The sequence below is a fragment of the Cupressus sempervirens genome, chromosome 5 (genome assembly GCF_028749045.1).
Source record: "Cupressus sempervirens isolate cs-2001-9-10 chromosome 5, ASM2874904v1, whole genome shotgun sequence".
Taxonomy (NCBI): Eukaryota; Viridiplantae; Streptophyta; class Pinopsida; order Cupressales; family Cupressaceae; genus Cupressus; species Cupressus sempervirens.
The window spans coordinates 570712631-571000988 of NC_143122.1; the positions used below are offsets into that span (position 1 = coordinate 570712631).

A 288358-nucleotide genomic window follows, 5' to 3' on the forward strand; every position below is an offset into this window, starting at 1 on the left:
GACCCAAGTGGAATAAATTTGATTTTCCCCCAATAAGATGAGTTGTCGATGTAGATTTTCATGTTGAAATGGATGACCTAGATGCTACAAGAATCTCTTCAACAAGTGAATAAAACCCAACTGTAGATGCGTATCTTCTTCATTCTCCAACAAATAGCTAAAATGCACTCATAAATATCCAAAGCTGCTCCAAAATTTAACAACCATCGTATCTTCGCAAGAGGCCCAAGAAATGATGCAAAAATATGACCATAGTTCGATTAAAAGCAGCCTAGCACAACAAGGATCTACCACATGGCATGAAACTGTTGGTTGACACATTTCCCAAATGCATGGTTGAAGAGACAACAATGATTTCATGATTTCACGGAATCCAAAAGTGAGACTTTCTCAAATAGTGAAAATGGTTAACATGAAATGTTAACCTTGACAGAAAGTGCGTGTTAACCCACTAGCTTAGTCAATGAAGGAACCGAGCCAACTCAGCTCATGAAGAGACAGAGTTAACATGAGATGTTAAACCCAACCAAAAAGCATGTTAACCCACATCAAAGAATCCAACCCATTAAATATCTCTCATATTGATTATTGATGATGGGCTAAATGGGGGGCAAAAAAAACCAACAGTAACATTCACACAAAATCTAGCAAAGACAAATCTAAATTTAAGCAGGGTTATCTAGTTCGCCACAATAAAATGTCCAAAGGTGTTTCTAATGCATCTCAAGATCTTCTCATCCTAGAATTCTAGTGGCAGTCCTAACAAGCGCAGCCACACTGGGGCTAGGCTTTGGAGTTCCAGATTGGCATCAAAACCAAGTTGCCATTTTGTTAGGGCCAGACAATGTTTTCCATAGTACCAAGTCCCTAAGAGGATAGCCGCCAAATCCTCAGAAAACATGAAGCGAAAGTAGAAGAGTCCATTAGGCATGGCCGAGACACTAACACTTCCCTTCATAGACCATTTATGCGCCACCCACTTCCTAGCCATCTCAATCGATGGCCTGAAGGAAATTAAATGATCCACAACACAATGTTTGAGGGAGGCAAAAAAGTTGTCCACAACACTGTCAGGGAAAGAAATTTCTGGTCCTATGATACTATGGGTGACCTTGGGATCCTCAAGCTTGGTGTTTCCCTCCTTGGCACCAATGATAACATCTTTCCACCCACCCTTGGGGGTGGGGGGGGAGTAGTTGATCCAACCTCACGAGCATAGTCAACACCAAAAACTGACAAAGCGGGCACAAAAGTTTTGGACAGACCCAACACCATACCCGACAAAGCAGGAGAATCTTCTCTATGAGGATCCAACAACATATGCAAGTCTCGACACACCGGGGCTTCCATCATGCCTGGGCCCTCCAGGGCCATGGTAGTTCAAAATTCTAAACATGGAAAGAGCGGGAAAGTTGCAGAGACTAATATCAAAACTTATTTTTTGTATTGTCTCTATGAATATGAAATCTCATACTATCCTAACAATTGTTGTTAAGTTTTGGGTCTTTCTTTTTAGTTGTTTTAGGCCCATTTTTGAATTTTCATTATCACAAGTGTTGTTAGTGTGTAAATAATTTTAAAAAAAACATGTACAAGTTATATAATTGTAAACCAACACGCAATTATGGAATGTTGTTCCTAGTTATTACAGTTAATTAATGATTTTGGTTAATGAATGAATTAGCTCAATATTAAATCACTAGATTGACTTGAGGTGTAACATTTATTAACATATACCAATCCAATATATGTTTTATTTTGTTAGTATATAGTATTTTGGCAGTCTATATTTTTATTTTGATGGTTTCATTTTTAGAACAAATATTTGTATTTAGGCATGACCTACCACCTTTTTAGTCATTATCATTTTTTTATTTATAAATTTAATTTAATATAAAATTTAATCGTAAAAATATATGCATATATCAAGTACTCTATTGAATGTAAATTAGTGTACGAGTACTCAAGCATTGTTTTATGTCATGTTATTAGGTAATTTGTCTCATATTTTGGTAGTTGTTCAAGAGGTCCTAACAATTGTTGTTAAGTTTTGGGACATTCTTTTTAGTTATTTTAGGCCTATTTTTGAATTTTCATTACCACTAGTGCCGACAACGTGTAGATAATTGAAATCAAACATGCAAAAGCTGTAGAATTGTAAACCAACAACATTCAATTATGTAATTTTGTTCCTAGTTATTACAATTAATTAATTGATTTAAGTTATGAATAAATTAGCTCAATATTAATTCACTAGATGGGTTTGAGGTCCGAACAATTATTTTTGATTAGATAAACAAGTTTTACAGGGATTCTAAAACCCAAGTTAAAACAATACAAAAGGCTGAAAATAAGCAATTAAAGCCCAACCAAAGGACAACGACCAAACAAAAGGCCAGTGCTATGGATCACCAAACAAAAGGTGACCATTGTGGCAACACAACAACCACCAACATAGGTTTTGACTAGGCTCTTGAAACCCCATGAAGAAAAGGGGAAAAGTCCCCAACCATGATATGCAACAAAGAACAACATGCCAAAAGCCAGGGGACAAAACAAAGAACAACAAGTCAAAAAAAAAGTCAGGCTTTGCCTTTAGATCGCTTCTTTTGAGAACGTAATGCCATATCAAACGAGGTAGTGGAGGGCTTGATCTTTTTTCCTTTTATTGTGGTCAATCCATCCTCCACCAAACTAGCAGCCTTCTGCCACCATAAATCAGCAACACCAGAGCCAATCTCAGAAATCCACGAGACTAGGGAAGAGACCGCAATTGGAACATCTGCAACCTAAGAAGGAGCCACAGGAAGGTCCGACCTTGATAAATTAGAAGTGGAGGGCATGACCTTATATCCTTTTACTATGGTCCTTCCGACCCCCACCAAACTAGTAGCCTTCCGGCTCTGTGAATCAACAAAGCTACAACTAGACCTTGAAACCCCTGAAGCTAGGGAAAAAATTGTAGCAGAGGAAATTACAGCAAAAACATGAAAAGGAACATCAACCTGAGATGGAGCCAGAGAGGGGGCTGCCCTCAAATCACCAGAAGATAGACTAGCCACATCCAAAGAAGGAGCCAAAGGAGGATCCTCCATCAAATCACCATAAAACGGGACAATAGAATCCAAAGACCGATCTGCTGCAACCAAAGGAGCCAAAGGATGATCCTTTGTCAAAATGCCAGGAATAGCAGCAGAATCCTCCACCAAAATATCATGAAGAGAGTCATCATCCCTTGTAGAGAGGACCTTGTGGACTGTTTAGTGATCTTTCGAGACCCCCTTCCACCAATAAGGGGGCATTTTCGATCTAGATTTACTAGCATAGCAGCCTACGGCCAGGTGACTAGCCTTGCGACATATCCTATAGTGGAAGGGGATACCTTATAGTCAAGAAGGATATTCCATGATCCTAAAGTAGAAGCCACCGAAATCATTTCTGGGAGTCCCTTAGAAATATCAATCTCTACCAGAATGTGAGCATACATAATTTGAAACACATTGATAGAATCCTTATCTATCAAGCAGAATCCACCAAGGGATCTCCCCACCTCCTCCAAAATAGGATCTACCCAAAGGTGAAGGGGGAGATTCAATAGCCTTACCCAGTCAGGGAACTTATTATAAGATTCTATCAATGGGTTGATAGGTCCAAAAAATTGTTGTTAAGTTTCGGGTCTTTCTTTTTAGTTGTTTTAGGGCTTGTAAGATTAGTTTTGAGACTCATCTAGGTTTGTTGAGAATTGGCAAACCATGAGTTGAGTGATCCTCAACAATTTTGAGAGACTTGGTCAAGATTCAACTGAGTCTAGGTGAGATTTGCTAGACTTGCCAACTCCAAGTGACTGTCAATGCCTAGACTCAACCAAACTTAACTTTTTGGTTTTGCTTTTATTGCAAAATTTAAATTCTTTTTGGTTTATGATTCCATAATGTATAAGAAATATAAAATTAAACTCACCATTTTTGTTTTCAAATCAATCTCATTCTCTCTAGTAGAATATATACATGAAATGTAACATTTAAGTGCAAGTTGACTTAAAGTTGTAATCACCTAAAAATGGTCATCTAGACTATTAGCCCCCTTTTCAGCACTTTGGCTAAATTAATTTAATCATTTATCTAGACCAAATTGCTAATAATCAATTTATTTGATTATAACCTATAGTTTGACTATGCTATCCTAAGTTCCTTATTTGATTAAAAGAACATGTCCCCTTTTAATTAAATAAAAGACCCCATTCTTCTAACCCACTTAAAGTGCACACATAAAGTCATTTTTCTATTTTGCAATTAAAAGAAAAGGCTTTGTGACTTTTGTTTTATATGACAAGTCAACTTATATTCTATTGGTTGATTTGTGTGTGCACATGGATCACTCCTATTTTCAAATTCCACCGTTGATCATCCACCATCTTCATCTTGATCTCCACCGTCCATACATCTTTAAAAGGGAGAGAGCTTTCCCCCTCAATCCATCCATCTTTTGAACATTGTTATGCTGCAGGTTTTCTAACAGGTTTCTTTGGAGCTTTGTGGAGAACTTCTATTTCTTGTCTACATTCTCTCATACCATAGCATCTTAGCTTAGCTTTCATTTTTACATGTAGCTTAATCTCATATAGATTAATAATGGTATTGTAACACTCTCATCCATGCCTAGAATAGCTGCACTTTTCATATTTATTCTAGCTTAATCTTCATTTGCATTGCATTCTTGAGGAACTCCTTGGGACATTTGCATTCTTGCATCTTGTCTTTGGAACCTCCCATTGCATGGTTTACTAGCAAGAAGAGTATCTCTAAGGCTCATCTGAGAGCCTTCTTATTCTTCAAATATACTCTCTTGCACTCTGTGGATAGGGAGCTCTAAGCCGGCATTCGAACATTCCAATCTCATGGAATCGTTTGGATAGAAGGGTTTAGAGTGGGACACTTTCGAGTGTACATTTTTGGCGCCCACCGTGGGGCTTGAATCAAATTTTCAGCTCCATTTGTTTTCATTTCTTATCTCTGGTTTTTTATAGCAGCATATTGGGTCTAATCAAATGCTTTTGTAGAATTTTCACTTTGGTTTTAAGGCCAGGCCATAAGTAAATTGGTTTGGAGGCCAAAAACTTAGTTGGTTTAAAGATTTGATCATATCTTTTAAACCGCTTAGAATTTGGTTCTGAAATTTTGTTTGCAGGTTGGGTATATGCTCAAAATGTCTCAGTCCAATTTTCAGAGCATTTTGACGTGATTTTCGGAAGTTATGATATTTTCTTTATTTTTCATAAAAAGCCGTTTTTGATCGCAAATCAGCGCATTTTTTGGAAAAACTTACATTTTCATAAAGCTTTTTGAATTCTAATGGGGGTTCTTTCTTTGTGTTTTGAATTTTGAGATCATATTAAGGATCAAAAATTCGATTTGATAAATTTGGCCTGTTTTGACAAAATTAATCTCTAGGGAGCAAATGAAGAGATTTTTTAAAATTTCTTGCATTTTTGGAAAGCTATCTAATTTTTAATAGGGGTCTCTTCTTTTCATTTTCATTTTTGGATACGAAATCATAGCAAAAAAGTCTAATCTTGTTGACTAGGTCAAAACCAAAGAGTAAAAATGAAAGCATTTGTGATTAACTTGCACTTTCTTTGCATGTACTTGGTTGGAGGATAAATTAGATTTTTGAAGCAACTCACCACTTTTTATTGCAGATTTTTATGTTATTTCACACTAACTTTTGTTGCTAACAAGTTGTGATTTCAGGTTGCCATCCTTGTGAAAAAAATTGAAACATTGCATAAAAAGAACGCATGTCAAAGCTTCAAATGCACAAGGGCTACTAACGATTGTTTGCAGGGCTGCCCAAAGCATAAAAACTCAAATTTCTTGCTTTTTTGTTTTCATGTGTGGCATTGAATAATTGTTCATTTTTCATAGGCACATAAAACTTGTGATTGGAGTCTTTTGGTAATAGGAGAGTATGCTCTTCACCCTTGTGGTGAATCAGAAATCTTGACTTGCCATTTGGTTTCAAAAGCAAGGGGTAACTGAATCTTCTTGGCGTGTTTGAGAGAAAATGATTGGAATAGGAGAGTATGCTCTTCACCCTTGTGGTGAACCAGAAATCTTGACTTCCAAAAATTGATCCACTTTGTGTAGTTAGAATCCTTTAGAGGGCCTGCTCTTGGACAACCTGAGAGGAACGACCCAAGTGGGGACAAGCAGATTACCCGGCTCTTCCAACCCACTATAAACTCAAGGCTACCAAGGAGACAAAACTTTGGTAGACGTAGTGTTTGTCTTCGCCTAGTGTGATTGCTTATGGGATTTTGACCATAGGGAGATCACTAGGCAAGAATGCTTAAGGTACTCTTGTGATCGCGAGATCGGTTACTCATCGCAAGGTGAGGTGTCCCGTAATTGGGAGCAAGAGGAACACTATGAACGAAAGCCCTATCTAAAAACCCTAAGTTAGTAACTACCTTTTTTAGCCGCTCAACTTCTTGGTGCAAGGATTGATCCTAGTGGACTACCCGGATCACCCCAAGATTTACACTCACCATATGTGTTCCCTTGGTTATGCTTATGGCATTTCCATGACAAAGCCAATATCTCTTGTGGGAAACCACTTGGTGTGAGGCAAAGGAGCATCAAGCGTGGGCCAAGTTGTTGAGTAATGAACCATGACCTCTAGGTACATATTGCTTGATGTGTTCTCGAATGTGGTATACTTGTGAAAATCTTTTGAACATACACATGACGATAATTCTAGGGAATTCTTTTGAGACATCACATATGCTTGTATCATGCAAGGTTGCTTTGTCCCTTGCTTGATTGTTTGAAGACTACTCCATGTGTCACTATCTTGCTTGGAAAGAAATTGCTTTTGAACATCAAACTTGCTATGCTATCAACTATTGTCAAACTTTATCAACCAAGTCAAAACATCAAATGCAAACATTTTCTTGTGTTGCTTTCTAAGAGGAGTCTCATCATTTGACTTTTCTTTTATATGTCTCTAGTGCTTGAACATGCTTAAAGTGAATCTTTGGTCTTAGTGCTCATGGTCTTCCTATCTTCATGGTCTATGTTTGCTTGCTAGTTATCCTTTTGCTAAAATGGTTACCTTGATTTCTTGACTACACTCTTGGGTTGGAGAGTTGTTCACTTGTCACCCCGCTTGCTCTATCTATTTGGCTATTTGGGCATCTTTCCTAGCTATTGAATTGAGTCATTCATGTCGTAAGTTTCTTGGACATATTGTTTGACAAGTCACTTTAATCTCTCTCTAATATCTTGGCAAGTGAACGCTCTACCTCCTATAGTTTCAACATCAAGTTATCTTCTAGGCACTTTTATGCTTGGCTTTGCATCTAAAACTATGGGATCTAAATCTTGTGCTACCAAACTTCAACCAAATCTAGATGATCATGATATCCTCCATGTCACTAAAGAGTTTCAAGATCTATATGCACAATACAAAGAACTAGAAGAGACAAATGATCTTTCTTACCTTCATCTCTCTAAGCGCATGATAGAAATGAAGTCTAAACTTGAGAAAATGTTAGAGGAGAAGATTGCATCATTACATGAATCTTCCTTAAGTTCTTTACATGCATGTGAGTCACCTTCTTTGAGGTCATCCTCTTCTTTTAGGTCTACATGCTCTACTTCAAGACATCAAATGTCTTCATCTTCTAGATCTAAAGACCTCTTTAGAGAACAAGCAAGTGATAGCTCCTTTGAGCCTATGCCAAAATTTCATGATGGACCTATCTTTGACCAAGATAATGATGAATATATGGATACATACCATTCACTTGAGAAACAACAAGAAGATCCTAGACATACTTCTAATAGAACTTTTGCTCCCTTGGAAGATTCTTACAATGACACTTTGCAAAAACTTCTTGGCAATAAGATCATCATGTTACCTAAGTCTAGCTCATATGGAAATCCATTCTTGGATACCTATTGTGCCTATCATCAATCTAATGACCATGCTACTTTTGATTGTATAGAGCTGAAACATAAAATCCAAGATCTCATTGATGATGAGATTGTTGATCTTGGAACCTCTAGTGACTCATGTGGTGAAGATACTTCTCTTGAGCAAGATTACATTGATGAACCTATGTGTAGTAGTGGCTCCATTACATTTTCCACTTCTTCCAACACTCATGCATCTCCCAACACTTCAAAGCTTTCCAACATGCCTCCATCAAATAAAGAACCTAATTCTTTCCACATTGACTACGTGTATCCTCAAGGGCTACCTCTAAAAGAAACTCAAGCTAACCTTCACTTGGCTGCAAACATTTTCCATGCTACTAATCCTAAACATCCTCAACCTTCATGCACTACTATGCCTAATCCAAGCACTACTCCATTCACTCTTCATTCTCCCTTGTCCTTAGAAGTGGCTCCATGTCAAGAGGACTCTCAAAAAGAAAAAGCTATAAATGTCAAGAAAGATCGAGATCAAGCACCCTTTCATCTCTTTCAAGATTTTTCCCCTCCATATCCTATAACTTGTCCACCTCCTAAGTATGATGAAGATACCACTTCCATTATCCCCCTTGAGCTTACTGAAAATTATGAGAAAAGTTCTCTTCATATGCTATCCAAAGCTACTTGTCAAGATCAAAGCATCCCCTCATGTTCTACTTCTCCACATCCACTTCAAAATTGTGCTCAAGCTTCAAATGCTTCTATTAAAAATGGTGTTCCTATCAAAGGTACTCATGAGTCTATTGATGGCTTTGACCATGTTGCTCATTCTAAAGATGTTGATATCCCTTCCCACTATCCATTTTCATCTTCTAAATCTATCCTTGGTCGTTATCCATCAAAGCTAAAGTCTTCAAACCTTCCATCTATATTGGGACCTTATGTTCCTCCATCTCCTACATTCACTCCTAGCTCATTCCCTAGCTCTCCTATAATACCTCAAGATCAACAAAGACACTCATCCTTGATGACTTTTCACCCATCTATACATCTAAACCAGTCATATCATCCTTATTCATCCACAAATACCAAATCCCTTGGAAGTGAGAATAAACATAAGAATCCATTGAAAAAGAAAGATCACTATGTCCCATCTAATCGACATGTGAATGCTAAGAAGGAAAATGCACAAAAGAGACTACAAAGGTCCACTATTAAGAGAGCTAAATCAAAGAAAATGTGGGTTCCTAAATCCATCATTGAAGAAATGCACTCTCAAGCACCCAAAGAACAAGGAAAATCTAAAGCTATGTGGATTCTCAAGTCTCTTTTAAAAGACTTGAGTATTGAAAATAATTCAAAGTTGACATTCAAGCTTCCAAAGGCTTCCATTCCATCTTCTTCCAAAAATCTTTCTAAAAATATTCCAAAGCCTTCCACTCCACTTTTTTCCAAATCTTTTCTATCACCTCATACATCTAAATCTCAAGCTATTTCATCCATCATTCCTCCATCATTCCAATACCCTTCAAGGTGTGTGTCAATGTTGATCTTGTCCAATATTTTAGCTAGCCACATGAAATCCTCTAAAGCTCACACCTCCTTTCTATACATGAACTCTTATCCTCCATATACTCTTCCTACTACCATTTCTCTTTCATCACCCTATCAACATCTTTGAGCATACCTTTCTATGGTCTCAGCTTATGATGACTTATCTTTTCTATAGGAGCACTATCTACAAACGGCTTGGGCTCTTTCTAAAAATTCAAAAAAAAAAAAGAAGAAGAAGAAGAAGAAAAAATACAAAAAAAGAAAAAAAAATGAAAATGTGCCTTGGTGAAAACCACTTCTTGTGGCACCTTGGTAGCAAAAGTAAAGAGAAATGAATCCATCCTATGGTGAAAACTACTTCTTGTGGCACCTTGGATAAGTACCATGATGAAAACCTAGCAAATAGGCATCATGCGTAATTATTCCATCATCCATCTATCCCCTCTTCTCTCTTTGATCTTGACAATGTTGAGCTATCTTTGCATATTGGCTATCTTATCCACTAGATTTTCTATTGTGCTCTCCCATTCACTCATAGCCTCTATCTTGAGCTTTATTCTTATTGCTCTATCCCATTGCTATCCTATCTAGTTGACCCCTTGGTCTTGATCATAATAAATGAAACACGGTTCTCATAGGTCTCTTGACATGGCTACTCTCTTGGATTGCACACTTCATGCTATCTCACTTGTTGGCTTCATTGCTTATCCTACATGCTATCTTTCTCATTACTTCCATTGCTTATCCAAAACATGCTTCATATGAATATTTCACCTCTTTCCCTAGCTTGGGTACTCTTGAGGAGTCAGTCCTTGAGGATCACTTTCACTTGCTTCATACTCTTTTTTTCATCTATCTTTGCTTATCCACTAGCTTGTTGCTCCATCATATCCTATACCTTGCTAGACATTGGGAGAAAATGATGTGATCTTGCTTGAGAACTAGTGATCTCTAAATTATTCTAAAAAAATCCAAAAAATCATATATGATGCTGAAAAAAATCCTAAAAATTAGAAAATGTCCTGAAAAAAAGATCTTCTTGGTGAAAACCTAGCAATAGGCACTTTGATGTATCACCAAAAAAAATAAAAAATACAAAAATACAAAAAAATTGAAAAAAATCCTAAAAATTAGAAAATGTCCTGAAAAAAAGATCTTCTTGGTGAAAACCTAGCAATAGGCACTTTGATGTATCACCAAAAAAAATCAAAAATACAAAAATACAAAAAAATTGAAAAAAGTCCTAAAAAAAAATCTGTCAAAGTGGTGAAAACCTGGAAATAGGCGCTACTTGAAACCCTTGCACCTATGTCTATCAATCTCAATCATCCACTTTGCTACACATTTCCTAGCTTGGAATTGTTTCTTGTCCTCATCTTGGGGGCATAGCTACTTAGCCTATTGAGGTATTCTTGTGCATTAGGGTTTCTTGGACAACTCACAAAATAGTGTTTCTCAACACTTCCCCCACTTTGACATCAAGTGTTTTTCAACACTTTACAGATAGTTTACCTATGGTCTCCGATGTCGCGATATCTCACTATCAGAATCAAGTCTGGAAGAAATGGCCAAGTGACTTACACACACGCACTTTAACACTTAAACGACTGAGCTATGCTGACATTTATCTATTTTGTGTGCTGTCTATGATGATTTCTTTGCCATGTATTCCCTCCCTAATAGTCTTTTGAGGATGTCATTGACTAGAAGACTGGGGGCGTGGGACATACTTTCTTGATTTCTGCTTGTGGGCATACTTTGTTTGTCTATAGTGTTGTAACCATTTATGCTTGTCCTATCCAACATGTTGACTTGCAAATGTATCATCCTTGACTATTTTGCAAGATCGCACTTAGGGTTTATCCTGGCGCTTATGCCTTGATACAGGTGTAATCTTGCTAAATTAAACTTAGGGAATCTAATCGTGTGGTTATCTTGACTTACATGTCTCTGATGCTTAGATTGGATTTCCACATACCTATCTAATATCGATCATATTCATATCCTCATAGTTATACTAGTGATGGTTGTATGATCTCATGATGTCCCTAATAAATGCTCAATGATGAAATTAAGAGTCTAAATGTTATGCACTTCTTGCTGGTAAACCACTTTGCATGTTAGCTTGCATTTTAGGTTCATTTTCTAGCTTAGTCTTGCATTCTTGCATATGGGGAGAGCTCTCTCTTCATCTTTCTGTGGACATATCAGCTAACTCCTTTCATATATTTCTTTACTTTCTTCTTGTTCATGTCTTTTCACCTTCTTAATCTTTCGCTTCATCTCTTTTCTATCTTATCATCACATTATATAAATTTTTGACCTCTTAAATAATTTTGACGTCCTAGATTCATTTTCGGGATCGAAATCCAAATTCGAGTTCATCTTGATGGTCAAAATTGTCTTTTAAAATTCTACTTTCTTCTAAGCAATTAGCTGACCTTTTGAGGTCTAATCTCCGAATCATCACTGGGGCATCTTCATTTATTCATGTCTTCATCATTTCCATACTTCATATCTACTTCAATTCACTGTTTCACATCTAGATCATCTTTCTACTAGATTTGACCTAATTTTATGCTATATCCTTCAAGGTCAACTCTAGTCAAACTGGGGCATTTTATCAGTTTCTTATAGTCATTCTTGGGTTCTAATCATCTATCTGTCATCTTGGACATTGCTATATTCTATTTTTCTCATTTCTAGCCAGTTTTTGCATCCCCTTACCTCATTTCAATTTCGATCCCGAGGGGGCAGAAATACTCTATCACTGCTTAAGAGCATTTGTTTGATCTTCTCACTTGCTCTCACTCTATCTACTTTTCTAGGTGTTAACATTCTTCTTGAATTCTAACATTGTTCTCTTCCTAGCGTTCAGTACTACCACTATCAGGCTGTACATTTAGGACTTGCTATCTTTTTCTACATTTCGTTCTTCAAAATCAGATATCTATATCTACCACTGCCTACTTGGCTTTGATTTTCTTTGACATAATGTGTTCCCAGATCGATCACGCATTAGTCAAAGAGGGGCAAATGTAATCACCTAAAAATGGTCATCTAGACTATTAGCCCCCTTTTCAGCACTTTGGCTAAATTAATTTAATCATTTATCTAGACCAAATTGCTAATAATCAATTTATTTGATTATAACCTATAGTTTGACTATGCTATCCTAAGTTCCTTATTTGATTAAAAGAACATGTCCCCTTTTAATTAAATAAAAGACCCCATTCTTCTAACCCACTTAAAGTGCACACATAAAGTCATTTTTCTATTTTGCAATTAAAAGAAAAGGCTTTGTGACTTTTGTTTTATATGACAAGTCAACTTATATTCTATTGGTTGATTTGTGTGTGCACATGGATCACTCCTATTTTCAAATTCCACCGTTGATCATCCACCATCTTCATCTTGATCTCCACCGTCCATACATCTTTAAAAGGGAGAGAGCTTTCCCCCTCAATCCATCCATCTTTTGAACATTGTTATGCTGCAGGTTTTCTAACAGGTTTCTTTGGAGCTTTGTGGAGAACTTCTATTTCTTGTCTACATTCTCTCATACCATAGCATCTTAGCTTAGCTTTCATTTTTACATGTAGCTTAATCTCATATAGATTAATAATGGTATTGTAACACTCTCATCCATGCCTAGAATAGCTGCACTTTTCATATTTATTCTAGCTTAATCTTCATTTGCATTGCATTCTTGAGGAACTCCTTGGGACATTTGCATTCTTGCATCTTGTCTTTGGAACCTCCCATTGCATGGTTTACTAGCAAGAAGAGTATCTCTAAGGCTCATCTGAGAGCCTTCTTATTCTTCAAATATACTCTCTTGCACTCTGTGGATAGGGAGCTCTAAGCCGGCATTCGAACATTCCAATCTCATGGAATCGTTTGGATAGAAGGGTTTAGAGTGGGACACTTTCGAGTGTACAAAAGTTATATTTTATGTGTATATTGTTAGGAAATTTGATAGTGGTTTCAAATATTTGGGAGTCGCAATGTGGATTTTAGATTTTAGAAGATCTTTTAAATGAATTAGTCAAATTTTTGTGGTCAACAAGATCTTATCAGTATTCTCTTGATCTCTCTATCTCACTCACTTTATCTGCTACAATCTCTAGAACTTCTTGCCTTCTTCTATCCTCTTTCTCTACCTCTCTTTATCTCACCTCCCTCGCACTCAAGCTCTAGACCTCTCTCTACCTTTAGACCCTTGTGAGGGGTGTCACTCCAACCTTGTTTAGATCTTGTCTCTAAACCCCTATCAAAGTATGAGTCCAAGAAATAGACTTATGATTAATCATGGTCATATAAATCTACATAGTACATTTCCCTTATGGTCAACCTTTTCATATTTAGAGCTCAAAAAATATTATGGTCAACCTACTTCAAATGTTTTGGGCTACCTTATGGATATCTTCATGGTGTATAAATAGGGCAAGTAATTTAGTCATTCAAAGTTCACCAAAGTGTCCAAGTATCATATGTGAGGCTTTTGTAGATTAATTGTGAAGTGACTACAAATCTATGCAAATGAGATTTATGTTCATTCAAAGTAGTTTGCAAATCCTAGAGGTGGATTCTATCTCTTGTTATATCATCTAGTATTGAGCTCCCATGTATCAACAACAAGCCACTTGTATCAAATCACCTTTTGGTGTCACCTAAGTGTTTTTATATTTCATGAGAATTAGTTTATTTGTAGTTTTTCCCAATTTGTGTTTCTATGTAAAATTTATTCTCCTCATCAATGTACATGTATATTTCATGCTTACATTTGGTATTGATGTTTGATGTGCTAAACAAATATATCTTAAATAGTTATTGGAATTGTTTAAGTGTTGACCAATAGAGAAGAAGGTTTTAATAGTTGTATGTGAATAGCTTATTGGCCCCCTCTTAGTTATTTGGCATGTTCAATAATTGGTATTAGAGCTTGTTTCCTTGGTAGAGAGGTTAACCATTTGAGCCAAAATTTGAAAGAACACTAAAGAAAGGTAACAAAAAATAAAAAGTTACACTACCCCTTAAATGGTTTAGATGTGGTAAAACTAGTCATTTTCCTATTGGATGTCTAGAAAAGGGTCCTAGGTAGTGTTGGTATTCTTCAAGACTACTAGGCAGAAAAGGCCTGATACTAGTATTCAAAAGATTTATCCCAGTCTAAAGGCTTAGCTATTTCCTATGTTTAACTGATAAAACTTCAGATCTGGTTCCAACTTCAACAAAATCACCAAGATTCTCTACTCTTCAAGCTCTGCAAAGCTTAGATAGGTGCACCTTAGGGATATATTGGTTACATAATTGATTATTTGGCAATATTCTCACAATTCATTCAATTGATACTTCTCCTTTCTAGATACATCCCTCTAAAGCAGTCAGTGGTAATATATCTTCTATACTTTGCAATTAATCCTTGACAATAGTAGCTAATAGTGACACTCAAGAGATTATTGCAAATATGTGTTGACCAATAGTTTAATTATTCATACAATAAAGTAAAATTGATTTGATTTTTATGTTTATGCCCAATACAACCACATGAATTCTTCAATGTCCAGTTGAATTTATGATCAGTGCCCTATCCATTCAGATTTAGAGTCTACCCAACAAAATATTTGGATAACATGAATGAATTTCCACAATCATTCATAGTAGAGAGATGCATATTCTGAATTTGATTGTGTGCCATATTTTTGCATCAACATTTCAGAAAATATTTGGAACTAATTAATTGCGTTACAATTAATCTTATTAGCAATTGTCCCTAAACCCATTCTTATGATTATCCCTACTATATAATTGGAAACCCTCTCAATTTACTAGAGTATTTACTTAATTCCTTGAATTAAAAGCAACAAAAAATTGACATACAACCTATCCTAGTTGCATTAAATTTCATAAAAATTGCTTACACAATCCCAAGAAAACCAATACAAAACAATGGAGATAGAATTCAAAGACAAAAATATGGTTAGAACTTCTTCCTTTGCATCAATTTTATTGAAAATTGCAAGAATGTTGGTAAAATTACAGAGAACCTAAAAATAAGACAACATATCCTTCAATATTCATTTATATTCTTAGACTTATAGGAGAATACATCATAAAGTTCACAAGAGACTTAATGGACTGATGACAATTGCATAATTCTCAAAATTACATGAAATCAGACCTCTACTCCACATCTTGGGAATCCTTTTATAGAAAAGATTGCAACAAGCTTCAGATGGGAGGACACTTGTCAAAATCTTGATAAAAAACAAATACAAAGTTATTCCTATTATGTTACAAACAAAACATTCTTTGTACTTGGCCTCAAAATTAAGATGTAGTTGCAAAACTAACAGGGAGCGCTACTCAGCAAATATCAATTTGTCTTTAGCTCTTGTCACCATCCATTTCTTTTCTTTACCTTTTACTTTTCTAAATTACATCTAAACTACATCTAGTCACTATCACCGATTGGCAATGCCTTGATATCTGCAATCAGCTCCCAAATGGTGATATCTATCTCAATGCCAGGTTAGGTGACATCTCTGATTGTATCCAGCTCTTCTAGGCATTTAGTCCACTTGGCATCAGTTACAACTTTGACCTTAGCAACCACCTTAGACATCTCTACCTCCAGGCTATAGAGCATATCCACCATATCATAAACAACATTAGCACCTATTTATTATTACAAAAAGATAAGAACTTGGATTGATCAAGAATATTGTCAAAAGGTGATGACCATTCAACCCAGTCCTTTATTTTTCCCTCACTGTCCAAAATTGTAGGTACAAAATTTGTTGTCCCAATAGTAATTGTTTTCATCTTATTTTGGACTAGTTGCATCTTCCCTCCAAAGAAACCATTCAAATCTTTCACCTTATGGATTGATTTTCTTATACTCACAATGGTTTCCTTTGGTAAGTCTTTCTTTTGGGGGATTATAGTAATTATACTATCAAAGAATTGAAAGTATGGGCCCCATGTGTTGAACAGTGGAGATAATAGAGTAATGGCTTCTGCACACTTGTATTCTACTCCTTCCAATGCAATGTAGCCACCATTTACATTTTGTGAAACTTCCTTTAATGCATTGATCTTATGGATTAAGAAATTTTCCATAGCTATGATTTCTTCTTCCTTGCTATCTTCTAGCTTTTCCACATTAATTTCCATAAGTTGGCTTGACATTTCCCTTGTTTCAAGATTCTGGCCCTTTGTTTACACATTTTTGTCATGAACTTCTATTACAGCTCTGACAATTTTCTTTAATGATGCCACCTCCATCTCCAACTTAATGACATTTTTTTTTGTAGGAAAAAGGTTTTCTTCATCTCTTCTTCATAGCTCCTTATTGTCCCAATAAAATTTTCATATGTTTTTTCAAGTTGGGCTTGAAGGGTGTCCATCTTGTGCTTACCCATTAATGCTACCAAAGTATGCATTTCCAAGATCTGGTCACTAGAAGTAGATTGCACATGCCAAAATATAACATTTCCCCTGGGGGACTCTTTGATTTCCATGAGAGTGGGCTTATCATCTTATGGAGCTAATCTCCAAATGGCCATTGTCTGGGCATCCACATTGAACCTTGATCCCATCATCTCCCCACACTAATTCTCATCCTAAAAAAAAAAAAGATTTCTCTTGTCTTCTTATTTGATCTAATAGGAATGGAGAGATCAAATCCCATCTGGGTAATATAATCATTCCACTTCTTGTCACTAGATCTCTAGCCTCTTCAACAATGAGGGTTTCATTGGCAGGGTCATACTCCTGTAACTTTTGTACCAACACAACAATTACTTCATTTGAATCTCCAGGCTTCATCTCAAAATTTAATTCATTTCTCTTTATTTTAAAAAGGAAGCTTTTGAATTCATTTGACTTGATGAAATTGTCATCATTCATAAACTCCTTAGCCTCAATGATTCTGTCATCAATCATTTGTACCTCTAATTGTAGCCTTTTTGTCCTCTGCTCATCTTTAGATGCCTAGGATATTAGGCATCTCCTTCTAACATCATCAAAATATTTTCTCCCACTTGGAAAGATCTGGAGAGCCTTCTTTTGGGCCTTATTTGATATTTCTACCATTTTTTGCTTCTTGTGTCTCTGTTCTACCCATGCAAAACTCTCAAGAACATCTTGTTCAGGTTGATCCTCTTTAGATTGATCTTCTTCATCAGATACCTCCACTGTGTGTTCATCATCAGAGTAGTCCAGGTCAATCTTCTTGCTACAACATGGCTTACGATGTTTTGAACCCTTTGTTTCCCATTCAATTACAACTTCACATCTACATTTAATCATCCCTCTGTGACTGCTGTGACCTTGTGACAAGCCTTAAGTTCTCACAATTCACAACCTCACCATAGTCTATCCCTCAAAACATTCTATTCTCGCAACCTTGAGATGCTTTAGATTTCACTCTAACACTCCTTCACAACGTGGAAACTTGGCATACAACTTAATCATGCAATGGTGCACTTAACTGGCTAACTTAGCTTTTCAATTGTTTAGGAAAGCTTACAAACATGAGCTTCATTAGCAATCGCAACTTCGTAGCTCAAAAAATTAGCATCACCTAGAACTGTGCGAGGTTGCGACATCAACTTTAATCACCATACATTACCTATTCGCATGCTCACAAATCAACTTTAACCCTTTTGATTTTGACATGCAGAGGCACGATCAATGCTTTGTTTAATTTTTCATCTTACTTTCATAACTTTGCATCTTAACTTAAGATGTTACTTTGACTGCATCGGAACATACAATAACTTTCAACTTAACTACCTTTGACACTTCGCAACTTAGTACATTTGAAGCTTTCATGAAATATAATAGCATAAATATTTCAAAACCTAGGATAAGAATGCATGCATGAAAATACATACATCCTTGTAAAGATCAAAATTATATTGCATGAGCTTTTTAAAAATAATGAGAAAAGGACTTTCCTAAGGTTTTTCTCAAGGGCTAACAAAGTTTTCACAAACCCTAGCTTAGTCTCAACATACTTCTTCCTATTTTTTTTAGAATCTTGCACAAATTGGGTGAGCAAAAAATTAGGCCATCAGTGGCTCTATCTGGGGATGATAGATAATATATATCCATGCAAGAATGTAGAATTTCTAGCAGAAGCAGACCACAGACTTGATTTACAAAGATGACGACTTCTTTAGAGAACACAACAAGCCAAACAAGAAAGAAAACACAAAGACAACACAAAAAAACTTTGTACAAGGACACACCAAAAGAGAACAAGGATATACAAAATTTACACAAAATCCTAAACTACTGCTCATTAAAATTAATAAGCATTTTTAGCAAAAATACCTCTTCAATAACTGTCCATTAACTGGCAGCTCAAGAATATTTCTAGGTAATTCTCTTATACAATATGAATCTTCTTCCTTGTTTCCATGAATCAAATAAAGACCAAGCCAGATGGGATCAAATTTTCCATGTTTTCCCTTATCTTCAAGCTTGACATTCCATAATAATACCATCTCTTTAGGTTAGAATTTTCTTTCTGATGCCTTTTTGTCATACAAATATTTCATCTATGCTTGAAGCTTAGCATTCTATGCAAATGCATCTCTCCTAGTTTCATCTAACTGCAAAATATCATCCATTCTCAATTGCATATCATCAACAATATCATTATCATATAGTTGGATGAATTTATGCACATCATTCAGATTAGTTTGAGGTAATCTTGCATGAATACCATATACTAGCTCAAAAGGAGCACAACCAATAGCCTTTTTTAACTGTAACCCTGTCTGCCCACAATGCCAGAGGCAATTTGGAATCCCAAGCCTTTTTATTCCCTCCTAGGATTCTCTTAATTATTTTGAGAAAACTCTTGTTGCTGGACTCAGCTTGGCCATTACCCTAGGGATGTAAGGCGATGATGTAGCATCAGTAATGCCATACTTCTTGTAAAAAACTTATATTCTTTTGATATGAAGCACATAGCATTATTAGCGACAATTTTATATGGGCATCCAAATATGGAAATAATGTTATTTAGTATGAAGTTGGTCACTACTTTAGTTGTTGCATTTCTAGTAGGGATTGCCTCTACTCATTTTGTAAAATAATCAGAAGCAACTAAGATCCATGAATGTCCACCACTAGATTTAATTGTGATTTATCCAATGCAGTCTATGCCCCACTACTAAAAAGGTGCTTGCACTTCTACTGGTTTCAAAGGAAAATCTCTAGAAAACTTCATCTTTCCACTAAATATTTGGCAAGCATCACATTTCCTTACCAATTCTTGAGTATCTTTGAATAAGGTAGGCCACCAAAAGCTAGATCTAAGAAATAGTGGGCTATTGTCTTAGACATATAATGCCCCCCACATACTCCTTCATGCATATCACTTAGGATCTTCTTAGATTCTTTCTTTTTTCCACACTTCAAGAGGACACCCTCCATGTCTCTCTACCACAACTGGCCTCTAACAATAATGTATCTAATAGCTTGCAGCTTCAAGGCTCTTTTCTAATTTCTTGTAAATTCTAGTGGAGTTTTCATCTGCTGTAAAAAAAATATCACATCTTTATACCTCTCATAGGTATGCATGTCACATGTGTCACTTCTACAACCATCATCTAATAGGTTTATCTGATTTTCTTCAAGATTAGCTTCTACCATTAGCTTAGCAAGACCTTTACCTCTAACCAACTTAGTGATCTATACATCAATATTAAATTCTTGGATCCTATTGACCCATCTGCATCTTCTCCTTGAAACTACTTGTTGAGAGAAAATATATTTCATTGCAACATTTGGAACAAATGCAATCATAGTGGCTCCCATCAAATAACATCTAAATTCCCTTTCTACTTTGACTAGGGCATATGCTTGCTTCTCATTTATATCATATTTAAGCTTAGTAGCCTTCAGAGACTTATTGAAAAATGTAATGGGTTGCTCAAATCCTTCCTCATTTTTTTGTAATAGGACAACATCAATTGTATGAAAAGAAGCAAATAAAAAAATATGCATGGGTTTAGAATAATTAGGAGCTCTCAAAATAGGGGCATCCTTAATGGCTTTCTTTATTTCATTAAACACCATGCTTGGCTCTTCAATCCATTTAATCTTTGACCCTTTCTTTAACATTTTTGAGATAGGATTACTTATTTCAGAAAAATTTGTAACAAACCTTCTGAGAAAATTAATCTGACCAAAAAATGATTGAATATTTTTCACATTCTTTGGTTTTTGAATCTTTTCAATTGCTTCAACCCTCTCAGGGTCTATTCTAACTCCTTCCTTTCCAACAAAATGACCAAGCAACTTACCCTCTGTAACAACAAATGCACATTTTCTAGGATTCGAGAAAATGCCAAATTTTAGTGCTCTAATGAAAACCTTCTCTAAATGCATGCAATGCTCATTGAATAGGCTTTCAAGTCATCCTAGTTTATTACTAAGAACTTATCAATAATATCCTTGAAAGCTACATCCATGGCCCTTTGGAAAGTGGCACCAAAATTTGTCAAGCCAAAAGGCATTCTACTATAAACATAAGTATTGTAAGGTGTTGTGAATGCAATTTTATATTGCTTAGTTTCTTTAACAACTACCTAGTTGTAATCTAAGAACCCATCCATCATGGACATAAGTTATGATCTAGTAACCCTTTGTAGCATTGCTTCCATATTAGGTAAACCATAATTGTCCTTTAATGAAGATATATTTAGATTCCTAAAATTTACACACAGTCTTATATCTCCATTCTTTTTCCTAACAGGGACCGAATATGATACCCAAGATGAATTCCTTATAGGCTTGATAATGCCAACATCTCTTAGCTTTACTAGTTCTTCTTGCATCTTGGGTTCCAAGCTAAGATTTATTGGCCTTTGCTTTTTTCTGAAAGGCTTGGCTCTATCCTTCAATGGTACTTCATGCTGAAAAAGGTCTTCTCTATATGCTTTCAAATCATCATAGGACCAAGAAAATACATGTTTGTACTTTCTCAATAGATAAATCAATTCCTACCTAATTTTAGGGGCCAATTTTTTTCCAATATAATCCTTTTTAGGTGCTTCATTAGTCCCTAAGTTTATCTCTTCTAGATCCTTGGCACTAAACTCTTTATTGTCCACTTTGAATCAGTCTTGATTGTCAAAAATAGTCTCCAAAGCTACCAATCCCTTTGGAATTTTATTTTTCTTCAGTTGCACAACCTCCTATCCAAACATAGTATCTTTACCACCAACATTTTCAACATAGGCTGAGCAATCCATTTCTTGTCCTTGAAACTGGCCTCTACAGTTTAATTTTTTTATGATAGCTTTATCATCCTCAAAGGCCTACCAATTATGGAAATTATCAAGACCTAATGGCCTATTTTTCACTTCAATCTATGATATACTAGCAAAATATGTATCTCTAGGTTTAATAGCTACATTTGCTAGCATATCTGCCATCTTATTATTACTCTTATCTATCCAAGAGATGCCAAAAACATCAAAAAATTCTATTTGGTCTCACACAAAATTCCTATACTATTTCAATCTTCTATTCTTGGATGCATAAGTTTCTCTTATCTAAGAAATAATCAGGTCATAATCACCAATAACATGCAACAACTTTATTCCATGACTGGTTGCAACTCTCAAGCCTAGTAAGAGTGCCTCATATTTTGCTATGTCATTTGTGCATGAGAAATTCAAAGTGAATGAATACCTGAATGTATTCTTCTCTAGGGATATGAATACTACCTCAACTCTTGATCCATCCTTATAACTTCCTCCATCAAAATACATGGTCCATAAAATTTGTGAATCCATGCAGCATGTTACCTCTTCTACAATCAATGGGGGCAACTTCTCAACCTCTTGAATGATCGGCTATGTTCTGAATGCGTTGACATCAATATCTAAGAAGCAAGTTGAATCTTTGTCAATACTTTCCTTAAAAATATGATTGAACCTTGGCTCTCTATCAAATTTAATAGCTTTATCTGCTATATGGAAAGTAGCATATGATAAATCACATTGTATACTACCCCTCATTGCAGCACTCCATTTTCTAGACAACAACATTCCATAATTGGGAGGGATGTCAAATACAAGGAAAACCATAGTCAACTCAACATCAAGATAAGCGACTAACTTAAAAGGCAATGCATTTATTGTAACTATGACAAGCACTTCTCTAGCATCCATTGCTCTACATCTACCCTGTTTAGTATCTACCTAAAAACCAAGAGCTTCTATGACTTTGAAAGGCATGATATTATTTGATGCCCATAAGTCAATCATACAATTCTTCAAGGTTCTACCTTTTATAACTAGACTAAGGAAGAAAGGATCTATATCCTATAAGTAAGCCACAAATGAATTGTCCAATTACATTTGGGGTATTTGAGACATCACTCCATTGTCCTCCTCTACAAATGGGATTTTTTGTATAGCTTTTGGCTTACCAATTTTATCATTACTTATTCCTCCTAGCCAAGATAAACAATTACTTTTATGCTCTTCAATTCTAAAAAGTTTTGATAAAGGAACTTTCACAATTATCAGAGACAACATGGCAATCATATCAAGTGAATCAGAAATAGTAAGTTTAACAAAAATACTTGGAGTTAGCACTTCTTGAACAATAGGCACTATCATTTTCTTTGGAACATCAAGTTTTGACTTTATATTTTGTACAATAGCCTTAGTTGCGTTAACCACTTGGAATTGCACTTTCTTCTTAGGTTCCCATTTCTTACTTTTGCTATCCTTAACCTTAGCTTTAAATTTATTGTCCTTCTGACTATCATCTTCCATCTTATGAGTAATATCCTTTATAAATATTCCGGATGGTTTGCCAATGTCAGTGTTGACAGTTCTATTTTTGAGATTGTAGTTGCTATGCACTTGTGATGTCATTTATGTAGTAATCTTTTCAATCTCTTCTGTAGACAATTGTCTCAGACTTATATGATCCACACCTAAAGACACAACACATACTTTATCCTCATCACAACCCTAGTCATCTAACAATACTTGTTGTTGATGAGACTAGTGGAAATTTCTCTGATTTACAACATCATTCTCAAGGTCCTCGAAATTAGACTCCTCACCATTGTCACATAAATTTTCCATGTTGTAGCCTATATCTTCATGCTCCTTTCCTTCTTCTCCTTCATCCTGACCTTGTGTTTTCTGATTTGCAACAAGGGATTGAGATAATGCACAATGGTCAAGAGAATGGGGGGCGTGACATACAATGCACCATGGCACATCATCAGTCATGTTGACTAAATTTATTTGCAAAGGATCTTGTTCATATTTATCCTTATGACCTTGAGTAGTATTAGGAATAGGTTTTTCATCCTTCCATTGAGTTGTATATGGGTAGATCCGCATATTTGGCAACCTATCATAATGATTATTTTTAAAAGGCGCCTTTTCACCAGTACTAGACTTGTTCATAGTAAAATATTGGGGATTCATGTTTTTGAGAAGAGTTAAAACTTGACCTATTGTGGCTTCTTCAGGCTTCTTTCCCACAAGAGTTTTCTCAACTTCCTTCTTATTGTTCTTAGGACTGAACAACTTAGGATCATCTCTTTTCCCTAGCTTACTAGAGGCCTCCATATTATTTTCTATATTTATTTCAATCTTTTAAGCATTTCTTAATGTCCTTGGACTCTTATCCCAGAGGCTGTAGGCCATTTTGTAGTCAAATGCATTAAAGTATGTGGCAAGACATACATACTCTACTAGAGTCATTACTTGAAATAACCTATAAATCCCCTTTTGGAATCTTACATTAAAGTCAAATGTGGATTCATTTGCATTCTTCTTGATGTTATTAAAATCATTCAATATGAACCCATCATTAGTAGTTTCCCCATATTGTTCCTTAAAAAGCTTTTCCAATTCATTCCAAGAACTCACACTATCATCGGGAAACCTTTTGAACATATCCCTTGCATCCTCTATCAAAGAATATAAAAATGGCTTCATAACCACATCCCCATGCTTAACCTCATAGTCATTTAACATGTCAATAAACTTTCTTAAATGTTTTTCACCAATGAAAACATTATTACCTGAGAATTTGATGACTTTATCTCTTAGGTCAAATTGCATTGGGTGTGGGAAACCAGGAATACCTAGGAATGACATTTGTTTATATTTTCCATGTATATAGATTTCTTTTGAAAAACAACAAAATTTGAGGTGCTTGTTGCTGCCTAGTTTTGGGTAGGGATTTGAAGCTGTTGAGTTTGTTGGACAACAGGGATCCACATACTAGTAGTAGGAGATGATGTAGGAGCTGACTAAGATATATTTTGGCTTAGAATTTATGGTCCGCAAGTGGGAACAAAGGTTATAGCTGGGGTGGCCATATTGGACCATGAAGCCAAAGCAAAATTGGATTTTATAAACTGGATTTTCCTTTTTGTTTCAATTGCTTGTGCTTCATTTTCCACTTTCTCAAGTTCTTTGGCTAGATCTTCCTTCTCCTTCCCAGCCTGTTCTAATTCTAGATCAAGTTTAGACATAGATATAGAAATATTGGGAGGCTTATTTAGGGCAACTCGAGGTTCATTTATCTAGATTCCTACAACCATTTGTTTACCCTTATCAACTTGTTTAACAGTTAAAATTATGATTTCTAGTTGAATAGGCTTATAGGATTTAATCTGAGCTATAACAGGTTCGTCCCTTTCCTTTAGAAGATTTTCTTGCTCTTGGACTTTAGACCTCAAAGTTTCAATGTCTCCAAATACATCACATGTATTTTGCAAGATCTTTCTTCTAATATTTTATTTTGTTCTTCAAGAGAAACCATTCTTCAGAGTAAGCCATCTATTTTAATAATTCCAGATGAATGTGTCTAGATTCTTCCTTAGCAATTCTCCTTCTAAGGACCTCAACCTCAGAAAGTATATCATCATGATCTGTTGTAGTTACTTCAAATTCAACAAAGTCATCCAAATCTATTAGGTTTCTCTCTATATAAGGAACTTGCTCAAGATTTGGTCTATTTGACTGCATACTCCTGGGTCTAATATGTTGGTTCATCTCTCCTACAACCTTGGTTCTAAAAATAGTATCTCCTATGGATGACACCATTTTATCTTGATAAAACCCAACTTTGTGATTAGGCATTGAAAAAACATTACCTAAAAGTTTGGTGGTTTCTAATTTTGAACTATGAGATGAAACTTGTTTCTCAACTAGGGGATGGTATGATGGGCTATCTCTAGGTTTCCAAGTATGACTAGATTCCCCTTTTTTCTTAAGCCAATTTTTTCTACCACCCTTTGGTAACTCAGTATGCAAAGGAATATATGGGTTCTCTTTCACATAAGCTCTCGTATTCTTTGTTTGAATACTTTAGAATAATTGAGAGGAGGGGGTGTGTGAATCAATTGTCTAAGGTCCAGATGTATAAATAAAACTTTTCTCAGCTTATTGAACCCATTAAACATTATTCATCCTGCATGCATCCATAAGATTATGCAATCACTTAAAACTTGTAGGTTACTGTTAAATCAACTTGTAGAAATGTAAACATGAAACATAACAGATTTATCAACATGCTTGACACAATGAATTATGTGGAAACCCAATTTGGGAAAAACCACCAGTAACATGAGATCCTTTTTCACTCTTTTGAAGTGATGCCATGTGAAAGGAAAACCCTATTAAATGTTACAATACAAACTATTAAATGTGACTCTATTAAAGGATTTCAATCACCCTGTTAGGAGTGAACCTTGTTAGAGAACTTTAGACTATTCACTTGAAATGTCACCCAACTAAAGCATTTATAAATGATTGTTAGGTCAACCTTAATCCAAATGATTTACCTTAGACTGATATAATTATTAGAGAGTAATAGTAAGGCTTGATCTAATAAAAACTTACAACTCCATTTGTAGATCACAAATATCTGTTTCAGTCCTCCATTCTACTTGGCCTTCACACACTTAAGCTCTCATAGTTTGTTCACCCTTCAAGCATTCATACCCTTAAGCCTTCTTGTTTAACATGCCAATATAGAGTCTTGTCGTAGGTCACTTGATGAAGTAAAACCCTTCACTCCTTGTCTTCCTTAGGTTCTCGCACATGACAACTTTTGCTTCTGACCAACCATTCCTATAAATATGAAATTAAAATCTTTTGCCGCTCATTCTCCATTGTCTAAATTAGGGTTAGGATAGATTAGTTAGGATACAATGAATCTATCCCACATTCCATATCTCTTCTAGAAACTTCTCCTTGAATCCTCTTTGAATTTTCCTCAAAATAGTTTACCTTGAATTTTGTGCCACCAGTTCAACAATCTTATATTCTATCTGGTTCACACAATCCATGAAAACAAACTTGTTGGCTTAGATCTATTGAATTTATGATTTTTCAAATAATATAGCCACTTGACATTATCATACTTTTGATGCTCGACACATATTGCATTGCTCAGCATCCTCTGTGAAATTACTCAACACAAACTAAAGTTTACTTGTGCTCAACATCAACTAAACTTTACTCGACATCCACTATTTTTCTTGGCATACACTAGAATACACTTAAACTATTGTTGAACTGATTTTGCTTGGCACCTACTATCAACTCGGTCAAGCTTGGTAGACACACTTTGTTTAACTTGTTCTTCTAAACTTTCTTAGTGTAACCAGCCTTTGTAAACTTAAGTAGATTATCAATACATCATGTTATTACTAACTTAATGATTCTTATTCTCCTTTACATAATCATAACTCAACCTTTCCTCTAGGTGCTATTGTTACATCTTTTGATCAAATCCTCTTCATCAATCAAATAAGTGATAGTACTTAAATCATATAAAAATTTGTCTTAACAACAAATAGTAGGTTTGACATCAGTAACAAAACAATGATTGTAACATATTGATCATACTTGTATGTTCTCAACAATATCCCTCTTTAATAATCTTCTTTAATATATTCTCAACAATCTCCCTCTTTGGCATTGGTGACAAGCCAAACTGACTAGGTTAAAATAGTAAGAACAAAAAAATACAAAAAATAAAATAATTCTTTGTATTGAAATCTCTCCCTCTATCAACAACTTCCATCTTCTGAATAGGTTACAAAACTCTTTCTTATAACTCCCTTTTAATTACTTCTTGTATCTCCATCTTACTAGGTAGATGTTTAGGATTTCTCTTTCTCTGTTCTCCAGATCAATAACTATCTCCCTCATTCTTGTAATTCCCTTGATTAGCAATTATCTCCCTCTTTGAAAACAATGCCAAAGACTTGTCATCTTAGCATGCAGATATAAAAAATTTCAATTTCTCCCTCTGTCACCTTGCTTGTGACTGATTTGTAATTTCAGTTCTTTAATTACTTTAGGCAGGTCCTAAAGTAAGATCCTCTACATCAATGTGCAAACTATGAAAATCAACTTGGTTGATGTAGGGAACTCCTTTTGTTAGTTAGATAGCCTTTGATAGGGGTATCAACCCTAGTTTATCTCTTAGATACTCATGAGCATCCTTAGGTAATACTTTTGTAAAGACATCAACAATTTTCTCTTTTGTGTTGACATATTCCATCTTCACCTATTTATCTTGAACTAACTCTCTCAAGTAATGATACTTGATTTCAATGTGCTTAGTCTTTGTGTGCATCACACATTTTTTTGATATATTGATAACACTCGTATTATCACAATTAAGTGTTACTGGTTATGTGATCTCTTCCTTCATACCTTTTAGTAACTATTTGATCCATACAATGTTTGTACAATTTACAACAACAAAAACATATTCAGCTTCAGCAGTAGATTGTGAGGTGCAATTTTATTTCTTGCTAGTCCATGTAACTAGCCTCTTGCCTAAGAAAAATGCTCCTCCACTAGTGCTCTTTCTGCCATCAATGTTCTAGCCCAATCAACATCAATATAGGCTCTTAATTCAAATTTCTCATTTTTCTTATAATACAGACCAAACTCTTATGTTCCTTTCAAATATCTCATTATTCTCTTTAGAACCATCAAATGATTCTCCCTGGGATTAACAAAGAATCTTGTAGCTATCCCAATAGATAATGCAATATCAGGTCTGTTATGTACTACATATTGTAATTTTCCAATCATAGACCTATACAATGTTTGATTCACCTCAATTGAATCATCATTCTTTGATAACTTGTGTCCTGTCACCATAGGTGTACTTACTGGTTTGGAATCCTTGAATCTAAAATTTTTCAATATTTCCTTGAAATATTTTAACTGAGTGATGTATATACTATATTTCATTTGATATACTTGCAAACCCATAAAGAACTTGATCTCTCCAAATATAGCCATTTCAAATTCTTGCTTCATTTCATTTGCAAAAGTCTTACATAAAGCATCTTGACCTTCAAATATGATATCATCAACAAAGATTTCAGATAATAAAATACCTTTTCCTTTCTCTGTCTTCATGTACAGATTGTTGTTATCATCAGTCCTTTCAAATCTGATCTTCACAAAATAATTATGAAGTCTCTCATACCTTGCTCTTGGTGCTTGTTTCAAATCATATAGAGCTTTGTGTAGTCTACATACTATGTTCTTATTATTAACATCAACAAATCTTTCTAGCTATTATATGTAAACTTCATCCTTAATATGCTATTCAGAAATATAGATTTAACTTTCATTTGATAAACTTTGAAACCTTTGTATGTAGAATAAGCAAGTAAAGTTCTTACTCATTCCAACCTAGCAATAGGAGCAAATGTCTCTCCATAGTCAATTCCTTCTTCTTGTGCATATCATTTGCCAACTAATCTTGCCTTGTTCCTTGTGACTTCACCATTTTCATCTAATTTTTTCCTGAATACCCACTTGGTGCTAACCATATTTTTATGTTTTGGTCTAGGAACTAGAGTCAATGTCTTTTTTCTTCTTAATTTGTTCAATCTCTTCTTCCATGGCTTTACTCCAATCCACATCTTCTAATGCATCTCTCACTAATTTTGGTTCCTTCATGCTTAGTAAACATGTATCATTTCTCAGTCTATTTCTTATCATTCATCTAGCATCTTTATCTCCAATGATTTGTGCAACAGGATGATGTCTCTTGACATATTTGGACAATCTTGGTTCAACTCTAGTTTCTTCACTTTGTCTTTCAACTTCAGAGCCATTGTGTACATCTCTCTCAGGTAGCTTAACATCTCTTTCATGTACACTAATCTCATAATTAGAATTTGCATCAACTTCATTCTATAACTTGGTTCCTGAATGCAACTTGACATTCATAGTATGTGACTCAAAAATCACTAAAACTTGTCGTTGTTTTGTAGCTTGATTTGTAGCATCTTCTTCAACAAGCATACCTTCATAAAAGTATACAAATGATTTGTATTCTTCTAGTTTTTTCATTGGTTTAGCCTCATATACTTCTATATATTCATCAAAATTCACATTTTCACTCTCCACAACTTTGTTAGTGATAGTATTTAAACACTTATAAGTTTCACTTCTTGTGGAATATCTTAAGAATATACCTTCCTCACTTTTTGCATCTAGTTTACCAGTCTTGAAGTCTTTAAGAATGTAACATTTGCTTCCAAATACCTTAAAATATTTCACATTAGGTGAGTATCCATACCACAGTTCAAAAGGTGTTGAATGAGTACCTTTATTGACATGTACACAGTTCAATGTATAGACAACTTTACTTACAACTTCTCTCTAATATTTTAAAACAACATTTTTCTCCATCATGAGTATCCTAGCATAGTCCATTATAGATCTATTCCTCCTTTTATCTATCCATTTTGTAGAGGGGTTATAGGGGTAGATGTCTATCTTTTGATTCCATTGTCATTATAGAACATCTCAAACTCATTTGATGTGAATTCTCCTCCTCTATTAGATCTCAAACACTTCAAAATTTTACCTATTTCCTTCTCAACTCTTGCTAAGTCCACTTAAACATTTGGAAAGCATCAAATTTCTATCTTAGAAACATAACTATCATCAATCTAGAATAGTCATCAACAAGTAGCATAATGTACTTAGCTCCTTTGTAGCTTTGCACATCAATTAGACCACACAAGTTAGTATGAAAAATCTCGAATATTCCTTTAGAGGTATGAGTTTTACTCTTAAAACTTGACTTTGTCATTTTGCCTCATTGGCATTGTTTGCACATTATATTACCAGGCTTCTTCAACTTAGGAAAACCTCTAAATTTTCTCATGTTATTGATACTAACCAGGTTATCAAAATTGACATGACATAACCTTTTGTGCCATAGCCATACATCATCAAATTTTATAACTAGACAAGTAGCATCCTCTATATCAAGATAGAATAGATTACTTCTAGTTTGATCACCCTTTCCAATTAGTTTTCCATCACTGTCATATATCTTAGTAATCTTGTTTACAAACTCAACCTTACATCCTAAATTATTCAATTGTGACACACTAAAAAAATCATAGCTAAGTCCTTCAACATAGTAAGCATTGTCACATAAAATCTTATCTGTGAGTTTGATAGAACCTCTTCCTTTTATGAAACATGGTGCATCATTACCAAATCTTACACTATTTCCATTATAACAATTTAGGGTAATGAACTTACTTTTGTCTCCAATCATGTGATGTGAACATCCATTGTCAATGATCCATCTGTCATTCTTGTTCACACAAGTCACAAGTGCAACTGTCTCATCTTTATTAGATTCATCGACCATTGCAACATACACCACTTCATCATCATATTCATCTGATTCATCTTATGTTTGCTCTTCAACAATGTAGCATGACTTTTTTGTTGAAGTCTAATTGAAAAGATCATTATTGAAGAAGGGAGATTGTTGATAAAGAATGTTTTCAATTATTGTTTTGTCACTAATGTCAAACTTGCTATTTGCTGGAATGAAAATTACTTATAAGATCCAAGTACTATCACTTAGTTTATTGATGAAGAGGATTTAATCAATAAGATTTAACAAAAGCACCTAAGGGAAAGATTGAGTTATGGTTTTGTAATGAAGTACAAGGATCAATTAAGATAATGGCAAAATGATGTATTGATAATACACTTGAAGATACATAGGTTGGCGACACTTAGAAACTCTAGAAGAATAAGTTGTAACAAAATCGTCTACAAAGCTTGACTAAATTCATTAGTGGGTGCCAAGCAAGTTAGTTCATGCCAAGCATATTATCAATAAGTGCTAAGAAAATACAAAATCTAGTGTGTGTCAAGTGAAACAGAAGCTGCCGAGCTAGACAAAAATGTAATAGGTGCCAAGCATCAGTAAAACTTAGTTGATACTGAGTGAATCCAAAATAAGTGTCAAGTAACACAGTATGTGCTGAGCATCAAAAAGTAAATAGTGTTGAGCTGTTGCATTTTTTGAAAAACCAAAGATTCATTAGATTTGAGCTAACAAGTTTGTTACCTTGAAGTTTTTGAACCAAATGGAAGATAAGAATGATAAGCTAGTGGCACATAATTCTAGGTTAACCATTTTTAGGCAAATACAAGTGGATTCTACATAATGTTTCTAGAAGAAATGAGATAAGGGGTAGATACATCCCATCTTACCTAATCCATTTGAACAAAAAAAAAGTGGAAAAAATATTCTAGACTTCTATTTAAGGAGTTATATGTCAAGAAGCAGATAGGTTGGAGAGAGTGTGTGGTGTCAAGGAGAAGGCGTCGAGAGGGATGAATAGATTATAGAGACTATGCTTTGATAGGTGACCACAAAGGTGATTGCATTGGCACAACAAGCATGGAGACTCAAGGTGAAAAAGCTTAAAAGGAAGACAAGCTGTCAAAGCTACAGAGACTGAAAGCCAAGAAAAAATTGTGAACTAAATTGAGATCTAAAATCTGCATGTTATGTTGTGAGTTATATCAGATCAAAAGCCCTTATTGTTACTCTCTAGCAATTGTATCAGTTAGGAAAAAATTCTATGGACTTAGGTTGGTTTAACAACCATTTTGTAAATCCTTTAATAGGGTGACATTCCAAGTGAATGTTCTAAAGTTCGTTAACCAAACTCACTTCTAACAGGGTGGTTGAAATCCCTTAATTGGGTCACAGTTAGCAGTGTGTTTTGTAGCCTTTAACAAGGCAAGCCTTTCACAAAGAATCACTTTAGAAGAGTGAGAAAGGAGTAGCATGTTACTGGTGGTTTTTCCCAAATTGGGTTTCCACATAAATAGCTGTGTTATGTGTTGATCTTTCATGTCTTATTCTTGCATGTTGATTTTTAGTAACTTGCTATGAAGAATGTTTAGCTTGGATGCATGTTTAGTTTAAATGGGCTCACTATACTTAGTAAAAATGTTTTATTAGTACATTTGGACCTTGAATAACTGATTCACCCCCCCCTCTCAATTATTCTACAACATTTCTAACATTGGTATCAAAGCCATCTGTTGAGTTGGTTTAAAGGTACTAAAAGAAGAAAGATCAAGATGTATAAGAGAGTTCCCAAGCTCAACATAGAAAACTTTGCTACATGAAAAAGTTTAATGAAGCTGCACCTTGGATCAATAGATGATCATGCACAAATCTCAATCAAAGTGGAACATGTTGATCCAGTTGGTGTCCCTATTGTAGAAGATATGAAGAAAAAGGAGCACAATCGGGCAATGTTGGAGATTGCCTCTGCCCTCAACTATGTTGAATTTGATGACATCAAGGGATGTACCTCTACATTCAAGATGTGGAAATCCTTGTCAGATATTTATGGAGGAGATCAAAACGTCCAAAGAGCAAAAAGAGAAAGCCTTAGAGGAAAGTTTGATGACATGAGATTGGAGGAAGGTGAGAACATTGCTCAATATGCCTCTAAAATAAAGGAAGTAGTAAGTGCAATAAGAAGTTTGGGTGGTCATTTAGATGATGAAACTGTTAATAGAAAATTCTTAAGAACCTTGCTCCCCATCTATGCTATTAGAGTATCAGCCACCAAAGAGTTAAGATGCATACCAGGAAACAAGCTAACTTTTGAAGGTATAGTGGGAAGACTTACTGCATTTGAGTTATCCAACTTTAATAACTACAGACCTGAGAATTTAGAATTTTCTTTCAAGGTCAAGCTATTATTGAGAGACATTGAAGAGGTGAAATCAAAAAAGAAGAAAATAAAGATAAAATATGCATCCAATGATAGCAGTAGAGATGAAGAAGATGTGGAACAAATGGAAGCATTGTTGGCTAGAAAATTTCATAAAGGAAAAGGTAAATTCAAAGGTAAGTTGCCTATCATTTATTTTAATTGCAATGAAGTAGGGCATATTGCTGCAAGTTGCATACAGAAAAAGAACTACAGAGAAGGCACCAAGCACAAGAATAGAATAGAAGATGATGGCAGAGATTACAAAGACAAAGGAAAAAAGTGCTACATTGTTGACGAAGAGGATTATGATGAAAATGATGATGAGGTAGTCTATGTAGGCATGAAGGATGAGTTAGATGAAGATGAGGCAACAACATTGGTAACCTATATAAACAAGAATGACAGGTGGATCATAGATAGTGGGTGCTCACATCACATGATAGGAGACAAAAGTAAGTTTGTTACCTTAACTCAATATGATGGAAATAGTGTTAGATTTGGAAATGATGCTCCATGTCCAATCAAAGAAAAAGGTTCTATTAAAATTACAGAAAAAATTTCATGTGATAATGCATATTATGTTGAAGGACTGAACTACAATCTACTGAGTGTGTCACATTTAGGTAATGTAGGATGCAAAGTAGAATTTGGAAACAAAACTGCCAAAATCTATGACACTAATGGAAATTTGATAGGAAAAGGAGACCAAACTAGGAGCAATTTATTTTACCTAGATATGGATGATGTTGCTTGTCTCATTGTAATATTTGATGATGTGTGGCTATGGCATAAAAGGCTATGTCATGTCAACTTTGATAATCTAATTAGCATTAGCAAAATGAAGAAAGTTGGAGGTTTACCTAAACTAAAGAAGCCTGACAATACAATGTGCAAATAGTGTCAACTAGGAAAGATGACCAAGTCAAGTTTCAAAAGTGAAAGCTATACTTCCAAAGAAGTACTAGAGTTAGTCCATACTGATTTATGTGGCCCAATAGAAGTGCAAAGCTATAAAGGAGACATATATATATATAATGTTGTTTGTTGATGACTGCTCTAGGATGATGACAATCACGTATACTTTATGAAAGCCACCTCCAAAAAAAGATATAAAATATTAGAGAATCTTTCATTATTTTGAAAAAAAATATTTATTTCTATTGGCAAATCTCTCAATTTTTTATACCAAATATGATTAATATTGGCAATTATTTTCAAATCATAATTTTCTTGTATAAAATATTAACAAATCTCAATAATAATAGGAAGTTCATTAGTCACCATGGAATATTGAAAGTAAAAATTGAACATTATTTTACCTTGTGGAATATTATGAGGATCGTTACATATACTTTAAATCAATAGTTATTAGCCAAATCTTAAATCTTAAATTATTAGCCAAATTACTAGCCAAGAAAACCTAAAATTAGCCAATTTGTGAAGATTAGCCACTAAAATATACCTTGATGACTGTCATGTTCTTAAAGAAAAAATCTAATGCATTTCAAATGTTTAAGTGGTATTTGGCTAGGGTCGAGAAGGAAACAGGGAAGAGTCTGAAGTGCCTGAGATCAGACAGAGGAGGAGATTTCACATCAAAAGAATTTGAGATATTTTGCAATGATAAAGGAATTAAGAGACAAACATCAACACCTAGAACTCCCCCATAGAATGACATTGTAGAAAGGAGGAATAGATCAGTGATGGACTATGCCAGAACATTAATGATGGAGAAGAATGTTGCTCTAAAGTATTGGAGAGAAGTTGTAAGTACAACAGTCTACACCCTGAATCAAGTACAAATCAAGAAAGGTACAAATGCAACACCTTTTGAATTATGGTATGGTCACTCATCCAATGTAAAACATTTCAAAGTGTTTGGTTGTAAGTGCTATACTCTTAAAGACTCTAGAAATGACAAGTTTGATGCAAAGAGTGATGAAGGTATATTCCTTGGATACTCCACTAGAAGTAAAGCATATAAGTGTTTAAATACTAACACAGACAAAATTGTGGAGAGTGCAAATGTAAAATTTGATGAACATGCAGAAGAATCCATCAAGAAACTAGAAGAGTACAAATCCTTTGTATACTTCTATGAAGGAATGCTTGTTGAAGAAGAAGCTGCCAATCAAGTTGGGAATCAACAACAAGTTTCAGTATCAGCCGAGTCACAACCAGTGAATGTCGAGTTCCATTCAGAAGCTGGGTTGTAGAATGAAGATAATGCACATTCTGACTCTGAAATCAGTACACATGAAAGAGATGTTGAGCTACCTGAAAGACATGTTCTCAGTGACTTTGAAGTTGAAAGACCAAACATGGAAACAAGGATAGAACCAAGGCTATCCAAATATGTGAAAAGACATCACCTTGCAGAACAAATCATTGGTGACAAGGAAGCCAGACCAATGACAAGGAATAGCCTAATAAATGAATCATGTCTGTTGAACAAGATTGAACCCAAAACAGTGAAGGATGCACTATAAGATGATAATTGGTGTAAAGCTATGGAAGAGGAGATTGATCAGATAGAGAAGAAAAAAAATTGGACTTTAGTTCCAAGACCAACTGATAAGAATGTGATTGGTACCAAGTGGGTATTTAGGAACAAGCTAGATGAGAATGGTGAGATCAAAAGAAATAAGACCAGACTAGTCTATAAAGGTTGTGATCAAGAAGAAGGACTAGACTATGGGGAAACATTTGCCCCTATTTCAAAAATGGAAGGAGTAAAAACTCTACTTGCATATGTTTCTTACAAAGGTTTTAATGTTTACCAAATGGATGTGAAGTTTTCTTTTCTGAATGTTATACTAAAAGATGAAGTCTACATAGAACAACCAGAGGGATTTTTTGATGACAACAACACAGATATAGTTTGCAAACTGCATAAAGCGTTCTATGGTTTGAAACAAGCACCTAGAGCACGGTATGAGAGACTTCACAAATATCTTGTGAAGATAGGATTTGAGAGGACAGACGACAACAACAACTTGTATATCAAGATAAAAAAAGGTAAATACATTTTGATATCTAAAATATTTGTTGATGATATAATATTTGGTGGAGAAGATGCACTATGCAAACATTTTGTTGATCAGATGAAACATGAGTTTGAGATGTCAATGTTTGTGGAAATAAAATTCTTTGTTGGATTGCAAGTACATCAACTGAAACATGACATATTTGTGACTCAATCAAAATATATAGAGGAGATACTCTAAAAATTTGTCTTAGAGGATTCAAAACCAGTCAATACACCAATGGTAATAGGACATAAGTTATCCAAGAATGATGAGTCAACTAAAATAAAGCAAACAATGTATAGATTAATGATTGGAAAGTTATAGTATGTTGTACACAGTAAACCAGACATTGCATTATCTGTTGGAATAGTGGCAAGATTTTTTGCAAACCCAAGAGAAAATCATCTTATGGTAGTAAAAAGAATAATGAGGTACTTATAAGGAACATATGACTTTGTCTTATACTACAAGAGGACTGAAAAGTTTGAGTTGAATGCCTACACTGATGCAGATTGGGGAAGTAATATAGATGACAGAAAAAGCACCAGTGGAGGAACACTTTTCCTAGGTGAAAGATTAGTCACTTGTATTAGCAAAAAGCAAGGTTGTATACACCTCACAATCCACAACTGAAGTTAAGTATGTTGCTGCTACCAATAACTACACCAATATTGTATGGATCAAGCACCTGTTGAAAGGTATGAAGGAAGAGATAAGTGAACCTATAATACTCTATTGTGATAATACAAGTGCCATCAACATATCAAAGAATCCTATGATGCATGCTAAAACAAAGCACACTGCAATTAAGTATCACTATGTAAGAGAATTGGTAGAAGAAAAACAAGTGAAGATGGAATATGTCAACTCAAAGAAACAAATTGCTGACATCTTCACAAAACTGTTACCTAAAGATGCATTTGAATATCTTAGAGGTAAGTTAGGGGTGATACCCCTATCCAAGGCTGATTATGTAATAGCAAGATTGCCCTACACCAAATGAGTTGATTATTGAAATGATATAAATTGATGTAGAGGATACTTACTTTAGGTTTTTCCTGAAGTACCTAAAGTGCTGAAATTCCAAATCAGTCACAAGCATGGTGATAGAGGGAGAAACTAGAAATTACAAAGTCTACATTTGCATAATTAAAATTACTAAGCTATTTAGTCTTTGGCATTTTTGTCAAAGAGGGAGAAAAAACAAAACTGATCAAAGTGGAAAGCTACACAAAAGAGGGAGAAATAGTAGAAATTGATCAAATCTACAGGATCAAATGTGTAAAGGGAGAAATAGTAGCTAAGAGAGAGAAAACAACACAAACATAAATCAACCAATCAGGATGACAAGATTAGAGAGGGAGTAGAACAAAAAAGAGAAGACATTGTCTCAACAAAAGATAAATCCCTAATACTTTGAAAGAGGGAGTTACTTACAAAATTTAGAGGGAGTCATAAGAAATTCAAAGTTGCTAATAGAATGAATAACTTTGGATACAAAGTTTTCTTTTTGGCATTTGACTTACTATTTTAACGTAGTTAGCATTTTGATAACTTGGTTATTAATTTGGTTTTCCATCAATGCAAAAGAGGGAGATTGTTGAAGTCTAATTGAAAAGATCATTATTGAAGAAGAGAGATTATTGATAAAGAATGTTTTCAATCATTGTTTTGTTACTGATGTCAAACCTGCTATTTGTTGGAATAACAATTGCTTATAAGATCCAAGTACTATCACTTAGTTGATTGATGAAGAGGATTTAATCAATAAGATGTAACAAAAGCACCTAAGGGAAAGGTTGAGTTATGGTTTTGTAATGAAGTACAAGGATTAGTTAAGACAATAGTAAAATGATGTAATGATAATACACTTGAAGATACAGAGGTTGGCCACACTTAGAAACTTTGGAAGAATAAGTTGTAACAAAACTATCTGCAAAGCTTGATTACATTCATTAGTGGGTGCCGAGCAAGTTAGTTTATGCTGAGCAGATTATTAGTAAGTGTCGAGAAAATGCAAAATCTAGTGTGTTCTAAGTGAAATAGAAGGTGACAAGCAAGCTCAAGTGTCAAGCTAGAAAAAAATGTAATAGGTGTCAAGCATCAGTAAAACTTAGTTAATACTGAGTGAATCCATAGTAGGTGTCGAGTAACATAGTATGTGATGAGCATCAGAAAGTCAATAGTATTTAGCTATTGCATTATTTGAAAAGTCAAAGATTCTCCATATTTGAGCCAACAAGTTTGTTACCTTGAAGTTTGTGAACCAAATGGAAGATAAGAATGATGAGCTGGTGGCACAAAATTCTAGGTTAACCATTTTTAGGCAAATACAAGTGGATTCTACATGATGTTTCTAGAAGAAACAAGATAAGGGGTAGATACATTGTATCTTACCTAATATATTTGAATAAAAAATAAGAGCAAGAAAATTATTCCAAACTTTTATTTAAGAAGTTACAGGTCAAGAAGTAGATAGGTTGGAGAGAGTGTGTGGTGTCAAGGAGAAGGCATTGAGATAGATGAATAGAGTACAAAAACTACTTCGATAGGTGATCACAAAGGTAATTGCATTGGCACAATGAGCATGGAGACTCAAGGTAACAAAACTTGAAAGGAGGATAAGTTGTCAGAGCTACAGAGATTGAAAGCCAAGAAAAATTTGTGAATTGAATTGAGATTTGAAATCTACAAGTTATGTTGTGAGTTATATCAAATCAAAAGCCCTTATTGTTGCTCTCTAGCAATTGTATCAGTTAGAGAAAAATCCTATAGACTTAGGTTAGTTTAACAACCATTTAGTAAATCCTTTAACAGGGTGACATTCTAAGTGAATGTTCTAAAGTCCTTTAACTAGGCTGACTTCTAACAAGGTGGTTGAAATCCCTTAATTGGGTCACATTTAACAGTGGGTTTTGTAGCCTTTAATAGGGGAGGCCTTTCACAGGGCATCACTTCAAAAGAGTGAGAAAGGAGTAGCATGTTACTGGTGGCTTTTTCCAAATTGGGTTTCCACATAAATCACTGTGTTATGTGTTGATCTTTCATGTCTTATTATTACATGTTGATTTTTTAGTAGCTTGCTAAGAAGAATGTTTAGCTTGGATGCATGGCTAGTTTAAATGGGCTTTGAAAAAGTTTTATTAGGACATTTGGACCTTGAATAACTGATTCACCCTGCCCCCCCCAGCAATTATTATAAACCATTTCTAACATTTTTTCCTTTGTCTTTGTAGTCCTTGATATCTTTATCTCTTATACTTTTGTACTTGTCACCATCTCTATAGTTCTTCTTTAAAAAAATAGCAATAATATGACCAACCTCATTGAAATTGAAAAAAATGATAGGTAATTTACCTTTGAACTTGCCTTTACCTTTGTGGAATCTTCTTGCCAGTAGTGCTTCAAGTTGTTCTACATCCTCCTTATCTATATCATTGTCACTAGACACATACTTTATCTTTTTCTTCTTCTTCTCATTAGGTTCCTTCAATGACACCTTAGCTTTGGAAGCAGATTGAATATTTGCAAGTTTGTAATTATAGTCTACCTACCAGACCTTCAAGTGATAGATTATTCCCTAGTATACATCTTAGTTCTTGAATTGTAGAAAATTAATAGCATATACAAGCAACAATGTTCTTAAAAAATTTCTTAGTATAGTCTCATCATCTATATTACTAGTAGCTCCTCTTATTGCATTAAAAACTTCTTTAATCCTTGCAACATATTGAGCAATATTTTCACCTTCTTCCATTCTCATATCATCGAACTTACCTTTGAGACTTTTAGCTTTGGCTCTTAGAACATTTGCATCTCCTACATAGATGGTGGTTAAGGAATCCCACATTTTTTTTGCACTATCAAGACCTAAATTTAGCATAACCTAGGGCAGAGGCAAACTCCAACATTGTTTGATTGTGTTCTTTCTTCTTTTTCATATCCTCAGTAGTTGGGGCTCCAACAGGACTAACATGCTCAGTAGTAATGGTAGATTGTGCATGATCTCCAAGTCCTCCAAGTGTAGCTTCATCAAACTTTTCCATTTAGAAAAGTTATCTCTATTAAGCTTGGGTACTTCTCTTTTTGACATCTTGATCTTTGTGCTTCTAGTACCTTCAAACTAGTCCTCTTAAGAAGATAGCTTTGATACCATTTATTGAAATACTTTAGAATAACTAAGGTCGGAAAGGGGAGGGGGACTGTGAATCAATTATCCAAGGTCCAAATGTATAAATAAAACTTTTCTTAGCTTAGTGAACCCATAAAACATTATTCATCATGCATGCATCCATAAGATTATGCAATCACTTAAAACTTGTAGGTTACTATTAAATCAACTTGCAGAAATGTAAATATGAAGCATAGTAGTAACATGCTACCCTTTTTCACTCTTCTAAAGTGATGCCATGTGAAAGGCCAACCCCGTTAAAGGTTACAATACACACTATTAAATGTGACCTTGTTAAAAGATTTCAATCACCATGTTAGGAGTGAGCCTTGTTAGAGGACTTTAGACCATTCACTTGGAATGTCACCTAGTTAAAGGATTTAAAAATGACTATTAGGTCAACCTTAATCCAAAGGATTTACCCTAGACTGATATAATTATTAGAGAGTAATAGTAAGGCTTGATCTGATAACAAATTACAACTCCATTTGTAGATTATAGATCTCTCTTTTAGTCCTTCATTCTACTTGGCATCCACTATTTTTCTTGGCATACACTAGAATATACTTTTACTTGCCCAATTGATTTTGCTTAGCAGCTGCTATCAACTCAGTCAAGCTTGGCAGACAAACTTTGTTTAACTTGTTCTTCTAAACTTTTTTAGTGAAATTGGCCTTTGTAACCTTAAGTAGATTATCAATACATTATGTTATTATTGTCTTAATTGATTATTATACTCCTTTACATAATCATAACTCAATCTTTCCTCTAGGTGCTATTGTTACATCTTTTGATCAAATCCTCTTCATCAATCAAATAAGTGATAGTAGTTATATCATATAAGTAGTTGTCTTACCAGCAAATAGCAGGTTTGACATTAGTAACAAAATAATGATTGAAACATATTGATCATACTTGTATGTTCTCAACAATCTCCCTCTTTAATAATTTTCTTCAATCTATTCTCAACATTCTTCATGTTTTCAGCCATCTTTCACCTTTTCAAATATAAGCATTGGCATCAAAACCTAAGACTGAGTCACCACCCACTAAGGGGAAAATATCTTTGTTTAGCTAAAAGATAAGGAACTTTTTACAAGGGAAACTTTACTTTGGAAAAAATGAGACACAAGAGGACCCAATCAAAAAATTACTCTATGCAACTAACAAAGAACTTTTACGACTTCACTTTATGTGACAACTCTCGTGGTTTCAGCTATTTATTCAATTCTCAAGGTTTATCGCTCAACAACAACCAATACCCAAACATATATGAGATGTGCACAAAGATCATAGAACTTCATAGTTCTTTACTTTTACGGTCTCCCCAATAGAGTCACCATTTTGTTGGTGTTTTTCAAGACTACTAGGAAGAAATGGCCTAACACCAGTATTCAAAAGATTTATCTCAGTCTAAGGGCTTAGCTACTTCTTATGTTTAATTGAGAAAACTTTAGATCTGGTTCAAACTTCAATAGAATCGCCAAGATTCTCTAGTCTTCAAGATCTGCAAATCTTAGGTGGGTGCACCTTAGGGATATATGGGTTATATAATTGATTATTTGGCAACTTATCACAATTCATTCAATTGATACTTCTCCTTTCTAGATCTATCCCTCTAAAGCAGACAATGATCATATATCTTCTATAATTTTCAATTTATTCTTGACAATAGTAGCTAACAGTTACACTGAAGAGATTACTACAAATAAGTGTTGACCAGTAGTTTAATTATTCATACTGTAAAGTAAAATTAATTTGATTTTATGTTTATGCCTAATGCAACCATCTGACTTCTTCAATGTGTCAATGAATTTATGATTAGTGCCCTATCCATTGGGATTCAAAGTCTACCCAACAAAACATTTGGAACTGATTAATTGCATTGCAATTAATCTTATCAACAATTGTCCCTAAACCCATTCTTATGAATATTCCTACTATATAACTAGAAACCCTATCAATTTATTGGAGCATTTACTTAATTTCTTGAATTAAAAGAAATAATGAATTGATATACAACATATCCTAGTCACAGGCAAGAGCCTACAACACAATGGTAAATTGTGAGCCTCTTATCGGAGAGGTCTAGGGTTTGACTCTACTAAAAAATTTAATACATAATAAATCAAATAATTAATAATAATGAATCTTGGCTTTGGCCTCTTACCGATAAAAAAAAAAAAAAAACATATCCCAGTCACATTAAATTGCATAAAACTTGCTTACACAATCCCAAGATAACCAGTACACAACAATGGAGACAAAATTCAAAGAAAAAAATATGGTCAAAACTTCTTCATTTGTATTAATTTTCATTGAAAATTACAAGAATGCTAGTAAAACTATAGAGACCTTAAAAAAAACAACAGATCCTTCAATATTCATTTATATTTTCAGACTTACAGGAGAATACATCATAAAGTTCACAAGAGACTTAATGGATCGATGAAAATTGCATAATCCTAAACATTACATGAAAATCAGACCTCTACTCCACATCTTGGGAATCCTTTTATAGAAAAGATTTCAACAAACTTTAGATGGGAGGACACTGGTCAAAATCTTGATAAAAAACAAATACAAAGATATTGCTATTCTATTACAAACAAAACATTCTTTGTACTTGGCTTCAAAATTAATATGTAGTTGCAAAACCAATTAGTGGTGCTTCTTGGAAAATATCAATTTGTCTTTAGCTCCTATCACCATCCATGCCTTTTCTTTGCCTTTTACCTTTTTGAACTGCATCTCAACTGTATCTAGTCACTGTCACCAACTAGCAATGCCTTGATATTTGCAATTAGCTCCCAAATGATGATATCTATCTCAATGTTAGGTTAGGTGACATCTCCAATTATATCCAACTCTTCTAGGCATTTGGTCCACTTGGCATCAGTTATAGCTTTGACCTCAGCAACCACCTTAGACATCTCTACCTCTAGCCTATAAAACATATCCACCATATCATAAACAACATTAGCACCTACTTCATTATTACAAAAAAGATAAGAACCGAGGATGATCAAGAATATTGTCAAAAGATGATGAGCATTCAACCCAATCCTTTATTTTTCCCTCACTATCCAAAATTGTAGGCACAAAATTTGATGTCCGAGCAGCAATTGCTTTCATTTTATTTTGGACTAGCTACATCTTCCCTCCAAAGAAACCATTCAAATCTTTCACCTTATGGATTTTTTTTCTTGTACTCACAATGGTTGCCTTTGGTAAGTCTTTCTTTTGGGGGAGTATAGTAATTATATTGTCAAAGAATTGAATGTATGGGCCCCATCTATTGAACAATGGAGATCTGCACACTTATATTCTACTCCTTCCAATGCAATGTAGCCACTATGTACATTTTGTGAAACTTCCTTTAATGCATTGATCTTATGGATTAAGAAATTTTCCATAGCTTTGATTTCTGCTTCCTTACTATCTTCTAGCTTTTCCACATCAATTTCCATAAGTTGGCCTGATGTTTCCCCTATTTCAAGAGTTTGGTCCTCTATTTGCACATTTTTGTCATGAACTTTTGTGATAGCTTTGACAGTTTTCTTTAATGATGCCACCTCCATCTCCAACTTAATGATATTTTGTTGTAGGAAAAAGGTTTTCTTCATCTCTTCTTCATAGCTCCTTCTTGTCCCAATAAAAAATTCATATAATTTTTCAAGTTGGGCCTGAAGGGTGTCCATTTTGTGCTTACCCATTAATGCTACTAAAGTATGCATTCCCAAGATTTGGTCACTAGAAGTAGATTGCACATGCCAAAATATAACATTTACCCTAGGGGACTCTTTGATTTCCATGAGAGTGGGCTTATCATCTTTTGGAGCTAAACTCCAAATGGCCATTGTCTAGGCATCCACATTGAACCCTCATCCTATCATCTCCCCCATACTAATTCTCATCCTCAATTGAAATAGATTTTAATTATCTTTTTATTTGATCTAACAAGAAAGAAGAGCTCAGGTCCCATTCAGGGAATATAATCATTCCACTTCTTGTCACTAGATCTCTAGCTTTTTCAGTAGTAAGGGTTTCACTAGTAGGGTCATACTCCTACAAATTTTGTACCAACCTAGCAATTACTTCATCTGAATCTCTAGGCTTCATCTAAAAAATTAATTCATTTCTCTTTATTTTAAAAAGGAACCTTTTGAATTCATTTGACTTGATGAAATTGTCATCATTCATAAACTCCTTAGCCTCAATGATTCTGTCATCAATCATTTGTGCCTCTAATAGTAGTTGTTTTTTCCTCTACTCATCTTCAAATGCCTAGGATATTAGGAATCTCCTTCTAACATCATCAAAATATTTGTTCCCCCTTGGCAAGATCTGGAGAGCCTATTGCTGAGCCTTATCTGGTATTTCTACCATTTCTTCTTCTTATGTCTTTGTTTTTCCCATGCAGAACTCTCAAGAACATCTTGTTCGGGTTGAACCTCTTCAGATTGATCTTCTTCATCAGATACCTCTACTGTGTATTCATCATTAGAGTAGTCCGGGTCAATCTTCTTTCTAATTTATTCTAGGACTTGCGACACTAACTCATCAAAATCATCTATACATATATCTAATCTGACCCAATATTCCTCATCAAGATAAAACCCCTTAAAAGATGGGTTTTCCTTTCTCATTTCTTGTTCATCGCTAACAATGTTCCTACACTTCATCATTCTTTCACTGCAGACATCCTTAGTCAATAGAAATAACATCCTCTTCCCACATAGGCTTTATAGGGGGAAAATTATATCCTCTCATATTCTTCAAAGCATGCCTTACTACATTACATGGGTCATAGGTTATGGCTGGTCCAATTTACATTCTATAATTTTGTAAAAATGCATTGGTCTGCTTAATAGCATTCTTTCCAATTTCAAAATCCCCTAATTCAGTACATCTGCATAGAAATGTCCCCTTCTTGACACCCTTTCCTAAATATTACCTATTCAAAGTAATCAATTGCCAAAATATTTCTACCAACCCTATCCTCTCAGGAACATTATTTGGAAAAATGTGGGGTGGTTGAGGACATCCAAAAATCCTTATAATAGTATATTCTTCAAATAAGAAAACACTACCCCAATCATGAGTCAATTGTTTTCCAACATCAAAGCACCATTTAGGTCTAGCAATCTTCCTAACATTTCTAGGAACTCTTTCAATTATACATCCTATCATTTTCAAAATTGGATGAATAAAATCATTATAGAAAGATATAACATTTCAATATGGATAATACTTTTTCCATACCCGTCTAAATCTTTGCACTAGCAACCTCTCTCCTCACTCTTGTGTTGACTCAAAGAAGCTTTGATCAAATATGTCAACATTCTTTAAGAGGATAAGGTGCATGATTAAAGAATAGTGAGGGAAGTTGAAATCCTTCAGTTCTCCTTGTTGGGCAATAGTGATTTCTTTGTGAATACTCTCATTGATGCATTCTACAAAACCATATCCTATATAATGATTTGGTTCTTGAATATTGAAAGCCATGACATAGTATGCCTCTAAAGCATTCATGGTTCCATATGTACCTAGGGCTTTGTCAATCCCAAAAATAGTATTCTAAAAGTACTTCTGAAAGAAATCCAAGGGCATGATTTCCTGGATATCTCTCCTCTTTTTAATCTCTCCTACCTCCTTCTTCACCTTGGGAATGTGTCTGGTCATGTTTTTACCCATATAGAAACTCTTATGTTTTTTGAAATTCTTATTCAATTCTTTAATATCAATGGGAAATGACATAGGTCTACCCAAATCAAATGCTTCTATAAATGTATCTTTATCCAATGCTAGATAAACACTTTTATCCTTCCTGTGGAATGACTCATTCACAGGATTATAACATTTGATTAATGCGTTGAACATAGCTACGTCCAAAAGTACTTCTGGCAGTATCAATTTTCCCAAATTTCTTACCCAATGGTTGGAAATTAGAACTTCTTTCACCCTATTTTTATAGAAAAACTAGAACAATTCATACTCATTTTTGTTAGGGACAATTGTGTCTCTACACATTGCATATGGGTCTCTGAACACAAGGTCATTAGCATTCCAAGCATTTGTGGAACCAGGCAAGATGTGCATTCATTCTTTTTAAAATGTGCTAGGAGCCCTTGGTGGTGTATCTTGTACTTCAATTACTGCATGTGTAATCAATTCTACTTCTCTTTGGGTCATTTTTGCAAGTTTCTTCACTGGATCTATATGCTATTTAGATAAAAATCACTTAGAGATCACTTGTCCACTTTAAAATCACTCAGAGAATTTAGACAATTGAGAAAACAATAATAAAAGCCAATTTCTTTGCATGCTTTATTAACTTCTATGATGAGAGCATAGCTTTAATTTGCATTTAAGGGTGGAACACTTGAAAACCTATCAGTCTTCAAAAAATAGGTCAAATCTATGCTTTTTTTGAAATTTTGTACATCCAGCTCATCCCATCTTCATCCAGCTTAGATTTTACCATTCAAAAGTCATTTTATGCTTTAAAACTTATAGGTGTGACAGCTGTGAACAAGAACATTTTGCCACTTCACATTGGAATTTCTTCTTGCTATGGTATGGCTTGCGATGTTGCAAACTCTTTGTTTCTCATTCAATTGTAGCTTCGCATCTACATTTAATCATACCTTTTTGACTACTGCGACCTTGAGACAAACCTTTGACTTCTAACACTTCGCAACCTCGCCATGGTCTAGCCCTCAGAACATTCTATGCTTGCAACCTTGTGATGATTTAGATTTCACTCTATCACTCCTTTACAACTTGGAAACTGGGCATTCAACTTAACCATGTGATGGTGCACTTAGCTGGCTAACTTAGCTTTTTAATTATTTAGGAAAACTTGTGAACGTGTGCTTCATTAGCAATCGCAGCTTCGCAGCTTGAAACATTAGCATCACCAGGAACTGTGTGAGGCTGTGACATCAACTTTAATTGCCATACATAACCTATTCACGTGATCACAACTCAACTTTAACCCTTTTGATTTTGACATGTGAAGGCACGATCAATGCTTTGTTTAACTTTTCATCTTACTTTCTCAGCTTCACATCTTAATTAAGATGTTACTTCAACTGCATGCGAGCATGCAATAACTTTTAACTTAACTACCTTCGCTACTTCACAACTTAGCACATTTGAAGCTTTCATGAAATATAACATCATAAATATTTCAAAACCTAGGATAAGAACACATGCATGAAAATACATACATCCTTGTAAAGATCAAAATTATATTGTTTGAGCTTTTTAAAAATAATGAGAAAATGACTTTCCTAGGGTTTTTCTCGAGGGCTAATAAAGTTTTCACAAACCCTAGCTTAGTCTCAACATACTTTTTCCTAAATTTTTTAGAATCTTGCATAAATTGGGTGAGCAAAAAATTAGGCCATCAGGTAGAAGTTCAAAAGATTCAATAAAAAGAATTATTATGTGACTAAAGATGCTAAATAGCTTAGATGATGAATAAGACATAGAAGATTTCTTGTATTGTGTTGAAGAAGATAAGAAATCTAAAATTGATATCACTCACACTTGTGCTCAAGCTAATTATATTATTTAAACTAAATTGTATGTTAGAAGAAACAAAAATGAATGGCTAATTGATAGGGATTGTTCTCATCTTATGACTTGAGATAAAAGTAAGTTTGTATCACTTAGCAAATATGATAGTGGTGACGTCAGATTTGCTGATGAAAAAGTAGGTTACATTCTTTGTAAAGATTCTATTATATATGATGGAAAGAATAATACTGACAAATTGTACTATGTGAAAGCATTGCATCACAATTTGTTAAGTGTTGGACAAATATGTGAGAATAGAAATGATATTATTTTCAATAATAAAGAATGCTAGATTAGAAAGAGATATGAAGGTTTGATTGCTATTGACAACATAAATGGAATGAAAATGTACTAGCTTGAATGCAAATTTCAAGGATTTTACTATCTTAGACCAATTATAGTTGGATCTGGCATCAAAGGATGTTTCATGCAAAATTTGTTAATTTAGCGTTAATAAGCTCATCTTGTGTAGTAAGAGACTTAGCTAGGCTACGTAAGTTAGATCACATCATTTGTAAGATTTGTCAAGAAGGGGAGTAGAAAAGAGAATCATTCAAGGAAAAATACTACTCATCTACTGACAGTCTACAGATTGTGCACATTGATCTATGTGATCCTACTAGAGAAAGGAGTTTCAAGGTGAAAGGTTCTTTATATTTTTTATTGATGATTATTTAAGGAAGACTTGGGTTTTATTTCTTAGAGATAATTTTGTATTCGAGAAATTCATCATATTCAAAGCCAAAGTTGAGATTTGATGGGGTAAAAATATAAGAGTGTTTGAGATCTTACAAAGGAGGAGAATTTACATTTGATGCATTTGAAGGTTTTGAGAACACATGGTATTAAAAGACAACTTTAGAAGCAAGGACACTGCAAAAAAATGGTGGTGTGAAAAGGATGAATCAAATAATTCATGAAGTAACAACAACTATGTTTAGAGAAGCAGGTCTACTGGAAATCTTCTGAAGAGAAGCAAGCTTGTCAACAAATTTATTGGAGAGAAGTAGTGAATTTTATTTTTTTATAAGCTCAATAGAGTTCTATATCAAAAGAAGTATGGCAAGACTTCATATGAGTTATTGCATGGAAATTCTCCTACAATCAAGTATTTCAAAATAATTTCTAGCAAGTTTTAGGTTTGGAAAGATGGAGATAATTTTAGAGAGTTTGACATAGAGTCAAAAAATGAATATATCTAGGTTATTCCTTCATAAGAAAAGCTTATGAATGTAATAATAAAAGGCTACAAAAAATTGTGGAAAGCACAAATGTGAAGGTTGATAAAGATTTTTGGAAAGTTCCTAAGTGATAGATTAAGTATGAATCTAATGCAAAAGACAAGACGAATAAGGATAAGAAAGAGGAAGATGATGAGCCGACATCTAGGCTAACATCAACATTTGAGAAACCAAAGCATGTTGATGTTTTCATGGAAGGAATTTCCTCGATGGAGATAGTCCAAGCCATGTAAGATGAGTCAAGATAATGGAAATTACTATTTCAAGTACAATTATAGTTATTCAACATGATACAAAAAATATTTTCATTATCATAGTATCAAATGTTTACATCAAGTTGGCCTACAACATACATATTACATCCAAACATACATGCCTTTAGGCTTCAATCAAATTGAAGTGAACCTAGAGGATCAATTTAAAACAATGTTCATCACCCTTTGGGGGATGTTTACCTATAATAGAATGCCTTTCAGGTTGTTCAATGTTGGAGCCACCTTTAAAAGAACCACGAACTCGTCTTTTGTTGACCTCAAGAATAAGATCATTGTCATAAATCTAGATGATCTAATAGTCTTGTCCAAGAAAAGAGAAACTCACTTGAAGGACCTAGAGAAAATATGAAGGAGATGTAGGGAACATGGAATTTCCCTTAACCCCAAGAAGTTTGTCTTTTGTGTCACAGAAGGCAAATTGCTTGGTCATATAGTCTCTCAAGAAGGTATCAAGATTGATCCTAAGCATGTCAGTGCTATCAGGCAATTGAATTTGTCGACAAGAAAATTTGGATTAGTCAAATCCTTCATTGGATAGGTGAATTTCTTGAGATGCTTTATTCTTGATTTCTCAGAAATTGCCAAGTGCATTGTCGACATGATGAAGGGAAATTCAGTATTCAAATGGAATTATTCTGGAAGGAAATATTTTGATCAAATCAATGAAGCCATAGCTAAAGCCTCTATCCTAGTCCACCCAGATTATACCAAAGAATTCATATTGTATTGTTATGCATTAGCTCACACATTATCTCCAATAATTATGCAAGAAAATAGTGAAGGTATTCAAGCACCTATTACTTTCATGAGAACCCCTCTCAAGGAGCATGAATTAAGGTATTCTTAGATGGAAGAACATGTGTATGTTGCAGTAATAGAACTCAAGAATTTTACGTTTTATGTCTTACTGTCACATCTTGTTGTGCATGTACATGACCTAACTGTCAAGAGTATATTGACCCAACAAGAAATAGGATGTAATAGTAGAGGAGCCTAGATAGCCAAAGTTCAAGAATATGATATTGAGTTGAAACCAAAAAAGTTGGTACGAGGAAATGGCCTATGCAAAGTAATTGTAGAAAATTAGGAGTCTAGTCAAGAGGAAGGAACCTCAAAAGCATTGATGATTAGTCTCCAAGATCCTTGGTTTCTCAAATATTGTTTATTTCCTTACTTAGGAAGAATACCCTAATGGACTAACATACATGTAGAGAAGAACCTCAGAACTAAATCAAGTAAGTATGTCGTCTATGATGATCAATTGTATAAGAGAGCAATTGATGGAACTTTCTTAAGATGTGTCGATAAGCCTCAGTAGAAGAGATTGCTTTAGGCATTCCATAATGAGGCCTATGGTGGACATTTTTCTTCTACAATAACAACCTAAAAGATTCTAAGGCAGTGCTACTACTGGCCTAGTCTGTTCAAAGATCCTGATAACTGGGTGGCCAAATGTGACAAGTGTAAATTTTTTTCTAGTAAGCCTCAGTTGGCTATCCTACCACTAAAGCCAGTAGTAATAGATGGAACCTTTCAATGGTGGGGGATCAACTTCATTGGTCTAATTAATCCCCCTTCTTCTGCTAGCCACTTATACATTATAACTGCTACAAACTAATTCACCAAATGGGTGGAAGCAAAGCCCACCGAGAGGACCACCTCTAAGATTGTCTGTGAATTTGTCAAAGAAAGCATCCTAGTAAAATTTGGGGTACCACTAAAGCTTGTCTTGGAAAATGCTGGTTATTTTTCTTCTATAGAGATTGTAGAGTTCTATAATGACAACAATATCCACCTTAGTCATTCCTCAAACTACTTTCCTCAAGGGAATGGCCATGAAGAATCAAGCAATAAAAACTTGATTAACATCATGAAGAAGTTGGCCTCTGAGAATCATATAGGCTAGCACAAAAGGTTCTCTGGGTGGATACGGTGAAACCTAAGAAGGCTATCGACATTTCTCCCTTTGAGTTGGTATATAGAGTCAAAGCTAGCCTTCCCCTACCATTGGAACTATCCATCTATAAGTTGTGACAAGTAATTAAGGACACAATATTTCACAATGTTTTGGAAAGGTGAATCATGTACCTTACTAAGCTGGAAGAAGAACATGAGAAATTAGTTGACCACATCACAAAGCATCAAAAGTGCATGAAAAACTTCTTTGACAAGAAGACCAAGCCAAGGAAATTTATAGAAGGTGATCTGGTCCTATTATGGGATAAAAGGCATGAACCTAAAGGTACACATCACAAGTTTGATTCTCTTTGGAAAGGCCCTTTTAGAATTATGCAAGAAAACTAGAATTACTCTTTCATTCTCACCTATCCTACTGGGGAGATTCTATCATTATCTTACAATGGCTAGGACTTGAAGCTATATAAAAATCACAATTGAAAGTAGGTAACACCTATAATTAGTGTTATTCTCTAGGTAGGCTTTTTGTTTCTACTTTCTCCTTGCTTTGTTCCCTGATTTCTTAGGTTAGTGTTCCTTTACGTTGTGTGCTTAGTTTAGTTTTTTCTATTGTAGTTTTTCATTTTGGTTGTGTGAAACCAGAGATTCTAAGCCCTTTCTTAGAAATTTGCAATGACTAAGTCCCTAGTCAGAGCCAAATGTTGCCAACTTTCAGTCCATCCCTTGTAAATTTGTACTTGTTGGTACTCTTTGCAATTTTGTTTAGATTTCTTGTCGACATAGCTCCTAAGTGAGTCCTCCTTTTTTCTGTAACTTCTTTCTTACTCTAGCATCCTCATTTCTTTTAGATTCTAACTAACTAACTAGCTATTCAACTTGGAAAACTTCATCAAGCATGAACCCAAAGAACAAAGCCATGATAGTATTCATAGATGTACATTCACTTAACTTATGATGGAAAGATCTAGAAAAGTGCAAGTCAGAGCTAAGTTCTCAAATGAAATTTCCAAGGTAAAAATCCATTCCTATGGAGAGAAGTGAGTTTGAGGGCTTTCAGTTGCTTGCCGATGGAAATGAAAGCATTCTATTTTTTTTCCAAAACCAACATGGCCAATGCTCCATTTTAATTTTGTATGCATTGATAGGACCCAAGCATTTGCAAAGGATCTTGGAAGATGCTTCCAAGAATATTGGACCCTATGGTGATTGATGACCTCTATGATGTTGTGGAAGCAAGGCTCTCTGAGCAGACAACATTGATGAAGAGTGACATGATTGCTGAAATTGAAAGTGCTATAGGTGGTGTACCTCAACATGTGGATACTAAAGATGGTTTTGAGGAAGTTGTTGAAAGCTTTGAAGTTTCTAGATTGAGTGGTGAGGACAAAATCGATAATGTGGAGAGACCTACGGGAAAGAGGGGTGGTCAGTTTTCTATTGGATTTCAATTGAAGTTGAGGATGCTTATCTGTATGCCTTGATGGAAGAAGATAAGTTAAAGAGGAAAAGAAAAGGTAATTTGAGAGGGAAGGAGATGCAGGATAGCTCGATAGAAGCTAAACCGAGTGTTGAAGATGAACTAAAACCTATTGATCAAAAGAGGATTGGTAGAGGTGAGTTTAAGGGTACTTTCCATAGATGTGGTGAATGAGGACATAAACATTATGAATTTCCTAAGGTTGGTGATAGAAGAGTTACCATTATGAATGAGGCAAAAAACCCTACCAGTGAGAGAATTTACTAGCTCGGTGAGTGTTGATTGGTCAGAGGATATTGGATTCTTCTTAAAGGACTAATTTGTTCAAGACTTGTTGTAGGTTTGGTGGTAAAGTCTACAATGTGATTATGGATGATGGAAATATTGACAACCTTTTTGGTGAGGAGATGGTTCAAAAACTTGGTTTGAGAAGAATGAGACATCCTTTTCCTTATAGGATTGGCTAGTTGCAAGGTGAGCATGTTTTGGAAGTGAGGGAGCAGTGCCTTGTCAATTTTTAGACTGGGCAATATAAGGATCAAGTGTTGTATGATATTGTGGACATGAAGAGATGTCATTTTTTCTTGGTAGACCTTGGTAATATGATGGAAAGGTTGTGCATGATTGTGTCAAGAATGTGTTTTCAATTGTGAAAGGTGGCAGGAAGCATTCCCTGATTCCTTTATAGAATGAAGAGCTTGATAGAAGGAACTTGAGCATTGGCATTCGAGTTGAGTTGAAGGATTCTAAGAGGGTTAGTGATCAGTATGGAAGGCATACCCATGGAACACCAAGGATGGATGTGAAGAAGTAGAAGAAGGTCAAAGGAAAGAGCATACAAGTTGAGGACTTAGAGGATATGTATGTGAAGAACCAATTTGGGATTCATGTGTTGAATCCCAAAAGATGTTCTTCCAACTATTGAGAGCATCTTTTCAAACTTGGGGTGTCTGATGTTGGAGCATCCTTGATTGGCTAGCAATCCTACATGTTGGTGTGTTTTGACTTTGGAGTTGGAGAATTTGGTCAATGAAGAGGTGGTACTCGATCGATACTAAATTTTTCTTGGTTATTGTGTTAACCAAGTGACTCAGTTAATGAAGGTGTTCAATGATGCTTGGGGAATTTGGCATATACTATAAGCTTAGTTTACACTAGGAGCTCGTTAGTAGTGTTGCTTGAGTTTCTTGGTTAGTGAAGGGACCCAACCCATGAAAGTGGAACTCGATGTATACCATGGCTCAATTTGCATTATGACTCAAAAATAGTGTTGTGCGAGTTGGATTAGTCAATGGTGGAACTCGGTTATGCTTGGTGGTATACTGATGCTTGGTGGTAGTTTCTGACATCAGTTTGGTCTTGGTCTCTATGGTGCCTTGAATTGTCTGTGAGCTGACTTTTGACATTTAATTTGGGTTGTGCGTAGTTAATGAGTGTTGCAACCAACTTGTGGCTTATGCAAATATTTAATGTAAGGGTTTATTTTAATTTGTATTGGGCTAGGCTGACTTTTGGCTTAGTTTTTTATAAGTAGGGGGTTTTTGTGGAGTCTTAAGGAAAATTGTATGATCATCCAGCTTGGAGATAAGATGTGGAGGAGGGAACTTTGAAGAGCTAGTAGTTGTGGCTTGGGAAACAAGTAGATGTCTTGGTGGGCTTGCAAGCACAAGTTGAGATCTTCCTTGGAGGTTTCTACCAGAGTGTGGATCTAGACTAGCTAGAGTTTAGATTGGATCTTGAGGGATCTTGCAAAATTATTTTTGTAATTGCTTTATGTATTTGGCCCTACCCCGGAAGGCCTTACAGTCGGGTATATTGCATGTAAACAATTGTTATATGAATAAAGAGTTGCATTTGGTATCAAATCTTGTATTGTTATTGTGTTTCTATTGTATGGTTATTTGCAAGGATCTAGATTACATATATACATACTATTTATAACATATAGGTTTTAATTATAGCATTATATTCATGAAACTATATGATGTCTCAAGACCATAGAAAAGTATAGTAGTTATACGTTTAAGCAGAGTATATAATAAAGTCTTTGAGCTTGAAAAGGAAAAGACCCTTCAAATAACCTTAAAACCTATAAAACCTATACTATTTCATAGTCCCATCAGGTATATATACAAAAGAAAAGGGTACAAATGATATCGATGGAAAATTTCTATGACATCTTCTATTTTTCCTTGAAGGTGATGTAGAGCTTGGCCACCACGTTATGCCTAATACATGACATGGTTGGTGTGAATAATAGTGAAGATGGTGATTACAAGGAACATTTTAATTTCCTTACTAAAATTGGTCAAGATGATGTTGACAAAGACATGAAACAGGAAGGAGGCTTAGGGATATGGTCTCTTTTTCTCTTATATACTATTGTTGATAGTGGTCTTTATGGCCTTCTTTTAATTTTTCTTATTTCTCTGATATTGTTATCTATAACTCTAGTTGTTTATGTATGTTTGGCCTCATGAGGCCATCTCTAAAGAATTTTATCAGTACTCTAATTAGTATAGTTAATTATGGTGGAAGTATTTTGACTAATATAACTAATGTTGATAGTGATAGGAGAGGTAGTTATAATAAAGATACTTTGATGTTTTTTATATAAAAGCGGCCAAAACAAGGGGGCTGGCCCTATACAACAATGGTGAAACTACCAATAGATAACCAAACAAACCCCTTAACAAATTACATCAAAAAAGAGAGTAAAATAATGGTACTAGAGTTCATGCTCTTAAAACTAACAAAGTTTAACAAATTAGCAAAAGACATGTAGGTGGTTAGTGCATCATACCACCCACAGACCAAACCCATGTTCCACAAAAAAACCAAAACCATCTAAATTGAACATAAAGAAACAACCAACAGATCACCAAAAAAACACTAAGCACGGGAAAGGCAACTAACTAGCATCTTTCTTCTTGCCTTTCCCATCCAACAAAACTTTAGCCCCGACCTCTACAAGGAAATCGTAGAGTAACTTCAAATCATCTTTTCCAAGACCTTCCTCCTTCTTGTAACCCAATAGCTAGAGGGTGGTCGTCACCGCATGAGTCACCTTTAGAGTGAATTTGGAGAAGAGAGTGAACCCTTCCTCCAGTGCATGATACTGATCCTTTAGTTCATAGAGGTCTTTGGGAGTAACAACCACCTCCTCCACAGTACCTATCTTTAGTTCTTTGTTGCAATTCACATGAGACTTCCTCTTATCCTGCACATCCAGAGTGTTAGTGGGAGCCCTTAAGATTTCCAAACCATCAATCTTTATAGGGGAAGAAATAGTGTCAAGGGAGGCTTTTTCAGACTTGGGGTCTATTTGGTTAGCATCAGATAATAGGGTGAAAGTGGTAGAAATATGAGTGGGGTCTTGGAAAGGGTCCTTGGTAGGGTTCTCTACCTCAAAATCCTAGGTGCTATCAATAGTGTCATCCCACTTCTCCTCCTCTTTGTTATTAGTATCCTCCTTCAACTTCTCCTTATTGTCCCTTGAGGTCTTAACACTCTCCTCCAAATTAGTCTCTTCCTCCTCCTCCTGAGAGCATCTGGCCATTTCTTTAAATCTACCCTTGGTCTTAGCAAGCCTACTTGATCTTCTAGTCCCATGACACTCATCATCCGAGTCACTAATCTCTGGTAGCCTACTCCAAAACAAGGGTTTTTTTTTTCCTACTCTTGACTGGCATTTGGCATGGTGAGGATTGTGGAGTAGGGGCATAACCACCACCCTCAAACTCAAGATGAAGGGGGGCACCAATGGGGAGGAAATTATCAATGGCTATCACTCTAGGGGGGAAAAGGGCCAAGTGGAACTACAATAAATGAAGCATGAGCCCTTGGTACAAAATAGCGAAATTAGCCCCTTTCTTTTTTTTCTCCTTCCATAATCATCTCCTCTCGGGCATGCATTAGAAAAAAGGGAATGCAGACTAACTCCCTATTACAAAAGTGATTAAGCAAAGGGAAATGGTAAAAATAATACACACCATATCTACCTTCTAGGGTGAGATACTTCATTATGACCAGGCACACATCATCTTAGGGCTTTGGTAACTTATCCCTCTAAAAATCGTCGTGATAACTATTTGGGGTTTCATTGCCTTTGAAAAAACTAGACATACTAGCTTCATCCATCACCTTCGTGATCTTTTGCCACTTCCTAATAGTTATGTCAAGGCTAGACATCATAGCTATGATCTCCTCATTCACCTGGAAGGTGATACCATTGATTGTGACCCTTCTATCCTTCCAGCTACTGACAAATTTTTGAGAAAAAATCTCATCATAGCCAGTCATGGCCTGCATGTACGAGACAAAACCCTATTCCTTCAACATTATCTAGGTTGCCTACCTATTGGAGAAATCCTCCATCTTTGTGGGCTCTAGTCTATTAAGGTCCCCACCCATGGAAACTTCCTCCTCTATGATATCACTTTCCATGAGCTTGGTAATTTTGATTTGCAAGAAAAACATCACCCAGGAAATCATAGAAGCATGGCTAAAAATAGTATGTCCAACGATTAAAATGGCTTCTTCCCTACACTTCACAAGGATGTAATATCCAGAATGTTCATACCATCTTAAAATTTCAGTATGGGAGTGCAAATGATTTGAGCATAATACCTTAATGATCTAATAGTAATAATAATGATGACTTTTTCTCTAATCATCCCATACAACAAAAAAATGATGGCTCTTTTCTTAAAAGTTAGGGTTATTAATTTATTTCCTTTTTCCATGCCCTTGCATGATGAAATCCACATAATTGATCCTTGCTAAATGTCTTCTCATATTTAAGATAATCTTAACCGTCATATTAATAGGAAAGCTACCAAAAATGCTAGTTCTCCAAATTTGGGTAGTCATCAAACATAGTTTAGTGGGGTCTTTTCCCCACTTATGAGGGAATTTATGTATTTTGGTAGCATTTGAGTACTTGTCCATCTTTTTAGGCTATCCATATCAAATATTAAGCCTACCATAGCATCTGCCATGGCATTGCCTTTCCTAAAAGTGTGTTGTAACTCATATTGATCAAGGGTCATTAGGAATTGCCAAATGTCCCCCAATATGCAACATAAAGCCCAACCCGATTGAGCACGCCCTTGGACAAAGTCAATGATGAGTTTAGAATCAGTTTGCAATGTTGGTTGAGCTATGCCAAAGTAATTTTTAAATATTTTTTATATTGGTTTTGTGCGTTGTCAATATATTGATAGTGTCAATATGTCAACTTTCCTCCTCTGGGCTTTGTTCTAAAAGGAAAATGCTCTTGTTTTGCTACTTCTAATATCAAAAATTTATAAGGCATGACATTGGTTATGAATGTAAAAGAAAAGTTAACAAGATAGTGTGGCTTGTTTTACTTTAGAGATCGTAGTGTATAAATATCATTTAGACTTTTATTTTGTTTAATCATGATCTAAGGTAGTGTATAAATATCAATTAAACTTTTTCTTCGAGATTTTATTATAAACTTGTATATAGCCTATAACGTTTCCCATATCTACAAAAATCAACACATTCTATTGTATCCAATCACTCTATTGTATCAAATGGGTAGTTTTCTTGAGGATGATTGTGAATTTAGTTATTTTTTAAGTGAGTGTTTTCCACAATATAATTATCGGTAATCTTTGAAAACATTAAAGATGATTTTAATATATTACACTATAAATATTCATTTGAAAGAGGAATATCAAAAGCCTTTTAGAAATATAAAAATCTTGATATAATATTTATATCAACATTTAATTTTATAGTTTTTGAAATCAAAATTATTGACTTATTTTTCATGGATATGAATATAGTAATTCATAGGAGCCTATCTTTTATAAAAATGAATGATCCACTCAAAACTTGTTGTATCTAGATTATGTTTAGAGTGATGAATCACTAGGACTTTGCAAAAGACCATCCATCTCAATACTAGTCTAATTCAAGTAACTTAATTTTTAAATTTCTCAAAATCAAGTTTTTACTATTCATTTGCAAAACTCTCAAAAAATATAGTAACTTTTATAAAACTTCCTTAAAATTGATTATGACAAGTACAATATATTTCTCATAAAAAATCAAATAATGATATTTCTAGGAAGAATCAATTATAGAAATATATTTTTGATGAATAGTCTTTTCCATTAGGGTAGTAATAAATTTACACTATTCACAAAAACAGATTGGAGATATGAATTTGCCCTATGAGTTTCAAATGGGGCCAAGCTTGGAAAATAACAAAAAAAAGAAATAAAGGTAAAGCTTAGAAACTAAATATTGATTATGCAGCTAGAGTAGTAACAGGTGAGGGAGGTGGATCATGGCCATCCTATCTACCCCATACATCAACAAGGTATAGAATTGGGTATGCAAGGGACCAACCATCTCTAACTTTTTCTTCTTCCTTTACTCCTTTTCTAGTTAGGGAAATGGTTAGAGTGATCCAAGGGAACCACTAGGAAGAAGTGGCCCAACTAAAGTCGCCACCAAAATTTGGCCAACTAGAGTCTCTTAAAGAAGCAAGAGCAATAGTATTAGATAACCAACTCAGGTTTTGATTCATAAAAATAGGTTTTGAAAGGACCTGAAACCTTTTACAAAGGGAAAAGAAAGATATAACAATGAGGATCTTAAAACAACTATGGAAAACCACCCGACAAACTAGAGGGACACACCAAAGTTCCCAACAAGAGGGCAAACAGCTCAAGAGTCCACAGACCATCAAGATTTAAATTTTGTTCCAGTCTTTTGAAAACGTAAAGACATATCAATTGAAGGTTTGGTCGATTTTCCTTTTTTCCCTTTAATTGAAGTCCAACCATCCTCCACCTTCCTAGCAGCTTTCTGCCAATCCCCACAAACCCCTAAAAACCTTGCAGTAGGAGAAGTACCAACAACATTGTTTTGGACAAAGTCAATAATAAAGGGGACATCATCAACATTTTGACTCAAAGCCACCAGAGGGACAACAAAAAAATTAGCAGAGTTAGCAACAGGAGACAGGTTAGCATCAACATTTTGAGTCAAAATCATCATAGAGACATCATGCGAATCATCAAAGACATCAAAAAAATCCTCATCCAAAGTGAGATCAATATGAGAAGAGCTATCCAACCCATCCACATCCAAAGATACTTTTTGAACCATATGTTGGTCATCCAAAACCCCCAACCACCAAGAAGGTAATTTCTTCAATCTAACATTGTCAGAGGAGCATCATGCAACAAGATGGTCAGTCGTATGACATTTCCTACATCTGAAGGGAATACCCTCATAATCAAGAAGTTGAATCCAAAAACTACTTGGAGAAGCCAACTTCAACATTGTAGGGATCCCCTTAGAGACATTCATTTCAACAAGGATGTGAGCATATGTTGTCCTATAGACATCAAATCAACCAACAAAAAATCCCCAAGGGCATCCCCCACAGCCTCCAAGACTGAATCCTGTCAAAAGTGAAGTGAAAGATTTGATAGGCTAACCCAAAGAGGAATCTTATAAATGATTCAGTAGTCAGATTAAATGTCAAATACCAAGGTTTTCCATCAGGGGGAACCTTTCCTCCCAAGAGAAACCACAACACGCGATGGAATTCCTATCACCAACATTAGCAAATTTCACAATAAAAAAACCCCTTGCTATAGGGTAAATCTAAACTTAATATGAAATTATTAGCTCCCAATATTTAGAGATCCAAACATGCAAATCTGAGAGAGGGCCAAAAACCCCTAAAACAAAAAATAACAGCACTAGCAAAGAAATCAAGTTGGGGTTGAGCCATTATGGGGTGGAAAAATTGAGTGGCACCTTCAAAAATCTCTTTTCCTATTAAAGGAGTGGCAAGGGGCTTGTGAACATGGCATCTAAGAGCAATGGGACTATGTTGGCACTAATAGCATAGAGATCTATCACCAACAACATAAATATCTAGTGCAACTTTGGTAACTCTACAAGGGTCATTTCAAATTCTGAAGCAACTCTTGTAAGTGGGTTACTTCAAGTGCCACATTATTTGCATACCTTTGAATTTGTAGCATAGCATAGTTACTCATACATGCTTTAATGCATAATGAAACATTACTATCTAGAAAATTGTGAGTGCAAAGAATTATATTTATATCTTTCCAAAGAGTGAAAAGGATTTCCATCCTAGAAACATGCCATATCTATAATAAAAAGTTGAAGGCAACCCTAGAAGAATTTCCTTGCAAAACCATGCCTGGAGAAGTGTTCAAGCCTAAATGGTTGAAAATGATATGAATCCATATCCAATACTATTGAGCTCTTCTCCAATACTAGAAGATGTGGTTGAAGGTCTCATACTACCCATAGAAAGGGCATAGAAGATCCAACACTAGATGTCAAAGCCTAGAACCCAAGGGAAAGCCTCAGAAAAGAATACACTGAATAAAGTGAGCCACCTTGGGCTCGACGATGGCAAACCAAACTATGATGAACCTAAGTTATCAAGCTTTCTGGAAAAAAAATGCAAATGTCATCACTAAATCAAGATGGAGACTATTAGCAGATGTGTAACAAACCACTTGTAGCCCATCTTGGGCTTGTAGTTACAAAATGAAGTACATGATAACCACTTAAGTCTTTCCATCATGGCTTGATAAAATTCATTGACCAATTTTTATTGTTACACTTTTCTATTATTGTATTATAAACTATGTTTAAATTTATTTACTTGTTAAACCCATGCTATATAAGAAAGTAAAAAACTACTTTTGAACATTAGATATTTTTCAACCCAAAGTAATGCACAAAGAATAATAGGGGTTGATACTATATAAGATATAATGTACTTAGAGAATCGAATGCACTGTATGTCATGCAAGTTATTTGTTAATAATTTGTGAATAAAAGTTGCATTCATGTTGAGTTACTTGGATTCAATGGACCCATTATAGTAACAATAATAAAATTGAAACATGTGGACCCCTAATGCCTCTAATTCAATTTTGCAAGTTAAGTTGCACTTAAAAATTACTAGGCTTGATCATTAATTTTTTAAATATAACTCTCATAAATGGGTGCATTTTGTTTATATAAGCTCAATATAATATTTATTCATCATTGTATTGTTTTCTTAGTTTTTTTGAGTTTTTAAATAATTATTAATTTAATACAATTTCTAATTATGATCATCTTGTTTTATTTAAATATTATTTTGAAAAGATGACATTGTTATTCATTAGAATGGTGAATTGATTTTTATAATATATAAAAATTACATTTCTGTGCACTATTGAGTTTTAAATATTCATTATTCTATACAATTTTCAATTGTGATTGTCTTTGTGTATTTCAATACTTTTGTAGAAAAGGTACATAGTATGTTAATTTTTTTACCAAATCTTGTAGTACTATCATTTTCAAGTTTTAGGTATTCATTGATTCAATACAATCTTTAATTATGATTATTTTTTCTATTTGAATGTTTAATTTTAAAAAAACAATGCTCTTCATGACCAGAATGCATTGATTTTTCCTCTGAATTCTTGCGTTGATATTCATTACCAATCTTAGGTGTATATGGTTGTAAATTTGGGTTATGCTCCTACAATAAATCAAGCCATCCATGAGAATACCACTCTTGCTCCTAGTGATGTGGCACCTTCTAGCCATGACAACCTTTCATCATCTATTACCCTTAGTCCACGCTAATCCTTGACAATGTACAACTTTCTCAATGGTCTAGCCCTTGTGCTAATATTTGTCCAAATAGAGTTTTTTTAGCTAACCACCCCACCCCACCCCACAAAAAATAAATAAATTGAAAAACACAACTCAAATTCGTTCCCAACAGCTAGTTGATAGCCAACATTTGTCTCAAACTATGACCACCGTAACCACCAAACTTGAGCAAGTTTTTTCCACCCATACTGTAGACCTTCAAAATAGATTATAGCTTACCCAAACTCCAAAGTGTTCTTTCCCTGATTCAACCCAAGACCTTGCAAGATTACAAAACCAATTTAAAGGGAAAGCATTAACCTTAGATGTGCCCAAACCTAAGCTTCAAGAGTTTGATGCTAAAATAGGAAAATGACAAAATGTGAATATGGTTAAGCAAGAACTAGGAGGACCTTATGATCAGATTCACAATTTTTCTGAAAAAATTCTGCCATTAGTTAAGTTTGATGAATACAATCCTATTAAAAAAAAAGCAGCCATAGATACCATATGAACCTAGATTGATAATGCAGTCTATACAACCAATTTTCCCAAGAAAAAGAATTTTGAAAAGCTTTGAATGCTTTAACTGGCATAGCCCGATCTGCATTAGATTCTTTATCCACTGAATAGAAAGAAGACCTTATTAACAATGGTGTCAATATTGTATGTGAAGCTTTGTATAGAATGTTCATTGGTCAACATGGCAATGAACAACAAGTTGCCTATAAATAATTCAAGGATAATCATATTTGCGACATTAAATACTTTGACGAGTATTGCAATGAGCAATACACAAATTTCTATTTGTCAGGGTAGACCAACAATAATGTTTGGATGTATAATACCTTTCTGGAAGGTTTTTCAATATAGCTACAATCTTATTATAGAGATAAGATTTTGAACAACATTCTCAACACTCCAAACATGACTATTAATGATGTTACTTTCCCTCAACTAGTACAATTCATTAGGGAAATAAATAGCGACCTTTGTAGTGAAAGAAAGAATCGAAGGAAAAAGACATAAGTTCTTCCTTATTTAAAAATTGGAATTTGTCACTACACACAAAATAGTTATGGATGCTATCATTAAAGAAAAAGGGTCAAAACATATAAGAGATATCCAACAAATAGATCCTATAAGGAGAAAAGCCCTTGAGTTTTATAAAGGAAAAAAAATGTAGAAAAATCTTTTTAAGAGATAAGGGAAAAATCAAGAAGAAAGATTTTACTCCCACTTGCTACATCTATAAAGGATTGCACTACGCTAATAAATTCCCACAAATGGATAAGAAGAACTCAAAGTGAGTTCATACCTTAGTAGAAGCTAAGCTGGATTATCTTCCTGTAATAGAGGCCCACGAACCATCTGATTCTAAAGACATATGCATAGAAGAAAGTGAATTGGAAGAAAAAGAGATGGACCCTTAAATCAGACACTATGTACAACAACCTGAATCAAGTTCTGATGAAGTTTATTCTCTATTAGATTCTAACTTAGAAGTCACTTTTATGTGTTTCATGTTTTCTAGAGATTCTAGAACTAAATATGATTATTCTTAGGACAAGGAAAATCTCTTTCACAGGAAAATCCTCAATGGCTTACTCTTTCACCAGGAGAATAGCTCTAGAAGATATCAGCCAAAGCCTTCCAGCTAGAAGCACAAAAGGAAAATTTTCTTACACCTCATCAACATCAAAAGGTACTTGCTAAACTCTCAAAGCTAGATGAGGAACAACTGAAACTCCTTGAGGAGTATCCAGAACTGCAAGTTGAAGCTTACCTTTCACACACACAAGATATGGAGGATTCTCAAGAAGTTATTTGACCTATTCTAGATCAACAACCTATGCATGTGTATGTATCCAATCCTATTGCTCAATAAGCTTTTGCCAAGAATTCTCAATGTGAATGGTTATCTGATCGGCTTGCATTCTTGTACAATATCAAAAGTGATGTTATGAAGGAAATAGCTAGTATCCAAAAGGAATTGGAAGAATTTTATTCTAGCACCAATTCTCTGAGCTCACTTGATAAATTCCTTGTGAAATTGGAACAAATAAAGCTGAATGAAGAAAATCGACAACATGAGCCACATAATCTTGATAACCTTCAATGTGAGGAACCACCTTTTCAACCTATTACTGCTCAGTTTGAGCCAAGAATGCCTAGACCTGATAATGGAAAAGTATTTGCTTACCTCAAAGGATTTTCTAATCCTTTCCCTGCATTCCTCCTTACCATCAAATTGCTTGGTATCAAACCTTACAATCTTTGTGCATTACTTGACTCTGGTGTTGATTGCAATATAACCCGTCTTCAATGTTTCCCATAAGATTTTTGGTTAACTACTACTACTAGTATAAGCTCCATCACACATAATGACAATCCCATCCATTTTCAAGCTCACATCCACATCCAATTTGATGCCTCCACTTATCTTACCACATTCCTACAATTTCCTATTGACCACTATGATTGTATTATTGGCAGTACTACATTGCAAGCTTGGAGTCCATATACAATAGGTTTGTCTGGCACACATATAGCCTTCAAATTTGGCACTATTCCCCAAATTAATGAAGACCGTGCCTACTCTCCCAAGCTTGCTTTTCCACCTCTGCCTGAATGTCTTTTGCCCAGTCAACATGTTTGGCTTGCCAACCAATCTCTTTCTACCTGGGGGGAGCTTGAACAAATCCAAATAGCTTTTGCAGAATCTGTTCTCACAAAAGATTTGCAAAAGTATACATGCAACTTTAAATGTTCTCTATGAAAGAAATAGGATTCTAATGGTTAGGAAATACTTCCAAAAAGCAAGGCCAATTACTTGATATTATCCTAATCTAAACAAGCCACCTGCAAAAAAGAAATTGCAGAACTTCTTGCTAAATCCCTGATTTGACCAAGTTCAAGTCCATTCTTATGCCATGCTATGTATATACCTAAGAAAGATGAAAATGGTAATGAGCTAGCAGAAAAAAGGCTTGTTGTAAATTATAAACCACTAAACACTTATCTTGAAAGCAACCAACATCCCCTACCAAGTAAGGATTATATATGGCCACAAATTTAGGGGTGTAATGTTTTCAGTAAGTTTGATTTAACAAAAGGATTCTAGTAGATTCATCTGCAAGAAAGTGATCGATATAACTCAGCCTTCTCGATTTCTCAAGGGTTATTTGAGTGGAATGTTCTTCCTTTTGGCATTAAAACAATCCCATCAATATTTCAAGGTTTTATGGATCAAATCTTTGCTCCTTATGCAAAATTCATTCAGCCATATATTGATGACATTCTTATTTTCAGTGAAGACTACAAATCCCAGTTGGAACATTTGAAGAAATTCCTATCCCTATGCCAAACACATGGTCTGTGTCTCAATCCCGCTAAGCTTAGCTGGTGCACTAAAAGTTTGGTATTCATAGGAACAATAATTGAACCAAATGGTAAACTTTATCCTCAAAATCATCTCCTTCAAGCAATTCAAAAAGTTGAAGTAAAAGATAGGAAAAGTTTATAGATGTTTCTTGGTATGGTTAGTTATATTGCAAGCTATTTCCAAAATATAGCAGAAGCCATAAAAGAACTCAATAAGTTTCTCAAAAAGAATGCTCCACCTTGGACAGATAAGCATAATATGGCAATTGAAAGTATTAAGCAATAATGTCAAAAGTTGCCACCTCTATGCATCCCAAGGAAAGGAAAAAAGATTGTTCAAACCGATGCTAGTCAAAAAGCTTGGGGTGCATTCCTTTTGGAACAAGTAAAAGCTAATGGCCAGATTAAAGAAGAAATTGTCAGATTTGAGTCTGGCACTTTTAAGGGATATGAAGTGAATTACCATTCCACCCATAAGGAACTTTTAGCTATGGTAAATGCTTTCCAAAAATTTCAATTGTTCATAGGTAATCAAAATTTTATTCTTCGTAGTGATTTGCAGAACCTTCTTGGATTTTTCAAAAAAGAATCTAAGAATAAAGTTGTTAGAACACGACTTCTCAGATGGGCTCAATTCTTGGATACTTTTGAATTTGAAAATGAACATATTAAAGGTACTAAAAATGTTCTTGCAAATTTCCTCAACAGAGAAGGATGTTCAGAAACCTGTCATACTATAAATAGGATGGCACTGAGATAATGAGTCATCTACCATGGAAGTGTATATTCAACAACGACAAATAATTCTACAAGAATATGTTTGTGGAAACCTTGCAAAATAGCATTGACAATAGGCATTACATCATCTTCACAGTTTAAATGAGATTGTTCCAGGAGAAAACAATAGACAAGTAGTTCTTCAGCCAAATCTTGTAACAAAGAAGGAATAGTCACAGCAAGATGTTATCCATAATCTTAACTGGGTGTTTGCTAGTTTGACTGGAGACACATGGGATGATGAAGATATTTATGATGAATGAAAATGCGTTCTTGTTGAAGAATTTAACCATGTTCCTCCAAAGAACAATGTCAAAATGATCCATGAAAGGAAAGAAGCCTATAATTTTGCCAGCCATGTTCCATGGGAAAGTAATCTATTTACACTTACTCAAAAAGTTTATCAAGAATAGAGAGATCATCACTTTGTTGCCTCCAAAGCATTGCTAACAGATTCCATTATTCAAAAGGAATCATGCTAGCCAACTGACGAAGAAATCAAAAGGTATTTTAATCACACAACCACTAGTGCAACCTCATTTGAATGGCCAATGCATATTTTAAGCAACACTCATATTCCAAATGAAAACCACTGGTTAATTCATGTAAATCCTATTGAAGACTACTTTAGGGGTTTATACCCTCACTCTCATGCATTGATGCCAACTACTTGTAACTACGAATATTTGCATAAAGTAGTTCTCCACTCATGCCTTTCTAATCCTATCAACCAGTTCATTTTTTACAACTATGGACCTTTACCAGCTCAAGAAGACACCATGTAATTGCGAGATTTACATTAGTTTTCCCATCCATCCACTCATAGACCGATTTGGATTTTTACAAGATATCACTTCCATTAGAGGCCCTTTGGATCTGATATTGGTAAGCAGCTTGCCTTTGTCTGTTTTGACCGTAGCATATTATGGAAGAACGATTAGAAAGAATCCTATGTATGAGAACCACATCTACATCTAGCTCGGATGAAGGATTTAACTAGGAAGCTCATTCCCCCAGGAGTCATCACTATTGATACCTAATAAATGGAATTTCACTTATCTAAGTTATCCAACACTCAGTAAAATTGGGTATGGACCTCATCATAGTTCAAAGGAGATTAAGTTACTCCTTAAAAAGTAACTATGAGTTACCCTTCTCATGTCAAAAAGATGCTTTGTAATCATGTTTTTTCGTCTCGCATTACTGTTCATACTCCTTTTCCTAGTGGAGTTACTATGTGAGATTTCATTTAGATAAGGTTTCTAGAATCCAGACAAGTGTCAATCTTCTATGGTCAAATTTCAAAACTCTTCAAACCAAATTAAATTACCAAGGGCAACACCTCGCCTTTAAAAAGGAATCAGTTGTTCATATTCAAGGCAAGAGGTAGAATTGAATAGTCTACAGGCCTACACTAATCCAGAGTGTGCAAATATTGTAATTAAGTCTATAGTCTCCCTATAGTCAACTAATGAAATAGAGAGTATGCTCTCCTCAATTTTTTAGGATCAGAAATCAAAATTTCATTGTTCATCTAAGTCAATGTCTAGTCAGTATCTAGTATGCATCAGTCAGTATATGTAAAGCACGTGATTTAAGTAATGAACAACAACGTGCTTTTATTCTCACAGCTTGTGTAAAATTTGGTATCAGAGACTGGTTTCATCAATAAAAGTTTTCTTTATTGCTTATTATGTTCCTTGTATGAGAAATACTTTGTATCCTTGTTGTTCCACTGAGTTATTGCGTGAAGTACATCCTCATATTTGTAGCTGATGAGAAGGGCAGTTTGAGGCAGGGAAGGCAACACATCAACCATTATTGTAGAACAAAACAAGATGGCAAAATCATGGATCACTACGAACATCAATGATGAGAATGAAGATCAACTTGTAAGTCTCAGCTCCATTTTCCATACTGTGAATGATGTCAATATAGATGAGGATTCATATCATGATAACATTAATCAGTTTGAACTTCCATCTCAATGATTTAAATTACTTGAAAAGAAGTGGAATGAAATTCATGGTGATTTAGGTTTTGTGTCTTATAAGTCTAAGTCTAATTGTAAATTAATTGAAATACAAGTAGTCAGTAAGAATGACCAACCTCATAGCTTTATCAATCTTCTATCCAATAAAGAAGTCCGGGGTTTGGTGAAACAAGCTAAGCAAAAGAATGGCTTTAAATATTTGCATATTGGTAGTATAGTAGCCAGTTGTGAACAACAGTTCTCCTCAAGTAAAGCTAAGATTTTATTTGGTTGTATCTCTAGGTTGGTTATCTAAGTGAGTTCTAGGTGTGTAAGTGTGTTTTAAGTGTGGTATCAGAGCGATTGGTTCTAAATTTAGGGTATCTTCTACGCAATCAATATCTGTCCATTTCTAGTCACAAATTGGGATATTATCTAAGCACGAAGAGTTCATCTTTGTAGAGTTACACTTTGTGTTGGGATTTGAGAATTTTATTACCCTTTTATCTATTATGTTATTGGTACTTGTCTTATCTCTCCCATAAAACCTCTTTAAGTGCCTTAGTCTATCCATTATCTCAATTCGTAAAAGAAAATGGCTAAGTTCAACAAAACTACTACTCAAGATGGTATCAAAAGAGTTAACGAAGCCTTTATGGAAGGATTCTTTGAAGCTCCCAAAATCTAGCTGACCGATAGAGATTTGAACATTGAAGAAGTTTTAGACTTATAGACTTGTGAAAAGGTCTTATCTAGGCAAGTAAGTACATATACTCCTCCTGAATTAGAGCCTAGCAGTGTTTATAAGAAAAGTACGTATACTCCTAGTAAATTGAAGAATTTTTTTGTCTAAATCTACTTTCAAGTCAATTGTTATTCCCCACATGAGAATAGTAGAACTCACACTAGAATATGATACTACCCAAACGTACTAGACCAAAATGTTACCCATCTTCCCTCCAGAAGAAATTGAATATATTCGAAGTCATAGGGAAATTAATTTCTTACATTTTGGCACTATTCAAGTAACCATAGGATCATTGGTGCTTGAAAACATACGTCCTATCTATTACTTAGCCTTGTGTGACAGAAGACAAGTTGATTACAACCATGCATGCCAATTATCTAGTTTATCCAGAATGACAAAAAATTTGGTGTGTTTTTTATACTATCCTAATTTAATAGTAGCTACCAGAGGCAAATCCTATCCTGAAGTTAAATATGGTTCTTTGAACTGTTGGGGTGTGTTTAGCTCACTGTATGGTATGAAGATGTTTGGTGCCTTTAAGTATGCTTCTATCTAGATACAAGTCTTGTATAGCTCAACAAATACAAATAATCCTACCATATTGGATAATTTACCTTATGCTAGGACCCTAAATGGAGAAGTCTAGCTTTAGAAAGGTCATGTTAATACTATAGATATCCCAGCAGGATGGAAACTTGATTATATGAAAAATATTAAGCCCAGACTGTTAGAAGCAACCAAACTAGTTCATCATGTATCCCAAAATGAGATAAATATCTTACCTAGATCCTTGTCCATGAAAATGACAAATCCATTTGTGCCTGATTCACCATGCATAGATGTTTGTTCCTCTTTCAGTTCACATAGTAGTACCTCTAGCTGGAAAAATCCCAACTCTATGTAGAAGCTGAGGATGAAGCACCACTAAATACTGGTCCTCAAATCCTTGAGATCCTTGAACTAGTATAGGCTAGAACCAGTAAGGGAAAAGAGAAGTTAAAAAGAGATCATCCTTTTGTCCATATGATCAATCCCTTACCAAGAGATGAAACTCTGAAATGGTATAAGGAACAAGAAAACACATATTATCAAAATGGTAGATGGTCGCCTATAAAGGAACAATTTAAACATGAACATGGGACAGTTTCTATGTTTCAATATGCTTTCCAACCCAAGAGTGCTGAAGAAAAGGAACCCTCTTCTAATCAAAAACAAAAGAATATTATTGGAAAATTTTGTGATCATCTACAACAAAACATCGATGATCTTTGTACAAAAGTGATTTCTCTCAAGCAGTTTTTAGCTACCCTAAATACTAATGTACAAATGCTTGGTAATATAACTGTAGAAAACCATGCTGGAATAATTGAAACTAAGGACTCATTAAGCAAAATTAAGTTGCAAATAGAACAACTTTTGAATAATGTACATAAGAATGCTGATGAGTTACAAGTTGTTACAGCCCATGTAGAACATACACAAAAAAATCATGATAAACTAGTCAACAATCTTTCACATGTAGACCATTCTTTGCAAGATTTGACTACATCCTTAGATTGGCTAGTTCCTCAAGAAATATAGTCTGCTTAGACAGCCTTAGTGCTACCCACATCTCTGCAAGCTCCAGAAAAGTGCTCTCGAAGAGATCGCCTACTAATGATGCAGACAAGCTGCAATATACAACCTTGGTATTTAGATATTGACAATGATGATGATCCTAAACAGAAAATTGAAAGTTGGATCAATACTTTTCTGATCATAAGAACATTGTCTGGAACTGGTGAAGACAATACCTGTAGATTTGTAGTTAATTATTTATGGGGCATAACTAGAGCATGGTAGAACAACAAGATAGCTGCTGAAAAGGATGCCAAAGTCTATCAAAAGTTTGTACTTTAGACTGTTATTGATCCTACAGGCAATACTATACAGCAACAAGTTCAACTAGTTCCCATTAATTGTTTGATGAATGAGTTAGTTAATGAGTTTTGCCCAGAACTAAGAAATAAACATGAAAGGATAATCAAGGACATACTCCAAATGAAGTGTTGTGATTTAAAGGACTTCTTTGCATACTCAAAGCATTTTAGGAAGCTTCTGTATCAATTAACTAGTGAAGAACAAGTCACTATGGCAAAAAAAAAATATCTTGAAGGTTTACCTTATAATATTTTTGATAAGGTCATGCAGTAGCTGGATCTCCGATCCCTGACCCTCAAAGAGTGTCCTATTTCTAATCTCATCCAATTTTCTAAGGACCAAATTCTCTAGTTTATTGATAATTGTAAATACCAGCAGAAGTTTTAAAAGCATGAAGCACAATGTATTGCTCCTACTTTCCTTGAAAATTTTGACTGCAATCCTTTCCCCAAAACACAACACCGTGTAACCAACAATGTTGTAAGCACAAGAAAATTTGCTTTCAACCTCTCAATTTTCCTCGTTGTAAGTCATATGCACCTAAGGATCACTTTTTTCGCAAGTGTTCTCATCCTCATCCACAGTCCAATTAGATTATTTTCTATATCTGTAATAAACCTGGTCATAAAGCCCCTGATTGCCATTGCAAAAATAAAGTTGTTAAAGCCATTTATTCTAACCCAACCGCAGCAGCGTGGTGGGATGTAGTAGATGAAGAAGAAGATCTTTACATGCAAGATAATATTTTTGAACCTGTCTTAGAGGATGTAGAAGAAGTTCCTGAAGAAGATGAAGAACTTCCAGAAGATCTTGCCAACACTTTGCAAGTTGTGGAACAATAGCTTGAAGCAGAAGAACATGAGGATTTAGTTGGTGTATACATGAACAATTCCAGGCAAGGAAAAGGTTGATTCAATAATTGGTGCAATAGCAAAAAAAGAGGAAGAAGAAGTTATAAATGGCAATACAATGACTATGAAGATGATGAAGATGAACTTGTCTATTCTTCCCATTACTACCAGTAGCAGCAGCCACCAAAGATGTCATATCAGCCACCTTTCTAGAAGAAGCCTCAATTTGACAACCTTATAGAAGAATTTCAGAACTTGAACATGTATCAAAAAATGGAGCATTTTGAAGAGGTATGTCAACAAGCCCTTGTATTTAATCTTGTCACAATAGAACAAAAGAAAAGAAAATTCTACAAGTCTGAACCTCAGCTAGACCCCATTGTACAAGCTTTGAATACATACCAAAATATCTCCACTCCTAGGATAGTAATTCCCAGTAAACATTCTAATGTTATTATTAGGGATGTAGATGAAGCACCCTCGTACTCTGGGTTAAGTGTTGATGAATTCTCCTCTAGGATCCAAGAAGAATATGAAGATGAAGAAATTATCAATCTTAATATTCATGATCCAAGTATAGAAAGAATGGTGATGACCATCTTACCTGAACCTACTCCAAGATTAGAACCACAATACTTCGTACATCTCCTTACAGGAAAATTTTCCTAGTATATTAGTGTTCTAATAAATGGCAAACAATATGATGCCTAGATTGACACTGGAGCCTCTCTCTCTCTTTCTGTAAGAGGCAAATCCTTAATAATTGGGAACAACTAACAGATTAATCTATGTATACTGCCTATGATGTCCAAGGCAACCAATTTAGTTGTGATAAATATTGCCACCAACAAGCCTTGCAGATAGAAGGGAAAACCTTTAAATGTTATTTTTTTGCCATGCAATAGATGCATGTAGATGTACTGCTTGGAGGAAACTTTATAGATAGGTATACCCCTTATGGATGTACAATAAAAAGTATTATGTTTACCCTACAAGGAGAAAAGATAAGCACTCCCAGATTGGTATATGCAACAAAAAAACATTGCTCTGTCAATATGATCCAGATTACAGAACCTCTTGAAGACTTAAAAGCCTTGATCATATAGAATGTTTGTTCTGAAAATCCACAAAAATTCTGGGAAAAAGAAATGCCAAAAATGGAAATAAAGATCAAACTTGAAGCAAAGATGAAGAGTGGGAAAAATTTCCTATTCTAGTGCATGACTATAATGATATGCAGCAAGCAATCGAAGAACTCAAAAAAGGGAAGAATATTGTTCATTCTTAGTCTGATTTCAATTGTTATGCATTCATGGTTAATAAGGAATCAGAGAAGAAGAGAGGAAAGAAATGAATGTTTATTAATTATAAACCATTAAATGATATAACTATTCCATTCCCTTATCCAATACTAGATGTCTTATCTGTTGCAAAAGCTTGCTAACTCTAAGATCTTCTCACAGTTTGACTGTAAATCAAGTTTTTACCAGATCTACATAAAGAAGGAAGATCAACATAAGACCGCATTCAACTGCCCATTCAGACACTTTGAATGGACTGTCAGGCCATTTGGCTTGATGAATGCACCATCCTACTTCTAGGAAAGAATGGATAAAATTTTCAATGGATGCAATAATTTTCTTTGTGTCTATATAGATGACATTTTAATCTTTAGCAAAGACATTGATGAGCATATGTCCCATCTAAATATTTTTTATAAATTATGTTAGGATTCTGGGATTGTTTTGTCCCTGTCAAAAATCCAGTGGTGTCAAGACTCTTGTAACTTTTTAGGTATGTTAGTTAAACCAGGACAACTTGAGGTTCAACCTCATATTAAGAATAAGATCCTTGAATTTTAGCCTCCATTAAATACTAAGGAGCTGCAAGGATTCTTAGGTATATTAAATTATGTAAATAATTTCTATCCAAATGTAGGTTTTGACTGAGAACCCTTACAACAACTTCTCATCAAGAGAAAACCACACTGGTTAGCAATCCACACTAAAGCAATCCAAAAGATCCAACACAAGATCCAAAATCTTCCCACATTGACAGTGCCAATTACTCAAGACTTCATCTTATATACAGATGCTTCTAATGTAGCATGGGGAGAATATCTATGTTTTGTGAAGGATGATAAAGAATACATCACTAAATACACCAGTGGAGTATTTCCTGCAGATATCAAAAGATGGATTTCTTCTGATAAGGAAATGTATGGTGTTATCTGTTGTCTCAAGAAATTTGCATTAAGATTGATGCATCTGCCAAAATTTACCATTCGTACAAACTGCACTAGATTTTTTACTTTTAAGGAAAAGGATCATGGAAGGAAGGATGCAAGAGGGAAATATGTTCGCTAGCAAGCATATCTGAACTAGTATAATTATGAAGTCCAACATATCCCAGGAAAAGAAAACATTGTTGCAGACTATCTCAGTCAGCAAGTTGTTGGAGTCTTTATGGTTAATCCCTCTCAGCCTCCTTATTATGGTTTTCACATAGAAAAGGAGTTCAATGTCCTTTTTTCTTCCTTGCATTATATTGCCCAAAGACAATGCTTGCTCCAAGGAATGAAACAAAAGTTTCACCATTTTACAAAATACGCCATTGATACTCTGGTAAATTTGGGAAGTATGACACAGCTAGAATATCTCAATAGCAACGATAGTGGAGAATTCACTATTCTTAAAATTTAGAATGATCACCAATATCTATTATTTCTTGATGTTGTTTGAAGACCTTTCTTCACATGGAGGATCAAATGTGTGGCCCCATGTACTTAACAAGTAATTGATTTCTTTAATTATGGCAAACCAGACAAGGTTAATACTGATCATCCTCTTGATCTTGAAGTTTGTGTTCATGTCATTACCAAGATGCACCTACGATGGGAATCTTATTTTGCTCTCCACTTACAATATGATGATGATTGACATTATTGGAATATTTGTCACAGATTTACTTTATTGGCAATGTGGAGACCACTCACATGGGAGGATGTGTTTGATCATGGTGAATTGACCCCTACTCTACCATCACCAGCTAGCTCATCAAGTGGAAGTACGGGTGGTTAGTGGAATCTACTTTTGTAAGTGGTCATCACTATCCTACTTTAAGGACATACCGCCTTACCTGGTCATCAGGTTTCCGGTAGTTTTTACCTACTAAGATAGTTATAAATAAGTCCATGCGGAAGCATAGAGGGCATCGAGTCATTAAGCTTTCCTTGTGAGTCTAGATTCTGTAGGAGTTAGTCAGCAAGTAGAGAGTATGCTCTTCTCTGCATAGAGAATTAGAAATCAAACCTTGTAGTCCAAGTCTTTTCTCTATATGTATTGAGATATATTAAGGAATATTGAAGCCGTAGCCATTTGACCAACAACCTCCATCGTTGGTTCTCCTCAAGTAAAGTTGAGCTTTTATCTGGTTTTATCTCTAGGTTGGTTATCTAAGTGTGTAAGTGTGTTCTAAGTGTGGTATCAGAGCCATTGGTTCTAAATTTAGGGTATCTTCTACGCAATCAGTATCTATCCATTTCTAGTCACAAATTGGGATATTATCTAAGCACGAATAGTTCATCTCTGTATGGTTACACTTTGTGTTGGGATTTGAGAATTTTATTACCCTTTTATCTATTTTGTTATTTGTACTTTTTTAATCTCTCCCATAAAACCCCTATAAGTGCCTTAGTTTATCCATATACCGAAAGGGTATTCCTGCTACTATCTTCATGACCTTACTAGATGTGTGTCACAATAGATACATTGATATGTTAATGGGGGGTATCTCTGCTCCTATGGCTTTAGGAGCACCTGTTAGTCTACTAGATGACCATTTGGATAAGGTGCTTATGTTCCAGTTTGGGACTCAGTACTTGGATATGAAACTTGGATCTAGGACTCATGCTTTATTCTTTGCCCTGTGTGGTCGTCTGTTTAATACTATTGTGCCTATTGTTAAGGATCCTAATACTACTATTCCTATTGTTAAGGATCCAAGATCAAATTAGTCAAAAGCTCGTTACTCTCTTTTGTGGCAAATTGAGATCAAAGGCGCCCAGTTAACAATTCCTAAAATGATCAACTTAACTGATATAAAAGTGCCAAAAGAATGGATTATAGATGTATGATCCTTAAAGAAAATGGATCGCCCAAGAAATCTAACTACTATAGCCAGTATACTGGAAACTAAGAGTCAAGCATGAATTTCTTTTGATGATAGCTAATCTTCTAGTTGCTCCAGTCAATCCAGTCCATGTTCCAGTTCACAGTCATCCTTCAATAATAGGATGCTCCAATGATCTGCTTCTACTCTAAGTAGAAAGCCTTTACTAGGACCAGTGTATCATCATGAGAAAGCAATTCCAAATCCTAATGGTCATCTTTATTATACTGTATGTCAGCAATCTTTCGAAGAAAAAGATTCTCTGTCAATTTCCAATCCTCTGACACAATCTCTGAATACCTGTCAACACCCTCAGTTCATTGGATGATGGTAGTTTGCAGTGTAACCATTGCCCATATGTCCAACCCGTTTTCCATTGCAAAATGATGTTTTCAAGTCAAAAGACTTATTTTAACGAAGATCATTTTGTTGAACTAAAAATCCCATCGTCTTATGATTTTATGTTGCAAACTTATGATGACAAGTTCAACATCCCTTTTTGGCCACAACATGTCATTGGTATGGGCCAACCCGATTCTACCACACAAACCAAAATGCTTAATTATGCCAATCTCTGCCTTCACAAAGCCTTACTTTTCCAACAAGATATGTATCAGTGACTTCTTCAGATTGAACTTCAACATCAAAAGTCTGATGGTAGCACTAACCCTAACTTTCATACTTTGATTGCTTCTCTTCAGTCTCTTGAAAGCTGACTTGTTGCTCATTTGAATTCTTCTCTCTTTGCTGATATTGCCACTTTGTGCTCTAATTATGACAAATTTTGCACTACTATGGAAGCCTAGCGGATTGAACAATCCTAAGGACAACATCACCTAGATAGTTGTTTAACAACGAACATAAAAATAGTTCTTTTTTAAACTCACATTCTTCTACATAAGTGGGGAGTGAGTTACCCTCCTACTCTGAAGAAGGGCTACTAACATTTATTCTAGTGTGACGTGCTTATATTTTGTATTTTATATTTACCAACACCTTTACTTTTAGTGTGTTATTTGTGTCATTAATGGTGTCAACATGTAAATATTAAAATCCCCAAGAATGTATTGTTCTCTCAAATGACCTTCAAGTTGTGTTTGTGTAATAATCAACCCCCTTGTTAGACAATTCATTTTCTACTGAGCTTATATTTAAATATAACTTTAATTATGATTTTTTAATTTCTTATATATTGATGGTGTCAACTTGTAAATATTAAAACCCATGAGAATGGATTGGAGGGCGGGTGGTCGGGCGTGCGTGCGTAAGTAAGTAAGTAAGTAATAGTGTAATAGTCAACCCCCTTGTTAGACAATTCATTTTAATTAGAAAATTTGAGCTTATATTTAAATAATACTTTAATTATGATTGTGTGTGTGTGTGCGCGCGTGCGTGCGTGCGTGTGCCAATCAACAAGGTTATCTCTTGCTCCCATCGTTGCGTGCGTGCGTGCGTGCGTGCGTGTGCCAATCAACAAGGTTATCTCTTGCTCCCATCGTTAGGTACTCTCTTGATTCTAGAGAAAAAAAAATCCTCGATGTGCTTAATGACTCCTTTGAGAGCCCATGATGTCAACCCATTAACCCCTAACACCACTTTTTACCAACTCTAGCAAACCCTATAGATGTTGCTTCATAAACCGGATAGCAGTGTAAAACTTACACGTATTGGGAACACTAATAGGAAAAGCCACAAGCCTTTTCTATGGACGATGATCTAAAGGTATGTAATCTTTCAGCTCCCCTCATTTTTTAACCCCATTATTTTCTCTCGAGACATTATACTTACAAAAATGGTCCAAGATTATCTCAGAAGCCACATTCTACCTGCAAAATTGCCATTGTAAAGAAAAGACTTTCCTCTGCAATAGACTGTCGATTGGAGCAATATTTATTGCCTAATTCGATCAAAATTCTCAAGTTCGTCCATACCTCTATATCACAATACCTGCGAAGGGGTCTACCATTCAGCCTTATTTATCATTATTTGTCATTCAGCCAAGATGCTTCAAGCCTGTCGTTTTCATATCACCTTCCATATCACAATAGATGAAAACAGACCTACTTCCCCAAATTTCCTTTTCAGGTATCATCGAAATTGAATTTTATTTTTAAAATTGTAAGTTTTCTTTTTTCGGTTTCAAAATTATGGAACAAACTTGTTCCACTTCTATCTCATGACTATTATATTCTCCTCTATATAGTATTGCCTCGAACGAGAATTTGCATTGCCAAATTTCTAGTATTTGAAGGTTAGATATATTTCTGATGGTTTTTGTAAGTGTCATTTATTTAAATAATTATTAGCTTTATTCAAATGTTGGAATGAAAGAGTTTCTGCTAATGACTATCAAAAACGTGTTATGGTAAATCTATGATGTAGTTGTATTAAAAAGGGGATATGAAAATTATTTATATAGATTCACAAAGACCATGCTTCTAAAAGAAACAATCGTAAACTAAAGATGAACATAGAAATAACCTAATAAACTAAAAACTAACTAAAATGACCATTAAAGAAACATTATAATATTCTAATAAAACATTCCCTCAATTATTATCTCATACATGAAAGACTAACACCGTATGTGATGCCAAATTAATTTTCTTATCAACTTATTTAATTGAACATACAAAGGATATACAAATTACTTCAATATATCTTATAGGAAAAGACACAAATCCTTCTCTATCTGCCTATTGTATTGAGGTAATGGATATGAACCTCAAACTCGAAATAATCTTCTAATAATCCAATTAACTTATATTTTGTTACAATGATTAACAGAATGCTTGGCTCTAAATGCGCACAAGCTTAATTAAATAACCTGAGTCAATGACATATATAACTACAATATCTTTTCCTTATTAAGGAGAAAGTGAAAAAATGGAAATTGACAGTTCTAAAGTGCTTGGCTCTAAACGTACACAAGCTTGATGAAATAACCTCAATGAATGGCAAATGTAACTTATATCTTTTCCTTGTAAAGGAAGAGGTGAAACCATGGAAAGTGACAGTTCTAAATGTTATTTTTCTCGTGGGGCACTTTCAAATAAAGCACTAGTGCAAACGTTGAGAGGCATATTGGCTCTAAACGCACACAAGCTTGATAAAATAACTTCAATGAATGGCATGTGTAACTGCATTATCTCTTCCTTATAAAGGAAGAGGTGAAACCATGGAAAGTGACAGTTCTAAATGTTATTTTTCTAATGGAGCACTTTCAAATAAAGCACTAGTGCAAACGTTGATAGGCATATGGAAACCATTTTGGAAAGAGTTTCTCTTTGGCCTTTATTAGCAGGGTAAATATTGTATAGCATATGATACACACAATAGCCAAGCCAAAGTACCTGCAATGAATTATTTCCAACCGAGGTGTTAATTCTGATACAGGCAAATATATTTTACATCTGTAAAAGACGAATTTGAATCTATAAATTTTGAATGCAAGTTGAAAAGACGTTACAAACATACGGGAGTGAAACATACCATAATGGAGCCCAAGGTGTTGAGAGCTCAAGAAATGGATATGGCCACCTAGATTCACCCAAAAAAATGCATCCATGGGAACCACATTTAACTTACAAAGTTAGAAATGAAAAAGTATAACATATGCTTTCAACAAATTGCCTAAATCAGGAAAGGTAACAATAATGAATACAATCTTCAAACTTCCACAACAGTTAAAAACTTCAAATAAAAAATAGAACTAACATAAAATTAATATCTACAGCATTCGTTTATAATACCTATAAAGAACATGGGATAGATTTTACATTATTAACTTATTCATGAACCTGATTTGCTAAAACTTGAGATAAAATTAAAAATGCTTAATAGTTTGCTGAAAATGGGAGTGTTACACATGGTCAACGATTGAGCTAGTGTTCATGAATACTATTCTGGTATAAGATGAGATAAATTAATAATATCAAGTAGTTAATCAAGAATTCTGTTCATTCAGATGAGTTGTTGCCTTAAATAGGTTTTGTTCTAATTTTTGTTCATAGATAGCATGGCTAAACCAGCCATGTCCAGGATATGCAGACCTGTCTCGACTACCGTATGCACATGGTTCTTTTGGTTGTCATCTCTGGCCGCCTCTGAAGTCTCTCAAATAGAAATTGGCATCTCCCACCAAAAAAACTTAGGGAAAAATGCATTAAAAGGCGAAAAAGGTGATGGGACTCTAAATTTTGGCAAATTCTAGAGCTCCAAGCATCATCACAAAGGGAAAATCTTTGTGATCTTACCCGCTTCCAATACGCTTCAAAACAACTAAAGGTCATGATCAGGAGAATATAGACAGCATCATATTATTCAGGAAAAATGGATAAGTTTCAGCATTTATATGTGCAAAAACCATTAGAGAAGTGTATTCAATGTCAGAAGCATGTGATGATAATTTCAAGCACAGATTCTAATTAATACATGAAAGTGTCCTCTATTTGTTCAGACAGCACGTAGACACCCAGTGACAGTCCATGAAGCACAACACACATACAATATGTTCTACTATTCACACCATGATTACTCTCAGTCAAGCCTTCTGTGTTTCCAGCTTCTTAAATGTTAAACTTCTGATTCACTACAGTCAGGAGATTAATTTTTGGAAGGAGGCCCTCTTGTGTTGCTATGAACCTTCTTTTTGTGTCATTTCATCATTTAAGAGAGGAATTGGTAAAGTTTTAGAGCTCATGTTTTATTTGGGCCCAAATCCTCTAGAAAACTGAGGATAGTTGTATTGTTCTCACCCATCAAAGAGCCAAATTGGCATGTACAACAGTTGAGCTTATGGTCTACACTAATAAAGTCCTCGTCCAAAAAGCATCATCCGAACAGATGAATAGTTCATACCATTGTCATGGAATAGTTGCATGTCACGGGAATTGTATGAGGAAGATGTGATAATTATTGAAAAGGGGCAGAAAAGATATTATTACTCTCCTAGCACTAACGCCTCTAATCTGGTATTAAAGAGTGTGAATACATAGTGGAATGAACAAATGGATAATTGTTTCGAGCATATGACTCTACAGTTCTTCAATCCAAGGAAGGCACAATGGACAATTGTCACAACGATGTCACAGATATTCCAATACAAAAGTAGTCCAGGTCGGTGTGAATACCTACAATCTCAGTCACAATCTAATTGAAGTCATAATATATTTCTACAGGCGTACAATGAGAACCAGTTTCCTGAGCAAATACTCAAAGTTTGAAAAAGATATGCCTGTTGAATCTGGGAGGCTTATACCAGCACTCTGTATTGGATTCTTCATAGACTTTTGGATATCACCCGAAGTCACGGCACTCTGTATTTGAGGGGCAATTAGAAGTAATCAAGCATTGACCTAAGATCTGCATCGAACAAACACATAATATATCAGTCCAGACCAAAACGGTGACCAATATAAAAACAAAAACATGTCTATGCGGATGTTTGAGAATTGTTAAGGACTAGCCTTACGTTTACACTCTCCATGTCAAACGCAATCTCCAGTTCGTATAAAAAAGTTGCCTTCAAAAACGCCCAGAACCTAAAATGGCTCCAAACTTGTTAAAGCGGCAATACAGAAATTCCATTGCGCACCTTCAAACATCATCCTTATATTCGAAACAAGATTATATTTCATATTAATAAATAAAAGGCTCAGGAGTGCGGAAGATAACGAAAATAATCAAAGCCGTATAACACAAAGTAATGGAAGTTTATGCGATGAAAGGATAATAGAAGCCGATTCTGTGACTTAAATTCAAGGGATTATTTTTGAAGGAAAGAATTAAAATGTTACAATCATTCAAACTATTGAAGGCACCAATTCTTGAAGAGGCGTGATTAATTCAAAGGAGGAGCGATTATTATTTTGATGGATTATAATTTTATTTGATAAGTCATTAAGGTAAAGAGAAGACAGTCGAAGAGATTTAGTATAATGAAACTAAGTGTAAACCCGATAGTTATATTAAAACATTAATAATAATTATAGAAAAGTTGCAACTTATTTATAAAGAAATGACTTTTGAAATTGAAAAGTCATATTCTTTTTTTTTTTAAGTATGAAGATATAAATAGGAGTTTTATGAAACAAAAAGACATGGTAGTAGGGATATCCGAACGTTTTTATATTCTCTCAGAAGGAGTATTTTATATTTTTAAATTGTATGGAGGGATAAGGGCTCATTATGATTTTGTAATATAAAGTCTATTATTTTATTTTTAAATAAAATAAAATGTCTTTTGTTTATTCTTGAATGGCGTGGAGATTTAAAACTGCAGACGAATCATCCTTCATAATTATATTTTAAAATTCTATATATGATTTTGTTATCAGATAAGTGGACATGGTCAATTAGCATTTTAAATTTGATCATCATAGGTCTTGTGAAATATTTAATTGTTTCCGCAGCTGTGTCCAGTTTGTCTCTGTGGAGTTAAAATTCAATCTAGACTAATTTAAAGATTGCATTATAATTGGTCTGTCGCATCTGGATTATCAAAATTATTGGCAGTACAAGCGCATTGAACATTATGAAGTTGTATGTAAAAATTCACCGAAGTTGACTCTTATCACCCGGATGAGCAAAGGCACTGGTCTTTTTATTGAAGTCAGAAGATCTATAATTTCCTTCTTGCAAACATCAAATCACTTATTTAAAATTTATACAAAACATTGAATTATCAAGTATTCGGCATCCAATTTCATTTTGATCGAGTTCGAGGACCTTGCCAGCCGGAGAACTCCAAAGTTTAAATTCGCTATAGAAAAGCCTCGAACCAGACAGTCGGCGTTTAAGGTGAGGGTTTACCTGCCTGGGTGTAGCGGAGCCTGAAGTGCAAGGGAATTGAGAAGTATTCCCGTTCGTTGGCTAGAACTGACTGAGAAGTCCTATCGGAGAAGTGGCAGGCTCTTGGATTTCCAATCTATGGTTTTCGGAACCAACAGATTGGCGACTCTGCTGGGGAGAGTTGCTCGCAATACATATTGCGAAGTTACCTAGGATATCTAGGTTCGTAGATCAGTATCAGAGTTTGTATCAGTTTGTTTAGAAGTATACTCTGCTGGAAATGAGAACGTAGAGAATTAATACATTCCTCGAAAGAGGTGGCGACTCTATTCAATAAAGTTTCAGTTGGTAACTCTGCTGAGGGAAAGGACTCATAAGAAAATAATTTGATCATGCACAATGGAGAATATCTACTATGATCAGGAGATGGATCTATGTTACACCATGGAGGAGGAATACATACATCCTCTAGATGCATTTTTTAATTTGGAAAGATATGAAGGTGAGACATCGGCACACTTATTTATAAGAATGGTGGATATTTTTCGGGAAATACCTTCAAACATCATGCCTTCACACAAGGAATTGATACAAAAGTTTTGTGAATTGGGAATCTCACCAAAAGATCCTGATTTGATGCTTCTCTTCCAAATAATTGATGAAAGTTCAAGTTACATATCTCTTTTGGATGCATTTTGGAATTTAAAAAAGCAAGAAGATAAATCTGCAACAGAATTCTTTATGAGAATGTTCAATGCTTATCAAGAAATACCTTCAGAATACAAGCCTCCATCATCTGATCTTCTCTACAGAATGCAGGAATTAGGCCTCTTATATGATCGTCAGTTTCTTAACTTTCTTGAGCTTATGGATAAAGAGCTGGTTGTAGATGATAATGAATGCGGGACTGAAATAACAAATGGGTCAAGTGAAGTTTCAGATTCAAGTAGAGATGAAATTTTTGAACATGTTGAAGGAGAATCGGCTCGTGATGATACGTATATGCCTATAGATGATGATGAATGTGAAAATGAGGAAGAGGATTCCCTAAGTATGGAAGAGATTTCAGCCTTGTTAGATCAGGAATATCAAAAGCATGTTGAGAAAAATGGCTCAAATTTTTTCTCAAATCACCATCGTGAGCAAGGTGATGAATCAGTGCATTCTAAGGAGGTATTGGGTGAAAGAAGTGATCATTCAAAAGAATCATGTTATGAAGATGGAATAGAATTGTACACAAGGTTTGAACAGGAAGAAGTTTTAGAGTATATTGCTGATGAAGATATCCCCCTTGCTAGTCAAGCAGATTATGATTCTCAAAGCGATGAAGTTAGTACACTATTTGATGAAACACTTGATGATCTGGGTGAAAGCTCTTTTGAGGCCATGCCTGAATGCTCTATGTTCGTAAACCCTTTGTTTGAGGAGCATGTAGAAGGAGATATGCCTAAGTTCACCATGTTCTCAAATCCATTATTTGAAGAGGATCTCTTGGGCGATCAAGTTCATCAGCATCATAACGAAGATATCAGGTCTGATTTTGCAATTGACAAAACTCATTAAGTGTATTCAAAGGGAGAGGTGTCGTTCAGTTCATCCTATGAGCAGGAGTTGTGTACTGATATGAAATCAGCCAAGCAAAATGAGGATGCATCAGAGGATAGTTCTGAAATTTTTTCGAGTGTTCTATCTAATCAGGTTCTTGATGAGGAAAAGGTACATCAAACATGTGATGGTGAGGTGGAATCATCTATGCATAATGGGGATGATATGTTGAAGAATTGTTCTAAAAGATTCCAAAGTGTCATATCTAATGGAGTCCCTGATGAGGGAGAGGCAGCATTTTCTGAATATAAACCATTTCCAATGTCTTATTGTGAGGATAAGCAATATCCGGAATATGGGAACAAAGCATATTGTGTATGTAAAGACTTTCCATTCAACAGAAGCCGCAGTACATCAGATGATCTCTCAAAGCCTAAACATAAGACAGGTACCAAAGATAGCATTGATCAAACAAATCCATTAAGTGTTGTCCATAAAAACAATACATCAGCTTCAGCAAGGGTTCAGATGTTGGGGTTGAAAGATTCAGAAATTTATCTATGTTTAAATACTCTTGTTGATGAAGGAAGGGTGAATTCTGATCCTAAACGAATGATGAACGGAAAGCATATCATACTCAGCAGGTTGAATGTGGTACTTGATCAGAATAAAGGATTTGATAGAGGGAAGAACCTATGTTCATTTTTGGAGGGTCTGGTGCCACCCAATTTTCACTCTGCATTATGTATGGATGCTCGCTCTGCTCTTCCAGAGATAGCTGTGATCTCGCTATGCTCACAGGGAGCATACATCCCCAGAAAGAGCCACTGATGGGACTCTAAATTTTGGCAAATTCTAGAGCTCCAAGCATCATCACAAAGGGAAAATCTTTGTGATCTTACCCACTTCCAATACGCTTCAAAACAACTAAAGGTCATGATCAGGAGAATATAGACAGCATCATATTATTCAGGAAAAATGGATAAGTTTCAGCATTTATATATGCAAAAACCATTAGAGAAGTGTATTCAATGTCAGAAGCATGTGGTGATAATTTCAAGCATAGATTCTAATTAATACATGAAAGTGTCCTCTATTTGTTCAGACAGCACGTAGACACCCAGCGACAGTCCATGAAGCACAACACACATACAATATGTTCTACTATTCACAACATGATTACTCTCAGTCAAGCCTTCTGTGTTTCCAGCTTTTTAAATGTTAAACTTCTGATTCACTACAGTCAGGAGATTAATTTTTGGAAGGAGGCCCTCTTGTGTTGCTATGAACCTTCTTTTTGTGTCATTTCATCATTTAAGAGAGGAATTGGTAAAGTTTTAGAGCTCATGTTTTATTTGGGCCCAAATCCTCTAGAAAACTGAGGATAGTTGTATTGTTCTCACACATCAAGAGCCAAATTGGCATTTACAACACTTGAGCTAATGGTCTGCACTAATAAAGTCCTAGTCCAAAAAGCATCATCCGAACAGATGAATAGTTCATACCATTGTCATGGAATAGTTGCATGTCACGGGAATTGTATGAGGAAGATGTGATAATTATTGAAAAGGGGCAGAAAAGATATTATTACTCTCCTAGCACTAACGCCTCTAATCTGGTATTAAGGAGTGTGAATACATAGTGGAATGAACAAATGGATAACTGTTTCGAGCATATGACTCTACAGTTCTTCAATCCAAGGAAGGCACAATGGACAATTGTCACAACGATGTCACAAATGTTCGAATGCAAAAGTAGTCCAGGTCGGTGTGAATACCTACAATCTCAGTCACAATCTAATTGAAGTCATAATATATTTCTACAGGCATACAATGAGAACCAGTTTCCTGAGCAAATACTCAAAGTTTGAAAAAGATATGCCTGTTGAATCTGGGAGGCTTATACCAGCACTCTGTATTGGATTCTTCATAGACTTTTGGATATCACCCGAAGTCACGGCACTCTGTATTTGAGGGGCAATTAGAATTAATCAAGCATTGACCTAAGATCTGCATCGAACAAACACATAATATATCAGTCCAGACCAAAACGGTGACCAATATAAAAACAAAAACATGTCTATGCGGATGTTTGAGAATTGTTAAGGACTGGCCTTACGTTTACACTCTCCATGTCAAACGCAATCTCCAGTTCGTATAAAAAAGTTGCCTTAAAAAATGCCCAGAACCTAAAATGGCTCCAAACTTGTGAAAGCGGCAGTACAGAAATTCCATTGCGCACCTTCAAACATCATCCTTATATTCGAAACAAGATTATATTTCATATTAATAAATAAAAGGCTCAGGAGTGCGGAAGATAACGAAAATAATCAAAGCCATATAACACAAAGTAATGGAGGTTTATGCGATGAAAGAATAATAGAAGCCGATTCTGTGACTTAAATTCACGGGATTATTTTTGAAGGAAAGAATTAAAATGTTACAATCATTCAAACTATTGAAGGCACCAAAATTTATTCTTGAAGAGGCGTGATTAATTCAAAGGAGGAGCGATTATTATTTTGATGGATTCGATTCTTTTTATTTGATAAGTCATTAAAGTAAAGAGAAGACAGTCGAAGAGATTTAGTATAATGAAACTAAGTGTAAACCCGATAGTTATATTAAAACATTAATAATAATTATAGAAAAGGTGCAACTTATTTATAAAGAAATGACTTTTGAAATTGAAAAGTCATATTCTTTTTAAGTATGAAGATATAAATAGGAGTTTTATGAAACAAAAAGACATGGTAGTAGGGATATCCGAACATTTTTATATTCTCTCAGAAGGAGTATTTTATATTTTTAAATTGTATGGAGGGATAAGGGCTCATTATGATTTTGTAATATAAAGTCTATTATTTTATTTTAAAATAAAATAAAATGTTTTTGTTTATTCTTGAATGGCGTGGAGATTTAAAACTGCAGGCGAATCATCCTTCATAATTATATTTTAAAATTCTGTATATGATTTTGTTATCAGATAAGTGGACATGGTCAATTAGCATTTTAAATTTGATCATCATAGGTCTTGTGAAATATTTAATTGTTTCCGCAGCTGTGTCCAGTTTGTCTCAGTGGAGTTAAAATTCAATCTGGACTAATTTAAAGATTGCATTATAATTGGTCTGTCGCATCTGGATTATCAAAATTATTGGCAATACAAGGGCATTGAACATTATGAAGTTGTATGTAAAAATTCACCGAAGTTGACTCTATCACCCAGACGAGCAAAGGCAGTGGTCTTTATATTGAAGTCAGAAGACCTATAATTTCCTTCCTGCAAACATCAAATCACTTATTTAAAATTTATACAAAACATTCAATTATCAAGTATTCAGCATCCAATTTCATTTTGATCGAGTTCGAGGACCTTGCCAGCTGGAGAACTCCAAAGTTTAAATTCGCTATAAAAAAGCCTCGAACCAGACAGTCAGCGTTTGAGGTGAGGGTTTACCTACTTGGGTATAGCGGAGCCTAAAGTGCAGGGGAATTGAGAAGTATTCCCGTTCATTGGCCAGAACTTATTGAAGAGTCCTATCGGAGAAGTGGCAGGCTCTTGGATTTCCAATCTGTGGTTTTGGGAACCAACAAAAGGAAGACAAATAAAAAAGATAAGCCCACCTAATGTTTCATGCCGATATTTTGGATGATACGAAAATCCATGCAAAGTTATAGTGATTAGATCTACTAACAATATAGACTTCTTACAGGGACATAACAGTTGTAAGGCTCATTTCTTGTCATTGTAAAGGTCTAAAGAGAAATTGTCTTTACTGTTTAGTGTTCTTGTGCGACTGATTTACTATTCTTGCTTTCAAAGTTCTATGTCATGATATTTTCTAGAAATTTATTACATAATTACAAGAATGGTGTCTCCAAGTACCCCCATCACCTATTTTGTCTCCTGGTAACTATAGTAGATAGCATGGTATAATTGGTTTTCTTTAGGAACTTAAGACAACTGGATGCACTAATGGAGTCAATCCACATGTGTGACTCTAAGGAGGCTTTATCAGGGCTTTATTTTCTCTTCCAAGTATTAGTAGGTGAAGACCAGAAGGATGTATAGTTAGTTCCAAGCACAATTCAATTTCCCCTATTCGGCTTGAAGCCTTCAAACCAGACATGTAAGTTTACACATCCTTCATCATCCTCAAGAAGCAATGGTTTTAGCTTCACTTTTTGGATAGTTCATTCAAAACAAAGTTCTGGATTACTCATAAAACCCATAATTCATCTTGCTTGCACCTGTAACACTAGAAGACAAAACAGGCTTCAGATAAGGGAGCACATAAATTACAAACCAACAAACGGATTATTATGTATTCTATTGGAAAAACTTAGGATCTATTCCCAATGTCCACCATGTGATGAATCCAGACATTAAATTAAATGGTTTGTCAATTCTGCAGAATGTGTACACCGCATATTCTAGAATTAGTCTTGCTACCTATACTTCCATCTTTATTCGATACACAACACATTATTAGTTTCTGAATCTGAAGAGTCCAGCTACCCTTAATGTGTAGGCCTCTCATAAGACCAATTATATTATTATAAAGAAGTTGCATCTTTTTCTGGTGCAGAGAACACCTGCTTGAACTTTGTATCCTCTACCTACTGTTGCTTATATTCCTTTGGCTAAATAGCTAAAATTGCATTACAGTACTTGTTGCAGCTATCTTCACCTACACCAATCTTGATGATGTATCAACAATCTTATTTTGTGTCCACTTCTTGAATTTAACTGGCATATTTAACCAATGAACTCATTCGATTTGAGTGTTGAGTTTGTTAAACATGCTCTAAGTTTGCATGTATGGAAAAATTTGGTGGTTCCTCATGATTTCTTTACCCAGCAATTTTATTTGTTGTGCACTTTTTCTAGTCAGTAATTTAAAGTGAAACACAAGACCCATCCCACTTGTATTAGCCTATTGCAACTTGCTTAGAGTTTGCATGTATTGCAATGGTTGTGATTGTTTACAGCATATTTTGTCTAACCAACAAATAGTGCTTCATTCTTTAAAAGCTCTAACGTATACATACAATTCTTTATATTAAGATGGTATGCTGATTACTTGTAGTGATAAGCGTCTTTCTCACACAGTCACATCTTCTATTTCATAGCTTGTGCATTTATTCAACTGTGAATGCATGTTGTGCAAAAGGTAATATCAATATTGAAGCACTACAATCTTCCTCTTTGATTTATCAAAAGCTTCTCATAGTCATCCCAAACAAAACAAATACTGATGGATTGCAAGGCAAGGACTGTTCCTTAGTGATGTAGAAACACAAAATCAATGTCAACGGATATTGAGGGGCATTTCTCAAGTCCTAATTTTCTGAAATTGATGGCTCCTGACCAGTTTAGTATGACTTCTATCTTTATTGGACCAAAACTTATTGATGTCACTAATCACAAAACCAAGATAACCAGTGATAATATGTAAACATCATACTCTCCCAAATTAATAAGTGCTTTGTTATTTTCTTGAGTGTTGGATACCTTTGGCAAATGTTCCAAATAATTTTCCAATGTATAAGTAAGAAAAAAGATATCATTTAAACAAGAGCTCTGAGTGAGCTTCAGTCCCTGCCTTATGGAAGGGTACTTGTAAGATTAAAAAAATAATGTAAAAGATAATCTTATTTTTTATATATCAAAAGTATAAAATTCTATATAAATTTGTAACTATAATTATATTTTTTGTTAGGTTGTTCTATTGTGAATCATGTTCTAAAATTTAGTTTGATAAGAATGGTGGTACTTGACGTTGGATATAGGTTGATATATGCATCATTTAAATTTCTTAGGCTAGCCTAGTTGTCATGTACTCTAATAAGGCAACTTTATACTTCATTTGATTAAACTTAGTCTACTCATGGTATATTTGTAAAAAAAATTAAAATTAAAATTCAATTAAAAGTACCAAAATATAAAGTAATTGCTCTTAGAAATCTATAGTTATTAGAGGTGAACATAAGTTTAAGATAATTTTTATAAAACCTTTAAAATATTTTAACATATTTTATTAGTCCTTATCAATATATCTATTTATATATAAAATTCTAAATAATATATTTATAAAATAGTTTATTTAAAAATAGGTTTATTTTTTTAATAAGAAAATAAATTATATAATTAATAGAATAATAGAAAAAATATAAATTCAAAATTTATCATTGCTATAAATCACTTAAGATAGAATTATTAAAAATGATAATGCAATAAAGAATTATACAGCAAGATTGAATATAATAAAAAGACAATTAGACAAAGACCACAGACAATGACCGCTATAATATCATGAGACCAAAATAACATATTCACTATTAACGTTTGTTTGTTTCAAATGTGTATCTTGGAAAATGAAATGCATGCTTATTGGAGAAATAATATACCCTTTCTTATCTTTTGAGCAGCCACCTGTTATATATTTATTGTGCACGATTGATTTATCACTTTTTGTCGACCCAATAATACATTGAGTACCTGGCCGCTGGGCAGGAAGGAACAGATGTATTACAAAGAAGTTTCCAGATTATTATTTTCCTAATTTTCAGAGTAAAAAAATATTTTTGCCCCTGGGATAATTGGCATCGACCAATTAGAAAATGAGTAATCTTCATTTAAAATTATTTTAAAAATAATGAGTTTTTGAACTTTAGAAATTTTTAGTTTGAATTGTAAAAAATTAATGATGGCCACCAGCGAAAACATTAGTACCCTGCCTTATGCAAGGCAGGGACTACTAAGATTCCACTTAAATAGACATTCATAAATGAACCAACAAGGCAGTAAATACATTATTCCTCAACGGTTCAACCCATGAAAGTGGCTTCGGAGTGACATATACCAAGGGTGCACTTCACTTACACATTTATTATTCTTAGAAGTCTCAAAATGTCATTACACAATGAAAATTCACAATTGAAATCAAGGTATACATTTGGTTCAGTTTTATTTGAGCTACAATCAATTCGAGTGACCATCCCACTAGCATCAGATGCAGATGCGACCTCATCTATAGAGACTTTGGCAGGCTACAAATAACATGTCTAGTGCAATTGCAAAGGTAAAAACAGATTTATGTCCAACTTTTGGGATAAGAAAATTACGTCTAATCAGATGCAGAGGTTTGACAAATGACACAGCATATTTTTTATTCACAAATCCAGTATTATGCAAAGAGTTTTCTAGACACATTCAAGATGGTAAGTTGCAAAATCTCACATGGGGTTGTGGAAAGATGACTAAAACTTTCAGTCGAAGATGATTCAACTATAGTAAACAAATAAATATATATGATTAGTTTGCTAGAAGATATCTTCTAGTCATTAGGCCTAACTTGCACTATATAGTCAACTATCTCTGGACTTATGCCAAGTCCAAAAGTAGAAAATTGGACAGCAACAAATAGGGTTCTAAGATATATCAAGAGAATATTAGACGTAAGCATTCAATAAGGTCCAACTATACATATTCCACTATGCGGATGTTTATTTTCAGATATGGCAATAAATGGATGAAATCTAAATGATGTTACGTGTTTAGTCTTGGAAAAGAAGCGATTTCTTGGATTACCAAGAAGACAAATCTTCACTTTCCTCCATAGAAGCGAAATATTTATTAGTAAAAGAGGAATGAAAAGTGGTTTGGCTTAAAAGAATGTTGGATGATTTATTAGTTCACCAAATTAAGCCCATAATTCTTTTCTACACTAGGAAATATCAAGTTGGTAAAGAATCTCATTTTTCATGAGAAAGCAAAATATGTCAATGTATAGTCACTTCATTTGACAACTCGTAGAATATGGCAAAATTTAATCTATATTACCCCAAGTTTCTGAAACGGGGACGGTGGGACACTTTTTTAAGACCCTGATTTTTTGAGCCATTTTTAACAAGTGTAGTTGGAAATCTTGTCGTGATTATAAATAATTGTGTTAATTAATGGTTGGTTAGCATTGTAGTGGCATTTTCTTCCTTGTAGTAGTTGGTAGTCTTAACCAGCTGCCAGATACTATATAGTATGTAGTATAGTTGTACTTCATTGTTGTCTTGGAAGATAGCATTGATTGATTCTACACATTACATTCTGGAATAAATGATACATATTTTGGCCATATTATGTTGTCTGTGTTTATTACTTTGCACTGTTGTATGGTATAATTTTGTTACTGTTTGAGTAATATAACAGTCCCCATTCACGAGAAAATATTTTGGCAAGCAAAATTTTTGGCATTGTTGTTGTATGAAGCCTAAACTGCAGAGAAGAATGGCAGCGGAAAGTATGCCAATGTAATGGGCTGACCCTATGAACAATCAAAAGTCTATGAATCCAAAGAACACTTAGTAGAGGACAAGTGACATAAGATCTCGTATATCTGTGGGAGGTATATGTAAACTCATACATTCAAAGGGAGGCTCTCCACTAAGGGGACTCTGAGAGCGGCTAAGAGTGAACAAGGAAGTTGAGCATCTTTCTCTAGGGCTCCCTGAGCTACTTGCACATAACCCGATAACCCTATAAAAATCTTCAGGAAGACAATGACAGAAAACAGAATTGGCAACAAATACGAAGGTACAAGGAAAGGAACCAGAGGGAGGAGAAAGAGCATGACACAAGAAAATCTTGAATTATTTTCAACAATTTGATGAAGTTTGAACCCAGACGACTAGAATTCCTATGATTTGCTTCAGTCCCATATTTTTCCTCCATGGGACATCCAAATGGATCTGAATCTTAGTCTGTTTCCAAGAATAGCAAGCCAAACCTTGCCATCCTGATAAAAGACATGTAAATGGCTTACTAAGATCAGTATCCTGTAACAGCTATGCAAATAACTGGCTTCAATCAAACCTACAACTGATGGAGCCTTTGTGGAGCTTTTCATTGCCATCCTTTCTTAGAATATACTAATCAGAATTGCCACTTCTAGGTCACTCAAAACAGGAGAACAAGTTTTACCTATCTTTGAGAAAACATTTTCTGGCTCTTTTTATTTCTTTCCTTGTTTTCTGGTTATCATTTAGGATCAGAAGCCTACCTTCAAAACTGGATTAGCCAAGTTGAACTTGCAGATATGGATCTTACTGAAAGATGGAAACCCCAACGAAATTCTATTATGCAAGAAGATATAATTTTCTCCCAAACGTGATAACATTGCTTGTACAAAAACACCAACGGCTCACTTTCTATTTCCTTCCAGTACCCAGATCACAGGGCACCATGCTCCCATTGTGTACGACTCCTGATATCAATCTCTTACCCAAATGTACATCAGCACTTTCTTTCCTACCTTCAATTGTATCTGAGGAGGTGGAGAGTCTTTGGCCATAAAAGTTAAAGAGTTCAGGCTGACATTATTTGAGCACCTTCAATTCTTTTATCCGCACCTTCCCAATTATTAGTGAGGGTGACTCTTCTACTAATACATATTAGACCCAATACACCCAACTTGGCATTTTGATGTCCTTAACTTCACTTACTTTTGTGACGAACCTTTTCTTCTAGATATTTGAAGTTTGAATTACTTTAGACAACTTTTGTTGCACATGTTCTTCCCTTTCAGACAGGACTTGTGTTTCACGGCTCTTGATTGACCCCCTTTTTTTGGTTTGTCAAAATGACTTAAAAATTATGTTTTGTTTTTTTGTTATATTTTAGTTTGTAGTTTCTTTGAAGCCCCTTTCAGGGTTCATCTTGCTACTGTCTCTAATTGCATCTGTCCGTCCCCTTGACATATTTTGGTCAGTTCTGGACATTAATAAAAAATCTTTCTTTTATTTTTGCTTCTAATAATACTAAATGATCATGTGAGAAATATGAATCACAAATTCCATTGGTTAGAAAATGACAATGAAGTCTCACAGTTTTTTCGCGTAACTTACCCTGTCATACCACAAGCATGGAGAATCCATTGGACAACAACATAAAGTGCAGTCCATAGTACAAAATATGCACCTCGAAACCAAGGGAAGCTCTGTCATCAAAATCAATTGCACTCAATAAGATGTTATGAGTAGTTGCTATTTTGAGTATAAAAATCTAGCTAACAATTTGAATCCGTTCTTTATTCTTCTAGCACCTGAATGTATACATACCATACTGTTGAGAGTGGCATCTATGAGGAGAAACAGAGCATTAACTGAATGCATACTTCCCATCAACTGCCAAGATAGATAATAGAGAGTTCAAATATAGACACTGGATAAATATCATTCACTTAAATATTAACACTCGAAGCCATTGCAAAATGAAGATAAAATAGCTTACTAACTTACGAAGTGTTTTAATATCATAAGAAACGGGAAATTGTGATAAAAGACAAACAGGCCTCCAAATTTGCATATTAGAGATACAATTAATATTCATAAACCTGTCCTTTAGAAGGCAAAATATTTTATGGCCACTAAAATATAGAAGACCTCTCTTTCTCTACATCTATGTCAAGTACATCAAGTATTGTATTGTAATGCATAATTTCAGGATACAGTGTTCCTGGATAGGACCAGCTGTTACATTTTAAAGCTAATTGGCTAAGAGGGGTTGCAGAAATTTACATATGCAATCTCTTTATGGAAGACAGCAATTAACAAGTGGCCTAACAAAACATGTAGTCAAAAAAGGAAGAGTATAAAACTGTCTCAAACAATGAATGCACATCTCACAAGATTCTGAACAAAGTTGAATACATTTCTTTCCAATTTGATCTACATCAATGTAGGTACTAATCTTTTCTTTTCTTTTTTTAATTGGTTATTGATTACAAATACCTTGCTCATACAAGCATCTTCAAAAGACCAACACTCCTTGCGAGCAAATAAATTAGAAATTGCCAATGGAAAACTAAGATTCCCCACATATAAATCCCCTTCACTTTAGAAACCACCTACACATTAGAAGTCGAACATGGAAGACCAAGAGTAACTTGAAATTCCATTTTAGATGTCCCTATCATAAATCAAACATGGGCCTCTATAATAGAAACTTGATAGTTGAATCAATTAAGCTAAACCTCTTGGACATGCACTAATCTCTAAACATTTATCTTGAAAATATCATATTTCCTCTTTTTTTCAGCATATAATAAAAAATTACAAAAAAGTCAGTCCTTAAAACCGAAATAATTTAAGAATACACAAGAAGAAAATAAAATTAAAATTAAAAGATCTTTTCAATCAGGACTTGCTTTACCATATTGTTTAACTGAAAACCCAGAGAAGCATCATTGTTCCTAACCAAATGGAAGAAAATTAACATAAGAATCATTTCCCCATTACTACCCACATGAGAAGATAAGAAGCTGATATAGAAACAAGCATACCATGCATCTTGACTCAAATTATGGGCAGATACAATGATAAATCAAGTATTATAACCATATTTGTGATAAAGGATAAGTTTATGTTGTGAGGTTTTCATACCATCGCTCCACTGCAAATGGGGACCCCCTCTTTTTGCTTCTTGTTGGCAGGTTTAGGTAGTAGAATAGGTAGACTGTAATGTCCCCATTTGTTTCCAGCATCAGAATTTCAGGGATTAACCTAATATTGGATCCTCGTAGGCTAATAAGGATGGTTAGAGGGTTTTCTGAGGATTGATTCGTCTCCACCGTTCAGGGATTTATGGATTTGACCTTCGTTCAATATCTTTTGGAATCAATTTGCCATACTTACTATGTATAGTAAGTTAGGAGTAATAGAGATGGACCCTTTCTATTTTTAGAAAGTGTATTTGGTAACATGGGGAATTATGAGGAGAGATTCCTATTTCAGACAGCATGACAATCAAACAAGTATTTCAAGAGATATTAAAGTTCAAGTGACTTAAGTGATTTATTTAGATATTTTGATGTTATTATAAAGTTATAAAGTCACTTTATGACAAAATGACTTAAGTGACTAAAAGACAAAATAGCCATATTCCCCCGAGTTTCCAGTACGGGGACGGCTATATATATATATATATATATAGGAAAATTTTGAAATATATATTGAAATTTGCAAATATACATGTCATTTAAACATTATAGAACCATAACATACAACGTTTGAATGCCATCTAGGAAATAATATCCGATTTTAGTACCCAATTGTCAAAATGCATATCAATATCAGTAAACACTGAACAATGAACATTAACAATTGTCAATTGTCAATATCATAATGTCATAATGATAAACATGACAAATCTGAAAATCAAAATCAAAATATGCCCAAAGCTATAGGCCCAAAGGGTAGAGGGCTGCCATAAAGTAATAAGTATCACTGTATCATAATCATGTTCATGTTCAACATAAAATACAAAACACAGAAAAATGAAGCAGCCTGCTGCTCCTATTCTGCCTCTACTGCCTTTTAGAGCATTTGGAGGGGTGGGGCCAACTTGGCCGACCAAGTTGGAGGCTTTAAAAAAAAAAATTATGTTAAATTTTTTTAATTTTATGCAAACAAAAAAGGGGGATGGCCAGCGGTGCCCGGTACGGAAAGGGGACGTCCAAACATCCCCTTTCCGTATCGGGTACGGCTGGCCGTCCCCCTTTTTTCCCTCTGGTATCCCCAAGTTTTCGAAACGTCCCCTGCATTTTTTCACTTTTTGGGGACGGCTAGAGGACGTCCCATACCCGTCCCCCCGTCCCCGAAACGCCGAGTTTTAGGCCGGGTACGCATCCCTGGGGAACATAGCGAAATAGTCTTTTATCCCACATTGCTAAGTTATTCATACCTCTCCTCTTTTCAAAGTTATGAAGGCATTTGCATTGGGATTGGAACAACAATTATATGATATTTCTACAAAATTCTAAAGGTTGCTTAGATGTGACTGGATCTTTCCTAAGGACAAAACCCCTTAAGAAAAAAGGTGAGGCTGGACAAAAAACCAGCACTCATATAGCACTTTCAGAACTAGGACTGCAATGATATATTGATATCAGGACATTATAGCTCCAGGGCAGAAAGGTGTTTGAAGTTCAAAGAGTCTGCTACCACACTCAAGACATTGACTGCACAGTTGAAGTTTGACAGCTAAGAGAGACATCAGTTATTCCATAGCAGAAGATTAGCTCCATACGTAAGTATATATTTCTCTTCCAGTCAGTCGTAACAGCATCGCCTAGCATCAGATTCTAGAACTGAATTCGTAGCAAGACAGGAGAGATTGGACTGCAATCGGTTCTCTTCATTAAGTAATTTCTGCACATGATTATCCCACCCAGAAGTAGCAGGTCGGGGTCATAGCAGTAATAGCTTACAGAGTTGGGACACCTGCAGGGATGCCAGTATAGCAATATTGGCAGTGAGTCGGATGCATTTACAGGGTACTGAGAGACACCATCTCCATTCTGCAGGGTCACATACAGAAATACTTAAGCCACAGTGAACATTGCACTAAGAACGGAGGTTGATAGGTACAGTTGGGTTTGGTATATTCCAGGTGATAAACAGCAACTAAAGTCAGGTATCTGGACGTGGGCACTGGGAGGACATTCAGAACATATTCAGACCCCTACATTGGTACTCACACTGCTAACTGGTCTGTATGTTAACTACCCATCCGCAACCCAGTCATTGTATGTGCCTATATATCTGAACTCAGAAATTTGTCATTCATATATTGTATATCTGCTGTTGGGTTATTAGTCTGGTTATAAATTTATATTACAACATTGTGTTTTTGAAATACCAATTTGAAACTTGTAATGGCACGATTTAATGAGTTTAAAATAGCTATTTCATATCATTATGTGAGAAACCAGCACAGTGGCATGACAGTAGTGATTTTGCTTAAGAGTTTTGATTACTGGACAAATGTTTGACTAAATCCCTGTTAGTTCAAGTGTAATATTTCTTATCAAATCCAGCAAAGGACATTTCATGGACAACAATTTGACAACCTCTCAAAATTGAAATGTTTAAAAATTGAGAAATGGCATAAAATTGGCTAGTATGAGAGCAAGAAGGTAAGAATCAAACGATGAGTCGAGCAAGTCATTGGCATTAAAAAGAGAAGCAAGGCTAATAGCTTGCCAAATGAAAAGGTAGGAGAAACTCCCTCAAGTGGCAGCTTGCCAGATAAAAAGGTGGAATCTGCTCCCTCACATGGCAGCTTGCCAAATATAAAAGGTCGACTCCACTCCCTCAAGTGGCAAAGGGGTGAATTATATTTTGGTTAGTGGAGCCACGCGGTTCAATCTTAGTGAAAGACTTCAATACACTGAGGTGAGAGGCAATGTTAGATAAAGGTAGGGAGGATTTACAACCAATCATGAGGCCCCTTCCTAGGATCTGAGCAGCCTCAATAAGCAACTAGTGGCTCCATTTTGCAAAATATATACTAAGCATTGAACTTGCAGCTCCCTGTAGCTAAAACATATGGACTAAAAAGCTCTAAACATCCGACCTTATAATGACGTGTTTGGGCCTAAATGAGTAAGCCTGGCCTTGCAGCCTCCCTGATCCAAACGTATGAGCTTTAAATTTTAAGGATGTGGCCTAAAGTTCAACATTTGGACCTGATCAGATCAGGTCAAAATCTAATGAGAATGGGCCTAAATTGGACCAATAGCACAAACATGTGGGCTCAAAACTCTAAACATAAACCAACAGCTGAACTCAAATGTATGAGATAGGGCTGCTCAATGCCAAACATGTCGCCCTAACTCCAGTTTGAGCCTAAAATCAATATAAGCCAGACCCATGAAGAAACGTTTGGGCCATCTGATAAAGATCAGGCCAAAATTCAGTAAAATAAGACCTAAGTTCAATGCAAATCTAGCCCCTAACATAGAATGCGTAAGCTTAGGCCCTAAATACAAAATGTGCGGGTCTAAAATGATAATTTCTGAGCCTAAATCAATAAAGAAGACCCTAATATGAAATATATGGACTCAAAACTCCAAACATGGATCCTAAACTTGAAACTTGTGGCCTTGGAACCACAAACTAGGGTTTCAAATCAATGGATCAGACCCAGATCACAATGTATGGAGGCTGAAAGGGAATAGCCATAGTTCAAAGTTCAAGAGAGAGACCTTAAAAGCTTACCTTTGGCCCCATCTCAATCAGCAAGGACAAGTTCGATGAAGTAGGGACTAAACCAGGCCTATTAGCCAATGTATGGTCTCACTTAAAATGCATATTCAAAATCGCAAGCCTTAGATGGATAACCAAGGGTCTAAACTCAACGCTAGGCTGCCCAAAAACAATGCAAAGTTCCTATATTCAATGCAAGGCCTCATTGAATTCAATGATGAACTTCCCCTAGACCTAGTCACTTCATATGCCTCAAATTTAAATGTGGGAGGCCCAAATTTAATAAGGGATTGCATTTATATGAGCATAAAGAGGAATTTGATCCAATTAGAGGCTCTAATTTTGAAATGGAAAGAGGATTAAATTTAATAAAAGGCCATACATTGAATGCAAATGGAGATCTATCATCAATATTGCCATTTAATATTTGATGATAGAAATTCAAATTTTTGTAGCCTAAAGAGGAAAATTGATCCAAGGAGAAAACTATATAAGCCTAGCTATTTCAAACACTTGATTGCAGATGCAGATCAAGTCATATGGAGAGCAGATCGAACTCCCAAGACATCTAATTACAAGTTCAGAAAGCAGATTGGAGGCGAGTATTAAACCTCATTTGCAATCTGATTTGTACAAGCATTGAAATTATAAAATACTCGTTTGTGGAAAACCCAGAACTCCCAATGGAACCAGAGTCAATCAAGTGCCAATTGTATAAGCATGGTTCGGAAATGAATCATGCCTTGTGAAATTCGAAGATATCTCAGATCTAGAAATGTTGAATTAGAATTTCATTGCAATTGAAAAGTGGGTGATTGCCAAGGGGTGAATGTGCTTTCAAATGAAGTGTTCAAATTTGATTTAGTTGATGATAGGGCTGTCTTGATCTTGGTTAGAAGACATCAGGTTACAGAAGTCTTGCATTTTAAAATTCATAAAACATCCTTAGCAGCTATGCTCACAAAAGATTACTGTCATCAAGACATGTGGTTTCTCAACACTAACCCTCTTTATTTGAGGGGAAATATGAAATGCCAGTATTTGACAAAAATGTTGTGGGGCAGAGCAAGGAAGGCACCATTCAAGTTTGAAATAGTTCAAGTGTCAAGCCTCATTTGAAAACTAATTCAGCTCAAACTCAATGCAATAAGATAAATACAAGAGCAGAGAAGAGATAGAGGTGTGAAATTAGAAGTGTAAGTTGAAAATTAAACAAAACTTTGGCAGCCATTGAAAATCAAATTCCTTGTGAGTAGGGGTTTTGAAGTCTAGAACCCAGGAGATACCCCATTTGCAGAAAGGAAGGTGTGTGTTTAGGTAATTTTCACCCTTGAGAAAAAACTCAGATTTTACAAACAGCCTTGATCAGATGATGAGTTGACAATGATAAATTCATTAACTCAAAAGGCCTTGATGGACGATTGCAAGGAAAAATAAAAATTGGAAACCTGAATTCGAATCAGAAATTGAAAATCGTTTAATGGACTTGGTTAAGATTAAGCAAGAGAAACTCTTCACTCAAGTGTAATTTCCGTAGCAAAATCAGAACTACCATGTGATTAGGAAAGGGTGTTATATTTTCATGATGTCTTCATTATGTTTACACTAACCATTTTCTGAATTTAACACAAATTGTTTTGCAAGTAATCAATAATATTTCTAGTATTGATTGTGTTAAAAAATTTAATCAATGTTTCGTATCACACTCTTTGATCCATCATCAGGATAGCAGCTGCAAAAACATCATGAAAATGTGATCCACTTTCATGAGCTTTTTTTGCAGCTGCTATCCTGATGATGGATCACAGAATGATCCAAAATGTTGATTAAAAAATTTTACACAATCAAATACCAGAAACATTATTGATTACTGTTAGGGATTGTGACGAACTGATTTTCTTAATTGTTTTGCAAGGATGGTTTCCAGGCAAAGGTGATAAACAAGAAGATAGCATGCAGCTGGATATTTCACAAGCAGGAAGATGTCAAGAACAAGCACTTAATACACGAAGGCATCATCACAAGGTCATTCATCTGGATGGCAAGAAAGTTCGAAGTAGGAGATTAAAGGTGAAATCTACAAGTACAAGATCAAAAGGAAGTCAAGAATCAAGTCTATAAGCCAACGCATTGAGAAGATTTCTGAAGAAGGGAGTTTATGATGAGGACAGAGGGTATTTTATCAAGGCTATGAGATGAACATGTTGAGGTGGCATCCATTTCTTTGACCAATCAGAATGCACCATGTTAAAGTTTGTAGCTGTGATAGAGATCTCTATCTCTGGAAATCTGGACGGTATTACCATTATTGTCATCTTCAGCTGAAATGGACACTTAAGTTTAATTTGTAATATTAAATATAAATGACATGTGTCATTCACATGCATTGAGGCATGAATATTCGAAGAGTCATAATTAATTATAGGAGTTATGAGAATCTCAAGAGATCTTCAGTTATAATGTGAAGAGTCTCTCCAATTGTTATATATTCGCATCAAGCAAAGGATATATACACTTGAACATTTCATTATCAATAAAGATATATTTGTGTTGTGTGGCTGGGTTTTTCCCTTCATTCTCAAAGGGTTTTCCCAGGATCATTCTAATGTTCTTTGTTTCAGTTTTCTCTCTTTCTTATTACTGGCTATCTTCATGAATTCCTGGGCTCTAGTTTCAACATGGTATCAAAGCCATGTTAGATAACAATCTTTTCCTCGATGGGCTTCCAAATCATTAACGGCATTGTGTATGGATTTGCCTATCTTTATTATTCAACGATAAGTCATGATTGCACAAGTTTTTTTTTTCAAACGTCTGGATATTCAGATGACAAATGAGTTCTATTTTACAAGTTATTTATGAGAATTGCATGTTCTAGTTATGGTATTATATGCTATCAAAGATTTAAATGATTCTTTCTTTTGATTTGAAAAGGAATTAATGACGATTTTCAAAGATTCAATTCCCTTCATTTGATATTTCTCAAAGTCCTGTATCAACCCATTCTTGCATCGAGAGTTCTTGAACCATTCTCAGTGAATATGTTTTCATGTTTTTTTTATTGATGTGAGCTTCAACAGTCATTTTTTGCGTAAGCTTCAGTATATCTCTCGTCAATCGATGGTTACCTTTCGAAAGAGTATTAACCAAGAAGGAGAGGAAAAGTCAAGTGTTGTTTTAACCGGGAGTCTTTAGGCATTTGAATTTCTGATGAAGGAGAGAAAAAGTCAAGTGTTGTTTTGACCAAGAGTCTTTAGGCATTCGAATTTCTGATGAACTTTGTAACGATAATCATTCATCGATGGTGCTTGTTGAGATTGATTCCCATTTTTAAGCTCTATGGCATAGTTAGTTCTTGATTATTGCCAGGTTTCAAATGGCATCGACACCCCTAAGCAATCCTTGTATGTTGTTGGAGTCGTGCAATTTCAACACTCATTAAGGTTTGGTTGTGTTGGGAACTGTTTTCTTTATGCTTGCATGTTTGAAGGAAAGGCACTACTATTTTTGTCGTTTCATTTGTTAATGAGTAAACGTATAGATGGGTTGCTCTTTTGGAATCATGCAGTGGTGATCATACACGTTACCTCTCCTCTCTCTTTGGCATTCGAAATATTATGTTAAATGAGCGCATGTATTTCTCATGGTCGAGCATTCGATAATACTTATTCAAAAGTATTTGTTCTTGAAACAACTCTTTGTATTATTGGGTGAAGGTGTTTGTGTCTCTTCTGTAGGTATTCGACTTGAACGCTTTTATCTCTTACTTCTTATATTTTAGGGAAAATATATAATCCTTGTTCTTACGTCAGGTTATTCATGATGCATTGACATCGGTTCTCTTCAATGACGATTCATTACTACTATCAGTTACTATTTTCTTCATGTATAGTTGTTGCAAGATACGTTTCTTCATTTCTTAGCGGTGATCATTTTATGTTGAGCTACATTCATTAGCTTATGGTATATTTGTATTCTGTATTTATGTATTTTGTTTTCTTTCGGGAGTTGATTGTTTTTAGCATCGTGCTCCTTTCCTTGCGTACGGTGGCCTCTTTTTAAAAGTCTACTTGGCTCATGCATTGATGAATTCAGGTGCTTGGATTGACAAATTCACCAGAAAATAACGTTTAGTTATTCTTCGATATGGTTGGTGTAATCACCTAAAAATGATCATCTAAGCTATTAGCCCCCTTCTCAGCATTTTGGCTAAATTAATTTAATCATTTACCTAGACCAAATTGCTAATAATCAATTTATTTGATTATAACCTATAGTTTGACTATGCTATCCTAAGTTCATTATTTGATTAAAAGAACATGTCCCCTTTTAATTAAATAAAACACCCCATTCTTCTAACCCACTTAAAGTGCACACATAAAGTCCTTTTTCTATTTTGCAATTAAAAGAAAAGGCTTTGTGACTTTTGTCTTATATGACAAGTCAACTTATATTCTATTGGTTGATTTGTGTGTGCACATGGATCACTCCTCTTTTCAAATTCTACCGTTGATCATCCATCATCTTCATCTTGATCTCTACCGTCCGTATGACTTTAAAAGGGAGAGAGCTTTCCCCCTCAATCAATCCATCTTTTGAATATTGTTATGCTGCAGGTTTTCTAACAGGTTTCTTTGGAGCTTTGTGGAGAACTTCTATTTCTTGTCTACATTCTCTCATACCATAGCATCTTAGCTTAGATTTCATTTTTACATGTAGCTTAATCTCACATAGCTTAATATTTGGATTGTAACACTCTCATCCATGCTTAGAATAGCTGCATTTTTCATATTCATTCTAGCTTAATCTTCATTTGCATTGCATTCTTGAGGAACTCCTTGGGACATTTGCATTCTTGCATCTTGTCTTTGGAACCTCCCATTGCATGGTTTACTAGCAAGAAGAGTATCTCTAAGGCTCATCTGAGAGCCTTTTTATTCTTGAAATATACTCTCTTGCACTCCATGGATAGGGAGCTCTAAGCCGGCATCCAAGCATTCCGAACTCATGGAATCGTTTGGATAGAAGGGTTTAGAGTGGGACACTTTCGAGTGTACATTTTTGGCGCCCACCGTGGGGCTTGAATCAAATTTTCAGCTCCATTTGCTTTCATTTCTTATCTCTGGTTTTTTTACAGCAGCATATTGGGTCTAATCAAATGCTTTTGTAGAATTTTCACTTTGGTTTTAAGGCCAAGCCATAAGTAAATTGGTTTGAAGGCCAAAAACTTAGTTGGTTTAAAGATTCGATCATATCTTTTAAACCGCTTAGAATTTGGTTCTGAAATTTTGTTTGCAGGTTGGGTATATGCTCAACATGTCTCAGTCCAATTTTCAGAGCATTTTGACGTGATTTTCGGAAGTTATGATATTTTCTTTATTTTTCATAAAAAGTCGTTTTTGATCGCAAATCAGCGCATTTTTTAGAAAAACTTACATTTTCAGAAAGATTTTTGAATTCTAATGGGGGTTCTTTCTTTGTGTTTTGAATTTTGAGATCGTATTAAGGATAAAAAATTCGATTTGATAAATTTGGCCTGTTTTGACAAAATCAATCTCTAGGGAGCAAATGAAGATATTTTTAAAAATTTCTTGCATTTTTGGAAAGCTCTCTGATTTTTAACAGGGGTCTCTTTTTTTCATTTTCATTTTTGGATACGAAATCATAGCAAAAAAGTCCAATCTTGTTGACTAGGTCAAAACCAAAGAGTAAAAATGAAAGCATTTGTGATTAACTTGCACTTTCTTTGCATGTACTTGGTTGGAGGATAAATTAGATTTTTGAAGCAACTCACCACTTTTTATTGCAGATTTTTATGTTATTTCACACTAACTTTTGTTGCTAACAAGTTGTGATTTCAGGTTGCCATCCTTGTGAAAAAAATTGAAATATTGCATAAAAAGAACGCATGTCAAAGCTTCAAATGCACAAGGGCTACTAACGATTGTTTGCAGGGCTGCCCAAAGCATAAAAACTCAAATTTCTTGCTTTTTTGTTTTCATGTGTGGCATTGAATAATTGTTCATTTTTCATAGGCACATAAAACTTGTGATTGGAGTCTTTTGGTAATAGGAGAGTATGCTCTTCACCCTTGTGGTGAATCAGAAATCTTGACTTGCCATTTAGTTTCAAAAGCAAGGGGTAACTGAATCTTCTTGGCGTGTTTGGGAGAAAATGATTGGAATAGGAGAGTATGCTCTTCACCCTTGTGGTGAATCAGAAATCTTGACTTTCAAAAGTTGATCCACTCTTTGTGTAGTTAGAATCCTTTAGAGGGCCTGCTCTCGGACAACCTGAGAGGAACGACCCAAGTGGGGACAAGCAGATTACCCAGCTCTTCCAACCCACTATAAACTCAAGGCTACCAAGGACACAAAACTTTGGTAGACATAGTGTTTGTCTTCGCCTAGTGTGATTGCTTATGGGATTTCGACCATAGGGAGATCACTAGGCAAGAATGCTTAAGGTACTCTTGTGATCGCGAGATCGGTTACTCATCGCAAGGTGAGGTGTCCCGTAATTGGGAGCAAGAGGAACACTATGAATGGAAGCCCTATCTAAACACCCTAAGTTAGTAACTACCCTTTTTAGCCACTCAACTTCTTGGTGCAAGGATTGATCCTAGTGGACTACCCGGATCACCCCAAGATTTACACTCACCATATGTGTTCCCTTGGTTATGCTTATGGCATTTCCATGACAAAGCCAATATCTCTTGTGGGCAACCACTTGGTGTGAGGCGAAGGAGCATCAAGCGTGGGCTAAGTTGTTGAGTAATGAACCATGACTTCTAGGTAGATATTGCTTGATGTGTTCTCGAATGTGCTATACCTGTAAAAATCTTTTGAACATACACATGACGATAATTCTAGGAAATTCTTTTGAGACGTCACATATGCTTGTATCATGTAAGGTTGCTTTGTCCCTTGCTTGATTGTTTGAAGACTACTCCATGTGTCACTATCTTGCTTGGAAAGAAATTTCTTTTGAACATCAAATTTACTATGCTATCAGTTATTGCCAAACTTTGTCAACCAAGTCAAAATGTCAAGTGCAAACATTTTCTTGTGTTACTTACTAAGGGGGGTTTCATCATTTGGCTATGATTTGTTATGTCTCTAGTGCTTAAACATGCTTAAAGTGGTTCTTTGGTCTTAGTGCTCTAGGTCTTTTTGTCTTCATGGTCTATGTCCACTTGCTAGTTATTTTTTTGCTGAAATGGTTGCCTTGATTTCTTGACTACACTCTTGGGTTGGAGAGTTGTTCACTTGTCACCCTGCTTGCTCTATCTATTTGGCTATTTGGGCATCTTGCCTAGCTATTGACTTGAGTCATTCATGTCGTAAGTTTCTTGGACATATTGTTTGACAAGTCACTTTAATCTCTCTCTACTGTCTTGGCAAGTGAACACTCTATCTCCTATAGTTTCAACATCAAGTTATCCTCTAGGCTCTTTTATGCTTGGCTTTGCATCTAAAACTATGGGATCTAAAATTTGTGCTACCAAACTTCAACAAAATCTAGATGATCATGATATCCTCCATGTCACTAAAGAGTTTCAAGACCTATATGTGCAATACAAAGAACTAGAAGCGACAAATGATCTTTCTTACCTTCATCTCTCTAAGCGCATGATGGAAATGAAGTCTAAACTTGAGAAAAGGTTAGAGGAGAAGATTGCATCATTACATGAATCTTCCTTAAGGTCTTTAGATGCATGTGAGTCACCTTCTTTGAGGTCATCCTCTTCTTCTAGGTCTACATGCTCTACTTCAAGACATCAAATGTCTTCATCTTCTAGATCTGAAGACCTCTTTAGAGAACAAGCAAGTGATACCTCCTTTGAGCCTATGCTAAAATTTCATGATGGACCTATCTTTGATGAAAATAATGATGAAGACATGAATGCATTCTATTCACTTGAGAAACGACAAGAAGATCCTAGACATATTTTTGATAGAACTTTTGCTCCCTTGGAAGATTCTTATGATGACACTTTGCAAAAACTTCTTGGCAATAAGATCATCATGTTACCTAAGTCTAGCTCATATGGAAACCCATTCTTGGATATCTATTGTGCTTATCATCAACATAATGAGCATAGTACTTCGGATTGCATTGAGCTAAAACATAAAATCCAAGATCTTATTGATAATGGAATTATTGATACCTCTAATGATTCATGTGATGAGGATACTTTTCTTGAGCAAGATCATATTAATGAACCTATGTCTAGTGATGGTTTCCTTGATACCTCCACTTCTTCCAACACTCGTGCATCTCTCAACACTTCAAATCTTTCCAACATGCCTCTATCAAACAAAAAACCTAGTGCTTTCCATATGCAATATGTGTATCCTCAAGGGCTACCTCTAAAAGAAACTCAAGCTAACCTTCACTTGGCGGAAAACCTTTTCCATGCTACCAATCCTAAACATCCTCAACCTTCATGCACTACTATGCCTAATCCAAGCACTACTCCATTCACTCTTGATTCTCCCTTGTCCTTAGAAGTGGCTCCATGTCAAGAGGACTCTGAAAAAGAAAAAGCTATAAATGTCAAGAAAGATCAAGATCAAGCACCCTTTCATCTCTTTCAAAATTTCACTCCTCCATATCCTATGTCTTTTCCATCCCCCAAGTATGATGAAGATACCACTTCCATTATCTCCCTTGAGCTTACTGAAAATTATGAGAAAAGTTCTCTTCATATGCTATCCAAGGCTACTTGTCAAGATCAAAGCATCCCCTCATGTTCTACTTCTCCATATCCACTTCAAAATTGTGCTCAAGCTTCAAGTGCTTGTATTAAAAATGTTGTTCCTATCAAAGGTACTCATGAGTCTATTGATGACTTTGACCATTTTGCTCACTCTAAAGATGTTGATATCCCTTCCCACTATCCCTTTGCATCTTCTAAATCTATCCTTGGTCCTTATCCATCTAAGCTAAAGCATTCAAACCTTCCATCCATATTGGGGCCTTATGTTCCTTCATCTCCTGCATTCACTCCTAGCTCATTCCCTAGCTCTCCTATAATACCTCAAGATCAACAAAGGCAATCATCCTTGATGACTTTTCACCCATCTATACATCTAAACCAGTCATATAATCCTTATTCACCCACAAGTCCCAAGTCCTTTGGAAGTGAGAATAAACATAAGAATCCATTGAAAAATGAAGATCACTATGTCCCATCTAATCGACATGTGAATGCTAAGAAGGAGAATGCACAAAAGAGACCGCAAAGGTCCACTATTAAAAAAGCTAAATCAAAGAAAATATGGGTTCCTAAACCCATTATTGAAGAAATGTGTTTTGAAGTATCCAAAGGAAAATCTAAAGCTATATGGATTCCCAAGTCTCTTTTAGAAGACTTGAATATTGAAAATACTTCAAAGTTGACATTCAAGCTTCCAAAGGCTTCTATTCCATCTTTTTCCAAAAAACTTCCTAAAATTATTCCAAAGCCTTCCACTCCACTTTTTTCCAAATCTCTTCTACCACCTCATACATCTAAACCTCAAGCTACTTCATCCATGATTCCTCCATCATTCCAATACCCTATGAAATCCTCTAAAGCCTACACCTCCTTTCTATACATGAACTCTTATCCTCAATATATTCTTCCTACTACCATTTCTCTTTCATCACCCTATCAACATCTTTGAGCATACCAGTCTATGGTCTTAGCTTATCATGACTTATCTTTTCTATAAGAGCACTATCTACATTCAAATAGCTTGAGCTCTTTCTAAAAATTCAAAAAAAAAAATGAAAAAAAATGAAAATGTGCCTTGGTGAAAACCACTTCTTGTGGCACCTTGGTAGCAAAAGTAAAGAGAAATAAATTTATCCTATGGTGAAAACTATTTCTTGTGGCACCATGGATAAGTACCATGATGAAAACCTGGCAAATAGGCATCATGCGTAATTCTTCCACCATCCATCTATCCCCTCTTCTCTCTTTGATCTTGACAATGTTGAACTATCTTTGCATATTGGCTATCTTATCCATGAGATTTTCTATTGTGCTCTCCCATTCACTCATAGCCTCTATCTTGAGCTTTATTCTTATTGCTCTATCCCATCGCTATCCTATCTAGTTGACCCCTTGGTCTTGATCATAATAAATGAAACATGATTCTCATATGTCTCTTGACATGGCTACTCTTTTTGACTACACACTTCATGCTATCACACTTGTTGGCTTCACCACTTATCCTACATGCTATCTTTCTCATTACTTCCATTGCTTATCCAAAACATGCTTCATATGACTATTTCACCTCTTTCCCTAGCTTGGGTACTCTTGAGGAGTCAGTCCTTGAGGATCACTTTCACTTGCTTCACATTCCTTTTTTCATCCATCTTTGCTTATCCACTGGCTCGTTGCTCCATCATATCCTATACCTTGCTAGAAATTGGGAGAAAATGATGTGATCTTGCTTGAGAACTAGTGATATCTAAAACCTTCTAAAAAATCCAAAAAATCAGAAAATGTCCTGAAAAAATGATCATCTTAGTGAAAACCTAGCAATAGGCACTTTGATGTATCACCAAAAAAATAAAAAATATAAAAATACAAAAAAAATGAAAAAAGTCCTAAAAAAAATCTGTCAAAGTGGTGAAAACCTGGAAACAGGCACTACTTGAAACCCTCGCACCTATGTCTATCAATCTCAATCATCCTATTTTGCTACACATTTGCTAGCTTGGAATTGTTTCTTGTCCTCATCTTGGGGGCATAGCTACTTAGCCTATTGAGGTATTCTTGTGCATTAGGGTTTCTTTGGCAACTCACAAAATAGTGTTTCTCAACACTTCCCCCACTTTGACATCAAGTGTTTTTCAACACTTTAAAGATAGTTTACCTACGGTCTCCGATGTCACAATATTTCTCACTATCAGAATCAAGTCTGGAAGAAATGGCCAAGTGACTTACACACACGCACTTTAACACTTAAACGACTGAGCTATGCTGATCTTTATCTACTTTGTGTGCTGTCTATGATGATTTCTTTGCCAGGTGTTCCCTCCCTAATAGCCTTTCAAGGATGTCATTGACTAGAAGACTGGGGGCATGGGACATATTTTCTTGATTTCTGCTTGTGGGTATACTTTTGTTTGTCTATAGTGTTGTAAGCATTCATGCTTGTCCTATTCAACACTTTGACTTATAAATGTATCATCCTTGATTGTTTTTGCAAGATCGCACTCAGGGTTTATCCTGGCGCTTATGCCTTGATACAGGTGTAATCTTGCTAAATTAAACTTAGGGAATCTAATCGTGTAGTTATCTTGACTTACATGTCTCTGATGCTTAGATTGGATTTCCACATACCTATCTAATATCGATCATATTCATATCCTCATAGTTATACTGGTGATGGTTGTATGATCTCATGATGTCCCTAATAAATGCTCAATGATGAAATTAAGAGTCTAAATGTTATGCACTTCTTGCTGGTAAACCACTTTGCATATTAGCTTGCATTTTAGGTTCATTTTCTAGCTTAGTCTTGCATTCTTGCATATGGGGAGAGCTCTCTCTTCATCTTTTTGTGGACATATTAGCTAACTCCTTTCATATATTTCTTTACTTTCTTCTTGTTCATGTCTTTTCACCTTCTTAATCTTTTGCTTCATCTCTTTTCTATCTTATCATCACATTATATAAAGTTTTGACCTCTTAAATAATTTTGACGTCCTAGATTCATTTTCGGGATCAAAATCCAAATTCGAGTTAATCTTGATGGTCAAAATTGTCTTTTAAAATTCTACTTTCTTCTGAGCAGTTAGCTGACCTTTTGAGGTCTAATATCTGAATCATCACTGGGGCATCTTCATTTCTCCATGTCTTCATCATTTCCATACTTCATATCTACTTAAATTCACTATTTCATGTCTAAACTCACCTTTCTACTCATTTTGACCTTATTTTTATGCTATATCCTTCAAGGTCAACTCTAGTCAAACTGGGGCATTTTATCAATTTTTTTATATAGTCATTCTTGGGTTCTAATCATCTATCTGTCATCTTGGACATTGCTATACTCTAATTTTATCATTTCTAGCTAGTTTTTGCATCCCCTTACCTCATTTCAATTTCGATCCCGAGGGGGCAGAAATACTCTATCACTGCTTAGGAGCATTTGTTTGATCTTCTCACTTGCTCTCACTCTATCTGATTTTCTAAGTGTTAGTATTCTTCTTGAATTCTGACATCATCTCTTCCTAGTGTTTAGTACTACTGCTATCAGGCTGTGCATTCAGGACTTGCTATCTATTTCTGCATTTCACTCTTTGGAATTAGACATCTATATCTATCATCGCCTACTTGGCTTTGATTTTCTTTGACGTAATGTGTTCCCAGATCGATCACACATTAGTCAAAGAGGGGCAAATGTAATCACCTAAAAATGATCATCTAAGCTATTAGCCCCCTTCTCAGCATTTTGGCTAAATTAATTTAATCATTTACCTAGACCAAATTGCTAATAATCAATTTATTTGATTATAACCTATAGTTTGACTATGCTATCCTAAGTTCATTATTTGATTAAAAGAACATGTCCCCTTTTAATTAAATAAAACACCCCATTCTTCTAACCCACTTAAAGTGCACACATAAAGTCCTTTTTCTATTTTGCAATTAAAAGAAAAGGCTTTGTGACTTTTGTCTTATATGACAAGTCAACTTATATTCTATTGGTTGATTTGTGTGTGCACATGGATCACTCCTCTTTTCAAATTCTACCGTTGATCATCCATCATCTTCATCTTGATCTCTACCGTCCGTATGACTTTAAAAGGGAGAGAGCTTTCCCCCTCAATCAATCCATCTTTTGAATATTGTTATGCTGCAGGTTTTCTAACAGGTTTCTTTGGAGCTTTGTGGAGAACTTCTATTTCTTGTCTACATTCTCTCATACCATAGCATCTTAGCTTAGATTTCATTTTTACATGTAGCTTAATCTCACATAGCTTAATATTTGGATTGTAACACTCTCATCCATGCTTAGAATAGCTGCATTTTTCATATTCATTCTAGCTTAATCTTCATTTGCATTGCATTCTTGAGGAACTCCTTGGGACATTTGCATTCTTGCATCTTGTCTTTGGAACCTCCCATTGCATGGTTTACTAGCAAGAAGAGTATCTCTAAGGCTCATCTGAGAGCCTTTTTATTCTTGAAATATACTCTCTTGCACTCCATGGATAGGGAGCTCTAAGCCGGCATCCAAGCATTCCGAACTCATGGAATCGTTTGGATAGAAGGGTTTAGAGTGGGACACTTTCGAGTGTACAGTTGGCACTGCATATTTCTTCTCATCAATTTGAGATGTTTGTCACTTCTTTAAGCATGATTTTTTAATCGCTTTGCCTTATCAATTTAAGGTGGAGCTAAAAATAAAAGATTTTTTTTTGTTTTTAATGATATGTCTAACATTTTTTTATCAAACAAGTATACAGGACCAATGCAAGTCATTATCTGGAGTTATCTATCTCTCGTATTATTCTTTCAAATTATTTCTTTCAAATTATCTGTAGATTAATCTAGAAAACAAGGACAAAAATGGTGGAGTCTAGGGCAGAAGCTAGGTCTTCTGTCGTGAAGGTGGTTTCCAAGAAGGCATATTCTTCAAGGAAATCCTCTTTAAAGGTCTCTGGTTCGAGTCTAAACTCTAGTCAAATATTGGCTCACAGAGGGAGTATAGCCATATTATAACACATTCATTGCAATATTAGAGAAATTCGTCGAAAAAAGAGATGTTGCAAATACTGAAAATATGTTTGATACTCTGATTAAAGTTGGCTATTGTGGGTGGTTACATTCATATAAGTGCCTTTTGCAAGCTTACCTAAAGGCACACGTTCTTGCTTATGGATTCAAGGAAAGAATGTTGATAGCTAAAGCTTCAACCTAATAAAAGGATTAATTCTATTTTGCGACTAATGGAGAAGGAAAGTCTACAATCAAATTGTTCTGCTCCGCTTGATTGAGCCTCTGTTGCGTGGTCATCATTACAAGAAACCTTCATCTATATCTGATCATCATAGCAAAGGGAAGTTGCATTTCTTAGTGCACAAAGTGGTCTGTGGTACACATGATGAGTATATCTGTATACAACTACTCATACTGGTATCACAATTTGCCTTCTCTAAGAGTTATCTGGCTGTCAGCTTCTTGTAATCGAACTGAAGCTTGCATGATATGTTTGGAAATAAGGAAGCTAAGTATTTTTTTCTACATTAACTTCCTATCTGAAGTCATCTACTATCTTGTCATAAATGAAATGGTTGTGAATGATTAGATTTGGAAAGTTTATGACAAGATTACTTTACTAATCTCTGTTGCAAATGGATGCAATAGGAATTTTTTTTTTAGAATGTTTATTAACAGACACATTCATAGGGAAGTTTCCTGCATATTCTTCTATGATTTTCGCTTATAGTCTTCAGATTTTGATAAAAAGATCAATATCAAGGAATAGTTTATGAGTATTTTGTGTAAAGCTCTTTTATCTGAGTTTTGTGATCTTTGATTTTGATCTTTCGAGCAACCTCTGCAAATATTATGTTACATCCCAATTTTTGACCTAATTTAAAATATAGCCGTTGAGGTTCACATGAAGTCAGTTGGCAATGTAATTTGTTATAATCTTGCTAAATGGTAAGATGGTTAGTCGTTATAATTTCAAATGAAGATAACAAGCTAGTTGATCATTTATCACGAATTCATGGAATAGAGAAGAGGGGTAACCATTATGATAAATTATGATTAAATAATTTATTATGTTAATACAATTTAACTGTGGAGAATTACCTTGCAGGAAACGTGTAAGGGGTGGAAGCATTGCCAGTTTAGAATTAGGCACAGGAGCATCACCATCACTGGGCAAATGGGTTGAAAACCTAGTGACTTGAAACAGGATACATCTGTGGGACCCGCATGAGCTATTTAAATAAATAAATTGAGAAACATAAAATAATTGAGTTAAAATATAATACATACCTTTAGAGATTGTTTATTAACTTTTATCTTATCATTATAATAAACACTTACTTACGAACACATAAATATAAAAATGAAATGGCACCAATAAATTATAATAAAATAATCTAATGATGTCACCTCATCAATAGACTTATGTGAATGTATATAAGAACGTATTATAATAATAAAATAAAAATTATAACGCTTCAACTCCTTATTTATTTTCCCTCTATATTTCTCTTCTTTTCAAATTGAATTAATGTTTTGAATTCAAATAGTCATCTTGAAAACCGATAGAAGCCGAGGAGTCTCGGCTAACCTCTAAAGAAGCCATGAATCGACTAAGGCAAATCATTCCTTCCTTCCTCTTCTTTCTATTATCTGATACGTTTCATATTAAGCCGAGCTTAGACATTCTCAGCTGAATATTCACCACTTTTTCTCAAACCTGATTTCTTTTCTTTCCTTAATTCTACCAACGACTGAAGTTTGAAACCAAGTATCAAATAGCGGGTGAGCTAGTAGCCAATAGAAGTTCTAGCCAGGGGCAAGAGGAGCCACATCTTAATCACAGGTCACGAATTTAAGCAATCGCATGTCATAATTTACCTTCTTCTTTCCTAAGTTTAAGCCCGACTATAGTTGATTACTCATTCCAAGGTTGAATGAAATACAGTAGAAGCATTTGTAATTCATAGTTCAATTTTCACTAAGTATAATGTTAGATTATAGTTGGCACATAATGATAGGACTGAGAATAAAACAAAATATGTTTTCAAGTTCATAACTTCTTTCTATTTTGATATTCGTCCATAGCCGGCTATGCATTGTTAGACTGAAATCAATTTATAATACTTTTCTGTTGATCCCCTGCATTACATAGAGATCATTGAAGATCTTCATCGAGTATCCTTGTGATTTATATCATTTATGAATACAAATGGTAGTTGTAGAAACTTGATTGATTGTGTGAACTAACATCAATGACAATGCTATCATAATTCCCGAACATAATCAAAATACTTCTAACATTGAGGAATTCACCGGCAAGATGCCATAGAAATGGTAAAGAGGTGTAAATAATAGAAGGATGATCATAATCTTTCAGGCACCTAGGATTCACTGGCAAAGAAGCCATTGAAATGGTGAGGAGGTGGAGTTAACCTGCAAGAACCAAGAATGAAATCAGATATAAATAACTAGGTAATGAAACACTTAATAGCTCATGCATGATCCTATTATTGTAATCCCCTACTGTCAAATCAAATGGTGTGTTTAGATACTAAGATGCTCAGTGGATAATAAGATGATCCCTGTCTATTCTAGGTAGGGAGGGCCTTTCTCATTGGAGATTGTGTGGGGAATTAGTTATGGTCCGAGGTTGGGTGGTTAAGCCCCTGACAATGTTTCACCTCTCCCCAAGTTATCGGATGTACAATAGGCAAAATAAGCTATACATTCAATTGTTTGTCGGAAACAAGTATTATCACTTTTATGATGTATATGCAAGAAGGTAAGATTAATTGAGTTATTTCATTGTTATAGTTATTTAACACCTAGATGTGAGAGATAGATTTATAGATTGTTCATTTATATGAATATTGAATGTGAGCATATTTTCTAATCTTGAGTTATTGCCACAATTAAGTAATCGGAAGGAAAGGAATGCTACAATGGTATCGGAAGCCCTAATTGAATCAGTGGTATCGGAAGCCCTAACTGAATCAGTGGTATTGGAAGCCCTAATTGACACAGTGGTAACTGAAGGCCTAAACGATCCAATAGTAATCGATGCCCCAATTGCTATAGTGGTATGTGATGCCTAAGTTTATATAGTGGTATTTAATGATAATCATCATTAGATTTTGATATAGCGGTATTGGAAGAAATTTCGTTATTTGATAAGGTTATGGTGGTATTTGTGGACTAACCTAGGTGGTTGCAGAAGCATTCCTACAATGATTTATTGATTCAAATTCCAAGGTATGTGAATTTTATTCTCTATATTAAATTCATTGATGGTGTTTTAAGTTCTTAGTTAAAAAATTTTGTTTAACTGATTTTAACCATCATTCCCTTTCACATGAACATGACTAATATAACTATCTTCCTATGAAATTAAAATAGTATCTATATTCCTTTGAGTATGTTAGTTGTTAATTAAGGCCCCGAGAAACCAAGCTATTCTAGAATGGATACTTAAGGAATCTATTTTTGGCAATAAGAGGACTGCCCTAGCTGAAAGAAGAATCACTTAGATTATTCATTTGGGATTGTAATGGAATTTTCTAAAAAAATTCATTCAAGAAGATAAATATCCCTTGATAACATGCATGGTGTCTTCTTGCAATTTACTTTTGAGCTGTCCTTTCACTAGGAATAGTGAATATTCTATTAGAATTATCATTAACATATACTTTTGTTGCAGGAGAAAAACAATGATTAAGAGGGAGATGTTTTAGCTTCAGAGGGAGGCTTCATAATTAAGAGGGAGTACTTATGAAATCTCCATCACTCTCAAAGATGCTTGTGGTATTTATAAAATTTGAGACTTAAATGGAATCAAGTCTTAATTTGTTATTGCCTATTTTATTCTTGTGTGAATAAATGAAATTGTAAGATCAGCGATGATAACTCTTTCACTATGCGATAGTGAACATCATGTTGACAGATTCCATGATGTCATCACGTTGAGAGATTTCGTGATGGGAGTCGGATGTCATGTTGAGAGATTCCATGATAGTTCATGTTGAGAGAGTCCGTGAATAAAGACTTAGCTATGAGTATTACAAATCTTTTCATGTTGAGTGATTCCATGAATATGACTCATTGTTATAAGTTTTCGTGTTGAGTGATTCCATGAATATGACTCATTGTTTCAGGCTTTCATGTTGAGTGATTCCATGAATATGACTCATTGTTACAGGTTTTCATGTTAAGTAACTCCATGAATTATGTTTTGAATTCGTATGATCAGAATTTATCATTGACATTCTTGATTGCAGCTTTGTGTGACTGTTCAGTTAAAGATCTCTCTCTTACTAAGAGGGAGTGTTAAAGTTTGTAGTTGCGATAGAGATCTTTCTCTCAAAATCTGGACGTTATTACCGTTATTGTCATCTTCAGCTGAAAAGGACACTTAAGTTTAATTTGTAATATTAAATATAAATGACATGTGTCATTCACATGCATTGAGACGTGAATATTCGAAGAGTCATAATTAATTATAGGAGTTATAAGAAACTCAAGAGACCTTTAGTTATAATGTGAAGAATCTCTCCTATTGTTATATATTTGCATCAAGCAAAGGATATTGTACACTTGAACATTTCATTATCAATAAAGATGTATTTGTGTTGTGTGGCTGGGTTTTTCCCTTCATTCTCGAAGGGTTTTCGCAGGATGATTCTGGTGTTCTTTGTTTCAGTTTTCTCTCTTTCTTATTACTGGTTATCTTCATGGATTCCTGGGCTCTACTTTCAACACACCAAGTGTCCTAATGGAAGGGGTTAATCATATTATGTCTAGATTCATTGAATGTACCAAAAGAGGAAAAGTCAAAGAAAATTATCTTTTTAAAGAAGATTTGTTGTAAGCCTAAGTAGCATTTTATCATTCTTATGGCCCACAAAAGCAATGTAATTTTGGTGCTCTTTTGTAACTAAGTGCGCATTTAATAATTATTAGTGGAGGTTATGAAACCCTAATTAGGGTTGTTTTGGGTTAATCTTGGCCCTTGATTTCAAATCAATCTTGACCACTCATTGTACTAGGGACTACTATAAAAGGCCAAGGCATTCTCATTTGTAATGCATTAGAGATTGTTTTCCAAAATACTACCAAAACTATTGCTTCTTCCATTGTTGGTTTTTATGGTGAGTGTTTGTAATGTTTGGAATATTGCATGGTTTCTTCACTTCCTCAGTTAGATTAGATTTCATTTCATGTTAAGTAGAAGCAGTAGTAGATGGATAGAATATATTGTTGAATGGTGATTGATGGTGGAGCTAATGTCCATACTTTTTGGTACTTACTGATTGTAAGTAATAGTATAAGGTTAGTTTGGGCCTAAAATTGCAAGTGTTTAACTTTTATTAGAGATGTTCATTTAGATTGCACCTTCATAGGGCATTTGAATGAGCACTGAAAATGTGAAAACCATTCCGACATACTTAAAAGATAGCACCCTCCTATGCCTAGCTAACACAGCGAAGCAAGGACTCTGGTTAGAAGCTCACCCCATCATCAACATTGTCTTACACTCTTAGAGTTAGATAGAATTTCTAAACCCTTATCTTTTGTAGTTTGTTGGTCAAAAGAAGTTAGAATCCAATTGGTAACCATTGAATCAATAGCATAAGTCCACTTGTGATAACTAGCATATCACATCATAAAACTAGGTGAACATCCACAAAAAGAAGAAACCTTGGGGTTGTCTCATTTGATCACACAATCCATGTACATTGTTTAGTATATGAGCATCCTTATTCAGAGTTGAAGATTTAATGTTTCATCCTAGATTACTAGAGTTGAAGATTTAATGTTTCATCCTAGATTACTAACTATTCGATTCTGCATGTTGTAGTGGAATAAAACTCACACCCACAAGTAACCATTACCAAAGCTTGGTGTGAACCAGCCAAAGGTTTGCACCACTTAATTCCATCAATACACATATATGCATACATAGTTGGGGGTGTGGTTCCCAAGTGATTCTATCTATAAACCAAGAAAATTTGTGTTTGGTTCTTGCGTAAACTATGATGTGGTTGGTTCTTATAAAACATTTTCATGAACCTTGGTATTTTGCACAGTATAATGGTAAAGGGTTGTGTTTATAAGGGCCAAATTTTGAATATTTAACAACATATGTGAGTTGTCTCATTCTTAATGTTAGGTATTGTTATTAGATCCACTCTTTGGAGGAACTTTCTTGATTGTGATTTTTCCATACTACTCAAATATAGTATCCCACTTTGGCTCAAATAATGCAAGAATTTGACTTGAAAAAATCGCGGAGGTGCAAAAATATGGTTCTTAACCCTCTCTAGGGCATAGTGTCTTCTCCTCTTGTCTTTATTTTTGAGCTTATTTGTGTCATCTTACATTTAACATCTCTTACATTTCCAAGCTATGTCCAATGTAATATTGGAGCCATATTCAATATCAGTTATAGCTGAACATAAATTAACTACTCTATAACTAATTTAGTCACAAATTAAATTTTCCTATGAATTCACACCTGGCTATCCACAACTCATGTATTTTGAGTGATAGTCATGTCAAGAAAAAAACACAAGAATTAAGAAATATGTATATAACATGTCTATATATAATAGTTACTAATTTACAAGACTACTTGAGAATCCCCCAAACTCAGAAAGTCCTGAGTTGGGTAGCCCAAGCTGAGGCTCTAGGGCTCACGACTTCAGTAGCAGACAAATTCTGAAAGGTAAACTTAGCTAGGACTATGAAAATATGATAAGTACAAATAATTTAAAAAGCTAAGAAGATAATGGTATCATTGCTTCAGTACTGGGACCAAAGGTGAGAGTTATTTGTTGAAAACTTGAAGATGCCATAATTAAGCTAGGCTTGTGCAATAACTCATACAAAAATTATCGCAAAATCTACAATCGTAAATCCGCAACAAATTAACAGATTAACAATACATGCAAAATGTACACACTGGGTGTATCACATGAAAAAAGGCATATAATGGGCATGAAACTTCAGCTAGGGTGAAATAAAGCCTACTAATGCCTAGAAGCACCCATATTCATGTTTCCTATATCTTAAATTGCATCCCTGTTTACAATATGTCACTAGGGGACGGAGACTTCTTCCCTCTTACTAATAATAAGTTTTCTTGTTGTATCTCATCATGCTGGAAAAAAAACAATGGCCAAAAAATGAAATAAGTCAATTTTGTTGGACTTCTGTTAAGGATATTGAACACAAACTTTAATTTTGTGTATGTAGAAATTGATAAATGTGTGTCTTTGGCCCTTTAGATCAACGAATTTCCACCAGCAAAGACAGCAGCTGGTTCTGCTAAAACACTTCCAAATGCAAGTTAAAATGGTTCAATGGTTGTCTGTCAAGGATTGGAAATTAGAAGAAAAAGGAAACCATTATTTATCTTGCACAAATACTACATATTCAAAAAACATCTACTCATTAAATTCCTCTCCAAACTTTTAGTGGGTGATTTTTCTTCGTTTTCATCTATATGATCAAATTTGCATGGAAATGTTATCTGAATCAATAAAAGACTTACTAAGAGACAAGTAACTTTTCAACTGCTGATATACTCACTGCATTCAATCTGAAATGTTCATTTGTCAGAAAGGGGACAATTATGAGCCAGAATACAATGTCTGTCATCATCACAGCCCCTGCACATGTCTGCTCAAAATTCAAATCAACATGTCACTTTAGAAGCTGCCTCAAAGCTTGATTATTTAAGTAAGAAATATTTGCTAATAGTCATACATATCACATTGTTAAAAGACAAGAAAGCAGAAATGTGATATCAAATGATAGCACCGTGATAGATGATATAGTCATGGGGATGCTTTTGTCAAGCTACGATTGTCTAAATTTTAAAATAATTTGTTATTGACTATATAAAAAAATTGCAATAAAACAATCTTTCTTAATTTCAACAGAGGAATGTCAAAACATTTAAACCTTTTGTTTTCTTTTCTTTTTAATGAATGACTTGCAGAACACTTGTCTTTGTCAGCAGAGAAAAATGTATCCTGTCAAAATATCTAATTATAATAAATCCTAAATTGCAATCTATCCAGAACAAAGATGTAGAGGAACATTGATAAGAAGATGAAGGTAAATAAGCATCCAAAGGAGCAGGGTACCACAACAAATATCAACAATGGAACTCACCATGCAGTAAACTGCATATCTTAATAAATAGGTCAATGGGACATGAAGAACAGAAAATTACAAGAGTATATTGCTGACGCCAGAAAGAACCCCTGTTAGCAATAACTTTGACAGAAAACAATTTTCTTTACCATTTAGTTGTTTAACATTTTGCTTAACACTTTGCAAGCAAGCTCTCATACCACTGTAATGAACCCGACTGGCGAACACTAATGTAACGCTGGATAATATTGTTCTTGCTTTGAAATGTTTTGCAATCTTGTGTATTTTTCAGAATATATGATTTTTGTATTTTTAAATATATCAAATACTGGAATGCAACAAATTAAATAACTTCCACTAGAAATGCTAAGTACAGAATTTCCAACTTGAAATATGTTATTATAGCATTATTGTTTCAACAATGTTGAAATTACAATCAAATATAAAGAACCTGGTAATCTTTGTAATAAGGTTCGATATGCAGAAAATGGACATGTAACACTACTCCATAGCTGGAAATTTCCCACGCCAAACAATGAGCACAGGTTCTTGAACCTAAATGCAGGTCTGATGTAGCGAACGCTGCCTCACAATATGTAATCATGGGCTCCAGATATATGCAAACGTTGCCCAAAATTCCCAATGCCAGGTGCAGATATGATGACGCCAAGATGCAGGCCGAACTCTTAACAGCTGTCCCTCAATTTGATCACAACTGCTAAGACAGAGATTGCAGCCTTCAAACAGACCGCCAGTAGGGCAATTCAGACACCCACAATTGCAATTCCAGCCCCCATAAATTAGGCCACCCAGGTGGGTGCAATTTTCTGTAGGAATTCAATGCCTAGTAACAGTAATAGAAAAACGCCCAGCTGTGGAGCTTCAGCCAGTAAAACCCACGCCAAAGTACAGTTGGAAATTGACACCAATAAGCAGAGCTATTTGACGCCCAAAACTAGTAACAATAAACACCAAACTTCAGCACTTTGTCACCTCCCAAGGCACAGTGAATACAGTTGAGAAGACACCCAAAATCAAATTAAAGAAAATTTTCAATTCTCTGCCTCAGCAATGAATTGAAATGCAAAACTCAGATTCAGAATGCTAAACCAATTTGCTATACAACAGCAGCAAATTGATATAGGAATCAAGGGGAATCAGTCCCCAAGAATTCACACTTCAAAACCCTCACAAGGAAATATCAAAAAGCAATAGACAATAATGAATCTATTTGCTTCATGGAGCCTCTTTTATGATGTGACTTGGCTTCTCCAATACACCTTTCACTAAAGTTGCTTCATCAACACACCTTTCAATTAGAAGCTTCCATCTAATTATTTTAATGAATAACTTTCCAGGCACATGGCTTCACGAAGACACCTTTTATTTAAGAGGCTTCTCCAACACACCATCAAGTTATAACACTTATATGATAGAGTCATTTATTAAGATAATCTTAATTAACAACTTGTAATGTATAGAATCAATCACTGAAGAAGCCAAATCACTTGGAGCCTCAATTGCGCTGCTAAAAAAAGGAATTGCCCACAATTAACTTCCTATAAATAGCAAGTCAATCAACAGAGACCCTCAAATCACATTGTTAGCTCACGAGGGTTGCAATGACGAACTGACTAAGCCCAATTCTACTAAAAATGGGAGTAGTATAGTCCCCCCTCCCCAAGACTACTTTTCCTCAAGCAATCGCAATCCCATAGCACGACAACACCAATCTCCACCAGGATCCCATAGAAAAATGTGCATGATGCCCCTATCATCACTGGATAATCCCCATAAATACAACACCGTAAGAATAAACAACCTAGTGAGTAGAATTGTACTCAACACTAGTGTTGATAATGTAGAGACCATAACATCACAAGGAAGAAACTCAATAGGAAGTCTCAATTTGCCCCCTTTTTCTTCATCAACTGAGCCACCATGCAAAACATCAAACTTGGGCACAAAAAAACTTTGAAGCTAGTAAATATCCTACACGTGGGGGTCAAGTGTGAAGTTGTATGCACTCCTCATTATGTATACCTCACTGAAATCCTCATCATCACCATCTAAACAAACAAACTGCTGTGAAGATTCAGCGTCAACCTCGTCATAGTACACCCCATAGTACAGTTTGCCCCTCCTTTAGGCCTCAATGAACAATTGTGTCCTTTAGCATAAGGTCCTTTACACCAAAAGAAAAGTTTTTGTCTCAAATCTTCTCGTGATGCCTCATCATTCTTCCCAACTGTTTTTCCTTTATCATCAGTAACCAGTGGGTGTTCCTCATCTGCATGTGAAGAGGTAGAAAGCTTCGAAGCAAACTTGCTTTGAGATATGGATGACTCAAGATCTCTCCCTTTCCTTATTGCCTCCTACAAAGTAGGTGGGTCCAAGGACTTCACTCACCCTCAAAGTGTCTTGACCAATCCTTCCATTAAAAGCATAACTCTCCTCCATTTAGAAATATCATAGACCATCACTATAAGCCGTTGGAACTCGCTGGTGAAGGCCTCAAGGCCACTTGTCTGTATGGCTGAGCTAACTCTCAGAAATATACCTCGAGGTTCTTTCTATCAAAGCGCTCTATCAATCTATCCACAAACTCCTGATAGGAAAAAATCTAATCGTGATATAAGGGTACTAGCCCATGGTACCACCAATCATGAGCCACTCCATCCAAGTGCAGCAAATCTAATGGCGTCCTCCTCAGTCATGGGACACAATGTTAAATATGTATCAATCTTATGGACCCAAGCTCGAGTTGTCACATTGCACTGCAATCAAAGTGGGCTAAGGTTATTTTGTTGGTTGCCTCACGCAAGTCTGACTATCTAAGCCTTTGTCTCTCGGGTGCACACCTACCTCTAGTATGATCTCACTTCTGTATGAGGAATCTATCAAAGTTAATATTTTGCTTGATGGCTTGTAGAAGAGCATCACACTCTACAAAGTGTGTCAAAATATCATCTACAAAAGCCACAACCTCAATCTCAATATTGACTATGTCAGCCTCTAGTCTTAGAGAAGTAGGTCATTGTGGCCTATCATATGCATCGATCCTATCAATCTTGTCATCAATCCTGACTCAGTCCTCAACTGTAACCTTGTCTCCAACTCCAGACCTTTCATCAACCTGAGATCTGTGTGAACTAACAGAATCATCCCTGGAACCTCTCTCCCTACTTCGTCCTTTAAGGAGTACAATACACCGCAACATATCAAATAGTTGTTGCAGCACGTCGACAACATGGTGCTAACCATGTACGAGGTCTATCAATGTCTCCTTGGCCTCTCTATCAATGTCAGGACACCTATGTCAACATAGACCCTTCTGATCCACCAACACCCCTATCATCAATACTACCAGACTAAATCTCAGGTTCCCCATCACCAAGTGCAAAAGTGCAACCTTTGTGGGTGTAATGTCAACCCAGAATAAACCTCTGAGTCATGCTGAAACCCATTTCCCTGCAGGCTAGCAAGAAATAGCTCTGATACCACTATAAGAACCCGCGTTGGTTCTAACTTTGACATAGCTTCATGAAGACACTTTTCACATAAGAGGCTTCTCCAACACACCATCACATTATAACACTTATATGATAAAGTCATTTATTGAGAAAATCTTAATATAGAACTTATAATGAATAGCTCTATCAATTTACCAGATCAATTAAAGAAGAAGCCAAACCACCTGGTGCCTCAACCGCACATCTTACAAAAGGAATAGCCCACAATTGACTTACTATAATTAGCATGTCAATCAACAAAGACCCTCAAATCACACTGTTAGCTCATGAGCGTTGCAATGATGAACTGACTAAGCCAAGCTGTAGGAGCCTGCTAAAACGGGGACATTACGAGCCCAAGGAATCACAGAAACGTAACTAGACATAAAATGATGAAAGCAAAATAAATATGGAATGAACCCAAATCCGTAAAGTCAGTCATGAATTTCTTTATTTTTATAACAGCCTATACTTATGGCATTGTTGAAATTTAAGACTCCATGGAAGACTTATGGCATTGTTGAAATTTAAGACTCCATGGAAGATGAAATCTTCTAACATATTCTGGTGCTTGTGACCCCCTTGAGAGACTCATTGTCCATAAAAAGTAAATACATTAGTGTCAATTTCTCTACATAACAATGCATTCATTCACTTCATTTGGTTGTCTAACAGTATTCAATATTGTTGTGATGGAATGGTTGCAAGGACTAATAGCTTGTCAGTCATGAATTTCTTTATTTTTATAACAGCCTATACTTATGGCATTGTTGAAATTTAAGACTCCATGGAAGATGAAATCTTCTAACATATTCTGGTGCTTGTGACCCCCTTGAGAGACTCATTGTCCATAAGAAGTAAATACATTAGTGTCAATTTCTCTACATAACAATGCATTCATTCACTTCATTTGGTTGTCTAACAGTATTCAATATTGTTGTGATGGAATGGTTGCAAGGACTAATAGCTATCAATTATCATAATGTTCCACTCTGCTGCCCAAGTGTTTTGTCAGGCATTTCTAGTTACTGTCATCTTTATTACACATTAATGCCTAACTATGAATATCTAGAGACAAACCATGGGTTTGAAGTTTCCTCTCAGGTTGTAGTCTTGAGTAAGAATTTCAGTAATACCAATAGACTATAAATTCCCTTGATATGGAGGTATCTGAAAATGCCAATGTATATTCATAGGCAAGACAATAGTAATTTTAGTCAACCCAACAATGTGACAAAATTGTAAGGATCCATATTGTTTTGCACTAGCTCAATTGAGGGACTCGTAGGAAAAGCTAAGGTCCAGTTCACTTTGCTTAAGTTTCTCATAATATTCATTATCATCAGTGAGTTCCCCTTGAAGACTTCACACATAGATGGTAGAATTTACACCTATGCATTCAAAAAATTACTAGAAACATTGTTGATGCTTTGTAGCTTTACTCTGATAAATTACATCAAGATACGTATATATATGAGTTTAATTATGATAATGAACTAACATGTCTCATGAAGGGACATGTCTATTCTCTCTCTCTCTCTCTTTCTCTCTCTTATAAATACAAGGGGAGGCTACAGTTGGAAAACACATACCAAATACATGGCATTGCTATTACATTTGTAGAGGTCTTGGAAAAAACATGGTATCCGAGCAAGCTGCAAATGGAAGAAAACGATTAAGACATTGGGAAGTATCAAGCATGAAGAACGTCAATTACAGAGAGATCGATACTACAACACTCAGCAAACAATGACCTATTGCGGCAATCATACCTAAGCCATGGAATATTTTCTTAGTTGCCGATTCGTGAAACAAATCCGATTTAGGCATGTGAATTGGATCCGTAGATTCGGGATTTTTTTTTCCCAATTATGATTCATGGAGGATTCATGTGTGTGTATATATATATATATATATATATATACACACACAAAAAATTAGAGAAATATACATAATTTTAAAACTAAATCATTTCATAGTATGAATCTATGATTCTAGTATGGATCTACGAATCTAATATACTTGATAGTTGATTTATTTTCACGATTATAAAGAAAATCAACACATTCACATTGAATTACTGAATTACAAAATGAAATTATGATCCTTGAGGATTTGGGTAGGATCCTTGATTCTGCTTGTGGATCCTCAAGCTGTGGCTTGGATCCTTGAGGATTCGGGCTGGATTCTTGATTCTGGCAAAATCAAGGATCCTACCCGGATCCTCAAGTATCCAAGCACAAATCCGGATCCGGCCTGTCTTGGATGAGTCTGGCAACTAAGAATATTTTAAATAAGTAGATTACAATTTTAAATGATGGGCAGATATGACATTGACGAGAATAGTATTGTTGCATCCTATCGGCACACAGGAAAGCTACAAATACATATGACCTTCAGGAAAAATAATGTTGTAATAGAAGAATTATTGCTGACATGAGGAGATTTAACATTTGGCCTTATGACATAGTGTATATGTGCTGCACCCATATCAGAAAATGGAGCCATCATTATTGAAAACAATTAGATGACAAACATAATCCATTCATAAAATGGGTGTGCCATGATGTCTAGATGGGATTGGCAAATTTGAGAACCAGCAAGTCTATCTGTGGATGTTACAGTGAATGGGCAGGCCACTATAGTACTTTGCAAGCTGCATAGATCATGGCCTTGGGATGAAAGGACCCAAATTTCTATTTCACAAACAAATTCCAGGGCCCTTTTTCGCTTTTGCCCAGCTTATAGGCTCCAACAATGACGAAGCTCATGGTGCCTGTAAAAGAAAAGCGCAGTAGAGTTGGACACCTCACCTTTCACTACCGAAATTTCTGAAGTGTCAAGGTAGAAGTCTCTTTTCAAACAATTATTGAAAAGGATGATAATAACAATAAGAGGATGTGTACAGTCAGTATGAAAGATACAAAACCCACATTAGCAATAGAACTCAACACTTAAACAAAAATTTGTGAAGGTTGATTTATTAATAGGGCATATATATTAAGTGGAGTGATTTGTTTAAAGAAGAGACATTGAATCGTTTTAAAACAATAACCCAAATACCGTCATTATATGCTCACAAATCATCCCACCAATCGAAAAAGGACAAAGAGAACAATAAAAAAATATAATAGTGAATGGAGAGCAAGGAACCCGATTGCCCTGCATGATCGGTAATATACTAATAAGAGCTCATGCCTAAGTCACTCTAATAAGACTACGCAAATGACATTGTTTTTTTGGTTGACAAAAATTAACAAGGCAGACCATTGCTAAATAAACAAAGATTTGTGAATTGATTATTGTTGATAAAGATAACACAATAGTTTGGAAAGAAGCATGAATTTCGAAGGCGTAGGAGAAGCATATCATACTCTACAAAAAATTCCATTACAGAACACATCACCGCCAACGTGGAATAGGGGCAGTACCCCCAACCAAGGTGACAAGAGTATCACTAAAATAAAAGGACATTAAATACATAGGGCCCTAGTACATAGGGGACCTACCTCTCAAAGTGACTCAAACCTACCTTATTCTTATAATTATCATATGTAGAAGATATGGAGTTAGTAGAATATATAAGAGAGATTGACAAGGGTGATAAATGTTAGGCAACGAAGATGTAAGGACGTAGAAGATAACATTAGAAGGATGACCATAAGCTTCTAGTGCCAGTATAAGAGATGGATACATTCCCACTTGGCTAACACGATGGAGTTAATTGCAACTCTTAGTGTCACTATGAGAGATGGGTATTGTTACTCATTTGATCTAATCTACTTAAAGAAATTATCACTATATACATAAGGTGAAGCTAAGCATAGAATTAATTCATCATGAATTAAGTATATAATCAAATTTCTAATGTTTTTATAGTTAAATGCGATTATATTATTATTGACAATAATTATTAAGTGATTTTTTTATTACTATGAGAGCTATTTGCCTTGATCTTTTCTTTCAAGAATGTTAATGGATTGGAGGAAAAGGATGATTGATATCAGATTAAGAGGGAGTCTGACACATCTGTCTGAAGGAGCGAATAGAGGATATGTTCCAATTGATATATCACATTCAAAGGGAGTGTGACAATTCATCAAAGGAAGTGATGACTTCCAAAGGATTATCACTTGCAATTGTAGAAGTTATTTAAAGGTGACAATCTTACAATAACTAAGTTTTCTATTATGATGGATATCTTATGATGACTTTGCAGATCATGATAGATTATACTTTGCATGGTGGATGTTTATATGGTAAGCATTATGAGAAAGCGTGTGCACATACCTTATAAACATGTTTTGAGTACAAGGTGAATGTTATGCAACTTGATGTTCTAGAGGGCCATTACATAGAGTACTTGGTGAATATCATGCAACTTGATGTTCTGGAAGGCTGTGACTCACAATACTTGGTGAATATCTTGCATCTCAACATTTTGGAAGGCCATTACTCAAAGATTATTTGGTGAATATCATTGATATTCTGGGAGATCAATACTCATGATATCAGATGTTATATCAAACATTTTTTAGTTTTTGATGAAAATGATGTAATCTAGGAGAGCAATACTCATGCTATCAGATGTGATATCAAAACTTTTTGAGTACTTGGTGAATATCGAATATCAATATTCTGGGAGACCAATACTCATGATATCAGATGTGATATCAAAACTTTTTGAGTACTTGGTGAATATCAAATGTTGATATTCTAGGAGACCAATACTTATGATATCAGATGTGATATCAAAGCCTTATTTGAGTAATTTGTGAATATCATATGTTGATATTTTGGAAGACCAATACTCATGATATCAAAATGTTGAATATCTTTTGAACAAAGATATTCTTATATTGCATTGAGGTAATATGTGGTTATGTGTTTGTCTTCCCTGGCTAAGAGGGAGCATTGATGTTTTCTAGCTTTACTTGGATAAATTACATCAATATATATATATATATATATATATATAAAGAGTTTAATTATGATAATGAACAGACATGTCCCATTAAGGGACATGTCTATTCTCTCACTCTCTTATAAATATAACGGGAGGTTGCAGTTGGAAAACACATACCAAATACATGGTAGTGCTATTACATTTGCAGCGGTCCTTAGAAAAACAACAAACATGACAATCTATGGAGGGAGCAATGACTTAGTAGCCATATGTCATCAAATGTTGAGCATGCATTCATGTCTAGAAGTGGATCTTTTTAACTAGACTTCCATACCACTTTTGTTGGCTATTTACTTTATAATTTTATACACATGGGAGCAAAAAACTCCTAGTATTTGATCAGCAAATAAAGCACATGCACTCCCAATCAAGTTAGCATCTGATGGTTAAGGTTCTTTTGACTCCTAAAAGGAAATGCTATGACCATCGTACATTCCGTAGAGCTAAATCTCTTACAAACAGCACCATGGAAAGTCCTATCCTTCCCTTGGCAAGAATCAAGCTCGATAATTTATGGTTGTATGCTGTCATAGTGTCATTATGAGAAAAAATCTCCTCATTTCTAAACACCTTGATTTCTTTGAGTCCAAATGGGATTTTGAAAGCAGACACTAAGAAACAGACCTTGGTTAGAACATTCCCATTTGTTCATGGCCAATTGATCCCTAAGGAAATACCAATTCTCTCAAAAATATCCATAAGAATCAACTGGTTCAAGATATGTGACATAAAAAGGGGAAAAAAAAAGCATAAGCGCAAATACAGTAACTACACCAACCATGAATAGAAATTCACAAACATTAGTAAGGGCTAGCCACTGGAACACCGAAGTCTGTAGAAGTTAATATCCTCTCCACGAATTCACTTATTTCTCAATATGGAACACTTAGGAGGTCGTTACTTTGTTTGCAAGACCCAAAAGCATGAATCATATATTCTAAATTAAAAATCGTATTGGACTCATGTTTCTAAACTCCTGATTCCTTTAAGTAGATTTAATTGAAGTTGGCATCCAAAATCTATTAAGTTTCAAAACTTAGAAAAGCACTTCCCTCTCCATTTAAGAATACTAACAAATAAGGGAATAATGGAAGCCAATATCTCACATATTTAAGGGCATGCATACATGTATCTAACTGCTTGTCTTATTTACATGCATCTAGATATAATAAAAGTTAGCATTCAAAATAGGCTAAGTTTCAAAACTTAGAAAGGAACTTATGTTTCAAACACTACAAATAAGAGAACAACGAAACACCAATATCAAATATATTTGCAGACGTGCATTTGGCTGCTTAGCTTCTCTACATATAATTAATACATTGTCTATGGTGCTGTAATTTTCCATAAACAAGAGTAAAGTTACACATGGCAATAAGTTGGTTCATTAAGAACCCTACCCAACATTTCTTTCGACATATTCGATCATGACAGTTCTCGTGTGTTCATCAACTCTTTGAGCTATATTAAGAGCTAATTAATTGATGCCTCAAAAGTTTGAATGGTTCTAGTCTTTGAGCTTGGATCCTTTGTCTCCAATAGTCATATTGATTGAGTGCAACATATGTTAAAACATTAATGATTAGATTGTATAAATAATTGGATTTATACCATTTAGATATATTTATGCATATTCTTAACAAAACTTGAAAAATGATGTTAATAAGAGAAAATGTCCATTCTAAATAAATATATTTTAGTTACTGTAATATTTGCCTATGGTAGCCACCCAAGATCTAGAAGCCAAATGGAAAGCACAATAAACAGAGAGAAAGAAATGATAAGAATAAACTTTATTCTCACCAAGAATGCAATAAAAACAAATGGATTCGATTGAATTGGAATGAATATTACATAGGAGGCCCATTGCTTGTATAGCCAAGGTGAGTACAAAGGAGTAAATGACAAGATGACAAGTGCCATTGTCTCATTACATGATGTTCAATATGAAAAACTATCACACCACGAAAGATGGATGGCAATAGTGTGATAACATCACAAAAGGTAGAGTCACATGTCCACTAAAGGTGGATCACCCTTCAAAGTGGAAAAGTCCATCCACTATAAATGGATATGATAAAATAATAACATGATAAGTCCGACGAATGTGGAAATGCTCTAACTACTCCTATGCAATTCCGTAAGTAGGCTTAAGTATGATTAAGTCATAGGTGACAGTTAACCAAGGTAAAATGTCATAATTACACCCATGGTTGCAACGATTTTCCATTAGTTACAATGCTTCAAATTTTTATTTTTCTCCCAGCACTTACCACTAAAGAAAATATACCTATGCACATAGATCAGTATGTGCTACTGCTAAGACATCGGTTTGTAAATGCTCTAACTACTATGCAATTCCCTAAGTAGGCTCACGTATAATTAGGTCCTAGGTGACAGTTAACCAAGGTAAAATGTCATAATTACACCCACGGTTGCAATGATTTTCCATTAGTTACAATGCTTCATGTTTTTATTTTTCTCCCAGCACTTACCAGTAAAGAAAATATACCTATGCACATAGATCAGTATGTGCTAAGGCATCGGTTGTGTTCCAAACTAATTATCTTCATACTATACCTTTTTTAAAATCAGAAGTAATCTGCATGAGAGGTGCAATTTATTAGACAAAGTGCCTGCATTGCAACTTCATGTGTTATAAAACAGAAATTAAAGGGAACAAACTTCATGATTACTTCTTCAGGTTTCCTACCATTCTTCTGCCCATACATCAGTGAATATTTGCAAAAATAAAGATATAACGATAAATGTTTCAGATTCAAAATACTTGACTAAATCCAAAGTGATTTTTTTTTAAAATGATTAGAAAATAGCAAAATTAACTACAACTGAAATCATCAATAGATTCATGTCAAAGCTTGGAGATGTAGTCTTTAAATGAGTATTAACGGAGTTATTCACAAAGCTGTTTTCAATGCATTGAGAACAGCCTTTGCATTTTAACATACATAAAGAATTTTATGTAAGCACTACAAATAACTGACTAAGAAAAAAAGCTAAGCAAAATAGCTCAATAATTGTAGTTTATAATTTGATCAATCAATTCTATTGTTCTATAAGTGCTAAACTATTATTGTAACATGCAGCTACTTGGTAAAACCATACATGTATTTATATAAATAAGTTCAGTTCTTAAGGCAAGTAATACAAAAAATCAATGAATGTGGACCTGGAATATAATTTGCATGGCATATCCCCAAAATCCAGCTCTCTTTTTTTGTTGTTCCCGATCTTGATGGCTTTGCAATTTAACTAAGCCTCCATCTAAATTCTTCCCAGGACTTTCTGTTACATGTGCTTCCTGTTCTAGATCTGCCTTCAAGAAGTTCGCTCTCACATCTTGATTTCTAATGAAATCTTTTTTGGCTAGTTGACTGCATCCCTTTGCAGAAATTAAAGTTGCAAGCTACAACAACAGAAGATATTATTCGATCATTATGGAATTCCATAGAGAATATATTTCATTTCAAAAAGGAAGAGACTAGTAGACAACATCAAGGGAAAAAAGGTCGTTTTAGGTCGCTTTAGGTACAGTAAAGTAATTAGTACAGATGCATGTTTGCATGGGGCATGCAGGATACACTAGTAGAATCCAGTGGAAATTCCTGAAACTTGGTGCAAAGGTGTGAGGTGCTTGGGTAGGGCACATACACAAACAGTTGCATGGTTATGCTGTAATACTTACATTGAAATAAAAAAACTCAAAATTTAAAGTAGAACATCTTCGTGAAACTCAATAGAACTGAATAGACTATTTTTCTCACTTGTTTACAATAGTAGGTTTTTAATTTACTACAGGGATTTCCACTTAGATGTGCATGAAATTTAGGGTAAATGCATCAAGCTTCATTAGGTATCCAATTAACCCTGACTGCAGTTTCGGGCAATTTGTGCAACCACACGTAGTATGTCCTGGCGTGCCCCCATTTCAATCAGATATGTACACTAAAATTTTCATAGAAATAAATATGAATAGTAGTTTCAAGTAAGTTTACGACAAAAACTAACTAAAGTAAAAATGAATGTCCAGGAAAAAGATGTTACCCCAAAGTAGATAATGACTAAAGTAAAAGTCCATCTGTCAAAGAACAACACACAAAAGAAAACGATTTAGATTATCTTCCAAATGCATGTCCAATACTATTAAGAATAATTACATTTAAGTATATGTTCATATAAGGTTAATAGATTTATCTAATGGAAAACCATACATAACAAAAAAGAAACCAACAATCAAATTAGGTTTATATACTGTTTTTTTCCTACAATATCTCTCTTTCATTTAAGTCAAAAAAATAAATTAGAGTTACCTAAATACTAGTAAAAAATAAACTTACATAAAATTATAAATAATACTGATTCTAGTCAGTCTTTGGTTCAATCTAATAACGTAAGAGTAAAAAATATAAAAAGGGAATCCTGATAGAAAAGTTGGATTCCATAATTTTCCGGAATCAACTACAATAGGAGGACTTCAAAGTAGTCCTTGAGAAATCAAGAGGAAAAACAATGTAAAGGATATATAAAGGATCGAGGTACAAAGCATTATTTTTATTGAATTAAAATATCAAATCCTACACAATTGAAGCCTGTTATTAATTTGCATAAGCTACAATAAGTGATGAATCTACAAAGAAGTATGTGTATGGAATACAGGTCTAAGAGGTCTGAAAAGAGCATGGGAGAGATATAGTTATGCCACTCCAAATAATGAGAGGCAAAATATTTCTAATGATATCTGACTTTTTTTCATTGAGGCATAATCATGCTATATAACATTGTGAATTTCCATTCCATGAACAAACACACATTTAACAATTCAATCTTTGTAGTGCATTCTTAAACTTCAATGGCACTTATCATTCTCAAATTATTAGATGAATTAAGAAAGTGTGGGAAGAATGCCACTGTTTCATCCATCAGCTAGAACTTTTCATAGGATGAAAATTTTTGTCCTTACAATTCTCATGCATCAACTCTGAAAATTACTCTTGACTAAGAAACACATTTAAATAAACCACAAATGGAAAAAAATTTATAGCAAATGCAGGGTTGTCATGTCCCCATTCTTAGTAGGCTCCTGCAGTTGGCTTGATCAGTTCACCATTGCAACCCTCATAAGTTGACAGTGGGATTTGAGGGTCTCAGTTGTGGGGTTATAGGCTTTCCAACAGCCTATGGTGTGTTTTGGCTCTATTTGAGAGACTTACTAATTATAGTAAGTCAAATTGTTGGTTCCGATGAGCTCAGCTGAGTTAGAGGAGCTAAGTGACGCTTTCAGTTTTTTTTTCGAGCTTCTAGTTTGGGCTCCAAGAATCTTGGAGGGAGTGTCTATTAGGTTTCAGTAGTTTTCACAAGACTGGTGAATTATTATTGTTCATCTAAGAGACTTACTATAATTGTTGGTTCCGATGAGCTCAGCTGAGTTAGAGGAGCTAAGTGACGCTTTCAGTTTTTATTTCGGGCTTCTAGTTTGGGCTCCAAGAATCTTGGAGGGAGTGTCTGTTAGGTTTCAGTAGTTTTCACAAGATTGGTGAATTATTATTATTCATCTAAACATGTTGAGGTTGCTATTTTTGTTGGTGTTGTATGTTGGTAACCTTGGTATCATAGCTCATTGGAACCAAGTTGAAAGTTTTAAATTGTGGGCACAAGAAATAGTGGCCTTGTGTGTCATAATATTATATTATGGTGGAAAAGGTCATTTTTGGAGCCAAAAGAATTCAATAAATTATATTATAATAATACTTTATTATATTTTTATGTTGTGTGGAGGAAGCTTCTTAAGTGAAGTTCATTTGAGAAACTTGTGCCATTTGGAGATTATAAATTTGAGACCATTTGATGGGATAGGCATCCGATTGAATATTATTTTTTCTTTTGTTGTCATTGTGACACTTCTGAAAATCTGAAATTTTGTGCCCTTGCTGAAGTATAAGGATTTGTTCTTGAGAAGTTCATAGTAATTCACAGCTGAGGTATTGTGAATTCGTTTTCTGAGAATTCTTCTTTATCTCCATTGCTGTATACACTGTGGTTGGGAAATACTGTGGTGTTAAGAATTTGGATGTTGGCATCTTTTCATACCGTTATTACTGTTGCTGAGAAGGTGTTGTGTGCTAGTTAATTTGGAGTTGATTGAGCACTCAGCTATATTTTCTGCAAGGCGTTATTTTCTATCTGGATTCTGTACATTGGGAGCAGTGTTTTCCATATTTGCAGTTGAATTTGTTTGTTGAAGTATTCTTTTGCTGCTACAAGTCTTCATTTCAAAGGGTTTCAAGGCATGTCTTACCTGTAAGTTCATGGATTGTAACTCCTAATTTTTCTGGGTATTGCTGATTTAGATAATAGGAGATATTTTAGCAACTGGGTTGTTGGTATTTTGTGAAAATATTTAGTATCTAAATTGATATTAAAATCTGGAATTTTTAGCTGTATATTCCCTATGTAATATCCAAATATTTGAGTTGAAATTATTATTGCAATATCTTCTATTTTGCTGCTATATTGTTGTATCAAAAATCGCAGAACCTCAAAAATAAAAATAAAAATCAATTCTTCAGCACAGATTGTTTGAGAGCCAGCAGGGATCATTACAAGGATTACGTGGCCCTTTGCTTGGAGCGGCATATTATTTAAAACACAGAGAATTGGATCTTAGATAGAAATTCTGATAAATTCTTCATAAGTGGATTTTTTGAATCAATCAAAGAATGCATTCAAATTTCAAATACATATTAAAAGGGAAGAAAAAGAATAACTCAACATATGCCAATTGGATTAAAAGAAATGTGAAGTCTTAGAACATAATGTTTGTTGTGGGAAGGGAGGGGAGACTACAATTATAATTGGTCCCAATATGCTCTATTAAAATAACATTTACATAGCTAGGGCATATTTGACCATAGTGTCTTGATTATTTAATTAGTAATCTAGATATGGTACTACTTTACAAATTAAACATCATTTGTCCTACGGTATATTTAACCTCTTGGGTTGATTATTAATCACTTGATTGATATAAATATATATTTAATATTAAATACCTTGCCTTAAAAGGTATAACCATTTCAAATGACATCATCCTATATTTAAGAATTCACACAAGAGGAATCATACCATCAGATAAATGCATTTGGCATTAAGGAGTTTGCAAGAACTATCGAGGCCATGTACATAGAAGGTGGAGAGGAGAGACTAAAAGGCCAAGGTGTACTGAAATTTCCTCTATAATATTAAATGATGTATTTTGTGAGATTGTTGATGGTATGGTTTTCACCACTTATGTGTATTGCACAATATTGTGGTTTATTGTGACTTTTTCACACCATCGTCCCATTGCAAAAGGGGTCCCCCTCTTTTTGCTTGTCAGTTATGTTAGTCTTAGGGTCTTGGAAGTAGACTCCAATTTGAGCTCCAAAAGTTTCAATTTTACATTGAACAGTGGTTGAACCTCCAAGCCTCCAAAGTTACGAAAATGGACAAGGCATAAATTTTTAAAATCATTAGCGATAAAATGCAAAAAAATATCAAGTTTTGAGGGAAGTTCTTTAGTGTCAAGATGTTTTGGCTACTTGAATGGTCTTCAAATGTATTAATGCCATATTTTACTTGTAGATTTGGACTAAAACGATCAAATCTTGCAAGCAAGATGCAAAGTCCCCAGGGGGATTCAATTTCCACTATGTTTAGACCTAAAGTCCCCTTATGGAAATCAATTTTCCACTGAATTAGGGCTAATAATGCGTATTGGGATCAATTCTCCATTCCTACAAGTTTGTGGAGAATTGTTAGTGTCCATAATTAGAGTAAATCATTGAAGTGTGGTTACTTACTGAAGATTGTAAATTGTTGCGTGGTTCTTTGATCTCTCAAATTAGTTTAGAATTTTCTCTATGTAATTTTGTTGAATGAAGAAATTGTGGATGTACATTTATGAAACTCAATCCATACTACTTGCAATTTGCTGATTGTAAGTCAATTTGGGTGGTCAACTAGAATTGAAATACAATCTTAACTTCGATTGTTATTTACACATTGATATGCATCCGTTGATGGAGTTGGTATTATAGTAATGATTTGAATTTTGAACATCTATTGCCCACCTTGGTAGCACTAGCTTTGTGGAAGTTGATGACAAAGTCAAACCTAGTGTAGTTCACAAATACATCCATGGTCTCTTGCATCCTGATTCCTAGAAGTAGTACAGATTATAATAGGTTCTCTAACCCTTATCACTTTGCAATTATTTCAAAAGCATTGTAAGTTTAGGATATAATACTTCACTTTCACATCATTCACAAACAAAGTTGACAAGTTTAGAGTGAATTAGCGTAAGATGTTCCTAACATCATTAAATTAATTGGTATAATATTTTTTCTATTATATCTAATAAAAAGTCTTTACCATAATCACAATATCAAAGTATCAGACAGAGATTAACAAGTCTACGAACAATAATTGTATGATTACAATTTGTGGTTCATTCAGATCACCATTAAAACGTCAAACCAACCAAAAATAAGTGTCTAACGATCAAAAGAAAACTAACATATATTAGATTTAACCATAGAATATTCATCCCTCAATCTATTCATCCCTCAATCCATGTCCATGGAAAAGGCCCTTCAGCCCATCTGAGTATTTTGGTTCCATCTCTAATGGCAATGCTCTGGTCCTTCATCAGGCTCTGTCATGGTAATGTTGGAGCACATGGGACAGCACTAGCCATTATGCTTGGGGGTCTTCCTTCATTAAACTCAGGGATATTCTTTGCAACAACAATAACATTTGTCATGTCAATACTATCCGCCATCTGGTTGACAAACTTGCTCAAACTGGTCCTACTGATAACACGTGTGTTAGAGTTGGTGCTGGCATTGGGTTGGTTCATTGTTCCCATCTATCTATTCAGACCTTCAAGGTCCCTTCTTAATTTGTTTCGGTCCAACATCTCCTTAAGAGTACTCTCAAATGTGAAAGGTTCTTTGTCACCTACTTTAACATCAAACTAAATGTTCTCATCCTTGAGTACCTTGGAGGAGGCATTAGTAATCCTCATTGCTTGATTCTCCTTCACTTTATAACTAATTGTGAACTGTGCACAATTTTTTTGCATAGTGAGTCTCCGCAGAGACTCAATAAGGATCCCAATCCTATCTTTAAATACATCAGCATTCCTAATTAACCAAATAAACCAAAGCAAGTAAGATAAAACGATGGCCCAAAATTTGTTTAAATGTTTGGGGAAACCAGGGAAACTACCACTAAAGGAATGGAAGATGAGGATGTCAAAATTAAAATGAATACCAAACCAATTACAGACCTCTTTGGCACAGTCACATTCGGAGAATGAGTGAAACATGGTTTCAGGTTGTGAGCAAAAGGTACATGGGAAGGGGTCACCATCAGTGTTATTCAAGGGTAAAAGATGGAGCAGGGCTTGCCCTAGAAAGCATTGGATATTTGGCTCAACATTAAGATGCCAAGTTGAAGATAGGTGTCTAGACCAACATTTAGAATCCACATTACATGTCCATTTGTCATTAATATAATCAAAGACTTCATGTTATCAAACAACAGACTAAATAAGTATTTAGCGTTGGTTAAGAAGAGATGAGATCCATCTGGCTAGGTCAAAAGAGGAAGTCTATCTATCTCATTTCCACACATCTCTGGTAGTTTAGCATTCTGCTAGGCACTCTTAAGAACAACATATGTTCTTCTCTGGGATAGGGGAAGATTAAATCTAAAAGCAAGATCCTCCCAACTATATAGTTTATCTCCCTTCATGAGATCACTAAATTTGTATATGCCCAATTTGGCCCATGTCTTTGCAAAGCATCTTTGCAGTAGTGCCAAGGGTTTATCCTTCTTTCTAAGTTCCACGAAGGGGACTTTCCCCACAAATTTTGGCATGACCATCTGTGATCCCAGCTCCTAACACCCAGTGTCTCACTTTCTCCCATGCTTTCCAAACAACCTTAAATACCACATATCCTTCCACCTTGATCTTCCATCTACCTACGAAGTCATGAATGTGTAAGCCCTTCCAAGATTTCCCTTTATAACGGGCACCACAAGAATATTATGTCTAATTAGTATCTTCCAGGGTTCATTGCCTTTGGTGACTCTGGCAATCCATTTGGCTACAAGAGCTATACCCTGTAATCTAAGATCCTTCAACTCAAGGCCACCCACCTCTTTCCTTATAGTACACCAACTCCATTTAACTGCATGCCTCTTCTTGTTTCCTTTTCCATCTGACCATAGGAAATCCCTGATTACATTCTGAACATAGTTTATTTGATTTTGATTGAAGAGCCAAGTAGAAGAGTAAATATATAGTGTATGCTGATAGAACTTTCTGACATACTTGGATTCTACTAGCTAGGAATAAATAGTTATTATTCCATTTGCCAGGTTTGTTTTTAATTTTGCCTTTTATCCATTCCCACATGGCATTCAAATTTGGAGAAACAGAAAAAGGTACACCCAAGTATCTAACTATATGAGAGGGGCCATCCCAAGAGAAACCAAACTTACAATACCAAGGGGGCGAGCGGTGTTCTTCCCATCTTAGCATTATAGATTAAGCAATGGAAACCTTGCTACCTGAAGCTTAACAAAAAATGTCCAGCTTAGTGGTGAAGTTGATGATATTGACCTCTGACAGTTCAATGAGAAGAGAGGTATCATCAGCAAACTGCACATTACTGATTTCTTCCAAGTTAGGCAATGAAACACCTCTAACTTTTGGGGATAAGGAGTCATCTTTGAGAATGTAATGCAAGCTGTCAACAGCGATAACAAACAAAGAGGGGGCTAAAGGGCATCCTTGCCTAATAGATCTTGACAAGGGGAAGTGATCAGACCTTGAACCATTAACTTCCATTATCGCACAAGCATCTGCCATTAGAGTGAGTACCATCCTATTAAAAGCTTCAGGAAACCCCAAACATTCAACCATCAATCTGATAGATTTCCATTCTATTCTATCATATGCTTTCTCATAGTCAATAAGGAACATAGCCCCTTGTTGGCCAAAATTCTTAGCCCAATCCATAGTTTCCCAACAGGTAATGAGAATTTCAAGTATGTACCTCCCCTTTACAAATCCAATTTGAGTATGGTAGGTTATATAGGATAGAACCTCTTTAAGTCTAAGGTCCAAGATCTTTGTCAGGATCTTATATGAAACATTAAGGAGGGTAATAGGCTGCTAGTTCTTGATCAAGGTCTTATCCCTCTCTTTAGGTATGAGTTTGATAAGCCCTGAATTAATCTCAGCCCCCAAGGAACCACATTCTACAGCTTCTTGATACAACATCAAAAGGTCTTGCCAAATCCATTCCAAGTGAGTTTTGTAAAAGTCCACAAGAATTCCATTTGGCCTAGACGCCTTATCATTACTCATCTAGGAGATAGCTAGAACAATTTCTTCTTTAGAGATGGGTTTTTCAAGCATCAATTTATCCTTCTTCATAACCCGTCCTAGAATCAACTTCCTTATTTTGTTTCTTTCTCTTTCCATTTCTAAATTATGATCTTCTGATGTGAATAGTTTGCTGTGGTAGGATGCAAAGGCTTCCAATATCTCCTTATTGTCATTAATCAATCTATCTTCATCCCAAATCACCTCAATCTTATCTCCAGCTTCCTTATTCTTAAGAATTTGAAAGAACTATTTAGAACCCTTATCCCCATGTTCAATCCAATTAATTCTTGCTCTAGTTTTGGCCCCCTAGATTTTAATTTGTTGAATCCTTCTCAAGACATCCCTAGCTTTAGCTAGCGCACTTTGTAAGGTACTATCCTTTGGATTAGATTGCAAGGTTGTTTCTATCACTACCAGGGATTTATGCAAAGAAACCTCTTCCCTTCTCATGTCCTTGGCTTTCTTCCTTCCTACTATCTAAAACACCTTCCTCCAACAATCAATCATTGTTGTCCATCTGATAGATGCATTAGGATGAAGAACTACACAGTGACGAAACCACCTCGCCATAACTGTAGCAGCATTGAGATCCTCATCTTTAAGTAAAGAGGTAGTGAGAGCAAACCCGGAGGCCTTAGGGGTAGTGGATGATTGCTTATCGATCCAGAAGATGGAAGCAATAATAGAGTGATGATCAGATAATGTAAAAGGGTAGACTAGCAAACTGGAGCCTTCCTCTGAGTTTTAAAAGCTAAAGGTGTTTCTATTTACATAGAATCTGTCCAATCTACAAAAAATCCTTTTATTACCCTTGTGATAATTGGTCCAAGTATACCAAAGGCCATTGTGTTCATCTCTTCTTCCAGCAAGGGGATCAAACAACACATGCTTACTCATTATTCTAGCCTAAAAGAACCTCTCTTCTCTTTTCCATTCAAACTTACATCCTCCCACCTTATCTTGTTGATTCTCTAACATATTGAAGTCCCCAACCAACATGCAAGGAATATCTTGAAGCTGAGCTATCCAATTCCACAAGGAGATTCTATTCAAATGGTCATTGGGAGCATAAATTGAGCAGACCCCAAAGGCATTCCCTTGGTGGTTAAGCACAAACCCAAACTGCCATATTACAAGGTGAGGATCCCCACTCAACTACTGAATTCTTCCATTTAGGACTAATAAGAATGGTAGTCCCTCCCCTACCTCTAGCATGATTGGTAAACAAAGGTTTTGCATCCTTTCATATACACTTTAAGGCTATTTCTAGTTGGAATCCAGAGGCCTTGATTCCTTGAAGTAACAAAAAATCTTTGTCTTTATGAGCTCTAAGAAATCTCTTTATTACATATTTCCTATTAGGGGTTTCAAGACCTCTAACATTCCAAGAGATGTATTTGGCCATTAGAATTGTGATGCTTTGGGATGATTGCCTTCGAGGGACTTAGAGCTCTTAAAGAACTTGGGCAAATCATCCTTCTGGATCTTAGCATACTCCCTTCCAGCTTCATCTCCTCCACCATGTCCACTGAGCTTCTTCTAGGTCTTCTGATTGTCTTCTTGGCATTGAATACAAAGCCATCTCCCTTATCACAAGTATTCAAATCAGGTGGTTCCCCTCTATTCCCCAGATCTTCCTCAATCCCCTAATCTTTAGATTCATCATCACTTGGGACCCTAATCTCTAAAGCCATTTTTCTAGGGCCTACATTAGTTACAAGGGGCAAAGAAGAAACAGACCCAATCAGGTTCACAACCAAATCAAAACCATTGAGTTTATTAGTTGCATCATAGGTTTCCATTATGGCATCTAGTCCATCACTCTTAATATCTTGTTCAGGGGTGTCTTGGTTAGAAGTTAGATTTGAGACTAAGTTGTAGGCTTGGTAGTCTTGACCTTTCAAAATGGCATCTACCTCTTTAGGGGGGGGGGGGTAAGACAGGGTGTCCAATGGACTCCTTCCTGAACTTGTGACCCGAAAGCTTCTTAATCTTTTCAAGAACAATTTGTTGTACATTCATCGTTCTGTATTTTAATTAATAGCCAAAGGCTCTTGAGAAAATATAGATGGGTCTTTCTCAGGCAGGGCTTTGAAAGTGGATTTAAGAGCATCCAATTGAATGCAAAGGTCAACAGACACACGCGGAGTGTCAACATTCAAAGGGGGGATATCTTTAGCTGGTTCCTTTCTATTTTTAGAAACATAAACCTTCTTCCCATTTTGGGTTTTAGGATTAGTTTGATGACTAGAATTAGCAATAGGTCTCGAATTTTGGATAAGAGGACAATTTGGCCTAATATGTCCTTTCCTGCATAAGAAGTAGGATTTGAGACCACCTAAGAAGGATATAGGGCACACATAATGATGACCGTAAATGAGAAAGGAAACATCTTTGGGGAGGTCTTTGTCAAGGTCGATAGCACTCAGTACCCTAGCATCTATATGGGTCAACAATGTAGACGACTTGTCTATCTGAATGACTTTGCCAACGGGGTCGAAAGCTTGAGGGATTAAATTCCAGAGAAAAGGTGGGATTTTACCCATAGATACCCAACATGATAGGGATAAACCCAGGATTTCATAATTAACAGCATCTAGTGACCAGGTAATTCCATGAAAGGTGGAGTTCCCAATCCTCCAAAATTGCCTATCAGTAACACTTTTTAGTGATTTAGGGTCTTCAAAGAAGATAAGGAAGAGTCCATTCTAAGGAATGAGAACCTAAACCCTAGCTTCTTGGACTAATTGTTATGCAATCAGTCATTAAGATATGATCTTGCGGGTAATTCCTTAATGTCTTGAGAAGCTAGGAAGATTGAGGTATCTTTGAGCCTAGAGATTTCATTCTCAATCGCTTTGTTCACTAGCATATTAGGAACGATGACATAAGAAAAAAAGGAAGGAATCTTACCTGAATCTCCTCCTCGGCTCGACTCGCCACTTCCTTGCCTCGCACGCTCATATCTGGCTCCATTTGGGATGTCTAGTTCATTCTTCAACGCCTGGATGAATGGCTTCGATGATGTAGCAGGTTGGTTTAACGATTTTTGCTGGTTGACAATGGGCATTTCCAAAGAAATACCACCCAGAGAGGAAAGGCTCATAAATGACACCAAGGGAACAAAATGGAGTTAAGACACCCAGGTGGTGAAAGGACAAGATGCAGGCCCTCCTCCAGCCAGCCAGCCTCCTTGGGATTGATTTGATTAATTAGTATAATTTTTGTATATTTGGCCCTGACAATTTATTTATTTATCTCTCAGGCCCATTTTTTATTTTATTTTTTGTAGCGTGTTGGCTAGGTCAGCACTTATTGTAATCCTTTGAAAAGCTTCCTTGAAGCCCTTTATAAGGCTAGTTGGTAGGTCATTGTAAGTATGCAAAATTGGTATTTTATTTGTTTATGCAAACTCTAGTTGGTGGTTCAGCTTGTTTGCAAACTTGCATGAGAAAATCATAATCTTCATATTTATCCTCTTTGGCTGGCTCTTTATTTCCATTTATCAAACATCACTAGCATTCTTATGTACCTTTTCATCATTCTTACTAAGGCCTTCCAATTTGTGCCAAAGTCCATTGTTCATCAATGTGCATGTGTTTGCATAACCATCATGCATTGCGTTACTGTCAAACTATCATGGTCTTCCCAATAAAGTATGACAAACATTTAGTAACATAATTATCACATAAGAACTCATCGTGGTAATCTCCTATATTAAAGTTAACTAGCCATTTCTCACGAACCAAAACTTTTCAACCATCCTGCAACCAAGCAATTTAATATTGAAGTAGATGTCTTCTTCTCTCTAACTATAACTTGCTTACAATTTCTTTTGAAACAAGATTCTTTGTACTTCCACCATCAATGACGGTATTGCATACCTAACCCTTACATCTTGTCTGAAATAAACTTTTCCTTTGAATTGATTCTTGTCCTTCATGAAGACTCTTCTTGCAAGTCTGAATCAAAAACGTATGAAACTCGTGTATATTTTTTCACCGTTCTTCCTCCTTGGCTAAGACTTCACACTTTATTTAGCAAGAATATTTCATAGTCTATCGGGATTAATTTTTCCATTTTCTCCCCCATCCTATCCCATTTAGTGATTTCAGCTTTACCCTTTCTTCCTCTTTCAATCTGCCCCTCTTTCCCCAAAATAGAAGCACGTCCCTTCAATCTGTTCTCTACAAATCTCACTTTGTCATGTCAGCTTCTTCACATTCAAAACACACTTCCACTGAAGTAGGAACATCAATCTTTGGTCTCTTTCCTATTCTTGACAATACCCTCACCAAAGGATCATTCGCAACTTCTGCTATTACTGCATCTTCTTCACCACTTGTATAACTGTCATTTTTTGTAGCTTCATCTTCAAGCAAAACCTTTTCTAATTTTTCTTATAAAACCTCAACTTGCCTTCTCAAGGCTCTAAAATCATCACCACAGATAACATTTGAAGGACTTCTAACTCCACCTCTACCTCAACAATGCAAGGCTCCTCTGGTATACATTTTTCTTAATACAAAAGCTCAATCCTAGTGCAAACTGCCTCCCTCAAGCAACTCTGTCTGCATACTCAGAATCTTCTAGCGCTGATACCACTAATGTATGAGGAATTAATCATTAAACACAGAAACAATAAAAACTAGAATGCAAACGCAATGCTATAAAATAGAAATGGATATCTGCAAATTAAAACTTGATATCTTAATTCAGCCTCTTCAAAAATGAGACAAGGACTCTCCACAAATCTGCAAATAGGTGAGATTGCAGCCTATGGGTTGATAAATATTAAAAATACAGTACCAAATCTGATATGGTGTTTTATCAGCTGCAAATGGCTTCTCAAAAGCCTACCTTCAAGCTCTCCTCAACCTGTACCTGCAACCATATGAAACTCCCCTCCCCCAAAAACCAAAAAAAAATTCACCTCCAAAAGCTCCCAAAAAATGCTACCATTCCCCTTCCAAAGCATCCCCCCAAAAAAGCAAACTTAAATGCGCACCAGCTGTGCTGTTACATTATTTTTCAGAATCAGTCACGATTTGCTAAAATTAGAGTGAGACTCTGCTACTCCAGCAACATTCAAAAGAAATAGATAAACTGGCGTACACGTTAAGGAAAGTCTGATTTCAAAATGGGTTTCCCCACAAGAGGATTCCCCTCCAGATCCCCCCTATATCCTGCCATGTGCCGGATAATTTGTTTACAGTATGTGCTATGCAGTATTGTCTCCCTTTTAGTTATGCATTTTATATATTTCCTTGTATTTTAGATAACTTTTATGTTTTACCAAGGCTAGATCTTTCAATATTAAAATCCCAAAATGGAAGTACCGTGGCAAAGGAGTAATATTGTTGCAGAACCAAGTTTAAATTTTCTGGGATAGCTGCAACCAAACTGCAGTACTTCATGGTTTGAATCAAGATTTCGGGACCAGATGCATCAACTTCGGAAATAAATAAGAGCAGCCCCATCCATGTTTTGTCCAAGGAAGTAAATTTCTGGTTATTTAATTTAGACAATTCAGAGAGCTTAACTGCCATCAAAGAATTTACTTTTGAGTACAGGCAATGTCCAAAAAAGAATCAACTAATTCATCTTCTCCATGTTCAAGATTGTTCCATAAGGGTTTGAAGATCAAGCTGATGATATCATAAACAGCGGTTCTAATAAACATTAGTTGCGAAAACATGGATCGTAGGTTCATAACTCTAATGCTTTAGTGTGCATAGCAATATAGATTCTTCAGAGACACAGTAACCAAGAAATTCAAGCATGAAGATAGTAACAGTCATACTGTATCACCCTCATCCGTCCCCCATGTCCCTCCTCTTCTCTACTAAAGTTCACTAAAATGGTTGTTCTTGGTTTCTGTGGTGTTTGATGAACAAGGTTTTCTATAGACCCATTAGTGTAGGAGCATTAATAACATACACCCCTCGTAGGTTCTAGAATGCAAGAACGTAGCAGGCGATTATAGCTGTTGGTCAAATTTTCAGGATTTACTAGATAAAAGTTCAATCGATTCCGATGCTTAAGTCAGGCTTCTCGAACAATAAGATTTCCTTGTTTTATGTGAAAGCCATCACAGGCTTCAGAGAGATCATTCATGAGGAACACATTCCCATTATGAAGATCTGCCAACTACCATATTTGACAGTGTATCTATTAAGTTATGGCTTCTTTTGCAGTTTATCAAGAAAGCTTTAAAAATATTAGACTACAAAATCTGAAACTACAAATTACGGAGCATGATCACGCACAGTCAAATCCAGAAATTGTCAATTTGTTTGCTATGCATAATCCAAAAGTAAATAATTTATTTTAAGATTGGAGCAAATAACATTTCTAGACTCCCAATGCAAAATCACTATTTTCGTTTATGTGGATTTACACGAAATAACGACCGGATTACACATTCAAAGCCCAAAGCATTTAATTTTACTCGCTGTTTCTCCCCACAACAAACAAATGCCAAAAAAGGATGAGTCCCAAGTTACTCTCCTTGCTTTCATAAACTTTACCAACATATGCAAAACAAAATGTCATTGAGTAAATAACTATACAGATTACTCACAGAAATCATCTCGTGGCATGAATTAAGAGCGCACATGCCACAACCCATAAAGATTAGAACTCTCAACTTTAATAAGATTGATATTTTCCCTTCTTCAAAAATGTTTCCTTGAAGTCCACAAATTCATGCAATCAATTGAAACCATGTGTCTAGGGACTAGAAACAACAAAATACAAAGCAGATACCTAATGCCGTGTAAAGCCGAGTGTTAAAATGAGAAACGCAATTGACTCACTGTGTATAAAAGTAAAAAATGAAAACCCCAGACAAAATGGCATCGCTCGATAGTATCCCAACCAGGAAAAAGAAGGCAATCGCTCTGAAAGCAAGAAGCCCTGTGGGTTTAATAGTACTGAAACAAGGCCTCCAAAGATCATCATCATACACATTCGTCTCCTCCCCATCACCTTCACCACAACATTTCCACACCCTTCTGCACTTAAATGCAACAAGTGCCGCTGCTGCAACCGTCAAAAATACTACAAACTCACAGAAAAGAGCCTGCCAATGCAGCCAATACTCCAAATTTGAGGCGCTTACCATGCCTGAATCGAAGAAAAATCCTGCCCCCATAATTCACAATGTTATTATTCCATTTCATCAACTTAACAGACCAACAAATTCTATGGAATCTTAGCATAATTATTAACCTGTGCTGACTCGCAGACTTATGTCTGATTCAAATTGGACTAAAATTATCGTTGGGCTACACCTTTTTGAGCACGCAAAATAAAAGTCGCTTTTTTCAGTGGATTCCAAGCTTGTATTTGGGGAAATCGAAATCTGCCCACGCGTCGCGGGATGAAATTAGGTAGTGCCTCCTTTGCCAACCACTACTTGGGAATACGGACTCTGCGTTTTTTACGTGAGACCCACAAGAATATAAAAACTAACGTGCGTGATAACAATGATGGCTTGCGTGAAGGATGGAACTTGTTAAAAGGAACTTTCTGGCCTTCACTACAGTTCCGTACGTGCTCAACATTATCAAAATGTACAATACATTTTTTAGTCCAAAGAATGAAAGAATTAATGCATGTTTTTAATAGCATTAACGGCATTAAGTGGTCATGGCCAAAGTAAATATTAATTTAGTTTGTTTTATAGACAAAAAAAAAAAAAATTTATGAAGAATATTCTTCAAATTATGTTTGACCAATTTCATTTTTTTAATCTATCTCTTCAATATCTGCAGAATATTTGCATGAATGTTTTTAATTTCAAATCATGTTTAACCAATTTCATTTCAATCTTCCACTTCATCTGTTTTCAATAAATTATATGGTGGAGGGTAATTATAGAGAAAATAAATATACTGTTAGTGTTTTTTTAATTGAATGTTATATAGAATCAACTATTTTACAGCAGTTATTGTCAATCATCACATTTACAATCATTAGTACTGTATTTATCACTTTATTGTTGGCTATTCAACCAATAAACTTGGTCATATTCATATAATATTTTATTGTACTTATTTAATTATATAACTTAGAAAATATGTTTCATCTTAATAATAGTTTATCTTCCTTCTATCTTATCTATCTTGTCAATTCTTGATTGATGGTGGTGGAATCATTTTCCTCATTGAGTTAGCTCATCTTTTGATTGAAGTTATCATCTTGCACATGTGTCACACAATTTTTACCATTTTCTAACTTTTTGTTTCATTATCTATCTTTTCTATGTTTTTTCCTACAATAATGAACATTCATCTTCAACTTAGTCTAGGAATCTTTTGTCTATATATATAGAAGTAAGCTAATAGCAGTTGTTGCGTACCATGGAAGACATTTTTTAAGAAATCTAGATGGTTATGGTTAGGAACAAGTTCTTTCTTTATTATTAAGTATAGTTGTACAAAGTCACTATAAAATTATTCAAAATTTTATATTTTAAATCTATATATGGTGTTTTATTTGCATAACTTTAATTTGTTTTTATTTTAAGGATTTTGTTACGTGTACAATGTTACAATTAGGAGTAGAGTTAGGGTTAGCGATAGAGTTAGGGTTATCATTAAGATTAAATTAGGATTAGGGATAGAGTTAGGGTTAGGGTTAGGGTTAGAGTTAGAGTTACAATTAGAGTTAGAGTTAGAATTAGAGTTAGGGTTAGGGTTTGAGTTAGGTTTAGGGTTAGGGTTAGAGTTAGAGTTAGGGCTGGAGTTAGATTTAGGGTTAGGGTTAGGGGTAGGGGTAGAGATAGGGTTAGGGTTAGGGTTAGACTTAGGGTTAGGGTTAGGGTATACAAAATTGTTCTAAGGAAGACACTTTTGAAGATTTTGGGTGATAATAATATTTATTTTCTATTTTTTTAATTTTAACTTTTACAAAAATTGTTCTAATTTTTTTAATATAAATTGATCATTTTTTAAAACTCTAGTATGGATATGGTTGCAATTAGGCTTAGGGTTCAAAGTGCAATTATTAGTTCTATTTTTTTACCTTGGTTAGTATCAAAGTATTCTTTTAGATATTTTAAACATATTGTATATGTAGTACTTTAGTTGCATAATTTGAACACATGACTATTTTTCTTCAATTTCGTATAATTTTATTAATTTATTCAACTTTGAATTATGTATACCTTTAATTTATATGTTTTATGCTTAGAGTTAGGAACATGGTTATGTATAGGGACACAAATAGACTTTGTGAAAGGATTCCTCATTAGAAGTAGGGTTATAGTTGGATTTAGCATTAGGAATATGGCTAAGGGAACAATTAAACTTAGAGTGAGGGTTAGAGTTAGGGTTAGGTGAGATTAATATTAAAGTGGTAAATAGTGTTATTATATTTAAAACTATAGTTAAATTTTATAATGGTTAGGGTTATAATTATGATTTTGTGTATTAGGATTAGGGTTAGTATTACATTATAGTTAATCTGGGTTCATATTAAGGTATACATGCATATGGTTAAGGTTATAGAGGTCTGGATAAAGCTTACAATTGGAGTTTAAGGTTGAGCTTATGGGTGGGTTTAGAGTTAGAGTTAAGACTTCAATTATCATTAGAACTCTCTCTCTCTCTCTCTCTCTCTCTCTCTCTCTCTCTCTCTCTCTCTAAAACAAAATATGAGGATCTCTCTCTGTTCCACTATCTATTTGCACTCTCTCTAGTTATGCCCCCTAGATCCCCTTGCTCACCGCGCGCCCCCCCCCCCCGCCAATTCTCTCTCTCTCTCTCACACACACACTCATAACTAAAGTATGAGGATCTCTCTCTCTCTTTCTCTCTCTCGCTATATATATATATATATATATATCCCCCAACCTCTCTCCCTCTCTATCTATCCCTTCCCCTATCTCTCTGTCAACATCTCCCTCCCTCCACTATCCATTACCTCTCTCTCTCTCTCTCTCTCTCTCTCTCTCTCTCTCTCTACATACATACATATATGTATATATACATATGTACATACATATACATATGTACATATGTACATGTACATATGTACATGTACATATGTACATGTACATATGTACATATGTACATTACATATGTACATGTATATGTATATATATATATATATATATATATATATATATGTATGTATGTGTGTGTGTGTGTGTGTGTGTGTGTGTGTGTGTGTGTGTGTGTGTGTGTGTGTGTGTGTGTGTGTGTGTGTGTACACACCACCTAATCACCCTCTCCACCCATATCTCTAAGTTCTTTTTTATACCAAAAATATAATAGGATCCCTTACCCCTGCTCTCTCTCTCTCTCTCTTTTCATTTTAGTTATTTATAAGAGTTTTGCAAAGTTGAATTTAGACAATGGAATGCCTTATTCCATACACAACATCGTGTCTCTAAAGTCGAATAAGGCGACAGGGGCTCACACCATGTGCAGGCAACATTTATCTCTGGAGTTGAAGCATTCATAAGACATGCATTAACTGAACCAAGTTGGCAATTGATGAAGGTGTTTCAACTTATTGTTATTCTATCATTTATTAATTGGATCTCTCTCCCTCTCTCCCTCTCCATCTAGTAATTCCCCCCAATCACGCTCTCTCACTATTCCCCCCTCTCTATATATACGTGCACATACTCTCTCTCTCTCTCTAGTAATTCCTCGTAATCACCCTCTCACTATTCTCTCTCTCTCTCTCTCTCTCTCTCTCTCTCTCTCTCATGGAATCTCAATCTCCTTTTCTCTCCCTCTCTTACTCCTTCCCCTCTCTCTCTCTCTCTCTCTCTCTCTCTCTCTCTCTCTCTCTTCTCTCTCTCTCTATTAAAAACATAATAGGATCCCTTGCCTCTCTCTACTTATACCCTCCAATCACCCTCCCCCTCTCTTTATATGTATGCCACCTAATCACCAACTCTCCCAATCTCCCCTACCTTATCTCACCATTATATCCCTCTCTCTACCCCAATCTATAAGATCTCTCTATTAAGATAATATTTAGCTATTGAAAAGGTAATATGAGTTCCCATCTATCTCTCTAGATATGGCCCCCTCTCCCCCCTCCCTCCCTTTAAACAAGTGTCACTCTATCTTCCCTCCATTAAAAACATAATGTGTATCTTTTTACAATTAGACTATGGCCATAGTTATGGTTAGATTTTATGTTAACATATGTTATAATAAGATGCATAACTACATTTTCTTTCATATAAATTTGTTATTGTATTTACTTAGATTAAATCCCAAATAAAATATATAAGAGTTGAGAAAATTATATAGTTGAAAATTTTATCAAATAAATTTTTAATAAAATGAACATTTAACTACCTATTATTATAGTATTATACAATAATATATAATGTAAGAAAATTCAAATCAAAACAATTGTATAATAGCTTTTATTTTAGTGGTAGATCATATCTATCATTTGAAATGAAAATAACATCCTATGCAATATTATTCGTTTAAAAGTAAAAATATTGAAGATATAAACAATTATATCTAATTTTATCTTTGATTTAAGTTATATTATATCTCATTAATAAAATTGGAAACTCTTTATTTATTGGAAAATGAAACTAACAATCTTGTTATATTTAAATAAATTCTAAATTGATTTAGAAACCCAAAAATTAGAAACAATTGGATTCTACTTTATATTTGATGTAGTTTTAAAATCTATCACTCATACTTACACCTCACATATTTTAAAATATAAATATAATTTTTTATTTGTTGAAAAAAGATTGATCATATCTTTAATTTCAATGGTGGGTCCTATGTGTCTTATGGAAAGAATAAATTAAAATATAGTCAATTGAAAATGATAATTTCTACTTAGAACTTAAATAATATTAAATACAAATTTAAATAATAAATTCAAAAGTATTATTAACAAATTAAAATGAAAGATAAGTGAATAAGTGAATGTGGTCTGTCTTTTTATTTTCTCCAATAATAAGTGTATATTTTAGTCATTTTTTTGATAAGTAAATGGTTGAAGCCTAGATTAATTATTATTATATGTTAAGCGAAGTTAGATTCAAACCCAAGACCTCCCACATGAGAGGCTCGCAAATTACCATTGCGTTGTAGGCTCTTGCCTCTAGAAAAAAGATCATTAATTTTATGTCTAATTTTTTTTTTTAATTTGAAAAGATTTTCTAGGCCTATTATTTCAGCTCTATTTTTTCGGGCATGTTATTTCTGATGGCCTTCTATTTTTCAGGCCTATAATGTCTATCCCATTATTATGGAATAAAAAAGACATTTCATATGTAACTGCCTTCCATTATTTTTCTTTACACGAAAGATTCCTTGGCATATTCCCATTGCTGCTACCATTTTATATGTGTCTCGGCATAATCATAATATTTTATATTTTAGAAGTTTATCATCTAAATTATTTATTTAATTAAAATTTTTTTTTTATCTTTTAAATTTGAAAAGGCCAGCGCTATTTTTTTCAAGCATGTTATTTCTGATTGCCTCCTATTTTTTGGGTTTATAATGTCGGGCCCATTGTTATGGAATAAAAAAAGACATTTAATATGTAACCGCCTTCCATTCTTTTTTCTTTACACGGAAGATTCCTTGGCATATTCTCATTGTTGCTGTCATTGTATATGCCTCTTGGCATAATTAAACCCATATTCATAATGTTCATTATTATATTGAATTAAATTTATTTAAAATAATGAAAGATTCAATTTAACAAACACTAACTAATGTGTTTATAAATCATTAAAAAATATATAATTAATTTACAAGTATTATATAACGATTAAAGTTAATCATATTCTCTTCTAAATTTATATAAGAGATGAAAATTAATTATGTTTTCTTTTAATGTTAATGAACTAGATATAATGCTTAGAAATTAATGATACTTAAAAAAGAAAAAAATCTTTCAATGGGTAATAAACAAAATATAATGTTAAGAAATTATCTTTTGAATAGTTAATTAAAAAATGTCACTATTGTTAAATTGAATATTTAAGTATATTGGTGCATTGAGCTTATATAATAACTTTAAGCATCATGGATTTGGGTTTAATTTTCTTTCCAAATTAATGCTGCATTGTGGTGGAAAGAAGTTTATCTAAAAAGAAAGGGATGAGGGAACAAAAAGAAAGATAGGAAAGAAAGGTGGTGCCTGAGTTGAAGTCTACATCTATTTATGCAAACTACTAACTAGGTTTGTGAGAGACATTGCAAAATTTGAGACAAAATAAGTTGGGTATTAGGAATTAGATACGAGAGTGTTATATGTTGACATTCAAAAGTCAATTATCTTAAAGTGGATTATGAAAAATGACATAATACATCAATGGGTACTCCAAAAGAATTTAGTTATTTAGAATAAAGATAGTTGAAAAGACATATTAAATTGTCCTAAAAGCATAAGATAAGCTTCAACTAAATTTACTCATGCAAGAATTCTATATGCTTAGTCCACTCAAAACCAAAATGCACAGAATTAACTCAATAACTTACTTGATTTAAGTAATGAAAGACATGGCTTGGCAACAATGGTTATTCTAGTTTTTAGAGACTCAAAGAAGAGTGTACATATATAGCCCCCTAGATGTATTGAGATGACATATTTGCAAAATAATTTAACTTCAATCAAGAGATGAGCTAATTTAATCAAGTAAAGAGATCATATAATATAATCAAGTAGTGAGATCATGGATTGTGGCAATACATGATGTGTCAAAGGTGGCAAATAACTATCATCAATCAAGAATATTGTCTTTATTAAAGGATGATATATGTCAGTATTAAGTACCTAGAAGAAATTATATTACCCATGTAAAGTTTTTGATTAAGAACAACTGATTTTGAAGGGTGCCTGAAACCCTGAACAAGTCTAAAGATTTTCAATAAGTGCAGAAACAAAAATATAGCAAAAAAAAGCAAAACTGGTCACCCCCCAAACAAAGGGTAACCAAGGTGACAAAAGCCTATCACCAAGCAAAAGTAAAGATCCAGCAAGGGGGTAGAGCCAGATATTTCACGATTTTCCCTTTGATTTAGAGCCTTCCTTGCACGATCGAAGGTGCATTTCTAAAGGAGGAGCAGATGGTCTTGTATTCTTTCTTTTTACCACAATCCAACCATCCTCCACCTTAGTTGCCTCAGCAAACCAATCCCCAAAAGATATTGAATAATGAAGCCCAAGGGAATCTAAAACACCAACAATCTTCCTAGAAGAGTCTGATGCCACCTAGCCCCCCATAGAGCCAAGAGGAAGGTTTGAACCAGGGGTAGGGGCAGGAGAGGGTAAAAGGTCCTGGCCCCCAACAAGACCAAGAGGAACATCCAGTACAGGGGCAGGAGAAGGAACAGGGATAACCTCCTCTAACACTGGCACCGAAAGAACATCAGCAAAGGAATCATCTGAAGATACAACTGTTGAATCTAGAGGTGCATCCCTGGACTTAACCACCGTATAGTGTTCAGAAGAGGCCTCTGAACACTAGGAAGGTGGTCGCCTAGATTTAGTCTTCACAACAACACAATGAGCAGCAATGTGACCAGTCTTATGACATTTTCTACAACGAAAAGGGATACCTTCATAATCCAATATTTGGTTCCAAGAGCCTCTCAAGGAATCCAAACAAACCTTCTCAGGAAGGCCCTTAAAAATATCCATCTCTACAAGAAATCGAGCATATGTCGAATGAAGGATCTCTGAAGTGTCTGAGTCCACATATAAAAAATCACCAATGGCAGCCCCAGTAGCTTCGTAAACTGAATCTAGCCAGAGATGCATCAGTAGATTCATAATCCAAACCCAGATAGGAACCTTGTTAAAGGATTCAAAAAGTGGATCGAAATCCATATGACACGGTTTGGCCATAAGAGGATATCTGTCCTCCCATGAAAAATTGTTATCTCACAAAATAGTCTTCCTGTCTTTAATAGAATTAAACTTTACTATGAAAAATCCTTTAGCCACCGGAAAAATGTGGACCTCACTATCTAAAATAGGCTCCCAATGCTTAGAAATCCAAGCATGAAGATTAGAAAGAGAGGGACAAAACCCCTAAAATCTAAAGATAGTAGCAAAAGAAGAGAGCTCATCTATCGTACCTAAAATATTATCGACTGTTTCAGAGTCCAAGAGTACCCTTATAGGGTTTGAAACACATACGGGGGAAACTTCACGGGGATGAGAAGGCCTGGAATGAGCAGCTCAAGCAGCACCACGAAGAACCACCTTAAATGCGGCCACATCGGCATAGGAGAAGCCGACCCAGAATCATCAACAGCAGTAGAAGGCATAGCACTCCCACACCCTGTACAGCAACCAACGTGCAGCAACCAACAACCAGCGGCCACGGCACTGAGAGGCACGAAGCAACCAAGCGAACTAGATCACGAGTAGGTAAATTTAGTAATATAAGTACTATAAACTTTTACATCAACGGGCCAAGGTGCAAGAAAGTTAATCTTCTTTCAAAATGTTCTTACTTTCTATGCATTAGACATCGTTAGGCTAACACTTCTTGTAGATACCAAAGGCCTAATTTTCTAGAAGGTAAGATTATAGACATACAAAACAAGACAATAAATTTTAAATGGGTTTCTGATTCTCAAAATTGAGCTCAATAATGTGATTCTATATAAAAGTTTACAATATTATATGTCATCATGACTAGCCTTCTATGCATTATTCCAATCTTAGATATCATATATAAAGCCTCTTCATTGTGTCTTATCAAATAAAATTCATTTCAAAGGTAGACAACTCTCATTCTTCCTGTTTCTAGTCTACCACATATTTTATTTAAATTATTCATTAGTTTGCATTAAAGTCACATTATCATATCCATTATCATTATTTAACTATCGAAAAATAGAACGTTAACACATACTTAATTTATTCCCACCACCCTCTTCAAAAATTTATGCAGATGTTATATTAATTTCCTTCATATTAATTGGTGAGCCCTTATCATCCAAACCTAGCCTTAGCATTTGGTTATATAATTTTGTTAAATTGCAAACCTATGTACTTTGATGTTTCATATCATTTTGAGATTTGATTTACTCCTTCTACATTTAGTACTTCAACTAGGATTTAACCATTAGTTTCTAAGTTCCAGTTTCAGATCATACACTCCTAAAAGATTGTTTACAGTCAAGGTTTATCCTTCTTAGTTGTTGATTTGAAAACTGTTTTTTTATTGTATTTATCTTATTTGCAAATCTAAAACTAGTTTGTATCCCCATTAATTAGAAGGTATTTTCACCTATAATTTAGTCTTAGTTTTCTCTTTCATCATCAATTTCAATTGTTATATCTTCATCATAGGTTACAACTTTAAACCCTTTCTTGCTTCTATCATGAACTAACATAGAAATTGATGTGTTCCTCTAATTTTTTGCATCTTGTCCTTTAACCTTCAGTGACATCTATCATTCTCACATAGATGGTAAAGCACATTTTATGGATTTGTCCTTTCACTATGTACATTATATTTTATCCTTCATGGATATATTTATTGGTTTCCTTACCTTTTAAATGCATAAATCACATTGTTTTCTTATGAGTTTAATATTAAGTTTACTCCTTTATAATCTTTGATAGTGATCTTCATGAGCCTTATGACAATAACCTTCTTTATATGACTACTAACAGTGTTTTACATTTGAGCAGATTCTCCTCATTTAATGATGTACTTAAGGATGAGATAGGTAATTCTTGCTTATGCAATATGCACTACTTGTTTTCTCCCTCACATGATCTTGTTTTCTCCATGATGGCAATAGTCCTGACACAAGTACAATGATCAAATTCAATTATTCTTACCATTGCATGTGATGATATTGTAGTCCATATCTCCAATTGCATATTACATGTAGACTAATAGCTTATGTGCATTTAATGCTTTATCCCTGTCCTCTAAGGTTTATGATTTATGCAATTAGGTTTTTTTCCCAAAGGTAAAGATCATTATACTTATTTTGTGTGCCTTAATGATTTACCTAACAAGGATTTTTTTCATCTTAGTTTGTTTGATTAAATTTGTTTTGCATTTATTATCATGTGATATTATTATAGTGATGTAGGATTATCCTAGGGTTTCACAACCTGTATCCTGTGAGAAATGTTCAATGTTTCATTCCATATTTTAATCAATTTATTGTGATAAATATTAACATGTATGTACTTTAAATACTTAACATGTCTTTAGCAATTTTGGTGGATTAGTGCAACTACTTCTAGATGGACCAACATTTTGTTGAATGTACAAAAAATTGCCTAATCTTCTGTGAGCTCCATACAACTAAATCTCAACCATCACAAGATTTTGAGGAACAACCCTTAACAATCAATGTTTAGTTTCAATTTAATATGCACAACTTGTGTATAGAAACACAACCTTCCCATTATTACCTTACATCACACAACTTGAAAGAAAGTGACCAAGAAATGTTAGTAATATCTCGTGCTCAAAATATGTGAGCAATTTGTTAGGGTAGTTTCAAGTAGATGCATTGCTTGCACCGATGGTGATATGGATCATTCCAATATTAATATCCTAATAAAATCAAGTTTTATTGTCATGGGCACTTACCAATTCAAAGTACTTTATTATTAATAGGTCAACAATTTACTAGAGATGCATCACCTAGAGCTAAGATTTGAAATGTAATGCAAAGTCTCTAAATAGACTAAATATTTATCATTGGATTAAGTATATTAGTATGACATGCTTTACAATTTAAGTGGCTTATGTTGTATTTATTTATTTATGCAAATTAATGTTTTTAAACTTTTTATTTACTCTGTTTTCTTTCATATTACTTTTATTTATGTGTTTTTAGTGTTCACTAGTTGTCTATTTAGGATACTTTCTGCAGTTACCCCGATAAGTACTTGATATATTGTTCCAAGCACTTAGAATGATCTTGCAAGAGTTTTACAATTTAAAGCATTTGTGTCAAAACCTAATGCTTTGCAAGATTTTGTTAAAATCCACACACAAATTGAAGAAATGGTAGTTTTTTATATGAAGTGCAAGTGAAGGGAAAAGTGTTGCAAGTTGGTTATTGTTATTGGTAATACAAACAACTCAGTTTTTCTGGAGATAGTACAAAAGTTGTGGTTGAAGATTATGGTGCACCCGCGTCACGTACAAAGTTTCTTCATTGTCGAAGGGACAAGAACTCGTGATGAAACCAATGACAAGTTTCATTCTACATTAGTGGATACACAAAAAGTGTATAGTCTAACATGATCTAAATGCATGCATGTTATGTATCATTGGGAAAACCCTGGTAGTATGACATAAGAACAACCCATGATGAAGAATGGTGAGCAATGACTTCTTGTACATTATTGTAACAATATGAGACTTATGTTTGCATTTTCTTTGTGATAGTTTCGTATTTAGACTAATCACCATTTGTATGTCAATTGTTATAGTAAAGTATCAATTTAATTACATCTATTAAATTAACTTTACTCCCTTCTTAAGATTTCACTTTCTTACATTTGCATCGGTCACATTTAATAATTATTGAATGCATTTACCCCTTAGGGTTTTCCTTTTAGGTTTATAATCTCATTCTATAAGGGTTGATTCATTGTAAATTTTACTTATTCTTTTGTTTGATAAATATATACTTCCATATTTTCAAAGTCAAAGTCTTGCCTTCTCTTGTATTTTCTTCTCTGTGACAAGTTCTTCCATGCATGTGTTCTACGAGATCATTTTTGGATTTGTATTGCTCAAATCCTTGATGGTATCAGAGTTGGATCTGTTGCAATTTGTTTGAGTTTGAAGGAAACAAGGAAACGAGGGTTTGAGTCAATCAGATCTAAGATTTTTTTGAAGTTTTTTATGGCAATAGGGGGTTCACTTTCTCTTGGAGCACTTTGAGAAAAACATACCTCATTGTTGAGCTCGCAGCATCCAAAAACCTCTATTTTGATATAAAATACTTTTGGTTTGGACACAATTGCCCAAAGACGCAGAAATATTTTTGGTGAATAGGTCATATGACCATAACACACATTTTGATGCAATTTCTTTTTAAAAAATAAATTGCTACACATTTTATTAAACATGTAGACCAAGCGTCACCAAGCGGCCACCTCGGCACCATTGCACAGGCACCTGGGCATTGTTCAATCGACACTACATCGTCGCATGTCCACTATGCTACCTCTCAACCCATTTACCACTCGTTGACCACCAACCCAACACTCCATTGGCTATCTCTGTCTGCATGTCACTCAAGGCTTGTTACCCGGGCCTACTCTCCTATGGAGACCCAAGGGCTATTTTTTTGGCCCTTAAAACGTATTTTGGAGATTTTTTGGCAAGGGTACTTTGACTATTTTTGCGATATCTTGAGCAAACAAAAGCATTTTTTGTCAAACAAGATATTGTCAAAAAGATGATTCCAAGCTTGACTCTCTCATGGGCTTTTTACTAGCTTTTTTTATCCATCTTGGTACATAAATCCAATTGATCTTTTTTGCATTCCTTGGGTGGGGAGAGGGGTGTGGGTGGATTTGCTCAAATTAGCTCTAATTTTCAATTCGGAAAATGCGTTGGAAAGCTCTTCTTTAGCTCTATCTAGATTCTCTGTTATTTTCCAGATGTTTCCAAAGGTGCACATGATACACATCTAAAGTTGTTTTTCTCTTCTCTTGTATAAGCATGATTTCTAGCTTCTAAGGTTCAGTTGTTTGCATTGTGGGGGGTATTTTTCTTTCTTATTTATGTCATTTACATCAATAACCATAAATATATCAAAACAAACCCCTTCTAAAAACAATGGTTGAGACCTCTTCTTGTTTAGAATTTCTAACCTCACATAATTATCACACATGGAAAACCCTAATGACATGACTTCTTCATTTAAAAGGGTTGTGGTCTTGTTTAGATGCAATACAACTAGTATTACAAAGGCCTTTTGGGATCATGCAGCATAGGAACAAGATGGATGAGGCCATGAGGTTGATTACTTTCCAAGTTTTAGACAGTTTGCAAGTTCATCTTGTATGGGTGCAATACCACTCGCGATATGTGGGCTAAGCTTGAGGGCTTATTATTTGGTAATATCAATGAGTTCAGGGCACATAAGATTGAAGGAGAGCTTATCTCTCTTGTACTGGGCTCTTTTCCATCCATTGAGGACTTCTTGGTGAGGTTCAAATAGTAGAGTTCTTTGTTACACGGTTGTGGAAAGACTAAGATTGATACATAGTGTATTTATTTGATTCTGCAAAAGCTTTGGGGAAAATTTTAGATTTTCTCATCTACCTTTCATTCCACTATGGATGCTTTGGGTCCTAGATTTACCATGCCCACATTTGAGGTATTTTGTGATTAGTTGACTAGAAAGCAAATAAAGCTTACACAGTTGGACTCTCTAATAGGATCAAAGAACCAAGCATTGGTTGCTTAGACATCTATAGAGAATCCGAAGCAAAAATTGAAGCCCAAAATCGATTCAGCTGGCAGTGAGAATTCCTCCATGCCACCTCCTAGATCAGTTACACGAAAATCCACTCTGAAGGTTAAACCTACTAAGTCTGGTCAATCTTCCTCCAACACTAAGAAGTCTATAGGTTATCCTTGTAGTTTTTGTGGTAAGGAAGGGCATCCAATTTTCAGGTGTTTAAATTGTCTTAAGGCTTTAGAGGAAGTCATACAACAACATAGTATTGCTTCTTTGAACCCACCACCTCCTCCCTCAGGGAAAGCACATGGTCTTTCTGAACGAGCATTGTCTTCCACTATTACATGGATCATTGATTCAAGTGCTTCGCACCATATGACTCAACTAATTTGGTTACTCACTTGCCTAAAGTATTACTACACAAATTGTAGTTGGTGACTTTGCACAGCTTTCAGTTTGAGGTTCTAGCACTATTTCTTTGGAGGGTGGTTCTCTACAATTATATTGGTTCCAACCATTTCTACGAACCTCTTGTCTGTCTAACATATTTTTCATTCTAGCTCTAGTAAGACAATTGAGTTCTCACCACATTATGTGGTTATTTGAGACCTCCATGATCCTCATTTGGTTGTTGCTACTGGGAGTGTTGATTTACAATCTCACTTATATCGGTTTGATGGCTTTGAGATCTCTGATTTTATTGCTGTTTCTCTTGTTGCTCATGTAGACATAGTGAGAAAGCTTTGGCATGAGCATTTTGGCCATGTCAACTACAAATATCTACAATTAATGAGTGCACAGGAGCTAGTGATTGGGTTACCTCATATTCTTGTATTGATGGTGTTTGTCGAGGTCATGCAATTGGGAAACATCACAAAGATCCATTTTTGATAGGTAGATCCTCACGTGCTAAGGCACCATTGGAATTGATACACAATTATCATATCCCATTTCCCATTCCATCATGTTTAGGTGCCTAATATGTGCTTACCTTCACAGATGACTTGTCTAGACGCACATGGGTGTACTTCTTGAAGTACAAGTTTGATGTCTTTGATTCATTTTGAATCTTTAAGGCATTTGTAGAGAAATAGTCTAGTATTTTTGTCAGGCGTATATGCAGTGACAATGGAAGAGAATATATGAATTAGTCTTTTAGAGATTTTTGCACTGAGAATGGTTTACAACATCAGTTCACAATTCCTCATGCCCCTTAGCAAAATGGGATTGTTGAGAGAAAGAACTAAACATCACAAGAGATGGCCAATTGTATGATACAGTCTCGAGCTATGATTTCTTCATTTTGGGTTGAGGCTATCAATTGTGCCAACTATATTCAAAATCAGAGGCCTCATAAGGCATTGTGATATTTGACTCCTAAAGAGGCTTGGACTCATGTCAAGCCTGATGTTTCTACATTCTGTGTTTTCTATAGTGAGGCTTGGGCATTTATTCCAGATGCTCAGAGGAAAGCCATGGAGAGAAAAAGAAACCACTCATATTTGTTGGATACTATGAGGATGTGAAGGCATATAGGTTGTTTGATCCTTATTCTAGAGAGGTCTTGTTTCGGCATGATGTCTTGTTTGATGAGCATTATCTTCAAATAGAACCTCCATCACCAGCTTCTCCCTCATTGCCTAGTACATCTTCTCCTCTACAGGATTACACATCCTCTAAGCAATATCCTAATGATGATCTACCTTCCCCACCTCCACCAGATGTTGAACAAGTGCCCAAGTGGACTCGTGATACTATTGATGTCGCCTATGGCAAGAGATCCTTCAGATTATCACTGCACTTGTTCTTAGACATCTAGTATTGGACTATTGAGTCATGTCACTTTAGATGATCCAAAAAAAAAATCATAAGCAACATGACACCCGAAGTGGGATAGGGCTATGGATGAGGAGTACTCTTCTTTGATGAAAAACCACATTTGGAATCTTTGTCATCTTTTGAAAGGAAGAAAATTGGTTTGGTGCAAGTAGGTGTATTGTACAAAGTTTTTTGTAGATGGTTCTATTGATGGGTATAAGGAACGTCTTGTTGTGAAGGGGTTTTCATAGGTGGAGGGTATTGATTACTTCGAGACCTTTTCTCTTTTTGCCAAGATGAATTCTACTCACCATGTACTCTCTCTTGCAATTTTTCAGGGATGGACAATACATCAAATGGATGTGAAGAGTACCTACTTGTTCTTCATGAGGAGATCTATATGGCATAGCCTCAAGGATTTGTCCCAGACTCTTCTATGGTTTGTAGACTTTGGAGATCATTATATGGTCTCAAACAAGCCCCTTAGGCTTGGTATGAGAAGATGGACTCTTTTTTGCTTGCTTCACACTTCACATGTTGTTATTTTAATCCTACAATTTACATTCAGCATCATGGGGCTGATCTTTTGGTACATGTGTTCTATGTTGATGATCTCATTATAACAAGTAGTTCATCCTCTATGATTCAAAGTGTTCAATGAGCTTTGACGGAGCGGTTTGAGATAGCAAATCTTGGGCTTCTGCACTATTTTTTGGGCCTACATGTTATTTAGTCTTTGGATGGGATTTCCATACTCCAACAGAAGCATGCTCTTGATATGCTCCAGAGATTTAGCATGCTTGATTGTTAGCCTGCACCCACACCTTTTCAATCAAGTGTTGTTTTATCTACTACTTGCTATACTCTTATAGTGGACTCCACATTATATAGACAACTTGTGGGTAGTTTGTTGTACCTGACATACACTGTTCTTGCTCTTTCCTTTGTGGTTGGACTTGTCTCTAAATTCTCATATGATCCTCATGAGAGTCATTGGCGAGCTTCCAACATATCTTGTGGTACATATAGAGCACTGAATTTTATGGTATTCACTACACATTAGGGGTTCCTCATATTGTTGATTACACATACTCAAATTGGGTTGGTGATATTGTTGAAAAGAAGTCCACTTCTAGATTTTTCTTCTATCTTGGTTATGGTCCTATCACATGGTCTTGCAAGAAGTAGACAACTCACGTGTTATCATCTACAGAGGCAGAGTACCGAGAAGCTATGCTAGTTAGTTAAGAGGTTTTGTGGCTTCAACAGTTGATGACAAAGTTTGGTTTCCCTCCTGATAGTCCCACTATAATTTGGTGTGAGAATTAGAGTGTTTTTTATTAAGGAAAACATGTTTTGAAGGGTGCCTGAAACCCTATACAGGTCAAATCATTTTCAATGAAGCCCAAACAAAAAATACAACATTCCTAAGGTGAAACAAGTCACCCACCAATAACAAGGTGACCAAGGTGGCCTCACAGATAACATAGTGCACTACTACCACCTACATAGGTTTTGAACAAGATCCTAAAACCCCATGGTTGAAAAAGAAGACAAATAGTCTTGAACCAAGTCAAACTACAAAGAAACAACAGGCCAATAAGTCCAGGAGAACCAAACAAAAAGGGACAACCTCAAAAGAATAGCCGAGTAGCAGGTTAAGAAAACCAAACCTCAATATTTACATTTCGGTCCCATCTTTTGAGAGCGTAAAGACATACCAAACAATGGAATGGATGGCTTGACCTTTTTTTCTTTTATTGTTGTCCATCCATCCTCCACCATCCCAGTAGCCTTCTGCCACGCAAAGTCATCCACACCACAACCAACCCCCAAAACCCTTGTAGCAGGAGAAGAACCACCACCACCACATGAAATGTGGAGCATAGTAGTAGGAAGGACAGCAACTCTGTCTTGAGACAAATCCGCAAGAGGGGCAACATTTGAATCAACAGTTGTTGCATCCAAAGGAGTGACATATGTATTGATCACCACCGTGGGGTAACATTTAAATCATCAGAAACAACAATAGAATATGCCATCAAAGAATCTTGAGTAGAATCAACCAACCCAACCCCAGCAGAGGGAGCTATCTAAACCATGTAGTGATCATCTGAAACCCTTATCCACCAAGAAGATGACTTCTTTGATCAAACCTTTTTAGAGGAGCAACAGGCAGTAAGGTGGCCAGTCTTATGGCATGTCCTGCATCTAAAGAGAATGCCCTCATAATCAAGAAGCTGAATCCAAGAGTCAATAGGAGAGGCCAACTTAATCATTTCTGGGAGCCCTTTGGAGACGTCTATCTCTACTAGAATGCGAGCATACATCGTCTGAAACACATTGGAAGATGTAATATCAACCAACAAAAAATCTCTGAGGGCCTCCCCCACAGCCTCCAGGACAAAATCCAACCATAAGTGAAGGGGAAGATTAGACAACCTTACCCATAGAGGAATCTTATTAAAGGATTCAGTCAACAAATCAAAATCCACATACCAAGGTTTGGCTATCAAGGGGAACCTCTCCTCCTAAGAGAAACCACAACGCAGGATGGCATTTCTATCTTAAGTAGTAGCAAATTTCACAATGAAAAAGCCCCTTGCGATAGGGTAAATTTGGGCTAAATCAGAAATGATAGGCTCCCAAAACTTCGAAATCCAAGCATGTAGATCTAACAAAGAGGGCCAAAAACCCCTAAAACAAAAAATAGCAACTATAGAGGAGAAGTCCACCAAGTGGATATATCATCAACTATATCATCAACTAGATCCTATGGTCACCCCAGCAGGAACCATAGGAGAAGCCCCAGCCCAAAATGCGGCAGAGGAACCGCCCCCTGCCATAGGCAAAGGATGAAACCCTTCCCCAAAGGTCATGTGACAATTACAGTGTTAGTCATATTTCTCGCAACCCAATTGAGCATCAGAGGACTAAGCGCATCGAGCTCCATATGCACTTCATCAAACTTTTGATTCATGATGGCTTACTTCGCTTGGAGTATATTCCCATTGCAAAGAAGGTTGCTAACATCTTCACTAAACCTTTTGGAAACCTACAGTATCTTTAGTTGTTTTCTATTCTTGGAGTGAAGGAAGTTGTCCTTGGGGTGTCTCAATAGTGAGGCTTTCCTTCCTTCTTTTTCAACATTCAACATTCTTTCTATCTCTTTTTAGAGTAGGGGTTTTCCCATGTGGTTTTCTCTATTTCTTCGTTTCATAGAGATTTGACTGTGATTCAGTACCTCATCAGGCCATTTGTTAGGACCCAAGTTTGCTTTTAGCATTGTAGTTCATTTTTAATCCTTTTGCATTGTTTGTAGTTGCATTGTTGCTCATTGTAAGGGGGATTGTTAAAGTATTAATTGAATAGAATAGAATAAATTAACTTTACTCCCTTCTTAAGATTTCACTTTCATGCATTTACATTAATCACATTTAATAACTGTAATTATTATTAAATGCATTTACCTCTTAGGGTTTCCCTTTTAGGGTTATAATCTCCTTCTATAAGGATTGATCCATTGTATAAATTTACTTAGTTTTTTGTCCGATAAATATATTCTTCTATATTTTCTGAGCCAAACCCTTTCCTTCTCTTGTCTTTGCTTCTCTATGACAAGTTCTTACATGCAGATGTTCTACGGGATCTGTGGATTTGTATTGCTCAAATCTTTCCCCAACCATTGTTATTTGGTGCTTCCCTAGTCAATTGACAAGATCATAGTGTCGTAATGTTCTCTTTGACAAATAAATTAGGTAGGTGAAAATTAATGATCCTTAGAATCTCAACAAAGAGTAGGCAATGGATTATAAGGATGACAAAAGAGCAAGGAAGAGTAGAACGAGCAAGACTTGGAGTTAGTTGATCAAAAATGGAAAAGTGAGTTGGGATTTTATCCAATTAAATAGGAAAAGTTGGCACACTTTTACAAAGCTCCAACAACTTACCACAATCCCTCATAAATCTAAAATTGATGAAATTGGAGGTTCTCTACAACTTAGTCTCTACCTTGACAAAGGCATAACGGTGTTCCTTACACACACTTTCAATGAGTCCAAAAAATCTAATTTCTCTAGTCAAATGAAATAGAGTTGTCGATTTCATTAGTAATATCAAATAGAGTTAATTAATGCATTTTTATCATCAAGATCAAGGAAGAAGTTAAATGAATGTTTTCATCTGTTCAATAGTTTCACACATATCAACCCTAAGTCAAGTACACCTTTACAATTGATAAATCACCATATTTTTCTAATAAAGATTGAGAAACTATCAAAGGATCAATAATCTCTACCTACTCTATTTTTAAAGTGGAAAAATAATTAAGAGCCATATACCATGCTTGGTTTAACCCATCTAATCTTCCACTAGGTCATTGTACAAGTTGTTCAAATATATAAGGCATATGCTTAGCTGTCATTTCCATAGATAAGTGAATCACAATGTATTGCAGTATGTTGTCATTGATGTCAACCTCTGACATGTATTTGCATGATAAAAGGATGGATGGTGCATATGAAGATATCATGTCAACTCAATATCTATAATATCAATATGCAACTAATGTTTCCTCATTAATAACAACCTATGATAGATATGGAGCAATGTATGATATAGATATGAAGTTGTTTTTTGAGTGTGTGTGTGTTGTTATTGATACTAACCTACAATGAGCTAGTTTAGGAAAATATTTTTGCAAATGAATTCAACCTATGTTTGAATGACTTGAGTGTATGATTCAATATCAAATATGTTGATTGAATATTCATGGTTGGATGTCAAATATGTATTGATCAAATGTTCATAATTGGATGTTAAATAAGTGTTATTCCAATGTCCATGGTTGGATGGCAAATGTGTTGATCTAATCTTCACGGTTAGATTTCAAATATTTGATGATCAAATGTTCAAGTTTGGATGCACAATGTGTTAACCTAATGTTCTTAGTTCGATGCCAAATGTGTGTTGATCAAATGTGTTATCTAATATTCATGGTAGGATGTCAAATGTATGTTGACAAAGTTGACTTGAAGGGCATTATCGAATGCCAAAAGAAACATCCCAATTATGTTGGGTCATTTTTGGTATTTCTATCTCAAGGATTTTTACTACATTTATGTACCATCAAAGTTATGACCTTGTAATTTGGATATTAAGCTCACGGTGTTAGATAAATAATATATCCTAAGAGTCAAGTCATTATTCCCTTTCATGGGATTTTTTTAGATTAAATCAAAATTAGGTTTTGAGGGGACCCTGAAACCCTTTACAACTTCACAACAAGAAGACTTTCAATTAGGCATAAACAATCTGAACAACTGCAAAGAGAGTTGTAGCAACCAAAACCACGGACCATAGTGTCCCCCCACCAAAAGTGACCAAGAGGGGTTGGCAAATAAAAAGAAGGAAAGAGAGAAAGCACCATTGCCCTGAGGGGGAAAAAAACCCTCAAAAAACTAAAAACAAGGAAAATACTAAGACTTCCCTTTACCTCCCTTCTTCAAGGAGCGTAAGTTTGTATCAAAATGAGGAGAGGATTTCTTTAGTGTTTTCTAGGAAGTGAGTTTTGCCCCTCCTCAACCAATGATATATCCTCCTACGATTCTAGAGAAAGAAACTCTATCGCAACTGATCCAACACACAAGACAAAACCAACAACAACAAATCCATCCAACTGGATAGAACCAATAGCAGTAATCCAACCAATTGGAAAGAAACTGCAGTAGTAGATCCAATGACAATAGAAACAACAACAATAGAGCAAGCATTGGGAGAAATCCCACCACCACCTGCAGGAGAAGACCCAAAGCCAGCTGCAATAATTCCAACAATCTGGACAAAACCAACAACATCTGAACCAACAGACTGGATAGAGCCAGTTGTAGTAGTTCTAGCAACATAAGTATCAACAACAATAGAACCAACACTGGTTAAAAAACCAACGCCACTAACAACAACATCAACAACATGAGAATGTTAGAGATGTGTGTGTATTGAAATGTATTTAGACAATGTACAACATCTCAAAGGGGATGACAGACCATACCACACTTCTTTGCATTTCAAGATCTTTTCTTATGGTTCAAGACTTTTTCATAATGTTAGTCTATTGCCCATCTTCAAGTTTTAGGAGTTCAAGACAACCATGAGTATGAATCTAATTATTATGACCTGAGAAACATTGATTGGTTTGCATTTAGCACTAGGTTAATTAGTAGCAATGTGTTTGCATGCACTCATTTGGATGTAATAGTGTGAAAGGTCGGTGTTGGAATAATGTTGAATATCATATGATGTTTTATTTTGCTCCTTACATTGGTTCCTCATCTCTCTGAATGTGATTAATTATTGGATTGAGTATTTTGAGGGCTAAGTGGTTGTTTGGTCAACCTCAAGTACTTGTACAAATGCCCTGTGGTTAGTGCCAACATGGAGAGGTTTGCTAATCAGTTTTGGGTTGTGTTTATCTCTTGCCTCAGTTCACTTTCTCTTTCCCTCTGTCGCAAAGTGTTTGGGGTCAACCTCCTTGATTGATGCATGTTTTAGGTCTACAACTTTCATCTTGGTCGACTTAGAGAAGATTGTTAATGCTTCCAGACTATATAAATGAAAGATCAAATTACTTGTCAAGGTGTGGATTAGTGTGAAGAAGCATGGTATTGTAAAATGTGTGAATAAATGCTTAATGTGTACCAAAGACAATGATCTAAAGAAGTCTACATTCAAAAAACGACAAAGGTTTGTTGGAAGAAGTTATTTAATGGTTGTTGGTGGAATGGTTGAGTTGTTGTGGTAGCTTTATATCTTTCATGATAATTTGATGTTGAAGACTCCTTTTGTAGGTGTTATCATTCTCTGGGATTAGTCAACTTCCTTTGGTACTTTCATAAAATTGCTAGTTTAGGGAGTTGTTGCTTCCTTAGCTTGCAACCCTAAAACAAAGTTGGAGTCCTATTTTATTTTATGAAAAATTTCACTATAGATTTTCACTTATTGGGTTTTCTAGGTGAACCTGGCTTTCTCTTTTGCAATTTTGATGAATGTTATATTTTCAATATTATTTATCTTATTAAATTGTTTAATGTTGTTGAAAGATTTGAGTTTTAATTAAATAATGATTCACCCCCCTCCCCTAATAGACCAATGTATTTAGCAAATGGTATCAAAGTAAGGTTCCTTAAAGAATTCTTAACAACTTGAGGAAGATAATGGGACAAGCGAAGATACTTCTAACTCATTCAAGGTACATAGTTTGACCAAAAAATAATAGTTTTTTGAGATTAAGGATGTAAGTCAACTTAATTTAGTTAAAATGTAGGGTTTGGTAATCTAGAAATGGTAGTTATACTCATAATGCTTTTCCAAATGATCCAGCTAAAATTGAGGCAAATGAGAATAATTACTAGGCTAAGAATGTTATTCTAAATGGATTAGCAAACTCTAAACTTGTGAAGGTAGTGTACACTACTCCACTTCTGAGATTGTTTGGAAAAATCTAAGAAGCATTTCTAAAGGAGACACTAACATGAGACATGCTAAGGTCTAAAACTCTAGACACAATTTTTGAAAACTTAAGGATGTCAAAAGATGACGATATTGTTATCTTCTTTGGGTAGATGAAGTGGTCAATACCATCATATCTCTTGGTAAAGAGTAGAAAAAAATAGTTGTAGTTCAAAAGCTACTTAGATCTCTTCCAAAAATTTATAGTTCTAAAGTGTCTTCTATTGAGGAAGTTCGAGGTTTAGATAATTTTTCAATGGATCAATTGTGTGGAGCATTTTTCTTTTGAAGTGAGGGAATTTGATAAAGAATGTATAAACAAGAAAGCAACATTCAAAGTGAGTAAAAACAACAAGAGTAATGTATTTGACTACGAGAGAAATGAATCTAATGAAGAAGAGAATTTTGTGGAACTTTAACAAGGGTACTAGGAAATAAAAAGGTAATTTACCCTTCAAATACTTCAATTATGCTAAAATTGGTCATTATACTTCTAAAATGACTCTTAAAAGAATGGTCATATAAATCCTAGAGGGCAAAATTTCCATAGGCATTTTTATGCGATAGAATATTTCAATTCATTAGATGTGGAGCACATTACACCTGATGATGATAGAGAACAAATGCTTTTCATGGTATTGAATCTTGGAATACTATCGAACTTGGAAAATGTGTGAAGAAGATTGTTCTAAAAACCCTAATCTTATCAAGACATCTAATAGTCTAAAAACTAGTTATAATATTTTAAAATCCATGTTTACTAGTTTTCATGAAAAAGAAGAGAATAACTCATGGGTAATTGACAATGGCTATTCCAACCACATAACTAGTAATATGAGCAAGTTCATTAATCTTTTAAAATGAGTTAAAGAATTAGTCAAATTTAGAGATGATACCCCTACAAGAATTTGTAAGAAAGGAATAATAAGTATTGACATGAAGAATAAGGCAGAATATTTTCTTTATGTTAAGGGCCTCGAGCACAATCTTCTCGATGTAGGTCAAATGTGCAACAAATGCTACAATCTCACATTTAATAGTTGGTGGTAGAAGAGTCAAGGATTGATGGAAATGTATACCACCTAAAAGATGTATTAGTTAACATTATGGTCTCTTCTCAAAATGACCCTTTGATTGTGACTTCATCTCCAAATTGAGACCAAGACTTCCACAAAACATTTGGGTAAGATGCCCTTTGTAAGATCCTTAATTGTTTTAGATTAAGGTAAAAACAGGTTTTGAAGGGTACTCGAAACCCTTAACAGAAAAAGAAAAAGATAAACCAGAAAGCACAACCAGGTTTTACAAGGACCTAAAACCTGCAGTTTAAAAGATACAAAATTGAGTTTTACAAGGACCTGAAACCACAAAATAAGACCATAAAACGAAACCAGGTTTGACAAGGACCTAGAACCTAGTTTTTAAAACCAAAGAACAAAAACTAGTTAAAAAACCTAGACCAGTGACCAGTAACAAGGACCACTACCAAAATAGAGACCAGATACCAAGGACACTTCTAGTTGCTACTGTAGCTCTTTGATCATTTTCACCACCTCTTTGCCTGCCTTCGTAGTGCTTTGGATGGTATCAGCAGCAAATCCTGCAGTTACCTCACCTGCCTTTTTTCTTGAGCTCTACCTGGTTCTTTTACTTGGACCACCTGGAGACATGATTTCTTCATTAGTTCTCTTCCCCAAGCTTACAACAGCTGCACAAATGCTGGAGGTAACCTGCTCCATCTTATTGCCACTCTCTTTAATCAATAGATGAAGTTTGTGTTCATATTCTTTTAACTTATCCGGTATTAAATCGACCTAAACTTCCATTTGAATGATCTTTACACGGTCAACTTCCTGGTCATGCTGCATCTTACCCACTTTTCTTTTCAAATTCATTAACTCATTATACATCCAGGAGTCGGCTTGAAGAGAGGAATCAGCCTTAAGCTTTGCAGTATGCAGGAAAGAAAGCATAGTGTCCTTACCAGTAGATTCAATCTTCTCCTTCCCCATTTCTTCCTTACCAGTATACTCATCCTTCTCTTTCCTTATATCTTCCTCTACATTCATAGCATCCTTGCTAGTGAGGTCCTCCTTTTCCCTCACCATTACTTCTTTTTCATCCCTCACTCCTTGGGTGTGCTCGCTCTAATTAATTTCGTCTTCTCCAACATTATCTGACCCTGTGATTTTATCATTGTTTTCATCCGCCTCAACCTTACCGGTCTCACCCTTACTGCCAGGGTAACCTTCCGAGTTAGAACTAAAATCTCCCACATCCATATTCTCCTCCTCCTCCATATGTTTTTCATCATTATTACCTGAGTTCTCGGACTCAGTAATCTCCTCCGCATTTTTCTGAGGGGTTTCTTGCTTCAGACTCCTCCTTCTCCCACTAACCCCTTCCTCACCCTTACTCTTCCTAGAGTAGGTTTCACTAGCAAAGCCCTTCTTTCTCTCAGAGGGAGGGAAAGACACAATAGCCTTGTTCTTACAGTAATTCTCAATTAGTAAAATTAACCCTTCATGTAAAATTGGATGGGACTCTTTTTTCCTATGGGCTTGAAGACTTTGGAGTAAAGAAAATCTCAGATAAAAAGGAAATGAGATCCTATCCTTGTGCCTAAAGTGATTCAAGAACACGAAATGAAATTTATGAACATGCTTAGCTCTACCATCTAAAATAAAATACTCACGGATGCAAGAGAGCATGTCCTGCTAGATAACCTTAATTTGACCCAACTCATAAAAGTCGTCATTCTTCTCTAAGTTCTTTTCCTCCACATCCATTTTCGGAAATTTCTTAAACGCAACATTTGAAATACTTGTTTCCTTACTGAATTTTATGACTTCCTTAGGCAAACCTGTCACCTCGGCAATGAAATCTTCAAACAAATGCACCATCACCCCATGCATAGAAACCCTATCTTCAATCCAATTTCTGAAGAATGCCTCTGTGAGATGTGGTTTATAGCCATGAAGGTGCTCCAAATAAGTGGTGACGTTACCCTTCTGCAGAATCTGCCAAACAGAGGCTTTGGCCTTCCAAGCTTTATAGTTTTTAGGTTCATGTTTTCTTGGTTCCCCGCCCATTTCCAAAGACTTCATTTCACTGTGAAATGTCAAAGTTGAGTGGATAGGTAGAAATAAAGTATTAATCGAAGCTGAGGTATTCATTAAAACAACTAAGGCATTCATAAAAACACATACATGCGAAGCCGAGATAAAAATCCCATTAATGTACTTTCTCAGGAAAATAACACTAACTTCCATAACCCCACTTCCATATATCATTAAATTGCTAATCTTAGCAAATCTTTCCCTTCGTCACGTGAGTTCTGTCATATTTTATAAGATCCTTAGTTGTTAGTGTATTAGTTGGTCATGGATAGAGATACCCTTGACTATCTATGGTTGTTCTATTTTGGGTTGCTAGACATTTAATGTTTCTCAGTGGCAAATATCTAGTGTTTTGTTGGTTTGTTTGTTCGTTGCTTGGTGTGTGTTAGCCGCCCTAGAGGAACTATCCTATCTTAATCTATTATTGAATATCTTTTTTTCTAAGAGAATGCAAAGTGTTTTAGAGCCCCTTCAAAACCTATATTTACCATTAATCAAAAACATTTGGGTAAGATGCAAGAGTTTTCCTCTAAATTTTAATGTGAAGGTACAACTTCCTTCTTTACATATAATTTTTATTTTCAGAAAAAATGAGGGGTATACTTTTAATTAGAAAGTAGGAAAGGAAAACTAACATTTACCCTTCACATTGATAGGAATGCAAATATAGATTCAAAATATAAAGGAATGGAAACTAATGATTCAAATACCACCATGTTTTGACAACCACACATGATTAATCAAATGAACGATTATAATTTAATTCAAATGTATAAGTACTTTAGGCTTAGAGACCTTATTAAACACATACACATAACAAATGCACATGGGGTAAGTGCACAAAAATGGTGTACGAAAATGGGGGATTAAGTGGACACATTTTGTTCTAAAATCAGGTAAACCTAATCTTGGAAAACCCATTTGAGGGTCATGCACTTTGAATCTAGTTGCTAAACTACTAAGGTTTTTTAAAAATTGATAAGATTAAGAGGGTCAAATCCTGTGCGCACATAAAACTATTTCTATTTTTTGCTAAAAAATATAACATAGTTGTTTCTGCGTGCTCGACAAAACATATAGTTATATTTAGTATTTTAAAATCCCTTTGGTAGGATGATAGGGAAAGTGAGATCTAGAAGTTGTGTATTTTTTCATAATTTTTTGACAAGTAGTTTTTTTTCTATGATTTTTTGAAGTAACACCATCCTAAAACTCTGGTACATCTTCATGTGTTGGGTATAACTTGTGTCAAAATAATCTAAAAGCAACACTTTTTTTTAAAACAGTGTATAGAATCAAGTGTAGAACAATAATATGTGATTTATTTTGCATTTTGTCAAGTAGATCAAAAGTTGTTAAAAAAATGGCAAAAGTATGTTTGAAAGGACTATCAGACACCAATATGGAAAAATTAACTTCATAGTGCTACTCTTGTCAAAAAATTGAAAATTTCATATGGTTTGAAAGGTAATATAACATGTGAGATTATGGTGGTAATTTTAGAGATACCCACTTCACCATTTGCAAACTTAATGAATTCAAAGATGAGAATTGATCTAAGAAGATGGGAAAATGTCTAAAGAAACAAAAATGGAGGGAAAACATCAACCCAAGCCTTAAGGTAGTTTAACAAGCCTATTACCAAGCCTAAATGTGATTATGTCACGATCTCATTATGCTTGGTAAGAGTAAATTACCATTCGAGACATACTGTGATTGCGTTATTCTTAATAAAACTATACTAGTAATAATGTTATCGCATTATCTATGTAAAAGTAAAGTCAATTGTTCAAAGGCCTAATAAGCCTAGTTAGATACCGTTAAAGAAGCAACTACCCAAAAATGGATTGATTTCACCAAATAATTGATTGGATCAGCTAGGACACTCTAGAAAATGTCTAAATCTTGAGTTTCACACTTTGAATTAGCCATGCATGGGACACATTTTTGAATCACTTCATTGTCTAGTTCACAATATTGTGAGAGTAATCAGAAAAAAATTATAAGGAAAACATGTGTATTACCAAAGAGTGCCCAAAGCCCACCACAGAAGGAGGGTGGTGGAGGGACGGTGCACAGGGGGTTTTATACAAAGATTCAAATGCCAATTCTATCAAGGGAAGTTTAGCTTCTAGAACTCTGGCTATGGATCTTGGAATCATTCAGTTTGATGTTCATCCAAATGGTGACCCTTACAAGGTAGACCTAATTGTAATGCAACAATACAATCTAAGTTCAGTATATAGGAGAAAGATTCTTGTGGTTGAACCAGGAGATAAATAATCTTGTGAAGAAATGAAAGAGACTGTCTATGAAAGCTCTAAGGTACGTTGATTCATTCTTAGTCAAATTTCTCTTTGATTTTTTTCATGTAGGAAAATTTAGTGATGGGTTTTTGTTTGTATGTTGAATAGGAGGAAGAAGGGTCTGAAATTGAGCCAAGGGAAGATTACCATGGCAAACAAGGAAACCTACAACAATATTCTTCTCAAATGGCTAGAAAAAATTATTGGAGCTCTTTCCTAGATGAAAGGAAAATCGATGATGGACATTGATAGCCATCTTGATCACAAGTTTTCCATGACAATCTAGTAAATGCAAGTGTTAGCTTCATCACAAATTTTCTATGACCATCTAGCAATTGTAGGCGTCATCTTCATCACAAGTTTTCCATGACAGTCTAGTAGTTGTAGGTGTTTACTTCATCACAAACTTTCCATGACAGTCTTGTAGTTGCAGGTGCTAGCTTCATTACAAGTTTTCTATGACAATCTAATAGTTGCAAGTATCATCTTCATCACAAGTTTTCCATGACACTCTAGTGGTTGTAGGTGCCAATCTCGTCACAAGTTTTCCATGACAGTCTAGTAGTTGCAGGTGTCAACCTCATCACAAGTTTTTCATAACAGTCTAGTAGTTGTAGGTTTCATCTTCATTATAAGTTTTCCATGACAATCTAGTAGTTGCAGGTGTCAGCTTTATCACAAGTTTTCCATGACAGTCTAGTAGTTGTAGGTGTTGGCTTCATCACAAGTTTTGCATGACAGTCTAGTAGTTGTAGGAGTTAGCTTCATCACACACTTTCAATAACAGTCTAGTAGTTGCAACTATCATCTTCATCCGAAGTTTTAGACATATCATGTGTTAAGTGCAACCAAGGTGAATGTTAACTAGGTCTTCCCAATCTCAACAATCATCAGAGCCTACCAATATGGCACCACCACCAAATTTGGAGGGCATGGAAATGCAACCATCATTATCCTATGTGGTACTTAATTTCATATGTTGCAATCATTTTGCCACTAGTATACATGTGATTATTTCCATTGTAAAAAATGTATGTATAAGTATTTGGGTTTAAGGATGTAGTTATGACTTTGCATGTTAATGTGGTTTGTATTTCTGTCATTAGTGTTAGTTTGTTATAAATACTATTGTTTCCGTGAAATAAATATTTATTTGGATTTCTCAAGAGCTTTTGTGCAACCATTAAATCCCAATTCACAAAATTCTTCAGAGTGGTAAAAGAAAGAACAAAAACAGACTGGTAGAGATGGACATAGGTATCAAAATGATACAAATAACATTTCTGACTCAAGCCAGGTTTGATATGGTTTTTGACAACTGGAATGCTTTATATGTTGTCATCCCTCCTATGTCCTTTTATAGAATCATGTTAAGTTGTGTTTTAGTGCACCTATTTTTTTAAGGTATTTGTAGAGCTTATCATTGAACTTTAGATTTTGTTTTCATGTAGGTACTATAAAAGGACAAGGAGGTGTAGTTAGGAGAAAGCTTCAAAATCAGTGATATCAATTGAGGTGAGATATCGAAGATTATGTTTTCCTTGATTTATGGAGTAGGGTGATCATTACTATCCAAATGATCTCTCTCTCTCTCTCTCTCTCTCTCTCTCTCTCTCTCTCTCTCTCTCTCTCTCTCCCCCTACCCCCCATTCTCTCTCTCTCTCTCTCTCTCTCTCTCTCTCTCTACCCCTACCCCCCATTTTCTCCCTCTCCTTCCTTACCCCTAACATTCCTCTCTCTCTCTGATATAAAGTTATTGTAGATCCAATATGTGTATCTCCTTCATTGAAAAATATGAATGATTCCGAAGACTTGTTGGCTCTATTGTGTCGAAAGGGGTCATGAGGGGTCTTAGTGTGTCGAAAGCGACATTTGGACCCCTTAAGATCCCATAAGACCCCTTAAAAATGTATTTCTGAGTACATGTGCACTAAAGACCTTATGTCATTGCTTCAACAACTAGTAGATGGTGAGTATTCATCATCATCTAGCATAGGCTCACATAGATATCTTACTTCATTCCTTTGTCGCTTTCCCCTTCCTAGCTCTTCAAGTGCTTATTTGTACTTTTGTCATGGGTCCAAGAATCTCTTCCCACTCTTTCCCATTAACCAAGGTGGGCTTTGTCTCTTAATCTTGAGTAGTTCATTAATAGTTTCATTCTTAATGTAATTCATAACAAGATTCTCCATAGCTAGTTTTTTTCTTGATCGCAACAACATTTTCTCCTCAACTAAATATTTTTTAATCAATCGATATACAGTCATAGTTTTCTCTTAGCCAATCCTTTAGGCATGTGATTGAGCCTGCAGATCCACAAAAGGGTTGAAATCTAGATCTGGTGGAAGAATAGCATTAGATCCATCAAGTGTGCCCTAAGGGGTCATTAGACCCCTTATGGCACACTTTATGGCTATAATATGTTTAAAGGGCCATAAGAGGTCTTAGAACTTCTCGAAAGGGACATTACCTAGCCTCGTATGGCCCCATATGACCCCTTGGGACACATTAGAACCATAAAATGTGTCTTTAAGGTATTACAATCCCTTAGGACATGCTCAATGGCTCTAATACTATTCTTCTACCAGATCAAGATTTCAACCCTTTTGTGGACCTACATGCTCAATCACGACCTTAAAGGATTGACCAAGAGAAAATTGTAATTGTATATCAATTGATGACAACATGTTTAGTTGAGGAGAAACTAATGTAGCGATCAAGAAGAAAACTAGTTATGAATTCTATTAAGAATTAAACTATTAATGAAATACTCAGGATTAAGAGACAACGCCCACATGGTTAATGAGAAAGAGTGGGAAGAGCTTCTTGGACTCATGAGAAAAGTTACAAATAAGGACCTGAAGAGCTAGGAAGATGAAAGCGACAAAGGAAAGAAGTAAGATATGCATGTGAGCCTATGTTAGATGATGATAATGAATACGGGCAAGTGTTGTGGAATTCTCTCTCTCTCTCTCTCTCTCTCTCGCTCTCTCTCTCTCTCTCTCTCTCTCTCTCTCTCTCTCTCTCTCTCTCTCTCACACACACACACACACATCTCCTCCCCACCCCCCCTTTAGCTCACTATGAATCTCTCTCATTGCTTTTGGTTTTGTATAACCTGATGGGATTATGGAGAGCTAGATGCAATGTTTCTAGTTCTTCATAATGCGATCACATTTTATCACGCATAACACAATTGCGTTTAAAATGTGATCATGTTATGGCTAAGATCAAATTGTTTAATGTTATTTTCTTGGCTCATTATTGAGCCAAGTCCCATTTTAAAATTTGATGAAAAGTACACATAATGCAATCACGTTATGTGTGGTTTTTACTTTTTTTTCATGGTGTCCACTTTTTTCCACACCATCTTGGTGCATATGCCTCATGAAATCACAAGAGATAACCATGTTGTCTCAAAGACCAACCGTAGTTTATATGCCACAATCTAGATCTCCTCCCTCTATGGCCAACAAAATGCTAGATCTTGAAGAGGGAATACTCCCAAAGGATCCTTGAATCTTGAAAACACCTTAAATGCTTGAAATGCCTTAGGAAATCTGATAGCTTGAGTGCTTGAAGTTGTTTCTTGATGTTCTTGGATGTCTAGTGGCTATGAAAATGAGGTACCTAGACTTCCTTTTATACTAATTTTTGGGCAAGAAAATAAAGCAAGCTGACGAGGTCACTCGATTTTCAAATTTAAGTACCCAAGACAAAATTGACACTGGGACCAAAATTGTCTAGGATATAGGTTGACCTAGTCAGCATACACCTATATAGGTCAACTAGATCAACTTATACCAAGGTTATCCCGAGAAGGGACAACCCCAAGATCTCAAAAACTGCATCGATGAAATCAAAAAAGAAGGAACTGAGTAGAAGAAAGAGTTGATTGAGCACTAATCGATCCATGGTCCATAAAATCACTAAATAGCAAGAGCTAAAATGTCTTGAATGAAGAGTACTTCCATTTTAAGACAGTAAATATTCTTGCAAATGAGAGGAGGAGATGTCCTTTTATACTCTATTTCAAGATTAAAATTTAATCAAGGTTGACCATAAGTCAAAACCTTGGAGGAAACCCAACCATCAAGCCCTAGGCCAAATGTGAGCTAAAAAGCCCCGGGACAAGTTACAAGTTGACTTCACCTAGGTAGAATAGACCAAAAATTGTCACGCAATTAGGAAAAGTGAAATGAAGTAGGGGAAGAAAATGCAAGTTGTTGTGATAAAGCATAAAAATGTTCAAACCTCAAAATCACCAAAATGGGGTCTAATAGGTCTTAGAGCCTCTAATTATAGATGCTAACTTTTTCAGATGATACATCCATAAAGAAGTTACTTAAAGAAAGTAGATTTTAATAGAACAATAATTCCTATGACTAGTTTGATAATTATTTTTTGTCTTCAGACCCTTTATTGATAAATTTAAACTTAAATTGTTTAAGTCTATCTAATCTAAACTAGGTATGTAGGTTATGCCTATATGGTACACAAAACCTATCAAGCTACTTCTCAGGCTTATTATGCATTAATAGCATACGCCTCACAGGGATTAGTAAGTGGATCTATCGATGTTATTAAACCATCGCCCTCTTCTCTTAGTGCAAAAGATTCAATCCCTAGCAATCAATTGTCTTCCAAGGCTATCGCTTCTATGGTGATTCTCCTTGCCTCTGAACATGTAGCCAACCTGAGATGAGTTTCTAATCGAGAAGAACAAACACAACATTCCACACCCATATCCTTCAAGCAAGTCGTCCAAACCAAGCATGCACTGCCAAAAGGAGCCATGTTCTTCAGGAAACAACAACTCAACCTAAGGCACCAAGCGTAGGAAATGGAGGTAAGGTTCGACCCTCCCATAACCTAGTCATTAAACCTAATCCTGAGATGATACTAACAATAGAGTAGGAAAAATCTAGACTTAAGAATTGCACTATCTTTTTTGTTGCTCTTGATTTATCTAAACTTCCTTCTTGAAATTATCTTAGTGACTAGTTTCAAAGGGTATGGGGTCAAAAAATGGGATATCATGTTTCCTTCTGTAGAATGCTTCAAAAGGGTTTATTTCTGATGTTTTTTTGTGACCTCGTGTCTCAAAAAGCCATTTTTGATAGATAGTTTTGGAAAGTGAGTCCTTGTGAATTTTGTGTCATCTTGTTGTCTGTCGATGCCTTGAATTGTGAAGTCTTGACATTATCCAACACAAGATGGCTCATCACCGGAAGTCTTCCTTTGTTCCTTTGGAACCTAATACCCCAATCCCTCGAACCCATTGGCAAGGTGATAAGAATTGATCAAACCAATGTGCTAATACCCAAGATTGATGTTAGGGTTTTAATCTCTATTAAGCCTAGCATTAAGATCCCAAACAAATTACATGTTGATCTTGATAATACCTTGATTTGTTGTCTAATAACCTTCCTCAATGGTGTTAATGTGTGTTATTTGTGCAAGAAGGAAGGCCACATGAGGCAAGATTGTCATATGTTTAAGAAAGGAGCTCCTCCCCTTCGCTTAACCCTAACTCCAAGCCTGAACTCTAGTAACAAACAACAATTTTCCAATCTGTTTCTGAAAAAGTCCAATGTCTAGACTCCCTTGTCGAAGGTTAAATCTAATCTAAGGGAGCCTCCTCCTACTCAATGGTTGAATGATTTGGAAGGCATTCATGCCTCTATAGATAAATTAAGAGACTAGTTTAAAGGAACCCATCCTCCCTCTCTTGACAATAATTCTATTCCTAAGGAGTTGGAGAATCTTCCTAAAGCATAAGAACTAGATTTTGGTCTTGCCAACATGAACCTTACACTTGAACACCACACCCAAAATGCTCAACAAATTACTCTAAATAGAATCAAGAAGAAAGTTGAGATTGCCAAAGCAGCTCCCCAACCTCAATGGAAACCCTATCATTTTTGACCCCTAGTTCGATCAATACTTCATCTTTGTCCACCACTCGACCCCCCACTAAAGGCATTAAAGGGAGCTCTAATCAAGGTTGCTTGCAAAGAACCTCCCTACATCTTTGATTGTTGCTAGTCATATAGGGGAGATGATGAGGATGACCCTCTCTCCACCAAAGACAACCATATAGAAGATAACTAAATGGTTTCTTAGTTGTAGTTATCCCTGGTCATGCCCCCACTCCCCTCACCCCCCTCCCTTGCCTGATCAATTTCAATCTATTCCTAAGTCTAAGTAGCAGGTGGAACCACCCCACCCCACCCCCCTCCTTTTGCATGTGATTAACAATGTGTCGGATGATGGGTGGAGAACTTTTGTAGATATGGAGGAGGGTGAGGTGGGATTTTTTGAGGATAGTCAACGTTAGGTGACAGGAGAAAAATCCTTTGTATTTACTTCTGAGTCCAACAACAAACCTAAAAAGAATAGGAATCCCAGCAAGAAGGAACCAATTGAGTTTGAAGAAGGGGAGATCATTGGAAGAAAGTGGCATAGCATCCCTCTTATGAGTGACAACCCCAAGCTTGCTTAGACCCCCAAGAACAAACTACCCCATTGTTTCAAGAGCTTTCAAGCTCCCAAGGAGATTGATGATTGATTGGTTGCAAAATGAAGTTGATTGTACTTCCTGGAATGTCAGAGGGCTTAAGTCCTCGGTAAGAATGCTAAAGGGCCTTAATGTCTTTATGCTTCAAGAAGTTAAGTCGCTAGGATTTACCTTGGACATTGCATTAAAATGCATTTGGAAGGATGTTGTAGCTTTCTCAACTAGGTACCAAAAAGGCAAAAGGGAGACCTCTATACTTATTGGACCTAGTTAGAAGAAGTTTGTCAAATGCTGGGGTGATTCTCCCTACAACAGAGTGGTTTGGGCTAAAATGATATATGACAAAATAGAAATCAGAATCTGCTTTGTTTACACCCCTAATGATTATCATTAAAGGATATCCCTATGGGCATGGATTTTGGAGCTAGATAGAATTCATTGGTTACATGTCAGGGACTTCAATATGATTGAGAGATGTCAAGACAAGAATAGAGGCTTGAAATTCGAATGGAAGGGAAATGAACTATTCATTTGGAACAAATTGATGAACAAACTCAACCTAATTGATCCTCTTGTGGGGTAGACAAATGAATCCAAAGGGGTGTGGTATAATTGGTCTAACTTTCAGAAAGCTAACAAGAGAATCTATAGTAGGCTAGATAGATTCTACCTGAACAAACATTTTTTTCAGTTGTCCCACACCCCCTGATGATATTTATGTTAAGGTCATTCCCTTCTCAGTCTTTGATCACCATCTTATCTATTTCGTTATTCTTTGATCCCCAATCAAGATGATGGCCCTAGTAAAAAATAGGGATTCTCTCTTAATTCGTCTCTCTTACAAGATGAGAACATCATGGTTGCAATCAATATAATCAATTGGTATAACAAAAATATTGTGTGATGTAGTAACGAGGTTGATAGATGGATGTAAATTACAAAATCATGGCAAAATGTGTTTAAGGCAGTGAGTAGAAAGAGAGCCAAAGATGCTAGAAGGGAGGAAGGCTGCCTATTTGAATCTCTTCGTAATGTAGAAAAAGTTACTCAAGATAATCCTACAGATTTTGGGTTGGTGGATAGTGTTGTTTTCTATAGACTTTCCTAGAAAATCTCAAAATCAAAAGATCGGAAGGGCCTGAGTCAGTTGAATTTGGGTGATAGAGGGTCCAAATTCTACTTTCATGCATTGAAAGTGAAAGAAGTAAAAGTACAAGATATCTTGCATCTATGATCAAGGTATATCTCTTATTGTTCAGGAGGATATTCTGAAGGCCTTTTGCAACTTTTACAACAGTTTACTCTCTATGGAAGATTTGGGAGCTCTCATGAAAAATGCCAGAAAGGAGATAATGTGTATTATCCCTAAGAAGGTTTATGAGGAGGATGCTTTAGTTATAGGTAAGGAGCTATTAGTGGATGGAATCAAGACTATTATTCAGAAACTCTCTATTGATGAAGCCCTTGAACCTAATGGGTTGCCAATCAATTTCTACAGAGCTAACATAGATTGGATTGGTGATGAATTGTTGGGGGCTATACACTAATGTTTTGTTGGTTAGCACTCTAGGTCCAATCATCAATGTCGGCATCATCATTTAATCGATTCTCATAGATGTTGATAGATCTCTCCGAAAACATTGGAGACCCATAACACTATTGCATGTATACTCTTGTGAAAATCTTGGCCATGAAATTGAATGACAACTTCCTAAAATCATCAACCATACACAAACAAGTTTTGTTAAAGGTAGATATATTTTGGAGAACCTTACTTCCTACTGGGAGGCTATGTAGTGGGCCAAAACATCCAGACATAAGGGGGTGGGGGATGTTGCTTCTTGACTATGAAATGGCTTATGACATAATAAAATGGAGGTTTATCCTTATGATGTTGGAGGCACTAGCCTTTCCTCCTTCCTTCAGCATGATGGTGCTTATTTTGCTTCAAGGTGCTATTACAGTTGTTGAGATTGATGGAGTAAGGATTGAGTTCTTTGAGCTAACAAGATTTATTAGACAGGGTTGTTCACTTGCTCCTTCCTTTTTTGTAATAGTTGTTGATTATATCCATTACCTTCTTAGGGTTGATACATTATCTCCTAAGGTGAAAGGCATCCAACTTTTCAATAATGACGAGATATCAAATATTTAGTTTGTTGATGATACTTTCATTCTCTTATACCTAGAGGAGGATAACATGATTAACCTTGTCAGTAAGTTGGATATGTTATGTCTAGCTTTACGAAGTACGATTTCCTTATAGAAATCCATTATGTTAGGATGGGATGACAAGAGTCCTATTTGGGGGGATAGATTTGGCCTTCAGTGGGGAGGGTCGAAACATTTACTTAGATACATGGGTATCATGTTTGTTGTAAACACTAATATCAATGAGATGTGGTACTAGATCAAAGAAAAGATCGCTAAGGAACTTAATAAATTGAATAACAACTTCCTTTCATTTGTTGGACGAGTGCAAGTTTGTTGAAAAATACTTTCCTCCTATTTTGTTTACTTCTCTTCAACTTGGTTGTTCAACCAAAATCAATTTGGTTTTATTCCAAAGATTTTCAAGGATTTTCTTTGGTCTTATAGTAAAGGTAATAGAAAAATGCATGTAGTTTTCTGGGAATGGTGCTCAAGGGCTAAGGAGTTAGATGGATTGGGATTGAAAGACCTTAGAACGCAAGGAATTGCACTTGCAGTAAAATGGATTACCAAAGCTGTCCTAGGAAAGAAACCTTGGAAAATCCTAATCAAGCACAATATCTCTCAAGCTCACCTTAGCATATCCAAATCTTGGTGCAACTTAAAAATTATAGACTTCCTTACTACAGAGGGAAATGTTGTGGTTCAAGGGTCCAATGTCTTCAAATCAATTTGAAAAAGTTGAAAGTTTGTTAGGCAATTCTTTTCAAATTTTTGACCATATGAAGGATTATTGAAGGTGTGTAGACATAAATCAGTATGGTGGAACCTCAAGCATGGAGACAAGCCTCTTGTATTGATCCTCGATTCCTCAGCTAGGAAGTGGTCAAAAAAGAGTATCAACAACTTCCACGATATTATCAAAGAGAGGGGGGAAGTGATTCCTTGGTCTAAGAAAAATCTGATTTTGGTATCCCATTACTCTCATTGAAGAATCTTTACCCTCCTCTCAACCTCTCTTTGCAAACCTGGCTCTCCTATCAGTTGTTTCCATCCAGGATTATGCTCCTTCCAACTCTTATGACTTCACAATACCTCACTCCACTTTGTCAAATCTCGGTATATCTATTCCTTTCTTACCTATAACCTTGATATTATTAATCACCTTAACATCAAGCGGCAGTTGAATCTTCAACCATCTGTTTGGAACAAATACTTTTTTGACCTATGGAGAAGACTTGTAGAACCCAAATTAACTTTTGCTTCTTGTGGAGGCTCTTCTTGCACAAGTTGTCGTTTAAGGAACTAAGGGGTGAACCTAATATGTGTTTTGTATGTAAACTCCGAGAATCTAGAATCTATTCCCTACGTGTTCTTTGATTTCTCTTTTGCCATTGAAATCTGAAAGATGTTTGGGTTGATCATGAAAAAAGAATTCACAGTGTTAAATAGAATTTCTATGCAAATTAATAGCAGCAAATTATGTGACACGTTCTGGTCTATTTTTCCTCTGTTTTGTCATGGATCATTTTGAAGGCTATGAATAATTATGTGTTTGCAAGGAAGGCTAGAAACCTTACCGAATCTCTTCAAAGACTCGTATATGTCGATGTTGTCATGCAGGTCACTACAATCATTAAATCGAAGGGGAGAAAAATCTTGTAGGTCATTCGTAAGGGTAAGATCAGAACGGAAAAAAAGACATTGTGTATGGCTATACTACGATGAAGACCAAGGATGAATTTAAATCACATCAGTTAAAATTCATCCAATAGCTAACAGAAAATGCACAGTGGAGGCAGAAAGTTAATCTGACTGCAGCCGCATCTCAGAGGATGGAACAGTGGAACAAGGCCTCGGAGATTCTTAGTTGCGCCGATGTGTCCCTAGATACTAATGAATCTGACTTTGATCGAGATCTCCCGCTTGATTATGAAGAAGACAATCTGAATGTAGATTTATTCAACTAGTATATTTCTGTAGGATTGATATATAGCTCACTTTTTGTATTTTTGATAGTACAGTCTAATTATTTCGATCTCTCGATTAGATTGAATTACTAATTTTGAATATGTTTCAATGATAATCAACAATAGGGAAAAAAAGTCTATCTAATCTACAATCATAATTTGTGAACGTATGTCTTGGGAGCAACTAATCGGTAAAGATGTGTTTATCCTTGCTTTGATGTTTGACTTTTCAAGATTTAAAGGTTACCTTCTTTAAATATGTTATTATTGATGCTATTTTAGTTTACTAGAAAATCAAATATCATTCATCCATCGCTACGGTGATTAATTTCAATTTGATTAAGGGTTTAATGCAGAATCAAAAGACCAAACTAATTGAATTCAAAGCATTAGAATGTAATGGTTTTTTATTCAAATCAGAAAATTAGATTCATCAAGTTATCATCAAAAGGATGACCAAGGTTTCAATGCTCAGAATATTTACCAAAGTTAATGTAGAAAAGACGTACGTTTGAGAAGTTCGATACAAAAATCGCTATTTTATGATGGTTGTCAAACATCGTCATTTCCTAACACTATGCCCTATTTTGAGCAATGGATAAGGCATTATTTTAGGTTGCTTTAGTTGGTTATATTTTATTAGTTGGTTATATTCAATGAGTGCTAAGTGTTCCATTTATTCTCATGAAAGATGGATTCATGTTGAATCGCTACTCATGAAACATGGGCCAATGAGTTTGACTCAAAATCACACATTAAAATCCTGATAACAATATCACAATATATTTAATTAGTTTTCCATGTTAGATTTGTTCTAAACTCATTTAAATCTCACTTCTTCAACAACTCTTGGATGAGTTTAAATAAATCATTTATGTTTAGGCTATTTAATTATTATTCTCAAATCCCTAGAAGTTATTCATTATAACTAAGTCTCTTTTGCAAAGGAGGTTCTTAATGATAGCTAAAATAAATTTTATGTTTTAGAATCCATCATTGAACTAAATATTTTTGAAATTCTATGTTTAAGATTTCATGAAATGGAAAAAATAAATTGTAATAAGGCTTTGTACCTAGTTTGTAGTTTTGCATGTAATGTAGTCTTTCAATTCCTAGAATTAGGTGTCATATGAATATGCATTCCTTCAAATATTGTTCACAAGACAATATTACAATGTTTCAAGCCCTTGGAAGTTCTTTGTTTGCATTTAGTTTATTTATTTGAGTTGGGCTTAACGACAATGATGTTCTTTTGCCTAGGTTGTAGTTTTGCATGCAATGTCGCCTTTCATTTTATGCAGTCATATGTTGTTTAAATTGATATTCTTTCTACTATCATTCTTAAATTGAAATACTAGATTATGTTTGAACCATTGGGAAGTTGTGCTCATTTGTGCTTATTTCATTTCATTCCAATCAATATTACCACTTCATAGTTAATATCGTCGGGTGCTTGTTTTTAAGAGAAACAAAATAAGCACTTGATGATTTTCATTATGCAAACCCATCTTAGTAAATCATTTATAAAGTGCATATTTGTGCATCACATTTTAGATTAGGGTTGTTTTTTCTTTGGTTTTATGTATAGTTAGATGTTAAGGAACATCCCCTTCTTTTAATAATGGTCTTATGATACACATTGTTTCATTTGTCTTATCTTGCAAAATGTGTGTAAACATGGTTGACACCCCTGAAGGTAGAGGAAGAAGGCATGAAGGGCAAGGTGATGACGTTGCCAACAAAAGAGTTTCTTGGAAAGGAAAACAATGTTCATAATCCCCATAAGGATAAAAGAAGTTGCAAAACTCAAAAAGATAAAGATTATAATGTTGCTTGAAAATTTACAACTATGATAAGTAGCTTTGCAAAATTTTACTTCTCAAAATACTACATAGTTTCTTTATTATTGTTTTCTATCTATTTTTATCAAAAGACAGACAACATATTATTTGAATATAGTATTTACCCAATTTTAAAAAAAGTTGATGATGATGATGATGAAAATTGACTACTTATTTGCAAACCTAGTCAAGCCCAACTACAAACCCCAGATCTACAAAACTAACCAATATCATATCAATGAAAAGCTTTTTTATAAATCCACATGAAGGTAAACAAAGATATACCCAAATGCACGCAAGGGCAGCTTGGTTTCATTGTTCAACTATCCTTTAAGATGTTGTGTGAAGGTGGGTTGCTATCATATTTTTATACATGTATACAAGAAAGCATATACAAGAATGGAGTGTGTTCAATTGATGTCAGATAATGAATATGAAGATGATAATGGTGACGAAAAAGGCTCTCAAAGATCACAAGTGTGCAAGACCACAATAGCAATAGGCCACAAAAGTATTAGAAGTCAAATAGGAAATGTTGTTTTATAGAAGCCCTCATGAAAATCATGGGTAGAGATTACGAGATAGAATAATGAAAGGTTGGATATGACAGGACTTGAATAATGAGAATGAAGGATTAAGAGGCTAATGCAAATTAAGTAATGTGATTGACTAGTAGGTAGAGGATTGTTACAATTCATGATACATCACAAATTGAATTGAGTCTAGACATGTTTAGAGATTGGAGAGTAGAGAAGGCAAATGAAGAAAAAATTGTCATTTATCAAATGTCTTACGAATTTTAGAATTGATTCGTGAGTGTAGATGTTTGGTAGGAATTAGAAAGAACGCAATTAACTAATTAAATAAATAAAGATATTTATTTAATTAATACTAGTAAAAGAGTAAGAAATGGACAATTAATTAAACGAATATTTATTTACTTATACTGAAGAAAGAATTAAAGAATTAGATAATAAAATAATATTTATTTAAATAATAGAAAAATGACTAACAAATTAATTAAAGAAATAATAAATATTTATTAAATTAATAAGTTTTTTATTAAATAATTAAATAAATAAAATATTAATTCAATTATATAACACTTTTAATTGAAAAATACCATATACTCTAATAGATAAACATATATATTTAAATGTCTCACATTTAAAATTAAAAAACTTACCAAAAAGATAAAGAAAGGGAAAAAAGACTCGTGCAAAGAGATCTTCTAATAAGAAAATAAAACAAGCACAATAATTGTTTTCGGGCAATATATTTTCAATGAAAAGGTTGTGCTAATCAATTCAATAACATGTGTTGTAATTATTATTGGTAGTTCTTTTTAGATTTTAGTTTTTCTCTATTTTGCATAAATAAGAGTTTCACGCTAGTTTGTATCCTATAAGGAAATTAACAAGAAGTTTGTTCTTTTAGAGCTTTTTATTATTTGTAAGCTATAAGACTACAATTTTACGTTCAAAATTTTGTGGACCTTGTATAACTTAAAAGTGTACGAGATTTTGATTGAATCAATGAAATGCTTATGATTTCTTCTATATGATATATGAATATTGTATATTAGATTGTTGCACTTATGTTTTTAAGTTCATTAGTTTTTAGGTTTTATATTTATAATTCATATGTAAATTGAAAATCATTTATTTTGGTAAATCTAGAGAACTTCCCTTTCAATCTGAATGGTTATCTTCAATAATAAGATCTTAAAGTTCTAAGAATTCTCATGATCTCAAAGTTGTGAGAATTCTGATGTTGATGTTTTGTACAAATTCTGCTCTACTTTCTATAGATAGGAGCACCGAGAACATTTATAAAAAAAAAGGAAATTTTATAAGTAGACTCTTATTAAGTGTTTTCATTTATAAGATCTAAGGTTGCTTTAATTCGTATGCTCAAACTTATGTTCCTCTTTTGTAGTCTATAATTGTGTCATTTGTTTAATTGAATTAAAAAAATGAATCACGGTTTTTTTATCCTTCCATATTATGATGTACAAACATTGTTGTTCTTTATATTATTGCAACTAAAATTTTAAATTATGTTAATCATTGAGCTCCACATTAGTAATCCTTATAGAATTGACAAATCATTTACTTCAATGCATCGAAAGAATGTTCAAAACTTTCAATCTGAAAGGTCTTCCTTAGCAATAAAATTAAACACTTGCAAAAAATCTTTAATTTGATGTTCTATGCAAGGTGCTAATATTTCAAATATATTGGGGCATTAAAAAAATTGAATCACTTGAAATATTTTTAAAAAAATTAAGGCTTTGGTCTTCAATTTTGTTTCATGAAGTAAATTTGGCTTTCGAGATTTATAATAGGATCTTGAAAAGAAACTTCCAAGAGTAAAAATAAACTATATGCACAAATTCTTAATTTGATGGTCTATGCAAGGTGCTAATATTTCAAATCTATTGGAACATTAACAATTTTTGAACCACTTAAATTTATTTATTTTAATTAAGGTTTTGGTCTTCAATTTTGTTTCATGAAGAAAATTTGGCTTTCAAGATTTATAAAGGTATCTTGAAAAGAAGCTTCCAAGAGTAAAAATTAAACTATCTAACCAAGTATAATTTTTTATGAGAAAATTTTGTTATGATAAGAGCGAAAGTCTAGTTGCAATATGTCTTCTAACTAAAAACAAATAGTTATATAGAGCAACAATGCAATTACAATGTAGGTTTCCTAAACCAATGTGTTCATTGAGTAAATGCACGAGTAAGCACCTAGAATGAGTAACTTCATTTCTACTTGGCAACAAATACTCAGAAAGCCATTGATAATCAATCAAATCTATCCTAGGATATTTTGGTTACTAGCCATCACCATGATCGTTTTTTTTGTGATTTTAGTGGAGTCATAAAATCTACTCTTAAAACACCATTCCATCAACCTAATGTCTATAGTGGTTGCAAATCTACAATCAAAGAAGAAAGAAGAATACATTTTCTCTAAGTAGATTCATCTCAAGAATGTCTCTTTGCAATACAATTCGTTTCAAACATGCAATGCTACCATTAAAAATAATTATAATAAGGATGTGATGAAAAATCCTAGAGCTGACCTATTTGTTTCTTAGGATAGTGATGAGTCATTGCACCTACAAACTTCAAAATGAAATCCTCAAACTAGCTTTTTTAGTGTTCCTTAGTTTCTATATAGATGTATCCCCTTTATATCACATTCATGTTGTAGCTAATTTGTGTGAAATGCATTACTAATGTAGCACTTGAAGGTAGATTCACTTGTGTTCATTTAAAAGATTTCTCTTACGTAAGTGAATTAGGCATCAAGCATTATTAGCTTTCATTTTAATGTTAATTCTTACTTGGAGTCTTATGCACTGAGTGGTGCTAACCCTCACTTGCATCAATATCTAATTCACTACTTTTACTATTTTAATCTTTATCAAACCTCTGCCCTAGGGTTATAATTTTAACAATCACCACAAGTCAAAACAATCCAAAATCCAAATCATCCTATAGCTAAAAATCCTTGAGGCCTAGCTAAAATGATGGGAATATTTTCTACACAAGTAAGAAGATCATAATCAAAGAAAAGAAAATAACATGAACCCTTTAGATCAAATCTTTTTCCTAAATCAAGTCAAGAAAAAATAGTATAATAACCTTGCACATAAACCATGATATGATGATGATGATGATGATGATGATGATAACAAATACGAGGGTAAGAGCAATGGCAAGGGTGAGGGCGAGAGAGCAATAATGATGAAAATTGCCTAAGCAAAGTATCATCCTTATGATGACGAGGATGGTTCTATTAACCAAATTGAATATGATCCTTACAATGATGATCACATTGACCAAAGCACCATAGATGCAACCCTTTAGATCATATTTCCATGGATTTAATACGTCGAACCAGAAACTCTCATATTCCTCAAAACTAGGACCCCTCTACTTACCTCATGAACTAACATTAAATATCCATGGCTCATTTGTATCCCACATTTGGCAAGGGAAACACCATCCCAGGACAATAATCCACATCTCCCCAATCCATATCACCTTTACCCAAATCTAAATAGGTTAGATCGTCTACATGTTCCATATTAGATGCATCCAACACCTATAGCTTCTGCATCACCCCCACCCAAGTCCTCCAATGAACCCCTTATAAAGTCTACTCATTCAATGAAGATTGATTGGTCCACTTGTCTACTAAATATTTTGTCAAACTAATGCTTATAAGGGATAAAAACGAAAATAACAAATCCAAGAAATCCATGTTCACAACACCTATGAATGATTCTCCTATTATTATGCCTATCCTAAAATCAAAAGTCATCAAGCAATATCATCTTTGTGAGTCTAGTCATATTGGAATTTAAGTATAAACATTTCATACGGTCCATAAAATTCAAAAGATCCAAATTCCATAAGCATCGTAAGGTCTAAGGACATCCCACTAGCCAAAATGTAGGGTTAAATGTGAGATTAGAATAACAAAGGCCAAATCAAGATAAGGGGTATTAAAGGCCTAATCAATATAGGCGATATCAAAGCAAAACAAAGTGTATCCATGTCTTGTCTAAGAATTGTGTGAAGCTATGCCAAGAGCTTGCTCCAAATAATGATTAAGCTTGCCCCCAATCAAACTGAGATCAAAACAATCCAAGTAAATTCAAATCATTCTATTGTAAACTAGAAACCCAAACTAATCCTACCTACCATCCAACCACCTCTTATTCTTATGAGGGAACACTTGCCCCCTTAAACATGCTGACAATCTTAATGAGCATGTTACAAACCAAGTTTTAAAAGATATTGATCAGATCAAGCATGAAGTTGTGTAAGACAAGAGTGATCATTTCAAGCAAATCATTGATCAAGATACTACAGTTGCAAACAAGAAGAACACACAATCATCATAAGTTGGTTCAAGCACCTTTGTATAGCTTGGCTTTTTCACTAATGAACAAATAGACCTCTCTTTGAGTCAAATTCTCTAATCATAAAACCTCTCTTTGAGTCAAATTCTCTAATCATAAATTTAAATTATGTCTCAAAAAGTGACAAATATCCTATGCCACACAAAATCTGTCAAAGCATTCGCTACAATGTTGAGCCTTCATAAATAAAGCATTCTATAACCAATGTTAGTATGTGAAAATGATGGATGTCAAGGTCTTGGCTACACATTTCATAACAAGCAATATAATGAGGACAAATTAATTATAGCTAGGGCAACATAATCCAATGGAAGCATCAAAATAGAGGCCATCCCTCCTCCTACACAGCTTCTCCGTACTAGCAACCTACCTCTACTAACTTGATTGGGACCAACCACCTCATACATTATACAGAGTAAGCTTTCCCATGAAGTAAAAGATTGTAATTGATTACTAAATAAAAAGCAAGCATAAGATTCATCACAAAAGAAAAAATGCATCTAAAAAGTGGTATGTACCCAAAAGTTGAGAAGAAAGCAAATAAGTGATATGGATCCGAGAGCAAAGTAAATTAATGAATCCAATCAAAATGAGGCATCCAGAGCAATCTGTTGCTCACGAGTCACATGCATCACATACAATAGGTGTACACCACTCGACTGGACTGGAATACAAATATTTGGAAAGATGCGAAATGGACGAACGGCACTGTGTTTACTGAAAAATGGCTGATTAGAGAAGTCGGTTTCTCCGCCAAACTCAATCAAATATAGAATGCTTCTGATAGCCCACATGCATGCTCATGGAGATATAAATTTACATGAACCGAATGTTCAGAACAAAAATATTTTGTTTCAGATGGCCTTTGTAGTGACAAGAAAAAGGCACTGTCTGAAACCCTAAAAGATATGGACTGAGAAGTTCTGACTGTTCGCGCGTTACTTCAAACAATATCTCTGCTTCTTGCATTTATGATACGTTTGAATTGAAAGGTGTTTTAGGTAGCTTTTTCCTAATTTGTACAAAGAAAAATATCACTGGAAGACATTGTGTCCCAACCTAATGGAAGCATTAAAAACAAATCACTAATATCTTCAAGCTTGTTAATTCTATTTAGGTGTAGTTTTATTAAAGCAATAGCAAAATTTATTGATACCTTCAAGCTTGCAATTCTATTTATGTGTATTTTTAAGCAATAGCAGGCACCCTTAATGTGCAAATCATGTTCAAGTAGAATTTCAAGAAGACAATTGCAGGAGCTTTTTGAGTTCTGGCTGCTTAAATAACAGGGCAACGTATGATAGAGGAATAGGGGTTATTTATTTGACCTTGTACTCCAGAATGTTAGAATAGAAAACCAGGTTCAAGTGGCCGAAAAGAACCAAGAAGAATCAACGATTAAACAGGCGGAGAGAATCCCATGTCGCCAAATGTTCACTAAAAGAATCATTTTCTAATTTCTAGTAACAAATTGTCAGTGGCTCCAACAGAACCAAACTACAACTAGGCAGAGTGTGGCAGTAAACAAAGATGAATACGGAATGTTTGACACATTGTTGGTGCAACAAGGTCTGAATTTGAACCTTGGAAGAAAACACGCTTGACCGATGATGATGTTAATAAAATATGATTGGCAAATGATTGTTGAAACGTTACAAGAAATATGTAGTCTCCCGTTAAAGGGATAAGCAAGAATCGGCTAACTTAAAAAATGCTTCTTGGCAGAATCCTCTGGTAGTATTCCTCCACTTAACTGCAATTGGCTTAGGAGGGTGATTCTCCATATGTGATTCAACTTCAGAATGTCTTTGGCCGGATTAGAACCACTCTCATTTTTAGAAGAAGTTTTATCCATTTCCGTTGAAGTTCAGATTGTTCATTGTTTCTGGGAATCAAATTTGATGTTTATTTTTTTAGCTAATGTTGATGTGGAATTGGTGGTGGATGTGCAGAATAAGGGAGAAAGAAAGAATTGGGGACAAGAGTTGCCAATTGGTAGGGATGGTCAATCGTATTACCAGACTTAGTAGATCTCTAGAAGTATTATCTTTTGTCATTTTCTTCTTTGAGAATGGAATAAGGTAGCAGACTGGTTAAATGTACTTCTAAGGACATAGGGGTGAGACATAGAAGAGTATAGTCAGTTATTTAGCGAGTATTCTGGATTGCTGGAAGAACTTGTTATGGAGGATATGAGAAATTATCTGGAAAGTTCAGGAGATCATTGATTGTGGGTTGGCCATTGGACCGGTTGTTCTGTTGTCCTTGGTCTCTTTCGGAATCTTTGATTCAACAAATTTTTACCCCATTTCCAAAAACAAATGTTCATATGAACTCTGGATCAAGACCAGCTCTCAACTTTTTTCAGTGATCACTATAGCTTGTGGCTAGAAATTAATTTTAAACCCATTTAAGTTATATTTGTTTTGATTGTAATGCCATTTAATGGCCTTGTTTAGTGCCTCTTGCCAAGCTGCGTCTATTTGGTAATTAAGTGCGATTGAAGCTAAATGGTGGCGGCATGTTTAATTTCTGGATGTTTAAAATTTTTGTGATGCTTTCACTTGACACCTCGGCATAAAGGAGCATGGCTTATGTGATAGAAAGGCCTTCATGGGGAAAGGGCCTTGGTTTTTCATTTGTGTTGCTTAAATTTGTAGGGCCTGGACTAGCATCATTGTTGCTTGGCATTAGGTTTTGTTGTTATTGTAGGCCACCCTTTTTTGGTGCTCAACTTTTAGTAGAACGGTGCGCTGTTGTTGCTCTTTGCACCTTAACTTCAGGGTAGGATTTTGGACCGTCACTTGTGCGTGGTTATCCATTGCCTCGATCTAAATCCTTTGGGCTTTGGCCTTACGAACACTGATCGTTGGTCTGTGCAAGAAAACAACATGGATATTGGTCATGAATAGAAGAAGATATTTATTGGTTTCAACCGGGTTTTCTTCTCGATAATTCCGAAAAAGGAACTGCAGAAACGTTGAAACAGCTTATGATGATAAGCTTACAAATATCCCGCAGCTACTGGATATTCTGATGAGCATGATTGAAATTAACCTTTGCAGGAAGAGCATCCGGATAGTTTTCTTAGTCTTGCAAGTCATTGGGTTGACCAGTGTGGATGCTGTGAACTGTTTAAAGCCTTAGCAAAGATCATAGTTTCCAGGTTTAAAAAGATCAATTCATTTGGGAAGCCAAAAAAACATAAAAATCCGAAACTTTATAAAAAAAGTAAAACTTCAAATATCTGCTGAAAAATATACACTGAATCTGACAAATTCAGCTAGACCAAGCTAAATTTAGCAACTATTGCAAGTATATAAGATAGTGAACAGTAGGTGTTCCGGAAATGCTGTAGTCATTGTAGAACTTTCAGTTTCAATGCTGACTCCCATCAGGAATTGAATGAGAATGCGATCGCTCAGATGGCCGGTGTTAGGAATAACATTTTGATGGGATCCATGTGCCTCTCTAGAATTTAAGTCAGGGCGTTCCTACATTGGTCCAAGGCTTACATCAGAGGCATATTGTGCAGAACTGTGGAACTAAAAATTGAAATAATGAGAACTAGAAGTCTGTTAGCTGTTTCGTGTTCCACCCGAACTACTTTTTGAACGCACTGTCACCTGCAACCACTGTAAAAGCATCTAGAAGGCCTCCAATGGCAGAAATTATGAAGCGCATTCTGAAGTCTCCGCCCGATAAAATCTAGTTCATCACTTTGCTTCTAGCGGAATCGTAGCATTCTACACGGGGGCTCTTGTGTTCATGGTTCAAGAAATATTGGGCATGCTTCTGAGCACAATAAGGAATCATAGGCTGAAGTGAAATGCAATGGGAAGATGATTGCATGTGGAAGAGGAGATGTAGTACAAACGTTCCTGTTATTCCAGATGAGGCTCACATTGAGCCGAAGAAAGTGTTTGAAAAATTGAGGTCTAGTAAACGATAGAGCATCGCCAAGTTAGGGGGTACTAAAACTAATGCGTCTCAATATGTATTTATTTCTCAGAAAAAAATTGCTCCACCTCATACAGATTTCATTTGATTTACAGGACCTTGAGGATACTCGGGCTAATGAAAGCATTTCCCCTGTCATGCCCTTATCTGTAGCATCTCCTGTCTAGCCGCTCTGCAATATAGATGTGACAATGCAGTTTTTGCTTTAAAAAGGAAGCGGAGGGGAGGTAGATGCTGGAAACAATCCAAACAATGGTTTACAAAGAGGACTAGTAGGTGGGAGAAAGAGATGAGAAAGGGCTACAGTCCACACACTACTGACCACAAAGAGGACCATTAGCTCAGGAGTAGAGCAACCAGCAAGCTTTTGCATATATCGGAAAGTGGAAATCTACCATTTGAGGCTCCAACTGCAAAACCCTAAGACAACAGCATTCTATCATTTCCAAATTTTCTTAACAATTCATAGATTTTCTTACTCTCCTCATAAGTATAACAATAATTTGGAATCTATGGGCCAATTTTCATTGGATCATACGTACGTATTTCCATACAATTTAAGCTAGCAATTGGGTTTTCAATATCGATTGGAAAGTGTTCCCTGTACCGTATTGATTCTGATGCTCATAGGCCACAAAATATAAAATAAAATTTAAAAACGCTCGTGTACGTAAGGATGAATAAGAAAACGAATAAAAGGAGAAAGAAAAGGGAAGTGTAAAACTCACTCCGTATAGAAATAATAGATATGAATCCCGCCGTTGATGAAATCGCAAGCTAGCAAGGCGGCCATGATTAAGAAAACGATTACTCTGTATGTCATTAACCCTGAGGGATGCAACGCCCTCCAACAAGGCCTCCAGAGCACGTCATCGTACACAAAGTCCTCTTTTCTTCCGCGCCCTCGAATCCAAAACCTTTCAAACTTAACTGCCACAATAAAAGCTGCTGCAAGCGCCCCAAAAACCATAAATTCACAAACTAGAGCCGAAAGTTGCAACCAGTGCTCCATACTTCCGACTTTTTCCATTACACCCTGGAATCGAAAACAACTTAAAGCATCACAAATGCGCTCCATTCATAATTTCCATTAAAGAGAGCTTAAAATTCACAGCCAAACCAAATCTCACGAAAATCTGCAGAAAATTTGGTTGGCCCACAAGAGCAAATTCTAAGACCAGATTGTGCATTTTGCCTGCAAAAGTCGTGTTTCATACGCAAGGATAACATCACTTTCAAGATAGGTAGGCGGGTACGAAATCCCCAGTCATCGGAGCACTCCAAGGCCATTTCAAATAGGGTTTTGTACGCGTTCAATTACAACCAAAGGTTCGAATAGTCATGCTGAACGGTTATTGCAGTAAAAATTTGTTGCAGGCGGAGAATTTTTCAATCGTCAAAGGTTTAATTGTATAGAATGTACAAGCCATATAAAGTTTACTAAATGTATAAAGTTTTAGTATAAAACAATCAGATTATGATTATCAGAATTGTAAGTATATTATGTTTTATAATTTGGTTTTAAGGATTTATTTTGGAGATATGTCAGAATTAAAATATTTATATTTATTTTGATCCAATAATATAATTCTTATTATAAAATAGTAAAGAAAATATTAAACAATGAATGCATGTTTATTTAATATTCAGGAAAGAAATGATAAGAAGTTGAAGTGTATCTATTTAACTATGGAAGGGGATAAAATTTAAGTAGAGTATAATGCAATAGAATAGCTTGTGTACAAAATATCTTTACATAGTCTATTATGTTTGTATAGTGACTGGTGTAGTAACAAATTAAACATTAAATAAAATGAAGATAATGCAATAGAATAGCTATGTACAAAATATCTTTACATAGTCTATTATGTTTGTATAGTGACTGGTGTAGTAACAAATTAAACATTAAATAAAATGAAGATAATGCAATAGAATAGCTATGTACAAAATATCTTTACATAGTCTATTATGTTTGTATAGTGATTGGTGTAGTAACAAATTAGACATTAAATAAAATGAAGACTATGTTGGGCCTTAGCTAATAATTTTGTAATGTTAAAAGAAAATTGAATCAATCACATAATAATTGAAAATTCAAGGTACGAAAGCCTTCATATATAATTAATTACACCATTGAATATACACTTCAATCTTAAAACCTTACAAGAAAACCATTTCAATAAATATTACACACAGCTACACCAAAATTTATTATATTTTGTATGCTACAACTTTTCCATCTTGTTTTCATGTTTATAATAATTTATTTAAGATATTGTTTTGTAAAAATCAAAATTACAAAAAACATCAAATTGTCACTTACAAGGATGAGATGGAAGATAAATATAAATCACAATGAGCATATATGGTTAACTTGTTTCCACATGTTCACATGAAACCTATAGGAGTTTATATCTGATGAGGGAGATGTCGAGATTTAAGTACATGTGGAATAAACTCAACTTAAAGCATTCAACACTTCTCGCTCAAAGATGCATACGGAAGCTATACATAGATTAATGAAACCATAGTAAACACTGTAATCACCTAAAAATGGTCATCTAAACTATTAGTCCCCTTCTCAACATTTTGGCTAAATTATTTAACCATTTATCTAGGTCAAATTGCTAAAAATCAATTTATTTGATTATAACCTACAGTTTGACTATGATATCCTAAGTCCACATTTGATTAAAAGAACATGTCCCCTTTTAATTAAATAAAAGACCCCATTCTTCTAACCCACTCAAGGGGCACAAATAAAGTCTTTTTCCTATTTTCAAATTAAAAGAAAAGTCTTTTGTCTCACATGAAAAGTCAACTCCTTTTCACTAGTTGGCTTGCTCTTACACATGGATCATGCTAAAAGTCAACCCCCACCCTTGATCATCCATTTCTTGATCTTGATCTCAACCATTCGTACACCTTTAGAAGAGAGAACTCTCTCCCTCTCTAAGGATCCAATTTTTTGAGTGTTGTTATGTTGCGGGTTTCTTGACAAGTTTTCTTGAGAGCACTTGTAGAGAATTTATTGCTTCTTATATCATTCTTGCATACTCTATCTTAGCTTAGATTCATTTAGAATAGCTTGATTTCTTTTGTTATAAGATAGCTCACATAGTCTAATTAGCAATATTTGTAACACATTCATCTTGTTTAGCTTAGTTGCTTCCTTGCACTCATATTAGCATAGTTCATTCTTGCATTGCATGTTTGAGGGTTCTCTTGGACACTTGCATTCTTGCTCTTGTCTCAAGAACCTCCCATTTTATGGCTTACTAGCAAGGGTTGCATCTCTAAGGCTCATTTCATGCTTATTCCATGCCTCTTGCACACCACATGTGACTAGGGAGCTCTAAGCCATCATTCGAGTGTTCCAATCCATGGGATATCTTGGATAGAAGGGTTTAGAGAAGTGCACAAAATGAGTGTACATTTTTTGTGCCCATCATGGGGCATGATGTTCTGGTTTTGCCTCCTAATCTGCATTTTTATCTTGCATTTTTCGCTTGTTGATTCTGTCTTTTTTTCTGCATTCGTGATTATCATGTGATACTTTCTCAATATCATATGCTAGTTCTCAATACTTCTGTGCGATACTCTTCCAATAAAAGTATCGCACGCACATACAGAGATCTATCACACCAGTATATCAAGTTATGTCACCTGACTATAGTATAAAATATTGTACAACACAAAAGTATCGTATAACTATACTGAGAAGTATCGTACGATATTTTGTCAATAGAAAACTATCACCCAGCTTGTAATTTGTTGTTGTTTGAATTCTTTAGTCAAATTCTGGTCCTTGGCATTCTGTTTTTCAGGTTCCTTGAGTTATTTGTTGTTTAAAAGAGGTTTGTTGTAGGTTTTACTTTATTTTTGGACTAACCTTTGTTGGACTAATGATTTTTCTTGTAGGATTGTCCTAAACACTTATGAAATTGCTATAAAAAGAATGCATGTCAATGCTTCAAATGCAAAAAGGCTATTAATGGTTGTTTGTAGGGCTACCTAAAAGCATAAAAACCAAATAAATCAAGCGCTTGTATTTCCCTTATTTTTTGTGTGCAACAATATTACTAGTTGTTTATCTTTCATAAGCACATAAGACTTGTGACTGGGGTCTCTCAGTGGTAGGAAAGTATGTTCTTCACCCTTGTGGTGAATCAAAAATATTGACCCACCTTTAGATTTTGAAAGCAAGAGAGTTAATTGAACTTGTTTGATGTGTTTGGGGGAAGCAATTGGGATAGGAGAGTATGCTCTTCACCCTTGTAGTGAATGATAGATCTTGACCCCCAAGAGTGGATCCAATCTATTTTAGTCTAGAATCCTTTAGAGGGCCTACTCTTGAGCAATCAAGAGGAATGACCCAAGTGGGGACAAGCAAACCTGACTACTCTGACCCACTATAAACTCGAGGCTATCAAGGACACAAAACCTTGGTAGACCTAGTGCTTATCTTCGCTTAGTGTGAGTACTTGTGGGATTGGGACCATGAGGAAAATGCTAGGCAAGAATGCTTAAGGTACTCTTGTGGCCATGAAGTCTGTTACTTGTCACAAGACAAGGTGTCCTGTAATTGGGTACAAGAGGAGTACTACAAACGGAAGCCCTTTCTAAACACCATTGGCTAGAAGCTACCTTATTTTGTTGTTCAACATCTTAGTGTAAGGATTGATCCTAGTGGGCTACCTGGATCACCCCAAGATTTTACATCACAATTTGTGTCCCCTTGGTTACGCTTATGACATCTCCATGACAAAGCCAATATATTTCATGGGAAACCACTTGGTGTGAGGCAAAGGGGCATCAAGTGTAGTCCAAGTTGTTGAGTAATGAACCATAACTCTTAAGTAGATCTTGCTTGACATGTGTTTTTGAATGTGCTAGACTTGTGTAAACATTCTTCAACAATCAAACAATCTCGTTAGCATTAGTATAGTTTTTTTTATATCACAATTATGTGTTGGCAAGGTTGCTTTGTCCCTTGTCCAACTATTTGAGATATGTTAAATACCCTTATTGTTTTCAAACCATGTTGTTCTTTGCTATAAATTGAGGTCGTATAGTATATGCGCCACATTCTAGTCTAAAAACGTTTGAAGAATCAACCCAAAACATAGGATTTTCAAGCTTCAAACTGCCTTTTCCATAGTTCATTGGCTCTTTATCACGCAACCTTTCGAAAAATATTGTACAACATTTTGTACTTCAGAAAGTATCATCTACCTATTGTAAATGTTATTGCTTGATAGTAGTGAAGTCTATCACATTCCTTAGGGGAAACTTTTGTCTAAAACAAAAGTATCGCTCAACTACTATGAAGTCTATCGTATGATACATTCTTTTGTCCCAGTATTGCATGCCTTTTTGAGAAATATCATCTGGTCTCTAGTGCTTGCAAAATAGAGTCAAAATTGCATCTTAGCTGATTTAGGGGTGTCGTCACATCATCCTACCCAAATTTGGTGTAAAATATTTATGTTAGCCACTGTTCTAACTTGAAAAGATGGGTTTAGTTCATCAGATGTAATCTCAAAATGTCACTAATGGTCACTTGTCAAAATCTAGTTACCTTTCTATGCTAGCTACTTTCTATCAAGATTCTAGCTCACTCTCTTGTCTCAAGTTGTTAGTGTTGTAAATTCTTGAGCACTCTTGACAAGTCATTTACTTATTTCTATCTTTGGCAAATGGTCATACTTGACTATAGAAGCTTCAAATCTGAAACACTCTACCTCACCTTATTAGACAAAGACATACCCTTACATGTCGGTCACAACTAGGTTCCAATTCAGTAAAGGGAGTCATCCTTCTTTCACCTTTGAACAATTACAAACTCCAACTAGACGTCCTTGTAGACAACCTTGTGTGGATGAACCTACCCTTGATAAGCCACAAGAGGTTGACACCTGTCATAACCCACTCTATAGCTTTGAGAATCCATTCCATACACCCTTTGATACACTTAGGGGTGAAGACAACATGTCACTTGCCACGAATCTTGAAGAAAGAAAACATCGCTTAGAAGAACAAGAACCCCTAAAGGCTATACACATGGCTAATAAATAAAGATTGTATCATCAATTTGAGGCTGGCACTCATGCTCATGCTCACAATGTTGAAAATAAACATCACTATCATAGCAATCCCTTTGATAAAATCCCTCTTGGTGGTAATGATGGAAATAATACACCTCCTAGAACTCCTGGAATAAACGTCAGAGGATGTCCATCACCACCTAGAAACTCACAGTCATACCATGAAAGTGAGAACAATGACGAGGTCACTAGCAAAGATCTCATGAGATTTCAACAAGACAAGGTCATCTAAAGGTAATGCTAAAAGCCTTAGAACGAAATGGGGACAAATACTTCCAATACATGACAGCTAAAGGATGGAAACTCCCCTGTGATTTTGATGTGAAAAGAATCATCCAAAGATGAGAACCTACTAAAGCTGAGATCTTAAGGGAAAAAATGTGAGAACTCAAAAAATCAACTTGCACAACTACAAGTTTCCAAGGAGCGACCCAAGACCTCTTTTGTTGAATCAATATGTGCTCTTCCTTCCGACAAGATTCTTTACATGGTCCCATTTCCTAGGGATATAGAGGTTCCAAAATATGATAAATATGATAGAAATGGTGATCCTCACGACCATGTAAGGCACTTTTATGCTCTTAATATGGACTTCATGCATGAAGACACTTACCTTATGAGGTTGTTTCCTAGGAACTTGAGGGGCCAAGCCATGGAATCATTCATGAAATTGTCTCCTCCTCTCAAGACATTTGAAAAACTTGCACAACGCTTCATCCACCAGTATTCTTATAACATTCAACATCCTATTACTATGTTGGATTTTTGTAATATTAAATAGAAACAAGGTGAACCCTTTGCAATGTACCTTCAATGATGGAGATCTTTACACTCTAGGTACCCTCGACAAATTCTTGAGACCAAGAAGATTGACATTTTTGTCAATACACTTATACCTAAACTCTACTTCAACCTTAGAAAGTAATTTTTCACATCCTTCAGTGATATGGTTGAAAGTGCATACTACATTGAGGATGTCGTAATTAGAAAAGGTGACATTTTGCTAAATAAAGACAAAAGGAACAATGGTAATGGAAAAAACAAATTCAAGCCTTGGAATAAGAATAAATATGTTATCAATGATAGAGTAGTAGATGCTCCTATGTCCAAGGTATTGGCCTTTAATCTTTCCAATGCTATTTATGCTGCAAAATAATAAGAGACTTCAAAGTCTCAAACATTTGATAAAACCAAAAAATTATTTAAACCAAGGCGTGTTTACACACCTATGGTAGAATCTTATGAAGTGGTCTTAAAGATCCTCCTCGTAAACAAGCTTGTCATGCTTCTAGACAACTCCTGACCCTATGACCCACTCGTCAGACCTCCTTGGTGGAGGGAGGATCATTTATGCAATTATCATAGGAGAAAAGTGCATAAGACTAAAAATTATTTTAAGCTCAAAGATGTTATCCAAGACCTCATCAATGGAGGAAAAGTCATAACAGATGGCTTAGCCAAAAATTATGATCACAAATCCTTCAAACAACCATTACCCAAATATGAAAAAGGGGAATCATATAAGGCTAATAAGAAAAACCATGATGTAAAGATCAACTGTACCTACACTGATGCTGACAATGTCACAAACATGCTCGAACCTATTGAACACATTTTTATGATGGGTCCTAAATTTGACAAGGAACTCGACTATAACATGGACGATGAAAGACCTAAGGTAGTCCTATGAACACATGATGCTCAACAAAATCATAGGGACACTAGGCCTAAGGTGGTTCTTAGGGTGGCAAAAGCTTCCTCTTCGCATGGTGAGATGTTAAACACTATCACTAGGGGACGATCCAAGGTTGTCCTCAGAGTTACAAATGATACTAAAAGTGCTTCATCGTCCAAACAAGCAACTACCCTAGCCATCTCTAGCCATGATCTTGTTAGTCAATTGCAAAAAACCCTAACACAAATTCCAATCTTTGAGTTGCTAAAACTATCTCCTTTGCACAAGTAAATTCTTGAAAAATCTCTACACCCAACCAATGTTCCCATGGATATTGACATTGAGTGATTCTAAGCTATGGTGAACCATATTTCTTTACCGCATTACCTCATATTTTCTAAAGAATATGACAAGTCACTCAGTCATCCCCACAACCTTCCTCTATACATAGAAGTTCAAATCTTCCATACTCGCATCTGTCGAGTCTTGATAAACAATGGTATCGGGTTAAACATCATCTCCTTCAATTTTATTCAATAACTAGGCTTGTTTCAATTTTCTATCAACCCTAGGTGGAGGATCACCATCAAAGCCTATGATGAGGTTGAATGACCTTATTGTACTACTGATTTGTGTAGGTCTTATTGAAAAAGATGTGGTCTTCCAAGTTTTAGACATCTTGTTGGCATATAATTTGTTGCTAGGAAGATCCTGGATGCATTAAATGCAAGCAATGTCATCAACATACCATCAATATATCAAGTTCCCTTTCAACAGTATCAAGATAATTATTTTAGGGGACAACTCAATGTCTATGAATACATTGTCTATAGCTGATATGTTAGTCCCCCACAATTTCTCTTCAAATGAGCTCAAACCATCTCTCTAAGAGTGTGAACATAAATTGAAAAGGATGAGCCTTGGTATGGGTAAGTACACTCTAGGCTCTATTGTTGGTTTGCGAGTTTATTCTAGATCTTATAGGAAACCTTCTTAAAAAATGAAGCCCTCAGCTTCTGCTATGACCATTTTTGGGACCTTTGTTCAATCCTTTATTCCCTTAGAAGCTAAAAAGAAGAGAAAGCTATAAGAGATTGTATCTATAGGGAGGAGGATGTGGAGGAGGTTATGGTTACTACTCCTATTTCTCCTAAGCATTATCGAAAGGGCTACAAGTCTCAAAAAAAATGGGCTATCATGGCCAAGGGTCCTTAACTGGTGATAAAAAAAGCTCTCGTAGAACCCTTAAGTCATGTCGAGGGTCATAAAAAAGGAGATACTGCTAGCCTAGGCTTTGGGCTAGAGGATGAATTACCAAGGTTCGATAAAAGGGATCTTATGTTTACTGACTTAGAGGATGATAACCCACCCTTTTTTACTATTGTTCTACAAGAAGAGGATTTCATACCTCCTACTTCTCTCCTTTGGGGAGAAGAAATCATGGTCACTCACAATATTGTTGAGACTTGCACCTCTAGACCACATGAACCTGGTGAATTTGACCATAAGGATCCTAACAGAGGAAGGATAAGAGAAAACATTGCTCGCTTGATAGCCCAGAACCAGAGTACAGATTCTTGTAAATACAAGTGGGAGTTTCTCTTAGATGCAAATTTTAAGTTAGAAGTGGATGTCATTCATGCCTATGCTACCCAACCAAACATAATTGAAGAGTCTAGTCTAGGGTCTGAAGAGTTTGGTTCACAAACTACTTTAGTAGATCATGTCGTTCCCTCTAGGTATATTCCCAATTTGGATTCCTTTGGAATTTTCCCCATGGATTTGACCTCTCATATCACTAGAGATGACTCCTTTCACATCAACAACCTTGAAGTCTTCGAGTCTCTCTCATTACTTCACCTTGATCTCATAGATTGGTCTACTCAACATCAAAGACCCAAATTATTGTCTTTTAAAATGATTATGAGATCACTTACTACCTCAATGCTATAGAACCTATGTTATCTTCCACCAGTGAACCCGTAGTTAACATGACAAAAACAAATATCAAGTACCTTAGTCAGAAAATCAAACAAAAAGCAAAAAAATAATTGTCCAAATGGTGAAAACCACTTGGTGGTTGTGTCTAAACCCCCAAAAAGTAAAAACAAAGATGTATCTAAGGGTGAAAACCTCTTTGAGACACCTAGGATGAGGTAATTGGTAGTTTTCCAAGCTATTTTCAAGATAGATCTTAGGTTCTTATTCAATCTATCCAACCTATTAATCTGGGTACAGAAGAATCCCCCAAAATCATTCATGTTGCTCAATTTGTATCCATTGAAGAAAAAGATATCTTCACTAAGTTCTTCCAAGAGAAGAAAATCAACTTTTCTTAGACCTATTCAGATATGTCTAGCCTTGACACAAATCTAATTATGCATCATTTGTCTATCTCTCCTGGTGTCAAACATGTCAAACAGAAGTTGAGATAAAATGCATCCACATGTGGCTCTCTTGGTCAAGGCAGAATTAGAAAAGCTCTTAAGTGAAATTTTCATTAGAGCTATTGATTATGCAGTGGATCCCCAATCTTGTACCTATGTCCAAACATGACAAGTCCATTCATGTGTGAATTGACTCTAGAGACTCAAAAAAAGCATGCCCTAAGGATGATTTCCTAGTACCTAACATAGACATGATAGTGGACATGACTACAGATTATGAAATGTACTCTTTGATGGATGACTTCTCAAGATACAATAAAATCAAAGTTTCCCCTGGGGATCAAGAGAAAACTACCTTTACATTTGCATCGGGTACTTTTTGTTGGAACATCATGCCCTTTGGGCTAAAGAATGTAGGAGCCACTTACCAAAGGGCCATGATGACTATCTTCCATGACATGATGCGTAAAAATATGGAAGACTATGTTGATGACATATTGGACAAATCTTTAAAAATAGATATACATCTTGATGATTTGAGTTTGATATTGGACCAGACAAACTAGTTTCAGCTCAAGTTAAATCCCAAAAAGTGTGTCTTTGGTGTTACATCAAGAAAATTGTTAGGCTATATCATATTTGTGAAAGACATTGAAGTTGATACAGAAAAGGTGCAAGCCATTATGGAAATGCCTCCTTCTAGGAATATTTGTCAATTAAGAAGTCTTCAGGGACGTCTTCAATCCATTAGGAGTTTCATATCTCAGTTGGTCGATAAAGCTCAATCTTTCAATAAGAACTTGCACAAAGGTTCCACCTATATCTAGAATGAGGAATGTTAAGCAAGTTTAGATCAAATCAAAGGGTATTTGGCCAAACCTCCAATATTGATACCACCTATACCAGGAAAACCTTTGATACTATATATATAAGCTACAGATTCTTCCCTAGGAGCACTATTAGCACAAAGTGATGAAAATGGAAAGGAATGAGCCATATACTATATTAGTCACACTTTGGTGGCTTATGAGATGAACTATGACAACATTGAAAAGGCTTGCCTTGCAGTGGTATTTGCCTCCCAAAAGATTAAACACTACATGTTGGCTCACAGAATACATCTCATTACAAAAATTGATCCCCTCAAGTATCTATTGAGTAAATTTGCACTCACCAGATGTCTTGCTAAATGGATGATGATTCTCTCTAAATTTGACATTCAGTACGTTGAATGAAAAACCATTAAGGGACAAGCAATAGTTGATCAACTTGTTAACTTTCCATTGCAAGATACCACTCCTATGTAAATTGAATTTCTTGATGCTTCCATCATGTATGTCATTAAAAGAACATGGAATATGTTCTCTAATGGATCACACACCTAGAATGGGATTGGTGTAGGCATTATTTTTGTCACACCTCATGGCTACACTATCCCAAAGTCATACAAACTTCTATTCCCATGCACTAACAATATAGCAGAGTATGAGGCCTTAACTAATGGGATGAAAATGGCTTTAGAATGGAGGATCATAGAGTTGCACATCTATGGAGACTCTTAGCTTATTATTAACCAATTTAATAATGATTATCAAACCAAAGATGATAAGTTGGTACCCTACAAGAAATTGATCAATGCTCTATGGAACTACTTTACATTTGTGACATTTCAAGAAATTCCTAAAGTAGAAAATAAGGGTGTAGATGCTAGTACCACCCTAGCATCTATTCTTCAATTGCAAGAACATGAATCACATTTTGAGTTCCTAGTGGAAGAATTGTGTCATCCCACATATGACTCCTCCAAAAATCATGTGATTTGCACTATTTGCGGTCATGACTCCTCCCATTACTCTAGCATTTACTCTTACCTGCATGATCAGATCATTCTTGAAAATATCACATGCAACCATAAATGTCAACTCCTTCGCAATGCCTCACACTATACCCTTGTCGCTGGTGACCTATATAGGAAGGGTCTAGATAGAACACTTCTTAGGTGTCTAGAGCTAGAAGGGTCCAAAAAGGCATTGGCCAAATTCCATGATGACATTTGTGAGGCACACTCTAATGGCCTTGCACTTGCTCAAAAGCTACTTAGGGCAGGTTACTATTGGCCAACTATGTAGGCTAACGTTGTTAGATATGCTAAATCTTGCAAGAAATGTCAGCTACATGGTTACTTGATTCATGCTCCTGGACTTGAGCTTATACCTTCTATTACATATTGGCCTTTTCAGTAGTGGACCTTTGATTTGGTGGGAAAAATTCATCCAAGTTTGTCTAGTGGCCACGAATTCATTATTACAGCAATAGAATACTTCACAAAATGGGTTGAAGTTGTGCCCTTATCTGCTGCTATAGGAAAGCATGTTGCCTTGTTTATTCTCAACCACATTATTCATCACTATGGTATCCCATCCTCCATCGTTACTGATAATGGAGGAAAGTTCAAAAACAAAGACCTTAAACAACTCTGTAATAAATTCAAGATCAAACAACATTGGTCCTCAATATACTATCCCCAAGGGAATGACCAAGTTAAGGCCTCTAACAAGACACTACTCAAAATCTTACACAGAATGGTCCACAAATCAAGTAGAGATTGACACTTGCAAATCAATTTGGCACTATGGGATTATATGACCACTGTATGTACTCCTACAAGGGCTACACCTTTTTTTCTAGTTTATGGTTCTAAGGCTATCTTACCTTTAGAAGTCAAGATTCCCTCACTATGCATCTCCCTACATGGGTTGATAATTGATGAAGACCATAGGGCTATGAGAATACATGAGCTAGAAACTCTTGATGAGTGCCATAAGTTTACTTTTGATCACATAAGGGCTTATCGAAAATGGATGTCTACTACCTACAACAAAAAGATTCATCCCCATGAGTTCCAAGTGGGTGAGCTCGTGCTTAGAGTAAACCCTAAGAATCAACAAAACAGGGAACATAAGGAGAATTTTGAGCCTAACTAGTTGGGTCCTTACATTGTCACAACATCATTTGGATCCTATGCATATTAATTCTCTACACTTGAAGGGGAACAACTTGTTGAGCCTATCAACATTCTACATCTGAAGAAATTCTATGCTTAAGGCTCACAACTTACCTATTTGGATATATTTACTAATCTTGAAAAAATTCTAGAAAATAGAAATTGTCCTAAAAAAATGATCATCTTAGTGAAAATCAAGCAATAGGTGCTTCGATGTATCACCAAAAAATTCAAAAAATTTGAAAAAAGTCCTAAAAAAACTACCAAGTAGTGAAAACCTAGAAACAAGTGCTACTTGAGAACCTCACACCTATGTCTATCACTCTCACTTCTTACTCATCCACTCCCACAACTACATTTCCTAGCTTGGAATTGTCTCCTATCCTCATCTCAAGGGCATGACTACTTAGCTTATCAAGATCTTCTTGTGTGTTAGGGTTTCTTTCATAACTCATACCAAATAATGCTTCTCAAGACTACCCCCCTTTACATTGAGTGTTTCTCAACACTTTTCGGATACCTTACCTACAGTCTAGGATATGATATTTCTCACTATCAGATATGAGTACTAAAGAAATGGCCATGTGATATCCACACACACACTTAAACATTAAACTTGCTGAGTTATGATGAATTTTATCTTATTTATGTGTTCTTTGCTGAGTGTTACCTCCCTAATAGTCTTTCAAGGATGTCCTGGACTAGAAGACTGGGGGCATGGGGTATGTTTTACTTATTTTTTGCTTGCGGGTGAACTTTGTTAATCCAAGGTATTGAGAGCATTTGTGCTTGTCTTACTTGATTCTTTGGACCTATAATGTATCATCTTTGTCTATTTTCACAAGATCATACTGGGAGGCTATCCTGGCACTTATGCCTTGATATAGGTGTAATTTTTCTATACTAAACTTAGTAAATCTATCTACATTTGTCATCTTGACTTACATGTCTTTGATGCTTAGGTTCGATTCCCACACACCTATTTGACATAGATCATATTCATCCTCATAGTAATATTAGTGATGATTGTACGATCTTCCAATTTCTCTTAGAATGCTCAATGATGAAATTAGAGTTTAAATATTTATCGATCCTTGCAAGTAAACCATTTTGCATACTAGTTGCATCATAGGTACATTCTAGCTTAGTCTTGCATTTTACATATGGAGAGAGCTCTCTCTTCATCTTTAATGAATATGTTAGCTAACTATGTTCATCTCTTCCAAAATCTTTCTCTCAATCATGTCTTTTTATTTCTTGTCAATCATACCCACTTTCTTGCACAACATCCATTGCATGAGCATAAAAATGAGATGAGTACACAAAGACATCAATTGAATCTAGTATCTCATATATATCAAGTGTGTTAAAATACATATACAATATGGGATCTAAAATCTAGATAAACGTCTCAAAAATACATATGGCACAACAAAATGTCACAAGGACATCAACCTAGACCTATTCCTAAATCTAGGACCGATTCCCACCCTCCTGGGCTAGTGGCAGTTGTGGAGGTGGAGTGTGTCTCCTGTTTGGTGGTTGTACCACACCCTCTGATATCCTTGACCTCTCAGAGTAGTTTGGTATTCCTTTTCTAGGAGATACCACACGCCTATATGTAACATAATAGTAGACATCTCATGCTCCATGATGCTCTGACTCCCACGTCACAGCATCACACTCTCTACAAAGTTGTTGTCTCCCTGTGAAGCTACTCACCATGTGCTCTCTCATCTATGAGTAGTTGATCCCACATGGATATGGTAATCCACGCTACATGTAGCTCTTCCTCTAGGGCCCGAATCCCAACATTTCAATCATCCTCTCCACCTCCCTTGGTAGGTTGCTCTTGACACAGCTCCACTCGTTCCACTCTCGTACATCTCAATGGACACTCCTCCTTCTCCTCATCCTCATTCTCCTCCTCCTCATTCTCCTCCTCTCTATTATCTTGAACCTACGTCTGTCTCACCCCAGTAGATCAAGAACTACTCTTGAACTCCATCTATTTCCTGCCTTTGTCACCATCCCTGCCATCTCCTCCCTATCTCACTGCCACAGATGGTGCATCTAGTTGTGCAAAGTACGAGAAAAGATGTCTTTGCATATCATAAAAATAGGATGGGTTGAAGCCCCTACATCTGCCACATCTAGATGGTAGTCCCAAGGCTCTGACATCAACATCATTGTGTCCCTTTGGGTTGTCTGATAGTCCAACACAGGCAACATCCTTGGTCCTCCTCTCTATGAAAGCGAGTATATGTTGTGGTCTCCACTGAAATCACCTGTCACTAGAAAAACTATCACCATACTCGGCTGATCACAAATTTCTCCACTATGTCTACATGTCTCCCCACCAGTGGCCTTCTATATCACATGTACTCAAGCTCCCATGCGTTTGACCATCAATGACATAGTCATTATGGCCACCACACAAAAGTGATAAGCTCATCAAATAGGCACCAAGAGTACATCACATCCCTATTGTGGCTTTGAGGGACAAACCTTCTGTATCTCCAAATAAATGGCTCACTACACTCTCATAGTTGCACTTGCAGTCAGATTATTGCAATGTGCTCCCATGCCCATATTTGGGCCAAAATTGTGTCACATGCCTAGGTCCTACCATCTTGGTTCACTATCTCATGCAACTCATGGTACATATTTGCAAGGATAGCTGACCCCTATGCCATTCACCTTGGCTGACCCACCAAGTTTGCAACCAATCTGCCTGACCTAGAGGGAAGCCCTTTTGGCCCTTATTAGTGATAAGCACCTAGGAAACTAGTGAACAAATGAGGAAGGGTAGTGGATATTGATCTCCATACTTATCTATGAGCCTCCCCCAACTCAAAGCGGAGGTCTAGGATGGTGACATTTTCAAACAACTATTGTACTGCCAACCTCCCCTCTGTCAGAGTTTGATCGCAGTAAACCTATCACATCATAAAGCTCATATCAACACACATCATATGGATATCAAAAACTTAAAACAAACAAATATCAAAAGATAGTGATTATACTCATAGGATCTCCATGGTATGGCACATAAAGAATGAGATATATGTCCTCCAAAGTGATGGTGGCCTCACCAATGGGCAAATGAAAGGTATTATGTTCATTGTTCCACCACTTAGATAATGTAGTCAACAAACCATGTTTTTCTCATATATGGGGCATGCATAATAACCACTTGAATCCCATGTTGTCTATGGCATCATTCTTGTCATCCTCTAGATGATGAAGGACATGCAACCCTACCACCTTGGGGGCTCTGATCAAAAGTGCAGGGAAGACAATCTACATAATCAAGTCAGGAAAACATAAAAAATGTCAGTATCAGCTATAAACAGATCAAGAACATCATCAATATATTGAAATGATAGACAAAAATGCTCACACATGCAAAATTTGACACTAAACATTCAAAAAATGCTCAATAAATACTCATGCAATACTTTTCATAATATATGGGTGATATTTTTGTTGATTAAGTATCGTGCGATACTTTTTATAACACTCATGCAATAAAGCTAGAGCCTGGTAACTCATTTGGGAAGAAAAGGAATATTAAGGAAATTGATCTGATGTGGATATAGATTATGAAGAGGAGATGGAAGAGGGAAATGGGAAAAGTTGTATTACTGGTAAGGTCTCTAAAAAAAGGGGGAAGAAAATGGATGGGGCCCCAAGCATACCTTTTGATGATGAACCTCTGATCAAGAGGATGGAGCAAAAAGGAAAAAATGCACTTTGCCAAGGGAAGATGGATGCTAAAGGGCACGAGGAGATAGATTATGAAAGAGATAATGTTGGTGGGGACAAGGATGACCTTACTCATAACAAGGGAAATGATGACCAATGGTTTTTGAAAGGGATTTTTGGCAATCTCGGGCTGATGAAGGAGATTAGTAGTTTGCAACAATAGATGCAGGACATTATTAGAGAATTTGACCAGCTTAGCAAAACTACTTGAGGGAAGAGAACTTTGGGACAACATGATAAACTCTCTGAGGTGATTGGTATTGCTAAAGAGGTTAAGAATTTAATGACACGTGTTCCACCCCTTGAAGCCAAAAATGGACCTGTGGATCAACTAATAAAAGATTTCTAGAAAAAGTTGGATGGTCTGGATAACAGAGTGGTTAATATGGAGAAGATGATCAAGAAACTAACGAATCATAATTGCTCTATTTTGGAGATAGTGGCTGACAAGATTAGCACTTTCTTAAATAAATTTGAATGAGGGAAAGGTCAAGGATCCAAAGAAGTGAAAGGTGATCAAGGACCTAGCAAATCCGCCAGGGCCAACTTGAAGAAGACAAAGGGTGTTAAAGCCAAAGAAATGGATAATTTGAAGGCCTCTACTAAAAACATGAATATCCTTGTAGATTAGGCAAGGGATCTACTAAAGACATTGTAGCTGGTTTTGTGCTGTCTTTTTGCTATCTTTTCTAGTTCATTGTTTTTAGCTACTTATTTTAGGTTATTCAGCTCTTGGTGCTGATGCACAATTCTTTTGGGTTTCATAGTTTTTATTTTTCTGCTACTCTATGAAAGGTTTAAGGTCCTTTAAAACCTATTTTAACTTAATCAAAACACTCATACAATACTTTCTTGTTAGGCGATAGTTCACACCATGTCATCTAACATTTGGGTACGACTGATACGATAGAATTTTCTAAAGAGTGTGATACCATTTGGGTAATAGAAGTATCATACGGTACTTCTCAAAGTAGTTGTGTAATACTTTTAAAGTATCAGACAATATTTTATAAAAACCCTAAAGTTTCATTAAAAATGTGTTAAAAGCTCAAAAAAACATAATTTTTTTGAAGACTTACTAGGGCTCAAACTTGGGTGGCTGGTTGTGCAACCGACTACACTCACAACAGTGCATGTGAGTCAGAATACCTGCTAAAGCCATGATCTTCCTCAAAATCAATCAAGAGCTCTCCAAAATTACAAAAGACAAATAAATTAGAAATGACCCTTGGACCCTTTCTATAGTCCCCTAACCTCATTTTCTGAAACTTCTTAGAATTCCACAAAAATTGAACCCCTAGCTAATTTTGATGTCCTGGATCCATTTTTAGGATAGAAATTGAAATTCAAGTTCATCTTGCTAGTTAAAATTGTATTTCAAAATTATACATTCTTCTATGCAATTAGCTGACTTTTTGAGGTCTAATCTTCAAATCTTCACTAGGGAATCTTCATTTCTCCATGTCTTCATCATTTATACACTTTGTACTAACTTCCATTCACATCTTTCTCCTCTAAATCATATTTTTACTTGATTTGACCTAATTTTCATATGACATCCTTCTTGGTCACTTTATTCAAGCTGGGGCATTCTATCATTGTCTTATGGTCACTATTTGGTTCTAATCGCTAATCTGTCATCATGGACTTTTCTATATCTCAATTTAATCATAACTCACTTATTTCTACATTCCCTTTACTTCATTTGAATTTTGATCCTGAGGGGGTAGAAATACGCTATCATTGTGTAACGCCCCGCCAAGGGATCCAAAAGAATTAACCTAAAGTTTCACTAAGTTTGCTAAACATTTTTTTTTAAAAAAAAGTAATAAAGTATAACATACACGTCAAACACATAGTAGCGGAAGCAATAACATGTAATCATCAACAAACATACATCACAAGTTACATTCCTTAAGGATCCCAAGACGTTGAGTCACATTTAAATTTAATTAATTCTAAGTCTAACAACTACCACATACATATGAAAGAATAATCAGAAAGTCCAATGTCCATAATATACATTTGTTCCGAATGCCTCTTGGCAAATTAATTCGGAATGCTCAATCATCCACTGTACATGTCACAGGGTATGAAAGGCTTAAAAGAATATAAATATGTAAAGATAAAGTTACATCATCCTCAAATCCATGATACAAAGTACAGTAAAATAAATGAAATCATCCACCATACATGATACATCAATACATCCATAATGATAAAACATCCATGAACAGAATGAAGGTAAATGCCAACCAAGAAAACTCCAGTCACGGTGACCACGGACGGATCTCAATGGTAAGAGTAAAAAGCACTACCACCTGACTGCGTGGAACCTAAATGGTCCACTCCCACCGCGTTGAGGAGATAGTCTCAAGTCCCAAATAGGATAACAAAACCTATAATCATAAATACTCTCTAAGTCCAGGAAATCCTATAAGTATGCTAACTCAAGGGTTCCTAAAAAGATCGACATCTAAACCTAGAGGCACCACAAAGACACGTAGGAAACCTACTATGCAAGCGAGAAAATGTCATAAAAAAAAGTCATGTCAAAAGTTACTCGAGCAATCCCTTAGGAATCTCGGGTCCCCTGTGATCCTGCGGCCACTAGTATCCTCTCGTACTGACGAGGCATACTACGAAATGCAAGGTCGTAACCAAGCGTTCTCTCTACCCCATCCTAGTTTGTACTAGCACTCAAGGCATGGGAGAGAACATACAATTATCTTATTAGATTCATTTAAGTCAGTATTTAGATGAGATGTTTCCACTTATTAAAACAACTTACAATGAGTTACCCTGGCAGCCACTTAGGGCCCCGGCCCCCATCACAAGCCACTTCCCGACACTACACATAGATAACCTACCCTAGGCTCATGAAATCACAAATACAAATATCACCTCAGCCCTATACAAGCGACTGAAAAACATCAAATGATAATCTTAATGATCACAATAGTTCTCTATTAGCAACTGAAGGCATCAATAATAAGTCACAGTATCCAATGGTTCTCCAATGAGCAACCAACAAGTATCCCAATAATAGATCATAATACTGATCGAAGACTCCAAAATGGTCAAGTCAAAACATGTCACAACGTGACATCACCAAGAACAAATCATCCAAAACATCTCAGTCCTCTCAAAGCGACTGGAAGGAAAATCATATATTTATAACTAATTGATGACTCAAAAATGGTTAAGTCAGGGAACTCAAATACATACACTTCAGCTTCACACAAGGAAACTGGAAAGCAATAACAAATAGTAAATACATCCATCTTTGAGCACTCCATCACATTACCATGGTCGAGTTAAGAAAGATCGAGACCAAATCATTATAACATCACATTCACAAAACCCCCGAACCTCTGGTAACAACCTAAACTGGTCAACATCTAAACACCCCAAAACCCCCAAAGCATAGTCAGTACAAACATCACAATATAGTTTCATAGTTTGGGTTTGGTGTGAAATACACAATAGGGTTTAAGTTCCAGTTTTGTATCTGTTTCAAGTAATAAGTTTTTTTCGCAATTAATCCATTTCTATAATAACCTCCATTTAATCAATAATCTAATTCTACAATTTAATCAATAATATTCATTATTAATTAACTTTAATTAAACTAATTTAAATTAAATTAATCAATAATTACTATTCTAATTACTTATATTAATATATTCATTAATTATTAATTTATTAATATTTAACCAAAAATTATTAATAAACTAATATTTACAAAAACTATGTTAAATGCATTAATATTTAATTATCAAATATTAATAAAGATTATTATTAAAATATTATTAAATAAAATATATTAAAATTTATTAATAAAAATTTTAACTAATAATAAAACTTTAAAAAAAAAATAATACAAATTTAAAAACGAATTAAAAATCAAATATCAAAAACCACGCACGTATTTTTAATAAGCCCGTTGGCTTAATAAAACGCCTGCGGCCTGTCGCAGTCCTGCGGTTGCAGGGCCTGTGGCGGCAAGTACCTGCAACGCAGGTACTCTATACCTGACATCGCAGTACCTGAGACGCAAGTACTGTCGCGCAGAGCCGCGGCAGTGGGGGTAGGGTACAGGGTAATTCCCTCCCCCCCCAATATTAATGAATATTTTTTTTTATCATTATTTTGTTTTTTGAAAACAAACGATTTAAATTTAAAATAACAATTCAAAACCCCCCAATAAAAATTTATTATTATAATGATTGTTATTTCTTTTTTAATAAAAGATTACTGTTAATCTGATAGAAAAATAAATCGAACCAATCGAATTTTCATTCTAAGATTTTCAAGATCAAATATCTTTCCAAATTAAGTTTCTCAATTCAATTTTAATTCAACCCAAAATCCGATTTAATCCAAATTCCCTTTTTACCTACGAATGAGGTTTTCTAAATAGTTTTCCAATCTAGATTTACAGATGAAATCGGATAGCAAAAGATCTAGAACGAAGAATTCACACATTTGAGAAGACAAGATCTCACAATCACGAAGTAGACAGAACATATTAAATTTCTTAAATCATTTAGGGGTCAAAATATCAGACCCTACCTGAACCTGATGCTAATATGCAATTCCCAAAAAACTGTAAGAGAACTAGCTCCTCTTCAATGACTTTCTTCTGAAAATCTTTCCTAGAATTCTCCTTCTGAAATTTGCTTCCGAAGTTCTTTCTCCAAAAATTCCTGTCTCTCCAAAATTCACCGTCCCCCAAAAATGAACCCCAAAGTTGTGATAAGGAGTTTTCTCCTCAAATCGGGGCACTAATTGTGCGTTCACCTGAGAAGACTCTTTGCACAACTGAGTTAACTCAAAATTAACTTTTATTATCTTTTCTTTTATTTTGCATTCATCTTTTCATGCACATTAAGTTGAATTATTAAATAACTTTATTTACTATTTCACTTGACTTCTATTTTAAATTAATTTATTACTTTAATCTCATGTGCACTTTATGAAATTAAAATAACATTATTATTTTCTATTATTTTATCTTTTAATTTATTTCTCATATTTAAACTCATGCTTAGATCATGCGATCTAGAAACCTTTAATAATTTAATATCTTTCAACTTTTAATTTATTTTAGAAACTTAATTGATAACATATTTAATTAATTTAAAGAACAATAATATTTAGCATTTATTTAAAAATGAACTCTAAATATATATATTATTATTAAATTAAATAAATATTATCATGTTCTAAATTTATCTTTGAACTTTTATCTCCAAATTTAATTCTTTTATTTAATTAATTTCTCAATTAATTAAATATTAAAGATATCATATTAATTCTCCATTAAATTAAATCATTAATTAATCTTTTTAATTAGACTTAATTAATAGAAAACACATCAAGGACTCATATAACAACATACAGAAACCCATCATAGAAAAATACATACTAAATCAAACAAAAGGGTTATAATCACGAAATTACATCCTTTTGATGTATTCGGAGGGTACTTAACTCAGATACTTGCCCTAATTATCAATTAGGACAATTGGCTAAAGGGTTTAGGAATTGGACTTAAGAGTTTATCTCCCCTCTCTTACCATTGAGACAATGCAATAGGGTACCCTCATCCTGGCAATTTAGGGAAGTCGATACCCGGTACCTGCAACCTGCATAAAATCCACGCATGTACAAACACAATATTCTAAGCTAAACAAACAATGGCAGGAAGTGGTGCATCGTGTAGATCCCAACTAGCAGGTGACTACGACTCCCTTCCTTAACCACATCAGAAACACCATACATAAATAAAATAAACACGCACACCATACACATGCAGTATGGGGTAAGTATCCATAAGAAAACATGTGTGATAATAAACCATCTAACTAATCATCATCAATAACTAAAAACATTGAATAATCATCATACATGCTTGAAATATAGAGTACCAAGTAATCTCATCGTATAATAAACTGAGTGTAAAACAATATCTGATAATCTCAAGATAATGCTACTAATTATCAAACATAAAACTTGGCCTAAAAGAGTTTGGCAATGATATCAGGAATGTAACTAGAAAAATGTAGACTAGGGGCAGGCACTACACATTGCTTGCTTGCTACAACTATCTATTTCTCAAGAGCATATGCTTGATCTCTTCATTTTGCTCTTGATCTATCTATTTTTCTTGGGTGTTAGTACTCTTCTTGAGTCTTGATATCTTTTCTCTCCTAGTATTCAATGCTATCACTATCAAGTAGTACATTAAGGACTTGTTATCTCTTTCTACATTTCATTCTTCAAAGTCAGATCTCTTTATTTATTGCTGCCTACTTGGCTTCTGTATTCTTTAATGTAATGTGTTCCCCGATCAATCACACATTAGTCAAAGAGGGGCAAATGTAATCACCTAAAATGGTCATCTAGACTATTATCCCCCTTCTTAGTATTTTAATCATTTATCTAGGCCAAATTGCTAAAAATCAATTTATTAGATTATAACCTATGGTTTGACTATAATATCCTAAGTCCACATTTTATTAAAAGAACATGTCCCCTTTTGATTAAATAAAATACCTTATTCTTCTTGTTGGCTCCTGATTTAACAGTAATTTTAACTACCAGATAGATGAGATGGGATTTCATCTAAGGGCAGCTATCTTCTATGATGAACACAATTTGTCAAGAACTAGGTCCAACTATAAAGCTAAACTCCTTCTACTTCAAGCTCTGCAAAACCTCAAAACCTAGGTAGGTAGACCTTTAAATTCATTCATATGGTACCAATTCAAAGCATATATTTGAATCTATACAAAGCGGATTAAACTCTTATTTATCCTATGTTCATGTAATAACTGAGGTACGTAGTAGCAAATTACAAAACCTATGAAACCCACAAGCTAAGTGAGGGTATCCTTTTAGCTCCTAAACAAAAAGGGAAATGGATGATTAATTGTTTTATTTTGAATAAGCAAAACCCCATGTATGCAACAACAAGTTGAATTGATCTTATAGCTTATCAACACCCTATCCATTAGGTATTCCATAAATCACAACACACATCCATGATATCAATGACATATCTCATACATCAAGATATTAGATCTATCCTATCACTTTGTGAATCAAACATCAACGTTCATACTAAACCTCATACTTATCACACATCCTTCTCATGCAACTCACAACCCTATCAAAATATGTCAAGTATTTACACAATTCTTTGAATCAAAGGAAAATCACATCAAGACATACAACCTGAAATGAGATGCAACTGGATCTATGCTATTTAGAAATAAACCACAAAAGATTGTAAACAATAGATAAAGGAGACAAGAATCAAAATGAAACTAAGTAATTGTGTTGTTCTTTATATTCATTCCTTTGAAAAAAGTACATTCAAGATGCATGATAGACTCATAAAAATACACAAACAGACCAAAAATATACTCTATATTTCTTTATTGATGTTCATATAAAAGAGAAAATGTTGAAGAATGGTTGAATCACAACTAGAGCTCTGCTTAATAGACTAGAAACAACCACATTCTACTTTGATGGTATCATAGCCATGGAAATTTGTCCAAGAGTCTAGAATCAACCCTATGCCATGAGAGAAGAAAGAAAGATATAGATGAGCTGAAATCAACACTTGTCCACTTGAATATGCATCCAATGTTGTTGCAAAATATCCTTCATCTCTCTAGAACTAAAAACCAAATCAAATCCCATCATTCTTCTCAAAAAACTCTAAAAATATCTCCCAAGATGATGATAAAAGCCCCAAAAGTTTCCAAAATCCATATTAGACCACTTTATAGGCAAAATAACATCCCTACTAAGTCCCTCTCCAAATTTGACACCTACCCATTTCACCATTTTATCAAAAACTGAAAATGAACTGCCTATACCAGAATGTAGTTGCATAAGGACCATCTCAGACAAAAACCACTATAAATTTCACCCACTAATACCTATACAAAAAAAATTGGAAAATCGGGAAACTAGACTCTGAGAGATCTTTGTTGATATATAATAATCTTATACTTGCTTAAGAAAAACACCCAGAGTATCCATTTGAAAACTAGGTTTAGTAATTGACTCTTAGTCTTGAATTTTGCAAATATTTAATCACATTATAAAGTTTGAACTTTTTAATATAAAATTTATCTATTTAAAAAAACCTTGTACATTGATTTTGAGGAAAATATTAAAAAATGTTTTTTAAAACTATTTTTTCCCTCTTTTTCTTATCCAGGTCAAACTAGGTTTGACCAGTCTGTGATACATGTCACTCTCTGATTGCTCGATTCCTACTGAATCACCTACCCTATCAACACCTGCCACCACCTATGTGTCACATGGTGCCTCCTAATTCACATGCAAATTGCCACCTCTAAATGGACCCGCTTCCACGTGACGACCTTTGATTGGGTCACTATGCCGCTATGGTTAACTGGTGAGCAACTCTCCATGACAATAATAGTCAATTTTTCCATGTGGCATAATCTAGTGCATCTATCTTGAAACTACCACGTCAATGCTTATCACCACATCTCAGTTTGCTACTATGTCATTATCATTGTTAGCAGTCATCATGTCACTAGCGACATAGTAACATCGCATCATGTGTCCATCCTTCCACGTCGTCATACCTCAAAATTTGTGCCAAGCCTCAAAGTGTGTGCCACTTGTCACCTTTCCATTCATTACCAGGCTACCATCTTTTATTCTCTTTTTGGTTGATCCAATGCCACATGTCAAGTTCTATTTCGGTTGCAGATTTCCAACTCATCTCCTGTCACCTATGTGGTTGTTCAAAATTTTGCTTATAGTGACCATTAAATTGAGACCCACATGCATAGGCTTGCTTCAACTTTCAAAGATTTCTCTTTGGCAACTTAATAAGTGAGTCTTTGAGTATAAAAGGGAATTAGAAGTTTCCTCCACTTTGAATGTGGGATATTGGTTTAGTTCATCACTGTATTCAAATCCTTTGCATACACAGTGCTCTTTCCCTAAATGACAACCATGCCCAGTTGGAAGGAGATCATAAGCTCCTATTGTTTAACCAAATCTATAAAATCACCTAAGGAACACATGCATTCCCTCTACATACATGGGTTGAGTTGATCCAATTTATGCTTTCCTCATTGTTAAAAATGAAGATGGTAAGACTGAAAAAAATCATAGCAAAAATATATGGAAGGAATAAAATGTGTAGGTGAAGAAGGAGAAGCATTGGAAGGAAAAGTACAAAACAAATATAGACAAAAAGATATTGATTATGCCTTTAATGACCCTAGACACTATGCACCTTCCATTTTGCACTCTATTAGATTGAATCTCCATGCATAATTCATGCCATGTAATGACCAACACCACGTCTCTGTAGTTTTGCACAATTTGTCCATACATGAGTTTGCTAAAGTATTCGTGTAGCTAGCCTTAAGTGACTCTGAGAAATAGTTCAAACTCCCATTTATGATTAGGAAAATAATCAACCTATTTTTTGGTCTCCACTTGCTATTACTGGTAAAAACTACCTTATACATATCTAAAGGACACACCCCTAATTACATGTACCACACCTCCAACCTTGTGCAATGAATCGAACAATTTCTATCACCATATCACATGCTTGGTTTACTGCATCTATTGACTTAAGGAAGGAGTTAAATATTCAAGAGATCTGATAATAGTTGGACAATCCTTATACCTTCTTACATTGAGTATAGATCAGGAGACCACTCAATCGCTATCATATTACCTCACAAGAAAATGTTGGGAACTCATCCAATCCTTGGTTTATCATTCATTGCCCCTTTTTAACACTTATTCCAATGATCTTCATAGGCTTCTGTGTAAAATCTTCTCTTTGAACACTGATCTCATTATGGTGTGGGTACCATAAAGCTTTTGGTTGACAAAAATTAGCCATGTCCTCATTTCCTAGCCTTGATATATGCCTTCTAATGTAGGTTGAGAATAATTTGATAATAGAAATGCTTTACTTGGCACAATCACCATCATCATTCATGATTACCACTTAGACTTGCTACCAACAATCTACATAGTGGGAGAGGGTTAAAATAACTCATCTATCCACTTAGGCATTTTGTGCACAGAACAAGAAGGGGTTTTAATAATGGAGGCCCTCAAGTGTTGACTTAAATTAACATCTTAGATTGAAGTCCCATTTCACCAATGAGAAGCTCTTAGCATACTATGTTAGCCTAGGATAAAAATGTTAAGGAATGTTTCCACAAGAAAACCATTGCTAAAGCTAACTCCGACAACAACAAGCTTTAAAAATTCTCTTGTATATTAAATCCTTTATTGATTATTTGTGGATACATGCCCATATGCCCATTTGATGAGGAATGATGATATGCTCATAGCAATGTTTTTCATGATCATGGCTATTATGTCTAATCAAGATACTTTTACTCCATGAATATGACTTTACAATTTGATGAAGCTAGTCAAGCCCCAAAGATGGTCTGGCTATTTTTTTCCAAACTAAAACACATGACATTAAAAATCCATTGATCAAACTCCTTAAACCAACTGGAATCAAATTGGGTCACTAATTAAATTTTTGAGAACTCTTTTTAACACTTTTTGCAAACTATTAACTTTCAAGTCAGGAGGCCTCTGTGATGACTTTAAAAAAACTAGCTGAATCAAACAATTCGGCCTTGAGATTTGACATATCTATTCTTTGGTTCACATTCTTTTACCCTATTAGATTTCATCTCATCATGAATTTGGGGTCAAAAGATATTGACTATCAAATTCACTCACTTTAAACTAGCTGTAAACAAACATGTAAGAAAACTATAAAGTGCGTTCAATTTTGGCTTTGAAAACAGGTCAAACAATCACTTGGAGGCATGAAAATTGGGGCATTAGTTTATTGTCATGTAGAGAGTATGAATCTATGATTTGGGCTCATGAAAAATAAGTCAAAAAATTTGGCAAGTGTTCGAAGTTGGGTTCTCAGAATTGCAGAACTGGGAAATCTAGAAGAACAATGATTTTCACAAATGGAATGGGTCTGGGAAGGTGTGCAGACGGATTCGTCAAGACTTGAAAATTGGAAAACTCAAATTATTTTCAAAGTACAATATAGTGGTATAATCCATTTGGTCTCATCTATTACAGTTATAGAGCTATGACATCCTAAACAAGGCTAACGATCAATCTGCACATTTTGATACTAGTAAAACTTTAGAAGTTGCATTTAGAATCGCATTTGAAAACTAGTCAAATAGATTCCTCATAGGCTCAAATCTATAACATATGAATTGTCTGCCCCCTAGAATGCTATGTAAAAGGAATTTTCTTATTTTGGTCAATGGGTCAACATTATAACTGGTCAAATAGGGCTTCCCAAAATTTTGAGAAATGTGCATAGCATGATAACAGTAAACAACCAACTTTGAGTGATTCAAAACCTAGTCAAAACATATCAAAATGACTTGAAATATGAAACATAGGTTCTCTTATATTCATAATAAACATTCCAAAAGTTTCAAGTCATGAAACTTGACTGGGTTCAAGATATTCAATTGCAAACTAGGTTTTCTATCGTTGTTTGACACTTAGGCAAAAACGCAAATTTAAGCAATGCTCAAAATAAAACTTCACGAAATGACTCAAAATGAAAAATTATCATTATAAGATGTATGCATATACTGAATGAAAGGTCTTAAACACTTGAAAAACATCATGTGCCTTGAAATGATAGTTAGGTACATACGCATGAAAAACTCTTGTAGGGGCTCAATTTGACTCAATTTTCAAAATGGTACTCAAAAGCAGGGCTTCAATTTTGAGTCCCGACACTTCCAACCCACTCAATGTGAACTCATAAAATCTTTTTCCTATTTTCAAATTAAAAGAAAATTATTTTGTCTCACATGAAAAGTTAACTCATTTTCATTAGTTGACTTGCTCTTACACATGGATCATGCCAAAAGTCAACCCCCACCCTTGATTGTTCATTTCTTGATCTTGATCTCAATCATCCATACACCTTTAAAAGAGAGAGCTCTCTCCCTCTCTAAGGATCCAATTTTTTTAGTAATGTTATGTTGTAGGTTTCTTGACAGGTTTTCTTAAGAGCACTTGTGAAGAATTTCTTACTTCTTATCTCATTCTTTCATACTCTATCTTAGCTAAAGATTCATTTAGAATAGCTTGATATACTTTGTTATAACATAGCTCACATAGTCTAATTAACTATAGTTGTAACACATTCATCTTGTTTAGCTTAGTTGCATCCTTGCACTCATATTAGCATAGTTCATTATTGCATTGTGTGTTTGAGGGTTCTCTTGGACACTTGCATTCTTTCTCTTGTCTCAAGGACCTCTCATTTCATGGTTTACTAGAAAGGGTTTCATCTCTAAGGCTCATTTGAGATCTTAGTTCATGCTGATTTCATGCCTCTTGCACTCCATGACCAGGGAGCTCTAAGTCAACATTTGAGTGTTCTAATCCATGGGATTTATGAATAGAAGAGTTTAGAGAAGTGCACAAACTGAGTGTACAAACACAACGCCAGATGCAAAATAATTGTAGGTGTAATTATTTCACTTCATATATAAAGAAAGCACAATATGCTTGGTTATGGGGCCTTCCAGACTGCGACCTTATACAAGACAAGAATAATACAATCTCAAACCCTTAGCTCACATCTTCTATCTCTATTGTTGTCTTCTATCATTCATATATCCTTCTTCATGCTACTTTGCTACATCTAACAAAGCTTCTTCTAGAGCCAGCTAAGCCACAAGTCTGATAGTCAAGCATTTAATTATAATACAAGTCAATACTTGGAAGAGTAAACCAAGATCTGCACAAATGACAATATTAAATGATGTACTCTTAAAGGTAGGTCCAAAAATGTGTTAGGAGTCAAATTATGATTGCATAAGATTCCACATAATTAGTGGAAACCATGTCAATTTGAACAAAAAGCTTCACAAGATGAAAATGACATGAAAATAGGACCGCAAAGAATGATACATAACTCCAAAAAATAGAACATAAGAATTTGTGCACTTATGAAAAGGATCTAGGATAGGTCCCTAACATGATGACAACTACATAACATGGAAATATAAGCAACAACAGTTACTCTATAAACAATAGACTGGTGGAGAAAATAAGAAATATTTTTGGTTGATACAAGATTGCTCAAAGATCCAAGATGCTCCTACATCAGACACTTGGGTTAGTAAAGAATTGGTGTCCACATTAGGCATGATTGATATTCTAACTTGAATCATAAAGATCCAATCCAACTTGTGTAATCCACGAACTATCTTCAACTGATTTTTCTTTCCAATGAACTAGGTATTCCATGCAGTCCTTTCCTCTAGTGCTTTTACTGATTCAGCTATTCAAAATCTTTTCAATGTTATTATTTTCTTTTTAGGATAATCCAAGTTACCTTTCAACTGATCATATAATTCAAAATACTCAAAGATATCTACAATGTTGAATATAGGTGAAATATCCATATCTTCTGGTAATTCAACTTCAAAAGCATTTCCACTTTCAAAATTTCTTAGAATCTTACAAGGACCAATCTACTTCATCTTCAACTTACTATAGGTACCAATTGGAAATCCATTTTTCTTCAAGTGAATCATAACCTCATCACCAAATACAAAAGATTTATGTCTCCTCCTCATATCAACTATTTGTTTTGATTCCAGATTATTGTCTTCTAGATTCATTTTAACTTCCTTATGTAAAGCCTTCATGAAATCTGAAAATTCCTTAGCTTCAAAACTTCTCTTTAGTTCAAAGTTTGGATCTTGTAATTCAGTAGTTCCCTTAGGATTCATTCTAGTAACAATCTCAAAAGATGTCTTCTTATTGCTCTTGTTTAAAAAATTATATTATGCAAACTCTGCTTGCGCCAAAATAAAATCTCAATTAGTAGGCTTATCTTTGAAACCAAACATCTCAACAAGTTACCCAAACTTTTATTCACAACTTTAGTTTGTCCATCTATTTGCAGATGAAATGTAGAACTAAATTTCAACTCTGTGTTCAGCTTCTTTCGAAGTTTCCTATAGAAATAACCAATACAATTAGTATCTTTGTTTGAAATAATAGTTTTAGGCAATCCATGCAATCTTACCACTTCCTTAAAGAATAATCCAAATACATACACAACATGAGATGTTTTCTTGCAAGGTATGAAATGTGAAATCTTTGAAAATCTATCAACTACCACCAAAATAGAATCATTACCTCTTTGAGTTCTAGGAAAATCAAGAACAAAATCCATATTGATATCTTCCCAAGGCTTATCAAGTATAGGCAATGGTAAATATAATCCCAAATTATGACTAGTTCCTTTTGCTGTTTAACAAATTTTGTAACTTCTAACCATCCTATGCACATCCTTATAAATATATGGCCAAAAGTACATATCTAAAATCAAATTCATCATATTATCAATCCGAAAATGTCCAAAAAATCCACCACTATGCTTCTCTTTTATGATGATATCTCTCATAGCTCCCCTAAGTATACATAATTGAATTCCTTTAAACATATGTTCCTGAATGAAATAATCGGTCCACTTATCTCTTACCATATGTTCCTTACAATCTTTCCAAGGTTTTGTGAAATCAAGATTGATTTCATACAAATACTTCAAATGATTAAAACTAAGTACCTCAACTCTAAATTTTTCTAGGAAGTTCCTTCTTCTACTCAAAGCATAAGCAACCTTGTTTGACTCTCCACTCTTATGTTTCAAAGAAAAGGAAAAGTTTTGATTCAACTTATTTTAACCTCCCAAATATTGCAAAGCTTTATGTTTAGTGTAAAACACAAAACCCTTAGGCATCAAATAATGTCTCTATTTCTTCAAAGCTTGAATAATAGCATAGAATTCTTGATCATAAACTAAATATTTTCTCTTAGCATCATTCAATTTTTCATTGAAGAAAGCTATAGGTCTTCCTTCTTGACTCAAAATAGCTCCAATAGCACTTCCACCAGCATCACATTCAACCTAAAATACTTTATTCAAATTAGGTAAAGCAAGTGTAGGAAATTATGCAATCCTTCATTCCAATGTTTCAAAACTCTTTTGTGCTCCATGTGTCCACTTCAAATAATTTTTATCTCCTCTCACAATTATAGTCATTGTATTACAAATAGAACTCATTTTTTTGATGAACTTCCTATAAAAAAATTCCAATCCATGAAATGATCTTACCTTTCCAACATTCTTAGGTGTAGGCCAATCAAGAATAACTTTCACCTTCTTAGGATCTATCTTCAAACCATCAACTAAAATAACAAATCCAAGATACACAATTTCTTCCTTCATAAATGAACATTTCTTCAGGTTAATCAACAATTTTTGCTCTTTCAATCTATATAATACTTGTTTGACATGCTCAAAATGCCATTTCTTAGTCTTACTAAATATCAAAATGTCATCCAGATATAAAATGAAAAATTTACCCAAGAATCTTTTCGATACTCATTCATTAACCTCATAATATTACTAGGTGCATTAGTTAGGCTAAAAGACATAACCAACCACTCATACAAACCTTCATTAGTCTTAAAAGTTGTTTTCCATTCATTCCCTTCTCTAATTTTGAATTGATGATAGTCACTTTTCAAACCAATCTTAGTAAAATGATTTGCTCCACTCAAACTATCCGTTATGTCATCCATTCTAGGCAAAATAAAACTATATTTCACTGTTATGTTGTTTATAGCTCTAGAATTAGTGCACATTCGCCATTCCCCATTCTTTCTAGGTGCTAACACAACAGGTAGTGCACAAAGGATAAAAAATTCTCTTATCAAACTCTTTTCAAGAAACTCGTACACTTGCCTATTCAATTCAACGTATTCATTAGGCATCAATATATGTGGTGCTTTATTAGACAAACTAGCTTAGGTATCAAATCCATACAATGACATATCAAAAATAATGTCTTGAAATTTCACTAACAAGGATTCAATCTTTGTTGCATACTCTAACTAATCTTGTTTCTCATTCTTTTTCAAACAAAAATAAACATTGTATTTCTTCACATCTCTAGCAAATTAATTATCTTCAACCAAACATACTATGACTATGGTACAATGATTGTCTTCAGGTTTCTCTACCAATGAAAACAATATTTTTTCTTTCCATCTACCCAAATAATATACTAATTCAATCTACCATCATACAAATCTTGTCTATCATACTACCAAGGTCTTCAAAAAATAATATGACAACAATCCATAGGCATAATATCCCACAAGACTTCATCATGACAATTCCCAATTTTGAATTTAATAAGGCATTGCTCACTTACAAATAATTTATGCTCCTTTTGGATCCAAGAAACATGATAAGGCTAAGGATGTCTCAATATCTACAACTCTAATTTGTTAACCAACTCCTCAAATGCCAAGTTATCATAACTTCCACTATCAATGATTACCTTACAACAATTTTCAGCTATCTTACATATGGTTTTGAATAAACTTCTTCTCAAAATAGGTTCTCCTTCAATTTCCTCATTCCACAAGATCCTTCTTAACATCAAGTTCTCTTTATTTTCAAGTTCATTAGGCATTTCAACAACTTCTTCATTAGCCAAAGTGCCTCTACTATTCCCTCCAATCTTCTTTCCATAGTTAGTACATTTAAAAGCGTTATGTCCTTCTCTACATTTATAACAAGAACCTTTAAACCAAGATCTTTCTTCTCTTTTTCCACCATTATTATTCCTAGTGTAACTAGTATAGGTACCTCTAGTGTAGTTACATCTTCTACCAATAGGTTCATCCTTCCATTTTGATTTTCCTTTATCTTGAATTGCATTGTCAGATTTGTTACCTTCTCCATATGTTCTGCCTCTGCTTCTTTGAAATCTGCCACCTCTTCCTCTCTATCTTTGATCATGTTTCTTCGCCAATCTTTCTTTAGTGTTCAAAGTACACTGATATGTTTCTTCTATACTGTCCATCTTAACATATCTAATCTCATCTTGAATTGATGTTTTCAAACCATTCAAGTATCTAGCCACTTTCTTAACTTCATCATCTACATGTCCAGATCTAATATCTAATCTGTAGAATTTCTTAGTATTTACCTTCACACTCATGTCCTTTTGTCTCAAATTTTGCATCTTTCTCAAAAAATTAACTCAATAATCAAGAGGGAGAAATTTCTTCTCCATCTTTTCAATCATAGTTGCCCATGTCTTGGTCTTTTATTTTCCCCTTTTATGTCTCTCAGTTTGCAAATGATCCAACCAAAGTGAAGCATGACCTTTCAACTTTGTGACTACTACCTTAATCTTATTATTATCAGGAGTATTTTCATACTTAAAGTATTTATCCATCTTAGTTTCATACTTAAAGTATTTATCCTTATCAACAATTGAATCTAGTACAACATTAGTCTTAAGTCTTCCATCATAGCAAGAAACTTCAACCATAGGTCTAACATTCACCCTAAACAAAATAATTAGAAGCCTTTCCTCATCTTATTCAACCTCAATTTCAGGGTTAGGATTCAGTATTACTTCTTCATCATTACTAATATCTTCAAGATGTACACCTATTATTTGTGATGTGTCTGCAACTTCAAGTCTTGTTGCAATCTGCCTCAACATGTCCATAATAGCATTATCAACATTTCCTCTACCACAAACCATCTTGACAATAGTTCCTGCAAGATCACAACCTTCAGCAAGTTAGAGGTCGGATTTTAGATATGCCACCCTACAACCAAATTCAACAAGGTTCTCCATGATCCAAGCCTCAAGAAAGAACTTACTCTGACACCATCTGATGTAGGGAGATACTGAGATTTGAGTAAAACATGTGGAATAAACTCAAATTAAAGCTACACATAGATTAATGAAACCATAATTAACCCTTGGCTAGATGTATCTGTTGGATACAATTGATTAATTATGTATTGTCTTTGATGTTACAAAAATGTCATATCATTATCAGTTAGTATATGTCGAGCTCACTTGAGTAGTGAAGACAATTTTTTGTGTCTATCGAGTGTTCCTGTGATTTCCTAGTTTAGAAGCCAATGTCTATTGAGTTCACTTAGGCATCGAAGGAAAGTATGCAGAAGATGAGTGTTAACCAAGCTCACTCGGTTAATGAAGGAAATTTGGATGGAACTAGTACTAACTGAGCTCACTTGGTTGCCAAAGGATTTTTGCAAGTTTGTAGTGTTAACTGAGCTTCTATTGGTTAACATAGGAAATTGCTTCTGAGTTAGTTTCAACCAATTTGGGTCGGCTAACAAAGAATTTTCTTATTTTGACATATTAAGCTCAATTGATTTATTTATTGATTCCAGCCAACTAAGGTGATGAATATTAATTATTCTAAGTTATATTTGAGTCAACTTGACAAAGTGAAAGATATATGTCATGCCCTAAAATTATTAATCCAAACACAACCAATTTTTAAAAAAATATTATTATTATTATTTTAAATTATTATTAAAACCATCATTTAAAATTCATGTTCACTGACAATTAGATGTACACATTTTATACACTTAAGAATGTAAGATAGAGTTGCATTTAGAGACGCAACATATGGCTTCATATATATATATATATACACTTGTTCAAAAATGTCTATTTTTATTACAATTAGATTATATCATTATTTTATTTACTAACTACGTTACAATCTAAAACCATTAACTTTACCATAGTTCCTATCACTAGCATATGTCTTTCATATTAACCTTTCCACTACCATATGGTTTAATTGTTAATCATGTGCTTAAATATTACCCTTAACCTAACCTAAGTACAAATCAAGTTTTATTAACAAGTCCCCAAACATTAAGTGACATTATCCTATACTCAAGACTTGGAAGTAATTAAATAATTGTCTAGGAAGAACAAAATTTGAAAAAGTGAATCCCCTATCTACCCTAAATCCCAATCATCCCCTAACCATTACCAAGGCCACCTCTCCTACCTACATGTGGCTTCCACAAGGTCTCATGTGGGTTAAGAGGAAACAAAATTTCTGCTTAATTCGATACCATAAGACATCTCTTTTAATCATACCCAAATTGCTTATCTCATGTAAGTAGCTCTCTATTAATAATAAAGTTGGTCTACTAAAAAAAGGTCACATTTTGCAATGGATTAATGACCCACTTCCACCCTTTTTCCAAATTGACCATACATGCATGAAATCATGTGCTCATTAAAAGTTACTCCACTAGTGCTAGGATTGGACGCCTATAACCCTTGCTAAAAGATGGGACATATCCCACACTTTCCTAAGCATCCTTCACATGATGGTAAACCCTCTATCCAACTTTGGAGGCGTGCCCTTTTGGGGTAGTCGATTCTGACATGACAGAATGTCAGCTTTTTAAAGCCATACGCCTAGCACAACTGATGTGATGGTTTAAGGAGTATGTAGGCGATCAAGGTCAAATCTTTGGCCCTTTGTTTTTACAAAAAAACATATACAATGTCATAAGTGTCCTAAAGGGCATAGGTGCTTGGATTTACAGAGATTGTGATTTTCATTTTATTTTATTTTAAAGTTAAATATTTTAATTTGTTATGACTGTCCATGCTCTCTAACATAAACACTTATATGTCTTTATTCATTTATTTAATTACTATATTTTATTTTATTTTATTTGAGTGTGGATGTGACTTAGAGGTCACAAGATTGTAATGTGTACCATGCTGTCACTTAAGATAGGTAATGCTAGGAATGTTACTTTAGGGAATTCATTAGTTTCTATATGCTATTTTTTTTTGTTGGACAATCTAGAATCTGGGGAATTATTTCTTTAGTATTTTAATGCTTTGTATTAGGGAAGGGATTTGTTTTCCTTTCCCATACATTTTCCAGAGAGGAAAATGCATGCCTACAATAGTATATCTCATAGATTGTATTATGTCTCCTCTACAACAAACTTCATTCTATCCTATCATGGAATTGAATTGATGGTCTACCTACTTAGAATTGCATTAAGCTTGGAAACTAAATTCAATGTTATCCATGCATGTGACATGAGCTCCCAACATAAAACTTTTCTTCCAAATTATTGGGTGCACAAAAAGGATTGTAAGCAATTAACTAAGCTTAAATTTATACAATTAAAATCAATGGTATCACATAACATCTATGAAATATTACTATCAATTTAGTCATCTACAAATACCACAAGGAGAAAGCTTTCTTGCAAAAATTTCCTTCATAATATGTCAAATTGAACATGGAAGATTTCTTGTAAATAACATTCATATAAGCAACTTTATTTGTCTAGATTAGATCATCTCTTATTTACCACTTCCAACCTTAACGTAACATCCCACTAAATGATATTCAAACAAGACAAATGAATGGATATTAATGCAAATTTCATCAAAATTTTCACAATGGATATTGTCTTATTAGCAAGGTGTATACCATCCTTAGCTTTTCTTACACATTTTCCAAATGATAACAATGGTACCAATGTAAATCTGCAACTCATATCAAGGCTTTCATAACACATAAATCTCCAATTGATCATTACTTTACCATGAAACATATATGTACAACATTCACAATACATCCTTCTACCTACACACATAGTAACTAAACACACAACTTTACATCACATAGAAGCAACACAAGAGACTCTCAAAATCATGTACATTGAGATAACATAAATATTGAGCTATCTTTCACATTTGGATCCTCTCCACTAACAAGGGTGGAGTCTCAATTCTTCATGGCATGTAACTTCACAATCCTACACATAACACACACAAATAGGAACTGTGGAGGCTCACCTCCCAACCTAGGCTTCTATGAAGCCACCCACTGAGCAGGGGAAACCAGGTCCAAACAGGTTGCACACATACTTCACAAAACCTTGCATGCAAACACAACATACAACACAATCAACAACCACCCATGGATTGCACAATGATTCTCCATTGGAATCATAAAATGTTGGGTGAAGGTGGGCTCTTCAAAGAGGAGAAATTTATAACAGCATAAATAACATATTGCCAATGCATTTTGCCTCTCAAGGGCACCATAACATAAATAACATATTACCATTGCATTTGCCTCTCAAGGCCTTCAAAAAAAATCATCTCCTCCTCATTCACCAAAACCTCCTTGTACCTCCCAAAACAACAAGATTCATGGCCTTAATGGTGTAATGCCCCGCTAAGAGATCCAAATAATTAACCTAAATTTTCACTAAGTTTGGTAGCATTTTTTTTTTAAAACATGAAAGATAAACCATTCACAACTTATACATAGTAACGGAAGAAATAGCAACAATTCGAATAAAAGTAAACATAACATACATTCATAACAGGTTACATTCTTCAAAGATCCCTTAACGTTGAATCACATCTAATTTATCTATTCATCTAACATCACATCCTTATGAAATAATAATGATAAGTCCAATGTTCATAAATTACATTTTCGATTGCTCAATCATCCACTGTACATGTCACAGGGTATGAAAAACTTATAAACATATGTATAAATAAACTACATCATCATACTAACTCTAATCCATGATACAATAACATAAATGAAACCATAAACATTACATGATACATCATCATAAGAGATAACCATAAACCATCATAACATAATTAACTAAGTGCACGATTCCTCCCAACTGTTAAAAACATCATCAGACCATCATGGAACCTAGCCATCCCTCCGTGCATAACATCCCAAAGCATCGAAGAGATCACCGGTATTAACATAGTAGGAATGCCACTCCTAACATATACTATATCATATGCAGAAAGTAATCCAACATGCAAATATAAGCATAAGATAACATCATGCAAATCATCAATGTAAGAAACATACCAGTAAATACATCCATCATAGGGTATATCATCTATCATAATGCTCCAAGAATAGAATGATGATAAATACTAACCAAGAATGTTCCAGCCACGGTGTCTCGGATGGATCTTCAAATGATAAGAGTGGAAATACACTACCACCCTACCACGTGGAACCTAAGTGGTACCGCAGTCCGCATTACATTGAATAAAATAATTAAATTTGAAGATAAAAGTTATAATTTCAAAGTTGGAATGTGATAATATTTATTTAAGTTAATAAATATTTATCAATTAAGTTTCGAAAATAAATGTAAAAATGGAAAATATATTAAAATTATTAAAAGATTAAAGGTTGCATGATATGTGCATGTGATTTAAAATATAAATATATTAAGATAAAATAAGTGGAATTATTAAAGTTAGTGCATGAGATTTAATAAATAAATAAATAAAATTGGAAAGAGTAAAGTAAATATTATATTAATTAATGTGCATTATTTTAATTTTTGCTCACATAGGAGTTTGCGAATTCTCGAGAGTTGTCATGTAGACAACACAGGAGTTTGCACTCTAAGTATGCACAAGTTGTCTACACTTAGGAGTTAGCATTTTATTTGAGCACATGGTGTCTAAAACCTTATGACTCATCTAGAAGGTTGGAGAAGACTGATGCTAAGTTGTCATGCTTATCTTCTAGTTGTTTCTAGAGACATTCTAGATGCATCTTAGAGGCCTTTAAATAGAGGCTCTCCTAGTGTGTTTGGACAAGCTTAAAAGCTTACATACATTTGAGAAGCTCATATGCTTCTACATGCTCTTATGCTTTTTCAAGCACTTCTCATCACTTGGAGGTTTCGGTTGGCTTGGATCTTGGAGGAATTGCGAATGTTGGAGAAGGAAGGGATTTTCTATGGACTTCTAAAGCATGGCAAATTAGCATCAGTCTCTAGGTGCACTTGTGATTTTCACATATTCTATTTGCACTCTTTCTCTTCCTGTCTTCTTCGTGACTGTTATATGTGTCTGAACATTCTCTATGATTGAATTTGTAATTTGAAATTGGTATCTAGATATTTTATTTGGTTGAGAAGAAAACATTAGAAAACCCTAGCTTCCATTCATGAAAAAGAAATTAGATCTGTATCGGGTTTGAATTCGAATTTATATTGTGAAATTTGATAGACAAGATTTGAAATTAGAATGAAAATTCTAAGTTGAAATTTGAATGGTTAGATGTAATCTTTTTATCAAATTATATTTTCAGATGCCTATGGACAAATCTATTAGAAGGATCAATTAGGCAAATCTGAAGAATGATCATTATAGAGAGAAATCCTAAATTATAAAATTAAAAGCCCTATTTATTTTAAAATTATGTTTATGCTAGAAGGAATTATTAGTAAATGTTTTCCTTTAAAGCATATATGTTTATAAATTTTGCACACACACACACACACACACACACACACACACACACACACACACACACACACACACACACACATGTATATTGATCAAACACTGCTTATAATATTCGGATTTATATATTCAAAAACCCAAAATTGCATATGATAGAAACATTTTATAAAAAAACGTTATTTGAAAATGTTATTAAAAATTGCAAATCACATAATGGCCGAACGTTTGTTAAAAACATTTTAGAAAAAAAAAAGTATATATAAAAGCGGGGGGGGGGGGGGACGAAACCTGCGCCCCCATACCACTGTCATAGCAGTGTACCTGCCATCGTAGGTACTGCGACGGTTGGGATACTTGGTACCCACTGATGTCACAGGCCTTGCGACCACAAGGTTCCTGCGTACCGCAGGGTAATATGTATAATATGATATGTGCGTTGCAAAAAAAATGATTTTTGCATTCGATTTGTAATGTTATTATTATTATTAAAATGTTTATAAATATATATATATATATATATATATATATATATATATATATATATATATATATATATATATATATATATATATATATATATATATATATATATATATATATATATATATATATATGTCACAGGCCTTGCGACCACAAGGTTCCTGCGTACCGCAGGGTAATGTGTATAATATGATATGTGCGTTGCAAAAAAAAAGATTTTTGCATTCGATTTGTAATGTTATTATTATTATTAAAATGTTTATATATATATATATATATATATATATATGTTATTCATAATAAATAATTATTATAATGATTTAAAAATATTTAATTAAGAAATAATGTAATGATAAGGGGGGCATGGATTGCAAAACTATGTACGTTATTAACCAACTTAATTAATATGATTTAATTAAGATTAGTTAATGGAAGAATTGTTTAATTGAAGTGTTGAGATTAATGTAAAATTGATTTAATAGAGTCAAGATGAATTTGTTAAAATTCTAGAGCATTATTTTAATGATTTAAATGTTAGATGGTTACTTATCCCTGACTATTTTTGGAGAATTTAAATTAGATATTAAGAAAATATTCTTTGATTTTATTAAAATATTAGAGAATTGGATTATGGTTGACTTTTAATATTAAATAATTAAGAGGTGGTAATTTTATATTACGTTAATAATAGTTGTTTAATGAGGATGATTTTAAATTAAGGGACTTTAATGATGTTGGATTAAGATTTAATTAAGTATTATTAAATTGACAAGAAGTCATTGTTACATTATAACATAGCTACGATTTGAATTAATATTATATTGATTGTTACGTTATAAATTATTGATATACCTTAAAGGTTAGTTAAATATTTAACTAATGAGGTTTATGGAAGGTTCTCTAGATCAATTAATAATAGTTTTGATGAGTTTATTATTTATTAATGTTTGTTGGGTCTAACAAACTATTAATAAATAATAGTATAAATGGTTTAAATAGTTATCAATAAATCCGATTAGAGTTAATCTAGTAGAGATTATTTAATGATTGAAGTTTTGTAAAAGATATTAATTTTTGGATTTGGAGTATAGTTGATTTTTAATTGATATTCATTGAGTTGATAATATAACTATGTTATTAATAATGAAGTTGTGCGATATAGTCTTAATTGAAATAATTATCAGTAATACAGGTTTGTTAAGGAAACATTAGTATTCATAAAAGAATGACGAAGGTGGTCATTATAAAGTTATTTTCGAATATAGCTTGTTATTAAATATTAACAAGTTATTATTATTGAACTATTAATATAGTTATTTGTGTATTGGGTTGTAGTTGACTTTTTACTTACAAACTATTGTTAGTTATTAGTCTACTAATTTTCATTGGGATGTTGGTATGGTTATGTAATTATTAATTAAATTAATTAATTAGAGTTAATTAGATTTAATTAATAATTAAGATATGTAATAAAGTTTTAATTGATATGCTAATATCGATTCTTTTAGTGAAGTTGTTAAGTATTTACATCGAAGTTGACAAGTCGTACTCTCATCACTTGAATAATAACCTTAGATATTTTAATGGTGAGACTTAGTAATATTTAATTGAGAACTATTAGAATGTTAAAAGGTCATGGATTATGTACCTATGTTAATTGATTGATCTAATTGATCATTTTAATAAAGTTATAATCTTCTTATTCGAAGATCGATAATTGGCTCTCTTATAATATAACGAATAATGATCCTTGAAAAGTTGAAGAGTTAATCAATTAGAATATGGATCATAGTTAAATAAAGAGAACAAGTTAATTAAGGGTCAATGATGATCAGTTTAATGAGCAAAGTATTTACGCTTAAGCTATTCTTAGAATATTATTTTAATAATGGAAGGATAATGTTATCGAGAGAATAAACGGATTGACTTGTCAAATGATTAACTTATATACTTGAAGTATAGAAATAGGAAACCTCTACACTTAATTCAACTATGTGATTTTAATAAACCAAAATATGTGTTTGCATCATGTATTTTCTATGCTTCTTGTTTTGGGTTTTTGGGTTGACTAGTGTTGACCAATCTTAGGTTGTTACCAGAGGCTCGAGGGTTATGAGATGTGATGGCATGTTGATCTTATTTGGTCTCGATCTTTATAAACCCAACCATGGTTATGTGATGGAATGCTCTATGAGATGTTTGTATTTACTGATTGTTATAGTTGAGATTCTTATGTATCTGAGACACTTGACTTAACCATTTTTGAGTCATCAATTAGTTATCCTTGGATTACTTTCCAGTCGCCATGATGGGACTGAAATATTGGTTTATTTCTTGATGATGTCATGTTGTGACATGTTTTGACTCAACCATTTTGGAGGCTTCGATCAGTATGATTTTTTGGTTATTGAGAACTAGTGGATATTTTTTATTATCAGTGATGCCTTCAGTTGCCAATAGAGAACTGTTGTGGTCATGATTTTCTATGGATGCTTCTAAGATGCTCATGGAGATTTGATGCTTTTATTGTGGATATTTGATGATTCTTTTTTATGGATTATCTTTTGGTATTTCTTTCCAATCACTTGTATAAGACTGGGGTGATTTATGATTCCATGAGCTTAGGGTAGGTTATCTACTTGTAGTGTTAGGAAGTGGCTTGCAATGGGGGTCGAGGCCCTAAGTGGCTGCCAGGGTAACTCATTGTAAGTTTTGTTAATAAGTGATAACATTTACACACTAAATGGGGATTAATGAACCTAAAAAAGATAATTGTTTTGGTTCTCACCCATGCCTCGAGTGCTTGTATAGACTAGGATGGGAGTAGAGAGAATGCATGGTTGCGACCTTGCATTCCGTAGTATGCCTTGTCAGTATGAGAGGATACTAGTGGCTGCATGAGGATCAGTAGGGACCCATGGAGTTTAGCCAACTACTAGGGTAACTTCTACATGATATATGCAATGACACTTTCCCACTTGCATAGTAGGTTCCTACATGTCATTGTTGTGCCTCTAGGATTAGATGTCAGTTTGTGATTGGAATCTTTGAGTTAGTATACTTTTAGGATTCCTGGACTTATAGAGATTTATGCTTTGTGGTTTTGATAGCTTGTTTGGGACTTGAGATTATCTCCTCAGCATGGTGGGAGTGGACCACTTAGGTTCTATGTAGTCGGGTGGTAGTGTATTTCCACTCTTATCATTTGAGATCCGTTCGAGACACTGTGGCTGGAACATTCTTGGTTAGTATTTATCTTCATTATGTTCTTGGAGCATTATGATAGATGATATACCCTATGATGGATGTATTTACTGGTATGTTTCTTACATTGATGATTTGCATGATGTTATCTTACGCTTATATTTGCATGCTGGATTACTTTCTACATATGATATAGTATATGTTAGGAGTGACATTCCTACTATGTTAATATTGATGATCTCTTTGGTGCTTTGGGATGTTATGCACGAAGGGATGGCTAGGATCCACGATGGTCTAATGATGCTATTAACAGTTGGGAGGAATCGTGTACTTTTTAAATTATGTTATGATGGTTTATGGTTATCTTTTATGATGATGTATCATGTATGGTGTATGGTTTCATTTATGTTATTGCATCATGGATTAGAGTTAGTATGATGATGTAGTTTATTTACATTGATGTTTTTTTTTTAAGCCTTTTCATACCCTGTGACATGTACAGTGGATGATTGAGCAATCGAAAATGTAATTTATGAATATTGGACTTATCATTATTATTTCATAAGGATGTGATGTTAGATGAGTAGATAAATTAGATGTGATTCAACGTTAAGGGATCTTTAAAGAATGTAACCATTATGAATGTATGTTATGTTTACTTTTATTCGAATTGTTGCTATTGCTTCCATTACTATGTATAAGTTGTGAATGGTTTATCTTTCATGTTTTAAAAACAATAAAAATGCTACGAAACTTAGTGAAACTTTAGGTTAATTCTTTGGATCTCTTGGCGGGGCATTAACATACATACATAACAGATTACATTCTTCATGAATCCCTTAACGTTGTATCACATCTAAATTAACTATTCATCTAACATCACATCCTTAGCAATGATACATCTAATGTTCTTTTAACAATATACAAGTGTCCTTTTTGTCATTACATTTTAGTTTAGCTCAATCATCCACTGTACATGTTACAAGGTATGAAAGGCTTAAAAGAATATACATCTGTATAAATAAACTACATCATCATACTAACTCTAATCCATGATACAATAACATAAATGAAATCATAAAGATATAAACATCCATCATAAAAGATAGCCATGATCATAAAACACATCTAATCTAAATGCACTAACTTTAATAATTCCACTTATTCTATCTTAATATATTTATATTTTAAATCACATGCACACATCATGCAACTTATAATCTTTTAATAATTTTAATATATTTTCCACTTTTACATTTATTTTCAAAACTTAATTGATAAATATTTATTAACTTAAATAAATATTATCACATTCCAACTTTAAAATTATAACTTTTATCTTCAAATTTAATTATTTTATTTAATTAATTTTCCAATTAATTAAATAAAATAAATATTAAAATATCATATTAATTTTTCATTAAATTAAACCATTAATTAAATCTTTTAATTAGGCTTAATTAATGAAAATACTCCAAATACTCACAAGGTAAAATACGAAAAACCCACTATAGTAAAACACAAAATCAAACCAAAAGGGTTAATATCATGAATTACGTCATCTGACGCATTTGAAGAGTTCTCAACTCAGATACTTGTCCTAATTTTCAATTAGGACAAATGGCTTAAAGGGTTGGGATTTGGACTTGAGAATTTATCTCCCCTCTCTTATCATTGAGATAATGTGATAGGGTACGCTCATCCTGGCAATTCAGGGAAGTTGATACCCGATACTTGCAACCTGCATAAAAACCATGCATGTACATACAATATGTTTATATATGCTAAGCTAAATAGGCAATGGTAGGAAGTGGTGCATTATGTAGATCCAGACTAGCAGGTGACTACGACTCCCTTCCTTAACCACATCAGACATGCCATACATAAGAACAAATATGCACACCATACACATGCAAGTATCATATAATAAACCATCTAACTAATCATCATCAATAACTGAAATCATAATATATACATGAAATGTAAAGTCTAAGTGTTCTTATCACATATCAACTAAATCCATAGCACAATATCTGACAGTCTTAAAACAATGTTGCTAACCATCATTATCATCATTAAACTGTCTTAAAAGAGTTCGACAATGATAGCAAAAATGTGACCTAGGGGCAGGCACTACATCCACCCCCCTAGAATTAGACTTACTCCTGGAAGCCTGCAAGAATGAAAAACTAAGATACTCACTATGCAGGTCCCATTGAACCCTTTTCCCCCTGTAGGGAAATATGATTCCACTGGTGACACTGCACACACTTAGAGCAATATGATTCTGGTTTAATGGTAAACCGATAACCACATTATTCCAACATTCATTCTTTTAACAACTACTGAAATAGATCCCCTAAACAAGAGCAACTTAATGCTCGCAAAGATAAACAAAGGCACACCACCTTACAACATAGATAAAAGATACATGTTTTTGCAACTAGAATGAGTTTCAATTTTCAGTTTTACCCATGTTTAGGTTTAAGTAGAATTTTCAGTTTTCAAAGCTAAGTGTTGAAGTATGAAAAATATGCAAGTAACAATTTTAAGTTATGTTTCAGTTCACCTAGTTTTTAAATTTTCAGTTTGAAAGAGATACACATGATAGTTCAAAATTTTCATTTTGTTCAACTAGTTAACAACTAGTGGCATTCAAATATATGCAAAGCTCCCAATGTTGAAACTCGAGCTCTGATACCAAATGTAATGCCTCGCCAAGAGATCCAAAGAATTAACCTAACTTTGGTTGCATTTTTTTTTTAAAACCTGAAAGTAAAACCATTCATAACATTCACGGAAGCTATAGTAAAATCCAACTGAAAGTAAACATAACATACATACATAACAGATTACATTCTTCATGAATCCCTTAACATTGTATCACATCTAAATTAACTATTCATCTAACATCACATCCTTAACAATGATACATCTAATGTTCTTTAAACAATATACAAGTGTCCTTTTTGTAATTACATTTTAGTTTAGCTTAATCATCCACTATATATGTTACAAGGTATGAAAGGCTTAAAAGAATATACATCTGTATAAATAAACTACATCATCATACTAACTCTAATCCATGATACAATAACATAAATGAAACCATAAACATTACATGATTCATCATCATCATAAAGATATAAACATCCATCATAAAAGATAGCCATGATCATAAAACACATCTAATCTAAATGCACTAACTTTAATAATTCCACTTATTTTATCTTAATATATTTATATTTTAAATCACATGCAGACATCATGCAACTTATAATCTTTTAATAATTTTAATATATTTTTCACTTTTACATTTATTTTCGAAACTTAATTGATAAATATTTATTAACTTAAATAAATATTATCACATTCCAACTTTAAAATTATAACTTTTATCTTCAAATTTAATTATTTTATTTAATTAATTTTTCAATTAATTAAATAAAATAAATATTAAAATATCATATTAATTTTTCATTAAATTAAACCATTAATTAAATCTTTTAATTAGGCTTAATTAATAGAAAATACTCCAAAGACTCACAAGGTAAAATACACGAAACTCACTATAGCGAAACACATACAAAATCAAACCAAAAGGGTTAATATCATGAATTATGTCATCTGATGCATTCAGAGGGTTCTCAACTTAGATACTTGTCCTAATTTCCAATTAGGACAAATGGCTTAAAGGGTTGGGATTTGGACTTGAGAATTTATCTCCCCTCTCTTATCATTGAGATAATGTGATAGGGTATGCTCATCTTGACAATTCAAGGAAGTCAATACCTGGTACTTGCAACCTGTGTAATGCCCTGCCAAGGGATCCAAAGAATTATCACTAAATTTTCCAAACAATTTAAAAAAAAAAAAAAAAACATGAAAGATAAACCATTCACATCTTATACATAGTAACTGAAGCAATAGCAACAATTCAAATGAAAGTAAACATAACATGCATATTAGGTTACATTTTTTAAAGATCCCTTAACGTTGAATCACATCTAAACATAATTTATTCATCTAACATCACATCCTTAGCAATAATACGTCCTATGTTCTTAAACAATATACAAGTGTCCTTTTGAATTACATTTCAGATTGCTCAATCATCCACTATACATGTTTACAAGGTATGAAAGGCTTGAAAGAATAAACATCCGTATAAATAAAGTACATCATCATCCAATATTAATCCATGATGCAATTAAAGTAAATGAAACCATAAACAATACATGATACATCATCATAACCATAAATCATCAAACATAATTAACTAAGTGCACGATTCCTGCCAACCATAATAGCATCATTAGACCATCGTGGGCCCTAGCCATCCCTCCGTGCGTAACATACTAAAGCACCGAAGAGATCATCAGTATTAGCATAGAAGGAATGTCACTCCTAAAACATCCTACATCCTATGCAGAAAAGAAACATAAGATAACATCATCTAACATATGCAATCATCAATGTGAGAAACATACCAGTAAATACATCCATCATAAGGTATATCATCTATCATAATAATGAAGATAAATACCAACCAAGAATGCATCAGCGACGGTGTCTCAAACGGATCTCGAATGATAAGAGTGGAAAAACACTACCACCCGACCGCATGGAACCTAAGTGGTCCACTCCCACCGTGCTGAGGAGATAATCTCAAGTCCCAAACAGGCTATCAAAATCACATAGCATAAATCTCTATAAATCTAAGAATCCTAAAAGTATACTAACTCAAAGGTTCCAAACACAAAATCGACATCTAATTCCTAGAGGCACACAAAGACATGTAGGAAACCTACTATGCAAGCAGAAAAGTGTCATCACATTTATCACATACAAGTTACCCTGGTAGTTAGCTAAACTCCACGGGTCCATACTGATCTCATGCGACCACTAGTATCCTCTCATACTGATGAGGCATACTACAGAATGCAAGGTCGTAACCATGCGTTCTCTCTACTCCCATCCTAGTCTGTACAAGCACTCAAGGCATGGGAAAGAACATCAAAACAATTATTTTTTTAGGTTCATTTAATCCCCATTTAGTGTGTAAATGTTATCACTTATTAACCAAACTTACAATGAGTTACCCTAGCAGCCACTTAGGGCCCCAACCCCCATTGCAAGCCACTTCTCGACACTACAAGTAGATTACCTACCCTAAGCTCATGGAATCATAAAATCATCCCCGTCCTATATGAGTGACTAGAAAGAAATACCAAAAGATAATCCATAAAAAGAATCATCAAATAACCATGATAAAAGCATCAAATATCCACAATAAGAATCATCAAATCTCCATGATAAGAATCATCAAATCTCCATGAGCATTTGAAAAGCATCCATAGAAAATCATGACCACAACAGTTCTCTATTGGCAACTGAAGGCGTCACTGATAATCATAAGTACCCATTGGTTCTCAATAACTAAAATATATCTCAAAATAAATCAGCATATCCATTGGTTCTCAACAAGCAACCAAGAATATCTCAAAATCATACTGATCGAAGACTCCAAAATGGTTGAGTCAAAACATGTCACAACAAGACATCATCAAGAATAAATCCACATTTCAGTCCCATTATGGTGACTAGAAAATAACCAAGGATAACTGATTGATGACTCAAAAATATGGTTAAGTCAAGTGTCTCAAATACATATACATCTCAGCTTCACAGATGAAGACTGATGAACAATAACAATTAGTAAATACAAACATTTCATAGAGCATACGACCACATTACCATGGTTGGGTTTATAAAGATTGAGACCAAATAAGATCAACATGCCAACACATCTAATAACCCCCGAGCCTCTGGTCACAAACTAGGACTGGTAAACACTAGTCAACCCAAAAACCCAAAACAAGAAGCATAGAGAATACACAATGCAAATGCATGTTTTGGTTTACTAATATCACATAGTTGAATAATGTGTGGAGTTTTAGTTTCTGCTTACCAATATACTTCAAGTGTATAGTTTTTCTCATTGACCTACACGTCAACCCATTTGTTTTCCCGATAGCATTATCCTTCCATTATTAAAATAATATTCTAAGAATAGCTGAAGGATAAATATTAAATCTTTTGACACTTAATAAAATCATTCACTTTATTTTGCTAAGATCAATGTTACAAATTGAATGACTCTTCTTAATGTCACTTCAACTTTTAACATAAATCAAAGATCATTATTCGTTATATTATAAGAGAGCCAGTTATCAATCTTTGGTTAAGAAGATTATAACTCTATTAAAATGATCAATTTAATCAATCAATTAACATAGGTACACAATCCATGACCTTTTAACATTCTAATAGTCCTTAGTTAAATATCACTAAAACTTAAGTCTCTTGATTAAATCATCACTAACAACCATTAAAATATCTAAGGTCATTATTCAAGTCATTAAAATAAGACTTATCAACTTCAATATCAATGTTTTTACAATTTCGTTAAAAGAATTATATCAAATAAATCTCTAATTATTAATTAAATCCAATTAACTCTAGTTAATCAATTTAATTAATAATTACATAACCATACCATCAACCCAATGAATATTAGTTGATTAATAACTAACTATAATTTGTACGTTAAAAACCAACCATAATCCAATATACAAATATTCATATTAATAGTTCAATAATAATAACTTGTTAATATTTAATAACAAGCTATATTGGGAATCTTATTAATAAATCTATAATGATCAGATTAACAAATTATAATAAATCCTCAATACGAAATATTATTATCTCAAATAAATTTCTCCTATGTACGTTGATTTATAATTCAATTAATTAATAACTATTTAAACCATTAATATCATTATTTATTAATAGTTTGTTAGACCTAACAAACATTAATAAATAATAACTCATCTATAGATAATTGATCTAGACAAACTTTACATAAGCTTCATTAGCTAATATTTAACTAACTCTTAGTATGATTAAGGTATAACAATAAGTTATCTAATAATTCAAACGTATCAACAATAACATAACAATGTTATAATAGTGTTATAATGTAATAATGACTCCTTGTCAAGTACACCCTAATCCAATATCATTAAAGCCTCTTAACATAATATAAATTATCCTTTCTTAAGTATTTAATATATATTAAGTAGTATTAATATACATTAAATAATATTAAAAGTCAACCATTTTCTAACCCCTGAATATTCAAATTAATAGTTCAATATCTCTTGCTGATTAACAAGTTAATTAAATCAACATCAACATATACACTTATAAAATAACAATGTTAGACTTTAACATTGAAGATATATATATATATATATATATATATATACATATACATATATATATATATACATATATATATATATACATATATATATATATACATATATATATATACATATACATATATATATATATATATCTATATATATATATATATATGTATATATATATATATGTATATATATATATATATGTATATATATATATATGTATATGTATATATATGTATATGTATATATATATATATATATGTATATGTATATATATATATATGTATATGTATATATATATATATATATATATATATAATTAAATCATATATTCAATAAATTTAACGCACACTCTCTCTCTCTCTCTCTCACACACACACACACACACACACACACACACACCCCTATATATATATATACTTATATATATGTATATTAATAAACTTACAATATAAAAACGTTTCATCGTAATGATTATTTCAAATTTGAAATATCATTATAACCAAATCATTTTTAATAATATATATAAATCCATAATTATAAAATATTTTAACAAAGCCATCTTTCAAAACATAATTGAATCATATTAAAAGGGGAAAAAAAATAAAAATCAGAGGCTAAGCGATTTAATTGCTGCATCAAACATGCGAGCCGTGCGGCCCGTGGGTCACAGGTACCCTGCGTACTCGTAGGTACTCTACGACCTGTGCAGGTATACCATCGGCCAATGGGGGAAAAATACGTGGGGACCCCTCCAAAAAGGGTTGCAAATTTTAAATTTCTTTTATTAACGTTTTCTGAAAACATTTTTCCCATATCGCGTTATAATATTTTAACTGCGATTTACAAGTAACATTTCACTAAATGTATATATATATATATATATATATATATATATATATATATATATGTACGTATATATATATATATATGTACGTATATATATATATATATATATGTACGTACATATATATATGTATGTAAGTACATATATATATATATGTACGTATATATATATATGTACGTATATATATATATGTACGTATATATATATATATGTACGTACATATATATATATATATATATATATATATGTACGTACATATATATATATATATATATATGTATGTACGAACATATATATATATATATATATATATATATATATATATATATATACGTACATTGTCAAATAGTTTTATAGCATTATATATATATAAACGTATGCAAATTTTATATATATTTAGAAAGAGAACATATATATAACTTAAAAATAAGAAGTGTTTTCAAATTCTTTGAATTAAGAATTTTCTCTTTTAAATAATTGTTTTCCTAAACGTATCCATTAATCCATCCAATAGATTTAACTATAAATTTTGAAATCATCATTTCTCAATTTGATTCTAATTTGAACCCAAACCCGATTCAAATCTAATTTCTCCTTAATGGGATCTAGGGTTTTCTAATGTTTTCTTCTCAACCAAATAAAACGTCTAGATTCCAATTCAAATTGTAGATTCAATCACAAAGAGTATTCAGACACATATAACAGACACAATGAAGACAAGAAGAGAAAGAGTGCAAAGGGAATATGTGGATATCATGAGTGCACTTGGACATTGATGCTAATTTGCCATGCCTCAAAAGTCCATAGAAAATCCCTTCCTTCTCCATCATTCGCAATTCCTCCAAGATCCAAGCCAACCGAATCCTCTAAGTGACTAGAAGTGTTTATAGAAGCATATGAACATGTAGAAGCATATAAGCTTCTCAAATGCATGTAAGCTTTGAAGCTTCCATTTTAGCTTGTCCAAACACACTAGGAGAGCCTCTATTTAAAGGCCTCTAAGATGCATCTAGAATGTCTCTAGAAACAACTAGAAGATAAGCATGACAACTTAGCATAAGTCTTCTCCAACCTTCTAGATGAGTCATAAGGTTTTAGACACCATGTGCTCAAATAAAATGCTAACTCCTAAGTGTAGACAACTTGTGCATACTTAGAGTGCAAACTCCTGTGTTGTCTACATGACAACTCTCGAGAATTTGCAAACTCCTATGTGAGCAAATAATGCACATTAATTAATATAATATTTAATTTACCCTTTTCAATTTAATTTATTAATTTATTAAATCTCATGCACTAACTATAATAATTCCACTTTTCAATCTTAATATATTCATATTTTAATCATGTGCACACATCATGCAACCTTTAATCTTTTAATAATTTTAATATATTTTCCACTTTTAAATTTTATTTTCAAAACTTAATTGCTAAAATATTTATTAGCTTTAATAATAATATTATTTAGTCATTTATTTATAAAAATGAACTCCAAATATATTATTAAAATAAATATTGTCACATTCCAAATTTAAACTTATAACTTTTATTTTCAAATTTAATTATTTTATATAATTAATTTTTAATTAATTAAATAAAATAAATATTAAAATATCATATTAATTTTCCATTAAATTAAACCATTAATTAAATCTTTTAATTAGACTTAATTAATAGAAAATACTCCAAAGACTTACAAGGTAAGAATATGAAAACCCATCATAGCCAAAATACATACAAAATCAAACCAAAGGTTTATATCACGAATTACGTTATCCAACATATTCGAAGGGTACTCAACTCAGATACTTGTCTTAATTTTCAATTAGGACAAATGGCTTAAAGGGTTGGGATTTGGACTTGAGAATTTATCTCCCCTCTCTTATCATTGAGATGATGTGATAGGGTACGCTCATCCTAGCAATTCAGGGAAGTCGATACCCAGTACCTACAACCTACATAAAAACCACGCATGTACAAGCACAATATATACTAAATAAATAGGCAATGACAGAAAGTGGTGCATCGTGTAGATCCCGACTAGCAGGTGACTACGACTCCCTTCCTTAACCACATCAGAAATGCCATACAAAAGAACAAACACGCACACCATACACATGCAAGTATGGGGTAAGTATCCATAAGAAAACACATATGATAATAAATCATCTAACTAATCATCATCAATAATTGCAAACACTATAATAATCATCATGCATACATGAAATGTAAAGTACCAAGTAATCTCATCACATATCAACTGCATCCATAGCACATTTCTAATAGTCTCAAAACAATGCTACTAACCATCAACATAGAACTAGCCCTAAAAGAGCTCGAAAATGATAACAAAAATGCGACCTAAGGGCAGGCACTACAACCTGCATAAAAACCATGCATGTACATACAATATATTTATATATGCTAAGCTAAACAGGCAATGGTAGGAAGTGGTGCATCGTGTAGATCCTGACTAGCAGGTGACTACGACTCCCTTCCTTAACCACATCAGACATGCCATACATAAGAACAAACACGCACACCATACACATGAAAGTATCATATAATAAACCATCTAACTAATCATCATCAATAACTGAAATCATAATATATACATGAAATGTAAAGTCTAAGTGTTCTTATCACATATCAACTGAATCCATAGTACAATATCTGACAGTCTCAAAACAATGTTGCTAACTATCATCATCATCATTAAACTTTCCTAAAAGAGTTCAACAATGATAGCAAAAATGCGACCTAGGGGCAAGCACTACATTAAACATGCGTCGCGGCCTTTTAAAATATGGATGCTGGTTATTATATGATTTAGGTTTTTTTTATAATTCATTTTCATATGTTGTTATTAACATTAAATAATATAAATTGCTGTATGTTGGTTATTATATATAATAATAATAATAATTAATATTCAATACTACAATTTTATATATATATATATAAAACTTTATTTAAGTAATGAATTAGTGTAATTAAGATTAATAAAAATGTTATATTGAAGTTGTCCAAATGATTTTGGAATTTTCACGAATAGAATATTGAGAAAATTATATATGATTTTAAAAGAACAATTTTTCCAAGAGATATTAATGTTTACTTGATATTCATGGAATGATTGAATGAACGATGAATCTGATTCAAACATTGATCATTATAATTAAATAGTGAAATTATTAATGAGATTATTATTTATTAATAATTTTTAAGGTTAGCAATTATTAATGAATGATAAGTATAGTTAGTATAACTAATAATTAATTTAATTAAATTCAAATTGAGATTAGTTAATAATTGAAGTATAGCAATAAGTTATAGATCAATTATAATAATTGGTTTAGACAAAATCTTAGGAGATATGAGACGCAAGGTTAAAGTAATTATTAGATAATGATATTAAGAGATAGTTATCTTTATATCATTTCAAATATTAATGCATCAAAAAATAGGTTATGGAACTATGGTTAATTATTAATTGAGAGATATTCATTGAGTTGTTAATATAGTCATGTTAATTTAATTAATTGTAAATTAATTAAATTCAATTAATGAATAAGTTATGCAATGTGGTTTAAATGAAATAATTATTGATAATATTGATGTTGGGTAGTTGTAAAGTATTTACATCAAAGTTGATAAGTCTTATTCTAATGACTTGAATAATGACTTTAGATATTTTAATAGTTGATTTAATCAAGAGACTTAAGATTTAGTAATATTTAATTAAGTTTTGATTAAATGATATAGGGTCAAATGATTTAATGAGTAAATATTTATTCTTCAATTATTCTTAGAATGTAATTTTAAATAATGGAAGGACAATGTTATTGAGGGAATAAACGGGTTGATTTGTAGGACAAATGATTAATCCTATACACTTGAAGTATACTTGCAAATAGAAAACTAAAACTCCACACTTAATTCAACTATGTGATTTAGTAAACCAAAACATATGTTTGCATTGTGTTTTCTCTATTGTATCTGTTTTGGGTTTTGGGTTGACTAGTGTTGACCAGTTATAGGACATCTACCAGAGGCTTGGAGGTTATGTGATTGTGATGTCATGATGATGTTTTAATCTCGATTCTTTATAAACCAACCATGGTTATGTGATATAATGCTCTATGAGATGTTTGTATTTACTGATTGTTATAGTTGAGATTCTTATGTATCTGAGACACTTGACTTAACCATTTTTGGGTCATCGATCAGTTATCCTTGGATTATTTTCCAGTTGCCATGATGGGACTGTAATGTCCCCTCTTTAGTTCGACATGGCATTGATCATGGATTTGCCTATTACAGACTCTCGTAGGCAAATGGTGTGGAAAGAGAGTCAATTCTGCAGATCAGATAGTCATATCTTGCTCTTGAAGAAGTTTTAAGAGGTTATATTTTATCATTATGTGATATTGGGGCCCACATGCTATAATTTTAATTTGAGTTGCACTTTTTATTTTATAAAATTACTTTATTATAAAAAAAGTGCATTATAATGAGAAATTATAAAGGATGTTTCTAGAAGTTCTAGCAACTTCTTAGAAAAGTGAATAAATAGAGGGCTGGGCCTCTCATTTGGACATGCTTGGATTGGAGAACTCTTCTACTTCTTCATTGTGAAGACATTTGTGGACTTTGGATCTGCAAATTATTCGATCTTTGGGAACGAATCACTCCCTTGGATTGGCAACTTTGAGGGTGTGAAATATCACCTGAATTGTTGCATAATTGGAGTTGGTATTCAGACATCTCATTGGAGCTTATTGAGAATTCATTGTTAGGGTTTGTTTTTGGTTGGAATAAGGATTTCAGATTTTCCCTACCATTGGAGAAGCATTTGACAAGAGTTTGAAGACAGAATAAGTGCATTTTCAGAATTGGCAAAGCAGGGTTCGGAACCACATAATTGCTCATATCTCCTCAACCCCTTGGAGTTATTTTTTATGGTTTTACAGGGTTACTACCTAACCCTAGGCGCCCATTTTCCTTGCATTTGGGGGTCCCAAAACCCTAATATTATTTTATTTCAGCAGTCGTACAGGTACGGCCTGGTACGACCCTGCTAGTTTGGGCAGCAACAGCAAATTAAGGATAGTTTGGGGGTGCGGTTGGAGGTCTTCATCAAAGATCTGCAGCAAAACGTGATGTTCTTCCATAGTTCTTCAAACCAGGTTCTTGCATTTTGAAATATATGTCAATTTTTGGGTAAATTTGCTGTCATACAGTCATTGTAATAATCAGACCAGAATTGGTAATAAAATAATTTCAGAATTTATGGCATTGTAATTGAAATATAGTTCAATGGTTTTATATATATTGTAATTCTGTGATTATATTCTGAAAGTATCAAATCTGAAATTACCATATTCTGAATATTGTTACTGTTATACGCCAAGTGTTTGACAAAATTCCTAAGTTCAGTTTGAGGGTTTCTGTGGCCTTTATAGAGAGGGTCATTACAGGGACTGAACTGTTGATTTATTTTTTGATGATGTCATGTTGTGACATGTTTGACTCAACCATTTTGGAGTCTTCAATCAGTATGATTTGAGATATATTTTGGTTATTGAGAACCAATGGATATTTTTGATTATCAGTGATGCCTTTAGTTGCCAATAGAGAACTATTGTGGTCATGATTATCTATGGATGCTTTTCAAATGCTCATGGAGATTTGATGCTTTTATTATGGATATTTGATGATTCTTATTGTGGATTATCTTTTGGTATTTTTTTCCAGTCGCTTGTATAGGACTGGGGTGATTTTATGATTCCATGAGCTTAGGGTAGGTTATCTGCTTGTAGTGTCAAGAAGTGGCTTGCAATGGGGGCCGGGGCCCTAAGTGGCTGCCAGGGTAACTCATTGTAAGTTTTGTTAATAAGTGATAACATTTACACACTAAATGGGGATTAATGAACCTAAAAAGATAATTGTTTTGGTTCTCGCCCATGCCTCGAGTGCTTGTATAGACTAGGATGGGAGTAGAGAGAATGCATGGTTGCGACCTTGCATTCCATAGTATGCCTCGTCAGTATGAGAGGATACTAGTGGCCGCATGAGGATCAGTAGGGACCCGTGGAGTTTAGCTAACTACCAGGGTAACTTCTACATGATATATGCGATGACACTTTCCCGCTTGTATAGTAGGTTCCTACATGTCATTGTTGTGCCTCTGGGATTAGATGTTAGTTTGTGATTGGAATCTTTGAGTTAGTATACTTTTAGGATTCCTGGACTTATAGAGATAAATGCTTTGTGGTTTTGATAACCTGTTTGGGACTTGAGATTATCTCCTCAACACGGTGGGAGTGGACCACTTAGGTTCCACGTGGTCGGGTGGTAGTGTATTTCCACTCTTATCATTTGAAGATCTATCTGAGACACCGTGGCTGGAACATTCTTGGTTAGTATTTATCATCATTTTGTTCTTGGAGCATTATGATAGATGATATACCCTATGATGGATGTATTTACTGGTATGTTTCTTACATTGATGATTTGCATGATGTTATCTTATGCTTATATTTGCATGTTGAATTACTTTTTGCATATGATATAGTATATGTTAGGAGTGACATTCATACTATGTTAATACTGATGATCTCTTCGGTGCTTTGGGATGTTACACATGAAGGGATGGCTAGGATCCATGATGGTCTAATGATGCTATTAACAGTTGGGAGGAACCGTACACTTAGTTAATTATGTTATGATGGTTTATGGTTATCTCTTATGATGATGTATCATGTAATGTTTATGGTTTCATTTATGTTATTGTATCATGGATTAGAGTTAGTATGATGATGTAGTTTATTTATATGGATGTTTATTCTTTTAAGTTTTTCATACCCTGTGACATGTACAATGGATTATTGAGCAATCGAAAATGTAATTTATGAACATTGGACTTATCATTATTATTTCATAAGGATGTGATGTTAGATGAGTAGATAAATTAGATGTGATTCAACGTTAAGGGATCTTTAAATAATGTAACCTATTATGAATGTATGTTATGTTTACTTTTATTCGAATTGTTGCTATTACTTCCATTACTATGTATAAGTTGTGAATGGTTTATCTTTCATGTTTAAAAAAAAAAAATGCTACGAAACTTAGTGAAACTTTAGGTTAATTCTTTGGATCTCTTGGTGGGGCATTACAAATGGAGCCCATACTCCATGATATTAACAAACCCTCTTCATGAGGTAATTTTCTCAACTGCAATGTCAAGCCCAACTTATGCCCTTCACCTAAGGCTTCTCTTCCCTCCCAAGTGTGAGTGAAGCCTTCACACCCAAAATCACAATCAACACTTACAATCAACAAGAATCAACAAAAAAAAAAAAATGAAGAGCAAGCAAGCAAAACCAAGGAAAAATCTCCAAAAGCACAAGACTCATTCACTACTCCACAACATAATGACAAAGCTCATAACACAAGATTCACAATGCAATGCATACTCCATAGATAACATTTCACACTTGCGAATTTTCTTATCCATACTAAAGAAAAGAATAAAAGAATATTTTTGAGTCACCAACCTTGGTCCAAGCTAGGGTAAGGATAGTTGTAGTAGAGCTCCCTTAATCTCCCCCCAAAACTTAGTTGTCTCTAAAATTAGAGAGTGGGTGAACAACCCACTAACTTGTCACTCACCCTCTAAAATACTTCTCCACTAACCCCTTTTTAGTAAAAACATCAAGCCTCCCCATCTTACATTGTTGCTCCTCCAAAATAAGAAGGTTGACCAAGTGGGGTTGTGAGGGTTCTATCATGGAAAAACTCAAATTTCGAATTGGTTCAAGTTTGCTTTGTTTAGGGGGTTCCCAAAGCTAGGAAAACATTAAAATAATTAAATTTAGGACCCTAACATGCTATACTACCATTTGGGTGGATTTTTAACAATAAAATAACACTTTAGGATAACATTTAGACCCCCTAAACTCCCTATCAAGTTTGAATTCGAATTTCAACATGATGGTGACCCATCCTAACACTCTCTCCCAAATGGGTGTACTTAAGCATTAATTGAAAGGAAGGAAGAGGACCAAGATTAAGTGACCCTGTGACCAACACTCTAGATGACATGTCATCAACAAGTAGACTATACAAGTGTCAAGTGACACATAAGAATACATTACCTTTTCCTTGACATACCCTTAATGCATCTAGGCTATGATTAAACATATCCACATGCAAGCAACCATACAATCACGAAGAAAAATACTTCACAATGAGTTTGAATCTTTCAAGGATTTTCCTTGGTTAGATGTGTTCACAAGGTTTGGAACTTTTTTCCCACAAGAATTTCCATGGTTGCACTTCCTGCATAATAATTCGAGCATCCGTAGTCCAAGGAGTCATTGAACATATAAAATGTAAATGCATATAGTAATAACTATAATTCAGGAAAATTTTCCTTTCCTGTTTATTCCTATTTAAATCATTCAAGATGTTAGAATATCAAATCTGCATATCATAAGCCATCATATTAACATCCACTTGCATTTTGAATAAACATCAAAATCAAATTATCATTTCTCTTTATATCATAGATCATCATAACCAATTCTCTACATATCACGATCATTCATCTCATAAAGCATCAAAATAAAATTAATATCTATCCATAATTAAATTTAGTATCACATCAAGTCATAAAATTGCATCCATATTTTTTTCAAACATTTCTTACATAATTACAGGTTCTAAGTGCATATAATAATGTAAAACACTACTAAGGTATCAAAATGTGGAAATAAAATGATCCACTATCCATCAGGTTCCAAATAATTGTTAACATATCAAGATTTTGAATATCAAAATATAAATAAAATATCCATGTTATGATAGGTCGGGGTGAGGCCTTACAATATAAGTATAAGGTCAAGTTGTGATTTCAAAGTGAGTGGATGTGAAAGTATGAAGATATTATTGAAGATTTAATGATGAAAAGAGGAAGCAAATTTGAAGGATAAGCAAAATATCCTTGTGGAGCAGAAAAGCTATATTCAATCAGGAAGGATCAAGTGAAAGCTAGAATAGAGATTTGTAATCAATAATTTAGTTGCATTCAAATTAGGTCATCTCATTGTTACTCTCCAACCATTGTAGTAGTGATCTAAATCTCTTAACGAAGTTAGTTTAACAACTATCTGCAAATCCTCTAACAAGGTGACAGTTCTATTGAATTATCTCAAGACCTCTAACAAGGCTACTCCTAACAGGGTGATTAAATCCTCTAAGAAGGTCACACCTAATAATGTGTTTTATAACCTTTAATAGGGTTGGCTCCTAATAGAGCCCACTTCAAAAGAGTGAAAATAGTAACTAGTTGCAATTGGTGCTTTTTTCCAAATTGAGTTTCCACGTTAAATCCTTGTGTCAAATGTGTTCATGCTATTTTCTCTTATGTGTTTACAACTAAGTTAAAGTAATGGTAATCACACATAACATATAAATTTTATATATTAAGCATTTACTGGGCTCATTCAATTATTACTGAGTTACAACATTTATGTATGCTTACCAAGCATCAACAACATTCAGTTTTCAATTTACATTTTTGTACTGACATCTAAGGGATCTAGGAATTATTTTAGTAGTAACTAATTTACCCCTCCCCTCTCAATTACTCCTCTTATATTTCCAACAATTGGTATCAGAGCTTTTGGTGCTTGCAGAGAAGGTTTCAAGTACCTAAGCCAAAGATTAGGATGTCTTACAGAAGAGAGATCCCCAAGCTAAATAGAGAAAATTTTGTAGCAAGGCAAGGACTTATGAGGTTACACTTGGCTACCATCAGTGACTCAGGATGCAAGTATCTTGATATTGAATACAAGACTCCCACTGGAACATTATCAATTGAAGATGTTTCAAAAATCGTAACATCATGATGATTGATATTGCATTTGCTCTTAGTTATGTTGAATTTGATGAAGTCAAAGACTGCAAGACAACTTATGAGATGTGAATAAAACTGAAAGATATATATGGAGGAGATGACAATGTAAGAAGATCACATAATCCTAACATCATGATGATGGATATTGCATCTGCTCTTAGTTATGCTGAATTTGATGAAGTCAAAGACTACAAGACAACTTATGAGATGTGGATCAAACTGAAATATATATAATGGAGGAGATGACAATGTAAGAAGAGCCAAGGATAAAATTTTTAGAGGTCATTTTGATTAGATGAAAATGAGAGAAGATGAGAACATTGCAAAATATATGGAAAAGATCAAAGCAAGTGTAAGTATAATCAAAGCATCTGGAGGAGACATTGAAGAGAAAATAGTTGTTAGCAAGGTACTCAGAACTCTTCTTCTTATTTATGCAATTAGAATGTCTACTATTCAAGAAATGATATGTGATCCAAATAATAAAATATCTTTGGATGCTCTAGTTGGAAGATTGATAGTTTTTGAGTTAGATAACTTTGATAACTATGTTCCTAGTTCAAAGGTTATTAAATCTACTTTTAAAGCTAAACTCTCACTCAAAGAAAAGGGTAAGAAATCAAAATCCAGTCAATCAGGAAGTGAAGAAGAAGGGACATTAGATGAAAGTTTAGATAGTGATCTTGAAGTTGCTAAAGCCCTACTTGCAAGGAAGTATTCTAAAGGTAGAGGAAAGTACAAAGGTAAAGTTCCTCTGATCTGCTTTTCTTGTGAAGAAGTTGGTCACATTGCTGTTAGGTGTCCAAATAAGGAAATCAATGATGAAAAGAAAAGTAATAAGCACAAGGCGAGAATGATTCCAAGAACTACAAGAACTACAAGGACAAAGGTAAGAAATCTTGTTTTCTAGCCAAAAATTCTAATAATAGTGAAGATGAAATGGTATATATTGTTGTGAAAGTTGAATTTGATGATGCAGAAGATAAGATGACACTTATCTCTCATGTTAGGAAATATGATTTATGGATTATTGATAGTGGTTGTTCACATCATATGACTGGAGACAAAACAAAATTTGAGCACATGGAATATTATGATGGAGGTAGTGTGAGATTTGAAAACAATGAACCGTGTAACATAAAAGGAAAAGGATGTATTTAATTGACTAAAGAACTTGTATGTGATAATTCTTATTGGGTTGAATGAATAAAGCATAATCCATTGAGTGTGGCACAATTGAATAACATTTGATTCAAGGTAGAATTCATGAATGGATAGGCCAAACTACTAGATGAAAAAGGAAATTTGGTTGGATCTGGCAAGCAAACAAAAGGTAATCTATTTTATCTTAATCTTAGTGATTGTTCATGTTTTACTTTTCAAGTAGAAGAAAGCTGGTTATAGCACAAAAGGCTATGTCATGTAAACTTTGATAATATAGTTAAGATAAGCAAACATAGAAGAGTAAGAGGTATTCCTAATTTGAAGAAGCCTGATATGGATCTTTACAAGATTTTCCTTATTGGTAAGATGGGAAAGACTAGTTTCAAAAGCAAAAACTATCAGTCAGAAGAAGTCTTGGAAATTGTTCATAAAAACTTATGTGGACCTATTGGAATAGAGAGTTATAGTGGAAAGCAACAAGGAGCTAGAAGATTATAGAATATTTGTTTACTATGAACCTAATACCCTACCAAATCTATCTAAAAGAAAGGAAGCTTCATCTCCTGTGTCCCCAAAATCTCCAACAGTTACCAAGTTGCAGATAGTGCAACCCAAGTTACAGTCTAAAGGACTCAAGTCATAGTTAGAGGCTACTAAGCTAGTTCAAACCGAGTCTAAAGGACTCAAGTCAGATAGAAGAACTTGAGCTTAAAACTAAAATTCATGATGAAGATAGTGGAACTTATTCAAATCCCAAAGAGCCTATGTAAGCAAGATATGTTAGAAGGCATCATGCACTTGATTAGATCATTGGAGAAAAAATTGATGGAACAATGACAAGAAACAAATTTTAAAGGTACATGTTTACTTATTGAATTTGAACCTAGAAATGTTAAGGATGCTTTGGAAAATGAAATTTGTATTGAAGCAATGAATGAAGAGATAGACCAAATAGAAAAGAACAAAACTTAGACTCTTGTTCCTAGACCCAAGGATAAAAATGTAATTGGTACAAAGTAGGTAATAAGAAATAAGCTAAATTAAGATCGAAGAGTTTCAAGAAAAAAAGAAAGATTGGTGTGCAAAGATTATTCTCAAGAAGAAGGTATTGATTATGGTGAGACTTTTGCTCCTATAGCAAGACTAGAAGGTGTTATAACTTTACTAGCATATGTAGCACATAGAGGTTTTAAAGTGTATCAAATGGATGTTAAATCTACATTCTTGAATGGAATTCTTAATGAGGAAGTCTACATTGAACAACCAAAAGGTTTTGTAGATCCTAGCAAAAGAGATATGGTTTGCAAGTTAGAGAAAACACTGTATGGTCTCAAGCAAGCTCCTAGAGCTTAGTGTGAAAGACTTCATAATTACTTGGTACAAATTAGATTTCAAAGGACAAATGATAACAATGGTCTATATATCAAGGAAGGACCAGACAAGAAGATTGTGTTGGTAGAGATATTTGTTGATGATACTCTATTTACAAGAAATAATGACTTGTGCAAAGCATTTTGAGAAGAAATGAGTAAAAAATTTGAGATGTCCATGTTTGGCAAGATAAAATTCTTTGTTGGACTGTAGATACAACAAAAAAAAATGGTATCTACATGGTATCTACATCACTCAATCTAAGTATATTAAGGAAATACTAAAGAAGTTTGGAATGGAATATTCAAGACCAGTTGGAACCCCTATGTCTACTGGACATAAGCTCTCCAAAGATGATGATTCCAAAGAAGTAGATCATACCACATATAGATCAATGATTGAAAAATTGCAGTATGCAGTACATACAAGACCTGATATTTCTCTAGCAATTGGAATAGTGGTAAGATTCTAAGCAAATCTTAAGGAAAATCACATGATGGAAATCAAGAGAATAATAAGATATCTAAAAGGTACATAAGACTATGAATTATGGTACAAACTTGGAGGTGATTTGAACTTGAAAATATTTACTAATGTTGATTGGGCATGGAGTATTGATGACAGAAAAAGCACTAGTAGTGGATCATTCTTTCTTAGTAAAAGACTAGTGTCTTGGACAAGAAAGAAGAAAAATTGTACATCTCAATCCACAATAGAGGTAGAATATGTGGCGGCAGTAGTTAATTGTTCTAACATTGTTTGGTTCAAACAATTGTTGGAAGGAATGAAGATAGAAATCAAGAATCCAATAGTCATATGCTGTGATAACACCAGCACAATCAATATATCAAATAATCCAATGATGTATTCTAAAACAAAGCACATTGCTATAAAATATCATTTCTTAAGAGAGCTAGTACAAGAGAAAGAAGTTAGATTGGAATATGTTAATACAAAGGAACATATTGCAAACATATTTACCAAGCCATTACCTAAGGATGCAATTTTATATATGAGAGGTAAGCTAGGGGTCATTCCCCTATCTAAAGTTCACTTAATAAAGTTTAGTGATGCATCAACAAGAGCTAAGTTGAATATCAATTAGTTGGTGCAGAATTAAAAAAGACATACTGCAAATGAATCAGTATTTAAGGTACATTGGTATTAATAGAATTGTTGTCTTTGGCATGTGTTGTCAAAGATGGAGAAGTTTACTATCATATCTTTGAGAATTTTTTGGAACCAAAATAAAGCAAGGAACCAAAAGGGGAGAATATTTCCAAAGAAGGTGAAGTTTATTGTAGATAGTGGAAGAATCCAGTGAAAGGAATAGCTCATGCTGATAGAGGGAGTTCTCAAGGACAAATCCATAATTTTATTATGCTATGACATGTTGTGTTGCCATCAATGCCAAAGAGGGAGATTGTTGGATACAATTGATTAACTATGTATTATCTTTGATGTTACACAAATATCATATCATTATCAGTCAGTATATGTCGATCTCACTTGGGCAGTGAAGACAATTTTTTATGTCTATCGAGCATTCCTGTGATTACCTAGTTCAGAAGGCAGTGTCTACTAAGTCCACTTGGGTGTCAAAGGAAAGTATACAAAAGATGAGTGTTAACCAAGCTCACTCAGTTAATGAAGGAAAGTTCGATGGAACCAGTGCTAACCAAGCTCACTCAATTGCTAAAGGATTTTTGCAAGTTTGCAGTGTTAAATGAATTTCTTTTGGTTAACAAATGAAATTGCTTCTAAGTTAGTTTCTACCAAGCCTGATCAGCTAACAAAAGATTTTCTTATTTTTTCATATTAAGCTCAATTGATTGATTTATTGATTCCAACCGACTAAGGTGATGAATATTAATTATTCTAAGTTATATTTGAGCCAACTTGAAAAAGTGAAAGATATAAGTATAAGGTCAAGTTTTGATTTCAAAGTGAGTGGATGTGAAAAGTATGAAGATGTTTTTGAAGATTTAATGATAAGAAGAGTAAGAAAATTTGAAGGATAAGTAGAATATCAACAAAAAAGCTATATTTGATCAAGAAGGATCAAGAACAAGCCAAAACATAGATCTATAATCAATAATTCAATTGCATTAAAATAAGGTCATCACTCTCTAACCATTGTAGTAGTGATCTAAATCTCTTAATAGAGTTAGTTTAACAACTATATATTTATTCTCTAACAAGGTGATAGTTCTATTGAATTGTCTCAAGACCTCTAACAAGGCCAATCTTAATAGGGTGATTAAATCCTCTAACAAGGTCACACCTAACAGTGTATTTTGTAACCTTTAATAGGGTTGGCTCCTAACAGGGCTCACTTTAGAAGAGTGAAAATAGTAACTAGTTGCAATTGGTGGTTTTTCCCAAATTGGGTTTCCACGTTAAATCCTAGTGTCAAATGTGTTCATGCTATTTTCTCTTATGTGTTTATAAGTAAGTTAAATTAATGGTAACCACATATAACATCTAAATTTTATATGTTAAGCATTTATCGAGCTCATTTAGTTATTACTAAGTTACAACATTTATGTGTGCTTACCAAGCATCAGGAGTATTCAGTTTTCAGTTTACATTTTTGTGATGAAATCTAAGGGATCTAGGATTTATTTTAGTAGTAACTAGTTCACCCCTCCTCTCTTAGTTACTCCTCTTATATTTCCAATAGTATCATATTTATAGGTGCAATTATTTCACTTCACATATAAAGAAACCACAACATGCTCGACTATGAGGCCTTATGGGTTGTGGCCTTATACAAGACAAGAATTATATAATCCCAGAACATTAGCTCACATCTTTTATCTCTATTTTTGTCTTCTTTCATTCATCTATCTTCTTTCATGCTACTTTTCTACATTTAACCAATCTTATTTTATAGCCAACTAAGCCACAAGTTGGCTAGTCAAGCATTTAATTACAATAAAGGTCCATACTTGGAAGAGTAAACAATGATCTGTGAAAAAATAATATGAAGTGATGTGCTCCTAAAGGTAGGTCCACACATGTGTTAGGAGTAAGCTCCTATCTATGTAAGATGCCATGTGGTCAATGAAAACTATGTCAATCAAAAAAATACATTCCGTAGGATAAAAGTAATAGGAAAACAAGGCTTCAAAGAACAACACAGAACTCAAGAAATATAGAACATAAGAATTTGCACACTTAGGAAAAGGATCTAGGATAGGTCCTTGAAATGATAAGAACTATGCATAACATGAAAAAAAAAGTAGCAACGACTAATTCACGAATAAACCTATTGGTGTAGAAAACAAGAAATAGTTTTGGTTGATGCAAGAATGCTCAAAGACCCAAGATGCTCTTGCATCGATATCTAAGCTAAAAACTATCATGCCCAAGATTTAAAAGGCAAAACACAACCAAAAAATTTGTTTTGAAAGGTGAACTAAAGGATAATACATATAAACCTATACTTTGTTATGAATATTTTATCAAATTATGGGTGAGTGTTGGAATACAACAACTCATGCTTTCTCAAGAACATTTGGGTATCACTATTTGATCATCGAGTTGGAGGTAATACTAATAACATTTAGGAAAACTACCACCATATTGTAGGGTTCACAAGTAGAATTTCAAGGCAAAGTTTGGTGATAATAATTCTAGTTGGTGAAGAAGAATTTGTTTCATATAGAATCCTAGATTTCAACTTTTCAAGGGGATCAATTAGTTTTCTAATATTTGTTGAAAGTCTAAACTATCAGCTAAAAGCTAGATGATGTTATCATTTTGATTCCACATCCTAACCTTGTGATGAGACATTGCATATATCGATGTGGAATGCCAATCCTTTATCGATATATTTGCAAGAACTTAATGATCTGCAAATGTGTAGTAACTTTCATTTAAATAGATTTCTACCTTCCCATAATTGTGCCTTAATTTCATTAGTATCCTATCAATTAGCTTGTTAGTTTAATCATTAATCTTATATATGTCTATCTATATATTGTTATATTTATTTATTTTATTATTATTATTTTTTAATTTATTGGTTTATTTATTTAGTTATTACTGTCATCATTATTATTATTATAAGGACTATAAAATTTAAGTTGAAGCTATTTGATAATAAAGTATTTTCATAAATTATCCAAAACCTATGTAAAGTATTATATTTACTTATAACACTTAATATGCATACATGTGGTTATGCCACAAACAACAACATGAAAATCCATTAATGAATTTATTTAATAACAATTTTTCTAAACCTTTATCATCCATTAATATTTAGTTTTAGAAAAAATCCTAACACTAAGACTAACTAAACTTATATGTATATAGTAGCCTCTACTTACTTAACCACTAGTCTAACTATTAAATAACCTATTTATACTTTCCTTCCCCACTAACTTACTTTCTACATAAATCCCTTCATATTATCCATAACTAACATACATCTTTGATCCTTTCTTTATTTAAAAACATTCTTACTCTACTAGCCCCTTTACCTAGCACCCCTACCTAAACACCTACCTACATCCTCTATTCAAAACATGGTCCATTTTTCCTCAAAACTCAGGTGAGAGGCATGACTTAAGGCTTTATTACAAGGTATCCTTTTTGAGGTGTCTCATCTCCCTAGGTTTGCAAGGATGGTCCTTGGGAGGAGGAAAGGAGATTGACTTTCTTCCTTCCCTCCTTTTCACTATTAATTATTATTTTTTTCTCACTTTTTTCAATGGTCAATTTCTTGGGAGAGTGGGCCTCTTCCCATGTACGAGGAGAGGGATCTAAGTGGTAAGCCAAGGGTGGTCAGCCTTGGATGTTTTTCCAACTTTTTTTTTTGCTATATTTTATTTAATGATTAGCATGAAATGTCTTTTTTAACCTAGGGTGCCTAGGTTAGGTATTATGTTATTTAATTTATTTTATTGTATTTTTGGGTAATGTTAGACAATAGCATGTATTAATAGACTTACTTTGTTCATATGTAATATTTTTTTTTCATTTTTATTAGTATTTTTAGTTGTGGATTGTGACATGAAATCACATGTTTGACACTAGCATGATTGGGTGAACTAAGAAAGATTTAATTCCTAAGTCATTATTTGATGGGCCTCTTTTGTTGACAAGACAAGGTACTAGGAATATGCTTATGATTATTTTATTATCTATAATTGGGGAGAGGAATTATTTCCTTCTCCCATACAATTTCTAGAGAGTAAAAATGCATCTATAACATACACTCTCTTATGGATTTTTGACTAAGTATCATGTGGAGTTATTTTCTTCTTTAACAAATATGATGTCAAGGTGGCTTGGTTGATGATGAGTTTATGTGATTTATTACATCTATTTAGTCTAGAGATTCATTGGTGATAGATACTCAAAATTTTACATGCTGCCTATATTACACAAATCAACCATAAATGTTTTCTAAAAGATGAATATATTTACCATCAATATTGTTTATTTTTGAAGAAAATTGAATCACTTTCTATGCATACACATGAACTATTAAGAACCTTATATTGCCATTGCATCAAAATACATAATAGAGAGCCTTAAGTGAAATCACTCCAATCTACATTAAATAACCATTACATAATTTCTTTCACATGAGAGTTTCACATGGCTCATTGATGGAATAAAAATCTAGGCAAGAACAATGAGCTAATTTACATAACTTTAATATAGTTTCCCCATAATACTAAATATTCCTTCTCATGAAATAATCCTTTTCCTTCCTACACAACTAAGATAGTGCCACAATCTTTGTCTTGCAAAGACAACTATTTAAAAATTCTCAAACTTTTTTTTTTCACATTTACAACATCATACAATAAGAAGCAAATCTCTTTCACATTTCAATGAGCTAACAATGGAAACTTAATAGCACCACACATTATGAGATGACATGGGTAAGATTAGTCTCTTGACATGGGTAAGATTAGTCTCTTTACTTGATTTTCAACATTGCCAAGGGTGAAACCCTGCTCTCTTCATAGGATCTATTTTCTCCAAAACCTGCAAAACAAGAAAAAACTTGGAACCATGGAGGCTCACCTCCATCCTAGGCTTCTATGAAGCCACCCACCGAATAGGAGAAATAAAGACCAACCAAGATACACACACAACATTTGCTAATGCATGAAATTACACAACACACCACATACAATCCCTTCCATGGCTTGCACACTGATTCATCATTGGAATCATAATTACATTGGGTGAAGTTGGGCTCTTCAAAGAGGATATTTTCCATGCTAATACAATTCACACACATTAAATTTCACCATGCCTCTACAAGGCTTGCATCATACATGCTTCTAATTCACAATTTCTACTTATCACCCCCAGTTTCATAATTTCCACTTATCAACCCCAAATCATAATATCAAGACAATGGCTTCAATGGAGCCCATACTCCATGAAGTTTCCCTCCTCCTCTCCAATAGAAGAGGCTCTCTACTACATTGTTGAGCCCAACTAAACCCTTCACCCAAGGCTTCTCTTCCCTCCCAAGAGTGAGTGAAGCCTTCACACCCATGAAAAAAATTCAACATCCAAACAAAACCAAGAGATCAAGGAAGAAAACCAAGAAAATGTATGGAACTCATTGCACAATCACAATAGAACACAAAAATCGCTTTAACAATACATGATTCCATAACAACACTCCATACTTGCAGATTCATTATGTAATGCTAAAACAAAATGGTTATGGTTTGAGCACCAACCTTGGTCAAAGCTAAAGGCAATGATAGTTGATGAAGAGCTCTCATCGTCTCCCTCCAAAACCCTAACTATCTCTTAACTTAGAGAGTGGGTGAACACCCCAGTAGTTTGTCCAAGACTCTTTAAAAAGGCTTTCCCACTAACTATTTTGGCAAAAACACCTAGCCACTTCCTCTTAAAAACTTGTCTCCCCCTAAGTCTCTATTTTTGACTTAGTGGAAACATGGGAAAGAACTCATGTGACAACTCCATTTTCGAATTTGTGGAAGAAGGCATTGGTAAAGGGGCCCCTAGGCTGTCTAGGCACTATGAAGGCCAAAATTAGGTCCCTAACATGTTTTACTATCATATGGGTAGCTTATTTTCACACTATTTTCACACAAAAGACACTTTGGGACCACCTAATGACCCTTCAAAACCCTAGGCAAGTCTAAATTTGAATTTTCTTTTGATAATGACCCATCCTAGCCCTTGTCAAGTGGGTTTACTTAATCATTAACAAGGTAATTAGTTTTAGGGTAAAATGCCACCATGACCAAAACCCTAGATGACATGTCATTAACACACAAAATCCATAAGTGTCAAGTGACACATAAAAGAACATTCTACATCATCATGACATGTCCCTAATGCATCTTTGTGATTAAAAATTTCACACACAAGCAAGCTTACATTTATGAAATAAAATACATCACAATGAGGCTTTTGAATCTTCCAAAGATTTGCCTTGGCTAAACCATGTTCACATAAGTTTGGAACTTGTTTCCCCCAAAAATTTCCATGGTTCTACTTCCCACACACTAAACTTGAGGATCAATAGTCCAAGGAGGTCATATGAAATGCATATCATAGATGCATAAGAATTTAAATGTTAGTAATCCATATTAACATAATTCAATGGAATTCCTTTACTTAATAATTTCAAATAAAACATTCAAAATGTTAAAATATCAAAATTTGCACATCACATTAAATCATAAATCATCATAATCAAATTAACATTTCACATTACATCATAATCTAATTTCTATCGTACCATGTGTAAAGTTGCATCCATATTTGTTTGATCATCCCATTCACAATATTAGGTTCTTAGTACATATCATAGATGCAAAGCACGACTGTAATGTCAAAATAAATAGATAAAACAAGCCACTTTCGATATAAGTCTCAAAAAAATGTCAAAATATTAAAGTCCCAAATATCAAAATGTAAGTAAAATATCTATGCTATGACGAGTCGAGGCGTCACAAAAACTCAACACTACTTCTTAGCTAGAAAGAAATTTCATGTTGATCCATCAATTATAACTTGATATATTATTTCTTAAATATTGGAAGAGTTTATTATGCTACTCATTTAAGCTATGTAGTTAAAATACCTTTTCAAATTCTTATTTTCCCTAAATGTGCTCCTTGAAGCAACATTCTTTTAAACACCCCTTAATATTTGTGGGAACCATGAAAGTCTTGTAATATTATTAGAAGGGGTTGAATTCTCTCCCTCATAACCTAAGGGCATGTTTGGTTACTAGAATACAACCATAATAGGAATTGAAATTAGATTATTTTTTATATTATTCATTTGGTGCTCCAAATCAGAATTGTGAATAGGAATGTGTATTCCCATTTTAGCCCCAAAATGATTATATCTCCATTCCCAAAAAAATTTGTTATCGAAATAGGCTATTCCTATTCTCAATCTGACTTTCCCAAATTTTATACTTGTTTTCAATCTATGGTTATACACGTTACTCTGTGGACAAATATAGAAGGATGAAGTACTCTAACTAGGGGTTATTTTTGCCTCTGCAGTTTTTAGGTTCCAGTAATCTATTATATACAATGTTGACCAAGCGGTTGTTTAAACTTTCATCTCCCACCTCCCTACCTTTTGTAACCATCTCTAGTTCTATATTTCTTTTACTTTTAGTTAGTTGGGAACCATCAATTTCTCATCGAAGTGGAATGCCACCACACAACCTTAATGATTTCTCTATCTTCTGCTCATTGCTATAATTAGTAGCTTATTTCAACAATATGCATCTAGACTCCATTTCTAGAAGAGGGTCTGCTTGGATATTTTTGGTAGTGATAAGAATTTTATTATTTTGTGGAATCCAACTCCCGTTGTCTATAGCTAGAAGATCATTTATTTTATGAGCATTGTTAATGTATAGAAATAAAGGTTGATGATTCTTATTTTTAGAAAATAACTATATCTCTCCCCAATCATGGACATGGTCTTTGAATCTCCCACTCATGTAAAATGCCTTATACAAAATCTATTCATGGACGGCTTTGATATCATTATCATTACACTTTTCCTGCATAAAATTTTTGTAATACCGATAAAAATGTAGGTCAATTTGTTCCCAAACAACATTGGCCTATGTAGTTTTACCTATTCCACCACAATTGTAGGTGACTACAATAAGTGGCTAGAGATGTGTGAGAACATAAAAAGTGGACATCTTAGCAAATATATTGATGATCCCCTTGTAGAAAGTTTGTCATGAGACTTCTCACTCCAAATCCATATCTTTTTGATTTTAAAGTAGTATACAACTCATAGAAAAAGAAATAGGAAAATCCTTTTAAGACAAGAAGATAAATCACACAAAAACTCTCCTCTAACAAATTTTGTGAAATTTCTATTCTAGTTCCCTACTCCATAGATTTTTAGAAGGTAAAAAATCCATTCTCTACCTTCATATGAGTCACTAGATAAGAGAATGGTAGCAAAAAAAAACATTTTATGGCTTTTTCACAATGGAAGTAGATAGTATTGAGTGTTTTCTATTTTAATTGTGCATATTTTTTCAATGGGAATTTTAAATTACAATGATGTGCTATGATTTGTGTAGTTTAAAAATATAAACTTAACCTTATTCCAATTCATGTTTTGTACAACCAGACACATGATTAACATATTCCCAATCAAATTCCAAGTGAACCAAACAGGTATGGGATTGCAATTTTCAATTCTCATTACCAATCCCCATTTCCAATCCCCATTCCCATTCTCATTCCAAATTTTAATTTCCAATTCCTATGCCAACAACCAAACTGGCCCTAAAAGATTTTTTCCTAAACTAAAAGGCATTGAAGTCTTTAGAGACCAATGAGAAACCTTCAAAACTTTCTTCTCCTTACCTTTATCACTAGAAATCTCATGAATTTTCTCATGTGCAAAGTCTTGTGTCAAAATTTACATCCCTATTGACTATTACTTATATATGTTATAGATTAAAGACCATGTCAGCCTTTAAAGTCTTAGTATTTTAAAAAAAATATAATATTTCTATTGGAAATCTCCAACTTAGTCTTCTTCTATGCCAGTATATGAATATAGGATGGATAACTAAATATGAAAAAATTGCTTAGCTCTAACTTTACCCTATTGAATGCCTCTTCTAGTGTTTTATCCTCCAAAGTTATTTTGGAATAAAACTCTACATGTAAATTTTTAAAATATTTTCCCTTCCCTCCTTATCCATCGCAACACTTCCACCCCATCTCCCCTCCTGCTAAAGTACTATGTCTGTAGGCTCACCAAGTTATTGTCGATCTTCACACCACCACTCTTGCATTGTGTAGGTCATTTCTCTCATTTCTACCAATAACAATCATTTGGTTATCAATGTTTGGGATTCTATATTGGTGGTCAACCTCTCTTATAGGGTTCTTGACCCAATCTCATTCAAATTTCCTAAGCATGGTATAAAATTTTCCCCTACACCCCACTTCATTCCTCTATTGAATTCCTCATCAAATTTGAAACTATATTCATACTCTTTCTTGTGAAGCAAGTGAGAAGGTGAGACAATTTATGTTTTTTCCCTTAGACCTTATAAACCTCCTAAGGACAACATCCCCAAAGCCAAATTTATTCCCATTAAAAATATGTTGAGAAAAAATGATATAATTATCTCCAAAGTTGATGAGGGAAATGCTACAATAATTATGAATAGCAAAGAATTCATCTCAAAGATGTGTGCCCTCTTCTCAGATCCTGATAGTTACAAAGTTGTTGCTTGCAACTCATGTCCCAAGATCCTTAAGAGTGTCAAAGTGATAATCATGATCTCCACTTTTGATGAGGCCTCCAACAGACATCTTATTTCCACCAAATAAGACATCATTTATATTCATGTGGTTGTTGAGATCATGGGTGTTGCACACATTGTGTGATATTGTTATATTTTATTATTTCATTCCATTATGTAATGTTGCACCTAGAATCACCTAGATGAGCATGCAACATAGAAATTTTCCCATGAGATATAGTTGATGAGTTGTATTGTAACATTGTGATAATATTTGATGTAATTATTTAATATTGGGGAAAATAATTAAATGTCCAATATTAAATGTGGGGTTAATAAGTTAGGTAGCACATGTTTTATGTAATACCACTCGGTGGTTCTTGGGACTTGCAACTATATAAACAACCGCAAGGGTAGTTGTAGTGACAAGACAAAAAGCAAAAAGGGCAAAAAGGAAAGTCAAGCAAGACAAGGCTTGACAGGTTAGCTAAGTGAGCATTTGTGAAGGTTGGAAGCATGACATGGGATGTGTGGATTCATGCTTGTTCACATGGACTGCTTGGTTGTGGATATGGATTTGAAGGCTTCCATGGTTGTATTATAATGGTATTTTTACTAAATAATTCATGATGATGAATTCTTTTGGAGGTTGGGTTTTTTCCTTAATGAGGGTTTCCCATGGTATATCTTGTGTCATATTTTTGTGGGTATGTTGTCTATTCTCTTGCATGTGGATTTTAATTGCATATTTATTTTAGATCTATTATGGGTTATGTGGAAATGGTTATATTTTTTGTTGCAAGTTTTCTTACAAGTGGTATTAGAGCTATGATTTTGTTATTGTAACCCTAGATTGAGTCCATAAGAATGCATGAGGGGATAAAAGAAAGAGAAAAATATATGAGTTGCTTATTGTAGATATAAGGATTTTAGATTTACTGTTACGATGGAATGTTGGTAGATATTGGGCATGTGAAATTGTTGGACAAATGTGTTGTTTGGATGGTTTATTTAAATGAGGTTTTTAGGGGGTGGCTTGCTGTAATGATCTCCTAGGAAAATATAAACCTCACCATTGGATCCGGGTTGGTTTTTCCATAAATTTTAATATATAATATGCCCTAGTTTGGCCATGTTGATAAAAATTACAAAGGTTTTTAGTTTTAGCCTGTGATGGCTATCAAATTTAATCCTTTAACATCCTGATGATGGATCATAGAGTATGATCCAAAACATTGATGCTAAAAAATCTTACACAATCTTACCCAGAAGCTAGAATACAAAAATTTAATCATGTTAGAATTTTTCGTCACCAAAAAATAAAAATTCTAAGTGAAAATGGTAAAAAGGCTGTCTTGGTAAAATGACCATAACTTTCTCTCAGGATATTGGATTTTGGATTTTTTATAGTTGTTGGAAAGTTAATTCCGGGCACTACAACTTGGTATGGGTTTGGTTTTGTGTTTTTGACATTTGGTCAGGTGTTATGAGCCCAAAAAGTTAGATGCTATTTATTTTGAGCACAAATTTGGGCATAACTTGGGCATATAGGGTCATATTTTAGATTTCAAATACTCAATGGAAATTTCTTGGAGAGCTCTATAGATTAGTTTAGATTTGACGCTGATTTGGCATGATTTATTTGGTGATAGGTTGATCTGAATGGTTTATGATATATTGACTATGGTAGCATTGTAAGTTTACAACACTGTATATTTTGGAGATTTGAGATTTGATGTCATTATATACTCAACTTATATTTAAAAGTTGGGCTCATGATGATATTGTTATCAATGTTTTAGTTTGGATATGTATGATGACTTGTTGGGTCTACAACTTGTATAGTGTTATAATTGGTCTATACTTACAGGTTGCATTAATAACTTGGTTATGAGTTGTCTTGGCCCATTGATCTTTCATTATTGATGCATATTTAGATTGGTGGCTTGGATTTGGGTGTTATATGCCCATAAGTCACATGATTTGTTTATTTCACTTCATGTAGAAGGGATGAGATGTTGTTAGTAGGTACAATCATGGTGAAGGATTATGGTTGACTATTTTATGATAATAGGTTGGACACATTGAGAGTTAGTTGCTTGGCTCATGGATGTGATCATGGTGTCATGGGTTTTGACATAATATGACTGGATATACAAGTATATAATTGATGTTCATTGGTTTGAATTATTTATTTGGCTATGGTGGTATATCTTTTTAGTTGAGGATCATGGTTATTTGGTTTCTTTTGAGTAGCTCATGATGTGCACTTTGAGTTATTTAACGGTTTGATGCCTTGGTTGATTCTCATGGTTAGAGGATAGTTTTTCATCATTATGTCATGGATATATTGGATACACAGTTTAATGGGAGATTGTGACAATGATGAGGTGACAGTGTGGGATTAGTTCCTAATTTAGTTTGTATCTTCTTGGTTTGGAGATCTTAGTTTCAATTGGTACTAACACTTTTGTTGTGTGAGTGTAGACCTAGAGGATCTTCATGTAGGAGATGGGTATTATGATGTCGTTGTTAGAAATGTTTAGAATAACTGAGAGAGGGAGGGGGGTGAATTAGTTACTCAAGGTCCTTAAGTACCATTTGAACTTTAAAATATACACTCTCACTATTATGCTTATCCTATTGTTGCTCGGTCTCTACTGTAATCATGAAATTACTGTCTCATACATATCATGCTTTGATTAATGAAGACATTATCAAATGTAAAATACATAAAGAATTCATCACATATTTGACACTAGGATTTTATGTAGATACCTAATTTGGGAAAAACCACCAGAAATATGTCACCACTTTCTCACTCTTTCAAAGTGAGCCCTATTAGGAGCCAACCTTTTTAAAGGTTTACAATACACACTATTAAATGTGACATTGTTAAAGGATTTAATCACCATATTAGGAGTGTCCTTGTTAGAGGACTTTGATAATTCCATTTAGAATGTCACCTAGTTAAAGGATTTACACAGACTATTAAGTCTTTCAAATGACTGCTAGGTCAACCTCTGTTAAAAGGATTTCAATACAAACTATTTACAATGTTTAGAAAGAAAACAATAGGTTTTTATATGTATGACTACAACTCACTTTTAAGTTCAAATCTTTGTTTGGTCCTTGTGTTGACTTACTGATAAGCTCCACATTGTCATCTATGTTTCTAATTTTCATAGCAACCCTTCAAGAAAACAACCTTCTCTTCTCATCAACACTTAAGCCATCTACTTAGATCCACTTATCAATATCAACAACATATGTGCAAGGTGTCTCCTTTAGCTTCAAATTCAAAAACACTCTCTTTTGTTCACCCTCATGTGTCTCTAATGCACCTTTGTCTGTATTCCTTTCTCATATGTATCACCTTGCATAACACATGCTAATAGACATGATTTGTTTGGCTTTGTACCTCTTTAAATAGGAAATTCTTACTTTACCATTTTCCACAATCATTGTGTTGGAAATATAGGATAGGCTAGGTTACTAAGAGGGGAGGGGTGAATCAAGAATAAATAAAATAGAATCTTAGTTCACCAATTAATCCTTCATATATATTATGATCTAATTGCATGTATAAAAAATTGAAAGCCTTAAAACATTCATAATAGTTTGACACAAGATATGGTGACCCAAAAAGATTTCAAATAGAAAGTAAAATTGGGGTGTGCATGATTGTTGGATACAATTGGTTAATTGAGTGTTGTCTTTGATGTTACACAAATGTCATATTAGTCATCAGACAGAGTCTACCGAGCTCAGAAGGTAAGCATAGTAGTTTATAGAGTCTACTGAGCGTTGCTGTATATTACACTGTAAAGATAGCTTCTACTGAGCTAACTTGGTTAACGAAGGAAGTTCAGTACTTACTGAGCTCACTCGGTGATCGAAGGAAATTGTGACAGAGTATTTACCGAGCTGGGAAGGTAAGCGAAGAAAAGTTAGTGTTTACCGAGCTGGGAAGGTAAGCGAAGCAAAGTTAGTGTTTACCGAGCTGGGAAGGTAAGTGAAGAAAAGTTAGTGTTTACCGGGTTGGGAAGGTAAGCGAAGGAAAGTCAGTGTTTACCGAGTTCACTCGGTGTCCAAAGGATTTTTTCACAATTCGCAGTGCTTACCAAGCCTCACTTGGTTAACACTAAAGATCATTATGGTACAGTGTTTACCGAGCTGGGTTGGTTAGTGAAGGATTTTTGAAAAGTGTGGAATTAAGGCTAAAATTGATTTATGTGATGAATGTAGCTGACTCACGGTATAATTATTAATAATTTTAACTTGTATTTAAGGCCGACTTGATAATCATAAAGGTATATATGAAGGATAAAGTTGCAAATTCAAGTGTGCGTGTGTGGATAAGATGTATGTGCGAATTGTGAAGGTGCAAGAATTTTTTTGAAGGATCAGATATCCTTGTGGAGCTACAAAGCTTTTATGTAATCAGAGAGGATCTAGTGAAGCATAACAAAGATTTGTATTAGCAAAGATAAGTTGCATTATATTCATGTCATTCATTGTTACTTTCTAACAATTGTAGCCGTGATTTCAAATCTCTTAACATAGTGGGTTTAACAGCCTTATTGTAAATCCTCTAACAAGGTGACAGCTCAGTTGAATTGTTCTAAAGACCTCTAGCAAGGCCACTCCTAACAGGGTGATTAAATCCTCTAACAGGGTCACACCTAACGGTGTGTTTTGTAACCTTTAACAGGGTTGGCTCCTAACAGGGCTCACTTTAGAAGAGTGAAAAATAGTAACTAGTTACATTGGTGCTTTTTCCCATATTGGGTTTCCACGTTAAATCTGGTGTCTCTAGTGTTCATGATTGCTGAATTGTTTTGGTTATCAGTTCTTAATAATTATTAGTATTTTCTGCATTATCAAGTTTCAGTAATATGTAACTAAGATCAAGATTTTAGACATCTAAGGGATTGTGAAATGTTTTTGTGGTAACTGATTCACCCCCTCCCCCTCTCAGTTACTCCATTCTCATTTTGAACAATTGGTATTAGAGCTTTTTGGTGCTTGCAGGAAAGGATTTCAAGGTTCTAAGCCAAAGATCAAGATGTCTTACAAAAGAGAAATTCCAAAACTTAACAGAGATAACTTCTCAGCATGGCAAGAATTGATGAAACTTCATCTGGCTACTGTTGGTGATACTGGACTGAAATACCTTGAAGAAAAATATGAAGAACCTTCTAGCACATTGTCAGTTAATGATATTGCTGAAAAGAAGACTCACAACAATATGATGATAGACATAGCATCTGTTCTCAACTATGAAGAATTTGATGACATTAAGGACTGCAAAACTGCCTTTGGCATGTGGAACAAGCTAAAAGAGATCTATGGAGGGGATGATAATGTGAGAAGAGCAAAAGCAGAAAGTCTAAGAGGACAATTTGATCAAATGAGGATGAGAGAGGATGAAAACATTGCAAAGTATGTTGAAAGAGTTAAAGCATGTGTAAGTGCAATCAGGGTAGCTGGAGGTGACATCAAAGGAGAAACAGTTGTAAGCAAAGTTCTCAGAACCTTGCTTCCCATTTATGCAATCAGAGTCTCTGCAATATAGGAAAGAAGGTGTGAAGCAAATCATAAGATAAATCTTGAGGCCATAGTCAGAAGACTAACTGCATTTGAACTAGATAACTTTGACAACTATGTTCCAGCCTCCAAAAACATTGAATCAGCATTTCAAGCCAAGCTCTCACTCAAAGAGAAAAGCAAAAAGAAGATAGAATCATAGTTAGAAAGTGAAAATGAATCAAGCCAAAGTTTAGACAGTGATCTTGAAGTGATTGAAGCTCTACTAGCCAAGAAATATTCTAAAGGTAGAGGAAAATACAAAGGTAAAGTTCCTCTAATCTGTTTTTCTTGTGATGAAATTGGTCATATTGCAGCAAGGTGCCCGAACAAGCAAAACAATGATGAAAAGAAATATCACAAATGGAATGGCAAGAAAGACTTTAAATCATCCAAGAACAAAGGTAAGAAATCATGTTTCATGGCTGAAAATTCTAAGGATTCTGATAATAGCGAGGATGAAATTGTTTATATTGCTGTTAAAGATGACTTTGATAGTGATAACGAAGATAAAATGGCTCTTATCTCTCATATAAGTAAGAATGATACATGGATTATAGACAGCGGTTGCTCACATCATATGACTGGTGATAAAACTAAGTTTGATCAGTTTGAAGACTATGATGGTGGCAGTGTGAGGTTTGGTAATAATGAACCTCGTTTCATAAAAGGAAGAGGAAGAATCTATCTATCCAAAGAACTTATATGTAATAATGCCTACTGGGTTGAAGGTTTCAAACATAATCTGCTAAGTGTTGCACAGTTACTAAATACTGGATTCAAGGTAGAATTCATGCATGGAAAGGCGAGACTGTTGAATGAGCAAGGAAAATTGATAAGATCTGGCACCCAAACTAAAGGTAACTTGTTCTATCTAGAACTTGGTGAATGCTCATGTTTTATTGCTCAAATTGAAGAGAGTTGGTTATGGCATAAAAGGTTGTGTCATGTCAATTTTGATAATTTGGTAAAAATAAGCAAATTCAAGAAAGTAAGAGGCATTCCTAACATTAAGAAACCTGAGGTTGGTCTATGCAAGAATTGTCAGATTGGTAAAATGGAAAAAACTAGTTTTAGAGGTAAAAACTATCAGTCTGAAGATATATTAGAAATTGTGCATACTGATTTATGTGGACCCATTGGAATAGAAAGCTATACTGGAGAAAAGTTTTTCATTCTTTTTGTTGATGACTATTCAAGAATGATGACTGTCATGTATCTAAGGAATAAATCAGAAGCATTTAAGAAATTCAAATGGTATTTGGCAAGAGTTGAAAAAGAAACAGAGAAAAGGATGAAATGTTTAAGGTCAGATAGAGGTGGTGAATTCATTTCACATGAATTCAATAACTTCTGCATTGAAAGAGGTATTAAAAGACAGGTTTCAGCACCAGTAACTCCATAACAAAATGGAATAGCTGAAAGAAGAAACAGATCCATTATGGATTGTGCAAGAACTCTGATGATAGAAAAAAATATTGCTATCAAATACTGGAAGGAAGCCATCAGCATTGCAGTTCATACCAGGCCAGATATTGCTCTTGCAGTTGGTATTGTTGCAAGATTTTCAGCAAAACCAAGAGAAACTCACCTAATGGCAATTAAAAGAATAATGAGATATTTGAAAGGAACTGAAGATTATAGACTATGATACAAATTTGGAGGTAATTTGGATCTAAAAGTTTTTACTGATGCTGATTGGGCAGGGAATCTTGATGACAGAAAAAGCACAAGTGGAGGAGCATTCTTTCTTGGAAAGAGATTGGTTTCTTGGACAAGCAAAAAGCAGAATTGTACATCCCAATCTACAGCAGAGGTAGAGTATGTTGCTGCAGTAGTAAACTGTTCCAACATTGTTTGGCTTAAGTAGTTATTACAAGGAATGAAGATGGAAATCAAAGAACTAGTTGTTATGTTCTATGACAATACTAGTGAAATAAATATATCTAAGAATCCAGTGATGCATTCCAAAACCAAGCACATAGCAATAAAATATCATTTTGTTAGAGAATTGGTGCAGGACAAGGAGATCAGACTGGAATATGTGCATACAAAGGAACAAATTTCTGACATATTCACAAAGCCATTACCTAAGGATACATTCTTGTATCTCAAATGTAAGTTAGGGGTCACTCCCCTATCTAAAGTTCACTAAAATAAAGTTTTAAGTGATGCATCAACCTATGACAAGTTGAAAATCTATCAAGTTGATGCAGCAGAGTATTGAAGTCATTGCATATGAATCTATACATAAGGTACATTGTAATCCAGTTGAGAGTACTTTTGGCATACGAGAAGAGATTTTACTGTGTTGTATTGTCTTTGGCATGTGTTGTCAAAGAGGGAGAGTAAAACTGTAATATCTATTCTAAAATTTGTAAGCATTTGTAAAGGGAGAATAAAACTGTCATATCTTTCCGTTATACAATTCCTTCACAGAGGGAGATTACTAAAAGAGGGAGAAGTTTCTATCTAAGAGGGAGAAGTATTATGTTGACATATTGTGCTGCACTATAAGAGAAAGACTTGTTTTCAAATTTCATTCTGCTATGACATATTGTGTTGCCATCAATGCCAAAGAGGGAGATTGTTGGATACAATTGGTTAATTGAGTGTTGTCTTTGATGTTACACAAATGTCATATCAGTCATCAGATAGAGTCTACCAAGCTCAGAAGGTAAGCATAGTAGTTTACAGAGTCTACCGAGCGTTGCTGTATATTACACTGTAAAGATAGCTTCTACCGAACTAACTTGGTTAACGAAGGAAGTTCAGTACTTACCGAGCTCACTCGGTGATCGAAGGAAACTGTGACAGAGTATTTATCGAGCTGGGAAGGTAAGCGGAGAAAAGTTAGTGTTTACCGAGCTGGGAAGGTAAGCGAAGAAAAGTTAGTGTTTACTGAGCTGGGAAGGTAAGTGAAGAAAAGTTAGTGTTTACCGAGCTGGGAAGGTAAGCGAAGGAAATTCAATGTTTACTGAGCTGGGTTGGTTAGCGAAGGATTTTTGAAAAGTGTGGAATTAAGGCTAAAATTGATTTATGTGATGAATGTAGCCGACTCACGGTATAATTATTAATAATTTTAACTTGTATTTAAGGCTAACTTGATAATCAGAAAGGTATATATGAAGGATCAAGTTGTGAATTCAAGTGTGTGTGTGTGGATAAGATGTATGTGTGAATTGCAAAGGTGCAAGCAAATTTTTGAAGGATCAGATATCCTTGTGGAGCTACAAAGCTTTTATGTGATTATAGAGGATCTAGTGAAGCAGAACAGAGATCTGTATCAGCAAAGATAAGTTGCATTATATTTAGATCATTCATTGTTACTTTCTAAAAATTGTAGCCGTGATTTCAAATCTCTTAATAGAGTGGGTTTAACATCCTTATTGTAAATCCTCTAACAAGGTGATAGTTTAGTTGAATTTTTCTAAAGACCTCTAGCAAGGCCACTCCTAACAGGGTGATTAAATCCTCTAATAGGGTCACACCTAACGGTGTGTTTTGTAACCTTTAACAGGGTTGGCTCCTAACAGGGCTCACTTCAGAAGAGTAAAAAATAGTAACTAGTTACATTGGTGGTTTTTCCCATATTGGGTTTCCACGTTAAATCTGGTGTCTCTAGTGTTCATAATTACTGAATTGTTTTGGTTATCAGTTCTTAATAATTATTAGTATTTGCTGCATTATCAAGTTTCAGTAATATGTAACTAAGATCAAGATTTTAGACATCTAAGGAACTGTGAAATGTTTTTGTGGTAACTGATTCACCCCCTCCCCCTCTCAGTTACTCCATTCTCATTTCCAACAATACCCACAAGCTTTAGTACTGTAGTATAAAGTTGGTTGATTAAACCTTACAATTGATCACTTCTGATGATCTGCCTATTAGGAGAAAAAAAGACTGCTAGTCCACCTTGTCAAAGGATTTACAAAATATATAATGAAGTATTCACTCAATAAAGAGATTTGAAAAAGACTGTTAAGTCTACCTTGTTAAAGGATTTAATTGATACACGTGTTAGGATGAACTAGTGGCTGATCTCTGATCTACAACTTTGATTTACTGGTTGAGATTCCTTTGAAGTGTAATGATCACCTTTCTATGATATATAAACCTTTACTTCTCCTTATATTGCTTGTAGCCTTGTTAATTCACACTTCTACTCTTCATAGTTTCTTCTTATTATATCTCATTTGGATGTGATACAATACATTACATACATACCAATCCAAATTAGAATTCATCAAAGTTAGCTACAATACAAGTTTCATAAAAATACACAAATTCAGCTACACTACTGGTACTTAGGTTCTAAAAACAAACTCAGTGAGGTTCTGATACTCCTCAACCATTCTCAACACTCGGCATCATCATGCACTTAGTAAATGTAGAAGCTCGACTCATACTAATCACTTCCAAGTAGTCTAAACTTGGTCAACACTAGTGATTCGATGAAAACTACAAAACTCAAAATATAAACTAAACCACTTGGTTGAGGCTGCATGGCTCAGTCAACACTAGATTCACATCACTGATACTATGAACTTGATAGACACTATAGACCATGGTTGATACTGTGCAACTCGGTTCATACTATAAAGCTCGATTTGCACTATTACTTATCAACTCAGTAGATACTACTCGGTGTGAATTGAATACTAATTTTGGAACTTGGTAGCAATTGTAGAACTTGATTGAACCTAGATTACTTGGTTAACACTGTAACCTACAAGATAAGCTCAGTAGCTACTAACCATTTGACTAAGTGTGAGTCACTAATAAAAATACTTGACCATAATGTTAACAATCTCCCCTTTTGGAATTAGTGACAAAAACACTTATCAATCCAAAATTGAATTCTCAAAATTTCAAGTCCAAAACATTCTTTTATCTCCATCCTATGTCTTTAACTTGGTAACATACTCTGTTTTTGAGATTTTTCAAAATTGCTTTTGTAAAAGATGTTTTCTAATTATCTGTATATGTATTTGTATAATATTATGTTTCTCTCCCATACAATACACACATATTATGCTTTTATCAATATATATTATCTTCTATCTTATCTTCTCCCCCTTTTATATATCATATCTTATCTCATCTTCTCCCCTTTATATATCACATCTTCTCCCCCTTTTTGACATAAATGCCAAAGGTGTATACTACATGGTAATGCCAAAATGTGACAAGAATTCAAAATGTACCTTCAAAATAAATGCCATTGTCTTGTCCCAATTTTCTTGTAACACTTTGCTTGCATGAAGTGAAATCTATACTTCTACTAACAACTCCATCACGTGACCAACTATGGAGAAGTGATTTCCATGGATGCGAGTTTTGGAATGTGCAATGTGTTTCTACAATGCATCCATGTTTGGAAGAATCATGCCTTGGATGTCTACAAGTGTGGCCATGATCTTGGCTTCTTCCCTTAATAACTCTAGTTGCAAATTAGTAAAAAATTTGATCTTTGAGTAGTGAGCAGAACTGTAGCTCAGGTCAAATGACAATTGATGTACACTTGCCTTCAAGTCTTTGTCTATTTTAGTTTATCTTTGATTTCCTAAGTGAAGATAGATTTATTGCATAACTTGCTGAATAATGAAGTTAGATTATTTATAGAGGTTTCTAATGACCTGATAATAGCAGACAATTCTACTTGATTTATTACAATTTTCTGTGCAACTTGCTCCAATACTTTGTTCTCAAATTTCCTCTCTGCCCTCTATAGCAATTTTTCTTGTCCATTCATAGCTTCATTGAATTTTGAGACAACTTCTACTAACCAAATTAAAATAGGTTGTGTAAAATCAACCTTAGTACTTAGTGCATCTACAAGTATGTTTTTCACATCTTCAAGAATTTGATTTTCTCTACTCTTCTCTTTTCTAAGCTTCTGTTGCTTAGCTCTGTTTTGCAACAATTCACCCATGATATTCATTTGATTAGGATTTAGAGTAGAGATATCCCAATTCAGGATAACTATATCCTCATCAAGATCAAAGTCTTCTTCTTTGCCCTTATCTCTGCTATATATTCATTAATTTGATATAGCACTAGTACATATTTTCTCCATATGACTAAACCTTTTCAAGGTAAGTTTTTTTTCACAAATAAGAAAAAAAGAAGTCAAGAGTGAACTAAACTTACACAAATTATTCTTTGAAGTCCTGATGCTTTCCATGTTCTTGTTGAATTGATTTAGCATTAGCTCGGCAAGATCAAATGACATATTGTTCTTCACTACCTTGAGAGCTAGATCAACTACCTCACACAACATGCTGTTGAGATGACTGGAGCTATAGATCTTATGAGTTATCACATGAATTCCAAATTTTAACTCCATGTCAATCACATTATTAATCTTCATACCTCTTCCATCCCACTTGGCAATAGTCTTGCATTCCAGTTCTACCCAACTTAAGGTTTTGGTAGTCTTTGCTTTGTTCAACATTAGGAGCCTTGTGTCTCGATGAATAATTTTTTTTGTTATTTGAATAGGCTTCTCCAAACATAATTTCCCATTCTGTACATGGTTAAGAATAAACCTTATCTATTTTATCTAAAAGTCTCAGGGCATGTGTGGAATGTGTGTTAAACCCTTGGTCTCCAAATGTTGATGCTCAGGTTTCAATGCACCATTCACAGATAAATTTTTTAGAGTCTCATCCATCTCTAGGGTTCCAATTTCTTGTATCAAACAACACAAATGTGAAACAATGTCATTAACAAGTAATACCTTGCATGGAATCTGTGAGTGAGCTTGAGTTGGGTCAAGCACTTTTACACTTGTTGGACTCAACTTGAAGTCTGATGCCTTCCAATTGACTCCTCGAACCAACATCTCAAATCCTTTCCTATTTTTGCTACTAGAAGATGCCATGCTTGGTATTTTTTATGAAAACACAAAAATCTTCAACAACAAACAACAAATCACTTGGAAGCACAAAAATTGCCCTTTCCAAATAACTCTTCAAAAATTCATGGTGATGAATGAATTTGATTTCCTTCCTTTTAACATTTTTTTACTTTTCAATCACCATAAATGCTTGGTACAATTGCTCATTCGATGATAGAATATCTTCCAATCAGTTCAACCTTAATGCTTAGTAGAATCATTCATAGCTCGATGTCTACATAATGTTTCAGTTTATCCTAACCTTGCTTAGCAGGGTCTTGCAAACTAACCTAGCTCAGTAAGGTCTTGATTTTCCTTAGTCACTCAGTGATCCATTTGCATCTTGAATGATGATATGGATCTTTCCTTGTAGCTAGCTAAAACTGATGTAAGATGTCTATTTCAGAGTCTTAGTTCTAGTCATTCCTGTGGGAGAGCAAGTTGAAATGCTTGATTCACCCAATTCTTGAGTGACATGTGCTTCATGACTCAGATTTGTATTCTTAGAAGATTTTGGAATCCATTGCTACCTCATATGCTTTCTAATATTGTTAGCTTTGGTTTTCTTTTCATTTTCAACCCTTCTAGTATTCATACAGTTCTTGGAAAGATGTCCAAGTTTTGTACAAATAAAACATCTTCTAGTGGTGTCTCTTGTACTCATGCGATGTTTCACACAATTTTCTCCAATGTGTCCAAATTCTTCATAGTAGTGGCATCTACACCATGTGTTGTAGTCCCAATTGAATATAGCTTTCACAATCTATTCTGTTGGGTTCAATATCTTGGTTTTGCATTTAGGAAATTTGTGTCCATGCTTCTTGCACTTGGGATATTTACCTTCAAATTTAGGTTTCTCTTTGCATTCACTTGCTCTATGACCATGCTTATTGCAATTGTGACACTTTCCATTGAATTTTTCTTTGCCATTACTCCAACATTTCTTTGATGTATGACCTAACTTATCACAATGATTGCAAGTAGGCCTTTGATTTTTTTGAGCTCCTTGCTTGGATGATTCACCTTTTTTTGTATATCCTATTCTTGCTTTACCTTTTTGTCTGTATTAACTTTGCTCATTCAATTTATTCATGTTTGCTTAAGATTTCAACATTTTCTCATTGGTTATCTTTTTAGTGTTTAGACCATTTTGCAATATTTTATTCTCTAATCTTAGATTCATGATTTCTTCATTTACATTAGTAAGTTGATCAATGAAGTTTGTTTGCTGAAGGGATAGGTGCTGAATTTCATTGTTCTTTTCTTCTATCTCTTCTTTGGCTTTTTCTTTTTCTTTCATGACTTCACATAATCTTACTGATTGAATTTCTTGTTCTCTTTTTAGCTTTCTAACTTCTTCTTGAAGATTTCAATTCTTTTCTAATAGATCTTTGATTGCCTCATTAGCTTCATTTGAGTTTCTTTCTAGATAGATATCTTCAATTCTTTCTTCAGTGTAGAGATTGTCATTCATTTGTACTACAAGACCTTTTTTTCGTTTTAATAATTGTAAAAATTGCACCTTTTCTTTCTTTATTTTCCCAATAACTAATTCCAAATCCATATTTTCATTGTCAATAGCCTTATCTATCCTATACACCTCCATTTCCTCTAATCTTTGTTCAAGCTATTAAACTTTTTCTCTAAGAACCACAAAGCTCTGACACTAATTGTTTGAAATATAGGATAGGCTAGGTTACTGAGAGGGGAGGGGTGAATCAGGAACCAATAAAAATTAATCTTATTTCAGCAATTAGTCCTTCATATATATTCTGATCTAATTGCATGTATGAAAAACTAAAAGCATTAAAACATTCATAATAGTTTGACACAAGATATGGTGACCTAGAAACATTCCAAATAGAAAGTAAAACTAGGGTGGGGATGATACCCACAAGCTTTAGTATTGTAGTATAAAGTTGGTTGGTTAAAGCTTACAATTGATCACTTTTGATGATCTAACCTATTAGGAGCAAAAAGGACTACTAGGTCAACCTTGTTAAAAGATTTACAAAACATACAATGA

The 288358-nt window shown here is 34.5% G+C and overlaps 1 protein-coding gene across 9 annotated transcripts; it reads right to left on the reverse strand.

The window, feature by feature from the left end:
• Positions 1 to 79397: 79397 nt before the first annotated feature.
• Positions 79398 to 199866, reverse strand: LOC149557214 (uncharacterized). 9 transcript variants are annotated; one of them, XM_089831932.1, is made up of 11 exons: positions 199716 to 199866; positions 199314 to 199621; positions 134626 to 134659; positions 133751 to 133987; positions 121513 to 121602; positions 95265 to 95330; positions 95052 to 95143; positions 82283 to 82352; positions 82070 to 82173; positions 80302 to 80349; positions 79590 to 80162 (listed from the first exon to the last, which is right to left on the reverse strand). In XM_089831932.1, exons 1-9 carry the CDS (start codon positions 199773 to 199775, stop codon positions 82108 to 82110), a joined length of 1023 nt encoding a protein of 340 aa, XP_089688058.1. In that variant the 5' UTR covers positions 199776 to 199866; the 3' UTR covers positions 79590 to 80162; positions 80302 to 80349; positions 82070 to 82107. The 9 variants fall into 9 exon arrangements, with proteins under 9 accessions (XP_089688055.1, XP_089688060.1, XP_089688062.1 ...); XM_089831929.1 differs by lacking the exons at positions 82070 to 82173; positions 82283 to 82352 and having other exon boundaries at positions 79398 to 80162; positions 199716 to 199862; XM_089831934.1 differs by lacking the exons at positions 82070 to 82173; positions 82283 to 82352 and having other exon boundaries at positions 79398 to 80162; positions 199764 to 199820.
• Between the last annotated feature and the right edge of the window lie 88492 nt (positions 199867 to 288358).

Excerpts from the sequence above, each read along its gene's own strand:
- LOC149557214 (XM_089831929.1), bottom strand. The coding sequence starts at position 199,775 with ATGCACAATCTGGTCTTAGAATTTGCTCTTGTGGGCCAACCAAATTTT. Across the intron at positions 199,622-199,715 it reads CAAATTTTCTGCAGATTTTC|GGTGTAATGGAAAAAGTCGG; the intron begins GTGAGATTTGGT and ends TTTCGATTCCAG. Across the intron at positions 121,603-133,750 it reads CCATGCAAATTATATTCCAG|ACATGTGCAGGGGCTGTGAT; the intron begins GTCCACATTCAT and ends AATTTTGAGCAG.